General features: G+C 43.0%; 16 protein-coding genes and 2 long non-coding RNA genes across 26 annotated transcripts; 6 read left to right on the forward strand and 12 right to left on the reverse strand.

The window, feature by feature from the left end:
- Positions 1 to 1413: 1413 nt before the first annotated feature.
- Positions 1414 to 12609, reverse strand: ENPP5 (ectonucleotide pyrophosphatase/phosphodiesterase family member 5). Its single transcript, XM_079325850.1, has 4 exons — positions 12459 to 12609; positions 9547 to 10416; positions 6289 to 6465; positions 1414 to 4940 (listed from the first exon to the last, which is right to left on the reverse strand). Exons 2-4 carry the CDS (start codon positions 10409 to 10411, stop codon positions 4570 to 4572), a joined length of 1413 nt encoding a protein of 470 aa, XP_079181976.1. The 5' UTR covers positions 10412 to 10416; positions 12459 to 12609; the 3' UTR covers positions 1414 to 4569.
- Positions 12610 to 14469: 1860 nt separating this feature from the next.
- Positions 14470 to 99186, reverse strand: RCAN2 (regulator of calcineurin 2). Of its 2 annotated transcripts, XM_079298430.1 has the most exons (6): positions 99082 to 99186; positions 91254 to 91485; positions 58035 to 58128; positions 32475 to 32648; positions 29666 to 29837; positions 14470 to 20853 (listed from the first exon to the last, which is right to left on the reverse strand). In XM_079298430.1, the coding sequence occupies exons 2-6, from the start codon at positions 91481 to 91483 to the stop codon at positions 20693 to 20695; spliced, it is 831 nt and encodes a 276-aa protein (XP_079154556.1). In that variant the 5' UTR covers positions 91484 to 91485; positions 99082 to 99186; the 3' UTR covers positions 14470 to 20692. The 2 variants fall into 2 exon arrangements, with proteins under 2 accessions (XP_079154556.1, XP_079154555.1); XM_079298429.1 differs by lacking the exon at positions 58035 to 58128 and having other exon boundaries at positions 91259 to 91485.
- A 6035-nt stretch (positions 99187 to 105221) lies between these two features.
- On the forward strand, positions 105222 to 110742 carry LOC306798408. 3 transcript variants are annotated; one of them, XR_013773334.1, is made up of 3 exons: positions 105222 to 105289; positions 106016 to 106122; positions 109463 to 110742. It is a non-coding gene; the product is annotated as an uncharacterized lncRNA (long non-coding RNA). The 3 variants fall into 3 exon arrangements; XR_013773335.1 differs by lacking the exon at positions 105222 to 105289 and having other exon boundaries at positions 105884 to 106122; XR_013773336.1 differs by lacking the exons at positions 105222 to 105289; positions 106016 to 106122 and adding an exon at positions 106496 to 107287.
- On the reverse strand, positions 110252 to 132351 carry CYP39A1 (cytochrome P450 family 39 subfamily A member 1). Of its 2 annotated transcripts, XM_079298417.1 has the most exons (12): positions 132123 to 132351; positions 125672 to 125807; positions 124748 to 124922; positions 123124 to 123273; positions 122176 to 122269; positions 120656 to 120754; positions 118701 to 118791; positions 117550 to 117683; positions 116643 to 116738; positions 114725 to 114813; positions 111829 to 111916; positions 110252 to 111119 (listed from the first exon to the last, which is right to left on the reverse strand). In XM_079298417.1, the coding sequence occupies exons 1-12, from the start codon at positions 132297 to 132299 to the stop codon at positions 111048 to 111050; spliced, it is 1401 nt and encodes a 466-aa protein (XP_079154543.1). In that variant the 5' UTR covers positions 132300 to 132351; the 3' UTR covers positions 110252 to 111047. The 2 variants fall into 2 exon arrangements, with proteins under 2 accessions (XP_079154543.1, XP_079154544.1); XM_079298418.1 differs by lacking the exon at positions 114725 to 114813 and having other exon boundaries at positions 110426 to 111119.
- A 972-nt stretch (positions 132352 to 133323) lies between these two features.
- On the reverse strand, positions 133324 to 136176 carry LOC306798407. Its single transcript, XR_013773333.1, has 3 exons — positions 136043 to 136176; positions 134538 to 134698; positions 133324 to 133887 (listed from the first exon to the last, which is right to left on the reverse strand). It is a non-coding gene; the product is annotated as an uncharacterized lncRNA (long non-coding RNA).
- On the forward strand, positions 136146 to 143732 carry SLC25A27 (solute carrier family 25 member 27). The gene is made up of 9 exons (XM_079298427.1): positions 136146 to 136411; positions 137730 to 137900; positions 138682 to 138766; positions 139385 to 139507; positions 140187 to 140299; positions 140822 to 140906; positions 141504 to 141596; positions 142098 to 142200; positions 142609 to 143732. Exons 1-9 carry the CDS (start codon positions 136309 to 136311, stop codon positions 142678 to 142680), a joined length of 948 nt encoding a protein of 315 aa, XP_079154553.1. The 5' UTR covers positions 136146 to 136308; the 3' UTR covers positions 142681 to 143732.
- Positions 143733 to 146120: 2388 nt separating this feature from the next.
- On the forward strand, positions 146121 to 157333 carry TDRD6 (tudor domain containing 6). The gene is made up of 5 exons (XM_079298411.1): positions 146121 to 152727; positions 153146 to 153264; positions 153600 to 153689; positions 154097 to 154154; positions 155605 to 157333. The coding sequence occupies exons 1-5, from the start codon at positions 146142 to 146144 to the stop codon at positions 155664 to 155666; spliced, it is 6915 nt and encodes a 2304-aa protein (XP_079154537.1). The 5' UTR covers positions 146121 to 146141; the 3' UTR covers positions 155667 to 157333.
- A 308-nt stretch (positions 157334 to 157641) lies between these two features.
- Positions 157642 to 173346, reverse strand: PLA2G7 (phospholipase A2 group VII). 4 transcript variants are annotated; one of them, XR_013773331.1, is made up of 12 exons: positions 172850 to 173346; positions 166152 to 166279; positions 164034 to 164184; positions 163366 to 163459; positions 162662 to 162730; positions 162048 to 162195; positions 160515 to 160628; positions 160150 to 160241; positions 159563 to 159736; positions 158444 to 158592; positions 157984 to 158158; positions 157642 to 157917 (listed from the first exon to the last, which is right to left on the reverse strand). XR_013773331.1 is itself a non-coding variant. In XM_079298415.1 (11 exons), exons 1-11 carry the CDS (start codon positions 173094 to 173096, stop codon positions 158058 to 158060), a joined length of 1467 nt encoding a protein of 488 aa, XP_079154541.1. In that variant the 5' UTR covers positions 173097 to 173163; the 3' UTR covers positions 157642 to 158057. The 4 variants fall into 4 exon arrangements, 2 of the variants coding, with proteins under 2 accessions (XP_079154541.1, XP_079154542.1); XR_013773332.1 differs by lacking the exon at positions 172850 to 173346 and adding an exon at positions 166517 to 166658; XM_079298415.1 differs by having other exon boundaries at positions 157642 to 158158; positions 172850 to 173163.
- IMP3 (IMP U3 small nucleolar ribonucleoprotein 3) lies at positions 166801 to 167845 on the forward strand (the record flags this gene model as incomplete). The annotated part of the gene is made up of 1 exon (XM_079298428.1): positions 166801 to 167845. One exon carries the CDS (start codon positions 166801 to 166803, stop codon positions 167623 to 167625), a length of 825 nt encoding a protein of 274 aa, XP_079154554.1. The 3' UTR covers positions 167626 to 167845.
- Positions 173347 to 173592: 246 nt separating the features above from the next.
- On the forward strand, positions 173593 to 181059 carry ANKRD66 (ankyrin repeat domain 66). 2 transcript variants are annotated; one of them, XM_079298432.1, is made up of 4 exons: positions 173593 to 173963; positions 174692 to 174852; positions 176120 to 176348; positions 180644 to 181059. In XM_079298432.1, exons 2-4 carry the CDS (start codon positions 174714 to 174716, stop codon positions 180822 to 180824), a joined length of 549 nt encoding a protein of 182 aa, XP_079154558.1. In that variant the 5' UTR covers positions 173593 to 173963; positions 174692 to 174713; the 3' UTR covers positions 180825 to 181059. The 2 variants fall into 2 exon arrangements, with proteins under 2 accessions (XP_079154558.1, XP_079154557.1); XM_079298431.1 differs by lacking the exon at positions 173593 to 173963 and adding an exon at positions 174355 to 174512.
- Positions 181060 to 181914: 855 nt separating this feature from the next.
- LOC306798402 (taste receptor type 2 member 2-like) lies at positions 181915 to 184548 on the reverse strand. The gene is made up of 2 exons (XM_079298426.1): positions 183305 to 184548; positions 181915 to 182641 (listed from the first exon to the last, which is right to left on the reverse strand). Exon 1 carries the CDS (start codon positions 184299 to 184301, stop codon positions 183339 to 183341), a length of 963 nt encoding a protein of 320 aa, XP_079154552.1. The 5' UTR covers positions 184302 to 184548; the 3' UTR covers positions 181915 to 182641; positions 183305 to 183338.
- A 3114-nt stretch (positions 184549 to 187662) lies between these two features.
- LOC306798309 (taste receptor type 2 member 40-like) lies at positions 187663 to 188704 on the reverse strand (the record flags this gene model as incomplete). Its single annotated transcript, XM_079298286.1, has 1 exon — positions 187663 to 188704. One exon carries the CDS (start codon positions 188702 to 188704, stop codon positions 187670 to 187672), a length of 1035 nt encoding a protein of 344 aa, XP_079154412.1. The 3' UTR covers positions 187663 to 187669.
- Positions 188705 to 195543: 6839 nt separating this feature from the next.
- LOC306798439 (taste receptor type 2 member 40-like) lies at positions 195544 to 197107 on the reverse strand. Its single transcript, XM_079298462.1, has one exon. The coding sequence runs from the start codon at positions 196702 to 196704 to the stop codon at positions 195751 to 195753; it is 954 nt and encodes a 317-aa protein (XP_079154588.1). The 5' UTR covers positions 196705 to 197107; the 3' UTR covers positions 195544 to 195750.
- A 3587-nt stretch (positions 197108 to 200694) lies between these two features.
- On the reverse strand, positions 200695 to 201987 carry LOC306797902 (taste receptor type 2 member 9-like; the record flags this gene model as incomplete). Its single annotated transcript, XM_079297571.1, has 1 exon — positions 200695 to 201987. Exon 1 carries the CDS (start codon positions 201646 to 201648, stop codon positions 200695 to 200697), a length of 954 nt encoding a protein of 317 aa, XP_079153697.1. The 5' UTR covers positions 201649 to 201987.
- A 4567-nt stretch (positions 201988 to 206554) lies between these two features.
- Positions 206555 to 208070, reverse strand: LOC306797901 (taste receptor type 2 member 9-like). Its single transcript, XM_079297570.1, has one exon. The coding sequence runs from the start codon at positions 207713 to 207715 to the stop codon at positions 206762 to 206764; it is 954 nt and encodes a 317-aa protein (XP_079153696.1). The 5' UTR covers positions 207716 to 208070; the 3' UTR covers positions 206555 to 206761.
- A 3140-nt stretch (positions 208071 to 211210) lies between these two features.
- On the reverse strand, positions 211211 to 213102 carry LOC306797900 (taste receptor type 2 member 9-like). The gene has a single exon (XM_079297569.1). It carries the CDS (start codon positions 212355 to 212357, stop codon positions 211338 to 211340), a length of 1020 nt encoding a protein of 339 aa, XP_079153695.1. The 5' UTR covers positions 212358 to 213102; the 3' UTR covers positions 211211 to 211337.
- A 2117-nt stretch (positions 213103 to 215219) lies between these two features.
- Positions 215220 to 228927, forward strand: MEP1A (meprin A subunit alpha). The gene is made up of 13 exons (XM_079298436.1): positions 215220 to 216327; positions 216423 to 216470; positions 217077 to 217117; positions 217224 to 217302; positions 217618 to 217735; positions 218868 to 219043; positions 220674 to 220895; positions 221786 to 221935; positions 224434 to 224649; positions 225520 to 225978; positions 227291 to 227461; positions 227996 to 228203; positions 228560 to 228927. The coding sequence occupies exons 1-13, from the start codon at positions 216150 to 216152 to the stop codon at positions 228705 to 228707; spliced, it is 2214 nt and encodes a 737-aa protein (XP_079154562.1). The 5' UTR covers positions 215220 to 216149; the 3' UTR covers positions 228708 to 228927.
- A 569-nt stretch (positions 228928 to 229496) lies between these two features.
- ADGRF5 (adhesion G protein-coupled receptor F5) lies at positions 229497 to 270467 on the reverse strand. The gene is made up of 22 exons (XM_079298433.1): positions 270080 to 270467; positions 253560 to 253711; positions 252182 to 252309; positions 250042 to 250102; positions 249351 to 249515; positions 247697 to 247876; positions 247203 to 247330; positions 246732 to 246790; positions 245926 to 246068; positions 244932 to 245138; positions 243064 to 243297; positions 241547 to 241711; positions 241210 to 241419; positions 240733 to 240951; positions 239346 to 239498; positions 237945 to 238141; positions 237207 to 237386; positions 234426 to 235799; positions 233404 to 233445; positions 233246 to 233305; positions 231304 to 231388; positions 229497 to 230516 (listed from the first exon to the last, which is right to left on the reverse strand). Exons 3-22 carry the CDS (start codon positions 252281 to 252283, stop codon positions 230437 to 230439), a joined length of 4044 nt encoding a protein of 1347 aa, XP_079154559.1. The 5' UTR covers positions 252284 to 252309; positions 253560 to 253711; positions 270080 to 270467; the 3' UTR covers positions 229497 to 230436.
- Between the last annotated feature and the right edge of the window lie 14888 nt (positions 270468 to 285355).

A 285355-nucleotide genomic window follows, 5' to 3' on the forward strand; every position in this document is an offset into this window, starting at 1 on the left:
TTCCACTGCATCATTCTAGTGTGTGTGTAGTACTTCTCGTGAAAGCCAGTGGCTGATTTCCTTTTGGGCTGCCAGTTCAGAACAAGAACAGTAAAGCTGTGGCTTGTGCTTCCTCAAGGCTGAGATAAAGGGACAGTAGTTTGTGGCAGCATTTAATGACTTGCTAAATAGACACAACTCAGCAATGGTCACACAGGGCAGGTTAATTCAGGGGAAGTTCCTAACCCTTAACAGGCTTTGCAGTTTAGAGGGGAATAGGGAATATTTAGTGACACTTCCCAGCACTGAAGGCTGATGTTTTGTTACACTGGCTGCCTCCACACAGGAACTCCACACTGGGTACAGCAGCCCTAGAACATCCTCCCTCTGGGGTTCCATGCTTTTTGGGCATGGAACAGCTCCAGAATTGAGCTGCTTTCACCTGACTACAGCTCTGAAACACTGCTTTCATTAACTTGCTGCCTGTGGAAAGAAACCAACTTTGTGTGTCTCCAAGGACCAGACCACAGGGACAGATGCTTATGCTAACATGCATGGTAGCATCTTTTATTGCAAAAAAACAGAAATACAGGTTTGTCATTAGTATTCAGATTAGGATTTCATTATGGAAAGGCTGATACTGCTATCGAATTTATCATTTTCATGTGTTTGCAACAATTTTTTTAGTTTGCTACCTAATAAATGCTTATGTCACCTTTACTGTAGGGTAAACATGCCATGAAAAATTTGTATACCAGCACAAATATGGTAAACACAGCATCCATGGCATGATTTAAGCAGGAAAGAAGACTGGGAAGTAAGCCTGTTAAATTTCCATTTTACAAAACAGCAGAATCCAACCACTGCACATTTGTCCTTGACCAAATGCAGGTCAAGACTGTGTTGCTCACACTTCTGACAGTGGTCAGGGGGGTTGAAATGAGCTGATCTTTAAGGTCCCCTCCAACCCAAATTACTCTGATTGTATGAAAAGTCAGTTTGCACAACATTTCATCTTACAGCAGGCTTGGCAGTTCTGGGTTAATGGTTGGACTGGGTGATCTTAAAGGTCTTTTCCAACATAAGTGATTTAATGAATCTGATTTCTTGTAGCAGCAATTCTTGATCAAGAAAGTCTGGAAGGTTGGGGTTTTTTTCAGTAAAAGAAACTGGATTCCCACTATTGGTAACTGACAGCTGTTTTTTCCATATATAGCAGCAAGTTGGGAAACAAGAAGTCTGTTATATAAGAACTGTGACCTAAAATTCCAAAGTTCCATCACACTTCCAGTTATTTTTAACAAAGGCATACACGTTGCAGAGTCCAAGGAATATCTGGGATGCATACAAGTTGAAACCATTCTCCCTCAGTCATCTTCCCCCAGTTCAGGTTTGTTTTCCAGAAGTGTTTGAAATGAAGCCAGCACTCCATGCTTGACAGCATTATAGCAAAGATGTATTTTAACTTTAGCATTTTCAAACAAGAAGAAACAAAGAAAACATTTGACATTTGAATGCTCCACAGGTCAGTAATGAAACACATCATGCATCATTCTTGGTTTCCAAGTTTAAGTTACAAGCAGTACACAGTGTAATCAACTTCTCTTTCCAATAAACTTGTTTGTACATCATAAATTGTATCATATACACAGAAACCAAACCCCATGTCCCCTTCCCACCCAAAAAAGTGTCTGACAAACATCACATCAGAGACTAAGCTATTTTTTTCCAGTGGAATCATCTGTGCTTTCAATTTCATTAAGCTCACACCCAGCAACTTAACACAGTTGGGCAAATGTCCTAAGAAGGAACTACCCAAGAGGTACCTGCAAATTCATCTAAGAATAAAGGAAATGTTTGACCCTAATCTGAAATATCCAAATGCTACAAGATTCCCTTCTTTTTTTTATTTTTTTTTAAGTTTTATTTTGCCCTCCTCAAAGATGGGCCTCACAGTGCAATACAGAACAATGACATCAACAATTTTCACATTCATGTCCCCAGCCTATTCTGAGTATTATTGTTCCCAAACCCTGTGTTGGGGGAAATCTACTGCTCTATCTTTGCTGAATATTTGGGAAGGTAAATGTAAGTCCCAAATGACTGATCAACACTGACAAACTTTGCCCCCTCCTTAAAATGAAGCTTCACTTTGGCTGATGATAGAACTACACTTGCCAGAATTAAAGTGGGGTTTAATGAAAAGCTCTGAGATTACAACCCAGTAATTTTTACATCTGCCACGATCACTGCTATGAAATTACTGCAATATGAAGAATTTCTACTGAAGCAACTTGTTCCAAAGTGCAGAAGCTACAGGTGAAGGTTATGGCATTGTTAAGACAATTGTGACTGTTACTGCCTAATCAAAGCTTGCAGACCTTCCTTCAAACACACAATACATTTGTGCTACAATTCATTTTTAAGCTGCAAATAAGCAAGGAAAGGTGGACTCAGTGCATCAGTTTGCTGTGTGCCATCCACTTTTTGGAAGGTGAGTAGGGGAGGGATTAATACCAACTCAGAGGTTGGGGTTTTGTGCTCAGACTTCCCTGATCTCTGAAAACTGCTGTGAACACGTTACTGGTGTGGTGGTTCAGCTGGAGCCCCTGCAACACTCAGTTTTACCTGTGCCAGCAAATTCAACTTCAGGCACAGCTAATGGCCAACTGCACTAAGAATCAGCCTCACAGACCTTCTCCTTCAGTGTTTTCTAAAGGAAATGGCAATGCAGGAAAACAAGGCACAGGAACAGCACTGAGTCAGCTGGAGTTCACAGGATTTCATACACATCCCCCAAATCAAGGGCTCTCTTCCAAAAGACCTGCATTTTCCCTGCCTTCCTAAAGCTACTATCACAGCTGAACTTTCAGCAGAACCCTTAAGTTGGGCTATTTCTTTGCCTTCCTTCTGAAGCATTTGCTGCACCCAAATGTGCACTCTGGAAATGCCCACATCTGTCTGCAAGACAGCTTGATGCTAAGCAAGTGTCCCTGCAGTCACAGAGGAACACAATAGATCTTCATTAAGTCTGGAATTGAGCCCAGCAAAAGGGATTTTGTATCCCAGCCCTCCCAGTGCATTACTGACTGTCAGTCACACCCTTGGTTTGGCAGAGCCCATCCAAAGCACGGGTGTTCCCATCCTTGCCCTCTGCTGGGGGTTGTGGATACAGACATAAATTGCATTTAAAAATACCCAGGTCTTCTACTTCTGCACTAATTTTGGAAGTTTGTTTCTCCTTCAGGCATTGTACTCAGCAACAAAGTGCTCATCATCTCACGGGGAGAAGTCTGACAATAGACAACTTTTCTCACTTGAGAATGTTTTTCATACAAACTTTAGTCAGCAGATTCTCACTTACCATTTAAGTGAGCTCACAAAAACCCCCACAAGTAGACTAGCAAGAAGATTTATTGCCACACACAAAAGAATGAGAGTATATACCTTTGTTGATACAGAATTAATATTTTTCCCTGACAGAGGCTTTCCTCTGGAAAAATAAACTCCAGTCTTACACCTTTTCTTTTGCTATTAAAGTGTGCTTTTTAGATATAAGAGCATATATGGCTTAAGATTTATACAGCTGTCCTTTAAACTGTGTGTGTAATCCTGATCATTCCATTCCAAGGCCCACCCAGAAAGAGCAGATAAAGCACAAGACACAAGTCAGACTCAGAATCTTCAGTAGCAGACCAGGGACAAGCCTGACAACACTCTGAAACCAGCCTGAGCATGCTTGTTCCTCAACTTGTTCACCTCCTTTAGTACCACAGAAATAGAAATATACAGGTGTGGTGCTTGTGTGTGTCTTTATCCTGCTAGCTGCATGGAACTCCTAGAAAATTTAGTGCAGTGTATAGGAAATAGAAAAAAGTAAAGACCTACATTTACCTGAAATATGGTAAAAATCTGTATTTACTTGAATAAATTTTTACATTAAGCAGTTTAATGCTGATTGCTAAAGGCAATACAATTAAGATTTGTATTTTGGGGCTACAGTTGACACAGTAATTTGAAGAAATAGGTGTAACTCTAAACTTAGACAACTAGCATGACCTAGCTGAATAATAATGTTCTTTCTTGCAGGATTTAACCCACCAAGTTATCTGTAATGGTGATCCATGCAAAAGCTTCCTTGGGTAGGGAAGAAAAATACTAACAAAGAAGTTTAGTACCATTCAGTTACTTGTTAAAATCAAAAGACACTCAAAAAAACCCTCGAAGAATAAAACAAAAACGAGGGTGGGAAATGAAATCACCATTTAATAGTCTGTGAAGTGCACTGCAGTTGATGTTATTTCCCTAAAAACAGCCATAATAAGGTATTTGAGGCCTATTGCCACTACAGGGCTACATACACACAGAGCTTCTCAGGTTTACCTAGGATATCTTCAAGCCCTGGAGGATGAAGTGGCTGCAGGATGAAACAGGATCATGCTCTCTCTCCATCCCTGGTCTGTACATGCCCCAGAGTACCAATGGATCAGCATCCATCTCCTTTCACTCCATGTATTCCTGCTGATCCATTGTTTCTTTTCTTTGTATAGGCTTGTTTGAAGCCTCAAGCAGGAAATAATCCAGGTGTTATTAATCTTGCAGCAGTGGCTGGGCAGCTTCAGTGTGTTGGATTTGCATGGAATTTGCTTGGGCGAGGACAAAATGCTTAACAAAAACTGCAGTAAAAACCAAAACAAGCAAGCTGCCCAGGAAGACTCCTATAACAGTGGAGTAGGAATCTGCTCCACGGGCTGCAGGAACTCTCTCAACAAGTATATCCTTCACAGCATTTAAGGAGCCATTGTTGGGCAGTGGGTTGATGCCAAGCAGATGGCACAGTAAGGGGTACAAGTCCGTAGCATTCATGAATTGCTTGGTGGCATTCTTTCTGAAAGCAGGCCCAACTGCCAAAAAAATGGGATGCATTTCTGGTATAGTGTTGTCATATCCATGATTACCAACTGGAAATAAAAGACAGATAAAGGTCAACATCCCAATGTTGCAAAAGAAGCATTGAACATTTCCCTAGAATTAGTAGAATGCAGAAAAGGCACAGAGGGGCTTAGAAGAATTGTTTTGATTGACAGCACAAATGTCTCCTAGCAAATACCAAGTCTCAGAACTACAAAGAGAAAATACCTAAAAAACCCACAATGGAGAGCACAGTTTAACAGAGAGGGGAAAAAAGTGAGCTCATGTGGCAGTAACAGCATTGTCAATGGCACACTATGTACACCAAAACTTCCTTGATTTTCCTCAAGGAAAAGCTCCAAATTTGCAATTGGTCCAGATCTAGTAGAGAGAATTTAAAAAAAAACATGTAGAGTCAGACTGTCTGTGTGACTCCAGGGAGACACTTTGGCATTTTGTCCAATTTTGTGCACCATCAACTCCTCAACAAGGAAGAAGAACTCCCTAGTGGGTGTCCAGTGCCCATTCCTGACAGGGGCATTAACAAACTGGGAATGTGTCAAACACACAAAAAGTGCTTTCAGCAGTTACTGAAAATCTTGTTAAGTTTTGCTGGTAACACTCTTCAGGTTCATAACCAGCAGCAAAGTTGAAAAGGTTCTCAATTAGAAATGTAAGAACTGACCATATGACATCTGTATCTTAGGTTATCAAAAAGTTACAGTTCACTGTCTCTGTGCTATCTATAAAAAAATCTCAAAACTGCAGGTGAGGCACTTGAAAATGTTGGCAGTTTTATTCCTCCAAATCACCTAGAATGCCTTTTTGTTCCCCAAACAAATAAAATCACTGGTGTGCAGTAACATAATATCCAAAGACTCTTTGTAGCAATAGATTGAGGTTACTCTCCATGTAGCACCCACACAAGCTGAGGACTTTCAGAAAATGTTGTTTTATTTTCCAACCCAGCCCAACCCTTCTCAAGTAAGTAAGTAAAACATGGTGAAACAACCCTATTCGCCCTTTAATCAACACATTCAGTTAATTTAGATACAAGTTTCCTTTTTAATCTCTCAGGAAGTGCTTGTTGCTTTGCTACATCCTGAAAGATCTCAAGTATGGGGCCACTAAAACATGTGATTGATCTTATCTCAGTAAGTTTAATGTTAATAAAAAACAGTAAGTGCAGTTACTGCACTTACTAGCACCTAACTAACAGTAGGGTGCTTCCCATCCCATCAGGGGAAAAAAATTTACATTTCACACACTTTTGTTTTCCCTCCCAGCCTTAAAAAAAAAATAAAAAAATTACAGATGAACATTGGTTGTTGATACTAGGAGAGAAAGTACCACATAAGGTGCCTGCCTTGGAAGATACAATAAAGACAGAATACTTACTCAGAAAACCATCAGTCTTGTTACGAACAATTTCCCATCCTTTATCAGCCACTGCTAAGATGGGCTGAATTTTAATGTTGTGTTTGTAATGAAATCTATCTGGAATCTGCTCCTTTTTATATACAGTCATGTTGGGATGAGCATTGGCCAAAGCTTCATATACTTCTTCCAGTTTGCCTGCAAACAAACAAAGAGGGAAAAGACAAAAATTAAACCTACCAGTGTGTTTACTGAACTTGTCAGTAGTTAAAATACAGATGAAAGCAGAGGGCAAAATGCAATTTCCCAGAAGTGAATTGTAACTGTAAGAGACAACAGTGTGTGCACAGAAGTTCCCCTGAGAAATACAGAGCCTCAGTCATGGTAAGATGCCCTTTAGTACCAGACTTCACAGCCTGTTCCCAAGCAATAACTGCCTTGATAATTTTAGGGGAAAAAAACCCAAAAAACAAAAAAAACAACTAATTTCACAGTTAGCAGAAAGTAAGCTTCTCACAGGAATGAATTAGAAAGCATTCAGTTGTCTCCTGGAAAAGGAACCAAACCCTCCTAGCTCCATGCAAAGCCTGAAAGCAAGACACAGCTCCTAAACCTGTTTGTGAGGTAATGGCTGCTTTCAGGCCAAATTCTGTCTCCTATCTGGCTGTGACAACAAGTGACACTTTTTATCTATTTTAAAGGGTTTATTGCTTTCCTTTATTATTCACTGACAGCCAACAGCATGAGCTACTCCTCTGTATTCCCTGTATTCCCTGAGTGCCTGCTCCTTTCCCTTCCCTAGTCACAGTGAGTGCAAACCCTCAAGAACTCTACTCACACTGGATAAATAGGCATTTTCCACCCCCAATCCTTTATTTATTTCCAGTTTCTGAGCTTGCCTTTCCAGTAAAAGCCACTGAAGAGCCAAGCTGGCTGGAACAGAACATGCACAGAATGGAGGAACCACAACAGACAGCCAGGAACACAAAAGCAAGTTCAGGAATTGACATCTGAGCAAATGTCTTCATCCCCCACCTCCACTAACAGCCAGATTCCTACTGAGAGCCATGGAGCACACACAACAGATTCCTGTGACACACCAAATCCCTCAGCTCTGTGACTTAGGTAAGTGTTTGTGTGACATGTGCAGCTGAATGCACAGTGTGTCTGCAAGCCCCTTTCAGACTGCCACTTCCAGTATCCATGGAGTTTTGAATGGGTATCAGTGAAAAAAGTTTGTGAGAAAGTGGCCAGTGTTTCTAAAGAAACCATCTTTCTTTTCCCCCTCAGTTCCTAGAAACCAGAAGAGAAATTCTGAAGGAAAATATATTAGTATATACACTCTGAAGGAAACAGATTAATGTTTCTGATCTGAAACTGGAACAAAAAAAAAAAAAACAAAAAAAACCAAAACACTAAATTAAGAAAAAAACAAAGGTTAAGATGAGACAGCAAAAGAAAAAGTTATCAGAGATAGTTACAGCAACAAGAAGAGGGACTGTAATGCAGCATTTCTAGGACTATATTAGTAATACAGTTAATTTTGCTATGCCAGCTTTCTGTATGGAATGGCAGGGAAAAAAAGCCCCAAATATAGCAAACTTGATTTACCCTAATTATTTGAATTAATATATTTATACTAAATGCAAGCAAAAGGCCAGCATCACCAGCTGTGGTACAGGTACCTTCTTTGTGAACATCTAATTAGCTCCCCATACACACTTGATACAGCAGTATGGTTAAATACTGGCTTTGATCTATCTCTTGGGGAAGCAATGCACAGCCAAAGAGTTAAAAGAAATGCTGCATTTTTAAGCATTCAGACTTTTTCTCAATCTCATTAAGTTTTACCATTCCCTTAGTTTAAGAAAGACAAATTAAGTAACAGGTGAAGAATCAGTGTTATGTACTTAATATATTAGCTCATACTTGAACTGACAGTGAAACTCATTGTTTTATAATAAAAACACATCTAGTACCAGAGAAGAAAAGAATTTTAGCTGTGCTCAAAACTAATTCTTGTTTATTGTTAGTGTAATAAATACCTGAATCTCTGGGCAAAATCAAATCCAAGCTGTTTCTGCAATCCACTGAAATGGCTTTTTTACTGTTCTGTAATCTAATTGCAGCAGAGATACTGTTTCTTTTCAGCATTTAGCAGACAGGAGTTACACATCTTTAAATTCTCCTTTAATGCACTAGGGAGGTTTCAGAACTGAAGTTTACTTTTACAGCTTCTTTATTTGCTAAGGAGAACATCTTGGGCAACCTGTTTGCCTCCATGGGGATGAAGCTCCCAAATTTGGCTCTTTTATCACCACAGGGAGAAACAGCACCCAGCTACAGGGCCTGAATGTGCTCAGGCAGCAGACACCTCAGTTTGGGCATACTCACATTTTAGTCTGGAATATTCTCCAAATTAAAATGACAAGACACATTTGTTCATGCACTTACAGGTCACTTCATTCTACAAAATACTCTTCTTGGTTGGGCATTAAATACAGAGTGCTGTCTATCCATTAGTGATGCAAATGTTACAGAATTCTTAAAAAACACCTTTCCAGACAACTTCCAAATTAGCTCTTTTTTTGTGTGGGCAGGTTAACACTTTTGCACCAAGTAGTTTATAGTACTTGATCATCAAAATAAAGAGCAGATGTATTAGTGACACTAAACTTACACCTGACACCTCAGCAACTCTTCAGTGACTGCAAGCAGATTTCAGATTTCAATTCCAACATTGTTCTTGCCCATCTTTATCTCAATAAAAATGGTATGAATGTAACTGGCTGGCTGCTCAGCATGACAGGGGGAAAAAAACCTCAAGTGAACTACAATAGCTGGCAGCTAATCAAATAGCCAACACAGGCTTTCTTTTTATCAAAGATCCCCATCTGTTCTCAGTTTACTGTTTGAGTTGGAAATATAATTCTTCCACTATGGCTACAGCATCTTGATGAAAGGCAAGATATGTAACATTCAGGTGTTATCTATCTAGAGCACCATTCTGCCTTGATAATGCCATTAGATTATCTTACTTCTCACAAGGACTAAAGGATCCTTGGCAATATTAATCAACAGCAAACAGATTTGCTCCCTTTTCTTTTCTGAAAGTTAATCCAGGCTTTTGACAGAGCCTGCAAAAAGAACAAAGGGATCATGCAAGTACTCCTTGTTCAAGGCTGATGTCCTACTGCCATGAGTGCTGCTACCAACTCAGTCTATAAAGTTTGGATACTCAAGTACCTCCTCAGGGAACATTACTGCTGTAGCTCCTACCTTCTTTTGGCAAAATGGCCACAGTAGGGGAGTGGTCAATGACTTCATAGAGCTCTCTGCTCACATACTGATCAAGCTCAATGAGCCTTTCTGAGGATGACTGTGACATTCCATGATCACTCGTGACTATGACATTTATCACATCCCACAGCTTCGCTTTCTTCAGTTCAGAAATGAGATATCCCAGTTTTCTGTCAATGTCACTGATTATCGCTCCCATAAGTGGGTTTTCTGGGCCCAGCAAGTGGCCCATCTCATCAGGCTGCTCCCAGTACAGGAGACCAAAGTTTATGGGTTCTTCTGATGTAAACCAGTCAATGAGTTTTGCTACCCTATCTTCAAAGGGAACAGATTCATTGTAGGGCATGTAATGTGTAGGCAAGACTCCATGTATCTTCACATCTGTCCCAGGCCACATAGCAGCACCAGATTTGTGTCCTTCCCTCTGGTTTGTCAGCCATATTGGGCTGGCCTCTTCCCAGAACTTGGAGTTGTGGGTGTTCATTTTGTTCAGGGAGAAGGTCTCGTTCAGGACGGGGTCGTACATCTCGTTAGCGACGACGCCGTGGCTCTCTGCGTAGAGCCCGGTCACCAGCGTGTAGTGGTTGGGGTAGGTCTTGGTTATGAACACGTTTGTGACCTGCCTGACGTGCACCCCACTCCTCATGGCATAGTGGAAATTGGGAGTGGGCACTCTGTAGATGTAATCCCACCGAAACCCATCAAAGGACACCAGCAGCACCCTGGGCTGGGCTGGCTCCAGAGACAGTGCGCTTTGAAGGGAGAGTAAGAAAATTCCCAGGACTTTCCAATAACTGCTCATGGCTATTCTGGGAGGTACCTGTGTCCTCTTCTGAGGCATCATGGCATCTGTTGAGCAGAGACAGAAGTTGTCAAAGTCTTAACCTAGTTTTAAGATTGAGTGGCTAAAATATTCCTTATGTACTTATATACTCTAAGATATATTTTACAAAGGCGTGCAGTGAGAGGACAAGGGGGAATGGCTTCAAATTGACAGAAGGCAGGGTTAGATTACATACTAGGAAGAGATTATTTACAGTGAGGGAGTGAGGCCCTGGCACAGAGAAGCTGTGGCTGCCCCATCCATAGAAGTGTCCAAGGCCAGGTTGTACAGGGCTCTGAGCACCATAAAATGTGTCCCTGTCCCTGGCAGAGGGTTGCAATAACATGAGCTTTAAGGTCTCTTCCAACCCAAAGTCTTCTGTGACCCTAATTCTGATCATAAGACTTCAGGATTTTAACTGCTCCTAGCTATGACAGATATTCCTTATCTAACAGTCCTATCTGACAAAATATGACACATAATTTCACATTGTATTGGCTTATGCTCCCCTGACCCAGTTTCCTCCTGTTCTTCCCAAACAATTTCTTGTTTAAAACTCAGACATCTACTCAATGCAAGATCCCTGTAAGAACCCCCACACAGAACTTCTCTGTCTTTAACTGACCTAAAATTTCATGCTAATATTCCCCATATTTTGCTCAACATCATAATTTAACCACAAGACCAGATATTGCTCAATTCAATCCTGCAAGTGGGCTGTACCAACATTTCTCACAGTTCTCTTTAGGTTCCTATTTTTCAGCAATCCTCTGCGACTCAATCACCATTACAATTCAGCTGGAAAACAGTGAATTTGCAACCAATAAATCCATGTTAATACTCAGGGTACATAAATATCCTACTGGATATAAGAAGTTATAGTATAACAAACATCTGGGTACCACTTCAACAATGGAATGAGATCTGTGGCTGGTCCAGCCCTGGAAGTGTCCAAGGCCAGGTTGGTCAGGGCTTGGAACAGCCTGGGCTGGTGGAAGGTGTCCCTGCCCACGGCAGGGGCTTGGAAAGAGATGAGATTTAAGGTCCCTTCCAACCCAAAGCACTCTGTGATTCTAGGATTCTGTGATTTGGAAGCAGTCAAATGTTACTCCAAACTTCTGTCTCTCTTGGAATTAAAATCCAGGCCTTGAGTTGTGCTAAGAACAAACTGACATTCCAGAGATGCAATTCCTCTTTCAGCAAACACAGACCCAAAGGCTACAGATTATCTCAGATCCACCTGATGAGGGATTTTTCCAGCTGAACCTGAAGGACGAAGGGACAACACAGTGTTGTGTTCACAGAATCGCAGCTGCCAAGTTAGACACAGCCCATAAATTCCCCTGCTGGGGAGGGACAAGCATGGATTGAAGCCCTCTCACGTGAAGTCTCTACTTCTGAATTTTACACCACTAATGATCTCAGCATGATCTATAACTCTATTATTCCAATTCCTTAACTGCACACTCTCAATAAATAATAAATGCCGGGTGGTTTGTTTTTTTCCCCAAGGCCTTCTCATAATGCTGTTCCCCGGATACAGCCCAAGCACATCTACTGACCCGCGTCTGTGCAGAACTCGGCACCGCAAAACTCTGGGGACGCGAGAGGCTCTGTGGGGACGGACCCACCGGCTGCCGAGGGCAGGAGCGGCCGCACGGACACACGGACGGACAGGACAGAGCGACAAGCGCCGCGGGCCCCGCTGAGCCCGGGCCAAGGCCGAGCGCGGGCCGCCATTCCCCACAGGCAGCCCCGCGGGCACCCGAGCCCCGAGCCCCGAGCCCCAGCCCCGAGCCCCGGCCCCGAGCCCCGAGCCCCGAGCCCCGAGCCCCGGCCCCGAGCCCCGAGCCCCGGCCCCGGCCCCGAGCCCCGAGCCCCGAGCCCCGGCCCCGAGCCCCGAGCCCCGGCCCCGAGCCCCGAGCCCCGAGCCCCGAGCCCCGGCCCCGAGCCCCGAGCCCCGAGCCCCGAGCCCCGAGCCCCGGCCCCGAGCCCCGAGCCCCGAGCCCCGAGCCCCGGCCCCGAGCCCCGAGCCCCGGCCCCGAGCCCCGAGCCCCGGCCCCGTTACCTGAGCGGCCGCGGAGCCGCAGCTCCGGCCCGGCCCGGCCCGCAGCGGCCCCGGCGCCGTCACAGCGTGCGGGGCGGGCCCGGCGGCAGAGGACACGGAATTACGGCGGCTCCGGGGTGGGGAAAGAGCGCTGAGATCGCAGATCCCGCCTGTGACCGAGCTCCCCCGCCTCAGGGGAACCGGGCCCTCCGTGCCGTGTCCAGTCTTTCCTTAAACACCTCCGGGGACGGTGACTCCACCGCCTTCCTCGGGAGCTTAGTCCAGTGTCTAGTCATCATTTCTGTGAAGAAATTCTTAATGTCCAGCCGAAACCTCTCCTGGCTCAGCTTGAGGCCATTTCCTCTCTTCCTGTCCCTGTTCCCTGGAGCAGAGCCCGACCCCCCTGGCTGTCCCCTCCTGTCAGGAGTTGTGCAGAGCCACAAGATCCCCCTGAGCCTCCTTTTCTCCAGCTGAGCCCCTTCCCAGCTCCCTCAGCCATTCCTGGTGCTCCAGCCCATTCCCTGGACACGCTGCAGCCCCTCAATGTCGCTGCTGAGCTGAGGCCCAGAGCTGGGCACGGCCCCTGAGGTGCCTCCCCGGGGGACAGGGACAGTCGCGGCCCCGGCGCTGCTGGCACAGCCCCGGAGCCTTTGGCTCTCGCCTGGGCACACCCGGCTCAGCTTCAGCCGCTGTCACCGGCACAGGTCCCAGGGGAGGTGACCTCGGGTGGCGCTTGGAGCTCCCGGCACAGCCCTTGTCAGAGGCTGTGAGGGTGTTGTTGCATGTCATACATTAAATAGAAATAGAGCTCGGGCAGGACTGGCTCAGTTGTTACCTGACTGCAAAAACAAGGAGTAAAATTCATTCTATGGATATCTGGAAGTGCTTCTTCAGTTAGAAGCAATAATTTTTGGAATGGTTTCGATTCTGCTGTTTTTCTATCAGGCTTTTTTTCTCTTGTGTTCTGAGGCTCGAAATTTTCCATCTGCTTCCCAGCAGATGCTTTTCCCCACCTTTTCATGTCCAGACCCACAGCTATGCCCTGGAATGAAAATGAATTTTTCCTTCCCCATCTCACTAGAATCTAAACTGCTGAACTGGACAAAAATCCAAGCTAGGTTTCCTACCTTTCGTAGGTGAGGATCTGTGCTACGTGTGAGTCCAAAGTCCGTGTCCTGTCAATGTACACAAGCCCTACCCCAAGTGTACAAAACATTATCCTCTTACTGGTGCATGGGAACACAGAATCACAGAATTGTCAGGGTTGGAAGAAACCTTGAGGATCATCATGTCCAACCATATAAAATCACAGAATCGAACATGATGCCTATTAATCACTTTATAGTTGACACTGCCTATCTGGTGAATAAATATATTTATATTTATATTTATATTTTATATTTATTTATATACACATATATACACATATAAGTGATACCTTTCTCCCCTTCACCCTACCACCAGGGATTGTACTAAGGGACAGGGCTCTTCTAATTGTTTTCTTCATGTCTTTTCCCCCCTCCTTCATTACTGCTGTCCTGTTACAGGTGTGGGGCTGAGTTTGTCCAAGCCTGGAGAATCACATTTCTGCACTGCTTGCTAAAACCTGTGTGGATGTGGCTGTACTGCACCTGTAGGACAAAGTTCATCATCTGATTCCTGGCTGTGAACGCCACCACAAACTTTGGACAAAAGGAAAAAAGGAAAAAGTTATTATAAAACTGCACCTTATGTGTATTGAAATCTCTTGCTGGGTGTCTCAACAGCAATGTGCTGTCCCACACTGTTACTCGTTAGCTAGAAAAAAACTGTGTTCACATTCACTGTTGGTTCAGGTTTGATTTTGGGTTCTTACTCGGATCTGGAGGTGTTGGGAGCTTCTGCAGTGGCTGGGATCAGTCACTAGAGGGTACAGGTGCACCTGGATTTAAGGAACAACAGGAATAGCTGGAAATGATATTTGCCTTGGATGCCAGAAATGGCTCAGCTGCTTAACAGTGATACAAAATGAAAACAAAGCACAGACAAGGAGTTTGCTAATTCCACCAAAATGTTTAATACCATAATAGATTTTCATTGAAGTACAGAGCTAATGTGAATATTTGTACAAAATATGTGGTTAAAAATAGTATTGATTTATAATATATACAGATATGTCACATCCGTGTCAGAAATGCAGACACTCGAATGAAACCATGAGCAATGCTTTTAAATCTACAACAACATACACGAAATATTTCTGCAGCTACCCACAGTAGGACAACTTGCCAAACTGACACTGAAGGATCCACCAGTCCTTACAGATGGCATTTCTGTCAGAAGTCTGTACAAGAACTCTGCTCTAAAATGGATTCAAAACATTTACCTTCATTAACCCAACCATGAAGAGAACACATCTGTGTGACACCAATGTAGACACAACTTTCTTGCACTACATATATGATCAGTTACAATAATTTGTTAAAAGAAGGCTGATTTTCTGGTGAGAATAATAGAGAAGTTTAATCCTTCTTGCTGGATACTCTTCATGTTGTGAGTGAGGAAGCCCCTGATTCAAATGGGCCCTTAATACAGCTCTAGGGTACATGGATCTGAATCCTGAAGTCTGTTTTAAGGTTCTGAGTATCTTCATTTTTCATTAACTTCAAGGCTGTTCACACTTCACAGCTTACCTAGCCTTACTCCAGCAAGAATCTCCCTAACAAATGTCCCTATTTAAGTTCTGTAGCTGTAGCATTAGGACACAACCCTAAATTAAGATCACTCTTGCTGCAGCCCCAGAATCTGTGTAGTTACTGAACAAACTGACAGAAGGGGAGAGAGAATTCAGACTGTTTTTAAAAATCTTTCTGAGCATTTCTGAGCAGTAGGGGCTTCCAGGGCTCCTGCCCTTCCATCCAGAGTGCTGCTGCTGTTCTGCCTCTAACAGTGCTGGCTTCTCTCCCTTCCAAGCCAAAGCAAATGTACTCCACACTTCAAACAGTCCTGTGGGAAAGAGCTTTTACAACACTTCCTCCTTTGTCCTTTTACCCCTGGATGCTGCAGTCTACTTGTATTCAAAATAAGAGCACAGCTACTGTTATAAAAACATCTATTTTTAAGAGAAGCCCAGAATACTGAAAGCTGCTGTACTCCCCCAGAAGATGGGTTAAACCAGGAAAAGCAGTGTTTGGGTTTTTCCTAGTGTAACTCATTATTATTCAAGAGCACTGCATGATGCTGAGTATAACTGAGGGTCTGACTGTGACTTTAATCCATACCTAGTTTTGCTTTTTGATAAACCAAAACTAAAAGTGATTTCTTAGGCAAAAGGGAACCAAGGAAATGCAAAGGTCTTACATTCACACTGGTATGTGAGAGAAAATGGCAAAAAGTTTAGTGCTGAAGTGTTTGCCACTAAAAAAGGACCAAAAATAAATTCAGTAAATACTCTTTAGAGGATCTGAAAGTGTTGTGACTGTGATCAGTGTGATCCTCTGGGGCACACAGCTCTCTGCCATCCACAGCTGAAGCCCTGAAGCTCATTTCCCAGTGCTGTGTCCAGTGCCAAGCACGCTGGAAGAGCCACAAACAGCATTTCAGTTGGGTGGATGAAGAAACTCACTGTGGTGGGGAAAGCTCTTGTGGTGCTCAAAGTTAAGAATAAACTAGGCCTCCTGCCTTTCACCTCTAAAAGAGGTGAAAAGTACCCCAAGAGAAGTTCACTATGACTAGTTTTTCTAATTAAAACACAGAGGTTAAGGCCTGTCCTTTCCAAAGGAATTAAAGAGCTCAGAGTTTACTTTTCCAGTGAGACTTCTTAAGTAGATCGAATTTTCAGAATCATGAACAATCATCCTTTGAGAAAGGAAGTTTTTTTATGCCAGGCACACAGAAAAATAAATCATTTTTTCAAGTCCAGATTTGAGCAATTCAGGATCAGAATTTCACAGGACAGTTATCAGCAAACTCATCTCCCAGTTTCCAGTCCTTTGCAAGACCCAGCACAAACTGATGCAAGAGACAACGATTAGTTTCATTTTTGCAATAATGACTCTTAACAGAACTCTTTCCCCAGCCTGGCTGGCAGCTGGATGCCATGTTCCTTGTCCAAGCACTCATGGCCACAGCATCACCCATGATTATAAAAGCTCTGAGAGAGAATCCTATCAGGGGTCCTGGATGTGCTGAGCTTTTGCTCACCAGGGACTGCACTGCAGCTTTTTTTGTGTACACCCAGCCAAATCCACAGCAAACCAGAGCAGCTTCACATGACTGTGAAACTGCAGCAGCTTAAAATGGAACATGGCATATCCTGCCAACAAAAAGGCTGCTCTCCCCTTAATTGCTACTGAAACAGAGTTTGGCCTATGTCACACATTTAAGCATTTTCAGTTCTACCAGGGATATACACCACACTACTCAGTTTATTGATATAGTTTAACTCTTTAAATGTTGCTTTTCCAAGTGCAAGCAGAACACAAAAATACTGTTTGCCATATTTATTATTTTAAACTAAGCTCTGAATTATACAAGTGTAAAAGTGATTAATCAGCCAGCAGCTTTTTAATACTCCTATAAAATATGACTAAATAGAATATTTCAAAAGTTATGTACAATACAGTGGAAATGCTCATGGCATCTGTGACAGTGCTCAGACAAACCACTGGAATTGCATCCTGCCAGGAGTTCAGTGTATTCCTCAATACAAACAGCAATTTGTATTTTTGTAAAAGCTGAAAGCTTTTACAGTGTTGCTGAATAGGATGGAGGGGGGGAACCAAAATAAAACCAACCCACCCATCTCACCCAAATCAAATTAGGATCAAATTAGCACTACAAAATTTATGCATGGGGAGGATTTTTACAACCTTAAACACTTTACAATAACTATGGCTATGGTCTTGCTATGGTTGAGGAAGAGATGCTCTTGCCATATTTTCTTGGCTGAAAACCAAGTTTACTGGAGTGTGTTTGTGTGTGTTAGGAAGGGGGGAGTTTGCACACCTTGTCTTAATTACAAAAATCAAGGCCACAGAAATTACTTGTTGCTTTGTCCCAAAAGAGCTGATTCAAAATAGCCTTTCTCCGTGCACTAGAATTTTTTTCATGCTTTAAATCGTGGGGAGGAAGTCATTAAAATGTCAGTTTCATTTCTGAAGAGGTCAGAAAGGACAAGCAGGCAGCAGGCAACAGAAGCAGCAGCTGTACTCCCCTGATTTCCTTCTTTTAATTTCCCAAGAGGAGCAGAGCCATGTCCACCTATGAGAGCCCCCAGGGCATCACCTCCAGCTGCTCCCTCCAGCTCCTGCTTTGGGGAGGAAATGAAAAGGATGTGGGCTGTGCCACTGTGCCCCAGGAGCCACAGGGTAACACTGAGGCTCCATTCTTCCAGGGTTGCAGCAGGAGAGAAGCCCTGACACCCTGTGAGAAGTGCAAGTCAGAGTGGCTGACCTCAGAAAAGCTACAGAAAAGCAAATTCCCATTCAAGTGAGTAGGGGTTCTGCCTGTGATTTACTGAATAGGGCAATTCCCCTTCCAGACAGTCAGCATTTTTTGAAAGAACTATTACACTAGCTTCTCTCAAGAGTCACAAATGCTTATACTTTGATGATAGGGACGTTATCTCATAATACATGAAACACTCTTTTTTTTTTTTCAAATATGACCATTATTTTATCACATACTGGTGATCTATAAGCTTTGACCATAGAGGCTGCTTTGAATTTCCAGGTTTTGTAATTGTGTTTCTATTTCAGTGCTTCAAGCAATGAGCTGTGTCCTGCTGCCTCTTGGGTAGCACCACACAGCTTTACACAGTACAGAGTAGTCACTGCACAGGGCCTCGTTTTAAATCTGCTTGAAAATCCACTTTGAGGAAAGAACATTTAAGGTCCAGTGCTTTAATTTGCAGTGTAGTTTCACATCATTTGAGGCCAAAGTACTTATTCAGAACCATGCCTTTCCAAAGTTTGAGGACATGAATACAAGGACAAGATTTGGCCTCCTATGGTCTTGCCTGTAAAAAAATCCATTAGCAATTATATCTGATCGTTTACATGTTTAAATATTACTGTCCCTGTTTGTATTGGGCTAAAATAAGCCCCATGTACATCAGTGTGTTCTCACAAAAACCAGTGGTGTTACTCTTGGAATACAGTTTCAGGCCTAAGAAGCTGCTTTAAACAGGATACATTCCTAGGCCTGTGAGTGACAGTTTGTTTCCTTAAAATGATTTTAAATGTATCGCTGGAAAAAATAACTGAAGCGGCACCTTTACAGAGATATCATAAAGATACTAAAGCCCCATTTTCTGTTCAGTCTCTGCTGTATTTAATGAGCAGTATTCTATCAGTGTAAAATGCACACAAGGATGCCCATAATGCAGTAACAATTATCACATTATAGAAATGCACTGAGTGCTGAGTAAAGAACTACATCTCATCAGGAATACCAGGGGGCTGTGGTGGTCAGAAGATGAACTACTTGAGAATGGCAAGTCCTCATTCCCAGATGTCCTCACCATGCACTTTGGGAATGCCATCTCCTGTCCTCACTGACAGAGCAACACGCCTTTGTCCTGGAAGTGCTGCTGAGCCAAGAGCCCTGCAAGGGGGACTTGACTCTGCTGAAGCCTTGTAGCATCACTGCTAATTAAGGGTGTGATGGAACCCTCCCTCAGAAACCAGATCATTAGGTTTTACGACAAAAATCTTGATTGCAGAACCTAAGCTGACTTTTCAGATCCTAGAATAAGCTTCCAAGATGTATTTACTTATTTTAAGCTGTAAAGGATTTTAAACCATGGAAGCTTGCTGTGCCATTTTATAATCACTTTGGGGAGTACAGCTGCAGCTAATTAGCTTAAAAATCCCACCATACCTTACACATACGCTCAGTTTCTGCAGTATTAATTTCAGTGGAACTACTCATGTGCATAAATTAAGCGCATGCTTAAATATATGCAAAATCTGAGCTCAAATGTCTAGAAAATATGTTCTCAAAATGACAAGTATGCATTAAAAAAATAAATCATCATGGAAGGTCTGCCAGACAGGGAATCCGGGATCTGTCTGCTGTCAGCCATGATGCAAACACAGAACAGTTTTTTGTAACCCAGTATATATTGCAAGTGAAAGAAACATGCAGGATGGGGTGAAAAAAGGGGATTCAGTTGCATGCAGTCTAATTTCAAGTGTGTAATTATGGTCCTGTTTTCTTTGGCCTAAAAAAAAGAGAAAAAAAACCAAAACAATTTCAAATAACCTCTGCTCACCTCCACAAACCCAAACTGTATACAGCTCTAAAAGGGTTTTGAAGCACAGGACATGGGAAGGGAAAAGGGCTGAATATTAGAGATGTGCAAGTAATTACTAACAATTTCAGGGCTATTCATCACACCACTAGGAAAGCATTCAGCCTGTAATGTTACTGGAACATACAGCTATGACAGAGAGCAAGGAATCCCATCTTACATGAGCAGTCACTCAGCTCCTCTTCCTCAGACCCAGAGAGAATCACCACTCATCCCTTGATAGAAGACAAACTGACAATCCCTGCTGATATTCTGGCTGCCTTCTCCCCAGAGAGAAGGACTGACCAGATCCCCAAGCAGCTGCTGCCTCTCCCCTCATCCCAGAGAGCTCCATCTCACATCCCTGCCACCATTTCTCTACAGCTGTTCTCTACAGCTGTTGCTGGAAGAGGGTTGTTTTCTGTTGTTTCTGAAAATGTTGCGAAGATAGTATTCCTTACAGAAAATTCCAGGGGTTGCAAAGGCCACCAAGCTGCTAGTAGAGTAAAAATAACACATCTACCCCCCTTAAAAAAAAGGGAAAAGAGGAAAGACTAAGGTTTGTTGGGAAGTGAGGAGGGCAGAGGAGCAGGCTGCTTCATGAAGGGCAGTAGCAATCCTGGGAGTTTGAATATCAAGCCTGACATTGGCCTAATTCCCACCCGAACATCTCTCTGGTAGTGATGTTTCAGCATGCAAATTATAGCTGTGAAAAGATCCTCAGACTGAAACCCTCCCTTGTTTCTCAGCCTTGTTTTGTCCTTTCCAGCTAGATCTATTAGTTGGTGTGTGATATGGTTACAAGTACAAAGACTTTTTTCCTAGCCCTTTTTGTTACAGAGGCTTGATTACTGTGAAGGGGTTTCAATGACCTTAATGTCCCGGTGCTCAGAAGGCAAGGGCTGCCTTTCAACAGAACAAAGCAAACAAAAACCAAGAGCTGTGCTGGAGGAGAGAGAAGTGCTGCTTCTGCCGGAGAGGCTCAGTTAGATACAGGCGGCGGCACACCGGGGCGTCGAGTTTGAATGATTTTTGGCTTTGGAGAATTCTTTGGGTCCTCATCTTCTTCCATGTCGCTGTCACAAACGTGCACTACCACACTGGGAGTGGACTCTGTTCCTGCGTGCAGCTCGTATTTCTCTCCTGGGAACAGAGAAAAAAGCCAGGTCAAAAATGGCAATCTGAGCAGCAACACAGCCCCTGGCACTCCTGGAGTGCAGAATGCTCCACACCTGGGCAGGGAGCTGAGTGAGTGAGTGTGTGCTGCTCCTGAATACAGGTGAGCACCAGCACGGCAGGACTCTGCCAGCTGCCACAGCACCCAGGATCCTGCTCTGGGAGGCAGTTTGATACTGTAAGGATCATAAAATACACACACACTCGTGTCTGTCATGGGCTTTGGCACCAATATGGGTGAAAAATAGCATTGAAATAAACCCCCAAAGTAGGCAGAGGAAGGAGAAAGAACACAGAAGTTCACGGTTAAAAAGATGAATTGGAACCCAACCTATCCAACCTTTTGTCAGAAGTCATTTCACACCTGTTGGGTTGGGTTGATCTTTATTTTTGCTGTGGCTTTCCTTCAGTCCCATTTAAAGCCCGATTATTCCCCTCAGACAGATTTCACCACTTAATCTAATTTCTCCAGAAATACAAAAACCCCATGTCTCCGCTCCAGATGGATTTTGAGTTTCAAAGCTCTTTAACTGGGGCTTTAAGAAATTTTGTCTCTACAGATGAGATTACAGAGCAGTATATAAATGCTATAAATAAATAGATATATAGATCAGGCTGAATGCCCAAATAGTACATTATATTTTCTAACTATCTACATTCCTTATTTAAGTCTCAACACAGTAGTCCTCTGAGGAAGATTAACATGTTTTTTTTTCTCTTCCCCCAGAAAATACTCTGAATTGGAAGGGACCCACAAGGATCATCAAGTCCAACTCTTAAGTGAATAGTCCACATATGGGCTTGAGTGGTTACCTGCAAAAGTCCACAAGCAAACAAAGGATCAGATAAAGGACTTTCAGTCCTGAATTCAGCCTGCTGGCACTACATGTATTCTGGATTGTACACAGGATACAAGTAGGTACTGATTATTAAATTGCAAGGAACTAATTTAAGACTTTTAAGAAAAAAAACACTGCCTGCAAAATGTTCTGAGATGAGGAAGGTGAGGTCACAGCATTACCAGCTGGCCTCTGTTTGTGGTGCAGAGGCTCCTAAATGCTGCACCACTGGCAGAACCCAGCAGTGCCAGGTGTTGTACCAGAGGAGCAAATACAGGTCCCTGTCTCAAAGCACTTGTGGCTTGCTTGTGGCACTAATTTGGAGTTTCATTTGTTAGCCACTTTGTGGCAGAGTAATGCATGTGAAGAAGGTGTTGCAGGTTTGGCCCTGCATTAGCACATGCAGCTCTGGGACTGTGCTCACATGCTGTTTGTGCTCACAAATTCCTGGTCCAAATAAGCCTGGGTGGCTTAAGACTAGAGGACACACTGTATTTTTGCCTAAAAACAAGGACGCAACTAGTGAATAATAGCTATAAGCCAGGCATCTCGCTGTGAGAAATATTTTACTGCTGTGATACCATTAATGTTGACATTTAACTGCTCTATTTTTGGCAACTTTCCTCTGAATCCAAATCGAGCAAAGCATTACAGGTCTTGCTGATAGGCTAAAATACAAAAAGAGAAATAGCTTGGATGTGCTGCATTGGGGAATGATATGGCTTTTCTGTGCCCATTTTCTCTGCGGGCCTCAGCTAATTTCTCAGCTCTGGGCTGACGTCAATGCCGGCAGGCAGCACCGCGGGCAGCGCTGGTCACTGTCACCGCGGGCAGCGCTGGTCACTGTCACCGCGGGGAGCGCTGGTCACTGTCACCGCGGGCAGCGCTGGTCACTGTCACCGCGGGGAGCGCTGGTCACTGTCACCGCGGGCAGTGATGGTCACTGTCACCGCGGGCAGCGCTGGTCACTGCCACTGAGGGCTGCGCTGGTCACTGTCACCGCGGGCAGCGCTGGTCACTGTCACTGAGGGCTGCGCTGGTCACTGTCACCGCGGGTTTCGCTGGTCACTGTCACTGAGGGCTGCGCTGTCACTGTCACCGCGGGGAGCGCTGGTCACTGTCACCGCGGGCAGTGCTGGTCACTGTCACCGCGGGCAGTGATGGTCACTGTCACCGCGGCTGCGCTGGTCACTGTCACCGCGGGCAGTGCTGGTCACTGTCACCGCGGGCAGTGATGGTCACTGTCACCGCGGGCAGCGCTGTCACTGTCACACCGCGGATGCGCTGGTCATTGTCACCGCGGGTTTCGCTGGTCACTGTCACACCGCGGATGCGCTGGTCACTGTCACCGCGGGTTTCGCTGGTCACTGTCACCGCGGGCAGTGCTGGTCACTGTCACACCGCGGATGCGCTGGTCATTGTCACCGCGGATGCGCTGGTCACTGTCACCGCGGGCTGCGCTGGTCACTGTCACCGCGGGCAGCGCTGTCACTGTCACCGCGGGCAGCGCTGGTCACTGTCACTGAGGGCTGCGCTGGTCACTGTCACCGCGGGCAGCGTTGTCACTGTCACCGCGGGCAGCACTGGTCACTGTCACCGCGGGCAGCGCTGGTCACTGTCACCGCGGGAAGCGCTGGTCACTGTCACCGCGGGCAGTGATGGTCACTGTCACACCGCGGGCAGCGCTGGTCACTGTCACCGCGGGCAGCGCTGGTCACTGTCACCCCGGGCAGCGCTGGTCACTGTCACTGAGGGCTGCGCTGGTCACTGTCACTGCGGGCAGCGCTGGTCACTGTCACCGCGGGTTGCGCTGTCACTGTCACCGCGGGCAGCGCTGGTCACTGTCACCGCGGGCAGCGCTGGTCACTGTCACCGCGGGGAGCGCTGGTCACTGTCACCGCGGGCAGCGCTGGTCACTGTCACCGCGGGCAGCGCTGGTCACTGTCACCGCGGGTTTCGCTGGTTACTGTCACACCGCGGGTTGCGCTGTCACTGTCACCGCGGGCAGCGCTGGTCACTGTCACTGAGGGCTGCGCTGGTCACTGTCACCGCGGGTTTCGCTGGTCACTGTCACCGCGGGGAGCGCTGGTCACTGTCACCGCGGGCAGCGCTGGTCACTGTCACCGCGGGTTGCGCTGTCACTGTCACCGCGGGCAGTGCTGGTCACTGTCACCGCGGGCAGTGCTGGTCACTGTCACCGCGGGCAGCGCTGTCACTGTCACCGCGGGCAGCGCCGCACTCGCAGCGCCGCCCGTTCTCCCGCACCAGCGCCGCCCAGGAAACCGCAGTCACTGCCCTCCTCAAAGCTCATCATCCCAGTTCAAATGCCACATTCTTTTACTGCTCAAATCCCTCCCAGAAGGACTCTTTCCGCTCAAAAAGAACAGTGGAAGAAAGTACAGACCCAAGGAAAAATATTCAGGTGCCTCTGGCACAAGTAACTGCAGCAGCAATTAATGTCACTTTGCGAATCAAAATGTGATGTACTCATAAATTAGGTTTTTAAGGCATACAGTTATTTCTGAACATAAATGAGCTGCAGACTCTGTTCTGTACTCAAACAGCACAAAACCTTTGCATGAGATAAGAGCGAGTTTCTGAGTTAAGAACAGGACAATGATAACTCTGGGACTTTTGTACAGCTCTATCTTGTTCCAAACATAGTTGCTGTTTGTGGAAAACATTAAGGTGATAAGCACAAAATAAAAATCCAATAGATGCAGCCAGATCTGCTGTTTTTCTGTATTTTTTCTTTTCTCTAAACATCACTTCCAGCATAAAATAATGAGCTAAGTCTGCAGCAGTTCACCTACTGAAGTAATGGCTGAGTCACTGGAGTTTTGTTTACACGACCTATGTTGTCCCAAGCTATGAGTAGCAAGTTGAGTTAACACAGGTAAGACTCACCAATTTCTGTAATACCACCCAAGATTTGTGCATTTGTGCAGTGACCTCATTAATCTGTCACTGACATGGTTCTCTTTGTTCTCAAGCCCTACACTGATCCATGCACCTGCTTCTATTGCTTGCCTGGAGAATTCTTAGAGGCTAGCTAAGCCAAAGGATTCTTGGGGACAGGGGCCATTCTCCTTCAGCTGTCTTTGGCCTATCTCTAGCCTGTAATAATAAATTTAACCCTTCACATAAGCTAACAGTGACACATAAATTTACTCAGAAAATTATTATCACATTAATCAAACATACCCTGCCCTTCAGGGACATTCAGCCACATTCAGCTGTGGCATGTCCATTACAGAGATTTATACAAAAAACTTTCTTATAAGCCCCTTAAAACAGCAGTCGTGTTCCTCTCCAACAATTTATTTTGCATAAGAAAAACAGTAAGAATTTGAAGCTTCCTCCCTTAACAATGAGCACAACTGCTTTTATGTCACTGGGCCCTACCTTTTGTGACCACTTGACCCAGGAATAAACCCACAGTCTTGGGTGACGCAAGAAAGATGAGCACAGAAGCAACTGATGATATTTCAGAATTAAAAATAATGGTACAGGATTTTCTATCCCTTTGTGAGTCAGTACTGTGACCTTTTGTTGATGCTGCAGCTCCTAACAGGGCCCTTTTGTCCAGCAAAGACCATGTTCATATACATAAAGAATAATGAACAAATGCTAATGATAGCATGTAGCTACCTCATCCCTAATTCAGACTCATAAGCAAAGGTTAATGAGTTCAGAGCTGCCCATTCCATGTAAATGTGGCATTAGCATAATGAAAATACCTTCCACTTAACAGCATGCAAAATAACAGGAGGTCCTTTGTATGGGTGCATGTTTGTGAGAGAAGAGCTACAGCCCATCCCACAAAACACCTCCATAAAACACCTCCATAGAATGGATCTGCCACAGCAAAGCAGGAGCTGCTCCCATTACTGACTTTATAAAAGCTGGGCACCCTCTCCCAACAGAGGAAAAATTTTATCCATCCAGCAGCTCTGTACCCTGCCCCTGGTAAGAGAAGGGAAGGACAAAAGCAGCCACAGAACAGCAGAGAGAGGAAGGACAGAGATTCAATTATCACCATGTGTTTGCCCCTCCATCCCCTTTTAACCCTCCCTGGGAGTCATATGAAGTATTTAGGATTTCCTTTGAATCAGTGATGACAAACACAAGAGTTTGAGAACACTTGGGCACAGAAAATCTGCCTTGTGAGATGGTTTGAAATCCCTGTTTATGGCATTTCCTGGGCAGGGTCCTGCTCTCACCTGTTGTCCCCTTCCCTAGGGAAGCGTGAGCCAAACCCAGGGCAGAGCAGGGGCAGGTGCTCTGCATCCTCCTCAAGAAGCCCAGCTAGAGCATGGCAGGAACAGCTACTTCTGAATTGCTGAGAGACAAAAATGGAGCCCAGACCCAACAGCCAAGTGGCACAGGCAGCTGCCAGATCCCATCTGTGTCCCAAGAGCCACCATGTGTGACACTTCAGAATGGTGCTTTCATAACGTGAAAAAAGTATTGTACAAACCTGGAGCATAGCCTGAGGTGCAAAGCCTGCTGGAAAGCTGATAAGGGACTGTGTAACATGGACAGGAATGCAACTGGTGCAGACTTGTCTCTGCTGGAGATAATGATTTTCCAAGAGTATCAGAAGCTGTGGGGGCAAGTGGCCATTGACAGAGTGCAAAAACCAGTGAGTACATGGAGCAAGTGAAGTGCTCAGCACCCTGACCTGTGCTGGGTGTTACTGAACAGTGCAGATCCCATCTGTGCAGTGTGATCTGTGAATCAAACCCACAGGAGAAAAGCAATTTCTCTGGGCAACCACAGTGCAGGCAACAGGGGTTGAGGCTAGCAAGGGGAAGTCAGGGTGGCACCTGGGATCCTGGAGAAAGGAACTCTGGAGTGCAGAGTTAGAAATGAGGGGGTACAGGGCAATAGTTGTGGAGAAAGAGGCAGGGGAGGGAAGGACAGCAGATATAGGCAGATTGGGGAGTGGATAGGGAGAGGAAAAGGACTGCTTTCCAGAAAAGAAAGGGCATATTCTAGTGCCAAAAGGATAGTTTGCAAATCTACACTAATAAATGGCAGAGAGCTGCCTGTCCTTTGAGAGAAGCAGCTCTTCTGTAGATACAGCCTGGACCTGGAGACTCTCTCTCCCTCCACCTTGCAAATGTTTCTTATATAAAATATGTTTTCAAGGTGGGGTGGTTGGTTGGTTGGTTGGTTGCCTGTCTGGTCCAGGCTGTATCCTCACCTGGCCTAACCTGGAGCTAGCTTTTTCCTACAGGAATGCTTGCAACATACCAAGCTGTTCTCCAACCCAGGCATGATGTCTTCACATCTTCATCAGCAGAGCAAACTACTGGAAGCTGTCTTGACAGTGGATGTGTTTTCCATTGAACTGATTAACTACTGCACTCCTTTATTTGCAATATATTGAAAAGATTGTAGGCTGGTGGTCAGTACCAGGCACAGTCACAGTTCAGGCTCTGACTGATCTACAGCACTCTGTTCATGCCTCATTTAAAAGCCTAATTTCTGCATCTGCAGAAAGTGAGAATATCCATCAATCATCCAGGAACTTAATTAAATATGCCACGATCTTCCCTAAGGAGTAAATGCACCCTCACTGATCTCAATTCCATGTGAAGGGACCATAACCAGCTTCCTTTTGAGCACAGAAAGAAATCTGTTCCATTAGATCTCCAATATGCCAGCCTGTCACTGCTGCAGCTAAAACACCTGTCCCAAAACTGCTGGCACACGCCAAATCTGTTAACTCACTTCCAGCATATTCATTAGACTCTGGAGCAAATCTCCCACCATTTTATCCCAGGGACAGTTTTGGTCTCTAATTTTGTGGCTGTGATGATTATGGCACTGCACAGTGACAGGAGATGACCTGGACTCAGGGAATGGGAAAGGAGCATGGGTCAGTGTCCAAGTGGTACATCTTGCATTCCCAGTGAAGGAGGACAATAAAACTCATCTTATGCTTAGGGCATACAAAGACACTGTTAACTATTTAGAAGCACTACTGAGTTCTCCTGGTCCTCAGATGTTTACTTTACCAAATCACTGCATTTAATACAGCAAAGATTCCTCTCAAAGACATGGAAGTCAGATTCTAACATTCTCAGCTCTGTAAACAACTGTGCCAAAGGAGTATTTTTCGACAGCTGATAAGCCTGTAGTTACATATTTAAATTGTTTTTGAATGAAAAAAAATCTCTTCTCTGAGGCTACCAATGCTGTTTGATGTCCAGCAGTGTTTTACTGCTGCAATACTGAGAAATGAGTGTTAGTGGGATTTGTTTTTCAATGAAATTCTAAACATAGTAAATGCACAACTGAGAACAGCAACACTATTTTAAACCCGCCGCTGCAGTTAACTAAAATTGATCCCTCTAACAAGGGCTAAAAATAGAAAGAAGAGAGCACACAATGGCTTTTCATAGTGCTCCCTGCAGGCTCCTTAAATCCGGGTGAATTTGACCTTCACGCAAAGCTGTCCCAGAGTGTGGGACAATGAGTGATATTTCACATTCCACTGCTCCAGAACAGGAATTGATTTATTACCCAGCTAGCTCGGGAATTCGTTTACATGTTTCCATTTATAACACTGCTGCATCAAAGGGGAAAAAAAAAAAGGAGGGTTTTGGTTTTTCTTTTATTCAGCATTTTAGAAGCAAAGGATCACTCCTGGAAATAATAATATGCAATGCCATATTAAGTCTTCTTTTTCTGTGGGCTTTTCTGCCTTTTTCTGTGGGCTTTCCTGCTGAAGGGGAACAAATCATAGGAATCTCCTGATATGTATTTTCCTTTTGTGAAAGATCCAATGTGAAAAAGATAGGAGATAATCCTGCAAACCTTGTGAATCGTGAAACACCTTCCCACATCCCATGCACTCCAGCTCTGAGTTCCTTTGGTGCAGTTGCACAAAAGCCCCAATGATAAGATGTCTGCAATTGGAAGCTGTTCTGAGATCGAGCAAGCAGCATTCCCAGTACAGCTGGGGAGAAAACAATTCTCTCATCCCACAAGAATTTCAAAAATAAACTGCTAAATTTTCATGAGCTCACCCCCACAATTGTTATTAGATTGGATCTGAAATGGTTTATTTCGGTATGAAGATAATTTAATAGGCTATTTTTTCCCCGTGGCTTATGAATGTAAATTAGATTAATTCGTAAATGATACTGCTTAGACCTGAAACTGGAACCTTTCTCATTTTGAAATTTCTAAAACAGGATGCTGTAACAGCTTTGAAAGATAATTATTTGTAAAGATGACTTAATTAAATCATAAGTAACCCTCTCCTATGTAAAGTTTTGGGTTCATCAGACGAGCATTTTTCAAGGGGAAGCATTTCTTGAAAATCCCAGCTAGCTCCAACTCCTGGCATTAGCTGAAGATGGGAAAACAGAAGAAAGCCTGGATGCATTATCCATTGACATTTATCCTGTGCTAACAGAGACTACAACTTACTCCATTCCTCCTGCATAGTTTTCAGCAGGAAGTGAGCATTCCTAACAGAGCAATCCCACTGGGACTGGGGAACAGCAGCTCTCTCTCAACAAACAACATGAGAGATTCTCCACTCCAGTGGAGGTGCACTTTTTCCAAGTGAGAAATCTGCACCTTGGAATGCAGTACTGAGCAGATGTGCACACCAAAAACTCCTCACATCCATTGCCAAACATTTGCCCAGTCCCCACCTAAACCCTCAGCTGCCTCATCTAGGCACAAACCCCAGCACAATAAATGGTGTAAGCAAAGCTTTGATCAACTCTCACAACAATTCTGTGCCTGCACATGGCAAAATTCATTCTAAAGGAAAGAACCAGGTGACATCCATCAACTGAAATCCACATTTTAATGCAACTTCCAGCTCTATGCCAACTCCCTCTACAGTTATTATCTACACTGGTATTTTCTGTCTGCTTCTCCTGACAGTTTTCACCCCAGGACCATGAGCTTACCTGGCCCAAGCTTAGAAACTGCATAAAGGAGGTCGTAGTTGATGACAGGTGTTGCATCATCTATTGGTTGCCACCCTACAGGTGGAGAGGCTGGAGGCGAGATGAGAAACTGTTTTGCAGGCTGGGGTGGTGCCAAATGAAGCTTGTCTCCATCTGTCTCAGAGGTCTGAATCTTTAAAGCATAACAAAGACACTGTTTAGTACAGGATAGAATCACAGAATGGTTTGGATTGGAAGGGACCTTTAAAGGTCATCTCCTCCAACCCTCCTGCCATGCTCAGAGCCCCATCCAGCCTGGCCTTAAATATTGCCAGGGATAGGAGCAGCCACAACTCCTCTGGGCAACCTGTGCCAGTGTTTCACACTCCTACTGTAGAAGATTTGTCCCTTACATCCAGCCTAAAACAACCTCCTTTTAATTTAAAACTATTTTCTCCTTGCCTTGTTGCAACAGGCCCCGCTGAAAGGTCCATTCCCATCTTTCTTGTAAGCCCCTTTAAGTACTGAAAAGCCACAGTGAGGTTTCCCTGGAGCCTTCTCTTCTCCAGACTGAACACTCCCAGTTCCCAGCCTGTCTCCACAGCAGAGGGGCTCCAGCCCTCTGAGCACCTTTGTGGCTCCTCTGGCCTCACTCCAACAGGTCCATGCCTTTCCTGAGGCTGGGACCCCAGTGCTGGACTCAGGACCCCAGGTGGGATCTCACCAGATCAGAGTCATGTCTCCCCCATCACCCTGTGGGTGATGCAGTCCAGGATAGTTGGGGTGCCAGGGCACATTGCCAGCTTGTGTCCAGCTTTTCATCCCCACAGGATGGCTGAATGGAGTGACTGCTCAAATCATACCCTTCTCATCCCAAATGCCACCCAGGCAGGGTTTCAGCGTCAGTCTCAGAAGAGAAGGCCTGGAGATGAATTTCATCTCAGCCTTACAGATGGTGCCTCTGCAGTAAATGCACAGTGTGGGGCTGTGACATCAGCAAAGCTACAATGTCTGTGCCTCTTGTGTACATTCTCTCAGAATAAATGAAAAGCTTTGGTAGCCACAGCTGCTAGTTCAGAGATTTCTGAGGCTGTAAAGGTACTGCTGTGATCTGGTCCAAATGCCTAAATAAAAAGTGACATTATACAAGTAACTCCTGCACCAAGGATTTTAAGTAACTTCAGAAAGGTTTCTACAGATTTTATTTCTTCAGTTGAAGTGAAAAACGAATCTATGATGTTCCTCAGTCATTTGCAACTGAGTGTCTTTATTTTATTTCCACCTTAAATTACTTACATTAATTCCTGCTCTTTTCTAGTATGTTAAAGAAGCCTTGACATAAGTGAATTGTAGTGCAGCCATACTTGAGTAAGGTTACATCCAGATCAAGCACAGAAGCAATAAACTATTTCCATGACAGCAAACATGCCAGGGTCCTGGGATGGCATCCTGCTGTACCAGAATGGGGTTTGCAAAGAGCCAGTCTGAATCTCTCAGCTCCATGTTCCCCAGAACTTGTGGGTCTGGAAGTGGTTACTCAGCCTGGCTGAGGCCAGACTCCTCTAGACACTGCTTCTTCCACATCTTCATTCCCTGAACACAACTAATAAGCTCTTGTAAGATTGTGTGTACTGGAGAGCATAGTGCAGGTACCAGAATGGCTCTGCAGGAAATCAGCTTAGATAGGGAGACTAATCACTATTGTGCACATTTTTCTTTTTCTTGTTATCCCAAGTTTTCAATTAGCCTCTTGAATGTAGAGTTAGAATGAAGCCATTCTCAGATCTGCTTATAACTGCAGATTTTGAAACCTTTCAGAAAAAAATTCAGAGCCAGATTTAAGAGATCAGGGCATAGAAAATGGGCTTGAGGCAGATTCTTAACACCTAAATCCAGCTGTAAGATCCTCTGAGCTCATCTAACTCGTTAAGCACATTGTTTTTTCACAGCTGTAGCTTCCTATCTTCCTGCTCCTGCCTGGGCTCAAAACAGCTCCTATTCTGACCAGGATGAAGAGGCTCATAATTTAACATTATGGATTTGCTTGATACCTTCAAGTGAGCCAGCCCTTATCTTCAGACCTCTGAAGGGCCAACCTGGCAGCTCAAAGCACATCTACATTGCTTATACACACACTAGTGGGATCTCACAAGCCACATCAATTTATTAAACTGCATTCAGAAGAGGTGGTGGTTTGGTTCTCCACTTCCCTCAACTTTCTCTATTCTGGCTGAGGCCCAGGCTGCTGTGGGAGATCTACATTCTCTCTCCCTTGGCCAAAGAGAACTGAACCCATCTGACAGTCCCAATAGATGGATATAATCACCTACAGCCCCAGGCTGGGAGTGTTTTTCTTCCCCTACCTTCTTCCTTTGACTTGAACTCAATAAATTCCTTTTAGAGAATTCAGTATTTGTAATTTATGTATTCAGTAAGGAAAAGCCAAAAAGGCAGGAGGAAGCCTGACTGTGGCTCAGGGTTGCAGCGAAATAAGTTATCTACTTCCACTTTTTTTATTCACTTGGATTCTTTACATTAGCACTTTCTTATTGTTAGTTAAGAGAGTTACCCACAGACAACACCCAGTGCTGTAAATGACCTCTGAGATACATAATTCTGTGTGTTGAATGAGCAACTTTAGTCCTAAGTGGTCTTTAAATTTACTGCAGACCCTCAGGGCAGAGTCAACTCAGTCAACAAAGGAGGTTTAAGTAATCTTCTATCAGAGAGATTGGGCATGGGAGAACCCTTTATTACTTCTATTCAGTATTAGTGCACAGCTTTTATAGAAACATTATGCAGTAACACAGTAGATTCCAGATGTCATTACCTGTGCAAAATACAACTTTAACTTCTTCCCTCTGAACTGTGTTTCATGCAGCTCTATTCTGGCACGAGCAGCTGATTTGGGACTGCTAAAATTTATCCGCACACGCCTGAAGCTTTTGAACAGCTGGAATGTCACACAGTCATCATAGGCACGGAACAAACCTTCAAATTTCTCCTGCAAAGGAAAAAGAAATAATGCTGAAGATTAACTTTGGGCTCTGTCCCATCAGTCTGAGTCAAACAACAATCTGAAACTTGACAACTGTTTAAGCAGGAGGTTTCAACCTGTAGCCTTTGGGAACAAGTGTCCATAGGCAAATAAAGGCTGTGTGAAGAGAAATTAAGGAAAGCAGTAGTCTGGTAGTGCTGAACTCTGCAAAAGGTTTAAGGAAAGAAGTCTTCAAATTGAGAACCCAGAAGCTATTAAACTTCTCAAAAAAGTTGAGCAAATCTATGACAGTGACATAAAAATGAAGCTGAAAGGGCTGAAAACACCAGACAACAGTGGGCTCATCTGCACAGAGGCAAGCATTGTGCTGAATTACAGTGCAGTCAGCAGACAAAGGCTGCAGCTGAGGCATACATCCACAGCAAGGTCATTTTGTACTGCATGAAATGCTTCTCTGGATGTTTTATCATTTAAATTCTTAAGAGAATGCAGACTTGGTCTTTGAGAGGTCCTGAAACATCTGTAAACAAATTGGACAACTGGAAACAGTTTTATATCTCAAAGACAAACTTCAGGATTCAAAATGTTTAGCTGTAGAAACACAATCAGAAGCTCATGACAAAAACAGGGATATTTTAACATTGTAAAAGGAAGGTCTGAAGTTTACCACATCTGTGGACTTAGAGATGAACAGAAATTCAAGGCACTTTGGCAGCCTTGGGGGCTCAGACTCCATGATTTCTCTGCAAGCTGTGAGCACACAGAGGACTAAGTTCCACACCATCAAATAAATCCAAAGCCCTTAAATCAATTCTGACACTTGCACAGATCTTTTCATTCACGCAAGCATTGATTCATAAAATGCCAAGGCTGAAAGGGGGCAGTTATTATTTAGTCCAGCCTTCATGTTTACTTAGATTTCTGACTACCATCCAGTGAGTCACACATCAAATCTGAGCATTTTAACTACTGCAATCAAGACTTGAAGTTTTATAAGATGGAGAATTAGCCAGACCAAAGTCCCTGCTTTTAGGAGTACTTTATTCTGAAAAAAACACTGGTTAGATGATTTGATGATTTGCCACACCATTTCATATACACTGAGGGCTGTTATGTCAGGGGTTTGTATAAATACCTCATAACATATTAATAATAACCTTATACAATATATTACTGTGTAATAACCTAATGCATACTGACAACAATCTGATGTGGATGTCCCATTCCTAGAAATGTTTAAGGCAAGGTCAGATGGGGCTTTGAGCAACCTGCTCTACTGAAAGGTGTCCCAGCCCATGGAGTGGAATTGGAATGAGATGATCTTTAGAGCTCTTTTCAATTCAAACCATTTCAAGATTCTGTTTTCTTTGCTATCTCTGCAAGTCCTCACATTTTTATGTGTTTTAAAATACAGCTTCTTTGTTTCTCATCCAGGAAAACAATTTCTTTTCCCTTACAGTAGATAACTGGTAGAGAGGACAGGAGATAAAAAAGAAAATGCAATTTACGTAATCTCATCAATACTTCAGTTCTCACCTATTGAGCTTACAAGCAAAACAAAGAATTCAGAACTTCTCAGAAAAATGCATCCTGAAGCACAATGCAGCTGCATCAGGGAGCACTAACAGCACTGTGGGAGTAACTACAGTCAGAGTGAGACATTTTTTATGGAGTTAATAGGGAAACAGCCCAGCCCCATGGTCAGGGCTGTGACACCACAGCACATGTGCCTGATCTCCTTTCATTCACTGCCAACTCTGTGGTCTTCCTCGCCACAAGTGATATTCTGTCACTGGCACCCTTTCAAAGGAACCTCCCTATGGTCTATTAAGCTTTCATGATTCTCATTTCATTCTGCCTGACCTCACTCACCTCTTCCTCTCACCGCAGGAGATACTTTAGAGGAATGAAAAAAGGAAAAGAAAGAAAACAGGGAGGTGAAGAGCTCTGTGGTTTGGTAGAGGGTGACTAAAGGCATGCAGCAATCCCCAAAACAGTGTGAAGTGTACAGGTTTGTACAAGCAGGTCTAGTCTTACCACCCAAAGTCCAAATTGTTACATTTCACACCTCAGTTGCACTTTTTTATCTGCTTTGCTTATATTTTTGAAAAAAAATTACATTTTCCTGAGCAGAAGCCTACATTCAGTGGCATTTGTAAAAAGGTCAGCCAAAAGCAGCAGTCATCTCAGTCCTGTCCTGACTGGAATTTTGATGCTATAACCTTCATAATGGTCAGGGAAAAAGGGCTGAGAGAAGGGAGAGAAAGGACATGGGCACAGTTCTGTATAAAGTAGGACTCACATAGCATTCAGAAACATAGTCCAAATAAAAACTAAAGTGACTAATTAAAGCTTATGTCTTCATGTTGTCTTTATTACTTACTTCAGACCTCTTCAGTTCAGTACATTTTTAAAATGAAGTAAACAAATTTAAATGCATACTAGTGAGGAACTTGGCAGTGCTGAGTTAACAGTTAATCCTAAAGGTTTTCAGGCTAAACTATTCTATGATTCTGTAAGAGATATAAAAGTATTTATATATATATACACATAGGATGATCAATATATTATAACAGAAGTTTCATAAGGCAAAAATAAGCAGCAAGGTGAACACTTCCCAGTAGTAACTCTCAGTTTCTCTACGAGTCAACAATTAAATCATTCATTATGTTAAAAAAAAAGTTCCACCAAGAGTGGAAGGAACCATGCATGGACTTGTCTGGACACTGGGAAGTATCTATTCCCACAGACTATTTACTAATAAAGAAATGCTCCCTGTCTGGGTGCAGCAGCCAGGGCTGTGTGCTTGCCCTCCCTGTAACACAACCAGAGCCCAGATCTTGGTGAGGGACCATTAGGGAGGAGACAATTTCAAACGTGGGCCCAAGAACAGTGAGCACAGGGAATGTGCTGGGCACATTCCCAGACTACACTGAGACTCACTCTGATTAGGCAGTGAAAGGGATAGATGGAGAACTGTAAAAAAAAGCTGATTAAGTCCTGGATGCCATTACCCCACTGGGAGAACTTTAAAGCACTATGGACTTTATTCTGCTTGCTTTTCAATTTGATACTGGCACAGCTTTAGAGACCCAGCCTTGATTAACACTCCTGAAAATGCTGTGGGGAGGAGGGAAATCAAGCCCTCTATTTGATATTATCACAGGACACTCTATCCACAATGGGGACTCTTCCCCTGCACTGACTGAAACTGCAACTCCCATTTAAAAGATTCATACATCTGGATTTTTCTACATTTTCAGCTGATAATAATAATGACCTCAGCAGAGGTCATTAATCATCAAGTGAAGTTAATGGCCCTCAGCTGCATTTTGAGCCATCCCCACTCCTCCCAGCTTGATATAAATTCCCAGGAAACGCCTAATGCCTTAATTGCTATAGCCTGTGACTTCTAATATCTGCTGAATGCACTTATCTGGATAAAAGTCTTTCAGAGTTATTCCAATCTATAAGAAAATTTATCATATATATTTTAAAGACCTAAGCACATTCTTTCCCTTTCAAGTTTTCTGGATAAATTATGCAAGACTCATAATCCTCTCAATTTAGGACTTTTAAAGTGCTTTTAGGATTTGGTACTTTTAAAATGCTTTTAGAAAGTCTTTGAACTTTCAGAGCACTTTGAAAACTTGTGGAAAAAAAAGAAAACATACTAAGTTGAGCAGCAGTGTTGCTATTCTTAAAAAGTCAAAATGTAGAGTCATGAGTTATGCATTTATTTCTGGGATTTTGGAGTGCCTTCATCCATCCCAAGTATGTCTCAATGAGGCCCAATTAATGCTTTAAAAAATGTGAGTGACCTTCACCAAGATCTCACTTCTCCCTCTTGGGCCCTGTGCCCTCTCTTCATCTTGTTATTCCTTTGCCCAACACTGGGCACCTTTCCCCAGTTCTTTCCTGTCACCTTCTTTCAGCTCCCATCACTCAGTGCCTCTAGCAGTTTCCAAAGTTCTCTTTTTGTTTGTTTTCTAAATTAACGAAATTAGCACAAAGTAGGACCTTACTAATTAAAGCTGCTGATTACTCCAGCTTGATGGTTATCATTTAGGACAGCCAATGCTGAGAACAAACAGAGCAACATGCAAGGAAGAAATGAGAGCTGGAGTGACAGACAGGAGCTCAAAGCCTCTAAGGACAAGGGCAAACCTATGTCCTCCTGAAATAAAAACTATTTCTAGCACTAAATGGGAGCTCATCTGGGACCAAGATCCTGCAAGTCACACAGTAACAGTGATCAGTGAAATGCAGCCATAGGGAGGTAAACAAGGCTGGGTATATTTGGAAAAGTATTTCCAGTAAAGCAAGGAGAGTATTAACAGCATTGTATAGAGCACTATAGCAGCTCGTTAAAAATGCAGGGTTTGTTGCCTATATCCTAAGCAGATTAATGGGAATAGATCCAGCTAAAGGTTACAGGGAGGTGCTGGAATGAGTCTAGAGAAGGACAACAGAGCTGGGGGGGCTCAGCCTGGAGAAAAGAAGGCTCAGGGGGAACCTTCTGGTTCTGTACAACTCCCTGACAGGAGGGGACAGCCAGGTGAGCTTGGGCTCCTCTAGCAGGGAACAAGGGACAGGACAAGAGGACATGGCCTCAAACTGAGCCAGGAGAAGTTAAGGTTGGACATTAGGAACAATTTCTTCATTGAAAGGGTTGATAGGCATTGGAACAGACTGCCCAGGCAATTGGTAGATTGACCATCCTGAGAGTGGTACTTGGTACCATGTGGTACTTGGGGACATGGATTTAGTGGTCATCACAGCACTGCTGGGCTAATGGTTGAAGTCAATGATCTGAAAGGCCTTCTCCATCTTTCACCATTCCATAATTCTATGAATTAACAACTTACTAAACAAGAAATAAAAATGCTTGGTTTATTTAGCAAAACAAAGCAAAGCCTGAGAGAAGATGGGACAGTAATCAGCAATTTACCAGGACTGTTCAGAGCAAGGACAAATCACACTGTATGGAGTAAATCTAGAAGACCACAAAGGCATAAAACAAGTGAAACAGTTGCTATACACAGGTTTAGTCTAGAAGTTAAAGAAGGTTTCAAACATCAGAGTAATGATCCAGAAACAACGTTCCAATTACAGCAGCGGCAGCAAATTATTTTTTTAAGATTGAATTTGGTTAGTTCATGTGAGGGACTATGACAAAGTATCGACACAATGAGCATTGTAAAACATGACAGCCATAATTAGCAAGTGAATTGGGTTCTGACACAGCAAGTTCCTGTGATTTATTTCTAAACATTTCTTTCATGAATAGCTCCACTGGTATTGTGTTCATTCAGGACAAAAGCCAAGGCCTAATTCCAATCAATGGAAGCCTTTCCACAGACATCAGCAAGCTTTGGATTAGAGCCCTAGAACTCAGAACCCAAATTACATTTTATTATTCAGTGTGTTTACACTCATTATCACCCTTGCTACACATTTGATTTAGGAGATGGCTGTGATTTAGAACTTTAGCCTAATGTTTTTCCTAGAGTTTCACAAGCAAATAAAGAAAGCATTTTTCCTATTTTAATTTTTCCTGTTCATTCATGTAAAAGATACTCCAAGGAAATAACCACAATAGGGAAAGGGATATAATTCACAATTATGAAATTAGTTTTTCCTGAAATTAGCTCTCTACTGGATATAAATATCCATGTAAGACATAAACTCCTACCTCAGACTTGAATGTATTCTGTTTCCAGACAAGCTATGCTGGTTGCAACCCTTCAAAGCTCTCATGAGGCACAAAAAAAAGAATCTGGTAAAACTGTGAAACCTGTGAACTGAAGAGTCTTGTAGCAAAAACAATCCAAGAACAGATTAATTCCCTGTTTATAGCAAAGAGGATGTGAACACCAGTTCCTTCTAGAGGGATAAAGAAGTCACTAAGATGACACACATTTAACAAAAATACTAAAACAGAAGCCTAGAAAATATGAGCTGAAATGATTTCAGCATTGAGATATACCAATGCCACATGAAGGGTATTGAAATGACCGAGCCTGGATATTGTTTGGCTCTTCTCATCCATGGTTAAGGAAAATGGAGGAGCAACAAAAGACTGCAAGGATGATCAGAGAAGCTGTGAACCTGTCACAGGAGGTAAAGGCAGATGATAACCATCCCTGGAGTGTTCAAGGCCAGGCTGGACAGGGACCTGAACAACCTGTGCAGTGGAAGGTGTCCCTGCCCATGGCAGGGCTGGAATGAGATGGTCCCTGCCAGGTCAGACTGTTCTGGGATTCTGGGATCTTGCCTTGGGAAACAGAACCCAAACTATGAGGTGTTTCCTGCTGCATGTGTGTGTAAGAAAATCAATAAATAATGTGAAGGGAAGGAGATTAGCAGAATTAAAATCACCAACAGTGTTGATATTAAACAAAGACTGCCTGTTAAAAGATTGAGTCTTAAACTGTGGCAGTAATTTAGCACTAGACTTGTAACATATCAAAATGCCACTGGCCCAAAAATAGAAAAAGCCTAATTACTTTGATGAAAAGGGTAAGAAGGAAAGCTTCTGTGCATTTCTGTGGTTCTCAAAGACAAAAGGAGAGGAAAGACTAGAGGGGAAAACAAAAGATCCTGATTTGTCTACTGAAAACTTAAAAAAAACTGGGTTCATCTGAAGTGTTTTTAACAATTATTTAATGAGCCACACAAAACAAGCAAGCAGATTGCTACAACTCACATGCAAAAATCCCTTAAAAGCAAGAACTCCCACAAGTAGCCAGTGTAAGCAACAGCATCTTCAATGACCAAATTATCTGCTTCTAAAAAGATAAAACTCATTGGAAAATCCTGATAGTGCATATGAAAAACCACTACTGATTCTCAGTTAAAATTCCAGAAGTACTGTAAATAGAGAAAATATTTTAAGCCAGTAATGATAAATAGAGAATTCCAATGGGCTTGTCCTGCTGCCTTTACATAATGGCAGGAGAATAAAATAAAAATTTACCATTTAAAGATCTCCTTAAGGAAAAAGTCTCCAGGTTGTAGCTTTTTCTTTCACCATTCACTGTAGGTATCTGTAGCTTAGAGTGTGGGATCCTCCTATCCCCTCCTTACAAGGGGAGTATTATTTGAATAAAATATTCACACTGAATATTACTGTCTGAATGTTGGTTTGCAGAAAGTTTCTTTTGTTACCAAAGGGTATCCTTCATGCAGTCCCACAGCTGGCAACAGCAATGGAAAAATGTCTTTCCACCTGTCATTCACCAGGGTACATTTTAAAAGTACATTTCTACATGTGAGACATTGTGAAAGGGGGTAGAACGAGGAAACTATGGGTATTTTGTGAGGTAATCAGCAATTACCTCCTGGTTACTGTACTTTCTGCAAGTGTGCTCCTCACCTTGGAACTCAGTGCAAAGCCCTGCTCATCTCTTTTGAAAGTTAGATTACAGCATTGAAATAGGGCTGGAAGGAGCTTGGGTTTATTTGCATTAAACATGGCAGTAATTAGCATCTTCCAAAACTGAACAATTCTCTCAGTACTTGCACAAACCAACCCAGTTTGCTACCCCAGTCCATTCAGTCTGTTGTTCTATCTTGGCTTTCTCTTGTTTTCAAGAAGTGAAGGTCAGGTAAATTGTGAACCAGAGATGAAATAAAGCAGTAAGCTAAAAATTTTTTTAAAGCTGGGCTTCAAGATGGGTGGTGTTACAAAATGCATTAAATCTTTCTGTCTCCAGTAAAATGAAGATTGATTTGCCTGCATTACTGCAATCTTGGTAAAGGGAAGCCTAACAGCTTTAAGCTTCACCATGTAAAGAATGCACAGTTTGTATTCCAGAAGTGATGCTCAATGGCCTCGTTGCTCTGCAATTTGCAGAGAACCAACCCTAACCATCCCACTGGCCTCAAAACACAGCCCTGGTCCATGGCTCACACATCCTGCTCTCCTATCCTTACACACTGGGGCTGTTCAGAAGCATCTGCATAGAACTTTTAGATCCTGAAGGATGCATTGAGTGTTCTGCCCTCCACATCATGCCAAAATCATTCTGACAGCAGAAATATTTGATTACTGAAATGAAATATTACCATTATTAAGTAATGCTTACTGCTTACAGTGTGCTGTTCCCAGAGAGGGACTTCGAGAAAGTGTAACAGACATTACACAGTGTTGTAAAGACATTTGTAACTTGTCATCTCTCAAAGAGCCCTGATGGCAAAAGTGGGTCAGGAGCTGGCAGAAGTTTGCTGGTCCCACCTCATGCTGGGACTAAGGCAGGAAGAGGCATCCATGCCTCAGCAGCCCTCCTGCATTATGTGCCCACCACGGCATGACAGCACTGCAAACATCCCTGCGAACAGAACAACACAGATGTCCCTCTTGAAAAATCAGCTGAACCAAATAAATTTACCTTTGGTCTTCCAGCTCATCAGCACAACAAAAGGTACAGAGATAATATCTGCCCCAAAGCTTAATGGAAATGCACTCACATTTCGGAAGAAGGCTGACAAATGTCAGGGGCACAGAATTTTGCTGCGTTGCCTTTTCTGTTTTTAACCAGCTCACATCCCTGTTTACCTCAATGTGACGCACATTCCTCCTGCTTAGCTCCACTGATCTGGAAACCAAAGGCTCCTTCAAGATGAAATAAATTGTTCCTGTGGCAATGCCAAGGGGCTGATTTAATATAGTTTGGAGAGTTCTCAATTCAATTTCACACCCACCGATTGAGCTAAAAGAAAAATCCACACTTTACATTTCTTCTTTATAGGAGCACTGTTATTTTACTGTATCATCAGCCACAGCTTTTCTGAGCACACCATATTTGAAGTACTCCAGTTCCAGATGCTGTATGAGCTCCCTGAAATGCTGGAAGTGCTCTTTCAAACCAGCTGGCAAAGTACACATTCTATGACCAGATCCATTAGTTTCAACCCCAGTGATGGGGAGGGTTCAGTAGAGATGTCATTCTTTGTTCCCTGAAAAGATACATTTGATTCCAGTGCTGGCTACCATTATTGTACAACATCACATAATAGTTGTCTATTTTTTTTCCTCTTTTGTATTGTATTTGGCAGAAGGGAAAAAAAAAAGCAAGCAAAATCTGAACAGATTTGTGGAAGATTTAATGCATTTTTCCCCCAGATAGCAGTCTTACATTTGGCTTGAGAATGGTAAAAATAATGCTAAGAACAAACATGTAAAGAAAACATCCCGACCTTCCTGAAAAAACAGCCTGTTTTTGTTTGCTTTAAGAATTCAAACAATAACTGAGTAGATAATGTGTGTAGTGAACTCCAAGGGACTCATCTGCATTGGATTTAAGAATGTTCAATACCAGCTATCACTTTTGTCTTGTTCCTGCTGTTAATCCCAACAATTAATTGGTAGCAAAAGGAACAAATTACTGCGTATATATTTCTAAAGTTCTTATTATCTTAATTTAGCACACAAAATAAGGAAGAAAAACAACCTTAATTAGTCTTTACCAAAAGCTGCTAGATTTATGTTAATAAGGAATGTTCCAAGACCAGATCTCTGCAGCAAAACAGTTGGTGCTGAGGACTTTCTGATCAGGTGCCATGGACTGAATGCCCATTAGCAGCTGGAACATATTAGGCACACGACTAGAGTGCATCTTCTATATGGATTTCATCCGAAAGGCATCCAGTTCACAAACTGCTCTATGATGTCAACAAAAAGTACAGTTAATGAAGAGCAACAGGAAAGCTGCCTCATGAGAATACCCAGCTCAGACTCAAAATGCTAATGCAGACACAAGCCCATACCTCTCATAAAAATAGCTGGTACTCCAGGAGAAGCAAAATAAACCAACTCCACAACCAAATTGAAGTGATAGAGACAATAATCTATAAGGGCTCATGGTCAAACCTGTGCACAAAACCATGACTGAAATGATTTATTATGAGAAGCTGTGTGAAAATTATTCATAATCATAGAACTATAGAATGGTGTGGGTGGGAGGGGACCTTAAAGCTCACCTAGTTCCAAACCTCTGCCATGGACAGGGACACATTTCCACTACCCCAGGATGCTCCAAGCCCTGTCCCACTTGGCCTTGGACACTTCCAGGGACCCAGGGGCAGCCACAGCTTCTCTGGGCAACTTGTGCCAGGGCTTCACCATCCTCACATCAAAGAATTTTTTCCTATTAACTGTATAAACTTTGATATTGTAAGAAAAGCTTAAATATCCATCTTATTGTAACACTATTTTTCATCAGTCTTTGGCAACCACACTTTCATCTCTTGAAGCCTTCTGAGGCCACCCCACTGTTCTGTCTGTGTGGTGACACTGAGGCCAGGACAGACCCACAGTCACAGTGGGAAACCATGGGAGTAGAACCAGAGTTTCCATAACTCATTCTGAATCAGTTCACTTCTACACAATCCCCCACTGGAGTATAGAAACCTCAGCTCTTAAAAATCTGTTACTGAGGCTGTGGAAGTGTCAGGGACACCTCTGTTGATGTGATGCAGAATCAGGACATCAGTGTGCAAAATGCTGAAGACAAGAATGAACTACAATAGAGGCAACACCAAGAGCTGATAAACTGTGCCTTATTTATACTTTTGGAGATGCAATGTTGTAAAGCAACCATAAAATGCACACTATTTATTCCCTGACACTGTCAGCCCAGTTAAACTAGAAAAATAAACAAGAACAAGCCATGGGACAGTTTAAACAAATAAAATGCTTGCATTGCCCATTCCTGATTTACTGTTTTGCCTACAGTGATCAACATTTATAGCATTTCAGCTGTTCTCATCAGTCATGGGGAATGCTTTCTCCCTCTCCTCTCCTCTAACACTGCAAACTGCACGAAGAGGACTAAAAATATAGTTTCAACTTGTCTGGATTTGGAAAGGACACTGACAATTTTGAAAGTGACTATGAAGCAAAAAAAAAAAAAAAAAGAACAAGTAGGAGAGCAGAATAGAATCTAATATCAGCTCCATAAATGTTACTTAACTGATGAAAAAAGGTACAAGGGAAACTCCTGACCCACCAGTGCACATCCTCTCATCCTCATCCTCTCTCTCCTTCCTCTGCAGCCCACAGTCAGTGACCCCAGTCTCAACCAGCAGCACTGTGACCACTGTCTAACGCTCTGCTTGTGCTGTTTGACTGTTCCTTGCTCTTCCCAGTCTGTCCCAACCATCTGTCATTCCCTGTCTTACACTTCATTTGCAAATTACTCAAGCAGGTCTGTTGTCTGTACATCTGAGCAGCTCCTAGGAGATGCAGCCTCTGAGACTGGAGGCACATTGTACAATAAAGATAAACCAAGGATGGGAATACTTTGCCTCCAGTCAAGTGGCTGAGTGGAGTCTTTAGCAAACCTACATCAACTACAAATAAATGGTGTTTCAGAATTAAAGGCATAAGCAAAAGTATCAGAGATAAACATGTAAGGAAGTAGTAAAAAGAAAGCTAAAGAAAAAAGCATCACTGGGCTGGAAGTCAAGGAAATGTCCTGTTTATAAATGTGACAAATTGGGGGGTATTGAAAACATTGATATATATCATGTAGTCTTTGGCTGGACCAAAAATAATGAGTGCAGGAGGTGAGGGAGGGGATTCTGCCCCTCTACTGCAGCCAGCACTGGGGACCCCTCTGCACAAAGGACATGGACCTGATGGAGCAGGCTGAGAGGAGGTCACATGCTCAGAGGAATGGAGCACATCTCCTGTAGCTTGTCAGTGAAAATCCATGTTCATCATCAATTTTTTATGTATATTCTTTTTAACCTAATTTTTTCTATGTAGTCCTTCCTTCACTAATTGTTTGTAAGAGAACAATAGCACTTGATGCATTTATTTGAACAAATTTTTTTTCTTTAAAAAAAAATATTACATAGGAGATAGACTTTTCCCACAACAAGAATTGTGCTAAAATGTAAAGACATCAGTGTAAAGATATATACATATATCTATACATGTGTATATATGTGCATATATATGTACACACACATACATCTATATATGTGTATATATATAATTTCAGTTTTAAAAAAAAGGAATAACTACATGTAATAGTCTGCTCCTCCTAACTTCAAACAGTAGAACTTTCACAGATTAAAATGTTTATGTTCATACATTTCATTGAAAGAGTTATAAAGACTGTGAGTTTCTCATTCTCCAACATCCACTGATTTGGTGCTCTCAGAGGAGGCTCAAATGAGCTATTATCTGCTGGGTATAATTCCTCTTAATGTTGTTATCAGTCTGAAAAGTTTTACAGTGAATTTGATTTTGCAGATCATGACAGAAAATGGATGGAAATAACCTGCATAAACAGATATGATACACTCTTCCCTCCATGCTGCTTCTAGATTGTCACTAGAACCCTCAGTTCAGCACTGACCTACAAAAAACCTGAAGATGCTTTCTAGTTTGAATAAACTTCAGTGGAATAATAAAATAAAAAAAGCTTGAAATATTTTTACACCTGGAGAGGCTGTTTCCTTCCCCATCAGAGGTCCCAGTTTTTAGAGGACATGAGGATCTCAAGCTGCACAGATGCTGAAATACCAAAGGAACACCACACAATAGGTTTACCTGGCTATCAAAAAAGATTTCAACAGCATATTTTAATTTCCAGTATACACCACAATGCTCAATTAGCCCCTAGAACTTAATAGTGTTATAGTACCTCATGACATCAAGAATTTAGCACACATCAGAAAACTGGGCTTGTGCAGGCCAGGAAAGAGGATTGGTGTGGACTTAGTGAGCAGATTCCAGCACCCAAAAAGGCTGAGATGACACATATGGGTTCTGTACTGGGTACAGAAGGGCAGAAAAAGCAGCAGAGGTTTCCAACTGAGTCAACAGCCACTAGAACTATGCACTTCCAGACAGGACACAGGGAACTTCAGTCTTACAGTGATATAATTGTTTTATTAGGCAGATGGAAGGCACCCCAGGGTGAAAAAGCAAATATTCCTGACCAAACTGCTCTCATGTCATTTTTCAACCAACTGGAAAATTTCCAGTTGGCACGAATTCTGTTTAGAAACAAGAATTGGAAAGTAGACTAATCCTATCTTAGAGCTAAAACTAGCACTGCTCTTCATCAAAATCATTTTCATTTCCTGATGTGAAAAATATATCAGTAACAGCATGATATTAAAAAGATACTGGACTGGGATTATGAAACTGAAGCTGCTGTCCACAGATCCAGAGCAATTGGTGAGAAGGAACAAGCCTTGTGACTGGAAAGCAGACTAGTAATAAAATGTGATTTCCTTCTTTTTATGAACAAGTTTTATACAAATAAGTAGCACACAAAAATAATCAGTATCCCATAGTTTCTTGCCCTGTGGCAATGTTTCACACTGGCTCTGTGTCACATTTGTCTTGTAAATGCCCTTGTGCCAACCTGGAATGTTGGAGACAGACATGTAGAACCAGAGAATGTCCAGAGTTGGAAGGGATCCACAAAGATCATCCAAGTCCAACTCCTGGCCCTGCACAGGACACCCCAACAATCCCACTCTGTGTCTGAGAGCATTTTCCAAGCACTCCCTGAGCTCTGTCAGCCTTGGGGCTGTGCCCATTCCTTGGAAAGCCCACTCAGTGCCCAATCACTCTCTGGGCAACCCAACCTAAGCCTCCCATGGCACAGTGCAGACTCACAGAGTCTGGTTTTGAGGTCAAGGAGATTTTTTGGTGCAGATTCTAAATGACAGAAGAAGTGGGATGCCAAATCTGGTGGAAGCAGTCATTCAAAATAAAGGGAAGCCACCTGATTGACTGTGGAGGTTACATCTTCAGAGTTCAGAGAGTGCCCCAGACCACTCAACCTGATGCATCCAGCTGCACATCACTGTACTGCAGAAGCAGCATCAGTTGTAGCCCAAGAACAGAATTTACACTTTTGAATTGAAATTGAAAATTATGCATTTAATCAGTATGGGCCATTAGCATTTAATTAAGAAAGGCAAATTATGAACTAAAAGTGAATACATTCATGCTCAGCATAGTCCAGGCTTTCTCTAAGGGATACTCAAACCAAAAACATAGCAGAACTGGATTTGCTATGTATAAACTTCAAATTTAATGGAAAACATTAGGGGGGAATAAACCAATGAAGGTACCTTCATATAAGTAAGTGGTCTCAACCAAAAGAGGTCAGGTTTATATTGGGTATCAGGAAGAAGTTCTACCCTGTGAGGGTGGTGAGGCCCTGGCACAGGTTGGATGGGGCTTGGAGCAGCCTGGGATAGTGGAAGGTGTCCCTGCCCATGGCAGGGGGTGGCACTGGGTAATCTTTAAGGTCCCTTGCAACCCAAACCAGTCTGAGATTCTGTAATCTTATGATTCTAAAATAGAGCAGTTAAATGGGTACCAATCTGCTGCACTGCTGCATTATCATCCACACCTTATTTCACACACAAGTGTACACTCCTATTATTTCATCATTCTACCATACTTATACCAACTATTTATTCCCAAAGTAAATTCTCTTTATCCAAGACCTTTTCTTTATAGAATTGTTACTGTCCTTTCCTCTGCTTCTATTTCACTATACAATACATAAACTATAAAACTGTGTAATAGTTAAAGCTTAAGCAGGAATTTTACACTGAGACAATGACATGCAAAAGTATTCTATACTGTTTTCTAGGATGCATCTTGTTTTGTGACTGCTACTGTATGCCAAGCTCCTTCTCCTATCCCAAAAAATATCACCACTTTTGGAGCTAGGATTGCAGGCAGCTTGCTTACATCACTACAGTTCTTCTTCTGTCAGTCTAATAATTTGCTAGAAAAGCATGAAGCAGATAGCTAAACATCTTTCCTCTATATTCACTTATTTAAAAAAAAAAAATCAGGCAAAAAGGCATCAGCTCCCAATCCTCTAAAATTTTAAGTACGCCAATAATTTACTTCTGTCTAACATAAACAGCATACTCATTTCTGCTATGGCCCAGCATTTGGCTTTACTCCCAGCTGTCTTGATTAATAAGAATTTTTTTTTAGCTCAACAACTCTCAGATTCTGGTTCAAGGACTGGCAGGCGCCTGCAGAAAGCTGGCTGGTCACACGGCCCTGCAGCTCCTCTCATGGAATCAGCTGTTTCTAAAGATAAAGGTACCACTTTTCACACGTCAATGGTTTTCTTCCTAGGCTCTGTAAACAAGGTAGCAACATGAAATTTCCTTTCTGGACAAGAAAATGTGCATCTGATAAGACTAACCAGCCTCACCAGAGACAAACAGCAAATTTGGGCTGAAGCACTTCACCTGTAAGGAAAGACTGAGAGATTTGGGGCTGTTGTTCAGCCTGGAGAAGGCTTTAGGAGTTCTGGGCTTTATGGCAGCCTTGGGATATTTAAAGAGGAAATATAAGAAAGATGGAGAGATAGCAGGGCCTGTAGTGACAGACAAGGAGCAATGAGTTTTAACTAAAGAGAGCAAGTTAAGATTGGACCTAAGGTAGAAATTCTTTCCTGGCAGTGTCCAAGGCCAGGTTGGATGGGGCTTGGAGCAGCCTGGGATAGTGGAAGGTGTCCCTGCCCATGGCAGGGGATGGAACCAGATGACATTTGAAGGTCCCTTCTGATCCAAACCATTCAGTGAATGGTTTGTTTTGCTTATAGCAGTGTGATACTGCTGCTAATTATCCACTGTCATTCACTAGAACTCAAGAGATTTGCATCACACAATTGTTTAGTCATGTGAATGTCTTTATACAGCTGTGACTTTGATTTATTTCTTTCTGCACTAAATTTCATCCTGTTGTTTAACCAAAGGTTGTTTGGAATTTTGACCCTGCCCTACCAGGACAGTGTCATTCACACTTTTTTTGGTTTTTTTATTTCCCTTTTGACTACTGTCGTTATTCTCAACCTGCTTTTAGGGAGGAACATGTGAGCTCATCTACTTAAATGGCTTCACCATTTGAGAATGAACTGGTTCTGGTTTAGACATTCTGTAAACAACTATGCACCCACCTTATGGAAATTATATCTGGAGTGTAGATTGCTTATGGAAATGACTTGAACAGTGTGAAAGCTTTAGTCAAAATATCTACACTCCACATCTCCTTTATCCCACTTATGCCATTGCCCTGTCAAACAAGGAAGGCACATGGATTTGACATGACTTGGTCTGCACAGCCCAAGCCTAATTACTTCCAAACTTAATTGCAAAATTTGAGTCAGATAAAAATACCTGCAATTGTCCAGGTCTTTCTCCTCTCCCCCTTTTAAACACAAATGCTGTTTTTTTTAAATCTCCCATTCTCAGCAGTCTCTTTGTAACCAATGAATTCTTAAAGATGATTTCAAATAGTAAAAAATTATTTCAGCTGCATCCTAAAGCATATTTACGTAGATTTTAGCAGCTCTTGTACACTTAGATATCTGTCTTACCCCTGCATTTTTTAGCTTTTTAGTTTTTTTTTCTGCTCTGGCCTCTGCTAGGGTTGTTTTTTCCATTAATTTAGGTAATTTTCTGTATTATATAACATAAATTATATCAGTCACACCATAACCCTCCCCACACTATGTATCTTGCTATTAATGGATTTACACATTGTTTTCCTCTTAATTTTTATACACCACAAGACTTCCCTTGTTCTTATCTAAAACCTCTGATAATGGAAACTTATTTTGTGATTTTGCACACTTGATTTTCATATTTTATATAAACCCTTAAACTGCTCTAAAGCAAAAGGAGTATCTGATCAAGCCCTAACAGCCTCTCATTGTATGTCTCATCTATCCTTTGCATCAGGATAGATAATCTCCATTATGCATTCAAAAGTGCCTCCTTAGCTACTAATTCTCATGTTCTTCTTGGTCTCTCAGATAATCTTCTTAGGAGACACTATTTACTAACTCCATAAGGTCACTGAAAATTACTTTTCAGAAAAATTAGTTTCCTCTGACTTCAGACTTTATTTCAAAAGCTAACTTCAAAATAATTTTCATCAACAGTACTTGCCATTATTAATTTCTTCAATTGCTAAAATCAAAACTGAAAATCAAACAAAATTACCTACTCCCTTTGCTGAAAAAAACTGCACCCAGAACAGTCTCATAATTAGATATGTCTTACTGTATCACCTACTGTTTGGATATTTCCAACAGTTTAAAATGACTGTTATTTGTTTCTAGTATCATCTACCACACTGAACAAAAATAACAAGGGAAAACACAAAATTCTTTCTTGCATTCCAGGAGGATGAAGCAGAAAAAAAACGGAGGCAGGAACAAAACATATAAAAAGAGAATATATTTGATTTTTTTAATAAGGTTTCCAAAATATTTTCTGTCCCATGTGTGCATATGTAGCTTACTCTAGTCACGTTCAATCATTTAATTCCTTTTGAGACATTTAGCAACAACCAGTTTTGAGGAAGGAACTGAAAGGAGAGTGGCAGCAGCCCAGAGTACCCATTCACAAAAGGATTTTTTTACCTGGAGGTGGGATGGAAGCCTGTGGAAGATGCTTTCAGTAAAGCAAAAAGCTGTCAAGATTAATTTAACTAAGGTTTCAGTGATGCTTAACACCTGCTTGATGAAAGTGTTGTCACAGAATCCTCCTTGTTTTAGGCTATCAATGAGTTTTTCCAGCACAATGTACCATCTTCTGCCCTAAATCATTCCACTAGAGCACAAGAAATCAAACTCACCTGTTCTCACCTTGGCCTTTCATTATTACTCTTGTTTTCATGAGCCCTCCTTCCATCCCAGTTCCCCTGCTGCTGTCACCTCCCAGACATCAGTCCTGCCACCACCTGCCCCAGCCTCCACAGGAGTTTTCCCCACTTTTGTCTTTCCCAGCAGAGGCACTTCACCAGAGTGACTTTCCTCCTCCCAATTCCTCATTTCAGCTACATTTTGAATAACCAACTGATTTCCTCCTCCCTCAGCTCAGAACACCTCCACCTATGATCTTCCCCTTAGAGATACTTGCTTCTCTTTAAAAAATGTTCTTCACTGGGGAGAAAGGTTATTTATGCTGTTGGGTTGCTTTGGGTTTTTATTTTTCTGTCAGTCATAGGAAATAAAACAATAATCCTCCAAATAAAACAAAATATACACCACCACCCCCCAACCAACATTTGTTTCATGGTTAAAACAAATTTCCCAGTATAGGTGTAATTATTCAGCCAATTAAAAAATTTTATTTTTAGTGGTTTAGTTATTGGTTTTCTCTAAGAAATATGGACAAGTAGCCAAAACTGAATGAACCTTGTGACTGGGCACAAGGATAGTCAGCAAAGAATGATGAAACTTGAGGATGGTAATGTTTGAGTAAAATTTGTACAGCAAATAAAACAATCATCTCTTTCATATATGGGATTCCTTTTATTGAGAGGATTAGCAGGTTTTTTACCATTATTTGTTCATCTGCCTCACACCAGCACATCTGACCTGCATGAATAAAAGGACAAGTGAGATTTCAGCAAAGAGGCTTCTCTCTGGCTATGCAGCAAAATTCCTGCTGCATGATTCAGCTCTCTGGATGCCTCCACCTTTTAATGGCAAACATATCCCTCACTGCAACAGATGAAGCAGAGAAATTCTTTTGCAAGTGACAAATTGAGCTGCAGAAATTCCCCTTTACAGCTGCCTGGTGCTACTGCTCAGAGCTCAACAGGTTCATTGGATTTCTCAGCTCAGGGACTATTATTTCGACAGGTGGAACTAACTGGTGCTGCAAAACTGGAGGCTCTTCCATGCTCCTGATAAATATGAAGCCATCCTGTAAAATAAAGTCAGTCTTTCTGTCTGCCAGAATCTAATGTGGATTCTGAAAAGCAGCAAATTTGGGCTAATTAAAAACAAAATAACAAACACCCCAATAAAAACAAATCACAAAAACCCCCCACCAAAATTAGCTGCTAACACAGCAAAGCTCCTTGGTCTCTGGAAAATACCTAGAGCTCAATGACATTTGAGACTGAACATCTACAGGACATGATTAATAAAAACAAGAATTATTAATTACACCAGCTCTGCATGCCAAACCCAGTTTCCCAATCAGAGAATTTACTTACTTATTTCCTGGTTCCTTAGTTTTCCATCTGCAAATGAGAACATTTGGAACTTTTTATCTGTAACATCACTTTGAAATTGCCCAACAACTCCAAGGACAGCAGGGCTGTTTGCTCCATCACAACTGCTACAGCCAAAGGCTTCTCCTTGATTCAGCACCAACAGAAACTCCATGTGGGGACAGATAAAGGCATCACAAGAACAGTGATGTTGTGAGAAGGCTGTCTGTGCTTCCAGGAATGGACATGGACAGGCAGAAATCAGCCAGAATCCTAGATGGAAAACAGGCTGGAGCCAAACTCCATGGCTGCCTGTGCTTTTTAGAGGCATTGCCAATAAGGAAAAGAAAGGGGAGAAATCCCCCCTGGGGAAAATTTTAATTCTGCTGGCCTTTAGAAGGAGAAGGTGCTTATTGAAAAACATATTAATGGGGGAAATCTTCAGGAAAAGCTTATGCACACAATGCTGGCACCACTATAAATATGTGCATGGAAAAAAAACAGTCTTCCAGCAAGTGGCCACTGACTGGAAGCTTTGCTTGGCTGGTTTCTGGCCCTTGGCAGCCTGTGTGTTAGTCAAGTGTTTGACAAACTGTGGTACAATTTCCTCAGAGTCTCCTTGCCAAGGAAGAATTCTCTGCTCAAGACCACACTGTCACGGTTGTTTGCACTCTAGCATATGATTAGGCAGAATCTTCCAAAGCAAACAGGCTGTTTAGCACTTGAATGATCAAAACTGAGTAGATTATTTAAGGCCTCTGGTAGAATCACCCCTAGAAAATATTAAAGGAAGATCTCTGCAAACACAAAGTATGTACATTAGTCTATAAGCGAAAAAAAAAAAATATTATACATTGCTAAAAAATTAAAGATACGTAAAAGGTTGGTGCAGACCTCTGCCTCCAGAACCTGCAATGCTGCTCACTATCAAATCTTAGTCATGCTAAGCAGCAGAAAACAGCATCAGTAAAATTTGAGACAAAAAAGAACACACATACAGCACCTTCAGAGGAAAATGAGACTGGAGCACTACAGACCTGAAAATAATGTGTCCTTGATAATTTTTTTTATTTTGAGGAGAAAGAACTTGGGTACTTTATTGGTCTAGGTTCTTCTGAGATTTTTTTTTCTAAAACTTTAATAATTTAAGTAATTATTTAATGAAAAAACCAGTATCACAAATTACATATAGTATGTAATATTAGATATTACAAGTACATCAATCTATAGCTGCACTGATCAGTTCTTCAAATCTGCTTAAGAAAATCACCATCTCTTCAGTGCTCCTCACACAGGCTGGGCCATTTGTTAGCAGCATTACAAGCTCCCATCTTACCTTATTACCTGCCTTGGATTAATTCTGCACCTTCTACCAACACATTCTAGCTGTTATTTATTTTCATTTGACAAATTATTCATTGTCTCCAGTTTTCCTAATGAAAGGGAAATATCTTCATGTGACTTCCAACAGAAAGGAGAATCAGAATACAACACCCTCTGACTTGCTTTGCTTTTCCCTGTTAGCATTAAATGGTGAAGAAAAGCAGGTCTGCCATATTCAGAGGTGTGTGAACACCTGCAGCTGCCACTGACTTCTGGTGGAATAGCAGCACCCTTTTCTTCTGAGGCAAGGGAAAAGAAGTAAAAGTAAGTGAAGGCCAGTCTAAAGAGCTTATGGTAGGCAACGTATGTTAGGTAAGACCTCTAAAGGTCTTACCAATCTATCATTTCTTTGGGAACTTCTCTAAAGAGTCCAGCTGCCTTCACACAAGGGTGTAAGAAGGACAGACAAAGCCCAACCTGTGACTGGAACTGGGAGCACCTCAGTGTGCAGCAGCACTGGCTGCACCAGCCCCAGCTTTGCTGTCAGTCTCTCTGTGCTGCCCCTGAAGCCAAGAGCAGGGCCAGCATCCTGGAAACAGCACTACAGCACTGGGTAAGCTGTTCTCCATTATTTGCTCCAGATGAACACAGTCAGAAAGCAGAGACCCAAAGATGTGCACGTCTATTTCTCCAGCAGAACTCTGGGATAGGGCAGATTTCACAGACTGTATTTGCAATTAGAAAGAACTACCAACTACAGAAAATACCAAGAGAAGTTACAGAGCAGGCCTTTCTAGCCATCAGGGTATTTTTGGCAGTCATGCTGTTGTTGGTTTCCTCCTTATAGCCCGTCTGTGAAGTCTTATGACTGTGCAACAGACTCTTCCCACGGATCAAGCTCACATGGCTGGGGAGAAGGATGTAAAGACAGAAACTCAGAAACTCTCCCAGCAAGTCATGCTTCCTGCCACTGGACAGCTGGCACCATCCAAAGGGGCTGCAACACTTCTCCCCCTTTCTCCAGTTTTCTTCACTTGACTCCGAGCTTAAAGCACTTCAACTTTAAACCTCAGAACATCTTTGTGAATGAGCCACTTAGACAAGTGGAGAATTGAAGAGCAAAAACCACAAGCATCCAGTGTGCTTTTGCCCTTTAGACCTCAGAAGTTTAGACTGCTAAACCTCTCAAAGGCAACTGCAGGGCAGTGACTGAACCTCCAACCCACCCATCCCAAACAACTCCCATTAGCAGGGTGCTCACTGGAGCATCTGAATTGAGTAATGAGTTTACAGATTGACAGAGATACTGCTGCAATCCTGCTGCAATGAGGATTAATCCTCCAAAACAACAGTCCAAACAGTGGAACTATTTCTATTTCCCTTTGCTACCTGGCTCATGTACACACTGAGTTTTTACACTGTGTTAAGATAATGGTCCCATTCACATTACATTACTGTCTTCAGGATGTGATCCATCTGGATCATTAGTATTTCTTCTCTCTTACAGTAGTGCCAAATTGCCCCAATCCTACCTTGTTTCTGAATTGAATGGCCTGTGTGAACAAAAGTGAGGAGAGAATATGTAGAATTAATCATAGAAAAACACATTGCTTAGAGTAAGAAACACAAGTTTAAATTCTCTTCCACTGTTTCGGTGATGTCTGGAATTCCTCTATTAGAAATAAACAAGATATTCATTAACTAATTGCTTATGTAACAAAGATCATTACATGAAATTATCATCTAGAGGCACTGAAAGAATCTTAATTATCCAGGTGAACTTCAAAGCAGAACTGCATTTGTGATTTCTCTGGTTGCCTTCTCAACTCTTCTAGTTCCTGATCTACAGTCAGCAGCATGTTGATAAGCCTGACCCAATTTTTGGATTAGAAAAGACAACTCAAAGCAGCAGCTGATCAGAAGTGAAAGGCTTGTTCTGTGGGTTCATGGGTGCCAAACCCTTGGTGTCAGTGCCACTGCCAAGGTACCCATACAAGCCTCTGTTTATTGAAAGGATGAGCAGCTCCAAATGCAGCAAATAAAAGCTTTGCCTTCAGTACTGAATAATTGCTCCCCTGTTCCAGAGGCCAAATGGAAGCAGAGTGCTTCCAAGCCTGACTGCCAGATGCTAAAAGCATAATGCCTACAGAATAAAATCTCCTCCAGAGGTTGAAAAAAGCAATAAACTGGAGAGCTCCCTCAGCTCCAAGTCCTGTGCCCAAAGCCAGCTTTGTATAAGAATTCCCCAGCTCTGAGGGACCAATGCTGTTGGGAAGTGGCAACTTCCAGGAGTCCTCATGACCACCTGCTGTGGGAACTGCTGCTCCCAACACACCAAGCTCTGCTACTGCAGTCATGGCAGGGCCCCCACACACCCAGCCTGCAGCTGTGGCCAGCATGCTGCAAAGTGCAGAACAGCTCCATGTTGCCAGCATCCTTCTCCCAAACCTCACGGCAGAGCAATGGCTCAGTACAACCAGCATTCCTCTCCCAAGCCTCATGTCACTTCTAACTGAAATAAAAGTGAGATATGCTGTAAGAATATCCTAAACCAATAACACAACCCTTGCTGACATCAGAGAATTATTCTACAGGACTGAGAGCTCATCTCACCAAGCACCACACCTATTCTAAGAGCTTCAATATCTGTTCTACCACTGAGGGAACATTCCCTTCACGCAGGAAGAAAGTTCCCTGCAATAAAATCTTCTATCAGAGAAGGGACAATAGCCTGGACTTCAGCTGTCAATGCTACCTGTGCCTTCAGGCTGACCCACAGAAGGGCTGGACAGAGGGGTACTCACAGGGGAGGTGAAGACAGGAATTCTGTGTTTGGTTTTGCTCTTCCACTTCTGCACCCATCTTTTCTCAGCAACAGCCTCCTTCCTTTTTAACCCTAGATCTGTTCCCTATCCTATCAAAGTCAAAAACTTTTCTGTGCTGTGACCATACTGTCACCAAAAAAATCTCATTTGAAGTGAACCCTTTTGCATTAAAAAAAAAAAAAAAAAAAAAAGGAAAAATAAAATGGCATATTTTTTTTTCCCCCCTGCAATTCTCCTGGGAGTAAGCAAAGAGCAGTAGGTATCTCCAGCTTTAAATTATCAGCAGCAGTGAAACTTTCCCAAAGAGGATGCCCACACTGCAGGTTGCTGCATGGGGAGCCCAGGGATGACACAGAGCTGGCCACAGCCTCTACAGCAGAGTTTGGGGACAAGGCCAGGGAAAGGAGCCTGCAGTGAGCTGTGGGTCACGGAGCACACGCTGCTCACAGCCTCTAAGCCAGGAAACTTCAAAGCAGACTTTGCATTTCTAAGCTGCAGTGCAGTCTGCAGTGCAGTCCCCACTGTAAATAGACCCAAAATCTCTGCAATCAACATTTTAGTTCAAACATAAGGAGGGCAAAAGCAAAACAGGGAAGTTTTAACCAAAGCAAACAAGGTACAGAAAGTTCAAGTAACACAAAAGGCTTACAATTCCTGTAATGTCTCTGTATCCCTTTTATTCTCTTATCTCACATTCCTGGCCCACATTTTATAGATGCTGCAGCTTAAATCAGGCTAATCTAAGTCTTACCTAAGTCAATGGAATGCTTTCTGCTGATTTATGTTAGTCAGAATTTTGCTTTTCATTGATACTGACATATGAGTAGCATGAGAATACAAGAAGCTTACTGCAACTTTAATTTCTTGCATGGTCTTACATCAAACATGGACCAGACACTAAAGACTCAGGTACAAAGTCGTATCAGTGCAGGTGTAAACCCTATGTGATAAAGAAAATGCTTTAAAGTAAAAATAATAGAGAAAAAAAAAGAAAAAATTAATAAGCAGATAAACATTTTACCACTTCAAAATAATACAAGAAACACTGCAGCCTGCCTAGTGCAGGCAAGACTCATCATCTGAATCATTCTTCTGAATTACTCACTTTTTCACCTCTAAATTCACTATTAAACTGTTAGGAAAAAGCTTCTTAAATTAGGAAAAATCTCTTGGTGCCAACACAAAAGCATCTGTATAAATGATCTCATACAGTACCAAACTAACAGAAAATAAAAATCATCAGAGCCTCTTGCAAATCAAAATAGTTTAATTTCCAGTGGCTGCAATGTTTGACTCAGAATCAAACAGAACAGAGGTTCAAAATTTGACCTCCAATTTGTAAATCCTTTTTACCCTGTTTCAGTCTTTCAATAGTAAGAACCATCAGATTAGAAACTAATTTTGTCTGTACCTTTGTCCTTTATAAACTGCTGAATATCACTGTATTACATCTATGAGCCCTTTCAGATGATCTGTGAGAAGCATACTTAGAATTCCTCTTTCAAACTTAATTTGCAGTGATTTTCTTGCAGTAATATGTGAATAAATGAAAAAGATAATTGATTTCAACAGTAAGCAATTACACACAATGACTTTTCTACAGCAGTTGTCTAATTAAGAGACTATGAGCCCTGCATATCAAGCCTTAGACTTGGGCATTGTTTTTCAGGTATGCATATGATATGCAAGATGCATAACTTTTGTGTTCTGTTACACTGAAGATACACAAAGATACTTACTACAAACTTTTAACCCTTCATAAAAAATTTATGCTTGCATATTTGATTTGAATGTGAAGGAAAGAAACAGCTACTGTTCAACTGAATAAAGATATCTGAAGGTTATCAACATCAATAAATAACATTTATGGCAAGGCTGATTTTAAAAGTGACGCTGGACTAAAAATAACTTGACAAAATTAACAATGAAAGATTTTTTATGAATATGAAACATGCATATGCACAGATGTCAGTTATATAACACATTTCTTACATCATTAAAGAGTAAACACCAGGCTATTCTTTCAGCTTATCAAAACACAGTAAAGAGCAGGCACATTTCCTCTCCCATATTTCTCTCCCCTAATTAACAGATTTTTTTTAACTGCGTGTCTTTTACCACCGCAGCGGAATCTCATTTGCCCCCTTATTGTCAATTGCTACATACAAATGCCTATTGCTCCCAAAGGCTTTTCTAAGCAGCAACAAAAGGATTGCAGGCGCATACCTTAACCTCTTGGCTGGCAAAAACCTCCACATCAACCCCACAGGCAACCAGAGTGGAAACATCACAGTCCATGCTACGGGCTGGCATCCCCCGCCTTTGTACACAGAGTTAGGCAAGCTCAGAGTCACAAACGATGGAAGAAAACAACAAAAGAATAAAAAAAATAAAAAATAAAAATCTTCAGCACTGCAATTGAACAGTCCAAGATTCAGTTTCAGCGCTGGCAATGCCTGCAAGCCTCCAACACGAGCTCTGTGCACTTAAAGTGAGTTGCTGGTTGCCTGTCCCCCGTACACCCACCAACTGAGCAGGCACAGCATAGTAACAGCGCTATTCCATCTCTCATGGCAATGACATCACCACAAAGACTGACATCAGCTAAATCTATTTTTTTCAACCCTTTTATCTCTAGGCAGCACAGTGGATCAAATTGAACATGATTATGTGCTAAATCTGAACTCGGACTAAATCAATTCAAGCAGCGTTCACTGTCAACTGAGTCATAGCTGTTGTTTCAGCTGAGTGCTTATGGTGGCAAAAAAAAAAAAAAAAAAAAAAAGATCGCCTGACACTGAAAGCTCTGCTCTGAGTGTAAATTAACCCACCATTTAAAGCCACTAAGCCCAAGGTAAGATTTGTTACTTTATTATACTTTAAAGTCTACAGCAGAGTGCTAATAAAAACCATCTCAAATCAACAAAATCTCAGCGCTCTGCTTTTAATAGCTCCAAGTCCTCTTTTTCACTAAAGCACAACCTATAACCCCACACATGGGATTAGAGAACATCTTGTCCTGTCATCAGCAGTGATCAACACGCTGCAAATTTGATGCCAGTGCTTTGCATCCACGTTGCACTGTGACTCATCCCCAGGAAGATCAGAGGCATGTCTGTGTGTGATTTGGAAGTCAATATCCCTTCAAAGAACAGAACATTAAAAATTCCTTGAAATTAGGACTTCACACTAGGCAACCTTTACATGATCCATCCTAAGGGTTAACCCCTCACGAATACAATTGTGTTCAACAAAAGAAACAAACAGAAGAGAAGATCCTTTACACCTGCTGACTCGGTGATCTGTTTATTCTTTGCGAGTTCTGTATTTTTTTAAATGATAGAAATAAAAAATCTACATGTTTGGTATTTCTAAAGTGATCTTTATCCCAGATTGGCACCATAATTTTTGCTCTACTGTTTCATTCTTGTGATCCATAAATTACTATTAATTGTTGTAGGGCTAGAATTGGCATTTATGGATATGTCAAATTAATAAGGAGAATTAAATATTGAACTACTGGTATGAACCTAGGAGCAGCTCATGGCTCAGTGTGAGAGACTGCTCTGCTTACCTCCACTTTACACAGAGATAAATTCCTAATTATTCTAACATCAGGCGTTAGGAGGAAATTCCTCACTGTGACAGGGCAGTGACATTAGATGCTAAGACAGATAAGCCAACATCTCTTATGAGAGCATTCTTTTCCAAGTTCTATTAAATAATTTTCCCACTTTTCAACTTGCATTTATAGCAAACTAAGATCCACAGCCAGGATTAAAACATATACCAGCACTAAATCTTTTACAAACCCAAACTATACAGACCAACAGAAATGGATAGAGCAGCAGAAAAGCAGAAAATTAATCAATATTGTTTGTCATGACTATCAATTGCTTTGTGCACTGGTCACTTAATCACTGTCAAGATTTTTCATAAACCACAGGAAACCACTTTTTAGAAAGAACTGGAAGCTAACATTTTTGTGAGTGTTTATAGGACCTTTTATTTGTATATTTTAATATAATATGCATATGGTAACAGAGAAAAAAAAGCCATAAGGACCTGATTGAAGCTATAAGCACACAGCAATGGAAAAATCATGGCATCAGAATAGTGAGAAGCCAGTAAGTGCTATCAAAGAGCTGGAAGGAAACACAGAAAGCAAAGATGAGTCATGGGTCTGAGTCTTATGAAAGTTTTAACAGTGATGGACCAACAGGATGAAAACAAAACAAGCATTTGGAAAAGGAGAAGATCAAGAATCAGATGATGATGGTCTCTAAGGTCCATAAAGGCATCCAGAGCCAGGATGATGCTTGGCCTAAGGGTGGTTTCACAGCAGTGATGGGAAAAACATCTTACATTATAGAGCTACACTGGATAGCTCTGGAATTATTTTTTCCTTTTCTTTGAAAACGGTCACTCAATTTCAATAGCCTTAAACTTCTTATGAAAACTGGCACCTGATGTGCAAACTGACCTGTTCCACTTCATGATTATTCCTGCACTTCCACTGATCATCTCCTTTCAAAAGGCAATCACTGCAATTTTTCCACTCCATCCGAATAAGGAAACCTTACTGAGATCACAATTACTTTCATTTCCTACTTCTTCTTGTCTATTCCAAAGTATAATCTAGTTTTTCCTCTCAAAAACCACTCTGGCTCACTAGGGTATTTTAGTGAGCTCTTTACAAAGATAACCTAGTTGGTTTTGCCTCCTGAAAACAAAGATTACCTAACAGAAGAACTCTACAAAGCTTTTGAGTACTCCAACTAATATTTTTCAATATATGTCATATTCTATTTGTTACTGCTCACTTTTTATTTGAAATTCCTTTATTAATTTTTTTTTCAGGGCCCTCCACAATTCTTTATAGTCTCACCTAATGTTAATGAAAAATTTATTATTGAACACTTTCAAATTGGTTAATATTGACTTATTTCTCCAGTTCAGGAGACTTGCTTTTTATTCCAATATAAAGAAAAAGCATTTCAATTTCTTTCAAAAAATATTTTAACTATGTCTGTAGAGGGTCTTGCTAAATTCAATTCACCAAACTCCCAAGAAAAAATGAAGCCATGTTTCATGCATATTTAAAAATAAAATACTTAATAAATAGAAATTGATATAGATAGACCTGCAGTTCAGCATCACACTGACATTCATTCAGTAGGTTCTCCAGATCACAAACTAGTACTAGTATGTAACTCTACTGCCATCCCTTGCCAATTTTATATGGGGTTTAAGACCACGACCATAAATTCTGAGAACTGAAAGTGGAGAGTTTTGAATAGTTATTCAGAAGCTTCTTAATTTGTTTCAGTGTTTATCCATATTAACAGTTTTGCATGGAATTTAAGGGGCACTACTCACTATGTGTGAATATCTCAGGGCTGAATTTAGGAGCAGTTGAGGCTCATTTGTAAAATTAGGCTGAGCATGGAAATACCAAGTTTTCACAGTTACATGCACAGGCATCAGACAGGTTCTAGAACTCAGAGCAATATTCCAGGTTATTGTTCCTTCACAGGCACCACAGTAACATCATAGCATCACTAGACTGATGATTAACACTTGGTGATCAGGTCTTATATTTTTATCAGCATTTACATTTTCATTTCCTCAGCTTGAGGGAAAACAAAAGCCATGTTTTTCTAACCAGGAATCCTGCATTATGGATCTGTACAGTTCCTGGGACAACAAATCCTTTACTCCTGTGTGTGGAGTTGCTTTCCTTCTACAGTTCCAGCTGTGTCTCAGCTTAACACATATGAGCAACACCACACATTTATGATTTTCAAGCTCAACTCTCAAGTCATTAAAACAACTGCTGCAAAATCTTGACCCTCCTTTTGCAGGCAAACTACCACTGATTTAGCCTTAGGGAAACTTCACTGGCTCTGGACCTCACAGCAACATCATCCACGTGGTAACCAAAACCAGCAGCTAAATTCAGATCCTGATTTTTTGCTCTCTGGATGAAGCTTGTGCTTGTTATCACTGCACTAGACAGGTTATTTCTGCAGCAGCTCTGCTTGCAGGTGCAAACCTTATTAAGTCAATGTACAAATCCAGAAAAATAAAAAGGAGGCTTCCATCAATGACCCTTTGAGGGCTGAATAGAATGCTGGGAATGGATTCACATTATGGCTGATTGAAGTGCTTTTAATGATGTGCATCTCTATTGATCCCATTCAGCTTACTACACAAATAAACAGCATGTAAACCATGTTCCTACCTGTCAGTAGGAATGTACTTTTATAAATATAATCTCACTTTTTAATGGAATTATAAATGATAAGTACTTTAAAAATCACATAAAAAAATAGAAATACAAGAGACAGACCTGGAAAAAAAATCCAGAAAAAGAAGACAGCTCTTCCAATTTCTTTGTCAGCAGCAGAAGATAAGAAAGGCCAACCACAAACATTCTTCAGAAGCACAGTCAGCTCCTTCAAAGAGGTGTTTCACAAGGACATAAAGAAAATAGAACACTGAAGACTGGGCAGAGTTCAGCTCACCCATAGAAAATTTTCTTTTTGTTCATGACAGTGAGCATTGGCTTGTACTAAGGTCAATTAGCCCCCAAAAGAATGGAAGCACCTGACAAATCCAACCAGAGGAACACACCAGCAAACAGGATGGTTATCAAACTGCATGGAAATACATATTTTAAATAGAACATTTAACTATCCTTTGCAGTAAATAAGGAACACTGAACTATCCAACACTTACAAACTCACTGATTTTCCTACGATGAGTTTGACCCCCCAGCTAAAGTTTCTACAAATCCCAAACTGACACTAATTGTGGCAAAAAAAGGACTCAAATTCACCCCTCTTTGTAATAAATAATCATTCCTATGAAGACTTTTAAAGACACAGAACCTTGACCAGACAAGAAAAGCTTAATTAAACTTAGAATAATCCTAATCATTAAGTTCCTCATATATGCAGAGACTTTTGATCTCAGAAAATGCCTTGGCTGGCTTTACTTTTAGGAAAGGTAACTTTTTTGTATTTTAAATGATATTTTGCTTTTCTGTAAGCAGTAACTTTCTGTTAGTCATGCTTCTAGGTCTCAGAGGGTATCCCAGAAAATAAAACAAATCATTAGCATTATGAAGGATTTCTCCCTCTTTAATACAGATAATACCAACAACTCAAAGGCTGCACATGATGGGAGAACACTTCAGTGACTGCACAAACAACTGTGTCAGTCAGGCAGCATCACTCTGCTGTCTCATTTAGCTACACACAAGCTGCAACTGTGAGTCAGAGCTGCTCAATTATTTTACTGTGGCTGTACCATTCATAGTCCTTCGCTTCCAAGTAAATTCAGGGAGGTGTGAGGGGGTGGAAATCTGTGCGTGTGTCTTCTGTCAACTCAGAATGGTTACAAATCCTTTCCTGTGCCAGATCCACGCAGGAAAACAACTGTTATGGTCCCAAATTGCAAACCCCTCTCTCTGGTAAAATGAACTGCTGCAGTTCAGGAGTCAGGACATCCTTAATTCACTTGGTGAACCCATGACCACCTACAGAATACATAACACACACATGAATCCCTGGCAACAGAAGATTATAACCCTGCAGTGTAAACTGAAATTATTTGCAGCCTAGCTACACAGGATCATTGATAAATTGCATACATTTCAAATTAAGAGAACTAAACATAGATCCCCACATGCTGGTATACACATTGCCAGTATAAGCAACAGATTTGTGAATTAATTTCACAGCTCCAGCATGGATAGCTAATGCAATGGGAGATGCCTAAGGGTACCCAAGACACACATACAGGTTTGACAGACATGATCCAGGACCTCTGGAAGATTCCTCTCCTCTGAACCACCAGCCACAGGCCCCAAGAGGTTCTTTAAGATATTTAAATTAGCACTTAATCTTTGGTGAACTGCTCATCCCACTCCCTGTTCAATGCACTCCACAGACTATTAGAGTGGGATTTTGCTGATCAGTCACTCCCTGTATAGTTCAGGATGGGCTGAATTTCCCTCCAGCCTCTGACTGCTAATGAGATTTCCAGCAACTACAACAGAAACATAAGCATCTAGTACATATGTACAAACTGATGCTGCAATTTAAGTGCTAATCTTGAACTGAATCCTACACATAAAGTTACCACTGTGCCTCAATTTCTCCAACATCAAGATAAGAATGGTGACACCTGCTCTGTCAATGCACCCAATATTACTGAGCACGTGTAAAACTGAGTTCTATGCTGTCTGTAATTTTATAAAAGTGATAACGACCAAAGACTACAAAATAGGTGAAGTCCTTACATATGTTTATTCTTACAGGACTTGATACTGAATTAAAACCTGGTCCTGTAAGAATTCTGTACAAGACTTACAGGCACAGAGGATGCCAGGCCAGTGCTCTGACAGCTGCAGTAAACTGAAATCCCAAGCATCTCCCTTAATTCCCAGTGGGAAGATGGAGGTGCTCAGGGGCTGTCAGAGGAATAAGGCACTGAAGAAATGGATTCAATTCTTCATAAGAACCACCTTTGTGATGACCTTGGATGAAGAGCATGCAGGAACACACATTCAGAATGGCTCAGAGCTTTGTGTTTTATTCAGATGTTAAGTGTAAGCTGGGCAGGACAAGGACTCTCCATTACTATTTGTTATTTAATGGATGATGCCAGTTGGAATAGGTCTGTAATGCTCCTGCCTAAAACTGTGATTTGCAGTTATCCACGAGCTCTGTTAACAGCTTCAAAATGTATTTTTAAATCATTTCCATTTACCCTTACTCGTCTCAGACTAGCAAGGGTATTTAACATGCCTGTATGTTTTCCCTGTCATTTCAGATGCTTCATCACAGCAAAATGCCCTTGAAAGAAGAGCCTGGAATACCAATGCTCACTGCTCTGAGAGACCAACCTTATCTCTCAACTGCAGCTCTGCACAGGACATGCAGGTGAGAGATTTAATGGCTGTGCTGAGAGAAAACAGCCTTTACTGCCAAGCCAGCAAAAGCAGCCCAGTTCAAAGAGAACAAAAAAAGAAAAAAAAAGAGAGAGAGAGAAAAAAGCCCACTGTCAAACAGCATGCAGTCAGACAGCAAATAATGAAGCAATGAATAATAGATTTCTTAAATAATTGCTATTTTATCCTGATATTATAGGGTGGGATTTATTTTGCTGCAACACTTTAAAACAAATAGTATTTCTGTTAATCCCCAGATTAAACTGCAGACAAAAAAAAGGTGTTAATACTTAAAATTTGCCATATACAAATATCACTTCTTGCCTTCATTACAGATAATACTACTGTATATTTTGATAAATCCTTTGCTACTATTTTCTATTTATGTTTGAAAAACAGATGGAGATTAGATACAATGAGACCTAAAAGTCAGGTATAAAGATTCCAATGACTCTAAAGTGAAATAAGAATACTAAGGAAGTATTTTTTCCCCAAGAGCATGAATATGATGACCAGGGGAAAAAAAAAAATTAAAGCAAGAAAGAAATCTGAGGAATTCTAAGATATTAGTGCACTTGTAATCTATTTATTAAATGAATTTATCCTAGTTTCTCCTTACAAGACTGATTTCATGATTTCACAAACAGAAGAAAGAAACCACAATGGGCCATTTAAGAGCCTGTATTTTACCTGAAGACAGATCAGATTTAATTTCCCCCTTTTCCTCTCCCTAAAATCTACATTTATTTTCCTAACTAGAACTCAGAAAACAGTCTTCCATTGACCCAGCCCAGGAGAGGACCAGAATCAGTTCCATTCCTATGTTTTGAGCTCTCAGTTTATCCAGTCTCTCCATATTTCTTATGGAATGTGATACAGCTCTAATGAGACATCAAGAAAAATAAAATTATTAGAAAATTGAGGCAGAATTAGTTCCTGTAAAGCCATTTCATATGAGGTATTAGTGTGCTTTCAGAAAATAAGTATTTAAAACAATTCCAAAGCCTTTAGTTGTTCTTATGTTGGTCCACTCTCTAATAAAAGAGCTTGACATTGCATTGTCAATATTAAATTGACAGTAATTAAATAGCAGATACATTAAAGTACAAGTGAGTGACAGAAAATTGATCTGATTTCAAAGCAACTGATCTATATTTAAACAGTCAGCTTCCTTCTGAAACATGGAGCTTCAATCAACAAGCCCAAATGCATGATACTCCCCAAACCAAAGCATCTTCCAGTAGTAGAACACTTCCATACAAAAATGTCAACTCATTCTACTTTTGATAGGAAAGTAGAAAAGGAAAAAAGGCAGAAGAGGGAGAACCCAAATATTGGGTCCAACTAACCTACAGCAACTTCAGCTGCTACTTTAGAAGAGGGTTAATTTGTAGGTTGTTTTGGGTTTTTGTTTTTTCATTTTACTTTAAGTAATTCAGTTTTAATCAGAAGCCCCTGTCAAAACTGGAAAAACCAGAAATAACTGTTTCTATGAAGTTCTGTGAAGTTTCTTGTTTTCTGGGAAACAAGACTTTTGCATCCTCTACTTTTTCATTCTTTTGCAGCTTCTTACAATCTTCTGGTTGCTTCACATCTATGCAAACCCAGCTTATGAACTTGTTTAGCTTTGGAAATATGCTGGTTAATTTTTTGTAAATTTTATATTAAGTGGCTACATACATTTACAACCTAGAACTGATTCATAAATCACACCACACTTACTCCAGGTAACTAAGTCTGCCAGGAATACCCTAAGCTTGGTTTTGAGACCCAGCAGCATGCAACTCTCCACATCTGTGCTGGTATGGTTGGCCATGTTTAAGATCTTTTAGTTGCCTCCACTCTCAGCCACACTTTAACAATCAAAGATACTTTCTAAAGCCTAATGGACCTGTTTCATTTTTATTTTTCTCCCAAAAACTGTATTAAAACATTCCAGTTGCAAAGGTCAGAAACCATATAATCACTGGGTCTCAGAAACTCTAAAGTAAAACTTTTAAGAAGTTGTAGTTTGAGTCCCACAGCAACTCCCTTTGACTCGTGCATATCCAGACACAGAGATGCAGACCTGATAATCTGATGTGAGTTTTCTCTGTAGCCCATTCCATCTATCACTTTGTCCAAGATAAATTTAAATATCCAAATGAGGGGAGTCTTTAAGAAAACTAGTAGTTAAAATTATCTGTTAGTACACAATGACTTTACCAGTTACTCAATTCTGCATTCCTAATCACAACCACTTGTGTTCCAGTTAATTCCACTGAGTTTTGCTCACTGCCTTATCACAGTTGCCATCACCTCACCACCAAGCAATGCATATTTGGTTATGTTTGTATTTCTTCACAAGTAGGCTCATTAAATTATCTGAGAATATTTATTGGTGATTTAACTTTAATTTGCTAATTGTTTTTGTAATCTGTTAACAAAATTTCATGGTAATATTCTATTCTGGTTACATGAATCAATTCATGGAAGTTTTGGATACAACTCCAATTAAAAGCTTATCACGTAGCTATAGAGCACTTAATTTTTTCTTTAGTCACTTAAATTAGAACAGTGCAAATAAGCTATGAATGGAGAGTGCTGGCACTGAGGCACTCAAAAATTTCAGATATTAAGAGTGAATCCAATAACCTCATTTTTACTACAGTGCACAGTATCTCAATTAAGGGGGAAAAAGTGTCTGACTAAAATCTCCAGTCCTGCCCACCTAGTACCCTTTGATGTGAGGTGTTCCATACTAATGTTTACAATAAAATATGAATTTGTTTCAACACTTTTTTTCCTCATTGTTGAAAAGACAAAAATAATTTAGGTATTAATTTGAAATTTATTAAGAATTTTTATAGTCATTACCACGCATTTAAGTCATAAATTAAGATTTTACTGTCAGAACTTCATACTCATCCTTCAGCTTGAGATGGACAAGCAAAATCTTATTTTGCTTCACTTGAGATGCCACCAACTATGCTACAATTTCCTCAGGCCACAGAGATAAATTTAGGCTCAGATGTTATAACACATAGCAAGAGGCACCTTGGCTGTACCACCTGCTCTCTCAAAGGATCACTTGGAACTGCTTTGTTTCATTCCATGGCCCTGGTTTCATCAACTTAAATAAGAAAAAACTCATGCTCCAAGACACATGTAATGCAGGAAGGTCACAACTCTTTAAATTAGCACTTGAAAGAGTGCTAAAGAGAGTTCTAACATTGGATGATACTCAGTGATAGCAAAGATAAGCCCTGCAGCTGATACAGTAATTTAGACTAGGAATGAAACTCAGTGTATCTCAAGCATGTTTGTGTTTCTGTGACACATGGAGGCAACTGAAGACAGTCACAGACCAAGAAACATTCCTAGAAGATAAGTGAATTACAATCTGAGCAAAGAACTGTGCCTTATCTTTTGGACAGAGCAACTGAAAGAATTACTAGTTCCTGTTCTGTCAATGTCCTTGTAAATCTTAAAATGTCTGGTTGCCATTTATGAAGTATTTCAAAAACACCAACAATACAGTCAAATTTCTGAAGTGACCCAACCATATATATAGGCCATATACAGTGATCAGATTTTAAAAAGAACCAATTTCCCAATAAAACAATTCCTGCATCAAGTTGCAGATTGTCTCAGGGCAGCCTGCTATATATTAGACTGTACTAAGAGAAGCCCACTGAAGCCTTCAAGGCATCACATTCCCCGTGATGGAAGGAATATATAAAATTTACACATTAAAAGGCCCTTGCTAAGCACCAGAAGACTCCCATCAGTCTGCCAAGGCTATGAGCCAAGGGAGCACAGCCCCTGGGAGCCCACCCTGGTGCCAAAACAAACCCTGAAACCACATTCACTGATTCACACACACATATTCTGGCACCCCTAAAGACAGTCCCAACTTGCTGCCTTGTTTCTGTAAAGGTACAAAGAAAAGGTGGCTGATTGACAGACAGGTTTCTATATTAACAACCACTTACACATAGTGTTAGCTACAAAGCTGGAAAATAAATGTTCAAAAGCTGCTAAATGTCACAGGATCATAGGAGGGACCTTTAAAGGTCACCTAGTCCAATCCCCCTGCAATGAGCAATCTGTTGAATCTGACCTTGGCTATTTCCAGGGATAGGGCACTTTGAAAGTTCATAGATTACAAAAGCTTTTCTGGAAGACAGAGTAGCTACCAAGTACAAAATCATACCACATCGTCAAGGCACTGCTAGGATTTTTTAAACATCAATTAAAATCTAGAAAAGAATTATTTAAATTTTAATGGCCCACATCTTTCACTTTTCCTCTAATGCCTTTGAGCCATTCCCCAGTTACAACTGCTGTATTTCAATTTGCTAATTAAATTTTTCCATTTATCAAGATAAACACAAAATAATTATTTTTGTTGGATTATTTACTACTGTACAAATTTTTAAAGTAAAGCCTTTATGCAAGCTTAATGCTCTAAACCAATAGCAGTTCCTCTGCCCCTAAAATGTAGACAAAATTGCAGGTTAAGAACTATCTTAGCAGCACTTCTAGAGGAAAAGGTGATGAAAGGAGTATTTTTTCAAAGCAAACATTTAAAAGGCAGAAAAAGAACTCAGCAGTATGTTTTCTATTGTTTAGAAGTCATTATTCTCAAACAGTGATTGCATAAGTCACAGGACAGCTGCATGCTGCAACCAATCTTTTTTTTTTCTTTTTAATATACAGTAATTTTCTGTCCACAATTCTTTATATGTAGTAATGATGGAGAATTCAGTTGTACAGAATTTGCTTTGTCTGGAATTGAAGTATTACTTCCTTTGGTGAATGGGAAGCCAGAGTCACTGGTATTTACAACATGAATTTGTTAAGTAACAGAACACTGCAGAACTTACATAAATAAAAGTGACCTGAAGTCCATGCAGTTTTAAATTCAAAGGAAAGAACAAACAGATCCCAGACAGAGATTTCAGTCTTCAAAATGGCAGATAACAAAGAAGCAAACCCAAGCTTCTTTCTTTCTACTATCTCAGACTTCCATTTATCAATGTACAGAATCTGCTGCAATCTGGAAAGCCACTCAAAGTGGCTGAACTAGAAAAAGAGACTCCTGTGTTCTCTGTACATCCTGTTTTTGCAGAATAAAGTTTTCTAACCATTTAACCTTGTCTCTTAAATTACTTTTGAGATCTCTTTATTTGAGTGCTTTCTTGGTTTAGTGCATTGTTTACAAATTCTAATTAAAAACATCTGAAACTTTCACCTCAAATCAAAAAGCAAGGGGTTAGGAACACCTTAAATTTCATCAGTCTGGGGTTTTGTCATCAACTCATAACAAACATAATACATGGACAAACACAAATACAGCTTTCTTAAAAACAGGCAGAAATGTGATAGGAAAGTACAAGCCTGCACAAATTCAACAGATATTTGGAAGGTGTTTTGAAAGAGATCATTGCAATCCATATACCTGAATGCTAAAATAAAACAGCAAAAGTTTAAAGGTGGACTCCTTTTGAAGGGAATCTTATTTCAGATAAATGAATGGGGGGTCACATATAATAAATAATTTCAAGCAGAAAATTGCTAATGCAGAGAAGGCAGGATTAGTGCAGAACAAAGTGCAGAAGAGGAGAATGCTCCCTTCCTTGCCAGCAGGGGAAGTACCAATCTGTGGGCAGGCTGTGAATGTCTCCTATTGAATTGTATTATTAGCAGCAATTTTATCTGTCATATTCCTGACAACCCACACAACTCATGCAGCAGGCCAGCACTCACACATCCACCAATGGCTCAGAGTCTTCACAGCATGGAAGATCAAAACTGGGACCAAAAGCTGATCAGAACCAACAACCTGGGTAAGGTAACATAATTAGCATTTGGAAAAAACTGCATTTCCAGGTTTCAGCAGCAGAATACTTCCAGGTAAAGAAAGACAAGTGGTTATGTCACTTCACAACACCTCAGCACGATTTAAAGAGAGAAAAGATGATGGTGGCATAGGAAGTGAATAGTTCCTGTCATTGAAGAACAAGCTCCAAGATGTCTGTGAATGTTAACAGGATGAGATGATTGGCACTGCTGTGGGAAAGAAAAAGACAGCAGTGATTTGAAGGATTTTTAAGTGTGGGAGGGAATAAATGCAGAGCAAAGAAGGCGATAAATTGGAAACGGAAATGTAAAACATCAGCATGAATACGTAAGAGTGATCGCATTGGAGAGAGGAAAAAAGAATCCCAAGAATATTCCTATCTCACACCATTTTACATCTTCCAATACATCAGGATCACAGGCTCAGTGATTCACAGGGAAGATGCTTAACAGTGATGCTGAATAATGAAACAGTCAGGGAGAAAGTGTGGGAGTCGTGATACCCAAGTGCATGGTCAGCTCAGCTCAGAAGCTACGCTGGTCAATACATTCCTACAGCCACAGAACCAGGCAAAGAACAGCTCCTGAAGTTTGCTGAGCACAGATAAATTTAGATTGATTGTCTGGACCTGCCACCTGGTTGCAGGGCAGAGGTATTTGTGACACACTCAGCATTAAAGAACAAAAAAGGCATCAGAAAAGGAACAAGCGTTTGGTTAAGTCATTGAAGTTTTTACACTGCCAGCAAAGCACATGTAAGTGAACATTAAACCAGGCCAGCTGGATTTAAGCAGCCAGGTAAAAATTGGGAAGCTGAATCAACTCCAGCTTTTGTGCTGATGACTCAAGTCAGGAGGGGAAAAAAATAAAAAAAGAATGATCCAAGACAACTTAAGATTCCTACCAAAAGAGCCAATAAAGCACAAAGAGCAGTGGGGTTATGTCTATCAGTAAACTGGGAATGCAGCCTCAAATCCAGATCTAACACGAGCTTGTTGTAACCTAAACTAAGAACATACTAGAAGCTATTTTACTTTAACAAAATTTTATATTAATTTGGGTAAAACCATCAACAAGTGCCAGTCAAAAAAGTGTCCAAATTTGTGTAATAAAGTCTGTGATAAAATGATTCTAAGGAGTGCTAAATCAGTATGAGCAATTGTTGATTTTAAGTTAAATGGTCTGCAATGCAAGGGCAAACAGAAACCAGGAGCAGTCTGATAGCAGCACATCAACACTCCTGAATGTACCAAGAACATTCTGCCTTACACAGAGCTTTTATAGGAATGTGTTGCATGAAGTTGTGACTGTTTTGTGAGGGAAGGAAGATGAGTAAGAATTAGGGAATAGCTGCAGCTGAAGGGCAAGTCTGGAGATCATTGAGTCCAATGCCCTGCTCTGTGCAGGGTCAAACCAGAGCAGGCTGCTCAGGGTCATGCCCAGTCAGGATTCAAGTGTTGCCAAAGACTGTGTCCACAGTCTGTCTAGGCAAACTGTGCTAATATTTGACCATAAAAAGAAGGTTTTATTGGAAACTTTTTAATGTTTGAATTAATTTTTTTTTTCAGTTTGTGTCCAATGTATTTCTTTTCACTGAACACCACTGAGAAGAGTCCAAATTCAGCTTCTTCACTCTTCTACAGGAGATGCTTACACACAGCACAGGCCCTAGCAGCAACCCCAGGGGTGTATCACCAATGTCTGGCCTCCAGCTGGACTTTGTGCTGCTGATCTCAACCCTTTTATCTCAGCAGCTGAGCCACTTTTCATTTCTCCTCACTGTCTACTCATTTAGTACCTATTTCAGTAGTTTGTGCATGGGGATGGTACAGGGGACAATGCTAAGAGACCAAAAGTCAGGATGAAGAGTATCTGCAGCTCTGCCCTCATCCATTGAGGTCATCATTTCACCACAGACCATCATCAGGCTCATCAGCCATGACCTTCCATATATTTAATATTTCACATTATAATTTAAAGAATGAACCAAACCCTACATTTAACACTTTTCCCCTCTCCCATTAATTACCTTTATGCTCTCTCTGCTCTTTATTCTCTCTCTCCACATCTGAAATTCAGCTAAGCACACCTTAGCACAACACATTTGCAGATGGCTGTTCAGCAGCTTCACAACACAGATGTGTAAAGATCAGAATACAATCCATGGTAATGTGGTAGTCACTCGTTACCAAAAATGCATTTTTCATTTAAAATGTTTGAGGGAGTTTACATGACTTAGGCTCATGCTCTATATGGCCTTAGGAATAAGTTTTAAGTTTCCACAAGGAGGTAAGAACAATCTCAACCACCACACATTTTGCACACACAACAGTACTTTATAGTTGCAACTATATTTGCATTTAGTTCAGATTGTGCTTTTTAAGCAAACTTCTTGACAACCTCACCTATCACACTTTGTTTCACACCAGTGCTCAGGCTGAGTGTGCAAATTGGATTTCTTGGAACAAAATTGAAGTGGAAGAGCATTCCAGGCATGCTTAGTCCAGAGAACACAAACTAGGATGTAAAAGTAGTCTGAAATAGCACATCCACACACAAATACAACAGACCCACTCTGGCAAGATCTCAGTTCAGAGTCAGCTCCCTTTAAAACAGGTTATCAGAAAGGAAGAACTTCAGCACAGGGTATTTGGCCTCTATGTGGAAAAAAATTTAATTTAATCAATGCAAGAAAGATAAGGTTGGTGTCAGAATGCTGATCTAATTTCTACTTCTTCCCAGTCATGCTGGAAGGAACACTAAGTATGAGAATTTCTGATTTGTATTAATAAGAAGGAATATGTCCAAATAAAAAGTAGGATTTTAAGAGGCCTGCAACCACCCACACTCCATCTATGGCAGGTAATACACAAGGAAACTCTACATTTGCCAATCAGACAAGAAAAAGGCTGACACCAGACTCAGTGAATCAGTTTTCTTCAGCAGATGTCAGTCTTCACATGGAAGGATTAAATGCTTTACAAAACCCTAAGAGAAACACAGCACAAAGAAATGACTGACATTGCTGAATGACCTTCAAAAGTCAAAGAACAAAAAAACAGACACATACCTAAACCCACATTACTTTCCAGGATACTCCAATAACCTGCCATGTAAACATGTATTATAGGCCAGCAGAATAATCTACCTTGGAAGAGAACTCTGGAGGTCATCTGGTACAACCTCTGCTCAAGGCTGAGAGCTTCAAGGTCAAATCAGATTGCCCAGAGCCCTGTTCAGTCAACTTCCAAGAAAATCTTGCAAGGATTGAGGTTCCTCATCCTCCTTTAGCAGCTTGATTCAGTGCTTTACCCACTGTGAAAACTCTTCTTTCCTTGTGAGTTTTGAGGTGGGAAATTCTGACTGGGTTAATTTGCTGCCTTATCTTCTTTCTTGGTGCATGTGCAAGAAAAGTTTGGTTGGCTCTTCTCTACACTCACTTGGTGGCAGAGGACAATTAGGTCCCTCCAGTGCCTTATTCTTCTCCTTTAGGCTGAATAAGCCCAGCCCCATACACAGGCTCCCCTCATTATATGCTCCACTTCAGAGCCCCTCTCCAGCTTGTCTACATCTTTTTTTTGTGTGTGTACAGAAGCCCAAAACAGGACATGCCATCCCAGATGTTGTTTCACCAGTAAATAAAATAAATCACCTCCTTCAGCTGCTGGCTCTGCTCCTGCTGACATAGCACACGATGCAGTTACCTGTGACTGAACACTGGAATCTGAGCATGTTAGAACACAGAAGCCTCACAGTGAGAAAACAGAAATGAAACACAGCTGGAAGCAGATTTACCCCTCTCTGCTGCATCCTCAGAGATAGAAGGGTTACTCTGTGGGGGGCTTTCCATCCAGCAATAAAGTAGCTTCCTGCACTGCAGGAAACTCAACGAGTTCTCTGATTCCCTGGCGAGTCCCTTTCCAGTGTCTCTGCAGCTTGTGCTTCTGTCTTCCCAAAACTCTGTTGCACTGCAGGTTTCTTCCTCTTCACCTTTCTCCTCCCCTGCTATTTCCTGCTCTGGAAGTCTGCTTCTCCCAGGGCTCAGCTGTTCCCAAGGAAGAAACAATATCTCTTTGGCTGTTCATCAGTTTAGGTTTTAGGGTCCAGTAGCTCATAGAAGGCAAACTGAGCTGTGTAAATCACTCATTAAATCAAACATTAAAAAAAATATATATATAAACAAAACCAAACCACAGACACAAGAAATAATACACTAATACTAAGCATTCAAATATTATGCAAATATCACCTGTTTCTTAAGCACCTTAAAGAGCTTTGACTAAGCCTGACTTATCTAAATCCTGACCCAACAATCTCGTTTGGGAGTTGAGGAAATATGGACTGCATGAGCAGACTGTTAAAATGAGTTGAGAACTTGCTGAACTGACAGGCTGGAAAACTAATTATCAAGTGCTCAACATCCACTTGACAAAAAATAACAGGTGAATAGCACAAGGGTCAGTGTTAGGGCACAGACTGCTCAGTATCTTCCTAAGCCTCTGGGCAACAAAGCAAATTGCAAGTGGGCTGAAAGTGCAAATGACAGTAAAATAGCAAATAAAGGGCAAAGACTTCTGTAAAAAAAAAAGAAATTCACTTAAAGGGTAATACAGATGCCATCTGCCCAGAGAGGCTGTGCAGTTACATGGAGGTTGTAAAGAGCTGATGAAAGAGTCAGAGTTGACCTCAACTAGTGTTGGCAACAGTCCCAAACCTGGAGGCAGAGGCTGGACCAGAGAGACTCCAGAGGTCCCTTCCAATCCTTGTCTCTGTGATCCCATGAAGATACAATGCAGGAATTGAATTGCTCAGGACAGCAACAGCAATTTGGGGAACAAACCACACTCCTGGTGAGGACAAAGCATACTCAGCCTGACACATGGATGCACCAAATAAAACACTTCCCATTCTGCTCAGGCAAATGGACACATGTTAGCATTCTCAGACTCAAAAAGCAGAAAAGCAGTGTGTTGGTTTCAGACCTCATCATTACAGGTTTTTAATTATAATGTGCATGAGGAAAAGCAGGTAGGTCTGCTTACTTGTAGACTCAAAAAATCTGAAGCAGAGAGAGAAGTTAAATTCAAAGTTAAATAATACAATACACTTTGCATTGCCAAGAGCTTAGAGAAGTCTCTCTCTTTTGTATGACAAATCTGTCGACTCCTCCTTGACTGCCACTTAAATATCAGTATAAGCACATTTTAAATACCTCACTGCATTTACCCAAACTTTCAATTACAATATAACTCATCACAATGGCTTCAGAGCATACAAAGTCATCCTTTACCCAGTTGGCCTACAGGCTCTTCCACCATTGCCAAGAGAAATAATGTGTATACAGGGTTGAATTGCAGTTAGAGAAAACTGTTTTGCAAATAAAACAGTAACTCTTGCTAATAGTAACTCAGTGATGAGTTGTCTCTCTACCTAAAAAATTTCTTGGGCCCAGTCTGAGTTGCCTAAACTGCTCCAGTAACTTGTTTGTTTGAAATCTGGCAAGCAGACTTCCTACTGCTGTTCTTAAAATTACTTGGCTGTTCTACTAGTCCAAGAAAATCACAGTGAGCTTACATATCAGAATTATTTTTCTGAAGATTGCACACACACTACATGCATATGCACATAAAACACAGAAAAACAAACAGCAAAAAAATTCAACTGGTAGGAAGGCTTATTATCTGCTCTTACATACTCAAAATACAGAATAAAGTAATCACACTCAGTTCATGCAAACATATTATGCTAATTTTTTTCCACACACAGCAAAACCAGTTTTAGTTATTACCTTAGAACAGGAAGTTAATAATTAAATGTTCTGGCTTAGGATTCATTAAAAAGTCCAAGTTACATAAATGACATGAGATTACTTAAGGTATTAGAGGGACATGAGTCATATCTGCCTAAAAAAACTGTTCCTAACATCTCTAGTTGTTCATTATTCATTTTGGTTGTGTTTATTCCTCTAGGGTCTAGGACATTGCATTATCAGGCACTGCACTAACAAGCATCACAGCTCTAACACTTAAGATAATCCATAACCACATCAAAGAGATCAGTCCTTCTATTCACAAGACTTGAAAATTATACCTTTTTTTTCCTTATGTTTTATGCATTTAAAACTACTGATATATTCAAATATTTCAGGAAGCATTCTCTTCAGTCCATTCATTAACTATCTTTTCACATTAGACATTAGGCACCAATTAGCTCTGCTAAGTATTTCTGTGCATATCTGGAGGACATTCCACCTCCTCCAGAAAGATAAGAATACCAAAGACTTCTCTCCACCCCTTAGCAGTCAAGTGGAGAAGGCACAAGCTATATATTCTTAAATTAGAAGATTCAAAGTTAAAAGTAGAGCTTTTTATCAAGTTATTTTTACCAAAAACAGCCTCCTTAGCAAGGCTGTGCTATGAAAAGCACAAGTACTCAATCTTCTCATTTTGCTCAAAAAAACACTGTAAATGTATTTAAATAATTCACTACTACATATTTTAGCAGATCCCATTCATCTAAACCAGGATGAAACTTTATCCATCTTATGCATTACCTTGCTTTCAAATAATTCTATATACTTCAGTAGGGCTTTGCCAAATAAGACAATAAATATGCACAAACATGGATCAGATTTTAATCATCCTAATGCAACAGTACTTCTCCTCCTTTACTTTACCAAAATGAAAAAAAAAAAAAAAAAAAAAAAAAAATGAGGGGCTTAAGTGCCTTAAATCATTCCTGGGATACATTTGCTCTGTACAGGTGTCTGACAGAAGGCTGTATTCAAATGGTCTCTTCTCCCAGGTAAGAAGCAATAGGATGAGTGAAAATGGCCTCAGGTTGCTCCAGAAAAGGTTTGGATTGGATATCAGGAAACATTTCTTCAGTGAGAGGGTTGCCAGGCATTGGAAGAGGCTGCCCAGGGAATTGGTAGAATCACTCCCCCTGGAAGTGCTTAAAAGGAAGCTGGATGTGGCATTTGGGGATGTGGACTAGTGGTGCCTATGGCAATGCTGGGTTAATGCTTGGGCTCCATGATCACAGAGATCTTTTCCAACCTTAATGGCTCTGTGATTCCATTTATCCCAACAACATCCAGCTACAGTAGGTGGAATTGGAATGGAGTCCTGGTCAGGAGAGAAAGATAAATCTGTATACAAATTGGATCCCAAGTTCTAAACAGATCAATAATCATTTGGTTATGCTTCCTCTGCACAGCATGGAGAGCAAAGCTGCTCCATGACTGAGGATTAGCTGCAATCTCACATCACAGTGATGGAGCCCCTGCCAGAACAAGATTTGATTTACAGCAGCCCATGATGATGGCATTACATATGTCACATTTATTAGGACTGAATTCCTTCTCAGTAGATACCAACATTCACTTGAGTGACTCAAAGCAATAAATCTATTTTAGGTTTTAAAGAAAACTATGACAAGCAAGAGAAAAGAGAAGTTGCCTTTAAAACCAATTTAATAAGTGGGCTCTAAACTACTCTAGGGTCTAGTTACCTGTTCTCCTCCAGTTTGCCCCTTCTCTCAGCTTTGTTACTAAATCACAGGTATAATCACCTGTTTATACCACTTTACCTGGTGGTGCTGCTGGTATGGCCATAAAGGGCAACAGAACATTTGTTACCAGGTTTCCAAGCAAGCACAACACAGAAATTATTTCAGCCTGACTTTACCTAGATATATATACAGGATATCATAGATGGAATAAACACATGGAATGAAGAAAGACTTCAAAAATATTGAAGATAAAATTCTAGAAGCTGAGTGACAATACACTATGGAAATTAAGATTCACCATAAGCAAAACACTGATAGTGAAACTATTTTGCAGGGCTGAAATGAAACTGAAATACATTTAGGATGAACACTGTTGTTCTAACTCCACAAAAATAGCAAGGATTAAAAAGTGCATTTTGTATTTAATATTCCAGTGGTGGTGTATTTAAAACCACATTCTTTAACATATATTATTTTTTCCAACAGCAAGTGCTGTGGGTGCAGGGAGGAGTCAGCAGATGGCACCCACGAACCAGAGCACACACACCCTGATGGCCTTTAGCTCATACACAGTGGGCTGGGTTATTCACAAAAACCTGGAATTTCCTTCTGTACCACCCAAGATTTTCCCTTACACCATGTAAGTGGTTTAAGTGTGTATAAATCAAGTTTACCTTCACTACCAAAGTGATCTGCTGCACAATCATCAGGTGCAAGGAGACATCAGAAAGAAGGGTAACAGTGCTTTTCAATTTCATAATTTTCATCTCAAACTCCAAAATATCAGTGTTTTTACCCCAGTTTATCAGTTTCTGTGCAAGAAGGCCAGTTGCAAATACTCCCTTTCACCTTGTCAAACACTTGCCTAAGATACAACCTCAAAAAATAGAAGTGAAAAACAAAATCAGCATACAGGTGGCAACAGGTCAAAAACCAGAAGGCATTAGAAAGAACCTAAAATTCTCTTAAAAATCAGTATCACAATACTGATACAACTCATGGGGTTTTTTAGGTTTGGGGTTAACAGCAGTCCTTATGCTACAAGAATGTGGATAAAGGATACCTGAAGGTCCCTCAATAACAAAATAAGGCAGGGAGGGCATTCACTGCTAATGTAGAAGAAAAAGCAAGACATATAAGGAATATTTCAAGGAGATTGGACTACCCAAAAACTCTGTACTGCATATTTGCAGTACATAACCACCTAAAATTCTAAAAATGTCACTTTCTTCACATGACTTTCATCTTATAAAGAATTTTATGAAAATCCAGTGCCTGTTACTGTTCACATGCTAACTCCATTATCCTTTCTGCCCTTCAGTTATACCACTACAAAGTAGTTGGTTTTTACACAAAACTAATTCTCATATCAAGTGCAGATCTGTGCAACATTTTTTTTTTCTTCCTCCTCCTGTTAGAGAAAGAACAGGCTGGAAAAATACAGGGTTGTGCTGGGAATGAAAGACATGGAAAAATCTCATCTTCACTCAAGCTACTGATAAGGTGTACATCCATCTCTTTCTGTTTCAAGACTGACAAATATCAGATAAGGATTTAATTCTTAGACCTGAAGTAAACACATGGAATACAGACACATAGCTTGGACCAGCTATTTTAAGCAGTTGCTTTTGTTGCCACCACACAGCATCAATCACATCATACATTTTGGATTAGCAGAAAGACTGTGATGCAGCAGGCATCTGAATAGATAATCAGAACTGTGCTTCAGTATGTGACAGTTCCACCAAAAAAATTCTGAAAATCTAAATACATGCACAGGACAAACTGCATCTGCTATATGTAGGTCACAAACCAGCAAGGAGTCAGAAAAACTTCCATTTAGAACTTTAAGAGTGATGGATTAAGATAATAAATAATTTAATTGGGAAATACTTTTTAAAAGGTATAAGTTTTTTTTATTTAAATAATTTGAAACTGGAATATAAAAACAGGAAGACATTATATTCCTAAGAAACACTCCTATACCATTTGTGCTGTGTGTTTCTCCCTCTTAACTGTGAGGCAAAGAGGAGCAATCACAGGAGCAGCTGCATCACAGAGCACACAGCAGGTAGAATTGACACCAGGTAAAGAAACACCTGAAAGGAAGATTTGCAGTTAAAGATGAAAAGATAAAGGGATTTCCAGAAGGATACAGGAAGGAAGGACAACATAACAGCATTCTCTGATCTATTTCCACAGCTCCTGTTGGCAGCAGAAGACTTTGATGGAATTTGGAAGTGTCTGTGACCAAATCCCTCAAGTCAGACAGTTTGAAGCAGCCCTGCACATTTATTCAGGGGAACAGAATCATCAGTATGTAAGAACTGAATGGGTCCAGAAGTTGCTTATTTAAGCATCTAATATTTTATATCCCAAATTGGGTCTCTGCTTGTTAAGGAAACATTCCTGGGAGAATCCACACAGAAGCTTTGCAATGACAAAAAAGTGAAAGCAAGCAGTGCCAACTTGTTGATGTACATTAGGAGTGTTTGATACCATGTAGGAGGCAGCCTCTGGGCTGTGCAGTGCTCTCAGTCTGTACATGGCCCTGTCCCAGGAACTCAAAGAAAATCAAGTAAAAATAACTCCAGCCCCCACACTGGCAGAAGGCTGATTCAGATGGCCCTGTGGTTCAATGCAACACAACCTCAGCCATGTCAAATACCCACTCCCTTCTCTTCAAGACTGCTGGTATTTCAGCCTGAGTGAACTGACTTTGCTTTCAACCAGGGACACCATAAAATCCAGCTGTCTACAAAAAAAAAAAAAAAAAAAAAAAACCAACAAAAAAACCCCAAACAAACAAACAAACAAACAAAAAACCCACAGCCAAAAGCTTTCAAGAAGAAATAGAAAAAATAACCAGCATCCATAAGAGTCATGAAGAACATAGGGGACATCTCCCCCCCATTCAGGGCTGGAATTTCCTCAGCATCTTTTGAAGTACCCAGCTTGTCCCTCCCTTGTAAGGAAGTCACACACTAGAAACACAGGAATGAAACCATTAGATTTCTCACTAGCACTGGTTCCAGTAATATGAAATGGAAAATTTCAATATTCTGCATGCTGCAGTCTTACAATGCCTTTATGCTTTTTTAACTCACTACAATGCCAGGTAAAGCCAACACACACAGACTTGAGTCCACTCTGTTGCAGTGCAAGAGTTGCTTACTTTCATTACCCTCTTGCTAGAGATACTGAATTTTTTTTCCCATTTTACTATCTTCTTAACTTCCAGCTCATTAGTCCCTATCACATGGAAGGCTTCTCTTATCCCTCTGAGACAAACACATTACATTTACTATATCTGTAATGCCTCTGTTTCTGGATTAAGTTTCAAAGCCCAGTACAAAAGTTATGTAACTTAAGTAGGGTAGAGTGTCCAGAAAATGCAATCGAATTAGGAGAAAATAACCTAAAAGTAATCACATTAAACCAAGACAATTTTTAAAAGGATATTCATACACACTACACAGGAAACTGAGAACTCAAACAAAACCCTCACTGGTGGAATGGTGTCAGCAGATCTTGCTGTGCCAGGATTGGACCTAAGAACAAAACATGGAGAAATCTTTGCACTACTGCAGCAAATGCTAAAATTTCTGGAAAAGAATCAGTAATTCATCTAGTACAGCAGGTAACATATTTTCAAATGAACAGAAATAATTGATAATTCATATCACCTTGATTTAATTATGATCTCTCACCTTTGTGCTCAAATCTGTTGCAGATTCTGTCTTAATCAATGTCACAATCTTAAAGCTGCCATCTCTCCCTTCTCCACCCTGTATTTTCTCACACCACCTCCCCATACTCCTTATTTTCTAAGACAGTACTGCTCTCCAAGTAGTACTTTTACCCACTTCTATTAACCATTAATTTACTAATTGCATTTAACTCTCACACAGTGTTAACATACATTTTGTTTGAAATATTTGAGAAATTCCCTTAAATAAGTGGTAATTAGAATGTAAATTTACTGTTTTGAATGTGATTAAACTGTAAGGTTGCTTCTGTAAATGCAGTGTCTTAATGCACTGCTAATGAAGGCTGACCTTCATTTAGCAGCCTTTTCCTTGGGCCAGAAAACTGATATCAGAACTTGTGGTTGGATTAGGACCTCTGATGCTATTAAAATAAAGAACAGCTGCTGCCCTAACCACATTAGAATGGCTTTACTGCACTTTTTGATTACTATCAGCTAGAAAAACAGGATTTTAGTGGACTTCAGAGTGAGAGTTTGCTGGAGGGACAAGGGCAAAACTGTGTTTGATTATTAGCAGATATTTGCTGATAAGAACTACTTAGTGGAACAAACCAAAGACTTCTCTATAAATTACATAAAGGCAGCTTTTCCCTTTGGGAGCTGTAGCTCTTGTGTCAGCAGATACCAGAAGGGTTGACTTCTTCCTTTAAGATGCAATGTGTCAGCATCAGTTTCAATGAGACCCAAGGAAGTTCCTGCAGTTCATGGCTGTGGTTTATTCCAAGTGTGACCTGCTATCTTATCATCTTGGTTTTTATAGCTTTATGAAAACATGCCATGCTTTAGATTGCCAGACAAGAAAAAAAGGGAAAAAAACCCAAACAGGAGTAATAATGGTCAAGAATATCAAATATCACCAATTATAATAAATATTATAATTCCAGTTATATATCAATATATATATCCAGCTATATATCTATCTATATATATATATAACAATATATCCAGCTATCATCCTGGAGAAGAAAGGCTCAATATTCTGTGTACATGCAGTCAAACTCCAGTATTTTCAAGAAGGATAATCAGAAGGAAAACTCTACCAATACCAGAACTCTGTCAGCACAAGTCCCTGGCTGAACCCCTGTTCCAGCTAACCCTGGTGGAGCTCAGAGGAAGCCACACCAGCCTCAGTGCTCCCAGCCAGATCCAACTTCCTCAAAGATCAAAAGGCATTTGAGTCCAGGAATTTAGTTCAGCCTATTACAGGAGACAGACAACTGCCAAGTGGAATCTTAACCTAAATTTGTACAGTGTTTAGGGATATCTAAATCAGACCTACCCACAGTTTATCCTACAGTGGCCATTGTGCTGGAGAAAGGAGTAATTAAGAGGATGATTTTTAAGTGGCCTACACACAAGACCTTGCAATTCCCTGTGGCTCCCAGAGCCTTTACTCATGCCATCACATGGATTTACTAACACCTTTGTTAAAATGTCTCATTATTCAAAAGTCTGTATTTTAATAGAACTGCTAAGAAAATTACATTCCTGTAAAAAAATAAAAATTGAAATTCCCTGAATGGTCCTTTCCCAGGAAAAGATTTCCCACCCACCCTGGTTTGAGATAACACGTTCCCTCTAGACTGTGGAGTAGAACACAGCCACAGAAAGCCAACACTAGAAGAATTTTTCCATAGTTACTCTTAAGGAAAAAAGTATGCTTCCAAATTTAAAAAGCAGACAAGTAACTGCTGTCTTGTGTGTTCTGGAAAGAACATTAATCAGGTTATTTTTGTAATTTACAAACAACTAGTATAGTTAAATGCTTTGAAGCACTACTTCAGATTTCAGCTGCAAGGAATACAAGCCTACCTTTAACACAGTTGGTCCTTTGCCAGGCACGTTCTCCCATTGAAACAGGGGCATTTGTGCTACCAAGAACACTGTGCATGGATGGGAAAATAACCTCAAGTACTGTAACAATTATTAGACAGCATCCACATAACAGAAAATGGCCTTTCAGACCCAGAAATACTTGCTAATATTTGGTTGGTTGAATTTTTTTTGTTTAAAAAGAAAACAACACCAGCATCACCACAAAAACACCAAACCACATTTTCAGAGCACGACTGAACATTGATGCAATTGAGGAATATTCAGAGCTGAGTAATTCCTGCATGCCAACAGCATCATCTCCAGAACAACCCAAGAGAAGATGGAAGGAATGCCTAGAGTGACAACTCCTTACAGCTCCTTTGGAAATTCTGCAGATCACCTCAGAGGAAATTACCATCAGACCCTATACACATACATAAATGCAAGTTGCCTTGTTAAGAGCTACAAGAGCAGCCTTAAATCATCTCCTTATAAATATGCATTGACATTCTGAATATGCAAAACGCACCAATCAAAATTAACTCATTTTCTGCCTCTGAACCAGAATGAATACTCAACAGATCCCAAATGTCAATGAAGGTGAATTTCCCCACTGCCCCTCCTCCAGTAAAACCTCAGCTCCTTATTGTTACTGTGGCTTGAGACCTAAGGATTTCCATGCACTGAGATGCTTTGTGGATCTTACTGCCAATCATGTTTAGAGAATTCACATGCTACAGCACATCCAACTTCATGAAGTTACTGCTTTTCTTATGGGAGCTCCTCAACAGAACTCACACCTGACCTGTGAGCAAAGCACAGGAACAGCAGCTACAGGGAGGAGCTGTGACACCACATCCCATTCCATGTGCCAACACAGGGCTGGATAACAAGGTGCAGCAACTTCACCATGGGGTAAAAGGGAAGTTTATGAATGACAAATACAGAATCAAAGAATAGTTTGGGTTGGAAGGGATCTAAAAAGAGGATCTAGTTCTATTCCTGCCATGAGTAGGGACATCTTCCACTAGATCAGGCTGTTCCAAATTCCAACCAAACTGGCCTTGAACAGAGATGGGGCATTCACAGCTTCTCTGGGCAACCTGTGCCAGGACCTCACCACCCTCACAGTAAAGAATTTCTTCTTAATAACTCATGTCAACCTACCCTCCCTTTGGTTTTAGGTCATTTTAAGACCAAGTATCAACAGCTCTTTCCAGTTGTAGAGAGAACTTGTATCATGAGGCTGAAAAAATCAGGCTTACCACTCCAGCAGTCAGATGGAATATCAGATGCAGAACATGGAAGATCATAGGTGTTTTCAGACAAAACTCCATACTGCTCAGAGATGGCTCACAAGAAAAGTATTATTTGAAATTAGTTACAGACAAAAATGCAATGAAAAAATAACTTTAGATTGCAGATTTCTTAAAGCAAGAACAGCCTCCTAAAGCTTTATTTTAGTGCTTCCATGATCACACAAAAAAAGCAGTGCTTGGCTGTCTGCAAACCAGCACCCAAGGGAAAAGTGCAAAATAGGATTCCCAGGGGGCAGCTGTGAAGGACTCTGCTCCTGCAGCCTCTCTTTGCAAGCTCTCTGTATTTTTATTAGATGCATAGAGTATAGTAAAGAAATACTTCAATTTCCACCAAATGCCAGGGAGTAACACTGATCCCATTTATAAAGCAGAAAAAAAAGAAAAGTAGGTAGATTCCACAGCATGAGGCACAGTCTGCTTCAAGTGGCAGCTTCTGATAATGTTATCATTTCAACCACCACCAACCTTAAAAGGTAGAAAAACTGAAAGTAAAACAAAGCAACAGCAAGTGTACCAGGAAGGCAGAGTGAAGCCTGCATTCCTTTCCAGCCTTGGAGCCTGACTTCATCTTTGCTAGGGTGACCTTCCACTGGGTCTAGGCTTAAACACTAATATTAGACTAAAAAGAAGTGTGCCACCCTCTAAATATAATGATGACTCAACACCTAGAGGCTTCAGTGATGTAATATGAACAAAGAGATTCTGACTTCACAATCTAGATGCTTAAAACTCAAGTCAAAAGGAACAGATCTTCCTTTCCCTGCAGACACAAAGCCTGCCTAGAGCCTCCCAGAGCATCATCTTGAATTAGCCTGTAGGAAAAGGGAACCAAAGAAACATTTCACACATGGCAGCAGACACACTGGCTCCTCTTTGTTTAAAAGGAGTACTGAACAGACACATTTCAATTATCTGCTTCAGTCAAAGCATCAGCAGAAAGTTTCAGTTCCAGAATTAACATATAAAAGTTAAAAACAACACAGCAGACCAGTGAGCAGTCCAGTGTCTTTCAGTGAACCTTAAAAATAAAAATAGCAGCATGAAAATGGGCTTTGTTGAGAAATCTGAATGCAAGTACAAAGGGAAAAAAGCATTTACAAGTAAGGCTACAAAGTGCTCTTAAAGCATCACCCTTGGACAAATATTTCAGCAACCACCTGAGGGAGCCTTATATTTTTCAGGATCCAAGTTCAATAATACATCTTAAAAAGAAAAAATGAGTCAGAGGCTAACAGAGGCTTCTGCAGTAAGAGCATGCAATCATCCAATATACATAAATAAAGTTGTAGTGTGAAAGAATCCCTCATGAAAATAGTAATTGTTTTCATAGTAAAGTCCTTCTATTAAAATAGGATTATCTTTTCCATTGGCTTGTTAGTTTGACTTTTCTCCTTCCTGCCCCACCCCACCTCCATTAAGCTCACAGTTCAGAAAATGCATTTTTAATCACCTACATTCCCCAATCTTGCATTCCCATACTGCATCAGAAGAATGAGTCTACACTTCAACAGATGTTCACAGAATCATGGATTGGAGGAGGCTGGAAAGGACCTCTGGAGGTCATCTTTTCCAACCCACCCCTGGCTCAAGCAGGACTAGCTCCAGCTCAGTTAGCCAGAACCACATCCAGAGAGCTCTGGAGTATCTCCATGGAGAGAGAGAGACTGCACCACTGCCCTGGGCACCCTGGGGTATCACAGTACAAAATTGCTTCCTGATGGTCAGAGGGAACCTCCTGTGTTTCAGCTGATGCCTGTGGCCTCTGCTCCTGGCATGTGGCATCACTGAAAAGAGTCCTGACAGTCCTGTTTGCATCCCATCTTCAGGGGTTCACACACACTGCTCACATCCACCTGAGCCTTTTCCAGCCCAACAGGCACAGCTGCCATGGCCTTCCTTCAGAGCAGACAGGCTCCCATCCCTTCATCTCTGTGACCTCCCTCCAATATGTCTGTGTCTTCTTCATGATGAAAATTCCACAAATGGAAACATTTGATCAGTATTTTCTCATACAGAAATAATAATAATAATAGTATCTCCTATTGGTTTAGATTACATTGGCAAGAAAAAGCACACGGTGGACTTTGGCTATCACTGCCTAGGCAGCTTCACCATAACTAAAATGCTCTGAAACTGATGAATCATTCTTTATCTGAAGTAAAACCATCAAGTTTAATCGGTGCTCCTTCCAATTTAAGCCAAAAGAATGGTAAAAAAAGGAGCATGCAGCTTCTAAAACGCTTGAGGAAACACATCCCTCCCTCATGAAAACATATTCTAATAATGACAGCTTTGTGTAAGCATCTCCTGAGGCACTACAGCATCTAAAGAAACCATCCTAAGAGACAAAGATGCTTCACTTTGACAGTGTGTTTACCAGTCCCAGCCTGAAGGAAGCTCGAGTCACAGAACAGAAAGGTTGGTTTTACAAAACAGTGATACGTGCTCAACAAAAGCACAACAAGAGGGTTACTAGCCAGAGTTTAAGGGCTATGGGTAGCAATTAACTGCTGAAACACTCCAATGGCCACCCTCAGGAGTTATCAGAGTCATGGCCTTTGGCTCACCAACATAACTGCTTTACCAGGAAAGCTAAAGGGAGCAGCACCTCCCATTCAGTCACACTACCAGCCAAAAATAAGACTCAGTTTTGCCAGATCTTGCTCGCACATAAATAGTCCCATCAATGCAACAAAGTCCAGGGTTAGGGGGCAATTTTATTTTTAGCTTCTTTACAATAAGACATCCATGACCCAACCAATTCAGTGTTTAAACTCCAAAACACCAAATTAATTTTCCCCCACTGTTAACAGCTTTATGCCAAAACAAAAGATCAGAACACAGGACAGCGACGGGGCCACAACCAAATGTGATCCCAGCTTTGCAACAGATTATCCTGTTGGATAATCTTCTCCTCACCTTTGCTGGATTTTAGGAGCTAAAAAGCTCTGTATTTCAAGAACACTGTATAGAAGGTATAATTTCATTTTCCATAGGAAGGTGCAGACTGCCCATGGTGAGAGTGGAGATAAGCAAAGCCACCTCCCCTCATCTGTAGCAAGCTCTGTCCTTCTGAAGCTGCTAAAACATCCTGCACAAATCCTTAATTGCCCATATTACTGGCCCAGTTATCTGGGGCATTCTCCTGACTCAAGCACACATTTCTTTCCAAGAACACAGCCTGGAAGGCAGAAAATATTTTTTGTCCAGGTGCTCCAGCTCTTGCTCTGAAGCAAGATCAGCTGCAGGTGGCATTAATCTATATTCCCCTTTTCTTCAGTGTTTCAGGGCAGTCAGTTCCAAGCAGCTTCCTTGAAGCCTGATGGCAAACTAATCTTCAGATCCCAGAGCCCACAACTCTTCAGGCTCAGGATGGTGAGACCTCAGAGTGTCAGCCAGGAGAAAATCAAAGCCTGTGTCTTTCCCTGCAAAGGGCATGGCCTTCAGCTGCCACAATTCCTCACCTTCAGAAAATGAACATCTGAACTCAGGCTCCCTGCAGGTGCCATCATTGCTTTTGACAGGAGACAGAATCCCTTCTAAGAGGGATTGTAGACACACAGCACTGGTGAAAGGGTATTTCTTACACAGGACTCAGAACTAACCAAATCAGCTTATCCCCAGCCCAGGTGTACGTGCTGCCAGCAGCTGCTGCAAGTCCACATTCCAGCACAGTCTGGAATTTACCCTGTATCTGATCCAAAGGAGTTGATGCCTTCAAATTAAAAGCTGTCTTTAGTGAGTGTACTGCTTAGATATTGGTCTGTTAGAAGTCTGAACTTGACATTTCAGCCCCTTAGACACTTCAGATAATGTAATTTTAGAACTGACAAGGTAATTTCTTTATTTTAATGCTGTTCCATGCTAAAGTCAGAACTTTCCACACCAAATCAAACCAGCCATTTACAATGAGGGGTTTCTCTGGATTCCTTTACTACCTAACTTGTAACTTTCAATTATACCTTCACTTTCCTCTTAAAAGTGCAGGTCAAGAGTAAAAGTCAAACATATATTGCAAAAAGCTTTATTGTCTGTAGAATGAACACTAAAATTAAAGAATTTTTGATATAACCATTATTGCAGTACATACTTTTTAGAAGTTTAGTGTAACATTAAATATACTTTGGATTAATATATAATTGAAGATATGATTGTTAGCACCATTTATGAATAGTGATCATGTGAGATTTTAAAATTTAGCTCAGCAACTTGACAATATTTTATTTTTAATTCATGTGTGCTGCATGTTGTTGCAGCAACAGTTATTAATAGAAAGGATTATGGGTATTAATCAACTGGGAACACAAGTACATGTTCTAGAGGAATAATAAAAACCACAATCAACTCCCCAGGTTCTTGGATTTAATGAGAAATCTGAAGGTAATCCCATCTTGTTAAATAGAGACTTACAGGGGTAACCACTTACCTGCAAACAGAGCAGTTCAACCCACAGCATGGACAGGGTATTTACAGACCTGCACGTGGCACAACATCCACCTCCACAGCCCAGCTGCTATTCTTAAGACACATCCTTAAGTCCTGCAAGTCTTTGGGGATTGCTATCCCACATACTTACATAATCACCCATTCCATTTTCTAACTAAGCCATCAGCTAAATACCAGAACACAGCTCTCAAAAAGGAAAGCTCAGGAGCAAGTGGGGATAGAATCTCTGCAGGGTGAAGAGAGAGATTCTCTACTTCCAGGTGGGCTCCTCTTTTCTTCCTTTAAAACTGGACTTTCAGACTCCTTCAGCTTTAGTCAAGGTCACTACCAGATGGTGAGAAAAATCTGGAAAATGGCAGAATGTAAATGCAAGATGCTTATTAGCAAAAGGTCTATTCAATAAAATAGGGCATTGTTTTTCAAAACTGCAATTTAGAGTGTGGAATTTGTAATATATAAGTGCCCTTTTTAATGCTCATATCACAGCAGTAATCTTATTCAAATATATACAAGACATTATTATAGAAGACAAAAACGCCTAAAAAATTAAAACCCAAATAATTTCACTTGTGCAGCCCCATCAGACATCACTTTCAGTAACTTTAACAGGAATACTGTATCCTTGGAAGTCTTGTTTCATTGCTCTTTTATCTGGTAATCCCCCCACTAAAAGGTCTTTGTCCATTCTGGCCAGCTCTGGTCCCAGTGATTTTGTAGTTCTATCTGGATACCTCAGACAGTTTCAGACCCACTGTACCACTGCCAGCTTGTTTCTGAATTGAAAATTCTGAACAGGACACTCAAGTAGCTTCAGATGTGCCTATAACAATTAGCTCAGACTCATTTCATCAGACAATAAAGCCCCAAGCCATCAGTTTTATATTCCTGAAGTCTCAGTCAGAAAGAATACTAGATTAAGAAACAGGAACTGAATGCTTCCTGCAAGAGTAGATTTTTTTTGTTATTACTATTATCTCAAGGCCATGTTGTTCTCAACATTGCTTTAGATTAATTGCAGAGTTCAAAATATTTTCATGAAGTTTCTCACGTTTTTTTATCTAGAAAATCTGAAGTGCATGACAGTGAGAACACAGTATTACAGATAATTAAAACACACCAGACCTTATCTCTCTTCTCTACAAGTACATGAAAGGAGGTTGGAGTGAGGCAGGTGGTGGTCTCTTATCCAAATTAGCAATCAGTACAACCAAAGGAAAAGGTCTCAAGGCATGCCAGGGGAGATTTAGCTTGGATATTAGGAGAAAATTATCCACCAAAAGGGCTGTCAAGCATTGGAACAGGCTGCCCAGAGAAGGGGTTGAGTCACCAGCCCTGGGGGGGTTTAAAAGACGTGTACATGTGGCACTTGGGGACACAGTTTAGTGGTGGGCTTGCCAACCTAAGGATTCTCTAATTCTGTGAGAAAATACAGAAAGGCAGCCTCCCATCTCAGTGATCTGTGATCAGCAAGCAGAAGCAGCCATCACGTTTGACTTTGCCATTCCCACCATCCCTGCAGCCAAGGTTGCCATGAAGACACAAACCTCCATTTCAGTATTCTGTAAATCTCAACAAAAGAAAAACACTGTTGACCTCAGCTGACAAAAAGGCTTTCAAGCTCTTGAAATAAACGTCAAAGCAGAATGTTGTTGTCAGCTTAGCAAGAAGTCCTATTTGTGATTGAGTTTCTTTGCACGAGACAGATTAAACTGTTTCACTGACTGCAATAAACAGATACAAAGCACAGGCTTCTCTTACAGGGAAAACTTGGAAACAGACACTGTACCTTACTGTCCTCATCCTCAAACACAGACTGGTGAACATTACAGGCGAAGAGAGAATTTGGGAGATCGTTGAAATCAATTATTTCATGGAAATCTTCCTCAGGAAAACACGTCTTTAGGCTGTTGTCTCCGTTGATAGAGTAGAGCAGGAAGTGTCCTCCATCCTCTGGGATGCAGCCATAGTGGCCAAGGCCCCCCATTCCAAAGAAGTAAGAGTCTCCCCTCATCCCTGGCAGCACAGAGAAAATAACATCACACAGTTACACTACATATTAAAACATTCCACATCCACGACATAGCCCAGAGATTCTTAGGCCTGGGGGCTCCGTTTGTAGAAAGTAAATTTCACACTGTGTCAAGGCAACTACTGGCCTCTGACATGGGGCACTAAGACCAGTTTTACCTAGGTTCAAACAGGGACTTGGCTTTAACTTAATTTATTAGCACAGAAAAGTCCTTAATGTACCAGTACAAGCTTCTGAACACAAGCAGAAGAGACATTACTGAAGGACCCCTTGCCCTGTGAGAAAACACTGCTGTATTTGGGTTTAAGAGAACCATAATTGTTACTGGGAAAGCTGCTGGTGCTTCTGCAGCCAGCTCAGGAAGCATAATGCCCAGGCTAAGAAGAACTTGGAAAATCAATCTGAAATTTAAACCACACATCAAGGAAAAAACAAAACAAACAAAAGACCCTTATAGAAAGAAGCATGAGAACAGCATCATCAACAACCAGTACAACCAAGACACATGTCTGCTAAAAAGAATACAGCCAATTTTTTCTACACCTTAAGTACAGAACTTACACAGGTTTTCAAAGCCCATTAGCAATCCCTTTGCATCTTAATCATGCTAGGAAGCAAATAAAGTTAAGAGAGGAGCGGACTCAGGATGATTTTCAGCACTTTTAGGGAAGTCCTGCTGATTTTGGAGCCTTTTTCCCAAATGCATCAGTATAGAAAGGTAATTTTAAGGCACACAAAATAACGAGCACACATAATGAGCCCATACATTAAATGGCATCACGTTGTTATGAGAGAAAGCTTCATGCCAGCCAAGGGGAGTAAGTCAAGGTCCAATTAATGATCAGTGTGCTAATTAGTATAAAATTAAGTATTTAGCAGTCCTTAGTAGACATCAACCCATCACATCTACAGAGCCCCAGTAAGTTAACTAGAAGTTTACTGGATAATATCTATTCCCTTTTATTTGTTTCTTTCAATAACAATATGCAATCATTAGCTGCTTTTCCTCCTAACACAAGCATTTAGGGAGTTACATAAACTCAGCATGCTCATCTGTTCTGCTCTGCCCTTGCTGCCTTGCATACTTGCTATTCTCTATAAATAGCTGTAAATATTAGCTCAAACACACTATATAGGACTGCTGTCCAAAATTAAACCATATGGGTTTATTACACTTAATCTCAGTAAAGCTAAATTATGAAGCTAATTTGCCATGGCTGTGCCTTTCATATAACCTCTGCTCTGAAATGAGATTTGGCTGATGACAGAGCACATCATTCCATAACATAAGGTTATGGAAATATCAGTAATTGTTATTGCAGGAGTCTCAAGGCTACTGACAGAAGTTTTCAAGTGCACAAGCTGAAGCCAGGCTCAAAAGCATTGTGTTAACCTGAGGATGGGTATTCAGGCTATCAAATACACACTTTCCTTTCAGCAGCTCAGCCCAGTATCTCCAAGTCATTTCAGTTTAGAAATTAAATTCTAATTGGAAAGAAGAAGCATGAACAAATGGCAGAAGAGATGGCTACAAGCTCAGCAGTACAGGTTAGTGTAGGAGAGCTCACCATCACAACAACACTTGCTCTGCTATTTGAACCAACTTAAGCTTTGTATTACTGTACATTTCAAGGTACACACATCCAGGGAAATGCTGTGAAGAAATCCTCACAGCAGCCAGAAACTTCACATCAGAATGTTGCATTTTCTCTAGCAAAGAGCTTTAATAAACCACCTCCTCCAAAAACAATCATCTCTAAGCATGCTTGTCATCGTGTCTAGCCTGTGTCATTAGGTTTATGGAAATGAAACTCAAGCCCAGTGTGTTACAAAACACAATTTAAATTGTGCCAGGCTGTGGGAAGAATTTCATTCACAATTTGCAGCCAGGAAAACACTGACCATCTGAGAGTAACACTGGACACACTAAAGTTGTAGGAATTTGGATGATGAACGTTAAAGCTAACAAGTTTCATAGCTCCTTTCCCAAGGCATAACAAAGCTAAATGTGCAGAGAAGCAAAGAATCTCAATCTACTGACAGAAGTCAGAAAAGTCCACAGGCTTCCTCACTAAACAGTGTTTACTGTTCTCTACTGGGAGAGCCATATTATAATAAAGTAGTACATAGGAAAGCTTTTAAATTAGGAATTCAGCAAAACCACTATGACAAACAACAAAACAGAACAGGATTTCAAGTCACAACCCCGAAGCTCAGGTTTTTAACCAATAACAAAATGAACATACCCTGCAGCAGCCAGGATGAGAAATTAATAAATATTCACATCATGTGGCAGTAGTTTTGCTCTGCTAGAGCTCTTGGACAGGAAAAGCTTGATTCTTTTTTATCCAGCCAATTATTGTGACATTTTTGCCCAGCAGGACTTGGGTATTGGCCAAGTCTTTTTAAGAAAGTCACTGTCTTACAGGCCTTTTGAGCAGCTCTTTTCCCAGATTTACAGGTAGGTGTCTGGGAAGAAGATACACCCAGAGCTCAGATTAGTGCTCCCTCCACTAGCAAGTCAGCTTACACCTGATTTTTAAATCCTCTGCCCAATTTATGATGGGATGGTTAAAAACACCTGTAGGGAGTAACTGCTGATTCACAGGTTTTCCTTTGCCATGCACTGCACCAGTTAAAACAGAAACCTCACTAATAAAATACATACATGTTCCCCAAGAGAAATAAACTGCCTGTGAGCCTGAGCTCAACGATAATCAGAGGGGACAAACATACTTGAATCAACATCATTTGTTAGCAGACTTCAATCAGAAGTTATCCTCAGGCATAAGATGGAAATCTTAACATTTTTCCATATTATGAATAATGTTAGACATACAAAAATTTATGTGTATACATATATAAATCATAATTATATATGCTTTATTATGTCTGTCAAACCTTAAGGATCAGGTGTCTCCTTGTTGGTAGTGTTTTGTGGCTTCTTTGAAATTATGTAGCCACTTCAGGCAGTCTTCTGACACAAAAAATATTCTCTTTCCAATTATTCATCTAATTTAGGACAAAAGAATTTACATTTCAAATCCCTTAAAACAATTAACATTAAGTCATGTATCATCCATGAACTGGATTTCCATATAAAATAAGCCAAATTACAAATAATGTTTCATGGTACAATTATACAATCACATTCCCATTTATGTTAAATCTCCTTTCCACAGCTTCTGAAAAAAATAAGTTAACTTCATTCCCTTAGGATCCTTTTTATATTTAAAATAACAACAAAAACAACAAAAAAAAAACCACACACATACACAAAAAGAAACAGTAAGAACAACAAAGAAAACCCCTACATAATAGTAAACTGTACTTATCTTCCTTTTAAAATGCAAGGAGTTCAAATTGAGTTATGCATTTGCTTCTCCTCTCCCAAATCAGATTTTACAAATACTTGAGATATCAGAAGTTGTCATACAGAATTTCAAAAGAAGTAGCAATGCCATTTAAAAAATAACAATAATACATTAATATAGGCACTATCCAGCAACAATATTGATGCTAAATTATCCAATTTTAACTGGTATCATGACAGCAAACTGTCAGGATTGTTCCCTTGAAAAGCCTGAGACACTGAGGCAGATTCAAACCTGAGCCAAACAACTTCATTTAACCTCCAGCTAAAGCTGAGCACTTGCCACATCCATTTATTCCCTTTATTTAAGGCACCCCCAAATGTTATCTGTTTTATTTCTGAATTTGGTGTAAGGTTTGGACCCTCAACTCTCACACATCCCACAGAATGAGAACCTCAAGAGTGCTGCACTTTTAACCCTTGGAGAACCAGAGCAGGCAATTCCCTCCCAGACCCTACACATCCCATCACTCTGATGTAGGTTACTTGAAATTTCTCCTCCCATGGTCTGGGTGTGCAAAGGTTTCTAATTTGGGATAGCTCCAAACAGAAGGCAAGCATCCTTCCCAGTAGCACAGATCAGGTCATGCCAGTGCTCAGCACTGGAGATGCTGTGACCAAAATCTCTGTGGAGATTCCAAGTGGGAGCTCTGTGTTCATTCTGTTACCTCACTATTTTTAGACACAGTACACCTCTAATTAAAATTAACAGAGGCCAGCACGAAAATTATATTCACTGGAAAACAGCTGTAGCTCACTGATGTTTCTCTTTGAAAAATTATACTTATTTAGTGTAAAACTGAAAGGGCAAAGATGTTCATCTTCTCATGAAGTCAGATCCCTGCAGAGCCAAAAACTTCAGCAGGAATTGTACTGAATGAAGACAATTTGAGAATATGAAGTGTCTGAATGGACCAATGCCTTCTATATCACTGAGCATTTATAGATTTATCCACTGTTTTTATGGACACTAATAAGGCATTTCCTTGGTGAATATTTCCCTGTCTTTAGAGTTTTTAAAAAGAATCCCTGAGGGACATCAAGAAACAGGCACATATCTCTTGAAATCACTAGGAAACTTTACTTTTTTTTTTATTAAACACTGCTTGCCATGACAAACAACATGACTAAAAATAGAATAAAGCAAACAAAATGTTACAAATAGAAGCTTTAAATATAATCACTATAAACTAGAAGTATTATTGAGTCCTGAGTGCAAACCTGGAAACCATAACCTGCAGGAATTAAGAAAATTTGGAGAAAAAAAACAAAGCAAGAAAAAATGCAGTTGCTTTTCTAGAAGAGTCCAGGAGAAGTGTAGGGTTTCAATCTTGGCTCCTACTGAAAACAACTAACCCCAAAAAAGCAATTTTTACCATAATTCAAATGCAGGGGAGAGGCAGGACAGGGGAAATCAAACCCACTGAATAAGATTTTACTGAAAGAGTGATTTTTTTATTTAAAATATTCACTGACTTTACAGTAGCAGGGCCACCAATTTCAGTGGTGTCAGCCTAGGGCTGCATCTCCTGCTGAAGCCAATGGCCCCACACCAAAGGCTCTGTCAGAAAGCACAAATGTAACAGGCAAGGTCACAGAGTAACTTACTGGAATTTCATTCCACTCTGCACAATGAACACTGGAGATGAGCATTATTTTTAATGGTGCTAATTCTTCACTGTGGAAAGCTCCTATGGACTTAAATAGAGGCTTTTTACTTAATTAGAAAGAGCAGAACTGGACCTCACATAACAGGATTAATGAACCTTTGCAGCCTCAAAAGCAACAGGGACTACAGTGACCCCCTCCCACAGCCTTCATCCCCATCTCCCACCTGGGCAAATTCCCTTACAGGAATCAAAATTACCAGTACAGGGAAGTCCACTCACATTTGAGCTCCAGTTTGGTTAGCACCACACAAAAATAGTGCCAATCTCCACTTTTCCTCCCACAAAAGTGGCAGATATGAGGAAGAGGATTTTAATTTTTTTTTTTTTTTTCCTAAATGCTAACTGGTGCAAATCCCAAATGTTCTAATCCTTTCCATTGACATTCTAGCCGCATTAAATTTAGCTGAGACTTTGGAACTATTTTTGGAAGCTTTTAACATCCAAAGGGACTATTCAGTTTTATTCCTCTAAAGCAGGACTGGTCAGCTCAAGCAGTCCAAGACATGCACATCACAGTGAAGGTTCAGCTGTGCCTCCCACACCAGGGATGTACCCTGGGACCACAGAGGGACTCATCTGACATGGCCTTGCTGAGCATCTGCATCTCCAGCACTGGAGAAAACAATCCAGGTGAACTCAACCAAGCCAAAATTCCAGTCCCATTGGGAAAGCTGTGCTGATACAGGAAGCTGATACTTGGAGCAGCCAGTGCCAGGTGTGAAGATTCCCCTCTGCTCTTCTTGAAGTCAAGAAGCTCAGCTTTGATCAATTGGGCACTACAGTAACTATGGCAACATCAAGGTATTCAAAGAAAAAAAAAAAAAAAAACAAAACCCTCACCCAAACACAAAGAAACCAGAACAAGCCTCCTGATCACCTTCACTTGGCCTCTATGCTAATCTATTTAAAGCAAGCCCGTTTTATAAGGGGCACACAGCATTAGAGTGTCACTGGCCTTCAGCCAGAGCTGTCACCTCACACAGGGGTCAGTGGATCACTCGTTCAGCAGCCCTCCAGCTTCCAACCTGAAATTCAGAACTGTTCCCCAAATCTTACCCAAAACTACCTGCAACAGGAGCCATTCACAGGGCTTAACTCCTTGAAGACACTCAGGACACAATGATGACTTGGAATAAAATTTCAAAGTTTCCTCCCCTAAAAGGATTTCCTGCTAGCACAATCAAGAAATTTATTTAAAAAAAAATATTTCAAGACATCAATGCAATGACAAACATTTTTAACACAAACAATGACAAACCAAGCTACTGAATCCAAACACAAACTACAATACTTGGAAGGGGACAGACAAACTGTATCACACAGCTGTTAACTTCTCAGAAGTTTAAGGAGGATAGGACAGATCCTGCTGTTAAAGGTACCAAAGACTAGTTAACAGAGATAACAATCTACAGACAATCTTCTTCTGTCCTTGTTTACTGAGATGTGTTAGTGGTTTTCTGTAATGTTTTATATTCTGACAGTATTCAGACTTCCATCTGTTCAAGGATGATGGGCAACTATGTAATTTAATTTCACTGCAAGAATAATTGTGGTAGCTAATTTACACTAATCATGTATTTTTATAAAATAGGAATTTTTCTTTTCATCAGGGCAGCCACTCTAACTAACTAAAAGACAAACCATTTCCAAGGGCAAAACGTGAAAGCTGAAGACAGAAGCTGGTGTAAAGTACAACTCCCTGATTAAACTACAATTCTCATTTATATGATTTCTTTCAGCTTATAGACTTATCATACATTTGTTTTTTGGAACCTTCATTACACTCCAAGCTCAAGAATTAAAGGAACACAATATTTTAAAAAGGTACAAAAGAATCTAAGGGAAGTGAGGGGAAAAACCCCCAAACCAGCAAGTTTGGAGAGCTACCATTACATAAGCATCAATGATATTGGCTTGGGATCACAGAATGGTTTGGGTTGGAAGGGATATTGAAAATTATCTCGTTCCAACCCCGTGCCATTGCAGGAACACCTTCCACTATCCCAGGCCGGTCCAAGCCCGATGCAAACTGGCTTAGGACAATTCCATGGGTGCGGTATTCACATCTTCTCTGAGTAACCTGTGCCAGTGCCTCACCAGCCTCACGGCAAAGAACTTACTCCTAACATCTAACCCAAACCCACCTTCCTTCCCTTCAAAGCCGTTCCCCCTCGGCTCCGGCAGCCAAGTTCACAGCAGTGCGAGCAGAGCCGCTCCCTCCGGGCTCCCGGCCCGGAGCCGCCCGCCCCGCTCCGCATCGCTGCGACCCCGACCTGCTCCCACACGGCCGCGAAGCCCCTTCCCACGCCGCCATCGCTCCTCACGAGCTCCTCCGCATCCCACCGGGGGAGACACCGGCCCCGAGCCCTCCCGAGGGGCGGCCGCGGGCTCGCCGCGCATCCCCCGCGCCCCGAGAGCCGCGGGTGGAGGGACCCCGAGGGCAGCGCGGCGCCGGGGCAGTTGCATAACGCAGCTCTGCGGGACAGCGCCGCGGCCCCGGCGGGGAAGGAGCAGTGGGGAGGCGGCCGTGCCCTTACCTGCGGCTCGCTCGCCCTTCCCTGCCCGCCCGGAGTCCGCCGCGCTCCGCGCCCAACGCTCCCTCAGAGCACCCCGCACCGCGCCCGCCAAGGTGGAGGAGCGGGCGGGCCAATCAGCAACGCCCCCGCCTAAACAGGCAGGAGGAACCGCCAATGAAAATGCGAGCAGTGAGTTGGTCCCGCCCCCACCGCCCTGGCCACGCCCCCAGCTCCCACGGCGACGCGCCGGGAATCGGTGACGGGTCGGGCCCGTGAGGGGACGGGAACAGAGGAGAGGGCTCGGGGCATGTACAGGAACAGTGAGTGGGGCCAGCGGGCCGGGCAGGGCATGTGTGGGGACAGGGGATCAGCGGGGACAGGTGAGAGGTGAGTGGGGACAGGTGAGATGGACAGGGCTGTGAGGGGACACAGGTGAGCCAGGGCGGGAACTCGTGACATCGCAGCACACAGGGAGCGGGAGAAAGCAGGCAGTGTTTTGTGTTCCCGTGGCAAAGCTGCTCTCCCTCAAGGTGTGGGACAGGATACAGGGATACAGAGATACAGGTATACAGAGATGGGATGGGAGGATACAGGGATGAGATGGGATACAGGCACGGGATACAGGGATACAGGGATGAGATATCTTAGGGTAGGGGAGAGGTGGGGTAAGGTGGGATGGAGCAGGGATATACAGGATGGGTTGGAATGGGAGTGAAAAGGGGTCAAGTGAATAATGTAAGGTAGAGAGAGGTGGTGTGGGATGGAATGGGAAGGAGTGGAAAGGAATGAAATGGAATGGAAGTGAGGAGAGATGTGTTAGGAGGGGGGTTGGATGGGATAGAATAGCAGTGAGAAGGGTGATGGGATAAGGTAGGGGAGAGGTGGGGTGGGACCCAGACAGATCCAGGACAGACATCCTCAGTGCCAGGGCACCTTGCCGTGGTTTTAGTGACAGCCCCTCGGGCCCCCTGTGCTGATGTTGCAGGGGTTCTAATTATGCTGGAAGATGGAGCTCCCAAAACCATTTTCCCCTCTGACCACCAACACCCAAACTGCCCTTTGGAGTGAGCTCTATCGGGACAGAGCCAGCTCTTCAGGCTAACAGGTGAATCAGGGGTGTCTCCCCACTACAGACAATGCCAGAAGAAGCATTTGTAGGGCTCTAAAGGAACATCACGTTTACAATGGAAAAAGGCTGATGCTGGTCATGATTTTAAAAAGAAGAGAAAGCCCTCAGATGCCCCCAAGGCATGTTTTATTAAAGGAAGGGCTATTTTCTCTCTTTCAGCTGCACATCCGAGGCTGCTAAACGTCAGAGGCTAACACTGATTTTCTGTGGTCTCTTCACTTTGGAATGTAATACAAAGGGATTTAATCAATAGGGTGATACAAAAACGTAAATAGGTTTTTGTAAAGATGGCTTTGAAAATCTATAAAATGTAATGAAGAACTAGAAGACTGCCATGTAATTATTAAATACCCTGTAAAAATCTATGTAAGGAATAATTCTCCATTAGTTAAAAATATATAAAAAGATGTGTGCCATTTATAGCAGCACTTTCCAATAACAGCAGAAAATAAATGGTGTGAAGAATGAAATCAATAGTGTATCCCACCTCATCTCTGCAGACAGCAAAGAGCAATGCACTGGAGATTGCTGTACTTGCAACAGAAGAGTTTCTTCCTTAACTAAGGACTGAATTATAAGGACTGATACATATCTGGTTTAGACCCCTTTCAGGGTTTCTGCTTCAGTTCTACTTTTATTTTTAAATGTATAAAGGTAACTTATAATTATTGTTTTAATTGGTTTGTCCTTGTGGCTAAAATATTGATCTCTGACCATGATCTTGCTGCTCTAGGCACTATGCAGAATGGTAAGCGAGCTATGGAACCAAAGATGTCACTATATAAACTAATCAGATTTTAAATCTAATTATCTGCTTGTTGGTTTTTGTTTTGGGAATTAAACCTGGTAGGATATTTTCCTTTGTCTCCATTTATGTGTGTTCCCTTTGCATGATGTGTTATTTTAATATTCTGAGTAGGAAGAGCATCCACTGGGCTTTTTCTGTCCTGTGTTTTATGTTATACAATTTCCTTGTGTCTTCTTATCTCAATCCTCTTAACTGTATCTTGTGTCTCAATTTTTATTAATTTTCATATTGAGAAGAATATTTTCATTGTGATGAAGCTGCCCTAGCATATGTTTTCCTTGTGGTAAAATAGAAATCTCTTCAGTTTTGAAAGCAAGCTAACCCATGCTCAGGAAAAATCAGGAAAGCCAAGGTCAGCACTTTAGGTTTATATGCATCCAGGCAGTATTGCTAAGATGAAGGGGAAAAACCCCTAAATTCCTCTGATTGCAGTGAAATATCCTTCAAAATAGATAATTATAAGAATGGCAACAATTGCAGGATTTTAATATTCCCTGTTACAAGCATTAAAGATTTCATTTAGGAAAGGGCACAAAATAATATATTATTGAGACATGGGAAAATGGTGTTGCCAAAATAATAGGATAAGAGCAATTGAGAGAAGGTCCTTTGTGGAGTCCCATCCTTCACCCCACAGCTGTTCAGGCCATGCACCCTGTGCCTCTTCAAGACTGTGGCCATCTTCCCACAACCCAAGCAGTTGCAGAGTGTCAAAACCTGGAGGAAGCTGTAATTCTGGAAAGGATACCAAAGGAGGTGATAAAACAGCTGCTGCTTGCAGGATCCACAAGCAGTGCTGTGAGCTCATCCCACAGAACTGAGTGGGAGTTTGTTACTGATATCCCAGAGCACAGGCTTAGCCTGTCTCCTCCAAATCCTGAGCTGCTCATTATCTTCAGTCTGCACCTGCTTCCCATCTCCAGATTTAATCTGTGAGCAAAAGTGGCCTCTCAAGTGTGCTGAAGCACCCAGAGAGAATTTCAACACAACTGAAGCAACTGTAACCAAAAGATTTTGCCCCCTGACAATGTTACCTTGATTTCTCATCATCAAAATACAAACCCTGGCTAAGTCTTGCAGCCTTTGCAGACATTTTGGTGATAAATTCTCATTTTTTCCAGCAGAAACAAGTAAGGTGATGCCTGAAAATCTGTAGATGCTGAAGAAATCAGTGTTTCATCTTTTACATTTCTCTTCACTGGGATAATCCCAAATTCTTTGGCTAGATATGGATTATGATTTCTTGCAAATGGCTGAGTCTGGAGATTAGAATGGCTAAAGCAAGTAAAATTAATGTTGACTCTGTCAGTATTATAATCTCATTTGTTTCTGTTACTTTTTTAGAACATAAAAAACACAGTTGGATCCATCTAGCTTTGTCTTTTGTCTCCAGCAGCCAAGGCTGGATGCTTTGTAAATCAGTGTACAAATTGGCTCTATGTTCTTCTATTTACCTTGTAATTTTCCAGCAGCTAGGCACATAGAGATTTCTGGAGCTCATGGCTGAATCCAAGTTACTCCACTTAGAAGCTACCAGTGGTCCTGTTCTCTAGGAGTTTTTAACTCTTTTTGAACCCATTTGTGGTTTTGTTTTCTACAATGTGCTGTGACAGGATAGTTCTTCACTGTGTGAAAACAATTTCAAGTCTTATCCCTGTTTAAGTGTTCCTTTGTTATAGATGCAATAAATGTATTGTTTATACCTTCTCACCATCATTCTAGGACAAGCTAGATTGATTCAAGATGAAGAAAGATGGCAGGTTTAGATTAGAAATTCCCTGTGAAGCTGTAGAAGCCTTGGCACAGGTTTCCTAGAGAAACTATGGATAATCCATCCCTAGAAGTGTCCAAAGCCAGGCTGGAGCAACCTGGTCTTCCCATGGCAGGGCTTGGAACAAGAAGATCTTTAATGTTTCTTCCAACCCAAACTATTCTGTGATTACTTTCTAGCCTTCAACTGGATTCCCCTCCAGCTACCCCTTTTTCAATTTCATGTGGTTTTCTCTGTTTTCACTGGGAGACTTTATTACCATCCTCTCTAGCTTATCTAATTTTACAAGAAAACACTACTTTGAAACTTTAATTCTGCTAACATGACTTGAATTTTGCTGGGTCTGGCATAGAAAAGGGCTGTCTGGTCAAGGGACTTTGAATAACTGAGCATCTGGGCTGAAGAGTCTTTTCACTCTGGGAATCCCCTCATCATCTAAGGGGGAAGCTACTAATTCTTAACATTCAGTTCCCCTTTTTGACTATTTCCTGACCCCACACTGATATTTCCAGAGGGCTTTTCTCTTCAGTCTCCAGGTCTCCTGCAGTGCTGCAGACAGTGTCTGTGTGTGTGTGGTTGGGGTTATTTTTTTCCCCTGTGCATTGCTTTGCACTTATCACTGCTGAACTTCATCTGCCATTTAATCACTCAGTCACTCAGGGCAGTGAGACAACATTGCCTTGACACCTCTCCAGTGTCTGTGTGTGCTCAGCAACTGCAGAGCAGCTTAGCTGCAATGTATTGCAGAAAAAAAGCAAAAATGTGCAAAGCAAGCTGTCTCTTTTTGCTTTTTATCTACAGGGCATTTTATATTGTTCTGGGTACAGGAGTAAAAATTGCACAAAGGAAAAATTCCTGCAGGAAAGGACACTATCTTCCACCTGCTGTAAAATTTCAGTGCCTGTAGTGCCCCTGCACCCATAACTCCATGAGCAGGTTGATCATGGAGCAGAGCTGTTTCCTTTGGGGGCTTGGATACACAGGGAAGCACATGCTCCAGCTGAAATGTCTGTTCTCTCCAAAATCTGCTGTGTGGGGGTCAGACAATTGTGGAAAAGAACCTAGAGAGGGTTTCCAGCAACTAAAGGGCTACAAGAGAGCTGGAGAGGAACTTTTGTTAGGGGCATGGAGTGGTAGAACAAGGAAAAAGACCTTAATCTGAAGGAAGGCAGGATTAAATCAAGTATTGGGAAGAAATTCTTCCCTGTGAAGGTGGTGAAGCCCTGGCATGGGTTGCCCAGAGAAGCTGTGGGTGCCCCATCCCTAGAAGAGCTCAAGGTTGGGTTGGATGGGGCTTGGAGAAAGGTAATTAAGTGGAACATATTCCTGCCCATGGTAGGGGGTGGAATGGGATGATCCTTAAGGTCTCTGCCAACCCAAACCAGTGTGTGATTCCATAAAAACCTGTGGCACTGCTCTGGAATCCCTGAGCTCCCACCTTTGCTGTGGGACACCCTCTGCATTTGGCTGTTTCTCCCTAAATCCCCTCTGTGGCATATCCCTGTTGTTCTGAACATCTTCAGGAGCAGACAGAGGTCAGACAAGGAGCTCATGTCTTTTAAGGCAATGAGAACAGGAACAAAGAATCTTTCCATTTGACATCTACTTCAGAGACTGAGAGCTGTCTGAAAAAAATAAAGGGCTTTTTGATTTCACATTGCAAAAATTCCCTATCTAACATAAAGTCCCCCAAAACAGAACTTTACTATCTTACAGCTAACCCTCAGCTTTAAAGACAAAAATAATGGCACGTCCCCATTTCTGTTGAAGGAATATTTTTGAACAAGAGATGTTTTTTCAGCCTAGATGCATGATAGATCAAGGGGAAAAACAGGTTTCATTGACTTTTAAAGCAACCTCTATTTCAAGAAACAAAAACACAAACCTTTTGTTCTGTAACAAACAACATCTTTATGGTACAAGTACAACTTTCAGATCTGAAATATTGTGGCCAGATGCAAATTGTCACATTTGAATGAGGATGCTGAAATAGAAGGGTTTCATTTTCTTCCTTGTTTCTTTAAAATTTTGTGGTTTACTCCTTATGTCCTTTTCCAAGTGATCTCTCAGCAGTGTCCTGGACTGTTTATTTCATAATTGATTCATTAAGGTCAAGGCCTGTACAAGCTACTGTGCAAATTCAAAAGCAATCTTGGAGGTGTAGCCACAATTCAAGAGCGTGACTGATGATGCCAGCCCAAATTCCTCAAGAATAAACTGTGGTTTGCTGCCATGTGTTAACAAGTAGAAGCACTTGGTTTCTAGGATTTACCCAGTCAAACTACAGGAAGCTGAAAAATCTGGTTTGTCGAAATGATCACAGGGTTATAGAGGTGATGACAAAGATGTCAGAAAATTCAATCCAGGAAATGAGCACAGTTTAACCACAACATAAGTTCAGTCTCTGAACACACTGTCCTACCTTTCTGATGAACTGATTTCTATCTTTTTTAGATTTTAATTCTCCATGAATGAAATTTCATGTGTTTTGAGGAAGTGTTAAACATCATGATGGCTTTTAGTAAGTAATTCTTAACCACCTCTCCTGCTATTTCTTACATTCATGATGAGAATTATTAGAAGTGACTTGCCCATTGTGACCCAAATGGAAATAAAAAAATGCAATGAGCCATAGCTATGTGACCTCAAGCCAAATGCTTCAAACTCATGTACCTAAATATAGACACCTAAATAAATGGCCTGGTTTTCAGGAGCACTGTGTGACTCTCAGAGTTGTAGGTGCTCTGAAAAATCAAGATGCTTATTTAGGTATCTAAATACAGACTGAGCTTGAATATATTATTTAATTTGCTTCAGATTGCAAACAACTAAGAAAACAAAGCTACCTGAAAATCTATTTTTATATGTGCTAATTAGAAGGCCACAGAGTGTAATTTGCTGCAAGACACAATTTACCCCTCTAAACCAAATATTGTGGTAATTAATGTTTATTAATTGTTGAGAAGTAGAATTTAAATGCCCTAGTTCTGAAGCAGTGCTAGACAGGTTGATGGAGAAGTCCACTGTATGATATTTCTTTGCCTTTTATTAATCTTTATCCCTAATTATGGAGATTGACACAGGAAGGCTTTGCAAAATGTCATTTTAAGGAGCTTTGTTTATATTGAGAAATGATTTTTAAAAATTTTAATGTTTCAGTCTCCTTAAGTGTGATTCATGATCTTCAGGCTTCTTGTGTTTTTCTTGCTTCTCTGAAATTTTCATTCATTATTCTGACACTTTGAAGTGACTACTGAAGGCATAATTGGAGTATCACAGGAAGCAGAAGGCTGTGTTATTAGTCAGCAATCACACATACACATCCAGTTAATAGAAAATAAGCAGCTCAAGCAGGTAAGTAACAATTGAGATTGTATTTTTGAGCCTGAATTGTGCCTAGAAGTGAAAACTTAATTTTTCAACATTTCTACTAAGACATAGTTTGCTTGCACACTTTATCTTTGTGTTTGCTTGTATTTATATCATGGCTTTTATATATTTCAGCACTGATTTTCAGGAGATCCCATCAGTGACTGAGAGTGGATGATGCCAGTGCCCCTGTCCTGCCAGTCCTTGTGCAAGGGGAACACTGGGGATGGCAAAATGGAAACAGTCTTGGCAACACAGATATTTTTGGGCAGTCACAGCTTCCACAGCACTGAGTCACTGCACCAGAGCAACCTCTAAGGAGTGTCCTCCTTCCACATCAGCCAGAGGGAAGGCTCCAGAAGGGATAGCCAGTCCATTCAGGAGTTATCTCCTACAGAGGCACTGATCTGCCAGGCTTACCCTTGCAGTGTTGCACTCCAACTTTAAGCTTTTCAGGTATTTGGCAGCCTGGATGTCTTAAAAACCTGAAGGAAAATGTAAGCTGAGTTTACAGCTGAGCTGGGAAGGGGGAAAAATAGCCCTTATTGAAGTTTCTAGGGAGGATGGAAACAGTAAATGGAAGATGGATAGATTAAGCAGGGCCTCTAGTCTGATTGTGCCCTTCAACTGCTCCAGGGCCAGCTTGGGGAGCAGCCTGCTGTGCCATCAATGTCCTTTTCAGCCAGCCCAACAAGACATCCAGTGGCATGGCATCTTCCCAGGCTGTGACATCCAGTACATGGCACCTTCCAAGGCTGTAAGAGCTCAGAACCCAGCAGGCAGGACAGCCCCAGCTTCCACCTTTGACTCCTGTACAAAGATGCCAGTGCTGGAACATCTCTGTGTGGAGGGATCAAAGTTCCTTCCCTGTTGCAGATGTGATTGCAACAAATCACCTGGATTTGCCCTGCCTTGTGGATGTGGAGAGAACTCATTTCCTATAGACCCACAAGCCTGAAAGTACAAACTGTGCATGTGCACAAAACCTCTGAACCAGGCTACAAGGCCAGAGTCTGCTGGAAATATTTAGGACAAAGGACAGAATAAAACCATCTCCTGCTGATTCAGACCTCTTTATTATTTGAAGGAACAACTTGATCATTGTGATGAAACTGGCTTTTAACAAAGTGGTGCTTGATTTCACTTCATGGTAAGCAAAAAACAGTTGCCAAGTTTTCAGATAGTAAAACATTCCTTGGTTTATTTTCTCAGAAAAAGGAACTTCAAACCTCAGCTTTAATGCCTGAAAACGCCCTAGTAATTATCCTTTTTAATCTGCGTATTATTCCAGTTCCATAAACAAGCTTAAAATAGTAAATTATAATATTAAGGTTTGGGCAGAAGAGCATCAAAGGCAATATCTTCAGCTCTAATGAATTACTTACAGAGCAGAACTCTTGAGTATCTTGCACTGCTTATCCATTTTAACCTAGGAATCACATTCAAGGGGCCATGTCATGATACTGGAAATAATTGGATTTTCTTCTGGTGTCAAGCAACAGAAGGACACACTTAAAGTTCTTCTGAACATTGATGGTCTCCAGAATAAAGGTCAAATAAAAGTGCACTAGGAATGTTAGAGTATAGCTGTAGTTCCTACTCATAGGCAGCTGCTAGTCAGCATTCAAGATAATGCTCCTCCATATGGGTTGGTTTTATGAAAGGAAGTTGTCTTTTCACTCAAGAAATTTGTCCATAGTCTTTAAATGACAAGGTTTGCATTAAAGTCAAAGTATTTCTGAAGACTGTAGGATACAGCTGTTTCATCATCCTCTTAAAAACTGTGAATTAAGAGATTGAAAATATTTCTCCTGAGTGTTTTGACTATAACTCTACAAGTAGTGTAATTTACCAGTAGCACACATCAGGAAAACATGTAACTCATCCAAAGCCTTCCTGACAGCCATTGCTATCCATAACCAGGCAGGAGTGCTGATGGGTGGGAGCAACACTTACACCTTTTAAGCCATATAGACTTTGCAGCCATGGATAATTACCCCAGTGTGAGGAAACAGGGATGAAGTGATTCACCCAAAGAGCACAGTGAGTCAATAGGAGAGCTGGGAATAGAGTGCAGAATTCCCTGCATTATCCATTGGAGACCTCAGATAATATCATTTTATAAATGCTCTATCTTTGTAAAGACTTCAGTGCTATAATTATCCTCCCAGGACTCTCATGGAAACAAGATATTTATAACTCCATTAAGCCTTTCCTAGTAATTTTATGATCAAAGTGAAAAACCCAAATAATGCTGTGCCAATCAGTTGCATATCCATTGTCATCCAGAATGGCCACATGATGAAAGCCTCTCCTTGGCTGTTGCAATTAAGTGCTTGCTATCTTTTGAATGCCTTTCCTGTGTCCAATTCCCCTTCTACCACATGGCAGAGAGGGAGTATTTTTTGCAATGTGATGAGCCACACATTTAGAATGTACCAAATAACTGGGAAAGATGCTTGTTGCCAACAAAGCCTACTGGTTTGGGCTATAAATGCATCCTAAAATCCTTTCATGTGTGCCAGGTTCACATAAAATGAGCAAAGCCACCTCAGTATTTCCACTAACCTTTGTATGTCCTTTAAATTGTAATGCAGATGCCAAGACTAACTGTAAACAACAGGTTAGGGACTGAGGCTTTTGGACCCTGGTTCAGCAAAGCACTTAAGCCTGTGCTTAAATCAAAATCCATTCTTATTCCCCAGATCCATTTTAAGTGTTTGTTTAAGGCAAAACACATGCTTAAGTCGAGTTTTGCTTGGCACAGTGCCTAAGCCCAGCACAGAGCAAGGGCCTTAAAATTAATTTCTTTTTGAGGGGAAGGCATTATTTTTAGCCCACCTCTCAATGGCCACAGCACTATCTTTTAGTCCCCAGACAGCTATTTTGAGGAGGTGTACGTGCTATGCCTAAACTTCTGGGTTCTGTGACAATCAGTGGCACAGAAAAGACAAAGACCCACTTGAAATACTTGAGAGGGGCCTTTGGGGAGGCTCATTAGAGGGAAGACCTGAAAGAAGTTGTGATTATTCTGGGAGGTGGCTGCTGATACTGTGGGTGATCTTTTCACTGCGCTGACTGGAGAAGATTCACTTACACGAGGTCAACAATTCTAACTCAAAATGTTTTCAGGAGTTTTATATTTCCACAGGAAATTCATTATTTCAGGGAAAATGTTTATACTGTCTTCAAAAGTATAAAAAAATATTTGGCTGGAATGTGTTAGTTTCCTTATGTTTTTTCCCCTGAAATACTTTTTTGATATACAATTATTAAAGGAAAATTCATGTAACAGAATTTTATTTCTCATTCCTTGTAACACCAGATTTCCTGCCTCATTAAGACAACTCTTACCATTGTTTCACTTATTTCGACACTGGAATTTATCAGGTAGATCTGGCCTTTGCTACATGTGGAGGAGGAACAACTGTATTTTCTAAGATGTTTTTTGAGGGATGCTCCACTACTTTCCCTTCAACATCCAGACTTCATACAGAAGGTAAAAATAAAAAAGATAACTTGAAATACATTTTATTTCTCTGTGGGGTAAAAATCTTTGTCTTCTTAGAGTCTTGTGTTAACGGCATGGATAAAACCTTACTCTGACTCCTGCTACTGATATGTAGGACAGCTTTCTAACAGCAGGGAGAGTCAGGTAAGAGGACAGATTCCCCATGGAAATTTGGCACTGCTGTATTTAAAAGCAGATTGGACAAGCACTTGAAGAGGAATAATTTAGATACTCTTAATCCACTCCTGCGCAGGGCATCGCGATGACCTTTTAATGCCTATTTAACCCTGTCCCATGGGAAAGTCCTTCCCTGCCCTAGAAGCTTCTGGATTCTTTCCAGGCAGAAGACCCCTTTTAGCTCTACCACTTGACCACCACATTGCTTTACTAATCCACCTCCCTTGTTTTTTTCCACCTTGGAAAGTACATTGAGTGCCTGGAGCTGTCATCCACAACAGGGCAGTGATGGGACCCCAGAGTCAGCTTCTTCAAACAACTTTTACTAGGTATTCTTTACAGGATTAAATGTTCTTGTATTTGTGCAACTTGTCCTATAACTCATGTGGTAGGGAAAGCAAAAGTTTCTAGATATTAGACAACCAGTCTTATGAGCAGGAACAGCTTTCCTTGCAATCACTATTTATTGGAAGCCGAACATCATGGTCAAACTTTTATTGCAAATTCATGCAAGGACGGATTCTGAATCCTGTGGAGCAAAATAAAGCCCAGCAGAAATTTTAGGTGCTCCAATGGAACAAGATCCCAAACACTTGCAACTTTTCCATTACAAATTCATTTTATTTGCAAGAAGTTGGCACTGGTTGTAGGCAGAGCAAGCCAGACTTTCACCTGCCCACACAGGCAGTGACACACAAGTCACCACAGTTTATCACGATGTGGAGCTGATCCAGAGGTCTCAGCTCAGACTGTCCTGGATTTCGTGCACACCAGCATCAGGGAGCTGCTTCCTGTTACCAATGTGATTTCTTAGCATGAGGCACCATTTTGGCCTTGGTTTAGAGTGCTCTGCAGGAAGCAGTGACCTGGCCCAAGGGAGCTGCTTCTCCACTGGTTCTGGCACAGCTTCCACACAGGATTTCCAGATACTGCAGCTTTTTGTCCTGAATGTTTGGTTGGCAAGTTTAGTATATCAGATTTGCAAAGTCTGTGAATAAATGACCCACAAATTATGAATGCAGCAGGAGAGCTTGGATTGCACTGGGAGGTGGGCAGCTGGGGGGAGCACAGGCACAACTGCACTGGTTTGGCACAGCATTGAAAGCAGAAATCAGGAACTCTGCAGGCAGAGAACCTGTTTAAGGGTGTGGGCTTGGGAAGCAGCTCAGTGGTTCATCCATCCAGCGTGGGCTGGCAAAGAAAGGTCAGTGCTGCACAACTTTCATTCCCAGCATTTATACCGGACCCGTAATGGTGCCATGGGCTGCTGTGTCCCCACCAGATGTAAAGGGCTCTGAAGAAAGCACAAAACCAGAAAAAATATATCAGATAGTTCAGTTAATGGAATTACCATTGTGCTTTAACATTAAGATATAAACATTCTTGCATCTTCAGTCTTAGATAACCAAGACCAAATACCAAGAATTATTTCTTGGCTTTGCCAAAGTCACTGAGTAGCCCATGCTTAATTATTATTCCAGTTACCCTGTCAGGGTGACACATGAGCTCTTAAGAAACTCTCACAGTTTTGAATACTTACAAAATATTCAAATAATGAAGTGGAGACTGTGCCATTCTCCCTTAAGGGTAAACCTTTCTGTGTCACAGCTGCTCATTCAGTCTTACCCTAATTCCACCCCTGAATATGTAGTGGAAGAGCACTGTGAGTGTTACATGTGATTCCATATCTTGAAAGTATTCATGATCCCATTCCATATTTGCTGTTTTTGTGAGCAACAACTATCAAATCCCTAGTAATGTTTAAGCAACAATGAGACAAAACATTCTTGTAAGCACTTTGTTTTATAGGCAGTGCAGCCCCACTAACTGGAATTTCTGGAATTACTCTGAATTTTCTGAGTAACTACTGAGTAACAACAAAGATGGAGTTGTTACATGTTTTATAATACTCCTAATCACAGCTGAGCATGGTTGTTCAGCTGAGCCTGATGAATGAAGGATATAAAGTTGGGGAATGCTACACAAATGCATGGATCTCTTACCTCCTTTGGCACTGCATCCAACAGCACAAATTCATACTTGTACAGGAACAGCACAACAAACAGCTGGATTTCCATGATAGCAAACCACCTGCAAGAAAAGGGAGGAAAACACTGACCCTCCAGACTGACCATCATGTGTGTGTTATCGTCAGGTAAGAAACAGAGTGTCTGACACATTTCACACTTTGTGCTTTAGTTCTGTCTGAAAGTTTATTTTCCATAGGAGAACTGCTGTAGTTTGTTCAGGTTTGTTACTCAAAAAAGAACATGAATGTGGCAGCTGCCCCTTCTTTCTGGTGAAACACTGGACTGACAGTATCCCTCTGACACCTATTTTAAACCAGCTCCTTATCATTATGGATTTTTCCACTGTATAAACATTTATGTTCTCCTAACACTTGCTAACTTGAAATAACTTCCTAGGAGTGAGAAGGCAGTCAAACACAGAAAAGGCCATATGACTAATTGTGCTATATAAAGTTATATAATGCAGCTGGGAGCCTGGTGACATCAGAGAGCAGTGACAGTGGGAGTTATTATTTAATGCGTCAGCATTAGGATGCAGTAGGAGACCCAAGGGCATGATTTCTTTTTTTCTGTAACACTCTCTCAAAGGTGTTTCTTAGGCTGGAGAAGATTTTGGATAACTGCAGGTAAAATCCTCCAGGCTACTGTTTTTTAATGCTGATGTGTACAAGAGCTTTCTGCATTTACCACTGTGCACCTGTGCAAGGTCATGGGATTACTCACTTGCAGAGTTTAGACACATCTTAAACACCCAGTTAAAACAGTAATAACACTTTGCTCTTCTACAGAGAAATGCTGGGAAACCTGGATAAAACAGTTATGGAGGAATTTAAAAGGGAAGAGGCTGCATGACTGCCCATGGAGTTGGCCTGGCAGGTGTGAAGGGAAGCTAAAAAGCCTCACAGACTCAAGGAACTCCTGCAGAACTAGCAGGCTCTGCACATGGAGCTGCCCTGGGCTCTGGAGTGAGAAAATCCTTGTTTCTTTCAGCACAAAGAAGATCCTTGTTGTTCAGCTTCAGACCCAAATTATCCCTGTGATTTCCCACTGGAATTGCCTTGAGCTTTTGGTGGCATTGGCTCAGGAGAATGCAGTGCAGAGATATTTTGATGGCTGTTAGCCCAGCTCAGGGATGCAGCCCAAGCTCCAAACCTGCAGCACCATGCAAGGGTGGGTTCTTCCAGTGCCAGCTCTGTTTGCACAGCAGGGCCCTGGACCCCAGTGCACATCCATGCAAGACAAGCACAATCAAACAGGCAGTAACCACCTGCTTCAACCAAAGTAGTCAAACTGACATCAAATATTTCTTTTAGGTAAAAAATTTGGCACGGAAAAGGCTTTTTGGGAGCTCTTCCCCCATCAGACAGGTAAGTTATTTAGTAGCTTTCAGTTTGATTAAATTAGCTTTTAATTTTATACTGAACTTTTGCAATGGAGAAATTAAATGTTTCATATATTTGATTTATAAGCTCAGTACTCAAATAAATACAAATGCATCTTAAACTTGAAATATTGTTTCATTCAGTCATATGAAGGAAATCTGCAACCTGCAATCCTTGATACAGCCCTTGATTTAATGTTATTTTTTTTCAAGACCATCACATTATTCTTTTACAATTATTCCTGAAGAACCTGAAGGTGTGTGCTACCATGTGGACTGCTAAAGGGTCTGAAAGGACTTTGATGTCTCTCAGCAAGAAAAAGATTCTCCATCTGTTGTCTTTGTAGAAATGTTATACTTTTCTTTCTAAACAAAAACTTAATTTGAAAGATGTTATCAGAGTTCAGAGAACAGCCTGAACAAAGATATAGGTCAGGATACATAAACAATCAGCTTTCAGAAACATTGTAGCTTTCCCTGTACCTGCAGATGCCTCTTGTGAATTTTGCTGTGGCCCTTGCTGGGAATGAGGTTGTGCTCAGATTTAGCTCAGGAATGTGGTACAAGCCACTGAGGTACAGCAGTGAGTGAGCACTTCCCTCTGGCAAGCCTAAACAGTGAAAGCAGATTTATTCATTTTGCTCATGTCTTTAATGCCTTCACAAAGTTTATCTGGCACTAGCCTGCCATAGGGTGCAGATTGCAGAATGCAGATCTTCTTCAACACCTTCCAGATTCCTTGCTCCACATGGAATTCAAGATAAAAGGATTCTAAGGAGACTTTTGTCTCAGAGGAGCCCAGGTTTTGCAGGCAGAGGATTGAGCACAGAGATGTTTGAACACAGGAATGAGGAGCAGCTGGCTCCCTGGGATTTGTTCCAGGAAGAGGGACAGCAGAGAAAACAGCAAAAGGGAATGCAGGAAGTACCAAGGCTGGCATTGCTGGAGGAGTGAAGTGAGACAGGATCTGCAATTTAAGCCATTATACAATACTGTGTGCCCTAATGCAAAGACCAGTTTCAGAGAGGAGCCAGCTAAGATACCTGAAGATCAGCAGAGATGTCAGTGGCACCACAGAAGATGGAGAGTCTCAGACCTGAGAAATGTTCTGTAAGTTTGTTTAGAACTGCTTTAAGGCAACCTAAGTAACTATGTCTGTAAAATGGTGAGTTTGAAAGTGGAGCAACTCTCCCTTGATGAAAAGAAACCTCAGCAGGGGCAGAGCCAGGCTGAATGTCCTCCCTGGGTGGGGAGTATCCCTTCATACACTGGTCTCAGATTCTGCCTGTTCATTGTGACTTCACCTGTCTTTTCCAGGAATGAAACCACTTTCAGTTCAGTTTAAACAAGGTGCAGATGATGCCGAACATTAGGAGAGTGGCAAAGAGCAAAGCAAACACTTTATCTCCAAGAGTAAGACAAGCTCAGTTCAAGAGAGTTGTTCTCTGCAGGCTTTGGGAATAAATAAACCCCAGCTGTTTCACTGACCTTCCTGGACACTGATGCTTCCCTCCTCCAAATGCCACAAAGCTGTCCAAGAAAGCATTCTTCTCTAAATTTGCCTCTTTCCAACGATCCTGTGGGAAGAAACTTTTTTTTTTTTCCAAATCAGTCTTATATAAATAAAGCTTAACTTTATTTCTTGGACAGCTAATCCTCAATACAAAGTCGCACTAATACCATTTTTTTTTTTTGCATTCAACCTGTTAGTATTAGAGTCTGGATCCAAAAGTCCACATCAAATCAAGGAAAGAAATGAGGGTCCCATTTGAAACACATTTTGGTGCCTAAAAACGCTGGAGAAGTTTTCAAAATTACCCCTATACCCCCTATACCTCCCCACTTCCTAAATCCTGCATCTTGAGCTATTAAAATGCAATCTTTTCCTTTTATATGTATCTATAAATGCAAATGTTCAACCAGTACTGAGAAGCCTCAGCCACAAAATTGTGTCATGACACACAAATAGCTCACACACCTTGCACAAAAAAAAACATTTCTAAGACACGCTGCACAGACAAATGCAAGGTCTATGAGCTTTAACTGGTGTAAGCCAGTGTGTGAGAAGATGAATGATTCTCCACAAAAAACAGCTTGTCTGTAACCAAAGGGATTCCTGCTCCATCCTAAATTGAGAGGAAAGGGACAACACAAGGAACAAGGCAATATGGGCTGAAGATTTGGTGGGTGACACTGAGAGAAGCAAATCTCATGACTGCTGGGTGACAAACTGTACCAGCCTCCACAAACTCAGTGCTACTCTGCCAAGTAACACCTTGTCAAGCTTCTGGTGGTGAACTCCTCTGATGAAGCTGTCCCAGAGAAGACATAATCTTGTATTTATCTATCTTAGGTTTTTTTTTCAGCTAGGGCTGTTTTGAGCTTTCTGAGGAAGAAACTTGTCAGCATCAAAGTCCAAAATCCAAAAAAGAAAAAAAAAAAAAAATCGCAGTGGTGATGAAGCAATGTCATCCATTTGGAATGACATTGTCCAAGGAGTACTCATCTATTCCTCTTTAAAAAAAAATTAAGGAGAGTTTCTAGAAAACAAGCTAACTTGCTCTTCAGATATAAAGTTACTAAAAAAAATAAGCTGCTGCATCAGAGTTTCAGCTTCAGATTTCAAAGAAGCAGGAATTGTTAAAAGGGTTTCAAATTGGGAAGAGTTTGCTAGAAGGGAAGTTTTGTTTAAATTACTCCTTGATGTATTTCTATAAAAAAGACAAACTGTTCTATATTGGATGGTGCTAAAAAGAGCAGTTACAAGCCTGCCCACACAGCCACCTGCAGTGGAATAATAATCAAGAAACTAGATTAACTACTGAATTAGCAGAGATAATACCTACGAGAAATCATCCAACAGGGAGAGAAGAATACGGGGAATCACATAATTGGTTAGGTTGGAAAAGATGTTTAAGAACATTAACCCAGTACAGCCAATCCACCACTAAACCACACCCCCAGGTGTCACACCTACACATCTTTTAAATCCCTCCAGGGATGGTGACCCCCTCCATTTTCCTGGGCAGCCTCTTCCAGTACCTGACTTTGGTCAAGAGATCTTTCAGCAAAGAAATGTTTTCTTATATCCAATCTAAACCTTCCCTGGCACAATTTAAGACTGGTCCCTCTCATCCTGAAGACTGACCCCCCACCTGGCTGCAATCTCCTTTGAGGAAGTTGCAGAGAGTGATAAGGTCAGGATCAAAGTGATATTAAAGTAGTACCATATTACCTGGAACTGAATTTAAAAGTCTTTTTTATTCCTACAGGCTCCTCCTTTATGTACACATCTTCTCTGTATTCAAGGCCATTCTCCAGCCAGATTTAAGCACATTTGTCCATGTGCTTTTATTGTAAAATAAGTGAAGACAGGAAAATATCCACACTAAGAGTGACAACTTACAGGTTTGAATATTTCTGGGTCAGGAAAATATTTTGGATTCCGGTGCAACCAATATGGTGACAACATCAACATGTCACCTGCAGGGATGGTGAAATTCTGAAAAGAAGAAAAAAACTCTAAGAAAAGAGCTAAAAATCTCACAAAATAGTCCCTCCTTGGTACTTCTCTTCCATCAGCAGAAGATGCTAAGAAAAAAGGCAAGTGAAGGTGATAAAGCCATGGTGGCTATATTATATGTTTGAAGTTTTTTCTTGCTGTTGCCATTTTTTTCCATAAAACCTAACCAGAGGAGAAGGTAAAAAAAATTATTTGTGTTCTAATTTGGGTTCTTTTAGGTATCAAAAGATCAGAAGCATCATTTCTGTCTTTCCTGCTTCTTAATTGACCATGTGAGCTGTTTTGCTGTCTCTAAATATTTTGTTAAATATTCCTTCAATACAAAGAAATTCAAAGAAAGCCTTCTGTGACAGTAGATGTTAGTAATTTGATCAGTAATCTCAAATAGTCATGAGCACTGATTCTTTAAGAGTGTGGGTTTTTCCCAAACATTTCTTTGCCAGATTCCTGAATGGTGGTGAAGGGGACAAAAAGGAGTCTTATCAGTTACTAAAATGTGGTTCCTTCTACTATACTTGTTGTATCTGATTCCTCTTTTATGTGCCATCACTATCTAGTTCAATTCAATCTTAAATCAATTCAAAACTGAATGTTTGATTTTTGAGCGGGAGAATCCAAACCACTCATAAATTAATGATGATGAATAAATCTGTTAAAAAGAATATATATATATATGAAGCTGGGGAATATCTCTACCACTGTAATTTTACCCAGATCTATAGGGAGGACCCTTTCCAGACAAATCACATAGTATCCTTTGGGGGAAAAAAACCTCACAACCAAACCTCACCTTAATTCTAATTGGGTTTATGACTTTCTTGGTGATTGCACCTGGAGACCTCAACCGTATGGCTTCCAAAGTGCACCACTTGATGAAAGGGATCTTCTTCAGATCTTCCTCAGAGACTTCCAGTTTATCTTTACCTGTTATGGCATGAGAAAGAAGATTGCATGTAAAAATTACACTTCATACTTTTGATACAGGCTGGCATGTCTTGCTTTAGGACTGTGGGTGAAATACTTCAAGACTTCAAGGCATTGTTTATACTCATTGTTTGTCTTTGTATTTCAAAGTAAATAAATGGACCATAAATCAGTAAAATTTAAGAAAAGCCACACAATAACTCTAAAGTAGGTGCATATATGGAGTTAGACAAAAGGGGCCAAACAAAGCCATGTTGAGAGTAAGAAGTCTTCAGAGTTTTTCTGTGCTTTCATAGGACACTGCATGGAAATCTCAGGGGCTGTAAGCACCAAGACAAGAATGTCTCATGGCTGAGCTCTTGGGCTCTGTTAACATCAGCAAATGAAACAAGGCCAGGAGAAAGGCTTTGTGGATTTTCTTTATTGGTTAATTACTGACATATCTCTTGATACAGTTTTGACCCATGTCAATAAAAAGTCTTCTGTGAAAATTTAACTCTGGTCCCAGGGACTGCATATGGGAATGACTGCTCCTAATATGTGACTGCTTTTTGGGGGAACAGGCTACTCATGGGGGTGAAGCATACTGGAAAAATTTGCCTCTGATGACAGAAAAGAGAACAGTTCCTAGCCTGTTTTTTTCATTAATAGCTGTAACTCTGGTGAACAGCACACCATGAAAAGCACCTGAACTGAATGATCTCATCTGTCCCTATCACAGGTGCTTGGAAAAACACAAGACTGGGAAATACAAATCTAAGTTAAAATGATAGGAACGAAGAAACAAACAACTACTATTGTTTTCCTAGCTTCTTTCTGCTAACATCAGAGGTATTTTTGCTTAAAAATATGTCTTGAGCATATCCTGAGTAAAGACCTGAGAGCTGCACTCCATGCTATCAGTAGCACCTTTAGCAGACACTCACTGTTCCCACACACTGACCAAGTGTGCCCTGTGCTGGGCCAACACAGGATAAATCACTTCCAGCTTCAAAAGGACAAAATCAGATTTATTACCTCCTTTGCCAAAAACAGAAGCCAGGTCTTCCATGACTTTCTTGTAAATGGCAGGATTAGAGAGTATGAAAGCAAGGGTCCAAAATGCAACCTAAACAGAGATGGAAATCCTTGAATTTGGGGACATGGAACAGAATGACAGTATCTTTTCAGCAAATCAGAGAGGCAGGTGAAAACATTTGCACTTTTTTTGTATGTGCCTGTTGTAGTTCAGATGCATGGGGAGCTGTGCTTCCTGGGTAAATCCATATCTAAAGGCTCAGCTCCTGGGAGATTATGTTTAGTCATCTGCTGTGTACTTATCTTTAGTGAACATTATATAGCTTTGGCCTTAAGCTTTAAAACACAGAATCCTTTATTTTCAAATAACTAGGTGTTAAATGAACTACTAAATCATTGTGCATGATTAGTTTTAGCTGCAGGAATGAAAAAAAAAGAAATAAATTCATACTAGCATTTGCAGAAATGAGGTTAAATCATTTGCAGGGCATTGTCATAGTGAGTCACACTGAAATGGGCAGGAAAAGTTTTAATTAACAGCAAAACAAGAAGTAGTATATCCCCTTTAGAAATAATTTGCTAACTGATTATGCAATGAAGTTGAAAATCAAGAAATTTAGGAAAGGAGAAAATCCTCTTAAGCAGGATGAGAGCAGAAGGACTGGCAGCACTGCCAGGAGTCTCTCTCCTCTTGCTGAGCTAGCAGGAGGTGCAGCCTGCACACAGATCTGGTCATGGGCCATCTGTGCTGGTAAGAAACTCTGATTTTTATTTCCCAAACAGACTGACATGGATGCAGCCCTCCTTCTGCAAAGCAAATCTTGTAGTTTAGCTTTCCTATACTGCACTTGGACACTGTGGCTTCACTCCATGAGCTAAGAAGGGATAACTGAATTGTTTCAGATAAAAGGGTTTAAAGGGCTTGTAAAAAATGCCCTTGAAAGGTGAAAGGCCTTTTCTTTCGTCATTCCACTCCCCAGAACAGTGGTTGTGACTATTCTGAGAAACAGAAAAATATCTGTATGTCTATTTACAGCTGAATATTACAGAAGTAAGTGTTGTGGAAGGAATGTCAGTTATCCTGATAACAGACAGCAGGCTATGCCTCCCACTTATGCCAACACGTGAATCCACAGAAACCTCACTGAAATGGATGAATTTCCCTTAGGCTAAACTGCAGTAATATCCAATCTCCAAAAAACATAGATATATCCGTTAGGGGAACATATAAAAATAACTCACTATCATGTTTTTCTAAATCACATCTGTAATGGACATAACTGTGCTGGAAAGAGCTTAGTAGTCATGGTAAATAAAGGATGTTTTTGCTGCTATGGATTTTTCATCTGAGAAATTCCTATAAATGTCTTTGGTCAGCCTAAGCTATGTTAGATATATTTGGCTTGTTAGCATACTTATATCAGTATCATTAATCCAGCAAATCTTTTTCTAACAGACAAAATTTAACAGCTCTAGAATCAAAGTATTGCTTTTCTTCCACTGACATTTGTACAGCAGATCCCCCAAAAATGAGAGAGACAAAATCACTTGAGGGTTTACACACAAATGAAGTTACTCTATATTATGCTTTTGATATTCTTTACAATTGGTAACACCAGGGTATCTGAAATGTTTTTTTTATAATACAGCCACAGTGCTTCAAAACAGAGTTAAATGCTCTTCACAGCTTAAGACTGTGATCTTAATAGCTGTGAGGCTTATGTTGCTGAAATGTTATGACAAGGGACAACATAATTTAGGAAAAATACAAGAAGAGCTTTTCTTGTCATTGCTTCTGTGACATTGCAGCCTGGGTATATTTGTAGTGATGCATGTGGGCGTGATAATCCCTTCTTTGGAATCCATGGTGTGACCTCTGCTTCAAAGCCTTTCCTTCCCAAATCCAGGCTTTGAACAGGAGAGAGAGAAGGTGTTTCTGTAGCTGATGTACTTACAGGCACAGCATTTGCTTGGGCAGCCCAGAGCATCAGGAGACCATAATTGGGACCTAGATGTTTTCCCTGCAAGTTATCCAGAAGATGTTGTAGAAGAGTCTGTTAAAAATAAAAGAAAATAATCTGTATTTCCAGGAATATATTAAAATGTAGTTGGGGCAGAGCTTACTAGAACCTAAGGACTAATTTCTCAAAGAGAAGTAATTTTAATCATGGCTTTTTTGGAAAGCATGATGTAGAAATGACAGCTATTAAGAGAAAGTGAGACTCACATAGGCAGAGGGCAGCACATTAATCCCTCCTGAATACCTTCACTGCTCCCCATTTCCTTAAAGTTTTAGAGGACTGAGTTCCCTCACTTCCCATTGTTGCTTGTATTTGGAAGAAAGGAAAAAGGAAAGGTCTATTCTAATCCCTATTCTACACCTCTGATTTAAAGAACCCGAAAATGGGAATGTTCAGTTGAATGAACAAAAATGAAGAAAATGTTCTCTCTGTTCATTCCAAAAAGGTGCTTGTTATAAAGAGATGGTCTGATACATCAACAAACTCCTGAGTTTCAGGTACTTTCTTGGTGACCTGAGCAGTGAATTCCATGTGTTGATATTATTTGAAACTATAGCAACTGTGTAATGTTCTAGGATCAGCTTTTGCTTATAGTACTTCCTTAAATGCAGGGCAACCATGCACTTGAGGCAAAGCCTCCTGCCTACTTTTCAGAGGGGGAAAGGCTGACCTTGAATAAAAAGTGGCTTTTTTTTTTTTTCCAAATTCCCATCCAAGTTTGTGCTTCCTACTTCCTGCATCTTCTTACCTCCCACCAGCTCCACTCCAGCCTTCTCTTTCTTTCTGCAAATCTGGTTTGTTTTATTAAAGAAATTGCAGTATGTAAAGCTTTTGAAGTCTAAATAAAACGTGTTTTGTATAAATGATCTGTTCTACAACCATTTGGTAGATCAGAATTCCCAGGCCAGTCTGCTGTCACGTTTGTCAGCAGAATTCCTGCCAGGGATAAGGAGAATAACCAGGGGAACAACTTATCTCATCTTTGACACAATGAATATTTAGGGTACTTGGCTCCCAATCCAGTAATCTGCTATTTTCTACCAGTCTAGCTGTTGAAGGATCTGCTCACTCTACACCAGGGTTTATAAATAGCCCATGTCAGGTTTTGAAGTTTCACAGCACAGTGCCCTCAATGAAACAACTGAAGGGTCTTTCTCTCACCTCTTTCAGCTGCTCCCTGCAGCGTGGTACTGCAGGCTGGGGATGGGTCATAGCTCTGAACTCTTGCCTTAAAATTCCTCAGGGGAACATGTTAATTCTCAGAATTGCTTAAAAGAAACTAAATGGAGGAACAGGAGTTAAAGTTATGGGTCTGTCCTACTCCAGGTGGCAGAAATACTGGAACATTTGGGTATAGCTATGAAAGCTGACATATTTGAGTTATTTCTTCCAGTGTTGAAGTAATTCCTGCCCTCCATTGCAAGTCATCTTATTTCCTAGCCTCGGATGTTTACCTTGGATGCAGCCTCTGAAGGGTTGGTCCTCTCAGCATCCAACACTACTTTCTCAAATAATTTTAGAAGCCATTTTTTGGATTTAGACCAGTTCCTGTACAGAAAAACAACAAACAAGAAGCACTTAACTGAGGGAGCACAAACCAACATTTCCTTTTCCATGAGAAGCACTCCTTGGGTTGTTTTCCAAAAGCCCCTGGGCAGCAGTCAGCTGATGAAGAGCCAAGTGTCAGTGTGCCTGACAGAAGTGATGACTGGCATGAGGAACAGCACATCCAAGGCCTTCACCTTGGCCAGACCTCCTCTTGCAGCCAGGACCTGGGACTGCAACACTCCTACATCTTCATACCTTTTCACTGTTGATATGGACAGACTGTTTAGGCCAATTTTTTCAAGAATGATCCTCTTGTAGAAAATAAGGTAATTTTTTTAGAGCACCCTCAGTTCTTTCTGAAGGTATTTTGAGGTGCTGAAGGTGCAGTGATGGCCCTGAGAGCACTGACAGTGTCTGGAATCACCTCCTCAGGGCTTGGGTGTCTCTACACAAGTTGAATTCTGTGACACAGCAGCCATGTAACCTGGGATTGGTATTGGGAAAGCAGCTGAGGTGCGAAAAAGAACAGAGACACACCTCACTGCAGGTCCCCTGAGCTTGGGACTCACATTTAGGCTCAGGCCTTTGCCCTTTACCCCATTCTGCTGCTCCCTGACAGGTCCAAGCTGGGTTCTGCTCACCTAAGCCAGATTGCTTCTGCTTTATACCAGGAAAATTCACAAGACAAGGTCAGAACTTTTTTGAAGCATTTAGCTAAAAGCCTGCTTCACTTGAGGGAACACCATCAATAAAAACAGGGCATCATCCTCCAGGGAAAATGTCTCCCACAGTTGATACTGCAGCAAGATAAATGTCTGTAGGGATACACCACAATCATCATCTGTCCCCTTTACCTCAGGAAGCACTCGGGCATCTGAGAAGCGTATTCAAAGTCCTCATCGTACTTCTGAAAATGCTCTTCAAACTCCTTGATTTCACTTGGACTGGTTGGGCAGATGCCCTTCCCAAACAGGGTGTTCACCACTGCTGGATACATGACATGCCTGCAAGGATAAGATGCCCAAGATTTAGGGGCCACAGGGAAGCTGTTGCAGCAGTTTTAGATCAGGATGCAGCACGCTGGATTGCCAGCCCTGGAAGCTGGGGGACTCAAAGGTCACACCAGTATGGAAGGGCTGGCACAAAGCTCACACTTCACCCACACACTTATTTCAGATTTTAAACAGAGGCAGGAAATACACAGACCTGAGGCTGAACTTCACTAGTTAGGGTTTGGTCACTTTAATAGGAGCAGAAAGGCTCTGACCACTGAGGTCCCCTTCTCCCCATCAACCACCCCTCTCATTTCAGGTTGACCCACATGAACCTTCTGGGCATTGCACAAACACCTCTGGACCAAACATCCTGAAACGTCCTTCTTCTGGCTGCAGCTTTCCTGGGTAGATAATGCTTTTTTGGTTTCTTTTCATTTCACTCTTTTGTGCTTGCTCCTCTGTTATCCTGCAAATTCTGAGCTCCCTCCTCAGACCCTCTTCCTGTATTCCAAGAAACTCTTGTGTCCCAGATGCTGCTAAAGGAGTATTTCAGGGAATAGCATTCACTTTTATGATTTTCTGATAATTAGGAAGAGGGGGCCATCTGGTGGCTCTATGGATTTTATGGTGAGGCAGCTAAATAACAATTACTCAGAATGTTGCATTCCAATACTTTTATCCCCTACCAGATTTCAAAGCCCCTCTCCCCCACATTTTCCTCTAATTAATCCAAACTGCAGTAACTGCAGTGAGAGGTGCCAGGTGATTTAACTGCAGTAACAGCTGTATCTTACTGTATTATGCAGACAATCTGAGGTGTTAGAAACAAATCCAAACCAAAGGCAGCATCCATCCCCATCCCTGGGAGTCTTCAAGGCCAGGTTGGATGAGGCTCTGAGTAACCTGCTCTAGTGGAAGGTATTCCTGCCCATGACAGGGAATAGAATGAGAGGATCTTTAAGGTTCCTTCCAACCCAAACCATTCTGTGATTCCATGAATATTCAACTTGTAATACAGAGGGACAGACAAGATATATGTGTTGTCTCAGATAATCGGGAAAAAGAAGAAGTTAAAAGCTTTGTTGCTGTCACATGAAACAATTTTTTTTAAATGTGAAGTTCTGGCAGCCAAGTCAGTTGCAGAGGGTCTCAGTTAAGCTTGGCTCAAACACAAAAAGTTCTCAGCCTGCAGAAGGTTAAGCCTCTTGTCTGTTCCTAAGTTCTTTATAAATATGTGAAGCTTTTGGGTAACAGGATTAGTCGTAACATGCTGTGTTTTCTTTTTTCCTCCAAACAGGCAATTCAGATGTTTCTCCTAAGACAAACAACTTTACATGAAACCTGCCCATTCTCTGAAACCATGAAGCTGTGATGAGCATCCTGACAAAACTTGTGCAAGACTGAGCTCCAGCTGCTTTACACGAATATTCCTCTCCCACACAGGACACCCTGAGTTAAGAGATGTGCTGCAGAGCTCCCTTACCTTACCAGGTCATTGAGGTCGCCCGTGCCCTCCGTGCCCAGGTGAGCCATGTGCTCATGGAGCTCCTCACACAAAGTGCCTGAGAACATGTGCAGATTAGAGGGACTCATCTTCCCCTTCATCATGCTGTAGAGATTACCATGGTTCTGATAAAAAGCTTCTGCAGGAACAGAGACTAAATACAAAATGAAACAGAAACGTTTTAGAAAGTGGATTTTTCACTGAAAGGTAGAGTGAACATTTTTACACATAACTTTTGACTCTAATTTAAATACCTTCTTTTCCTAAAGTGAAATTCCCTGGAAGCTTTGTTGTAACTGTGTAAAGATTTTGGTAATGACCCTGCTTCTCCCAGTCTGTGTAACATCCTCCTGCCTCATTAAGCTTCAATGGCAGAACCAAGAGTCCAGAGATTTTCCCCCAGTGGGATGTGCAGATGCACCATAAAACTGATTGAAGTGAAAAATAATTTATCCCAAAAGAAAAACAGTTTGTGTCTCTATGCTGTAGTAGTACATCCTCATAAACACCTCATCCTTTTCTAGTACTGTTGTACTATTGGGTAGCAGCTAATTGTTGCTGCAAGCTGATTTTCCAGTGGAGTGATAGGATTACCTACAATTGCTCTTAACAAGGCACATGCTGGTGGGGTGTCCAGCCTCAGCAAAGGACCTGATCTCAAACTGGGGCTGCTAGATGGTAAAAGTAATTACAATCCCTGGATCAGAAACTTCTGATTCCTTGAGACTGAATCCAAATCCCTCAGTTGGTTTACAGTACTGGGTCACCAAATTGAATTTCACCATTTCATAGCACGGTCATGGATTAAAATAAGCATTTAAGGCATGATCAAAAAACCAACAAGCATTTGGTTGGGATTTAATGTTCCTTGTTTCCTTTATAAAAGAGACAGGACTCAGTTACCTGCATTCTTGACAGCTTGTTGTACTGCCTGTTCAAAATTTAAGTCTTCAGATTTAAAAAATGCTTCAGTTCCTTCTTCCTCAGTCACAAAAGTGAACCGCTTTCCCAGAGCAAATATTGTGAACACAGGCCCATGCTGGAACAGACAAAGATTTCCTGTCAGTACACTGTTAACACATTTTGCAGGAGCCTCAGCACAACTTCAGTGCTGCTGAAAGGTCAGGAGGGAGGGCCTGGTCATTCCTGCTCTCTGCACACCTTGGCTCAGAACTGCACAAAGATGAACATGAATCAGACCAAATCTGCAGACTTATGACCAGAAAGGAACGTGGTATGTGCCTGCCTGACCTTTTGCAAAGTACAAGAGATTCTTTCTTTTAAATTAACACTTAATATTTGAATTACATTGCAGTTTAAGCAATACAATTTTCATGAATTTAGAGAACCCAAGGGATGGATGGATTACCTACTTCATTCCTTGGCTGCCACAGCAAAATACCAGTACTGTAAAAATCCATAATCCTACTATTTCAGTCTACACTGATTTAGCAAAAACTCCACCCTCTTACATATTTTTGGTATTTCAGATTCCCTTCCCTTCCCTTCCCTTCATACCAAGTCCTTTATTGTAGAGACTAATATCAAAATAGCTAACAAGCTTTGAGCAGAACAGATTGACTGACATTCAAGGAAGGTTTTTGATGCCACAAATCATTCTTTCATCTTCTCTTAATCTAATATCCTAGAGCCCTCTTGAAATTTTCAGCAATAGACATTCAGTTCTGAGTTCCTACATTGTTAAAATGATCCCTGATATTTGTAAATAGTCTAAACTAGAAAACAAATGTGCAGTATCTCCTGTCTGTCACATGTAGACATAAAAAGATCATTCTACCTTGCTCACTGACTTTAACCATTTCTTTTGCTGTCAGTGTCTGTAGTGTAAATCCTCCTTCATCAAAAGCCCTTTGAAGGCAAGGAAAAGATTCCTCCTGGCATCAGCTGAATTTTGATTGTGTCCTTCAACTGCAATTTATTAAAGAAAGAATGACAGTTCAAACTCTCTGGCTGATAATAAATAAAATATTGTTTTAATAACGAGTGCTCAAGGCCAGTTGGATGAGGCTTTGAGAACCTGTCCACTACCCATGGCAGGAGGTGAAACAAGATGAACTTTAAGGTCCTTTCCAACACAGACCAATCTGTGATTCTGTGACTCTATATTAGCTAAATTTCTAAGACTGCTTTTTGATGTCCATGTTCTCATCATCATTCTGCATAAAAATCAGTGAATTTGTACTGTGCTTAAAAATTAGATTTAAAAAATTTTAAATTAATATTAAAATGTAGTTAAAATAATTTTAAAATAAAATTAAGTTTTAACTAATAGCAACCTGCAATAACAATTATTCAATTAAGGTCACACTCAATTAAAGATTGGAAGACTTTATTTTATGTGATTATATGTGATCAAGATGTCTGAGCTGCCATAATAGACAACAGAAATCAAGTCTGGGCAGTCAGGGGATCCTAAAAACCAATTCACCAGACCATCCCCTGCACGCCTGTTTTTGGAGAGAGCTGAACTGCCCTTGGACTCCACTGACAGCACTGACTGTGTCCAGTGACCATCTTGGTAACTACAAACACCCAACAAACAATCTGGGTTTGAATCTCATCCAACTTCCCGCAATCTATTTAGAATCATTAAAATTAGACCAATATTTAACAAAACAAAAATATGAAAGTTTCACAGATGACTTCTCCAAAATAAATCAGCCTCACAGAGCAACACTGTGATGGCAGATATTCAAACACAAAACTTCAGAAAGCAGAATTTTGTGTTCAAATAAATATGACACTTGATAAATGCAGTGAAAAATTAAACTATTTAAAATGTTTGAGAATCAAACAAAGGCGATCTGGCACCCCAACAATAAAGACTTTTCCAACATGCCAGATGCAGAAGTCTCCCAGTGTGCTGCTGAGCCTGATAGATACTCAGGGTGTAAGAAAACCAACTGGGGAAGGAATCTGAGCTAGGGATTGCATCAGTGTAAGACAAGTCCCACCCTGGAGCCTTTCACTGACACTGATGGATCAAGACCTTGTTTTGAAGGAGGTATTGAGCAGAATTGACTTAAACAAGTTCTAGATAAAACAGTGATAAATATTTCAATTCAGAACTCTTGAAGTATTAAAACAAGAAGTTGCAGGACTCCCTACTGTGAACTGTTAAATCATCCTCAGCAACAGGAGGATGAACAGGCAAACCTGGTGCCAGAAGGACCTAGGAAGCCCCAAAGAGTAATTTTAGTACTCAAAAAATTGCAGTAAGCATTAATAAAGATTAGGATTGGTAGTGGATAAATAGGAGTTACTGAAAAAGAGCCCAGTACAGCTTTTAGGGAGACATAAGGTTGTATGGAGTTAGAAGTTTTTCTAATTCATTCTTTGGAAGGAGAACTAAAAGTTTATTCACGGTCTGGAGTCATTTGAGAGTCTAAACAATAAGAAGACCTAGAAATGTCACCAAAGAAGACTTAGAATAATGATACTCTGAAATTACTCCAAAATTTATTATGCAAGTGCCAATAAATGGCTTTAAACTGAAAGCAAGTAGGTTTGCATTGGATATTAGGGAGAAATTCTCTACTGTGAGGGTGGAGAGGCCCTGGCACAGGTTGCCCAGAGAAGGTGTGGATGCTCCATCCCTGGAAGTGTTCAAGAGCAGCTGGATGGGGCTCTGAGCAACCTGGGATAGTGGAAGATGTCCCTGTCATGGCAGATGTGTTGGAATGAGATGATCTCTAAGGTTCCTTCCAAACCAAATAATTCTGTAGTTAATCTGGAGCTCTTATCTTGATAGGAAAGGAGAGGAAAAAGGACAACAAACACCTAAACTCATCCTGTGCCTGCATCTTCAATTTAATTTGTGTTTCTGCCCATTCCATCTCTGCAGGATATTCTGAGCTAGTCAAAGGGATGCACAACATGCATGAATATTTCAATAAAAGGAGATTAAGTGGATTTAGATCCCAGGAAAAGAGGAAAAGATAATCATTATTCTCAGTTTCTCATAATGTAAAAGCTAATGGGCTTGAGATTAGGAGTTAGATGGTTTAAAACCAGACAGAATACTTTATTCATATGGGTCATGATTAAATTATGGATTCACTGCTGTGCATTGCTGTGAAGCCAAAATTACACACAGGGCAATAAAAGAGATTAGGTCAAATCATCCGGATGTAAATTCCAGCCTAGAAAATCCCTAAACCAGGAGATGAGAAGAAAAAGCAGGAGGCTGCATACTCTCACCTGGGTGTGCCTCTTACACCCTGTTACTGAGCATCTCCTAATGGCTGCTGTCCCAGACACACACCTGAATAACCAGACTGATCACCTGTCAAAATGTGTAATTACAGTAATGTTACACTGCAATAAAATCAGCTCCTGGAAAGGAGCTGTGGGGCAGTTCTGCACTTGTGTTATGGAAAGGTACCAATGGAGTGCAGACTCTGCTGCCAGCACTGCACCCAGGTTACTGCTCTGGAACAGTTTTTAAGGAGACCTCACAACACAAAGGGATTTAGAAAGCAAAATAAAAATCCTCTTAGGATTTACTGCTTTCACTCATGAAAGCTAATTTTTTTTTTCCAAAGATTGGGAAACACTTCAGTGACACGGTGAGAGACAGATTCAAGCATAAGGAAAGTAACACTCCAGAGAAATAAAAAGAACATCCTTCAGAAGGATGTTCCCCACAATCCCAAAGGAAATCAGGGAAATAATCATATTCCCCAGGGGCACTGACAGGGAGCAGCCACTGCCAGCTGAGGCAGCTGCATTGCACCAAGAGCCCTGCTGGGAGCACTGGGTGGGTTTCCTCTCCCTTGGGTATCCACACACAGGGTCATTGCCATGTCCCCTCTCCAGCTCAGGGACTGCAGCACCTGGGACCAGTCACAGACCTTCAGTGACTCAGCTGAGGACACTGCCAATGGAAATGCTCCCCCAGAAGCCTTCCCAGCCAGCTCCCCTTGCAGTGTAACCCAGTGAGCCATCCCTCCCCAGCCACACAAAGGCTGAGAGTCCTGGGACACGGCAGCTCGTCCCAAATCAACACTCTCTGAGAGGGATTATGAATCCCACAGGTCCCTATGACAGTGCACAACAATCTCCTGGGTTTAACTGAACTTTTCCTGTTTGCCTAATTAGCAAACTGATGAGAAGAATTTGAAATTCCTTACTAACTCTTACCATGTTTGTGAGGCAAAGTGGGGATGGGTTCACATCCTTTGAACCCCTCACTAAGCAGCCCCCCCTGTATTTTATGTTGCATGGTAGTTCTGGTTATTCACCCTGCCCATTCCAGACTGCTGCAAAACTTCTCTCACCAGGCAACTTTAGGAGGAAGAGGTGGTATCTTTTATTAGAAAAGAGATTAAATATTTCATTAGAGCAAGGGAACTTTCTTTTCTTAGTCCCAGTGACGACACAAGGGGAAAAGGAGACAATTCTTCCAGCCCACGTGTTCTTCTGTGGGAGGAAAATAGAAGCAGCAAACTCCAAGCAAAGGGCAGGCTGGAAGCAGTGGAACTTTACTGTGTTACCCAGGACTTGAGAGAAAAAACAGTGAATGATACATACAAAAGGAATTAAGGAAGAAAGGAATTAAGAAAGAAGGAATTAAGAAAGAGATGACTGTCATTTTGACAGTCTGAAGGAATAAGCGAGGGGAGGAACTTTCTCATTACAAGAGAGTCCCCTGAAGATAAAGACCTTGCAAAGATGAAGAGGTTTCACACTGCCTAATGCCTGTTTCTGCAACACCTTTTACGAGGGCAGCTTGCTCATACTAAGGACACTTAACCCTGTTATGGAACATCAAGGAGTTTGGAATTATTGCAGATGTATTTTGCAAGCCCTGTAGTGCCTGTTAATGACCCCTTTGGCAGCAGCAAGTGTTTTGTTTGGCTGTACTCTGCAACAGTGCCTACTCCTTTAAAAGGGAGCAGGCAGGAAAAGACTTATTTTTCCTGGCCTCAGCACAGCATGCCAGCGTGGGAGGTGGGAGGGGAGAGAGATTTTCAATGCCTGAGGAGGGTTTAAGGAGAGGAAGAAGACAACAAACAAGTGGCAGGGAGACTGCCAGGTGCTGCAGGCAGGTGGCCAGCCTGGGAGAGATGGATGAAGACATTCCCCTTGGCCCAGGGGGCCACAGGGAGAGGCCACAATGAGCTGATGGGCTAAATGTCAAAGGAAAGGTCCTACCAGCAAACAAAGTAAAGGGAGAGATGTAAGAAAGCCTTCTCTTTCTTCCTTGCTTTGAGTTTTCACCTATTGAAAATGTTTCTTGTTCTAGTTTCTGTCCTAACAAAACCAGAAGTTTATAAAGTCTTTCAAGTGTTTCTGGTGTGTGCAGATGTGTCAGCAGAGGATGTCCAGGCAAATGAGCACCAGAATTAATTAACCCAGAGCCAAAGGGTATGCATTTGCACAGATGAAAGCTACAGGAAAGACACAGTAATATAAAATTAAATTGGCCTGTCAAGCACAGGGAAGCCGAGAAACTGCAGATCATACCTCTGAGCTTACCCCACAATGGACCCAATGTGCTTTAATACATAATGCTCTTCTCAAATATCAGATTTAATCTGCTTTAACATGAGTTTATAACAACAAAAAAAGAAATACAAATATGAAACCTAGCTGTTCAAAATGAGAAAGCAAATTTTAAACATTCATTATTTATTGATGGGGTGTTTTTTTCAAATTTCAGGAGTTACAGTGGTTTCATTTTTAGCTAGTTTTTGGAAGTAGTAGGCTATGTGATCCTTCAGCATGGAACACTCAAGGCTGATGACATTGTGGTAGCAGGTGATATAATCCCTGAATGAAAGTGGGAAGCTGGGGTTTATGTCAGTTATTAAATATTTAGAAATTAAGAATTTGCTCTCTTTCTATCTGACAGACACAGAAAAAGAAATTCAAGTCCAGGGGGTAAATCCTGACTCCCGTGTTTAGTCGAGATTTTTTAGGACAGAAAACTTTGTCTGCCAAGCACATCTGTATGTTGCTATAATGTTGAGGGACACCAGCTGGTGCTCAAAAATCTCACCTAACTTTAGGCATGCAAATAAGTCGTTTCCTGGTCCCAGCACTTGGCACAGGGCTTTCCACAGTATCTGAAACCAAGATTAACACACAGCCAGACTGCAAAAGCGAAACGGCAGAGGTCCAGGCAGGATGGTCACAGCACCAGAGATCGTGCCTGGATCGGACGCGCAGCTCACCAATGCTGGTGGGACTAAGCCGATTCTTCACCGTTTAAATGTTACAAAGGGTGTCAGGAAAAGGCAGAACTGAAGGCAGAAGTTTGCGGTTGCCTTTCCCCTCGCAGGCAGCCACCCTGAGCACGCACCCACGGCAGGCACAGCACACGCATTACCTTCTTTCTGGCTTGCTCTATAAACTCCAGGGGAGCTTTCCCGAACTGAAACGCAGCTCCAAACCAAGGGATCCAGCTCCTGATGCAAGGAGGGGAGCTCGCGTTTCTGCGCTGAAACAAAAGAGCCTTGACAACCAGCAGTCCCAGGAGCGCTGCCAAGAGCACGGCCAGATCCATTTTGCCTGCTCGCCGCCCGTCCCGGCCCGTCCCGTCCCGTCCCGTCCCGTCCCGTCCCAGCCCCGGCAGCTGCTCCGCCCGTCCCGTCCCGGTCCCGGCCCGTCCCGGTCCCGGCACGGGCGGCGCTGCCAGCGGCACACGGCACAGCCCTTGCCTGGGAAAGGCAGCACAGCGCTGCCCTGCTCTGGGACCGGCACCAACTCTGCTGCTTGCAAAACCCTGCTGCTGTGGCGAATCCTTGGACTTTGCGTTGGTTGCTGCATGGCCACTCGGCCAGGCAGGGACGCGGCCAGGGACACTGGCAAAGCACTGCAGAGCATTCTCCAATTTTAAAAATTGCTTTTTTTTTTTACCTTTTTTTTTTTCTTTTTTTTTTTTTCAGTATTGAAATTACAAAGCAGAGAGCCTGTGATTTGCAGACATTTAGCTTTCAGCAAGACAGAGATTGTAAGAAACTTCTGCAGGCATCACCTGAAGCAGAAGCCTTTAGAATGGTATCTCTCACCCATCTGAGATATCTCATTAAATGCTAGATGTGTGTCCAGTGCCTGAGGAGCAGAAAAACGCTTATGAGGTTGAACTGACAACTCAAAACCTGCTGGTCACCTCTATTATATCAGTGCCATGTCAGAAGACAAGGTTTCAGAGAGGTCAGATTAGTTTCTTTGCATGTAGAAAAGTAGCACATCAAAATTACTTACAGAATACATTAAGTATAAAAACCCCCTAGGAAGTGCTGTCAGAATGTACCCCTGCACACCCACAGCAGGTTTGAAGAGAACACAGAACCAGGGGGAGTAGCTGACAGATCAGATGAGTGTGCTGCCACTCAGGGGGACCTCAGCAGGCTGGAAAACAGGCAGACAGGGATTTATCTCAAAATTAGAGAAAAACTACTTGGGAGGGACCTCGAGGATCCCCTGGTCCAGCTTTTCCTGACCCAAAAAGAAAAAGAAGAAAAAAAAAAAGAAAAAAAAAAAAGGACTTCATGAAGTTCAGCAAAAGGAAATTCAAGTTGTGCCCCTGGGTAGGAACACCACCATGCACCAGTACAGGCTGAGGGTGAACCTGGGTGGACAGGAACTTTGCAGATCTGGAGTCCTGGTGGACACTGGGTTGAACATGAGTCAGAGATGGACCTTTGCACTCAAGAGCACCCTGGGCTGCATCAGGGACAGCTCAGCTGGGAGAAGAGAAGGCTCAGGGGGATCTTCAGGTGTGTATGAACACCTGAAGGAAGGGTAGAAAGAGGATGGAGCCAGGCTCTTTTCAAGGTGCCCAGTGAAAGGGCAAGAGGTAGTGGGCATAAACAAATACAGATAAAAATAGAGTTTAATTCCCTTCCTACACAGGAATAGGTGCACAAACATGAACCTTTGTACCTGTGCAGACAAGCAGTACAGCAAAAGTAGCATAGCAGAAATACACTTGGTAGGAGGGTGTTAATAGATGTGAAAAACAGGTGTATTTTTTAAACAGTAATTCTGAAATACCTTGGAATGTTACACGTTGGTTGTTGGTGCAGAAGAACAAGCTCATATATGTCAACTGTGACAAATAGGGTACTGATCTCCATTTTGCAAACTGCCTGGAACAAAAAGATAAATCACTGTCAACTGTAATTTTTATACATTTCTGTGTTTAGCAATCACAGCTCTTTGTATGTTTATTCTCTTGTTTTATTTTATCCATTAAATTACTTCTCTTCCAATAAAGGTAAAGTGCTAAGAGAACAAAAGGCCTTGTAATGCTGGAGAAAATGCATATTTTCATTATATGCAGGATATATTTTCATTAACTGAATAATGAGTTTAAAGTGATCTATGTATACAGGTAAGACATGCTGTCAAACCTCTGTGAAAACATTAATTAAAGGTTTTTGTGTTTGTTTTGGCCTTTTTTATTTGTTTGTTTTGTTTAGGTTGGACTTTTAAGAAATGATTTGGTGAAGGACATGAGATGCAAGGCACTGTTGTGAGGAGAACACAACCAGTATGATGGTGCAGCAGTCACTGCCAAGCTTTCCTCAGTGGTTAATGCCTAATGTTTTTTCCCAAGTGAACTAACACAGAAGCAGAGGTGAGGGCCCTGGGCAGCCTGGCAGCCTTTCTCCAGCAGCACACAGCTGTCCCAGGCCCCACTGCTGTGCTTCCACCCCATCTGGAGTCCACACTCCTACCCTGCATATGCAGCCTTTGGTCAAACGGGCTTGAGACAAACAAAAAAACTCCATCTCACTGAGAACTTAAATAAATGAATAGGAAGGATCTTCTCTGCTGGTGCTGTCTGTCTCAGGATTTGGGATGTTTGATGAATATCCATGAGTATTGGCCCTTCTCCACACATCACTGAGCTGTCCATGCAGGCATCCACCTCTAGTCAGGCTCATTTCAAAGATCCTTTGGGAAGAGAATATTCCTCCTCACAGCCATACCCCAGTCATCTGGTTTAAAAAATAACCTATTTCTTTAGGCTAAAAATGGCCACAGAGAGCTGCTCTTTCCATGGGATGCCACAATGCTATGAGATTTACTTTAAGGAGGGATCTAGTTGTTGTTTTCCACTCCCTAAAGCATGACTATAGAGAAAACAGAATGAGACTGTACCCAGAGGTGTAGAGCTAAAGGATGGTTGTGAAACCCTCATCCTGGGAGGTTTTCAGGGGACCAAACAAGACCTTGGACACCTGATGGAACTTGGAAGCTCTCCCTGCTGTGACAGAGGACAGTGGGATGACTGCAGGTGAACTCTGGAGGTCCTCTCTACCCCAAGTGTCGATGACACATAGGCTGGTAGTGTGGCATAAACTGACCCAAGCCCACAGAACAGCTGTGGAGGGAGGCACAAAGTGCCAGAACAGATTGCATGAACTGTCCAGAAACAGGCTCTGAACCATTCATACCTTCCATGCAGCCAGGCACATTTGCATTAAATTGCAATATGCCCTCCTCCCATTTTTAACCGTGGCTTTGTCAGGAGTTTTTTATCCCTGCGTAACTTCTAATTAATTTTAACCCCAAGAAGGATCCAACTTAATACAAATTACAGGTGACCAATGAGACAGATTCATCCAATTTCAACTGAATATTTCACCTGCAGTGCTTCCTTAATTTGTCTGTATTATTTTGATGGGGACCACACACCAATGCTTTAGGCAGTCTGTGATGTGGGGAGGTGTTTAGGGGTAAGTTTCTATGACCAAAAAAATCCTCAAATCAGCATGAGGATTACTGACTAATGGCTAATGATTAACTTAGGGATTCAGCTGAGACTTAATGATAAAGGAAAAGCTTCTCTTGAACAGTGTGTACTTTTTTTTTTTTTTTTAATATGATGATGAGAACCTAAATAGTTCTACAATGATTTAAGAAAATGAGGACAGGCACACAACAGTCAGCATTCAACCAGGAAAAGCTTTAAACTTTTCACTTAAAGGCTCTGAGAAGTGATCAGTTTCTGCCATCCCAGGCTTGCCGAGATCCTTGTTCTAACTGCAGTGCTGTGTCCTTAATCCGCAGCCCCAGCTCAGCAGTTGCTAATGCAGCTCTTACTAAACCAGATCTGGATCAATTCATCCCTCCTTGATGCAACTGCTTGACACGGGAACAGTTTGGGGCTCCCCAGGCAGTGCTGCCATTGACAGCACCCCACAAAGCCAACAGACCCCACGTGTAACCTCGAGCTCTCATTAACGATTGCTCTTTTAATGAAGATAGCGCACAAGCCCGTGCGTGTGTCTGTACCTGCAGCGCCGGTGTCCGGGCACAGCCTCGGTGACAAACTACATTTCCCAGGAGCCTGTTGCGCCGGAGTCTCCGGTGTCACTGCAGAAGGAGCTGCCAGCCCTGCAGAGCCGCCCGGGCTGCTGCAGTTCCTGGTGCTGGCGCTGCAGAAACATGACCTTCAGCTTGTCTCAACCAGCCCGAGCTGATCTGCGCTAGGGCCCGCTCTCGCTGCAGACACAGCCGGGCAGGGTGGCTGGTTAGCCTCGGTTCATGAGAGATGCTAGATGTCACCTGCAGAAGAAGAGAGGAGCTTACCTCTTCCAGAGAGATGGCCCCGAGCCAGCAAATTCGCTCTGTCAGCCTGTGCAGCGGCTGTGGCAGAACTAGGTACAACTCACCGTGGCTTTCCGAGAGGGAAGGGGGTCAAATTTACTTACGGGGGGCAGGGGGAACATCAGTCCCCGGATGCCTCATTCCTCAGTGTTCCGCTCCAGCAAATCTGCATTTCACTGTGCTAGTCGTGGCTTTTCCATAATCTTTCAGCCTTCCAGGTGTTTCATGCCACCCGTCCGTGGCCGGAGGGAGGGTTTTTCAGGATGAAATCTTTGCCTCGGGGACCGAAGGGCTGCAGTCATTAACTCAGTGCAGTTGTGACTAATTTAAGCTTTGTACTGGCTGGATTTCCAGAAAAAGACTAAAGAGGCAGGCAGATCTGTTGCCTAAGTTACTAGCAAGGCCTTATTCCTTCAGAAATTTCCTTTTCATAGTTAATGGAGGTTAATCGAAGAAAAATATACTCTTAAGTTTCTAGTCACAATGGAGATGCCTACAAAAATGGAGGTGGAAAACTGCTTGGTGAAACATGGAATAGAAGCCCACTGGCATCTGTGTGGCACTGCTTTGTGACCAAATAACTTATTTTGAATACTTTTCAACATATTCTTTATGATTTCTATAGGGTCTTAGAGTCAAGTCAGTTACATTACTCTAAGTATTTGTAACTTCTCGATCTTTGCTAATCTTTGAACATGAATACCAAACTTAATGCACAAATGGACTATAAACCTGCTGAGGCTTTGAGCAGTGACTGCCTTTCCCTGGCACCTGAGTCCTGCTTTGAAAGAATCCTGATGTGTTGCAGAGGAATCAAAACTAAGACAAGCCCTGCTCCCTGTATAAGGAAAGCAAGCATGCTTTAGGGTGGTTTGTAGGACAGATATTTAGGTAAGTTTGTAGGTGAGCCCAAATGTGTGTCTGTGTTATGATTTGTGGGGTTGTTCCTTACCATAACATGTGCTGCCACTGTGCCGGACAGAATTGGAGACACCCCGTGATCGACTGAGAGATGTGACTGGTCTGTATTCAGGGGGAGTATCTGACACAGAATTTTGAATCCCGAGTCCCTCAGAAAGTACACATATTGCATAACAAATCTGCAAAACTAAATATGGGAGAAAGACAGGGTGTGCGACAGGAATGTCACTTAGTTACTTGTGCCTGGAGCCACTTTTAACAGACCTGGAGGAGCATTCTCCTTTTCTCCAGTGATCTCCTGGACCCTGTTGGGCACAGCCTTTGCTCCCTGCCGCTGCCTGCCCAGCCCCTAGGGCGCTGGCCGGGTGTTGCGGTGCAGGTGTTCCCGGCACGGGAAGTCTCCCCGCAGCCGCGCTCCTATTCACCTGTGTTCCCGGCCCTTTGCCCTCAGTGACGTTTCCCCTGGATCTGACGAAAACCCGGCTGCAGATCCAAGGTGAGGCCGCGGCCGGGCGGGCGGTGCCGCACCGCGGGATGCTGCGCACGGCGGCGGGCATCGCGCAGGAGGAGGGCGTGCGGAAGCTCTGGCAAGGAGCCACGCCGGCCGTCTACCGCCACATAGGTGAATATCTGTTCGCGATGGGGCACCATGAGTCCTGCTTTCTGTGGCCAAGCCTTTTGGAGCGAGCTTGCCATATGTTCTTGTTCTTCAAACATATCTGTGAGGACTTTTCAGTCTAGCCTGCAATCCCACTTTAAATATACGAGTTTCCAGATCAATAGCGTCTCTTCCTTCCTTTTCCCAGTCCTTCATGGCCTTATTCTGGCTTCTGGAAAAACACAATGTAAGTTCTCAGTCATCTTTGCAGGAAGGTCTTGTTCAGGAAGTCCAGACACTCAGAGTTCTCAGAACAATAAATGTCTCATATGTGAGGGAAGTGGGGACAGAATAGGAAAAAAGATGAGGTTGCAAGCACAAGGGAAAAATACAAGTGCTTAAAAGAAATGCAATAGTGGTTTGGCCGCAAATAACAGCTTTCTGTGCTTTACTTGGAAATACGGTGACAGCAACAAACCTCAAAAGCACTTGTGGGGGTTTTGTGCTTGGCATCAGCCCAGAAGGCAATGCAGTCCCATCCCCTTAGGGTGCAGGCAAAGCTGCGTTGCCTCCTGGCAGACCTATGGCTCAGCCAGAGAGATTTCTTGATGCTAAAATGCCCTGGCTCTCCACTCACACCAGGCAAACCCCTCACTCTCCCAGTTCTGATCTCAAACATGAGAGCAGTGACCAGCTGACCCAGGTGAGCTCTGGAGTTTCACAAACCAAGGTCTTGATTTCTCTCTCACTGTGATCTCCAGAAATGGCAGACCCAAGAACTGACTCCTGCTTTTGTTTTCCACAGTATACACTGGTGTTCGGATGGTTACTTATGAACATCTCCGTGATTCTGTGCTTGGCAGGGTGGAGGATGAAAGCTTTCCTCTCTGGTAATGTTGCATATTCATGCATATTTATTGCTTGCTTGGGGATTGTCCTTACTGTAGCATTCCTACAGCCATATCTTAGGTCCAAAATGTATCTGATTTTAGAATGGGATTGATAAAATCTACTACAAAGTACTTGTCATGCCTAATGCTACAGGAAGGGGGACCTATGGGTAATACTGAAATTTCTGATTTTACTAAAATAAATAGACCCATAAAATTAACACAATTCATCTAGTGGCAGTGGGAGAGAAAGAAAAGTTTTATCTATCAGTAAGCACTTTGGAATTACAGGTGGGCATTCAGTTATAATATATGGAACTTCATCCTTTATTAGTGTGCTTTGCCATCCAAACCTTAAGCAAAGAGCATAATGTAACCTTGTTGGTTTTTTTCCCCAAGTAAACTTTAAACCTTTTTGAAAATTGACAGAAATATTACTGAGTACATTAACAACCTGTAGCCACCCACAATTATTACCTTCACTTTGGCTGTTAATATATGGAACAACCATTTACACTTATTTCACCTGGGTTGTGCTGCTGAACTCTTCAGCTCGAGCACTGTGACTTTTGAAGACTTTCAGAGTAGTCTGCAGCACAATCTTTCTCAATTTGGCAGGAAAGCTGTGGTTGGAGGCATGTCTGCAGGTGCCATTGGACAGTTTTTTGCCAGCCCAACTGATCTGGTGAAGGTGCAGATGCAGATGGAGGGAAAAAGGAAGTTGGAAGGAAAACCGTTACGGTTGGTTCCTCTCAGAGCTGGTGGCTGTTTCTTTGTCACTGATCATTCTTTGCCCAGGCTGTGGTTCTCTGTGTTTTCTGCCACCCTTTCTCCCCATCTACTCTGTGCCCTTTTGCAGGGAGAGCACACGATTGGCTCTGGGTGGGGAATCAAGACCTCCTCATTCCATTTATACTCATATTCTTTATTGTGATTTATTGGTCCCAGGGACCACAAATCCATCCTCCATGCTGCAGCATGTCCATGCCAGCACAGTAACGTGGGAGGGAAGGATGCTTTCTGAAGATAGAGGGAAATGGCTCATGAAGGATGCACAGGCACAGGGAAGGCTGGCACACAGCAGGGCTTGAGACTCTCCTGCAAATACCAGGACATGCTGCTCTTTGCATCCCAAACTGCTGCCATCATTTGGTGTCACGTATATTTATTATTGTAACCATGTGTGGGATCTAATGGTTGTCTGCTGTTAGGGACCGGATCAGTGCTTTGCAAGGCAACCAGTATCTCTGGTAAAATATTGTGGCAGGAAAGTCAAAGACAAAACCAAAAATGGATCTGGAGAGCCTGATCCTTGCAGGTATAAATTCCTAATCTTAGGTGAGGACCCGGTGCAGCAAAGTACTGGAACAAGCAAATATTTTACTGGACTGTCAACCCATAAGCTGCATCTTGATTTCAGGTTTCATGGCGTGCATCATGCATTTCTGAAGATCCTGTCTGAAGGAGGAGTAAGAGGACTTTGGGCTGGATGGGTACCAAATGTCCAGAGAGCTGCTCTGGTGAATATGGGAGGTAATGGAATAACTTGGCCTGCAGCACTTGAGGCTCCAGCAAAGCTTTTAAAAGTAACAGTTTTTACCTGAGTTTAGGGAAAAGTAAGCCAGGAGCTGAAGGTGTCCCACAATCAGCAAAGCAAGTACCTCACCAGCCACAACCCAGTGCCCAAGTGAGGTGAGCAGGGCAGAGCCAGCAAAGGCAGCCAGGCTTCACCAGGATCCAGATCCATAGGGAAGTGTGTGGTGATGAGGCAGGTCTGAGGCCAAGCCAGAAAGCTGAGCTGGAACAGGGCTGGTGAGGGTCACCCAGATACAGCTCAGCATCATCTGTAAGGTAAATCAGAACAGATGGGAGCAGAAAGTACTCACATGTCTAAAGACAGGACTCAGGTGCCACAGCCCTCATTAAAAACTGGGGGCAGAGTGCCAGCTGTGGCAAAGGCAGGAGCCACAATGGAAATGAACATCCTGTGTCATGAACAGCACAGACTCCTTTCACTCCTGAATGTGCTGTTTTTTCTCATTATCCTCTTTACAGATCTGGCCACTTATGACTCAGTGAAACACTTTTTGCTTCTGAACACGACACTTGGGGACAATAGTGTGACTCACAGTGTTAGCAGGTGCTGTATTCTCCAATTACCCCTTTTCCACTGTGGAGCATTTCCATCCTTGCTGCCTTCATCTGCCTCTCTGTGCCAGCAGAAGACCCCATTCTTTGATTTTGATACTGCTCATGAAATGCAACTTTAGAATTAATTTTTTCCTGAGAGAACATCACTTTATGCAAGACACAAGAGAAGGGATGCAACCATTGCTACAAAACTGCCCTCACTTAGAAGTGCCTTGTTGGTGCATTTAAACACCTTTGCTCTAGTCTGTGGGAGCACAGTGATACAACTTCTGCAGAACATCCTCTTTTACTCTCTTAAGTGATGAAAAAATCGACTTTGTGTAAACAATATCATGAATTGCCAATTGTGGGTCCTTCATCCCTGACTCAGAATTGCACACAGAGGTGAGGGCACCTGGCACTGGGAGGGCATGTGAGCAAGAGCACTACCAGCAAGCCTCCCAAACCGAGTTAATGTTGTGAGTTATTACTCATTATTTGATGATAACTATTTCATTATATCTTTATTATAAGAACTGGAATCATGATGCTGAAATTTTTATGATACACCTTGGTTTCTTCCTTAAGTATCTGTTGCTGTTGGCAGTGTCTGCTCTGGGCTGGTAGCAGCTGTGCTGGGAACTCCTGCTGACGTGGTCAAAACCCGGATAATGAACCAGCCAAGAGATAAGCAGGGAAGGTATAGACTAAACTCTAAACTAAAAATTAACATAGACTTTAATGTCTGTAACTGTGCATTTTGAAACTAATGTGCTTCTACAATAAATAACCTTTTAACAACTGTTAGCTACATTGCTCATTTAAGATAACCCAACAAAGTTAGTACCTAGAGTACCAAAAGTTCAATAACCTCACAACTTTGGAGACCAAGTTTTCAGCAGCACATTGAAACCATGGGTCTCACTGATTTCCCTGGGAGTAAAAAGCTAAGTTGATAATTTGCTCTTCATCTTTCTGGTAATGATTTCACTTATTTAGTAAATGTCTGGGCGTGTTGTTGTGATGGCCACCTAAGCATAACCAGTGGATTAGACTCCAAGGAGCTTATAAAAATTCTTTGGCTTGTAGAAAAAATCTTACAAATTATTAGTTACAAATTATTTCTATGAGAGGGGATGGGTTATTTTTAAATTGTGCATTTGTAATCCTAACACTGTTTGTTCTCCTTACACATTGCTAGAGGTCTGCTCTATAAATCTTCCATGGACTGCTTGATTCAAACTGTCCAGGGTGAAGGGTTCATGTCTCTGTACAAAGGCTTTATACCAACCTGGATGCGAATGGTATGTGCTTTTTAACTCTCCTTACAAGAACAATTAGCATTAACATGTGAGAGTGTGGATGCAGCACTAACCCTATTTAATATTACAGCATTTGTATGAAAGACATAGAATTGTAGAATGATTTGGGTTCTAGAGACTTTAAAGATTATCTCGTTCTAAACCCTCTGCCACGGGCAGGGACACCTTCCAGTTGCTCAGAGCCCTGTCCAACCTGGCCTTGAACTCTTCCAGGGATGGGGAGTTCACAGCCTCTCTGAGCAGACAGAGCCTTGGGACCACTCTGGGAACCAGATCAATAAGAGACTGCACTTAAAAATATGATTTTAAGAGGAGGCAGTTTAATCTAATGGGCTTATTTATTGGGTTACTTTTGTTTTAAGCCTCTAACTTCAGTGTTTGCTTTCACAGGCACCTTGGTCACTGGTATTCTGGCTCACATATGAACAAATCAGAAGGATGTGTGGAGCTACTTCTTTTTAAAATCTTCAATATTGACAGAAGAAAGAAGAGTCGAAAAGCTGAATTCTCATTCCACAAGGTAGTAGGAGCATATGTATAGCTTGTTGCTCCAACTCCAGTCCTTACTGTTTGGGAGCAGCCATGACTTAAGGATACTATTTGATTGTTAGACTGCTACATGAAATTTATATCATCCACAGGATAAAATTGTCACAATAATACTTCAGCTAGCAGCCAGCATCAGCTTTATGAACCAGCAAACAGGAATTAAAACAATTCTACCAAGCAAATAGAACATAATACTGTCTGTTTGTTTGATAATTGAGGTGGTTTCTGTCCTTAAAGATAAGAGCAGGTTGATCAATGCACTGATCAAGTTCTGTGGCTAAGCATCTATAAAATTATTTGGGAATTTTTGTTGTTAATTGCATTTGCACACAGATAAAGAACTACCTCTTGTTAGTTTGATGTGTCAGCAAACCAAGCCTGTAGTGCTAGGTATTGTAAAAGATAAAAGCATTTTACCTAATTCCAAGTCTGCTTTGCACAAGAAGTAGAAAGTTTGTGTTCCTCTTACTTCCCAGAGACTGTCTGACCTCTCCACTCAACTATTTGAGTAAGATCATTATTTGAAATGAAGTCCTGTTCCCAGAAAATCAAAAGCCTAGTTTGCTCTGCAACATTCAAAGGACTGGGGATACTCCATAGGACCAAGCTGAACTACTTGTCTGGTGACAATCTCGGTGCTGATGTGGCAGACTGGGTCATTTTCCATGGAAATGTGTACTCCACCTATTTTAAATCTCAATGGAAATACAATGTTATCTTCAATAATACAAAACATTTGAACAGGAGTGATTTATTTATTTGTAAACCTAAAGCCTTCCAGATTTCATAGAGACTGAGACTAGTGTCGTTTGTCTGTAGGTTCACCTTTGGCAATCAAGAGTCAAAAATGCAGTATTAAAAGCAGCCATGAGTAGATAAAACAAAGCTGGCTTTGATTTAGTAATACCTAGTAATTGAGTTAATGTAGAAAACTTGGCTCTTTGAATAAATTTCTTATTCCAGCATTTCTTCTAGTCTTTGCATAGAGTGTCTCCAATGTGCCATTTTCTCACTGAACACAGTCTGAGTGTCTTCTTGGCTGGCATTTGTACTTTCTGATGGTTTTGCAGTTCAGTTGTGGCTGTATGCATTTGGGGGTGTGGTTCCAGCTTGGAAAAAATTCATCCCACCATTATTAGGGAGTCACATAATCACAGAATGGGGCAGATTGGAAGGGACCACAGTGGCTCATCTAGTTCCACCTCCCTGCTCAAGCAGGGTCATCCCAGAGCACAGGGCACAGGATTGCACCCAGACAGTTCTGGAATATCTCCAGAGAGGGAGACTCCACAGCCTCTCTGGACAATCCATTCCAGGTCTCAGTCACTGCACAGTAAAGTTCCTCCTCATATTCAGGTGGAATCTCCTGTGCATCAGTCTGAAGGTTTTGTTCAGAAATCCTGGTCTTTTTCTAGCTGTCATCTTGAGAAACTAATCCAAGTTCTTTCCATCTTGTACTCCAGTGCCAGCAAAGCTGCTGCTTCAGTTACATCCCAAGCACTCCCTCCTGCCATCCCATTACCCCGATAACCCAGTGATGGATGCACAGCTTTACCTTTCTTGTGAGACGGAATAAGTTTGATCATACAGAATAACTTTGATCATACAGTCATAGAACAGTTTGGGTGGGAAGGAACCTCAAAGATCAGTTCCAACCCCCTGCCATGGGCAGGGACTCCTTCCACTCGACCAGGTTGCTCCAAGCTCAGTCCAACCTGGCCTTGGACACTGCCAGGGATTGGGAATTCACAGCTTTTCAGGGCAACCTGTTCCTGTGTCTTACCACACTCATAGTAGAGAATTTCTTCCCAATATCCAATCAAAACCTGCTTTCTTTCAGTTTGAAGCCATTCTCCCTTGTCCTATCACTCCAGGCCCTTATAAGAAGTCCCTCTCAGTCTTTTTTGTCAGCTCTCTTCAGTACCTGAAGGCCACAGTTAGGTCACCCTGAAGCTTCTCCTCTCCAGGCTGAACAATCCCAACTCTCAGCCTTCCCACAAAGGACAGTTGCTCAACCTCTCTGATCATCATAACCAGCATATTAATTATAAGCAGTGTATAAAACCACTTTTAGCCTGCATTTATCAAAGTTGTCATAAGCTACTTTAATAGGCACACAGCTTGGGAAAATCACTGGAACTTTAAGTTTTGTTAGAATAACCTTGATAGGCTTGAATTAACAAAGCCTGAAAAGAAGAGAGGTCTATTGTTAAAACTGGATAGAAGGAGTGCACAATTTATGAACCACAAGGTCATTTTGCAGAAAACAGCAGACAAAATAGACTAACAAAGACTCGGTATGTGTGCTAAAAAGTCCCAACCTGGGAAAAAAATAACAAAAGGGCTGAAAAATATAGACTAAATTGCATGAGAAGTGAAAAATCAATATGCAATAGACGACAGAATATTAATTAATGAAAGAATCCTGTGATTTAAAACCAGTGAATATTGCTTGCTAAAAATACATATATAAATAAATGCAAAAGTTTTGTATCTGCATCTGTGTAAAGGCCAGGATTTTGTCAGCTACACAACCCCCTCCTGGCCAAGAGTAAAGAAATGCCTAACTTGCTAACACTAAAAAGACAGCGTTAGACGGTCTTATTTATCCCAATGATTTCAGAGGATTTGGTAACAACAGCATCACTCAGCTTAGTGGCACGTGCAAATTTGCCCAGGGTGCACTCCAACCCTTCACTTAGACAATTAATGAAGACAGTGGCCCCATAATAAGTAACACTGGCCCCAATACGGACCCTTGAGGCACTGCTCAAAATAACTTTTTTTTAAAGTGCCTTGCAAAACTTTAACGCTTAATAAACCACTGTCTTTGGGTACGAATGATTAGCGATTCCTGACAGGTGTCTGGAGCGAGCTCCCCGCCCTCACGCCGCGCCCCACCCTCACGCGGCCGCTGGCCAATAGCCGCCAAGCTCCGCGCGCAGGTCCCGCCCCCGGCGCCGCTCTGCCCAATGGGGGCTAAGCGGGCTCGGCGCTCTCTCCCCCTCACCCCTTCTCCGCCGTCCCGCCGCGTGGAGCGCTCCACCGTGAGCGAGGGCAGCTCTGTCTGGCTCTGTGCCGAGTCCCGCGGCGCCCCGGCCATAATTCCGTAACCCTCCTCCTCGTGGCGCTTCCAGTCAGTCTTGGCGTAGCAGGAGAGGCTCTGTGTATCAGCTCGCTCTACCCCTCCTTTTCCCCCTTCACTTCGCGTCGCTGCCCACCCCACCGCTGGGATCATAATGGACTCGGCCGCTGGGGCAGCCGCTAACGGCTCCCCGCGGGTCACGTGGGCGGCGCGTGCTCTATATGAGGCCGAGGGGCGGCGGGTTCATTCACCTCGTGCAGGGGGAAGGGGGGTGCGAGGTGGCTTCGCCATGAGCTCCGGGCCGGGGTCCCTCGGCCGCGGCGATACGGTCACCCTGCGGGTCCGCGCCGTGGGGCTGTACCCCGAGGTGCCCATCCTGCGACTGTGGGGACTGCTGGGTGAACGTAAGGCTGACTATGCCCTCCTCTACCGCGAGATCCAAGCAGCGGCCGGGCCGCGCCTGGCGGCCCGCCCAGAGCCCGGCGGGCCGGGGGCCAACGTGTCCAGGCTGTGCCCAAGAGAGCTGGCGCTGGTGGAGCTGTTGGGCGTGTGGTACCGCTGCTGTGTGGTGAGCTGTAGTGCCCAGGGGTACCGTGTCTTCCTGCTGGACGAGGGGTACGTGGTGACCACATCCGCCTATTACCTGGCACGGGGCTGCTCCGAGCTGTTCCAGCTGCCCCCAGAGGTGGTGAGCTGTGTCGTGGCCGATGTCATGCCCTCCCACAGTCAGGAGGGGACAGCAAGCGGGGATTCACCGGTGTCCAAGTGGACCGTGGAGGCAGTGGAGTTCCTTAGCTTCCTGCAAGGCAAGGAGGTGTCTGGCGTGGTGCAGGAGGTGATAACGCCGCAGCTCATCGTGCTCGAGCTGCCCCAGCTCGTGGCTCAGATGTGGCAGCTGGGCCTGGCCAAACGTGTCTCTCCCAGCTGGTTCTGCGAGGTGCTCAGGCGCTGCCTGCCTTTTGGCCAGTTAAAGAAGCAGCTCTGTCAGCAGCCTCCAGAGTGTTACCTTGGAGCTTTTGAGGGTCCACAGCTTGTCCATATGTTGCTCTCGTACCAGCCTCTGTCACCTGCCTTGGATTACTACTACCCTCAGCTTCAGCTGGGTGTGACAGAGCCTGTCCTAGTGACCCACGTCTCTGACCCACACCACATTTACTGCCAGTTGCAGTGCCTGTCACAGGAGATCTGTTACCTTTCTGATACCATGTGTCATGCTTACGACCGGTGGGAGCAGGACTTATTACCCAAAGTGGGCTCGCCCTGTGCTGCCCGTGGGAGGGATGGCCAGTGGTACCGTGCTATCCTGCTGGAGCTCATTGCTGGGGAGCAGGACCAGAATGCAGCTCTCGTGCTCTTTGTGGACTGTGGCAAGAAGGAGACTGTGACCAGAGCTAACCTGCGCCATTTACCTGCTGAGTGTTTTCGCATGCCTGTGGTCACTTACGTGTGTGCTCTTCAGGGTGTTTCAGATGGGGGCTGTGGCTGGTCCTCGTGCCAGATCAATTTGCTGAAAACGTTGGTGCTTGGCAGAGGAGTGAATGCTCACATCAAAGCCTTTAACTCCTTTGAGCATCTCTATTATGTGACCCTCTATGGGGAAAACGGTGCCGATTTGAACCATCTTTTTGGGTCTCAGGCTTGCTGCCTCGTCAGCACTCAGGTGAGCCAAACTGAGGCTCATGAGCAGCTGGAAGTAGAGGAATCCTTAGCTGAAGAATTGGAGCTGCCACCAGAAGCACCTCCTGTTTTAACACACGGAGATTTGTCTGCAGCTGCTGTAACTGGTGTGTGTCTGAAGACCTGGACATTGTACAGCGCACGGGTCTCCCACCTCCAAGACCCATCTGAGTTCTGGCTGCAGCTCCGTGGGTATTACCAGCTCTTCAGGCAGCTGAGGCAGTGCATGTGGAATTTTTATTCCCATTCCACAAAGCTGGATGGTGCTGGGTGGGACCCACAGCCTGGATCCCTTTGTTGTGCCAGTGGGGATGAGGGTGTCTTTTATCGAGCAGTGGTCACCAGGGTTCTGGACACTGGTGTGGAAATACACCTGATGGACAGAGGCAGTACAGAAACTGTGGATCTGTGTGCTGTGAAGGAGCTGCTCCCTCGGTTCAGGGAGCTGCCTGCTTTAGCTCTGAAGTGTTGTTTGGCAGGTGTCTCCCCTCCAAGAGGGAGCTGGAGTGAAGCCTCTGTGTCTGCATTCAGGGAGATGGTACTGAACAAGGAACTAAAGGTTTGGTTTTTGAATGTGCAGGGTGACAAATACATGGTTGAACTTTTTGACCGGTCACAGTTAGGAGAGGGAAGAGTAAGTAAACTCATGGCCCAGGGGGGTTATGCTAAATACCAGAGGTATGAAATACCCAAGACTTCCCAGAAATCAGATAAGTATGTGACACAGGCCTCTTCCCTAGTGTGTGCTGCAGAGGAAAGCCATATAAATGCAGAGAAGAGGCTCAGAGAAGAATGTGATCTAAAGAGCAGTGATAGAACGCTTGATTCTCCTGTGGGTGTGATGGTCAGAGAAAGCCCTGTTGCAGCCATTCTTAATTCTAAAAGTAGTGAATCTCGTATTTCTCAGGACTGTGGGGGTAAGGAAAATCTGCACACCTCTTCCAGACAGAACTATGTGGAAATTAAGCCAGGTTCCTCTTGCGGTGGCCACTTAGAAGTGGGAAGTACAGTTAATGTTATTTTGTCATATGTTGAGAATCCTAGTTGTTTTTGGTGCCAGCTAAGTAGAAATTGCCATGACCTTGAGGTGCTAATGGATGAAATTCAGGAGCATTGCAAGAATTCATCTCAGCCACACATTTGGCCAAATCTTGTGTGTTTAGCCCAGTACTCAGAGGATAAAAAATGGTACAGGGCCTTAATAGTTAGTGAAGGAGTTTGTGCAGAAAAAGTAGAAGTCATATATGTTGACTATGGCAACAGAGAGCAGGTGTGTCTAACGAAGCTCCGTGCAATTAGTGAACACTTCCTTAGGTTAGAGGCTCAGGCATTCAGGTGCAGCCTTTACAACTTAATCCAACCCAATGGTCAGAATCCTTTTGCTTGGGATGAAGAAGCAATTCAGGCTTTTCGTCAGTTTGTTGTTGATTCATCATCTGACCTTGACCTGAAGTGTACAATCTTTGCCTTGGCTTCAGTAAATAGGGACCTGTTTAACATTGTAGATTTAATCACACCTTTTCAGAGTGCTTGCCAGTTTCTCACTGAGAGAGGTGTAGCCAGACCTTTATTTCCTCAAAAACACCTGGAATCTTTGGTGCAGCTTCACTCTTTCTATTATTCTAATCACGGTATCAAAATTGGGAGTGAGGAGGATGTTTATATTACACATGTTGAGAATCCATGGATATTTTACTGCCAACTTGAAAGGTGTGCAGATACCTTGGCACAGCTGGCTGATAACATCAATTGTCTGAGTGAGAGACTGGCCAGCACAGGAACCTTGGGGAAGTCTGGGACCTTGTGTCTGGCAAGGTATTCTGACAGTCAGTGGTATAGGGGAGTAATTATGGAAAGACAATCTAAGGCTAAAGTCTTCTTTGTGGACTTTGGGAACACAGAGTCAATAGAGACAGATGATCTGCTTATTTTACCCAATGATGCTTCTGATATTTTGCTTGTGCCAATGCAGGCCATAAAGTGTTCTGTGTCTGATGTATCATCTGTTTCCAAAGAAGCTGCAACATGGTTTAAGGAAGCTGTCCTAGAAAGGAGATTAAAAGCAATAGTGGTGGCAAAGGACTCTGATAATACATTGCAGGTTGAATTGTTTGATAGAAATACTCAAATTAATACAAAACTGAAGGAGATAAGCCTAAACAGTACAGGACTGTTTAGTCATGTACACAGTGAGACTTTGTGCTCTAGAAATACAGATGTGAATGAGAGGCATGAGGCTGCAGAGTCCCCTTTAAGTGTAGGTAGGCCTCTTGAAAGAAAAAAAATTCAACCTGAAGCCCAGCAAGAAAAAGGGAGCAAAAAACACTTCAAAGAAGTTGTAAACCTTTTCCAGCGCCCTGTGAAGGGAGATGTACTAGAACCTGATGAGATGCTTAGCAGTAAGAAGGATGCTGTTTTGTTGAATAAAGGAAGGGAGGAGTCTCTGCACTTTACCCAGATGGATACACTGTCAGATACTAAATCTGATGCTGAAGGCAGGTGTGTAATGCTTAAAAATGCATCTGATCTGCCACCACAGAAGATAGTGCCAGCTCTTAAAACCTTAGTGTATGTGTCTTATGTCAGTGACCCGCAGGATTTTTATGTTCAGCTAGGGAGTGATGAGGTTCAGCTCAACAACATTTTGGAAAGTTTAAACAATGGGAAATCAGTGAAGGATCCTTGCAGACAGCTTTTCCAAGCAGGAGATTTAATCAGTGCTGTTTATTCAGAAGACAGCCTGTGGTATCGAGCTGTAGTTAAAGAGAAGACTTCTGACAATTTGATAAGGGTACATTATATTGATTATGGCGATACTTCTGTGATTAGTGTTGATCAAGCACGCAGGCTCCCTAAGAACTTGTCCTCTATTCCAGCAATGAGCATTCACTGCTTCCTAGCTGGACTCAAATGCAAAAAAAAAGCAGACTGGACAGAGAAAGCAGTGTTTTACTTCACCAAGAGAACAAGTGAAATCCTGCTGTCATGTGAATTTGTAAAGAAAGTTGAGGATAAATGGGAAGTTATTCTCAGTGATCATCAAGGTATCATAACAGTGGATTTAGCTGACAAGGATCTTGCAGGTAGAGAAAGACTTTTCTCAAGAAAAAGAATTGATAGAAGAGGGAACCGTGACATGATCACAGGTTGTGAGCCTTTGCCTCTTCAGGTACAAAATGACATCTCCTGTGTAAGTGATTGTAAATCATTTATCTGGAAATTTCCAGAGGCAGGTCAGACTTTAAAAATTTATGTCACAGTGGTAAATAGTCCAGGCTACTTCTGGTGTCACCGTGCTGATACCAATGATGTGAGCTACATTGAGAAAAAAATAGAGGAAGCTGAAAAGCTTGGACTAAGCTCTCTGAATGATGGCAAGTCTTGTATTAAAAGTGGTGACACTTGCCTAGCAAAATACAGTCAAGATGGGTGGTTCTACAGAGCTCAGATCAGCAGTGTGAATGATGGGAATGTAGTTGTTAGACACGTGGACTATGGAAGTGAGGAGAGCATCAGCCTGGAGATGATCCGACAGATGCCAGGGGAACTGCTCAGAGTACCTGGGCAGGCATTTGCTTGCTGTCTGTCAGGTTTCAGTCCCTCAGATGGCTCATGGCTTAGTGAAGCAAATAAGAAGTTTTATGATATGACTGAAAACCTGGTATTAAAAGCTGAAGTAGTAGAAATTCAGGAAAATAAAGATTCTGAAGTCCCTCTGTGTGTTGTCAAGCTGGAAGCTTCTGGCAATAGTATTAATGAAGGGATGAAGAGTTTTTGGAAAGCTAATGAAGAAACTGGTGACAGTGCTTTCTCAAACCATTGCAACCCCCTAAAGGAAAACAGAAGTTCAAACAGCAGTTTGGGTCTTTGTCTCAACAAAGAAACTACTTCTGGATTAGCTCAGGAAGAAAATGAAAGTGCTTTATTTTGTTCTGATCCTTTTCTGGCTGTGACTTCTGACCGCTTAGAAATTACAGAAGCAAATGTGTCAGTGGGAACTGCCAGTGGGAAGGCTGATGATGGATATGAAATAGGAGAGCGTGGTAACAGCTTTGATAAAGGGATACCACTGTCTGAAGGTGACAGTGGTAACAGTATGCTACTAGAACCAATGAGAAGCTGCAGCCCTCATATTGGGAATGGAATGAAAGCTGCAGAACAAGATGTGTCTGAAATACAGTTTGGAGAGGAGGCTGAGCTGAAAGCAGAAGTGACAGGCAGTGCTCCACCAGCCAGCCTTCTCCTGGGAAAAGAACAAGAACTGCAGAGATTGCCAGTGCTCCAGGCACAGCCATCTGCAAGCAATGGAACTAAGACATTAGGAGAACTGGATCCATTAGAAATGCACTTACCACATGATGGTCTAAACGAGCTCCTGCAGGAATTTCTGGAAAAGCCCTCCTTTGATGAAGGAACAAAGGAAGCACTGGAAGCAAAGTCTCTTGAAATGCAGGCAGCACCAGGCAGTGAAGCAAGAGAGACAGTGTTGGAGCAGGAATTGCTGGAGCTGCCAGATGTGAGGGAGAAGAAAGGGCAGTTGACAGCTCTGAACTGTCTTCAAATTTTACCATTACTTAATGAGAAAGAAAACCTGGTGCCTTCAGTTAGTGACAGAGAGGAGTTAGTAGAGCTGATTCCATCTGATGCTCAGCCTTCTTTGGGAGAGAAGACCAAGAAACTGCAAGCAAATTTGTCTGGAGTTCACGAGGCAGAAGCTATACTAGATGATTGGATGGAAACACACCCTCCTTCCCTAAGGCTGTCATCATCTGGTGGTAGACTTGAGAAAGAACTGCACCAGAAGATATGTGACAAGGAGTCAGTGCTAGGAGCCAAATTTGAGCCCTTTCTGGAACTGGTGCTGCCTGATGTACAGCCCCCTCAGGAAGACAAGGAGAAGGACTTGTTAAGGATGGAACATGCTGTGCTACAGAGTTCTGCAAATTCTGGAAGTGAATTTTCATTTCTTTCTAAAGACTCTGTGAATGAAAGGCCTGTTTTCACTGTGCAGTCTTGTGACTGTAAAATCGAGAAACATAAGGGGTGGCAGAAGAGGAAAGATGACTGTGTGGAAGAATGGATGGAACAAGACTTGACTGACTCATTTAAAGAGAGTGGAAATATGTGTGTTCAGTCTTTAGGCTGTAAGCCTGGGGAAGACAAAAAGCAGAATGAGAACTTGGCTGACTGCAGTGCAGGTAAAGTATCTGAACTTAAATAATCAAAATGTGCACATTCAAACATGAGAATAGTTTTCTTGTAAAAAAAACCCTAACTTTTATTCCCTAATATGATAATGTATTAGTCTTAATGCTTTGATAGGTTAAGGACCAAATGTATCTCATGGGTAATGAGGCAGACTAAAACCAACTAGTCTTACTTGGGAAGATTAATGATTTTGAGTGGAAATCCATTTGTGAACATGAAGTGCATTTGCAAGACTGTTTGGGATGATTATGTTTAACTTTCAAATATCAAGTACTTTGGAGGGGGTGGGACAGCAGTGTTTGGGGCATCTGAGATTTTTTTTTTTTGAAGTTTGATGTTTGTGGGGTTTTGTGAGTTTGTTGTTGTTTTTTTCTTCCTCCTTCATTGGTAAATTACTGTTTCTTGCAGCACACCATGACTATCCTTGCAGTCTGAAGGGTTTTGCTGTTGGTTCCAAATGTGTGGTGTGGACCTCTCTCAAATGGTGTGATGCTCGCATTTTGGAGGTATCTGAGAAGGGTACCAAGGTAAGTGTGGTTTGAATACTCTTTCTGCATTCTTAAGATCTGATCCTTCTTGGGTCCTTCTCTAAACTAAACCAGAAGAATCAACTTCCTTCTGGTTCTGGTAGGTGTTTTGCAGCCTTTTTCTCAGTATGCTTGGGTTAGGAGCCTAGAAGAGCCTTGAGCAACCTCATCACTACATTCAGTTTTATTAGAAATGAGCTTGTTCTTTGGAAGGTCCAGACTTCTCAACACCTTCTCAAAGGCACAGAGTCCTTAACTGTACTTTCCTACTGCTGTGTCTTATTTGTTGAGTGCATTGTTGCTGTGCTAGATCCACTTTGGCTCTCTCTGTGCAGGTCTTGAACCTCTGCAGTGGCAATGAGGAGATTGTGCATCCTGAGAATGTCTGGAATGGAATTCCTGATGGAGCTCGCAGATCATCTGAGGTATGGCAGTGTGATAGTGGGCTGGGTAGGAAAGGCTGCTAGCTAACTGCTATATTATGAAAAATACTTACATTATGGAGTAATTAGGAAGGAATAATGAGGTTTTCACCAGTGTTTTTCATGAAGTACCTACCAGTGGTTCGTGTCTGGAATCCAAAGCTCAGGTTATGAGTTGTGCTGCTGGTGATGATAACAGCATGAATTTCCAGTTTGTTCTTCACATGCAGCCTTTTTATCAAAGTGAAAAGTGGGCAGAGGACTAATGTAGTGAGTTATAAGGGGGGGAACAGTGGTAAATAGGAGTCCAGTAGTGCTGGTGTAAGAAGTTAGCCTAATATTAAAGGAAGCACCTCAGTGGAAGTCTTTGCAATACTGCCAGCTTCTTAATAGGATCCCTTTTTGTGCAGGCATTAACCCCTGCAACAGGAAACTTGCAGTCCTTACCAGAGGAGTCCTTACTTCAAGGTAAGTCTATTTTAAGCACCCCACAGGGATTGTGTACTCTGTGTTTGACTGGTTTCTCATTTTCTAGGAAATGCTTTACTTTACAAAATACAGTTGGAATGCTAATATGAGCTTCTGTTGTTGGTATTGTGGTTGGAATTTTATTGATAGCATTAGCTTATGTAATGTCAGTTTAAGGGGGTAACTACATGCAATTAAAGCTGTGTCTGGATTACAAACAAATTTAGTATTTATTTATTCATCTAACGGATTGAGCCTCTTGGATGAGCTGGGGTGGTTCATGCAAGTTACAGATTTTGCCAGGGTTTTTAGCATTGCATCAGCATGCTGCTCTTGGTCATGTTTCTGAGGCAAGGTGAGCAACAGGCAGACTCTTATTAAGCATTTAGTTTAGCATTTGAGTGCCCCAGTCCCATAATTTATAAATCTAAATCCATAATAATACCGTTTTAGTTGTTATAAGGATAATTTGTGAATAGTACATCTGCATCTTTATTATTAGTTAAAATTTTTGAAGTGGTACTAGTAAACACCTCTACAGTGTAACAAATAAATAGTGCAGGTTCTTTTAGTTTATATGCTGTTTCTGTAATTATGGAATTGTAGAGCAGTTCTGGTTGAAAGGGGCCTTTCCTGGTGGTGAAATCAGGGCCAACTAGATGGTGTTGCTAAGGACCTTACTGCCAGTTCTGGAATCTGTCCAAGAAAGGATATTCCAAAATCTGTCTGGGCAATTTGTTTTTGTGATTGCCTGATGAAGACTACACTGAGTTCAAGTGGGGATAGCATTTGTGCTTCCAGGGATTCATTGGTAGTTGTATTTCAGTATAATTATTGATTTATGGGTAACAAATAAGGAAGCCTGGAACAGAGATAAGGTTGCCTTTTGAGCAAGAAAAAGGGGAGTTAAAGAATTTGATAAAACGTTAAAATGGTCAGTCTATGAACTCTCCCTCAATTGTATCACTCAAATGCAGAATTTCTCTTAATTTTGTGGGTTTTTTCTGTTCTTGAACACTTGCATGGAGTTAATGTATGGACTCTCAGCAGCAGCACAGGAAAGGTGAGTCAGGGTTATGCACCCACGTGTCACAGCTGGAACCTGCTGCACACACTGCACTGCCTGCAAAGGCCAAACTGCCTTTCCAGGAGGTAGGAGGTACTCAGGGTGCAAAAACTCCTGCAGTGGTTTATGCCAAGCACACTGAGGGGATGGAGTAACTTGAACTCATAACTGGAATCTGGGAATATTGCTGCTTCATCTTCTTGGGCACTTCTGCTGTTTCAGCTGTTTCATCTTGATATAATTAATAAGTGTACTCTTTTAAAATGGTTCAATATGTCAGAAGAATTTAGTCTGAAACCCTGTAGAGCCAACTTCTCATCTTAATGCCCTTATACACATTTATAGAAACATCTTGATGGTCTAATCTGTGTTTATTCCTTATAGAAAAGCAAACTGGCTGCAGTAGCAATTTAGCTGAAGATCCTCATGTCCTCCAGCAGTGCTGAAACCAAGTGACACACTGACCATGTGAAACTCAGCAAGTGCCTGTGTATGAAATGTCCCCATGAAAATGTGTTTGTGGGAACAAAAATACCAGCAGAGTATTGAGTGGCTTTTTTTTTTTCCTACCTGACCAAATACCTGTCACTACTGAACTTCCCTGTAAAGGAATAGTGTTAAATGCTGTTATTTTCAGCTTGTTTTCTTACAGCTGTTGTTGCTAGACTGTTATTGTTAGCTTGTTTCTTATAGCTGTACTTTACTAAATAAGATTTTGCCTCTTGACTGGCATTTTTTACTGACTGGGGAGGCACTGACTTGTATGGAGTTCTTGGTGGGTGGTTTTTCAACAAAAGTTTCTTGTGAGTTTCTGTATATGCTACTGTGTTGTACAGCACTGTTTTCTGATGTTTGCTTTTGGAAATGTTGCATTGTTAAGTGTTTGGTTTTTTTCTCAAAAAAAAAACCAAAAAAAGTTTGAGGGTTTTTTTGGGGATAGGGGTTTTTTTTTCTCCATAGGGGAACATAGTTGTTTTGGGTTGAAGTCTTGTATTTGGTGCTGTTCTAAAGCAATGGAAGAAGCTGGAATAAAGCTTTGGCTGGCATATATTGGTTTGTTAATGTGTTTTAATGGCTGATGTCTGTTCCTGCACAGAAACCCAGATGCTGTGTGAGGGCTGTGCTGCAGCCACAGGTTGTGTTTTGACCCTAACCAGCTCTCTAGAGCATTGTGAGCTATGGGGAATACTTTGAAACATTAATTGCACTTAATTAATTGAACTTGCTGCAATTATACTAATGAAAGATGAAGCTTTTCCTATAAATATGAAGAAGACCCAGTGGAATGGTTTTGCTGCCACATGTGTGCAGTGTGTTCAGGACATGACCTGCAGTTCTTTTAAGGAGATCTCACCTTTTACTCTCCTCCTCAGGTGTTGAAAAGGGAGTGCTATTTTATAGCACTGTGTGTTCTGTGCTTCTGTATAGCATAGCTGCTCCCTCCTCTTCAGAAACTGGATTTTTCATACTGAAACAAGGGCTTAGGAACCCAAGCTGGGCATTAATAAATCTCACAGAAGATCAAGTGTTAGTGCTGACTCAGTAAGACAAACATGTTTATTTGCCTAATAGAGACAATACATGGCACTAGGCTGGAGAAAATTACAAATTAAATTCTCAAAGACAGGTCTTAGGTGTTATTACAATCTCATTTTAAGATCACAGATTATGTAAAACAATTACACTGTTAAATTCATAATATGTTTGCTTTAGTGGTTTTGTTTGTAACCTGATTCTGAAATGAACAGAATTTAGAAGACACACTCCCATGGGGCAGCTTCAAGCAGTTCTGATCCAAAAAGAAAAGCCTTAAAGTCCATCCAGGTGGCTCTGAAAATCTTGGTCCAGGTACTACCACTACTGTCTGCATCTGTCAGTGAGAGCCAACTGTGTCACCTGGAGCCCATTGTGAGCACCTGGAGAAAGCTGGGGAAGTGTTTACTACCTGGAGAGGCTTCAGGAGCTGAAGCAGTGCTAACAAGGACCATGTAAAGGGAGCTCTAGAGGTGCCACATCTGTATTTCCCCCACAGTCTGACTGTGTGATAGTGGAAACAGACAAGGGAAGAGCTGCTGGAGCTTTGCCCAAGGGCAATTACAGCTGCTACAAGTGCTCCATTGAAAAGCTTTTGAGATATAAACAACATCCTCTAGGTATGGCACTAAACACTTCTTACATTTAAGAGGATTAAGCTCCTGTGAGGAGTCCTGCACCTGGCTTTTCTCTGCTGTCAGCTGAACTCTTTCCTGTAGCTTTTACTGTGACTTATTTTAATGAGACACAGTTTTGAAGACCATCCTCTACAGGCACCTCTAACACCCAACTGTTGTCAGAGCACAGCTGAAATACTTGGTATCTAAGCAGGAAAGTGGTGGTTTGGGGTTTTGTTTTATTTTTTTTTGGTTTTTTTTGTTGTTGTTGTTGTTTGTTTTCCCTTACCCTGCAGCAAAGGCTTCCTGGATGCAAACTGACATAAAGTTTGGTAAACCAACTTGTAGCTGAATTCTGTGAAGCTCAATCTGTCTCTACAAACTTGACTCAAGTCAAAATCAGAAAGAGCATTTAAATTACTACCAAGTGATTTCCTCCAAGCTGCCTACAAAGCAGAAGTTACCCTGTTGCAGTATTTCAGAGCATTCCACTAACTCATTTGAATAGAAACCTCTGTTTATATGATTATGTAACTTAATGCCTTGTCTTTTTTTCTTTTTTTTTTTTTTCGTTCCACACCCCAGAAGCTTTGTAGATATTTAAAACCACCACATGTCTGAGCAATGTCTGACCAATATTAGTGTCCTGATGTCCTTGGCATTTTCAGTACTTCTTTGAATTCCTTATTAAGGTTCAGCTGGAGATGTGTCAATATTGGTCCCAGGAATAACATTGGATCCTATGCCATCCACAAGAGAATCCCACCGATCAAAATCCTTCTTAAGACCTATAAGATGGGCGAGAGAAAGCCCAAGTGGCCAAGTAGGGAAGGAAAAATATTTTAGGGAGAAAAAAAATAATGCTTCAGATCTTTTGTACCAGAACAAAATGTCAGTGATTTTCCTCTGAGCTGCTAAGATTACAAAAGTAACTGAAAAACCTCCAGAAGAAGTCTGACTTATTTTTTCCACTGACACACTTGTTTTGATCTCATTTTAAACTAAATGGTTATATAAAAAGCTTCACAGGAATAAATTATTAGTCAGCTTCATACTTTGCTGTAAATACTTACTCAGATGTTTCTGTAGGAAGGCTAATGAAGCATGATTGCTGATATCAATAGCTTCATTTGGATCTATTTCTCCTTTTAATTTGAAAAATCTTGCAATGATCCCTCCACTCACAAAGGTGAAGTCAGGAAAGCTCTGATGTACTGACCCCCTGCAAAGAGAAAAATGATCAACAGGCTTGCAAGAATACATTGAATTGCCTGATTAAAAGATGCACAAACTTCAGTCATGTCTTGTGCTGTCTTTAGAAGATAAAACAGGTTAATCTCACAAACATGCAAGATGAGCAGGAAATTCTGCCCTAACCACAGAAGGGAGGAAGGTTTGTACATGCTCGCTCTAAATCACTGTAATAGCAACAACAAAAAAGAGTTGGCAAAGCATCAAAATCAAGCTGTGTCCCTGCTCAGTGGTGAAGGATAGAGCCATCCCTGCCCTGGCTGCAGAACTGCCCCCAGAAGGCTGTTTCAAGTGTTCAAATGCAGGTGATGCACAAGGCCCACCACAAAGCTTGTGCCCCAGAGCAGGAAAGCACACCTTGGAGTGTCTTAAACTTGGGGTTCCTGGCTGTTCTGAGAGGTCTCTGTCCCTGCTGTAGGGGATGTATGGCTAATATAAACATGCAGTGAAAACTTGGGCCATGAGGAGAGTCAGTCATATCATTTAGGCTGGAAAAGACTATTTAGATTATTAAATCCAACCATTAACCCAGCACTGCTATTCCACCTCTAAACCTCAGTGCCATATCTACATGTCTTTTGAACACCTCCAGGGATAGTGACTCCCCAACTTCCCTGAGCAGCCTGGTCCAATGCCTAATAACTGTTTAAAATATTTCCTAATATCCATTTTGAACTGCCCCTGGTATGACTTGAGGCCATTTTTTCTTCCCTGGAAGAAGAGCCTGGACCCCCCACCTGGTTCTACCCTCCTGTCAGGGAGTTGCAGAGTGAGGAGGTCCCTCTGAGCCTCCTTTTCTACAGGCTAAACATCCCCAGCTCCCACAGCTCCTCCTCAGCCTTGTGCTCTAGGGACTCTCTGTCTGCAGTTACCTGCAGTAACTGCACAGCTCAAACAAGAGCTTCAACCACAGATTGAAATCATGGCTCCTGAGCACTTACTTGATAGTGATCATTTTCTTGTTTATGTCATTGGAGATGAGCTTCTTAATCTTTAAGATGTTCTCAGCCCACTGGAACTTTTCAGAGTTGATGAAAAGCAGTGGTTGCTGGACGCTGTTTTCATAAATGTCATCACCTACAGGAAGCATCCATACATCCAGGGCAATGCCACACCTGCCAAAAACATCTGGATATTGGCATGGAAGCAGAAAGCTTGGAAGTTCTGAGCCTGCTCTGAGTTGCATGAGACATGGGAAAGAGAGTCTCGCTGATACTGAACAGGCAAATGAATCATTTTGTTTCAGAATTATCTCTACTCTGGGGGAAAGAATTAGTCCATTCTTGCCATATGTTGGTCTCCACTGCCAGGTGCAGCTGGACTGCAGGGTCACAGATGATAAAATAAGATGCAGCAGTTATGTTCCACCACATCCCCACACTGGGAAGAAGCATGGCTGGAGAAAGCAAGACATGCCAAACAACACTCTTCTTCAGGAGCTAATTAGTAGTTGGGGGATCTTAGGTAAAGTGCCTTGCTCCAGGCCTCTCAAGTGCCAAATGTCACTGGCCTTGTTTTGCATACTTACCTGAATCTTATTTCTTTGCTGAGACTTTCAATAACTGTAGCACCACCAAAAGAGTGTCCCATCACAGCTATTCTGCTAGTATCAACAGAATCCTGTCAAAAAAATCCAGGTGCTGTAAGAGACTTTCCCAAACTTACTTTTTTTAAGGGAGTAATTGTTTTTAGGCATTAGATCCTAGAGAGGTAGGAAGAGCATAATTTCAGCTCCATTACTCTCTATCCAGCTTTGGATGACCTGAGAATATTTTTACAGATCTACAGAGTGATCTTCAGAATACTTTACATGAACCAGTTTAGAAATGGAAGGGGGAAACCAAAAGCATTATTAGGTGTTTAACAAAATACAGGTGGGCACCTTCCACTCACCTTTAGGCTATTCCAGTCAAAGTCTGAATGCAGTACATTTGTTACTTCCTCTCCTGAATTGATTTTAAGAATGAGATTGAGAGCTTTGATACACTCCTGTGCTCTTTGCTGCACCTGGGGAGAAAGAGAGGTTGGGGCAGAGCAGTGGAAGAAATCATTGGACAACTGCCAGGCCTGACAGCACCTTGGACACAGAACTTACTCTGATAGTTCCCCCCCACCCAAGTGTTTGATACAGTTTGATACACCCACTATTCTGAAATCCTGAATGGAGCCATCTGATGAACAATAAAATCAGGTTTTGGCAGTGTAAAGAACTGAAGCTCTTGTGTAGAACTTTTGCACACAGAGGAATTTATCCCTGAATGCATCAAAGGCCTTAAACTCCTTTGTCCTGTCACTGCTTAAGAAAAGGGGTTGTTGGGATGTGCAAAAAGTCACACACCTCCAAGGAAGACAGACTCACTGATGCTTCTCAGGCTCACTTGGATAAGCAAATACCATTCTATCACTTGCCCCATCACACAAAAGCCTTGAAACTGTCTTTACATTGGATAAACCAAACTAAGAAACAATGAAGCTCATCCTATTTTTATATATACTCATCCTTGAAAACTGTAGCGAAGCTGTTGCAAAAAACAGTTTTTGTTGTTCCATATAAGAACAGTTTTTAACTGGTATGTCAGTAAAAGAAAAGCTTCAAGAACCAAGGAAAAGCAGTGATCTTGGGAACTACAGTGTGTAGGCAGCCAACAAGATGTCTGTGCATCACTGAATCACAAATACATTCCAATCTCCCGATTTCTCTATTTAGGAAATTTGCAGACAATGGCTTCTGGAGGTTATTTCCAGGTTCAGACATTACATATTGACACTGAAAGTAGGACATTCTACTCTTACAGGAAATGACTCTTGTAATATTGTCTGTATGGCCCAGGGAGATAAAGAGAAGCACCTCCCTGAATGAGTTTTCATTAGCTGGAAAAACCACTCCTGTATTTTATAGGTCAAGTGTATGCTTGGAAGAGCTTGTCAGTATGGTCACATTACATCCAGCTTGTATACTGCTTAAAATAAATTGGAAGTCTGAACTGTTTACATTGCTAAAAAAAGCCTTCAAGTATGGTTAAAAACTATAAAGCAAACAATCCCCTCAGAGCAGCCATGATTCATCATGCTATGGAACAGTAAAGAAAAGCTAATGTAAGCCTAAGGCCACACAAACATTTGAGCTCAACTGTGTCACTTCTAGGCTGGGCTAAAGACAGTGAAGAAGCAGAAAGTTGAGTGGAACCAGAAGAGAAACATGACTCAGCTCAAGTGCAACTTCAAGAAAAAACTTTGCTGAGGGAGCAGTTTGTGCTCTGAAGAAAGCTGTTGTTGGCTGTTCCACCTTCAGGGACACAGGACTCAATCCATTTTTCTATATCCCTGAGCCATGGCAGAAGACTGCTCCCCTGGCAAAGGGAGACTCTGCTGGGCTGAACACAGCAGTGCTGCACACTCCCCAGGGCACAGAGCCAGCCCAGGCACCTGCTTGTGGCGCAAGCAGCGCTCCTCCTCTCCGGTTTTCAGCTTCCTGTAGTAGATCCACTCCTTCTCCACGTTAGCCATGGACTCTTCCTGTGACTCAGAAACAGATCTTCTTTTACAATAATAGGTGGCTGAAGCAGATTCATCTCTGTAATACCAACAGGAGGTTATTTCTGGGTATGCATTCCATTTGGTTTGAGATGAAGTCAGCACAAGGTTTAGATTTCACTCCTCTGAAGAGATCCAGCTATCAACTAGTGCTGCTGCAATTGCAACCCAGTGTACACAGACTTTCTAAATAGTACAATAACCTCACCAAAACTCCCACCTCCTCTAAATTCTTCACCTACTTTATACTCTAACAATAAGAGAGACAAATGGCATATCTGAAGAATGACAAATTATATCTACCCCAAGACTTTTCATTCCAGGGCTTATCTAAACAGAACTCCCTCTGTTTGGAGAAGAGTTGAGCTATGGGCAGTGTGAGAAGGGCTGAAAAAGAGATGTTAGTTTTTCTTTAAAAAAAAGGTTCTTCTTTAGAATAAGTAACATCCTGTTCAGTATGTGAAAGTTGCTTTCCATCAAAACTCCAAAATGTGCAGCACACTCACCTGTGCTCCACAGCAGCCACTATAAAGCCTTGAGAAGCCATCTCTATGCAAATAGCAGAATAGATTGTCCTACAATAAAAAACACACTGTTGTGAGATGTCATTCTTTTAATTCCATTGCTCTTTAAATGCTGACCACACTAGCTGTGCATGAGACCCCACTCAATATTTCTTCTCTTTGAATTTGCTGCTTACCAGAGCAAGATTTTGTATGCCATGCACCAAAGCCTGTTCACAAAACCTTGGTACTGTTTTACTGTATATTCAGAAAGGAAAATGCCACTGATTTTTAATAAGTAGCACATACAGCACTTTGCATCTTCAAAGAGTTGTCCAAAAATCAAACAGCTAATATTCACAACACCCTTATGGGCTCGTAAGTATTCTTTACCTCCATCATACAAAGAGAAAACACAACTGAAGCTCTGAACAACCTGGTCTAGTGGAAGGTGTTCCAGCCCACAGCAGAGATGATTTTTAAAGGCCCCTTCCAATCCAGGCTGTTTTATTATTCTGTGACCAATCACACACCAACCCTGCTGTTGTTTCAGTGGAGACATAATGACACACAACAGCCTGTTCTTCAAATCTGTTTCAGCTCCACAAAGATCTCACCCCCCTACTGAAAATCTGTTCAGAACCACCCTTGGAGACTGCTGTCTCCATAGACAACAGAACCAGTTTGTCAACAAACTGCAGAATTACCGAAAAGCTCCAAGTCCATGGGAAAAAACAAGAAGTGGGTATTTTTCTCCTGGTTTGAAAGCAGCATTTGACTTTGCAGGACAAGTCACTGAACCTAAATAAAAATGGAAGTGTACATCATTATTACTGGAATGAGAAAAAGCGTTTGTTCCTGTGGGAGAGATCTCAAGAATGTAGAGACCACTGATATCAGATCATCACCACTGACATCACCTGAAGAAAAGGTTCCAAGACTCCTCTTTAAAACAGAAGGCAAATATGGATCTGACTCTGAAAATACTTTTCACCTGGCAGAAGATACTTGTCTTCTCCTGCTCCCATCCACAGCCTGGCACAAGGTCTATATATCTCTCAAACCTTCATACTCAGGCATCCACGTTTTGCTGACTTAGGATCTCTCTTTTATATCTTTGCACATTTCCTTGTGGGATTTAAATGACAACACACAGGTGCAGCTTACCTGGAACAAACTGCCCAGACACTCCTATCCACAGCAGTCAGTACTGCCTGAGAGCTGGGGTCACATTCAACAGTCTCACTACATGAGCTCATCCCACAAAAACACACTTCTTTCCTAAAAACTCTCTTTTAGCCCTGCAGCACTAACACCCTGCTCACGGAGCACAGAGGCAGTGACAGGCAAGGAATAAAACCAGAATGAGTCTTACCAACATAGTAATGGAAAAGCCTTTCTCCTACAGCTCGGTACATATTGAGGAAGTCAGAGAGTCCCTGATAATATTCTTTGTCTGGAATCCATCGGGCCTCTTCGATATCTGTGGCATCATATGCTGGATAATACAAGCGCAAAAAGCTTCCCTGGGATTAGGAAAAAAGATTTAAAAGGAATATTGGTATTTATTTATATATGGCAGAGAAAATGGAAGACATTTATAGAAAAGGTTTCAGTTGCAAGAATGCAAGAAAGCTCAAGAAAATGATGAGAATCTCATGAGAAAACTATTATCAAATGCAGGCTTTGATGCCAATCCTATGTCACAATCTTCCTGTGCATAGAATGAATCTGAAGTAGCATGAGATACACATCATCACAAAGTTAATTATTACAAACACTCACTACCTATTTGCTCGGTCCAGCATCTTGCTGGATCTTTTCTTCTGTCTTCTTCACTGGGAATGATTTGATGATGCATTTTGCTAAGTTTCATAGGGCTGACTTTTAAAGGGGTGACTGAAGATGACCTGAGAGCTGGAGCACCTCTCTGAGCATAGGCTGAGAGAGCTGGGGCTTTTCAGCCTGGAGAAGACAAGGCTCTCTAATGTGGCTGTAGTGTTCCTGCCTAAACTGAGCAGAGGCTGTCAGCAAAGCTCTTGGGCAGCTGCACAGCAAGGGAGAACAATACATCACTCTTCCTCCTCATCAAAATATTCACAAGTCTTTCTAAACACTACTTTGTTAGCCTGTGTTTCATCTGCCTCTGTTTCTTACCACCAGTTCCAATCTCTTACTGTCTGCACTCCAGGTATTCCAGGAAAGCACCCAAGCTTTCCATGCTCACAGGGACTTTCTATACCCCTTTGTCAGTCTTCTCCCTTCACAGACAGCAGCAATGTACCAATGCACACTGCAAAGCAGACCTCCCAACAGATGAACTCTGTGCAATTTGCATTCTTATTTCCTAGTCTGCAAGGGAATTTGCAACACGCTGTTCAAATTCACTGTCTTGCTCCAGCAAGTATTTTTGGTTTAGCAAGTTACAATCAGGGCCAAGAAACTCATGAGCTTTGAAATAAAGGCTGATTTCTTGAACATAACTTACCCATTTACCAAAAGTTTGTTTAATGAAGCTTGTTTCTATTCACTTATCAAGCTTAAATCAACCTTTGACACAGAGACCATTAAGGAAGAACTTTCCTATATATTGGTAGTGATATTAACTTGATCTCAGAATAGTCCCAGTGAAACCTCCCAAATGACTAACTGATTACCAGAAAGGGGAAGAGGTTTTCATTATTTATGCCTGAGAGAACTGGATTATTCATAATGCTTATGTAAAAAAACACATGGGCTGACTGCAAAGAGAAACTCATCATTCTTCTGTGCTGATACAGAGTAAGCTCAGTAAAGGAAAACATGAACCATTACAAACTGATCACAAGTTCCACTTCATCTGGCTACTCTGAGGAGTAAAACCACAGTATAAATGCAGGTGTATTCTCTCAAAAGCAAGAGGATTTAAAATGGAAACTCACAAGCAAGCTCATTACTTGTTTGGTTACTGTCTCTATTTTATTATTGTGACTTCTTACCATAGTAACCTCTTGCAAAATTGACATCCTGTTCATCTTCAGTGAGATAAAATCTCAAGAGGAAATCTCATCTTTGATGAACACTGCATAGGCTCATCTTCTAACCCTGCCAAATCCTGCTGGCATCTTTGTGATGAGAGCAGCCACAGTCACAGAGACTGTGTGTGGAGTCTCCACAGGAGCCCAGTGCAGGAGGGAGCAGTGGAGTGGGTGGGAAGAACCCCCTGGATCCCAGGGGGACACAGTTTCTCTGCAGTATCTTGTGCAGGATAGTCAAAAAGGCAAGCACATTGGGAAGAAGAATTGGCCATGGGAAAAGCTCACAGGTTACATCCATCTGGTAAATGCCCAGTACACATCCTGCATCAGGATGGAGAGGATAGAAAGCTCAGCTGTGAGTGCCAGCGTGGAGCACACAGGCAAAACTTTCTGCTTGATTTATCTGGAAAGCTGCAGCCAGTTGTTTCACTGACATTGTGGCTTAAATCCAAAGGAGAAAGAGTCAAGAGCTTTACCTCAACTGCATCTTCTGTCATCAGGTCAGTACATCCAACTGAGTGTGGCCCCTTTCCTTCAGGGATCTTGTAAAACTTCTCAGTGCTGCTGGTGCTCCACATTTCCATTGGTGCCTTCACCGACACACCTGGGGAAAAGCACAAAGCAAATCAAGAGACCACCATCACCTTTGTGACCAGATCACCCACACTGAAACAAACCCAGCATGCTGAAAATCCAGAATTGAGAAAATCAAGACTAAGCCAATACAAAAATCTACTCGTGAGAAACAAAGAAATCCCGAATTGTCAACCTGACCTGTTCTACTGGGGATTTTCCTTGTTGTATCCTGAATCCCAAGGATCAGACAGCACCGTGCACTCACAGAAAAGTGGGATGAAACCTTTGGCTGGCGAGGCCGCAGCGGCACTCGGGAGATGTGCGGTGCTACGAACCGCACGGAGGGAGGATTCTGCTGCTCCTCAAGGAAAACCGGGCTGTGCGTCAGGGAGAGGGGGATATCACGGAGAAACACAACGCCGGTGCCATTTTTCCAGGAGGAATGACGAATCCCTGGCGAGACAAGGTCGGGCTGCCCGTGCCGGAGCGGGTGTCGGGGCGGTGCGGCCGTGCCTGGGGTGACCCCTGGGCGCCGGGCTGGCCCCGGCGATGCGCACAGCGCGGGGGGAAGCAGCCGCATCCCGGGCTGGGCTCTACCTGCCGCCTTCTCCTCGGGAAAGGAAACACGGAGCCATCCCTCCCCGGCTCCCCGCCGCCCGGCCGGGCGCCCCCGGAGCGGAGGTACTCCCGGGGCGGAGCTCCCGGCGCGGTGTCCCGGCGGCTCCTCCCCGGAAAAGCGGCGGGGCCGGCGGCCGCTCCGCCCCGGAAAGGTCCGTGTGCGGCGGCGGCGCGGCGAGTCCCGGATCATCCGCCAAGATGGTGCGGAAATTGAAATACCACGAGCAGAAGCTGCTGCGGCGGCTGGACCTGGTGAACTGGGAGGCGTCGGGCGGGAACCTGGCGGAGGTGCGGGCGCTGCGGCGGTACCGGGTGGGCCGGCGGGAGGACTACGTGCAGTACAAGGCGCTGGCCCGCGCCGTGCGCGCCCTGGCCCGGCGGCTCCGCGACCTGGGCCCGGCCAGCGCCGCCTTCCGCGCCCGCTGCGCCGCCGCGCTGCTGGAGAAGCTGCACGGGCTGGGGCTGGTGAACAGCCGGCAGTCGCTGGCCGTCTGCGAGAGCCTCTCGGCCGCCGCCTTCTGCCGCCGGCGCCTGCCGTGCCTGCTGGTGAAGCTGCGCATGGCGCAGAACCTGCGCCACGCCGTCACCTTCGTGGAGCAGGGGCACGTCCGCGTGGGGCCCGAGGTGGTGACGGACCCCGCGCTGCTCGTGCCTCGCGCCGTCGAGGACTTCATCACCTGGGTGGACGCGTCCCGCCTGCGGCAGAAGGTGCTCGACTACAACCAGGAGCGCGACGACTTCGACCTGGCCGCCTAGAGCTGCCCTGCTGCCTGCTCACAGGACACACACACCCCGATAAAACCCCGGCGGTGCCACCGCGGGATGTTCGCACACCTGCAAAGGGAGCCAGAAGGCAACTGTGCACTTCCAGCTTCGTATCGACCTGCTCCTGGCTCCCTTTTGCAGCTAATGGTTCCATTCATCCATGCAGAGGAACATCCTTTACATATCCACTGCTTCAAAAATATGTCCAGTGGTCCAGCTCCATTTTATGCCCAGCAGCTCAGCTCCATCATCATCATCATCATCCCTGGCATTGCCAGCCTCACTGTCAGCCCAGCAGCTCAGCTCCATCATCATCATCATCATCATCTCTGGATTTCCCAGCCTCACTGTCAGCCCAGCAGCTCAGCTCCATCATCATCATCATCATCTCTGGATTTCCCAGCCTCACTGTCAGCCCAGCAGCTCAGCTCCATCATCATCATCATCATCTCTGGATTTCCCAGCCTCACTGTCAGCCCAGCAGCTCAGCTCCATCATCATCATCATCATCTCTGGATTTCCCAGCCTCACTGTCAGCCCAGCAGCTCAGCTCCATCATCATCCCCAGCATGCCCAGCTGCATCATCCTTAAAAGTGCATCTCCATCATCCTTACACCCCAAAAAGCAAAAGTGCTTGGAAAAGTCTCTGCCCAATCACCAGAGAGGATTTTGGTCAAGCTCTAAGTGCTTGGCAACTTAATAGCAGCTGCTGGAAGGGGTTTTAAGCCAAGCCGAGTGGCTGTTTTAAGACTGAGTTTAGCAGCTTTGCTGCTCTTTTTCCAAGAGTTTGTCCTGATTCCTCCTGCAGATGTTGAAAGCACAGGAATCAGAGTTACTTCTGGAAGGGTTTTCCCTTGATTTCAAGGAACAAGGAGGGAATGCAGAGATTTCTGGGGGTCAGCAGTAAACAAGAAGGCCAAATACCGTGTTTCTGGAACTGTCAAAGTTTTAGCCAAAAACAGGATTAAAAAAAAAATCCAAGAAACTTTATATTGTCATGTGAAGTTGTAAAGGGAAGTTTGATGCTTTGAGTTCAGTGCTGTGTGGGGTTCCACATGACCATTAGTTATCATTTACAGAACAGGATCTAACTGGGGAGGTGTTGGAGCAAATGCTGATCTAACCATAACTGCAGATTTGGGGGAACTTTTGCATTTAGCACATTAGCCAGGAGCTGCTGGCAACTTTGTTCCCTTTTGATAAAAAAAAGCAGAAAAGAAAATAAAACTGTTGCATTTTTTTTTAGTTGGTGAATAAATGTGTGGGCTGTTTTATGATATAGTTTCTCTGAGTTTATTCTGATTTTTAAGTGTTCTAATAAGCCCTGTTTCCCACCTTTCAGAACTTTTTTATTTCAAGTTTTTTATATAACTTATGTAAGTCTGGTTTTGTTTTAATAACTAGAAGGATACTGAGTTCTAACATGTCTATGCTAGGAATGCTTCTTTCCCTTACCCAGGGCTATGAAAGGATGTGGCAGTAGGTTTAGGAACAGAGCTGTGACTGTCCATACCAAATCTAAAGAGCTGGAGTGCAGCTACTGTCAAAGCTCTAGATTGGGATGCCTTAGTGTGGGTTTTTTAAACAGAAAAAGTGTTCAGGTGAGGTATATTTTGGAGGTATTACAAGACCACAGTCTGTCACCAAATATTATGTCAGGTATTTAAAAGGCAAACAGAATGTTGACATTTCTTCCCTATCTCATAAGCCAGCTGTATTAAGCAGAACAAATATTAAAGTGATAATAGATATTAAAAAAAGAACACTAAACAGATGGGTAAACCCTTTTCCTACAACTGCTGTGTGTACTTGAATTTATTTCAGGAACCATAACCTCAACAACATCTTAACCTTTTTCTTAGAGCATGCACTTTGTTTATGGTAAGAAATTGAAAAAAAATTTGCACACCTGAAGCCTGACTTTTAAACACCTTCCCAGCTTCCCTCTCCTCTAAAACAATTCCATTATTTCTTGGGAAATTTAGAAGGTGCCTTATTCAGGTGCCTCATTTTACTACTGAGATGCTAAACTCCTCATCTGCCCAGTGTGTGCAACCCTTAGAGAACTGCAGAAAAGGAACTATCAAACCTCCAGCCTGTCAGCCTCTGCAGTTTACAACATCAGCTCATTCCTTTTGTATTAAACTAACTTTTTATCATTCATCTGTGCACCTTCAGCATCTGTAGCAGAAGAGAAATGATCCTGTAAGCTGTTAAACAGTGGGAATTGATTTCCCTATAAATATATGGGATAATAGCATCCATCACCCCTGCTCTGCTCCTGTGGTACTGGAAATCAAATTCTTATGTTCTCTGAGAAATTGGGCTGTGTGTTTGTTTGTCTGTGTGGAATTTCTTAACTGGTTGTGCTGGTTGTACAGTAGCTGAGACCTGCTCCTCAGTTTTAGCAACTGGAATCCTCACACACCCCTGCCCAGAGCTTCAAGTATGATAAAATGAAAGTTCCAGCAGCACAGCCACATTCCTGTTGGTGATTACAAACAAGGAAATTATGGCTTCCTTGTGTTCCATTGTGGTTTTGCCTTCAGTTCCTGGGTTTGGGTTTGTTTTCCAGAGCTGACATGCTGTGGCCACTGCTGGGTGGCTCCCACAGCAGTTCCAGAGATGGGGATTGAAAGGGCACAGAAAGTAGCTCTGACAGCCTTTCCCAACACTTGGATAAACATGGAGGCTTTTGTTAAATTCCAAGGCTGATTCAACATCACTATAAATTGGCACAGTTTCCATGGGCCTGGATATGATCCAACATTGCCCTTTTTTGGGCAAGGTCCTTCAAACTCTCCCCTCCAGTGCTCCAGAGACTTGCAGCAGGAGAACTTATGCATGTGAGAGTAACAGGATGGGGTCCTGGATGTCACTGTGCTCCTTCCCTGCACCTTCTGAAGTGGGCTTGATGTTCCTCAGGTACCCCAACATCTCCAGGAGTCTTGTGGGAAGTTGCTGCTGCAGGACAGAGGATGGTGGTGCTGGTGATGGGGCAAATTCTCTCCATGCCTGACAAAACTTGGCCACTGCCACCTCCATATGTGCCTGTCCCAGGATCTGGGGGTATCAGCTTCTCCAGAAGGGGAGAACAGGGCTGCAGGGAGGTCTGGGAAGTGCAAAAGCCATTGGCAAACAGTGAGCAGTTTCCAGGCAGGAGCTCTTGCTTGGATAGTGGGCAGCCAGAAAGGAGGTTTTACCAGGGCCTATGTTTTTTAGGTTTGAGAGTGTTTTTTTTCTATTTTTTTCCCCTTTTATTTTTTCCTCCTTCCTTTTTTTTTCTCCTGACCTTGGCTTTCCCTTTATTTGAAGGCTACCAAAGCAGAGAAGCTGAGGCTGAGGAATGTGGGGGGAGCTAAAGCAAAGAGTCCTTCACACTGAGCTTTTGTGCTGCAGTGTGTAAAAGGCTGAGTCTGTCACTGAAATGCAAATGTCTGGCTTTTCACTGATCTGAGCTCCATTTTTTTTTCCCAGTAAACAAGCATGCTGCATATTTTAAAGGCTGCTTGCATCTGACATTTTAGTGTGGCTTAGTGCTGACCTCAATCAATCACTGCAGCACATCACCATGAGCCATGGGGCTGAGGGTACATCCCCCTTCTCAAGATGGGAAAGGGAGACTGAGAGAAGCAAAGGTGGAATTGGGCAATTCCCAGGTTTTTGGGTAATGGTCCTTTATCCTGGGCTAGGCCAGGGTTTCCTAGTGTTGCTGAAGGGCACTGCCCCATACTCATCTCTGCAGCACTCCCCAGTAAGAAACCCCATAGCAGATGGAAGTGTCATTGTCCCCTTTTTGAGCTCTGAATCATGTTTTAAATACATCCCCTGACAGATCTGACCCTGGAGATTAAAGAGCCATTTCTTATCACCAGGGCATGAGATCATTTAGTCCCTAACCCAGAAGCTAAAACATTTCAATATTCACTGTATCTAGAGGATCATTATTTTAAGAGTTATGTCAACATTTATCTGAGAGCCCCAGCTCTTGTCCCTGCTTTTAAATACACCATTTTAGGCAGTGAAACATCTTTTCTGACCCACTGCTTGCTGGTTTGGCCCTACAGCAGGACTTTGTACTGGGAAACGTGTCTGCTGGGAACCATCCCCTCACTTCTTTGAAAGCACAACAGTCTCTTCCTTCCTCCCTCACATCAGCTGATTTTGAAGAAAGAAAGTCTTTCACTCCCAGCAGGCAGAGAAAGGGGAGGACACCCATCAATGACAGCATGTCCCATTCCTCCTGGAGCTGCTGTTAGGGGATCCTGTGTGTCCCCAGCAGGGTGTCACCACAGTTTGATCCATGTGTCCCCAGCAGGGTGTCAGCACAGTTTGATCCATGTGTCCCCAGCAGTAAGTCACCAGTTTCTGGGCTGCTGTGAACACGTCGATGGGGTTGTTGAGTGCAAGCCCGATCCCTGCCCAGAGGAGCCAGCACCTGCAGCTCCAGAGGCTGGGATTGTTGTGTCACAGGGTAAAGTACAGACGGGCTGTCCCTGTCCTGGCGGCTCCGTGTGGCTGACACGGCAGTCCTCGACTTGTCCCTTGTACTGAGCTTGGGCTTAAAACACCAGGGGAGCCACGTCCTAAAACCACCTTCTGTGTCCAACAGCAGCTGTGCCGCAGGGTCCCCTGCAGGGTTTGCAGGGGATGAACGATGCCTGGCAGAGCACCCAAACCTCCTACTCTGTCCCTCTCAGCCTCCCAGAAGAATTTAGGTGGGCAAGGACCGCTGGAAGTCACCTAGCCCAAACACCTGCTGAAAGCAGGGCACACAGGGGCTGCCTCAGCCTGCATGTCAGTGCTGGGCACCTGAGGCAGAGTTTAATCACCCTTGCTGTGAGTTATATTTTCCCTTCCATCTCGTCGTTTCCCTGCTGCTTCCCATCCCCACAGCCGTGCCGGGAGCTGGTTCTATTTCCCTGAATGTTGCTCACACACGGCCAGGCGGAAGGGACATGTCCCCCTTACCGCTCTCAATTTATCCGGAGCGAGTCCCACCCTTCCGCAGGGACGCGCAGGGATAAGAGGTTAGGAAGGAAGGAAGGAAGGAAGCCGAGGAGCGCGATCCCTCGAGAGTTGGGGACAGGCAGTGGGAGCACTGAAGCTGCTGCGCAGAAATTACTCAGCTCCTTAAAATCCCCCTCGCGTCACCACTGCTGCTCCCCGCGCTGCCCCCAGACCCTGGTGCTGCCCTTTCCGGGCCTCGCGTACCTGTGGCGCGGTGTCCGGGCCGTGCCCCGCTCCCGCCGCGCTGTCCTGTCCCCCCGGGCCGCCCGCGGCCCTCAGCAGCCGGCCCAGCAGCGGCTGCTCCCGCCGGCGGCCGCCTCTGCTTGCACGGCGACTGCCCGGCTCTCCCCGAAGGGGAGGGACCAAACTTTGCCTTACTTTTCAGCTGAGACAATCTTTCTGAGGGAAATCTTCCTTGCGCCTGGAAAACAAGTTTCTGGCGCGGAGCCATGCCCAACAAAGCCTGCGGGTCCCCGCGGAGGCGAGGTGCCGGGCCGTGCCCCGGTATGGCAGGGACAGGCTCGTGTGCGGGCTCCTGGTGTGTGAATTCCGGATCTCCCGGCTGGGGCTGGGTCCAGCAGCAGGAACCCCACGGGGAAATTCCCCCGGATAGGTTGCAACACCCCGTGGAGGAGCTGCAATGCCTGTGGTGGGGCGAGCAGCGGGGAACGGCGCCTTGGCTCAAGGCTGTGCTGTAAAAATACAAGTGTTTTCCTCTGTCCTTACGAGAAGGGGATAACCACAGTCTAGGGAGGCAGAACTCACTGTTGGGTACAACATCTGGGGTGGCTGAAAGTGGATTTAGCACGGGTCCCTGCTTGTGGGGCAGATCTGTGCTCACCCCTCTTTGCACAGCCCTGGCGTTTGCCCCCTCAGTAATGCTGAATTCGGGGAATTCACCTGGAAAACAGTACGGGGAATAAAAGATTAATTTTGTGCGGGATCAACAGCTGTGAAATACCCTTGTGGGCTTTCAAGGCTAGCAAGGGGAGGCAGCAGAGCAGAAGAGGAGGTAGAATTTGGCTTGGCTTAAATTGCTCATGAAGTTGTCTTTGTGGACTGTGCCCTTGGGATCAGCAGCTTCCCTTCCCTCTGGGTGTATGTGTGGGGGAATGAGCTGAAGCTGGAAAATAATAAGAAAGTTGTATGAGAAGGTCTAAGATTTTTTTTTTCCTTGGACTTTTGTCCAGCCCTCATTTCAGTGATGGACTGGATGCATTAAAGTTTGGCATTTTTGGGATAGATTTGATGCTGTTGAAAGGTGTTGGACAACAAGTCAGAAGATCTCTTTTTAATCTAAAGGAACAGGTTCTTCAAGGTTAGTGAGAGACAATGAGGAGGAGGAGGAGGAAGCAGTACACAGGTGCTCAGAATAACAGGGATCCCATGATACATTTTTTTTTCCCACTAGGAGCTCCAAAATTCAATTTTTTTTTTTTTTATATATTCAGATTTTCCCAGATGTGCAGAAGTCAAACTCAGTAAAAGACAAGTATGGGTCTTTCTTTTGGGTCTTATCTACACAATCCAACCACCCAGATGTGAAACAGGCTATGAATCTTAGTTTAAGACCATTCCTCCTTGCCTTATCATCTATTTTTTATAAGCTTAATTATTATTATCCCTTTTTATAATTTTCACCAAAGAATGCTTGCATAGATATTTCTGTCATTGCAATAAAATGCTAGCAGTAAGAGACCTGCAGCACAGGCAAGGGAGGAGCCAGTTCCCATGGCTAGTGAGCACAACAAACCCATGGCAAATGTTCAATGGGGCTTTAGCTACAAGTCCTTTATATAAAGGGCTGCACTTTGCTGCAGATTTCTGTGTCTACAGACCAAAAGTCACCACCAGTCTGTGATCACTGGTTTGAAAATAATTTTTTTTTTTTTCCTCGTCATTCCTTTTTCCTTATTTTTGGACAAATCTTGGTTTCTCACAGTGCCTGTCTCATTTTTAATCCAAGTGCTGCTGACCTATTAAAGCTGCTGAGAGAAGCTGATACATCAGTGAACAGCCACTAAACGACCATCCCTCTGTTACCAGGCTCCTTCCTGAAGAGTGCAGCATGACAGAGCTCCATGAAGCCGTGGCTGTGGGTGACTATGACCTGGTGGAGAAGATTTTGAAGGCAGGGCAGTGTGACCCAAACCAGAAAGATGCTGACTGGTATGACAGGACCCCCCTGCACTGGGCTGCTGCCAAAGGTAAGGGCACCCCCAGCTCTGTTACCTCTGTGAAGGGACGTCATGAAAGGTGATGCTGATCACCTGTAATTGTATCTAGGCTGGCAAAATCTCAGCTTGTATCTAGTAATTTTGTCCCTTATGAGCAAAAAAAGGTTGAATTTCCATTTGAATGGGAACTTTACCTACAAAATAGTTTATGGGACTGCTGTTGAAATGATTTTTTAGATTTTTTTCCTTCCCTCACACAACAATTTGCAATTTGCATGATGTGCACATAGGGAATGGCTGCTTTTCCCCCTTATTTTTCTAAAAGATGACACCATGAGTTTCTCATGTACAGCTGTGGGAAAGAACAGGAAGTCAAACCCACTGTATTTACACCAGGTATTTATCAAACCAAAAAGAATAAAATAATATCTGTATTTTACTTTGTCCTCCCTTTATATTCCACCTGCTTGAATGAACAATGCAGGACCAGAGCTGTTTGCAGCTCCCATTTGGTCCTTCACCTTCAGAAGTGTCTGGTAAAATCACATATCCCTTTGCAGCCCAAAATAGAGATGATGCAACAATATATAATGTATAATTGTACACAGTGTAAAATGGGAAACTGGACCTCTACTCCTCTATGCTACAGTGTTTGTTGGGATCTCATTGCATCTGTCTTTGCTCAGAAATCAAGTGTGTGATTTCCTGTTTTACACTTAAGGCCATGTTTTTATTTTGTCCTGATGATTATTGGGCATTTAAACATCAGCAAAGGGAACTGAGCTACTTAATAAAAATTATGGTGAGGAGCTAATAGAGCTTAGATATGATTTGAAATAGACAAGCTCAGTCAAGGCAGTGTGAAGTGGTGTAGAAATAATTTTTTTGCTTCTTGAAGCAATTCCACTGGTTGGAAAAATGTGAAGATGAATGAAGAAGAAGTAGTTTCTCTACTGCTACCCAAAAAACCTTCATTTTAGTAAAGCTGCTCACAGGTTTTCCCATTCTCAATGTTTAAATTTTATTTCGCAATCGAACTAAAAACCAAAAAGAAGCAATGAAATAGCCAATTGGTCAATGACTAACTGTTCAGAAATTACAAAGCTTTTTGGTTTGGTTGTTGCTTTTGTCGTAAATTTCCTCTGGAAACAGTCTAGCTTGCGAGAAAATAACCAGCATTTCCTATTGAGTATCTCTATGATAAACCAAACAGGCGGGTGAAATCGGAGGGAGTTATGCCCAGCTCTGCACGGTGTCAATTCTGACGCGTGTTCTCTGTTGCTGGCTGCGCTGCCAGGGCGGCCGGACCTGCTGAGGCTGCTGGTGGCTCACGGCGCCCGGCCGTGCCTGCGCAGCGCCGCGGGCCGGACCGCCGCTCACTTCGCTGCCGAGGCGGGCGAGCTGCGGGTGCTCCGCGCCCTCCACTCCCTGCACGCCGCTATGGATGCCGCCGACCTCTTCGGAGACACTCCCCGGAGGCTGGCGGAGATCTACGGGCACCAGGAGTGCTCCAGATTCTTGGAAAAGTGAGTAGCGGTGGCAGGCGCCGCTGCTTAATTAACATCGCTGCTCCGCAGAGGACCAGAACAAACACGGTGTGTTACTTACCTTCCCGCCCAAAGCCTGCTGAAGCCCTGACTCACAAGCTGCAGTGGATGAGCAAACACGGGCCTGTCACGGGAAAGCCGTGAGAAGCCATTCTTTTATTCCCCCGCCTCCTGCGGTTTGCCTTGGCGTGTTTTCAAAATCGCTGCCGCTTCATGACGTCATTGTTTTTATAAGGATGTTGCAGAGCCGTTATTGGGAAACAGAAATGAAAGCAACAGCTGACAAGTGTTAACCCCTTAGACAGTGGTGAATAGCAAATACACAGGTCGAGTTGTTTAGGAGCAGCCCTCAGCAGTTGTGTATTTGTATGTATACAATTTGGCTTTTCTTACAATAAAGAAAAAAAGTGACCATATTTTTTACATAATCATTGCAAATTAGACCACTTAATAGGATGGTTACATATTACTTCCAAATTTTGGGAAAATCCTTGTTGTCTTAATTGCTTACTGTTACCACTGTGGCAGCACATGCCATAAGAAATATGTTTTTATTGGTTCCCTATTACCATTTCTGTTTTTCAGCCATTGGCTGAGCTCACGGCTGTTTTTATCCTTGCAAAGGTGTTTCCCTGGAGCAGGATGCTTTACTGCAGAGTTTTGAGCTGTGTCCCATCCCCTCTCTCTAAAGCAGTGGGACAGATCACCAGAGGACCAACCAGCTTACTCAGTGCAAGATAGAATCCCAACACTACTTCACTTAAATACACTGCCTGTGAAAGCTATACATGCACTGAGAGCTCCCACAAGTGTTTTCTCCCTGGATTTTCCTGTGACTTTACAGTCCCACCATCATCTTTCACTGGCATCTCTTTTACCACTTCTACATTCTCAAGACTGCTTTGGTACCATGTATATTTTTCAATAGACATTTATCCAACTCAGAGTCTCCAGCTTGCCAGTGCAGCATATAAACTGCCAAGTTCAAAATCAGGCATGGTGACAGGGAAACATCTGACGAGGGCAGTGCCTTACAAATGCCACTTTTCATTAATCCATATAAACCCTTCTGTAGGTACTGCTGTCCATTTGTTGTACTTCTGCAGCTTGTTGGTTCCTGCTGAAATGTCCCATGCCAACCTCTTATCTTCACACAGCATCAGAGTCCTTCCATAGGAAAAGACAACCAAACTCTGCAAAATCCCCCTCTACAGAGCCCAGTAAACTTTTTAGGGGAGCCACAAGCTCTGGTTTCCAAGCTCTGGCTATTATGGAAGCTGCTGATAGCTTTGCATTTTACCTGCCCACTCAACACAGAATCATAGCATGGCTGGAAGGGACCTTAAAGCTCATCTCATTCCAACCCCTTGCCACAGACAGGGACCCTTTCCACAAGGCTGGGCTGCTCAAAGCCCCATCCAATGTGATGGAGCTGAACGCTGCCAGAATGGGACATCTGAGAGTTAAAGTCTTTCTGGTTTTGGAGGTGACATGCTTAACCCCTCACTATTCACCACTTTCCTTCCACACAGATGTATCAGCCCTTCTTACCCTCAGACCTTCAGTTTAATGGCATTTAGGCTACCAGCAGCTGATAATGAAGCTTTGCAAATTAGATTTTTTGACTAAAGTAGTAAAAGCTCAGGTCTGCCAGACCACTGAGAATGGGGCACTGTCTTCCAGTGGGGATTCTCTTTATACTGTCCTCAGCTCTTAGCATACTTAATTTCTGTACCAGAACAGGTAAATACTGTCTAACCTAGAAAGTCTGCAGACTTCTGCCCCTGGATGAATAATTTATAGCAATTATTAGCCTGTTTATTGCTGTTCTTTTTGCACTAATCTCACCAGTAATTCCTGCCAAGTCTGTAACATTTGCTGTGCCCTTGGATGTGCTCCAGAACCATCTGGGAGTGAGCTGACAGCAGGGATAGGGGAATTGCCTGGATGATGCCAAAGGGCAATGCCCATGGCAGGCAGAGGGGCTTGGGAGAATGTTGGACAGGTTGATTGGCAGAATGATTGACATCCTGGTCTGAGGCACCTTAGTAACAGCCTGTGGTGACTCAGGTCAGCTGATGAAGGCCTTTCTGAGGTGAATGACTGATTTAAGGTGGAAAACTTGTCTTTCAGAACCACATGCTGGCCTGACTCACCCCACAGCTGCATGGCTCTGTGTGGCTGGGAGATCTGATGACTAGGAAAGATGCTTCAAACACTCAGTCTAGAACATTTTATAAGATACACAAAGGCTGTATGAGCCTCACAGCCATACCCCAGCCTGTGGGCTGCCAAGAGTTTATCACTGAGATTCAGGAATACTTTTTAAGCCTAGCCACTATAATTTATGACCACAATGGATGCTTTTACCCTCACACACTGGCCTCACCGCCTCACATCAGCAAAACTGGAATAAACTAAGAGGAATGGTTGTCACTTGTAGTGTCATTTCAATTACCATCTGCTCCTTCAGATGTGTAGAAGGTTCCAGAGGTGATGTCTAGGGTCAGACAGTGCCAAAGGGAACAAGGCAGTACTGTGTGTGCTCTCCACCAGACAGAGAATTAAGAGTGTGTTTGCACAAAATGCTGTGCAGCACAGAGCAGCTCTGCCCTCCACTCAGTGGTGTGTGTGGGATACAAATATGAGGAACATTTTGTTGCATAGCATCCCTGTCAGCTTTGGATATTTACCAGTCATGCAAAAAGAGAGAAAAGGCAATTTTTAAAATCATCTGAGGGTCTGTTCCAAATACAGGGCTGATGTGCATATCTACACAGGCCTATGAGCATCCAAATCCTTCCTGAATCCAAATTCAGCCCCCTCTAGCACCACCACGACCCTTGCACACTGTTTGTCAGTCCCCAGGTGTTGCCAGCTTCATGAACTCCCTGCCTTCCTGGGCTGGACCACTGAATTATGCTGAGGACTGCATCAACATGAAAATACTACATATATCAACATGGAAATATTATTGTCATGCAAATATTAGTAATATTCTGCTGCCAAGTATCAGTACCACTCACTGAGGTCTGCATGAACATGCAAAAGTTAGGAAACAGCTGCTTTCAAAACAGCTGCTTCTGAATGGCAAATGCATGTTTTGCATCAGATGTGGTTTGCTTGAGAAGGGCTTTAGTGTGGATGCTATGAAAGCTGTCATGGCACAGGGACCCCCAGCCCATGTCTGCTGCCAGCCTCTCTGCCAAGTGCCAGCTCTTGAAACTGTACCAAAGAGTCCTGCTATCTAAGACCAGGGCATATATATACTCATGTGCAAATAAATACATCTGTATGTTTATGTTCAAAAGTCTATAGAAAGGCATTTCTTGCCCTTGGTAGCAGATACTTAATAGAAGACAATAGGGTAGTTCACTTGAAGTGACTTACTACTCGTCCTATGGCCTGACCACTTCAGGACTGACCAGAAGTTAAAGCATCTTGTGAAGGGCATTTTCCAAATGCCTCTTAAACACCAGCAGCCACTGGGCATCAACCACCACTTTCAAACATAGGCTCTGTGGAGAGCCTACAAGAGAGCTGGAGAGGGATTTTGGGCAAGGGCTTGGACAAGGAGGAATAGCTTGGGTAGGTAGGATTAGCTATATTAGGAATAAATTCTTGACTGTGAAGGGGGTGAGGCCCTGACATAGATTGCCCAGACAAGCTGTGGCTGCACCATCCCTGGAAATGTTCAAAGCCAAGCTGGATGGGGCTTTGAGCAACCTGGTCTAGGGCAAGGTGTCCCTGTCCATGGCAGGGAGGTATGGAATATGAGATGATGTCTAGGGTCCCTTCCAAGCCAAACTATTCTGTGATTCTATGATACAGAAAACCCACTTGATGAGATCCATCAACACGGAACTGTTGGCTCTGCTCTGTGCTCTCAGCTGGAATAGCATTGCACTCACATGACAGAAATGCTCTATTACAGAAAAAAAGAAGGATTTTTCCTGGTATTGGATAATGTTTCTGACAGAGATTCCCAAATCCTAAGTGCCTACAAAATCAGAGCCCTGCAGGAGGAGGAAAGGGTTTGCCTTCTCTTGGGGAAGATCTTCACTTGGAATGTCCATGTGTGGATCCAGGCGGTGCTGGGGCCCCTGTGAGGGGAGCTTGGGGCTGCACCACACTGGACATGCTGCAGAGTTTTCCCAAGTGTTGATGGCAGCAGGGTTTTGGCCATACTAAGACACAGCCCCTGACTCTGTAGCTGGGCCTCTGTGAATGGAGATGTGTGTGTGTGTCATGCTCACTCTTGGTTTCTCTCCCAGAGCAGAGGTGGAAAGTAGGAACTACCACAGGAAAGCTGCACTGAGAAAAATCCCCTTAGACCAGAGAGATGAAGACTGGGAACTCAAGAAAGAAGATCTTCGGAAAAATCCACCATGTTTTTGGGAGAAGTGCACAGCCTCTATGCAAAATAAAAACAGGAAAAAAAAGGGGAAACAGTAGTGAGCCCTGCCTGTTTGGTGCCTCTGGGTGCTTGCAAAGGCACTGGCACACCTCAGGTGGATCTGCAGTGTGATATTTGGGTGAATGGAAGAAGCAGAGGGCTACAAGAGTGCATCCTTAGAGATACACTGAAAACGATTTCCTGAAGAGCAAGGTGTTCTTCAGCCTCTCTCTGAGTTTCTATTTATCTGATCTCAAATTTAAAATAAAAACAATTGAAGAATGTTTAAATATACCAATATTCTAAATCAATGAAATGCTAAGATTTACTGTGATGGCAGCAATTACCCATATTCAGGGTAATTACCCATGTCAGAGAAAAATATAGTCTTGATCCTACCTGATTCACAAAAGCAACTTGCACTGTGGTTCTGCTTGCTCTTCTGATGTCTGTGGGCCTTTGCTACTTTGCTTCTGTCACTGAGTCAACAAGGAGGCTCTACATGGACTGGCAGCCTCTGGTGATGCCAGTCTCTTTTATTAGAAGTGGGATTTAGTTGCTTTTTCTGTGTGAAGATGAGATGTTAATGTTGAGCTTTCAATGGACACATGGGTCCAAGAGCCTGAATCTTCCATTCCTGGCTCACTGAAAGGGAAAATGTGCTCCCTCCTGGCTCCTTTCAGACATCTGTGACTGCCAAGGGTATTGAAGAGCTGCTCTTTTTTTAGCAATACCCCATACATTTTTATGTCTCTGCAAGTAGGAATGTTGTACAACTGGCCCTGAGCTCTGCTTCGGCTCATCAACACTTTCAATGGCAAAACCATTTTTAACATTTTCACTTCCTAGTCATAATATTTGGAATATAACCCAGAGCAGTTTCCATACTGTGCCAGCTCTGGGCAGCCATTCCCATTGATTTCTCACATCTCTCCTGTGTCAGCTTCTCCAAGCTGGGCACACCCTGCATTGTCCCCATGGGCTGGGCAGTGGGGCTGTGCTGATGGACACCCTGTCCCCTGCAGTGCCAGCTGAGTGGGGCTGGAGCACAGGGCAGTGTCCCTGGGCTGGGTGTGACATTGTCAGGGACTCCACAGCAATGGAAGGAGGGATGTGCAGTGTGGTTTGCTGGGGCTCTGGTGGTTTGTGTGGTAACACATGCAAGGTGCTGGGTTGTGCCTGCTGAGTCTTGTGGCATGGCAGGTTGTAAGGGATGATGTTGCACTGGATGTAGGGAATAAGATGGACCTTCCAGGGCTGTCCTGTGAAAGTGCTTGGGACTGTCAGGCTCAAGGATGAAGTTGCTGAGCAGCAGCATGGGAAGAAGGGATCTGTGGTTGTTCCTGTCCTTTGAAGGCCTTTTCCTGGGGAGCTGTGTGTAGAAGAGATGCTTAATATCTGCCTCTGGACCTGAGCTGGAGACAGAAGTGACCAGTTCAGGTTCTGCTGTGTTCATACTGGAACTATTTCATGTTTCACCTGCTGTGGTGGGTTGATTTTAGGGAGCAGCCAGACACCCACCCAGCTGTTCCTTCACTGTCACCAATAAACAAGGGGTGGAAAACAGGATGGAAAAGTTAATAGATCTAGATAAAGACAGTGAAATCACTCACCAGTTAAGTCACAGACAAAAGAGACTTGAGCTGCAGAAAATTAACTTGATTTATTTACCAACTGAAACTACAGCAGGAGGATGAGAAACAAACAAAAAACTGGAACCTGCTGCATCCACCATCCTTTTATTCCAGGCTCAACTTCACTCCTTCACCCCCAGGTCCTCCACCTCCACCCCCACAGCAGCACAGGGACATGGACAATGGAGATGCAGTCAGTTCATAGTGAGTTGTCTCCTCCACTCCCTTCTCATGCTGTTCCCCTGATCCAGAACAAAACGTGGGTGTTTTATGAGCCAGAGTGCAGTGGGCCAAGCCAATGTCACCACCAGGAGAAAGCAGGCCAGCAGAGCAGTCCCACAGAGCAGGGAATGCTGTCCTTGCAGGCAGTGGGGCACAGAGGACACGCAGGGCTGGCGTGGCAAGGGGGCTCTGCACCCCCTGAGCTCCCCAGGGCTGCTCCTGCCTGGCTGGTTGTGCATCAGTGCCCAGCTCTGGTGAGTGCCAGGGGTCAGCATGTTCACCCAGAGCTATTGGGCGCTGCCAGACACTGATACAGCCCATAATAGATCACAGAGAACAGGAACACAGCAGAAAGAAAGGCAAACTGAAATAGAGATAAACCTGCAGTTCATTTCAGTTGTTTCAATTAGAAATTGCCAGAGCATTTGTGGAAGGTTTGCAGTATTGTTATGGCCCTTTTACGTGCAGCTTCTCTATCAGCTCAAAATAAATTTGTTACAGACAATAATTAAACTCAAAGAATTACCTAAATGAAATTATAATTGAAAATATAAGTCACATTAATTTAATTCATAGTATTTGAATGATAAATTCTAATCCTAGAGATGAGAACATTCGTACCTACAGTGCTTGGATAGTTGCAGTAGAGATTAAACGACTTTTTTTCTATAATGAAATCTTACCATTCTACATGGGCTCCAGATTTTATTACAGCTTCTAACTCATGCAAACCTTGTGTTTCACAATTCTTTCTAAGGAAAGAATCTTTAGCAGTGTCTTTTCCAGTTTAGGATTGCTGAAAATCAGAATAAGGGAGTGAAAACCCGGAAAAGCGTACTGAAACACTAAAATGAGAAATGTCATGTGACTCCTCTTCTGTGTGGCATAAATCATTTCTAAGACCAAACATACAAAGTTGATGCTGTACATCACTAGGAAGGAGAAAATAGATTTCATGGCTCTGATGTGGGCATCCATGCTGAGGTCCTTCAAGGAGTTTGTCTGCATCTTGCATTTGTGTCTCCAGAGAGAAAAGAGAAGGAAAACAGCAGAAAAGATGACTGCCATGAATGAAGCAGCATATCCAAAGCCAGCAAGAAAAAAAGAAGGGAAAAAATGTTCATCCATTCTGATGCTTGCTTTCCCAAAATTTCCTTGTCTGCTGGAATTGTGGCTGATGCAGTGTGGTTTATCAGCGATGTCATAGGCAATGATTCCCATAGCCAAAGCGAAAATCCCAGACCCCAACAGGAGCCATGGCACCATTCTGTCAATTTTTACTTTCAGGTAGATGAAGAAGCTGTTCCTGAAATTAGCAATTTTTATACAATAAAAAACACAAAGAGAGGCTGAAACCCACAAGTTGGAATAATTAAAAAAGGTTTGAAAAAACACAGTTAATTGAAGTATGGTATGAACATAAAGGTAATTGGGATAAACTCTTGACAGAAATGAATATGCCCATGAGATGAACAAATACCAAAACCTGGAGCATCCCAGCAGCAGCAAGATCTTCTCATTAGAGTTCAGGGTTTTCTTTCTGACCCAGCCAATGCAGAGCACACAAACGATGAAAGCATTTATCCACATGCCAGCAAATGCCTCCAGGCTGATGATGGCCACAATTATGGCCCCAGATGAAGTGACATTGGATTGGTGTGGAGAGTGACAAGCTTCCATGCTGGAGCTGGGGAGCAGAGCTGTGCTGGCCAAGGGGGCTGTGGCAGCAGTGCCTGAGGCAGGTCAGTGGCTGCTGCTGGTGGAGTGTCAGGGATGGCAAGAGGAGCTTTATAGAGCTGCTGCTGCTGCTGCTGCTGCTGCTGCTGCTGCTGCTGCTGCTGCTGCTGCTGCTGCTGCTGCTGCTGCTGCTGCTGGGGGGGATTTTGGTGCTGCTGCTGCTGGAGCAGGGCAGGTGCAGGGATGTAAATGTGCTGGGTATCCCCTTACCCGGGGCCAGTGTGACTCCTGAGTATTTGCATGTTGCTTCAGGGGGGCTGTGTTGGGTGACACAAACAGTGGAGATGTTTTTCTGCAGTGGAGAGTGTTGTTCTTATGAGACTGAGCCCTGTTTGATCAGTGTCAGGCTTCAGGACCTGGGTTCTTCTATAATTTTGCCATCTATAACGATTATGCAGAGCCCTGGCTGTTCTCTGCAGAGAACAGATGGGGCACTCAGTGTCCTTTTAAATTTCAGACTATGGGAGCTGCAAAGTTCAACCAGGATGCAAGAAAATCGGGTTATTTTGATCCTTCAAAGTCATTGAAATCAGTATTAGATTTACCAGTGTCATTGCCTTAAGAGTAAGTGACAGGCCACATATTGAGGCAGGTGAGAGGACACACGGAAAGTAAAGCTGGAATGATTTACAGAGATAAGGTGAAGCATCTGCAGGAAAATGGGTAAAAGTTGGGAGTAGTCCCTGTGCCAAGGTTTCAATCTCATCTGCTGGGAAAGTGGAGGCTTTTTAGGATGGCACCATGCTGACTTTTTCACACACTGCAGTGTCCTAAATCTTAAAAATTATTTTAGATCCTCAATCTGTGACAGCACTGGGCAGCCATTCCCATTGATTTCTCACATCTCTCCTGTGTCAGCTTCTCCAAGCTGGGCACACCCTGCATTGTCCCCATGGGCTGGGCAGTGGGGCTGTGCTGATGGACACCCTGTCCCTGCAGTGCCAGCTGAGTGGGGCTGGAGCACAGGGCAGTGTCCCTGGGCTGGGTGTGACATTGTCAGGGACTCCACAGCAATGGAAGGAGGGATGTGCAGTGTGGTTTGCTGGGGCTCTGGTGGTTTGTGTGGTAACACATGCAAGGTGCTGGGTTGTGCCTGCTGAGTCTTGTGGCATGGCAGGTTGCAAGGGATGATGTTGCACTGGATGTAGGGAATAAGATGGATCTTCCAGGGCTGTCCTGTGAAAGTGCTTGGGACTGTCAGGCTCAAGGATGAAGTTGCTGAGCAGCAGCACGGGAAGAAGGGATCTGTGGTTGTTCCTGTCCTTTGAAGGCCTTTCCCTGGGGAGCTGTGTGTAGAAGAGATGCTTACGATCTGCCTCTGGATTTGAGCTGGAGACAGAAATGACCAGTTCAGGTTCTGCTGTGTTCATACTGGAACTATTTCATGTTTCACCTGCTGTGGTTGTTTGACGTAAGGGAGCAGCCAGACACCCACCCAGATGTTCCTTGTGTCTCTTGCACAGGCAGGGCAGGGGTGAAGGATAGGAAGGTAAAACTCAGGGACTGAGACAAAGGCATGGGGATCACTCACACATTACTCTCACAGATGAAACTAAGTTGGCATGGGGAAAAGGAATCTAGTTTATTGCCTATTGAAAGTGCAGTAGAATGATGAGATAGGAAGAAAAAACTAGAACCTGGTGCTTCCACCATCCTTTCATTCCATGCTCAACTTCACTCCTTCACCCCCAGCTCCTCCAACTCTACTCCCAAGGAAGAAGAGGGGGAAGTAGAATAGGGGCTGCACTCAGCTCTTAACAAGTTGCCTCCTCCATTCCTTCCTCCTCTCACTGTTCCCCTGATGCAGAGCAAATCCTGTTTCCTGGGTGTTTTACTGAGCCAGAGTGCAGTGGGCCAAGCCAATGTCACCACCAGGTGGAAGCAGGCCAGCAGAGCAGTCCCACAGAGCAGGGAATGCTGTCCTTGCAGGCAGTGGGGCACAGAGGACACGCAGGGCTGGCGTGGCAAGGGGGCTCTGCACCCCCTGAGCTCCCCAGGGCTGCTCCTGCCTGGCTGGTTGTGCATCAGTGCCCAGCTCTGGTGAGTGCCAGGGGTCAGCATGTTCACCCAGAGCTATTGGCCACTGCCAGACACTGATGCAGCCCATAAAAAGTACACAGAACAGGGCCAGCCACAGCAGAAAGAAATGTAAATCAAAATAGAGGTCAACTTTTTGTTCATTCAATCTATTCAATCAGTGAAAATCAAAACATTTGAGGCTGTTTTGCAGTGTGATTTTACTTCTTATTTTGCAGCCAGTTTGTGTATCATGGTTGCATGCTTTTCTGTCACATTAAGAGAATAGACTTTGACAGAAAATAAACCCCTTGCTGTTTCTCAGAGATCAAAGTGCCTGGGTACACCTCATCTGGATTTTGGATTATTACAAACTATGGAAGTCTTATCATGTTCAATAAGATCCTTCTCAGAATCACAGAATCAGAGACAATGTATTTTATTGTAGAAATACAAATTTGGATTTACTATTCAAAAACACGCTCACTTGACTAGTTCTAAATACCTGTAAACAGAAAAAACCCCAACAATAACATAAAAGTTTATGGGTAAGTAATTAAGCTCAACTTCACCATCAGTGACCATTAGCCTATAAACAGAATTTCACCTAGGTGCAATCTGACACAGTCAAGGAGATAATCTTTACAAAGACATGTTCCCTGCTTTGGGGAGGGGAGAGAAGCAATCCTGATGTCCAGTCTGCACAGTGGGGTCATATTCTCATCCTCTGCCAGGGAGGATTTCATCTCCCATATCTAGACTTTTGGGAGCAGTGCAGCTGAGGCTGCAGTGCAAATACCCTGTTGCTGCCATGGTAAATGGTGGTGGGCAGCCAGCTGATCTGGAAATGAGGGATCCCAAGGGTTCTGATTGCAAAGGCTGTGAGCCTTGGGCAGGGGCTGAACCCTTAATTGGCATCACTCCCTCTTCCCATGAGCACAGGCAGAGTTCAAGGGCCTCTGCCTGATAATCCATCACCCCACCAGCAGACTCTCATGCCCACATTATTCCCATCACCACACAAAGGTTAGGCATCCTTCCTAAAATCAGATCTAAATGACTTTGTTACTAATAAAAATGTTTCTCCAACATTTAGCTAAATCTAAATACAATAATAATGTATTTAACTCACAATCATTTAGTTCAATTGATATCAATGACATTTTCTTAACTTAGTTATTGAAGAGTGAACATCAGTATCATCTACACTACCTGGAGAGCTGCATTAGAAATTAAATTGTTTTCTACATTGAAAGATCAACAAATTGCATGGGTTCCAGCTTTTCTCACAGATCCTACTTCATGAAAAACTCACACTTCACACAGGAGAGGATCTTTAGCAGTGCCTTTTCCAGTTTGGGATTGCTGAAAATCAGAATAAGGGAATGAACACCTGGAAATGCATACAGATAGAGGGATAGAAGAAGTATCATGGTTGTTTCATTCATCATGCTATAATACATAGTCAAGACCAAACATATAAAGTTGATGCTGTACATCACTAAGAAGGAGAGAATAGATTTCATTGCTCTGATGTGGGCATCCATGCTGAGGTCCTTCATGGAGTTTGTCTGCATCTTGTTTTTGTGTCTCCAGAGAGAAAAGAGAAGAAAAACAGCAGCAAAGATGACTGCCATGAATGAAACAGCACATCCAAAGCCAATGAGAAAAAAAGGAGTGAAAATATTTTTATCAATTCGGATACTTGATTTCCAAAATTTTCCGAGGCAGGTGAAATTGAGCTTGGTATTGTGCATAGTTTCATTGAGGTTGATACTCTGCATTGTTTCATTGAGGTTCTTACTCTGCATACTTTCATTGAGGTTCTTTCCCTGCATAGATTCATTAAGGTCATAGGTAATGATGCCAACAGCCAAGGCTAAAATCCCGGATCCCAACAAGAGCCATGGAACTATCATGTCAATTTTTACTTTCAGGTAGTTGAAGAAGCTGTTCCTGAAACTGGCAATTTTTATGCAGTAAAATACACAAAGAGAGGCTGAAACCCACAAATTGGAACAATTAAAAAATGATTGGAAAGATGCAATTAGTTGTCTCATGATGTGAGCGTAAAGGTACTCAGGATAAAGTAAATAAAGGAAGTTGTATACCCATGAGAAATACAAAAAGGAAATCCTGGAGAAGCTGAGAATCAGCAAGATCTTCTCATTAGAGTTCAGGGTTTTCTTTCTGACCCAGCCAATGCAGAGCACACAAATGATGAAAGCATTTATCCACATGCCAGCAAATGCCTCCAGGCTGATGATGGCCACAATTATGGTCCCAGATGAAGTGACATTGGATTGGTGTGGAGAGTGACAAGCTTCCATGCTGGAGCTGGGCAGCAGAGCTGTGCTGGCCAAGGGGGCTGTGGCAGCAGTGCCTGAGGCAGGTCAGTGGCTGCTGCTGGTGGAGTGTCAGGGATGGCAAGAGGAGCTTTATAGAGCTGCTGCTGCTGCTGCTGCTGCTGCTGCTGCTGCTGCTGGGGGGGATTTTGGTGCTGCTGCTGCTGGGAGCAGGGCAGGTGCAGGGATGTAAATGTGCTGGGTATCCCCTTACCTGGGGCCAGTGTGACTCCTGACTATTTGCATGTTGCTTCAGGGGGGCTGTGTTGGGTGACACAAACAGTGGAGATGTTTTTCTGCAGTGGAAATAGTTGTTCTTGTGAGACTGAGCCCTGTTTGATCAGTGTCAGGCTTCAGCACCTGGGTTCTTCTGTCCTTTGGCCATCTATAAAAATTATGCAGAGCCCTGGCTGTGCTGAGCAGAGAATGATCAGGACACTCACTGTCCTCTTTAATTTCAGACTATGGGAGATGCATAGTTCAGTAAAGATGTAAGAAAATTAGTTTATTTTGATCCTGCATCTGAAGGAAAAAGGGTAAATATTGGCAGAAGTCCCTGTGCCAAGGTTCCAATCTCATGTGCTGAAGAAGTGAAGGCTCTTAAGTATGGCACCATGCTGAGTTTCTCATACACTGTGGTGCCCTAAAGCATCCAAAAGAATTTAGTTCCTGCAAGCTGTGAGGTTTTTATCAGGCAAGTTGATTTGTAGAGCACGGACTGCCCATGCAATTTGGACTATTACAGGATCTGTTCCATTTGTCCTTGCTCATCAGGAGCACTGTAACCAAGCAGATCTCATCTGATGCTGTGTGGAACCATGAAGAATGAAAGCCCAACAAAGAGTTCTGTGGCTACAGGAAATGAACCACCAGCATTTTCTCTCATCACAATGATGTGAGCTGTGTTTTCTGTGGGATATAAGCAGCAGCAGTACAAGTATATTCATATAACATCCTCCTAATTGCATTTTTTTTTTGCAATCCTAAAGACTTGGAATGAGGCCCAGAGCAGTTTCCATACTGAGCCAGCACTGGGCAGCCATTCCCATTGACTTCTGACATCTCTCCTGTGTCAGCTTCTCCAAGCTGGGCACACCCTGCATTGTCCCCATGGGCTGGGCAGTGGGGCTGTGCTGATGGACACCCTGTCCCCTGCAGTGCCAGCTGAGTGGGGCTGGAGCACAGGGCAGTGTCCCTGGGCTGGGTGTGACATTGTCAGGGACTCCACAGCAATGGAAGGAGGGATGTGCAGTGTGGTTTGCTGGGGCTCTGGTGGTTTGTGTGATAACACATGCAAGGTGCTGGGTTGTGCCTGTTGAGTCTTGTGGCATGGCAGGTTGCAAGGGATGATGTTGCACTGGATGTAGGGAATAAGATGGATCTTGCAGGGCTTTCCTGTGAAAGTACTTGGGACTGTCAGGTTCAAGGATGAAGTTGCTGAGCAGCAGCACGGGAAGAAGGGATCTGTGGTTGTTGCTGTCCTCTGAAGACCTTTCCCTTGGGAGTTGTGTGCAGAAGAGATGCTTAAGATCTGCCTCTGGATTTGAGCTGGAGACAGAAATGACCAGTTCAGGTTCTGCAGTGTTCATGCTGGAAGCATTTCATGTTTCACCTGCTGTAGGTGGGTTGATTTTAGGGAGCAGCCAGACACCCACCCAGCTGTTCCTTGTGCCTCCTGCACAGGCAGGGCAGGGGTGAAGGACAGGATGGAAAAACTCAGGGACTGAGACAAAGGCAGGGAGATCACTCACACTTTACTCTCGTAAACAAAACTGAGTTAGCATGGGGAAAAGGAATCTACTTTATTGCCTGCTGAAATTTCACTAGGATGATGAAAAATAAATTAAAAACTAGAACCTGGTGCCTCTAGAATTCTTTCATTCCATGCTCAACTTCACTCCTTCACCCCCAGCTCCTCCAACTCCATTCCCAAGGAAGCAGAGGGGGAAGTAGATGTCCTGGTTTGAAGGACAGGTGTCTGTCAGTAAAGGCAGAAGTTTTCCTTTTAAATAGACACTTTAATTCCCCTCCCCCCATGTATTATAATTGTTTGAATCAAGGACTCTGAGGCAGAAACAAGGGGGTAGGAATATCAGCTCTTTTACTATTATATCTAACCGTGGAAGCAGAAAACAACAGCAGTTGTTAAAATTGCTAAGAGAACAGAATAGATAACTCGGTGTCAGTCCCTTTAGATGCAAGCACGTTGTCTCTGTGCTTAGTCCCAGCCCGGAGCTGCTGAGGGCAGGCGGGAGCGCAGGCGGGAGGGGCAGCAGCGGCCATGCCGGTCCCGGGCGGGAACGGGCTGGAGCGGCGGCTCCTCACTCATCGTGTGTGTCTGGGTGATCAGCTGTGATTGCAGAGGCAGGAGGCTGGAACGGGGCAGATGCAGGGCAGGTGATCACAGAGGGTCTGGCTCTCCTGTGTTCCACAGCAGGGGCTGCAGACGAGGTGTCCTTCTCCCCGCTCGCTGGGAACACGAGTCCCCTCCGTAAGCCTGAGAGGTTCCTCCAGGAGCCGCTGCCACTGACCCCTTTTGTCTGGAGTCATCAGAGATCCTGGGTGTAACACGGCCAGCTCCATTGGCATGATAATGGCAAAAAATCTTTCAATTGACACAGTAATAGAAAAACACTCAACCCCCAACATTATCCACCCCGAATTTTTTCCATTCTAACATGCTACAGCAAATTAAAATTTTTAAATCATATACATACATGCAGTTACAGGCACAGTATCATAGATAGTTCACCCTAGAACAAGGTCTCCTTGAGGTATGCATTTGGTCTCTCCGTCCCTTTGCATCACCCACCACGTGCAGCCTGGTCCTTGAGCAAAAACCACCCCATGAACAGGATTGTCTTTGCTGGAGGCAGAGTTCACCCAGACAGTTTTTCCTAACATGCCTCTCAGGTGTACCACTGGAACCTTATCTCCATCTGGTGTTCACAAAGGCTCTGACTGGGCAGGGCCTGTTTGGTTAGTGGAACCTTGGGTATTCACTAACCATGTGGCCTTTGGTAGATTGATCTCCCAGTTCTTGAAAGTCCTCCCACCAAGTGCCTTTAAGGTGGTTTTAAGCAGACCATTGCACCGTTCGACTTTCCTGGCCGCTGGTGCATGGTAGGGAATATGGTACACCCACTCGATGCCATGTTCTTTAGCCCAGGTGTTTATAAGGCTATTTTTGAAATTAGTCTCGTTGTCTGACTCAGTTCTCTCAGGGGTACCATGCCTCCAGAGGACTTGCTTTTCCAGGCCCAGGATGGTGTTCCGAGCAGTGGCGTGGGGCACAGCGTAGGTCTCCAACCATCCAGTGGTGGCTTCCACCATGGTCAGCACGTAGTGCTTGCCTTGGTGGGTCTGAGGCAGTGTGATATAGTCAATCTGCCAGGCCTCTCCGTATTTATATTTGGACCATTGCTCCCCATACCAGAGGGGCTTCACCCGCTTGGCTTGCTTGATGGCAGCGCACGTGTCACAGTCATGAATAACCTGAGAGATGCTGTCCATGGTTAGATCTGTCTCGTGCCCACTTATAGGTGGTATCTCTGCCCTGATGGCCTGGGGCATCGTGGGCCCATCGAGCCAGGAACACTTCTCCCTGGTGTTCCCAATCTAAGTCTATCTTTGAGACCTCTATCTGTGCAGCCTGATCTACCTGCTTGTTGTGCCTGTGTTCTTCATTAGCCCGACTCTTGGGAACATGGGCATCCACATGATGGACTTTCACGGGGAGCTTCTCTACCCGAGTGGCAATGTCTTTCCACTCATCAGCAGCCCAGATTGGTTTTCCTCTACGTTGCCAGTCAGCCTTTTTCCACCTTTCCAGCCAACCCCACAGAGCATTGGCTACCATCCACGAATCAGTGTAAAGGTAGAGCTTTGGCCATTTCTCTCCCTCAGCAATGTCCAAGGCTAGCTGAACAGCTTTGAGTTCAGCAAGTTGACTCGATCCACCTTCTCCTTCGGTAGCTTGTGCAACCTGTCGTGTGGGGCTCCATACGGCAGCTTTCCACTTCCGGTTCATCCCCACAATGCGGGAGGAACCGTCGGTGAAAAGGGCGTAGCGTGTTTCATCTGCTGGCAGCTGGTTGTACGGTGGAGCTTCTTCAGCCCGGGTCACTTGCTTCTGCTCCTCTTCATCAGTGAGACCAAAATCTTCACCTTCTGGCCAGTTCGTGATTATCTCCAAAATCCCAGGGCGATTCGGGTTGCCAATATGGGCGCGCTGCGTGATGAGGGCAATCCACTTGCTCCATGTGGCGTCGGTGGCATGGTGGGTAGAGGGAACCTTTCCTTTGAACATCCACCCCAGCACTGGCAGTCGGGGTGCCAGGAGAAGCTGTGCTTCTGTGCCAATCACCTTTGAGGCAGTTTGAACTCCCTCATAGGCAGCCAAGATTCCCTTCTCTGTGGGAGTGTAATTGGCTTCAGAGCCTTTGTAACTTCTGCTCCAGAATCCCAGGGGTCGGCCTCGGGTCTCACCAGGCACCTTCTGCCAAAGGCTCCAGGACAGACCATGGTTCCCAGCTGCAGAGTAGAGCACATTCTTTACCTCTGGTCCTGTTCTGGCTGGGCCAAGGGCCACTGCATGAGCGATCTCCTGTTTGATCTGGGCAAAGGCTTGCTGCTGTTCGGGGCTCCAGTGGAAATCGTTCTTCTTGCGAGTGACCTGGTAGAGACGGCTCACAATCTGGCTGTACTCAGGGATGTGCATTCTCCAAAAGCCTATGGCACCTAGGAAAGCTTGTGTTTCCTTCTTGCTTGTTGGTGGAGACATTGCAGTGATCTTATTGATGACCTCAGTGGGGATCTGGCGCCGTCCATCCTGCCACTTCACTCCCAGGAACTGGATCTCTCGGGCAAGTCCTTTGACTTTGCTCTTTTTAATGTCAAAACCGGCTCCCAGCAAAATCTGGATGATCTTCTCTCCTTTCTCAAATACCTCCATTGCTGTGTTCCCCCACACAATGGTGTCATCGATGTACTGCAAATGTTCTGGAGCCTCACCCTTCTCCAGTGCAGCCTGGATCAGTCCGTGGCAGATGGTGGGGCTGTGTTTCCACCCCTGGGGCAGTCGGTTCCAGGTGTACTGCATGCCCCTCCAGCAAACTGAGGACTGCACTCTGCTGCCAGTGGAATGGAGAAGAATGCATTGGCAATGTCAATGGTGGCATACCACCTTGCTGCCTTGGACTCCAGCTCGTACTGGAGTTCCAGCATGTCCGGCACGGCAGCGCTCAGCGGTGGAGTCACTTCATTCAATGCCCGATAGTCCACAGTCAGTCTCCATTCTCCATCAGATTTCTGCACAGGCCAGATAGGACTGTTGAAGGGTGAGTGGCTCTTGCTCACCACCCCTTGGCTCTCGAGATCACGGATCATTTTGTGGATGGGGATCACAGCATCTCGATTTGTACGGTACTGCCGGCGGTGCACTGTCATGGTGGCAATTGGCACCTGTTGCTCAGTCACTTCCAGGAGTCCTACTGCAGAAGGGTTTTCTGACAGTCCAGGCAAGGTGTTCAACTGCTTAATGCTCTCTGTCGCTACAGCAGCTATTCCAAAAGCCCACCTGAACCCCTTTGGGTCTTTGTAGTGGCCATTCCTGAGGAAGTCTATGCCTAGAATGCACGGTGCCCCTGGGCCAGTTACAATTGGATGTTTCTGCCACCCCTTCCCTGTCAGGCTAATCTCAGCTTCCAGCAAAGTGAATTCCTGTGATCCCCCCAACACCCCAACAATGGAAACAGCATGTTCACCCAGAGCTATTGGCCACTGCCAGACACTGATACAGCCCATAACAGATCACACAGCACAGGGCCACAGCAGAAGGAAAGGTAAACCAAAGTAGAGATCAACCTGTTGCTTCATTCAGTCAATTCAGTCAGTAAAAATCAAAACATTTGAGGCTGCTTTGCAGAGTGATTTTACTTCTTTTTCTTTGCAGCCAGTTTGGGTACTATTGTTGTGTAATTTTCTGTTACATTAAGGGGATAGAAATTTGGCACAAAATAAACTCCTTCCTGATCCTCAGAGATCACAGTGCCTGGGAGCAGCTCATCTGGATTTTGGATTATCAAAACTGTGGAAGTCTTGTCATGTTCAATAAGATCCTTCACAGAATCACAGAATCAGAGACAATGTATTTTATTGTAGAAATATAGAATTGGATTTGCCATTGGTAAATATACTCTCTGTATTAGTTCTAAATATATGTAAACAAACAAACAAACAAACAAAAAAACAACAAAAAACCCCAACAACAACAACAATGAAAAACCTTTGGGAAATTAATTAAGCTCAAATTTACAATCGGTTTAGCCTATAAACAGAATTTCACCAGGATACAATCTGACACAGTCAAGGAGAAAATCTTTACAAAGACATGTTCCCTGCTTTGGGGAGGGAAGAGAAGCAATCCTGATGGCCAGTCTGCACAGTGGGGTCATATCCTCTGCCAGAGAGGATTTCATCTCCCAAATCTAGACTTTTGGGAGCAGTGCAGCTGAGGCTGCAGTGCAAATACCCTGTTGCTGCCATGGTAAATGGTGGTGGGCAGCCAGCTGATCTGGAAATGAGGGATCCCAAGGGTTCTGATTGCAAAGGCTGTGAGCCTTGGGCAGGGGCTGAACCCTTAATTGGCATCACTCCCTCTTCCCATGAGCACAGGCAGAGCTCAAGGGCCTGTGCCTGATAATCCATCACCCCACCATCAGACTCTCATGCCCACATTAATCCCATCAGCACAGAGGGTTTTGGCATCCCACTTAAAATGAGGGCCAAGTGTCTTTGTTAATAACAAAAATTTATCTCAAGATTTAGCTAAATCTACATACAATAATAATATATTTAACTCACAATCATTTAACTCAATAGATATCAATGACATTTTCTCAGCTTAGTTGTTGAAGAGTCAACATCAGTATCATCTACACTGCCTGGAGAGCTGCAATAGAAATTAAATTACTTGTTTTCTACATTGAAAGACCAACAAATTGCATGGGTTCCAGCTTTTCTCACAGATCCTACTTCATGAAAAACTCACACTTCACACAGGAGAGGATCTTTAGCAGTGCCTTTTCCAGTTTGGGATTGCTGAAAATCAGAATAAGGGAATGAACACCAGGAAATGCATACAGATAGACGTATATAAGATCTATAATGATACTTTCATTCATCATGACATAAATTATTTTCAAGACTGAACATATAAAGTTGATGCTGTACATCACTAAGAAGGAGAGAATGGATTTCATTGCTCTGATGTGGGCATCCATGCTGAGGTCCTTCATGGAGTTTGTCTGCATCTTGCATTTGTGTCTCCAGAGAGAAAAGAGAAGGAGAACAGCAGAGAAGATGACGGCCAAGAATGAAGAAATATATCCAGAACCAACAAGAAAAAAAGAAATTATAAAATGTTTTTCCATTCTTTTACTTGCATCCCAAGGATTTCCAAGGCAGGTTACAGTGATGTTGTTACTCTGCATAGTTTCTGTGAGGTCATACGTAACGATGCCCATAGCAAAGGCTGAAACCCCAGATCCCAACAAGAGCCATGGCACCATCCTGTCAATTTTTACTTTCAGGTAGTTGAAGAAGCTGTTCCTGAAATTGGCAATTTTTATGCAATAGAATACACAAAGACAGGCTGAAACACACAAGTTGGAATAATTAAATAAGGTTTCAAACAATGTAAGCAGTTGATGTATGTTGAGAACCTCCAGGTAATTGGGATAAAGTAAATAAAGGAAATTGTATACCCATGCAAAGCATAAATAGGAAATCCTGGAGCATCCCAGCAGCAGCAAGATCTTCTCATTAGAGTTCAGGGTTTTCTTTCTGACCCAGCCAATGCAGAGCACACAAACGATGAAAGCATTTATCCACATGCCAGCAAATGCCTCCAGGCTGATGATGGCCACAGTTGTGGCCCCAGATGAAGTGACATTGGATTGGTGTGGAGAGTGACAAGCTTCCATGCTGGAGCTGGGGAGCAGAGCTGTGCTGGCCAAGGGGGCAGTGGCAGCAGTGCCTGAGGCAGGTCAGTGGCTGCTGCTGGTGGAGTGTCAGGGATGGCAAGAGGAGCTTTATAGAGCTGCTGCTGCTGCTGCTGCTGGGGGGGATTTTGGTGCTGCTGCTGCTGGGAGCAGGGCAGGTGCAGGGATGTAAATGTGCTGGGTATCCCCTTACCCGGGGCCAGTGTCACTCCTGAGTATTTGCATGTTGCTTCAGGGGGGCTGTGTTGGGTGACACAAACAGTGGAGATGTTTTTCTGCAGTGGAGAGTGTTGTTCTTGTGAGACTGAGCCCTGTTTGATCAGTGTCAGGCTTCAGCACCTGAGTGCTTGTGTCCCTTGGTCTTCTAAAATGACCAAGTTAGTTTCACATACACTAATTATAACTATTATTTCTTTTGCTGGCTTTTGGTATTGATGGTGGGCAGAGGATTGCCTTGAGAGAATTTTTATTTCCTGATATTCCTCTTGTCTGCTTTTTGCTTTGATGTGAGTTTTCTCCTTCCTGGTTTTGCTGCCAGAACAGATAACACTGTGTAGATTTCAAAAGATTTTTTCTTTTTGGAATTTTTTCCCCTCTTTTATTTCTTTTTCTCTCCCTCTGATTCTGAGAAAATTGGAAGTGAATCCTCTTAGAACAATTGTGAAAATTTACTAAATGTGCTGGTTCTTTACTTGTACAGAGACATTAAATGAATATTTGTTGTGGTTTCAGAATGGTCCTCCCCAGCTGTGTGCCCCAGTTTCGACTCTCCACAGCTCACTGCTGCTCTCTTTCAATCCCCTTTTAGGCACCTTCCTTCTCCTCTTGGGAGAGGAGAATTTGAGGAACAAAAGGCAAAGGTAAGAACGAAGGTAAGAAATGGCTTAGAGTGGGAACAATTTACTGGAAACAGCAATGAGATAAGAAAATGAACAGGAACAGCAATGCTACTGATGTCAGAGGGTAGAAGAGAAGAAATTATTCCCATGGTAATAATTCCCCAATAATAAACAATATCAGAAGGAACCCCTTCTCCCCAGAAGACAAACCCTTTCCCTTGTCCCTGGTCAATGAGGTGATATTGAATAACCCTTGATAATAATCCTGCTCTCTCCTGGCTGCTGGAGAGATTAGCCCTGTCCTGCTCAGAACCAGGACAAAATGTTACAATAGCAGGAACACACCGTGGCTAAGGCTTGGAATCAGCTCTGTGTAGGGAATCTGGTACCTTAAAACAAATAAAGGTGTATACAAATCAGAATTTCCAATGCTGGGTTTTCAGATCAAGAAGATATGAATCAGGTGCTTGAAAAACAGGAATCTGCTTTTTGTTCAAATCCATCCCCTTTGGCACCACTCAAGAAGGGGAAGGACTCTTCAGGAAGTTATATCTACCAAGTGATGTGGATTTTTTTGTGGATGCCCTTGTGCATCTCAAAATGCATCAGACCTCTGATTTCATGCACATGGAGGGTCACACAGCTGTACTGGGATCTGAGAGACATCACACACACATTGCATTGCTTTATCTGAGCTTGGTTTAGGCTGAACACTTTCCCTCTTCAGAATCCTCATTTTCCTTCTTGATTACAGGAAATCCCGAATAATGAGCATTGCTTAGCTAACCTGTTAGCCTAACCTGTTAGTTGCCCAGTTTCTCTGAGCAAATCCATTCCATCCATACCTGAACTACAATGCTCAGAAGGCCACAATTGTTTCAGGATACAATCCTGGAAAAGAAATCCTGGAAAAGAAAGGTGTTATGCTTGTAGTAGAAATATTAATTCAACTCCAAATCCTTCTTAGCTAGAGAATGTGGATTGCTGTGTTATAAAGTGTATTAATTATTTGTTTGCTTGTTTCTAGGCAGTTGCTGTTTCAGGAGAGCTGAGCTGTTTGGTGAGGTGGCCTGGTAGGATGAAAATGAGATATTTATGTGGTTGAGAGGCTGCACTGGTCTATATGGTTACATCTCTCCATTCAGAAGCAGGAAGGAAGCTTTTTGAAGGTGAGATGAGAATAGCACAGCTGGCACTGGACACGAGGGACAGCGACCCTCTGAGCCTTAGCTGGTGAAATCAATGAGCAGTTCAGGTTCTGCTCTGTTCATGCTGCTGTGAAGGAAACTTTCCTGTCTCAGCACCCAGGGGCCCTTTGACAGTCACAGCCCACCACCAGAGACTGTCCCTGCTGGGATCAAAGCCCCTCCAGCGTGGGCAGCTGCCCCACTGCACTCCCTACACACAGTCAGAGCCAGACCAGGTTTGCTCCCCAGCCTGGCACCCGATTGCCACGGGACAGTCTCAGGCCTCTGCATCTTTACAGCACTTGCATCATGGCACAGTAACACAGAAGCAGCTCCAGCTGGGTGTCTCTGAGCAGGTCACCCAAACAATTGGATCTCTGGCATTTTGTGTCCTTCCAGTCCATGCCCGTGGTGACTGGAATGTCATAAGTGTCCAGTCACCTGGCTGGTGCCACAGGTCCCTGAGGCCTTTGCTGTGCAAGGCTTGGCACCATGCTTGGGGCTCCCAGCACTCGCCCACAGGCTGCAGCTCACATGGCAGCTGCTCCCTGAGCTGTGTGCACTGAATGTATTCCTTCACACTGGAACTCTTTCACATTTGCAGGCCCTGTCATGGTGCCTTGGCCTTGGGCAGCTCTCAGAGCCCCACTCAGTCACTGCTTCACCCTCACACTGCAACAGGGCTGGGTGGCAAATGAGATGGAGCTGCTCATGAGCCAAGATAAAGGCAGGGAAACCACTCACCAATTATTCTCACAGACAAAGGATACTGGACACAGGGAAAATCGGTTTAATTTATTGCCCATTGAAAACAGAGAAGGATAAGGTAGAAGATGCACAAAACTAGAATATTTTATCCTCGTGCCCAAGCAAACTCAGGCTCAATGTAACTCATTCTGAGATTCACTACTGCCTCCTCTCCTCAGCAGCACAGGAGGACAGGGAATGGAGGTTGTAGTGAGTTCATAAAAAGTTGTCTCCTGCACTTTTGCCCTGCTCCAGCGTGGCTCCCTCCCATGGCCTGCAGTCCTTCAGGACTTGTCTTTTCCCAGAGGAGCCGCAACAGGGGCTGATGAGATGAGCAGTGTCCTGTGTTGGGTCCCTTGGAGTGTCTGCAAGTCACTTTTCCCAGCATGGAACAGCCTTGACCTTGCCCTGCTGAGACCCCACAGGCCCTCAGCTGCAGCTCCTGGCCCAGGCACCCCATGTATCAGCTCATCAGTCACTGTGAGATGAAACTCTGGCATTATTGCATGCTGTACCTTGCACAAAATCCACGTTCCCGGGGATTGAACTGAGCAGAGTGCAGTGGGCCAAGCCAATGTCACCACCAGGAGAAAGCAGGCCAGCAGAGCAGTCCCACAGAGCAGGGAATGCTGTCCTTGCAGGCAGTGGGGCACAGAGGACATGCAGGGCTGGCGTGGCAAGGGGGCTCTGCACCCCCTGAGCTCCCCAGGGCTGCTCCTGCCTGGCTGGTTGTGCATCAGTGCCCAGCTCTGGTGAGTGCCAGGGGTCAGCATGTTCACCCAGAGCTATTGGGCACTGCCAGACACTGATACAGCCCATAATAGATCACAGAGCACAGGAACACAGCAGAAAGAAAGGTAAACCTAAGTAGAAATCAACATCTTATTTCATTCATTCAATTCAATCAGTGAAAATCAAAACCATTGAGGCTGTTTTCAGTATGATTATTGTCCTTTGGCATCCAGCCACTGTACATGGTCTTAATGACTGTGCTATTGGCAAAAAGTTAACTCTAAGAGCAGTTTTAATAAAATGCAAATAATAATTTATTAACCTCATAATCATATTAGTAGAAAGAATTTGAAATATATATAGCTGAACTTGTCTACCATACCTATTACCTAGAGGTTTGCAATGAAAATAAATGGAACTTGTTTCTCTAAAATAATTTGCATGAGCTCCAGCTTTTGTTACACTTTCTACCTCATGCAAATCTTGTACTGCACCCAGGAAGGAATCCTAAGCAGTGTCTTTTCCAGTTTGGGATTGCTGAAAATGAGAATAAGGGAATGAACACCAGGATAAGCATAAAGATATATGGACATAAGCACAATCATATTATTTTCATTCATCATGATATAGGTTATTGTCAAGACCAAACATACAAAGTTGACGCTGTACATTATGAAGAAGGAGAGAACAGATTTCATGGCTCTGATATGAGCTTCCATACTGGGGCTGCTCATGGAGTTTGCCTGCATGTTGTGTTTGTGTCTCCAGAGAGAAAAGAGAAGGAAAACAGTAGAAAAGATGACTGCCATGAATGAAGTTGCATATAAAACACCAGTGACAAAAAAAAGTGGGTAAAAATGTTCCTCTATTTTGATAGTTGCTTTCCAAAGTCTTCCTTGGCAGGTGAAATTGACGTTTTTACAGATGGCTTTATCCGTAGCATTGTGGATGAGAATTCCAATAATCAGGGAGAAAATCCCAGACCCCAACAACAGCCATGGCACCATCCTGTCAATTTTTACTTTCAGATAGATGAAGAACCTGTTCCTGAAATTGGCAATTTTTATACAATAAAAACCACAAAGACAGGCAGAAACACACAAGCTGGAACAATTAAAAAAGCTATAAGCACCTCCAAGTATTTGAAATATGGAATAAACCAGAAGGCAATTGGGGTAAATGTTTGAGAGAAAGCCATATATCCATGAGGAACACAAAGAGCAAAACCTGGAGCATCCCAGCAGCAGCAAGATCTTCTCATTAGAGTTCAGGGTTTTCTTTCTGACCCAGCCAATGCAGAGCACACAAACGATGAAAGCATTTATCCACATGCCAGCAAATGCCTCCAGGCTGATGATGGCCACAATTATGGCCCCAGATGAAGTGACATTGGATTGGTGTGGAGAGTGACAAGCTTCCATGGTGGAGCTGGGCAGCAGAGCTGTGCTGGCCAAGGGGGCTGTGGCAGCAGTGCCTGAGGCAGGTCAGTGGCTGCTGCTGGTGGAGTGTCAGGGATGGCAAGAGGAGCTTTATAGAGCTGCTGCTGCTGCTGCTGCTGCTGCTGCTGCTGCTGCTGGGGGGGATTTTGGTGCTGCTGCTGGGAGCAGGGCAGGTGCAGGGATGTAAATGTGTTGGGTATCCCCTTACCTGGGGCCAGTGTCACTCCTGAGTATTTGCATGTTGCTTCAGGGGGGCTGTGTTGGGTGACACAAACAGTGGAGATGTTTTTCTGCAGTGGAGAGTGTTGTTCTTGTGAGACTGAGCCCTGTTTGATCAGTGTCAGGCTTCAGCATCTGGGTTCTTCTGTCCTTTGGCCATCTATAACAATTATGCAGAGCCCTGGCTGTGCTGAGCAGAGAATGGTCAGGGCACTCACTGTCCTCTTTAATTTCAGACTATGGGAAATACAAAGTTCAGTAAAAATGCAAGAAAATTAGTTTATTTTGATCCTGCACAGGCACTGAAATTCATGTTCTTTACCAATGGCATTGCCTGAAGCGTAGGTGAAGAGCCACATATTGGGGCATGTGAGAGGAGACAGGGAAAGTAAAGCTGGAATTTCTTAAAAGGATAAGGTGAAGCATCTGAAGGAAAGAGTGTAAATATTGGCAGAAGTCCCTGTGCCAAGTTTCCAATCTCGTGCTGAAGAAGTGAAGGCTCAAAGGATGGTACCATGCTGAGTTCCTCATACACTGTGGTGCCCTAAAGCATCCAAAAGAATTTATTTCCTGCAAGCTGTGAGATTTTTATCAGGCAAGTTGATTAAAGCTCTGTAGAGCACGGACTGCTCATGCACTTTGGTTCAGTACAGGACCTGTTCCATTTGGCCTTGCTCATCAGGAGCACTGTAACCAAGCAGATATCATCTGATGCTGTGGTGGAACCACGAAGAATGAAAGCCCAGCAAAGAGTTCTATGGCTACAGAAAATGAACCACCAGCATTTTCTCTCATCACAATGATGTGAGCTGTGTTTTCTGTGGGATATAAGCAGCAGCAGTATATGTATATTCATATAACATCCTCCTAATTACATTTTTGGCAATGTTAAGGATTAAGAATGGGATCCAGTGCATTTTCCATACTGTGCCAGCACTGGGCAGCCATTCCCATTGACATCTGACATCTCTCCTGTGTCAGCTTCTCCAAGCTGGGCACACCCTGCATTGTCCCCATGGGCTGGGCAGTGGGGCTGTGCTGATGGACACCCTGTCCCCTGCAGTGCCAGCTGAGTGGGGCTGGAGCACAGGGCAGTGTCCCTGGGCTGGGTGTGACATTGTCAGGGACTCCACAGCAGTGGAAGGAGGGATGTGCAGTGTGGTTTGCTGGGGCTCTGGTGGTTTGTGTGGTAACACATGCAAGGTGCTGGGTTGTGCCTGCTGAGTCTTGTGGCATGGCAGGTTGTAAGGGATGATGTTGCACTGGATGTAGGGAATAAGATGGATCTTGCAGGGCTGTCCTGTGAAAGTGCTTGAGACTGTCAGGTTCAAGGGTGAAGTTGCTGTGCTGCAGCAGGGGAAGAAGGAAAACTGTGGTTGTTCCTGTCCATTGAAGGCCTTTCCCTGGGGAGCTGTGTGTAGAAGAGATGCTTAAGATCTGCCTCTGGATTTGAGCTGGAGACAGAAATGACCAGTTCAGGTTCTGCTGTGTTCATGCAGGAACTATTTCATGTTTCACCTGCTGTGGTTGTTTGACGTAAGGGAGCAGCCAGACATCCACCCAGCTGTTCCTTGTGTCTCTTGCACAGGCAGGGCAGGGGTGAAGGACAGGATGGAAAAACTCAGGGACAGAGACAGAGGCCGGGAAATCACTCACACATTACTCTCTCAGACAAAACTGAGTTAAAATGGGGAAAAGGAACCTAATTTATGGCCAATTGAAAGTGCAGTAGGATAATAAGAACCTGTCCTGGATTGAAGGATAGGTGTCTGCCTGTAAAGGCAGAAATTTTCCTTTGAAATAGAGACTTTAATTTCACTCCCCCCAAGCATTATATTTGTTTGAATCAAGGACTCTGAGACAGAAACAAGGGGGTTGGAATAACAGACTGTTTATTGTTATATCTAATTGTGCAGGCAGAAAAAAATAGCAGTTGTTAAAATTACTAACAGAACAGAATAGATAACTCGGTGTCAGTCCCTTCTTTAGCTGCAGGCACACTCTCTGTGCTCAGTCCTGGTGCTGCAGCTGGAACAAAGCCCGGAGCTGCCGAGGGCAGGCAGGAGCGCAGGCGGGAGGGGCGGCAGCGGCCACACCCGTCTCGGGTGGGAACGGGCTGGAGCGGCGGCTCCTCGCTCACTGTGTGAGTCCAGGGATCAGCTGTGTCTGCAGAGGCAGGAGGCTGGAACGGGGAAGATGCAGGGCAGGTGATCACAGAGGGTCTGGCTCTCCTGTGTTCCACAGCAGGGGCTGCAGATGGGGCGTCCTGCTCTGAACTCCCCGGAAACACGAGTCCCCTCCGGGAGCACGAGAAGCCCCTCTGGGAGCCGCTGCCACTGACCCTTTTTGTCTGGAGTCATCAGAGATCCTGGGTATAACCCAGCCAGCTCCATTGGCATGATAATGGGAAAAATTCTTTCAATTGACACAGTAATAGAAAAGCACTCAACCCCCAACATAAACAAACAAATGACTAGAACCTGGTGCCTCCACCATTCTTTCATCCCAGGCTCACTTCACTCCTTCACCCCCAGCTCCTCCAACTCTACTCCCAAGGAAGAAGAGGGGGAAGTAGAATAGGGGCTGCACTCAGCTCTTAACAAGTTGCCTCCTCCTTTCCTTCCTCCTCTCACTGTTCCCCTGATGCAGAGCAAATCCTGTTTCCTGGGTGTTTTACTGAGCCAGAGTGCAGTGGGCCAAGCCAATGTCACCACCAGGTGAAAGCAGGCCAGCAGAGCAGTCCCACAGAGCAGGGAATGCTGTCCTTGCAGGCAGTGGGGCACAGAGGACACGCAGGGCTGGCGTGGCAAGGGGGCTCTGCACCCCCTGAGCTCCCCAGGGCTGCTCCTGCCTGGCTGGTTGTGCATCAGTGCCCAGATCTGGTGAGTGCCAGGGGTCAGCATGTTCCCCCAGAGCTATTGGGCACTGCCAGACACTGATACAACCCATAATAGACCACAGAGCACAGGAACACAGCAAAAAGGAAGGTAAACCAAAATAGAGATCAACCCATTTTTTTATTTTGTCAATTCAATCAGTGATAATGAAAACATTTGTGACAGGTTTGCCGTTTTATTATTCCTTTTCTATGCAGCCATTTTGTGCCACAGTGCTGCAAATTTTTGTGTTACATTAATAAGCTAGAAATTTTTCAGGAAAAAAGACCCTTATTGGTCCTCAGAGATCAAAGAATCTGGATGCAGCTCATCTGGATTTTGAATTATTTCAATTTATGTGGCCTTGCTGTTCGGGGTTGAGTGTTTTTCTGTTACTGTGTCAATTGTAAGAATTTTTCCCATTATCATGCCAATGGAGCTGGCCGGGTTACACCCAGGGTCCCTGATGGGTCCAGACAAAGGGGGTGGGTGGGGACGGCCCCCGGAGGGGCCTCTGAGCCTTCCAGGAGGGCACTCGCGTTTCCGGCGAGCCGGGAGGAGGACGCCTGGGATCGTTCAGCCACGCGGCCGAGCACAGCAGAGCCAGACCCTCTGCGATCACCTGCCCTGCATCTGCCCCGTTCCAGCCTCCTGCCTCTGCGGACACAGCTGATCACCCGGACACACATGGTGAGCGAGGAGCCGCCGCCCTCGGTGAGGGTGAGCCCGTTCCCGCCTGAGACCGGCGTGGCCGCTGCTGCCTCTCCCCCCTCCCTCCTGCCTTCGTTCCTGCCTGCCCTCTGGCAAATCCGGGCTCGGGACTAAGCACAGAGACAGCGTGCTTGCATCTAAAGGGACTGACACCGAGTTATCTGTTTCGTTCTGTTAGCAATTTTAACTGTTATTGTTTTCTGTTTGTATAGTTAGATATATTAGTAAAAGAGCTGTTATTCCCACACCCCTTATCTCTGCCTCAGAGTCCTTGATTCAAACAATCGTAATACTTGGGGGAGGGGAGTGGAACCAAAGTCTCTATTCCAAAAAGGGAAACTTCTGCCCCTACTGGCAGACACCTGTCCTTTCAAACCAGGACACTTGCCATGTTCAAGAAGATCTTTCACAGAATCACAGACAATGTATTTTATTCTAGAAATAAAATTTGGATTCGCCATTCATGCACACAATCTCTGGATTCATTCTAAATATTTGTAAATAAACCAAAACCAAACAACAACAACAACACAAACCCCTATGGGTAATTTATTAAGCTCAACTTCACCATCAATGTAGCCTATAAACAGAATTTCACCCAGGTGCAATCTGACACAGTCAAGGAGAAAATCTTTACAAAGACATGTTCCCTGCTTTGGGGAGGGAAGAGAAGCAATCCTGATGTCCAGTCTGCACAGTGGGGTCATATTCTCATCCTCTGCCAGGGAGGATTTCATATCCCAAATCTAGACTTTTGGGAGCAGTGCAGCTGAGGCTGCAGTGCAAATACCCTGTTGCTGCCATGGTAAATGGTGGTGGGCAGCCAGCTGATCTGGAAATGAGGGATCCCAAGGGTTCTGATTGCAAAGGCTGTGAGCCTTGGGCAGGGGCTGAACCCTTAATTGGCATCACTCCCTCTTCCCATGAGCACAGGCAGAGCACAAGGGCCTCTGCCTGATAATCCATCACCCCACCATCAGACTCTCATGCCCACATTAATCCCATCAGCACAGAGGGTTTTGGCATCCCGCTTAAAATGAGGGCCAAGTGTCTTTGTTAATAACAAAAATTTATCTCAAGATTTAGCTAAATCTACATACAATAATAATATATTTAACTCACAATCATTTAACTCAATAGATATCAATGACATTTTCTTAACTCAGTTGTTGAAGAGTGAACATCAGTATCATCTACACTACCTGGAGAGCTCCATTAGAAATTAAGTTACTTGTTTTCTACATTGAAAGACCAACAAATTGCATGGGTTCCAGCATTTCTCACAGTTCCTACTTCATGAAAAGCTCACACTTCACACAGGAGAGGATCTTTAGCAGTGCCTTTTTCAGTTTGGGATTGCTGAAAATCAGAATAAGGGAATGAACACCAGGAAAAGCATAAATATACATGGATAGAAGATGTGTCACGATATTTTCATTCATCAGGCTATAATACATTGTCAAGACCGAACATACAAAGTTGATGTTGTACATCACCAAGAAGGAGAGAATAGATTTCATTGCTCTGATGTGGGCATCCATGCTGAGGTCCTTCATGGAGTTTGTCTGCATCTTGCATTTGTGTCTCCAGAGAGAAAAGAGAAGGAGGACAGCAGAGAAGGTGACTACCATGAATGAAGCAGCATATGCAAAGCAATGGAGAAAAAAAGAAGTGAAGAAATGTTTATCCATTTTTTTACTTGCTTCCCAAAAATTTCCAAGGCAGGTGACAGTGATGTTGTTACTCTGCATAGTTTCTGTGAGGTCATAGGTAATGATGCCCATAGCAAAGGCTGAAACCCCAGATCCCAACAAGAGCCATGGCATAATCCTGTCAATTTTTACTTTCAGGTAGTTGAAGATGCTGTTCCTGAAATTGGCAATTTTTATGCAATAAAATACACAAAGACAGGCTGAAACCCACAAGTTGGAGTAATTAACGAATGCTTGAAAAGACGCTATTATTTGAAGTATGGTGTGAACATGAAGATAATTGGGATAAATTATATAAAGAAAGCTGTATACCCATGAGAAACACAGAAAGCAAATCCTGGAGCATCCCAGCAGCAGCAAGATCTTCTCATTAGAGTTCAGGGTTTTCTTTCTGACCCAGCCAATGCAGAGCACACAAATGATGAAAGCATTTATCCACATGCCAGCAAATGCCTCCAGGCTGATGATGGCCACAGTTGTGGCCCCAGATGAAGTGACATTGGATTGGTGTGGAGAGTGACAAGCTTCCATGCTGGAGCTGGGGAGCAGAGCTGTGCTGGCCAAGGGGGCTGTGGCAGCAGTGCCTGAGGCAGGTCAGTGGCTGCTGCTGGTGGAGTATCAGGGATGGCAAGAGGAGCTTTATAGAGCTGCTGCTGCTGCTGCTGCTGCTGCTGCTGCTGCTGGGGGGGATTTTGGTGCTGCTGCTGCTGGGAGCAGGGCAGGTGCAGGGATGTAAATGTGTTGGGTATCCCCTTACCCGGGGCCAGTGTGACTCCTGAGTATTTGCATGTTGCTTCAGGGGGGCTGTGTTGGGTGACACAAACAGTGGAGATGTTTTTCTGCAGTGGAGAGTGTTGTTCTTGTGAGACTGAGCCCTGTTTGATCAGTGTCAGGCTTCAGCACCTGGGTTCTTCTGTCCTTTGGCCATCTATAAAAATTATGCAGAGCCCTGGCTGTTCTTTGCAGAGAATGGTCAGGGCACTCACTGTCCTCTTTAATTTCAGACTATGGGAGATGCATAATTCAGTAAAGATGCAAGAAAATGGGGTTATTTTGATCCTGCACAGGCACTGAAATTCATGTTCTTTACCAATGGCATTGCCTGAAGAGTAGGTGAAGAGCCACATATTGGGGCATGTGAGAGGAGACAGGGCAAGTAAAGCTGGAATTTCTTGCAAGAATAAGGTGAAGCATCTGAAGGAAAAAGGGTAAATATTGGCAGAAGTCCCTGTGCCAAGTTTCCAATCTCATGTGCTGAAGAAGTGAAGGCTCTTAAGTATGGCACCATGCTGAGTTTCTCATACACTGTGGTGCCCTAAAGCATCCAAAAGAATTTATTTCCTGCAAGCTGTGAGGTTTTTATCAGGCAAGTTGATTTAAGCTCTGTAGAGCACGGACTGCCCATGCACTTTGGATCAGTACAGGACCTGTTCCATTTGGCCTTGCTCATCAGGAGCACTGTAACCAAGCAGATCTCATCTGATGCTGTGGTGGAACCACGAAGAATGAAAGCCCCACAAAGAGTTCTATGGCTACAGGAAATGAACCACCAGCTTTTTCTCTCTTCACAATGATGATAGCTGTGTTTTCTGTGGGATATAAGCAGCAGCAGTACATGTATATTCATATAACATGCTCTTAATTGCTTTTTTTTTTTTTTTTTTTAAATCCTAAAGACTTGATATGAAGCCCAGAGCAGTTTCCATACTGTGCCAGCTCTGGGCAGCCATTCCCATTGACTTCTGACATCTCTCCTGTGTCAGCTTCTCCAAGCTGGGCACACCCTGCATTGTCCCCATGGGCTGGGCAGTGGGGCTGTGCTGATGGACACCCTGTCCCCTGCAGTGCCAGCTGAGTGGGGCTGGAGCACAGGGCAGTGTCCCTGGGCTGGGTGTGACATTGTCAGGGACTCCACAGCAATGGAAGGAGGGATGTGCAGTGTGGTTTGCTGGGGCTCTGGTGGTTTGTGTGGTAACACATGCAAGGTGCTGGGTTGTGCCTGCTGAGCCTTGTGGCATGGCAGGTTGCAAGGGATGATGTTGCACTGGATGTAGGGAATAAGATGGATCTTGCAGGGCTGTCCTGTGAAAGTGCTTGAGACTGTCAGGCTCAAGGATGAAGTTGCTGAGCAGCAGCAGGGGAAGAAGAAAACTGTGGTTGTTCCTGTCCTTTGAAGGCCTTTTCCTGGGGAGCTGTGTGTAGAAGAGATGCTTAAGATCTGCCTCTGGATTTGAGCTGGAGACAGAAGTGACCAGTTCAGGTTCTGCTGTGTTCATGCTGGAACTATTTCATGTTTCACCTGCTGTGGTTGTTTGACGTAAGGGAGCAGCCAGACACCCACCCAGCTGTTCCTTGTGTCTCTTGCACAGGCAGGGCAGGGGTGAAGGATAGGAAGGAAAAACTCAGGGACTGAGACAAAGGCATGGGGATCACTCACACATTACTCTCACAGATGAAACTAAGTTGGCATGGGGAAAAGGAATCTAGTTTATTGCCTATTGAAAGTGCAGTAGAATGATGAGATAGGAAGAAAAAACTAGAACCTGGTGCTTCCACCATACTTTCATTCCATGCTCAACTTCACTCCTTCACCCCCAGCTTCTCCAACTCCACCTCCAAAGCAGCAGACGGAGAAGTAGAATAGGGGCTGCAGTCAGCTCTTAAAATTTGCCTCCTCCATTCCTTCCTCCTCTCACTGTTCCCCTGATGCAGAGCAAATCCTGTTTCCTGGGTGTTTTACTGAGCCAGAGTGCAGTGGGCCAAGCCAATGTCACCACCAGGAGAAAGCAGGCCAGCAGAGCAGTCCCACAGAGCAGGGAATGCTGTCCTTGCAGGCAGTGGGGCACAGAGGACATGCAGGGCTGGCGTGGCAAGGGGGCTCTGCACCCCCTGAGCTCCCCAGGGCTGCTCCTGCCTGGCTGGTTGTGCATCAGTGCCCAGATCTGGTGAGTGCCAGGGGTCAGCATGTTCACCCAGAGCTATTGGCCACTGCCAGACACTGATGCAGCCCATAAAAAGTACACAGAACAGGGCCCGCCACAGCAGAAAGAAATGTAAATCAAAATAGAGGTCAACTTTTTGTTCATTCAATCTATTCAATCAGTGAAAATCAAAACATTTGAGGCTGTTTTGCAGTGTGATTTTACTTCTTTTTTTGCAGCCAGTTTGTGTATCATGGTTGCATACTTTTCTGTTACATTAAGAGAATAGATATTTGACAGGAAATAAACCCCTTGCTGTTTCTCAGAGATCAAAGTGCCTGGGTACACCTCATCTGGATTTTGGATTATCACAAACTATGGAAGTCTTGTCATGTTCAATAAGATCCTTCACAGAATCACAGAATCAGAGACAATATATTTTATTGTAGAAATACAAATATGGATTTACTATTCATAAACATGCTCACTTGACTAGTTCTAAATTCCTGTAAACAGAAAAAACCCCAACAATAACATAAAAGTTTATGGGTAAGTAATTAAGCTCAACTTCACCATCAGTGACCATTAGCCTATAAACAGAATTTCACCTAGGTGCAATCTGACACAGTCAAGGAGAAAATCTTTACAAAGACATGTTCCCTGCTTTGGGGAGGGGAGACAAGCAATCCTGATGTCCAGTCTGCACAGTGGGGTCATATTCTCATCCTCTGCCAGGGAGGATTTCATATCCCAAATCTAGACTTTTGGGAGCAGTGCAGCTGAGGCTGCAGTGCAAATACCCTGTTGCTGCCATGGTAAATGGTGGTGGGCAGCCAGCTGATCTGGAAATGAGGGATCTCAAGGGTTCTGATTGCAAAGGCTGTGAGCCTTGGGCAGGGGCTGAACCCTTAATTGGCATCACTCCCTCTTCCCATGAGCACAGGCAGAGCTCAAGGGCCTGTGCCTGATAATCCATCACCCCACCAGCAGACTCTCATGCCCACATTAATCCCATCAGCACAGAGGGTTTTGGCATCCCACTTAAAATGAGGGCCAAGTGTCTTTGTTAATAACAAAAATTTATCTCAAGATTTAGCTAAATCTACATACAATAATAATGTATTTAACTCACAATCATTTAACTCAATAGATATCAATGACATTTTCTTAACTTAGTTGTTGAAGAGTGAACATCAGTATCATCTACACTACCTGGAGAGCTCCATTAGAAATTAAGTTACTTGTTTTCTACATTGAAAGACCAACAAATTGCATGGGTTCCAGCTTTTCTCACAGTTCCTACTTCCTGAAAACTCACACTTCACACTGTAGAGAATCTGTAGCAGAGCCTTTTCCAGTTTGGGATTGCTGAAAATCAGAATAAGGGAATGAATACCTGGAAATGCATACAGATAGACGTAAATTAGAAGTGTCATGATATTTTCTTTCGTTGTGATATAAAATATTGTCAAGACCAAACATACAAAGTTGATGCTGTACATCACTAAGAAGGAGAGAATGGATTTCATTGCTCTGATGTGGGCATCCATGCTGAGGTCCTTCATGGAGTTTGTCTGCATCTTGCATTTGTGTCTCCATAGAGAAAAGAGAAGGAGAACAGCAGAGAAGGTGACTACCATGAATGAAGCAGCATATGCAAAACCAGCGAGGAAAAAAGAAACGAAAAAATGTTTATCTGTTCTGGTATTTGTTTCCCAAAAATTTTCAAGGCAGGTTACAGTGATGTTGTTACTCTGCATAGTTTCATTACGGTCGTAGGTAACAATGGCCAAAGCCAAGGCTAAAATCCCAGACCCCAACAAGAGCCATGGCACTATCCTGTCAATTTTTACTTTCAGGTAGATGAAGAAGCTGTTTCTGAAATTGGCAATTTTTATGCAATAAAAAACACAAAGACAGGCTGAAACACACAAGTTGGAATAATTAGAAAAGGTTGCAAAAGGTGCAAGAATTTCACGTATGGTACGAATGTGAATGTAGTTCAGATAAGTTATTGAAACAAACAGGTATATCCATGCAAAGGAAAAGTAGGAAATCCTGGAGCATCCCAGCAGCAGCAAGATCTTCTCATTAGAGTTCAGGGTTTTCTTTCTGACCCAGCCAATGCAGAGCACACAAACGATGAAAGCATTTATCCACATGCCAGCAAATGCCTCCAGGCTGATGATGGCCACAGTTGTGGCCCCAGATGAAGTGACATTGGATTGGTGTGGAGAGTGACAAGCTTCCATGCTGGAGCTGGGGAGCAGAGCTGTGCTGGCCAAGGGGGCTGTGGCAGCAGTGCCTGAGGCAGGTCAGTGGCTGCTGCTGGTGGAGTGTCAGGGATGGCAAGAGGAGCTTTATAGAGCTGCTGCTGCTGCTGCTGCTGGGGGGGATTTTGGTGCTGCTGCTGCTGGGAGCAGGGCAGGTGCAGGGATGTAAATGTGCTGGGTATCCCCTTACCCGGGGCCAGTGTGACTCCTGACTATTTGCATGTTGCTTCAGGGGGGCTGTGTTGGGTGACACAAACAGTGGAGATGTTTTTCTACAGTGGAGAGTGTTGTTCTTGTGAGACTGAGCCCTGTTTGATCAGTGTCAAGCTTCAGGGTCTGGGTGCTTGTGTCCCTTGGTCAGTGATGATGATCACTCGGAGTGGGGTTTGCGCTCATCAAAGCACAGCCAGGGCAGCGAGATGAGTAATTTGTTTAACGAATCCTCATGTGATAAACATTCAGATTGATCTTCTCTACGCCTTTTTCTTGTGTCTTCCTTGCAGTCCCAGCTCAGTATAGGCTGAGAGGATAAGCAGATATTTTCAAAGTAAAACGTTTCAGAGCATTATCCTTGTTTATATCTGATTTTAGATATTATTTTTAGATTTGAAGAATACAGTGTCTTACGTTGCAATACACAATGTGACCAAAAGTATGTATTCTATCACCATCTGTTGAAACCATGTTAGGCAGTGATCCTTATCTCTGTGGCACATATTATCTGCTAATGGGCCATGTTTAAAACCAGGTGAGGCAATCATCTTTATCTTTTCCACAACCCACCCTCCCTCCAGGAAGATATTGGTTGTTAATTGCCCTTGAGTCCCACTGTGTGACTGATAAAATTACATCATCCCACTGGGAGTTTCTCTAGTTAGAGGGAGGAGCCAAGCTTTTCCTTCCTAGGTAATATCTGAGATTTGGAACACCAAAGCAGCCTTTTTGCACAGTATTCCAGAGGAAAACTGGACATTTCCACATCATCCCTGGACCTTCAGAAAAAAATTGCACCTTCTCCAGGAGCACTGTTACTGCTGAACCACATCTGCCACCGCAGGAGGATGCAGCCACCATTGAATGGGATTGATACCTGCACCCTGACTCACTGATGGGGTGTCAGGTTATATTCTGAATTTGTCAGTGTTTTGGGATTGTTCTTTGTAATACTGTATTTCTATTTTAATTTTCCTAGTAAATAACTGTTATTCCTATTTCCCGTATCTTCACCTGAGAGCTGCTTAATTTCAAAATTGTAATAGTTTGGAGGAAGTGTGTTTACATTCTCCATTTCAAAGAGAGATTCCTGCCTTTCTTAGCAGATACCTGTCTTTCAAACCAAAATATACAGGAGGAAAAATATTTAGTAAATTACTTTTAAAATCATTTGTATCTATTCTGTATCTCTTTTTACTGGCCCTGAGCTCAAAGTTGACAACATTTCAGATTACATTATAACATGTTATAAAATTTTCCACTGGTACCTGAACAATGCCCTGGATGTCCAAAAGCCTGCTTATTTGTCACAGCTCTATCAGTTTATCTATTGAAATATTGTCTCTCTATGACCTTTGCCAAAATTACTCCAGTCGGAGAATTTTGCTAACAGCTTCTTGCTCTTTCATCCAGACAAATTTGTTTTATATATGCTCCTATTTTTAATTTACACTTATTCATTCTTTCTCTCTAGAATTGTAGATATTTATTAACTTTTAAAACCAGAGTAACAGCTGTTGTTGTCCTCTGCTATTTATTTCAGATCTGAAGGCTGAATTATTAACCTGGATGCATTTGACAAGTTCAGTCTTGTGTTATTTCAAGCTCTGCAAAGGGAAAGAAACTTAATCAAAAATTGGGAATCTGAATGGGTAATTTTGTATTAAAAATGTGGTCAGTGCCACTTTGAAAATCTCTGGAGTTTTTCCAGCTCAGGAGACATTTGTTTCTATTGTTGCTTTTACAAAGGACGTAAATTTCAGCAGCATTTCTGTCTCTGAGTTTATGTATGTTATACTGGAGTTAAAACCAGTGTAAGCAGGTTAGCAAAAGATATTATCTGCATCTAGTGACACCTGGTAGTGGCTGTGTCTAAGAAACCAGAGTAGATCTGCCCTTGGGTGTGGAAATACTGATGCACAGGAATTTTGGGCACTTCATGCAATGTGGGGTAAGAAACCTGTTATGGGTTGATGTCCTAAACTTAAACAACACCAAAAGACACCTGCTGTACAACCCAGAGTGGAAGAGCAACAGCTTTTCCCATCATCAAGTTTTTTACAGAACTGCAGCCAATGGAATAATGTGCATGCACTGCCCTCCAGGGAGGACAAAATGAAACTGGTGCTGGAGCCCCTCTGCTATGGAGACAGTCTGAGAGCTGGGGCTGTTCAGCCTTGAGAAGAGAAGGCTCCAGGGAGATCTTAGAGCCTAGTCCAGCCCCTAAAAGGAGTCTAGGAGACCTCCTAGATATGTCTATGAAAAACAAATACAGACCCTCAGAATGCCTTTAGACATCCTCTTCAGGATCTTGAGTTATTTAAAAGTTAAGGGTACTAAAAACCAAGTGTTTTTCAGAGAGCTCTGCTTTTGCTTCAATTTTTTGCTTCCTTTCTCTCATCCACTGCCAAACATCTGGAGATATGGCCTTGGTGCTGTGTTTTGGCTCTCTTTGCTCACCTGTGAAAACAGCCCTGACACGATGTATCTTGAGGCATGCTAATTTAACTAAAAGTGTGTCCTGCTAAGCTGAAGTGTCACAAACAATCATTCCTAAAAGAAAGTGTTAAAGAACATTCACTTATGTTAGGTGAAAGATTAGTGCTCTGGGGCCCTTCTTCTGACTGACTCCTTTCTGGGACAGGCACATTTACTGCTCAAAACCTACTTGCTCAAGCTCTCTGCCTTGTGCTGTGGCTCATGGCAGAAGCCCTTTCCTATCTATTTGCCGAACATAGAGGTGAACATCCTCACTTCCATGATTTATAATTTCAGATGTGAAATGAAGGAGCAGGATTCCATGCTAAGCCAAAGGCACTCAGGCACTCCAGGGCACATGGAATCTGTGGGAATACTGATGGACAGCAAACTAGAGATTTATAGAGCCTTTCCTGACACATGCCCCTGAGAAAGAAAATAGCAAGATGCAGAACAAGAGTTAGTGATCTCTGAAACCCACCTGGAAGGCCAAGGATTACTGCTAAAAGTGACCACTTCTGGAGGCAGAGAGTGGGAGGTTGTGCATGGAGCATCAGTCTGGGATGGGATCAGCTGAGGAAAAACACTGTCAGGCCATTCATAATCATATCTTTCTTACTTCTAATCTTTACAATGTGATGTTAATTATTAATTGAAAGCAGCGCTGGGCCATTAGGCACTACAGTGCTATAAACCTGGAATAATTCTACTTAAGCATATGGCTTTTCTCGTGTGCAGTCAAGATCAAAATGCTGACAGATAACAAACATAGGGGAAGGAGTCAGCAGCTTTGGGCCAGATGGAGAAGCTGTTATGTGAAATCTGGGTGGGTCTCTAACCAGCTGCACTGAAGATGTAAAGTTACCACATTCCTCTCTCCTGCAATGTTCCTCCAAGTGAACTTAGACAACTGATAAGAGCAATGCCATCAGGTGCCATCCAGGAGCAAATCTAACTCTTATAATAATGTTTCAAAGGTGGAGAGTCTGATGCTGGTTGGCTGATGCTCCTTGGAAATCTCAGCAACATGCCCTATATATTGACAGAGATGAGGGGGATCAGCTTGTTTCCACTGCAAAAATGGGCTCCAGCATCTTCCCACTCTGCCTGACACTTCTGCTATGTTCTGTCTACGGTTCTCCAGTCTCTGTAAGTAAAACCTCATTTCTACAGGCTCCTCTCAGTCCAGAGACATCTCATATCTTAAACTGGTTGTATTCCATTCTCTTCCAGGTGGGACACCTCTCCAGTGAAGCTGGTAAGTGCTGTGTGAGCTGGTTTGAGTTTTGAAGCATTTCCTTCTACTTGCTGTGAGTCACCACATCTGAACACTTTGTTTTGACTGTCTTGCAGATGCCGGAGCTGGTGAGATATTCAAAGACATTCCCCAAATCAACTCAGGTGAGTTATTCTCATGACACCTAAAGAGCTGTGAATATAATGCCAAATTTTCAATATTGTAAAGGAGACTGATGGTCAGGTAGTTCATGGTAACAAGAGAATTAAAATCTCTCTGTGAAACCTGAATATTTCCAGGACTGTAACTCCATGTAAACAAGGGATGCAAATGTCTTTTGTTTCTGAAGTTTGGACAGACCCATGGTGCTAAGGCAGAAAAAAACACTGTATGATTCAGAAGGACTCTGCAGTCCCAACTGCATTTGCTGTCCATCTCAATATGATTTTTATGAAGTTTTGCAAACATGGAAAGCAGCTTAGATGTTTATTGATCACTGTCCCATTGTCAATGCCTGAGAGCAAGCAGAGCTCATCAAAGGTGACCATGGATAACAGTGCCACCACAAAGGCCAAGTAAATATTGGATAGAAACTAGAAACTGTTGTCACTTTTATTATCACCTATATCTCAGTGTATAAAGGCTGTTCCTTATTTCTTTTCTGTAAATGCCCAAGGACAATAACTTTGTATAAGCAGGTTCAATGTGGTTTATGGAAGGAAGTACATTTGAAATTCATTTACACTATCTTTGATTAAATTGCATTTCAGCTGCTGGACTGGACCTCTTTGAGGGTGATATCTTGCTCCCTGTAAGTAATTAAAAGCTTTCTGTTGTTTGTCCAAATTCTATTTTTGCTACAAATCATCTCATTTTCCTACAGTAGATGCATCACCAGCTGTTAATTCTCTTTTCAGAAAAATCAGCGAAATGCCTTAAGAAATGAGACCTACAGATGGAAGTTCCCCATTCCCTATATTCTGGGTGATGACCTAGGTAATATAAACACTTTACTCAGATTTTAACTCCATTCCTTATTTGCACTGCAGTCACTGTGATAAAAGGATTTGCCTTTTTCAGAACTGTTTCAAATTTTAAATGTTGTCTTCACTAATATCTACTTATTGTACTCTATATCAAAATTACTTTTCTTTCTTCTACAGCTAACATACCAAACCACAATTTAAGCAAATTCAATAATTTCTCTTGTCAATAATTTTTCCTTTGGTTCCACGTGTGTATCTGTACATATCTTACCTCTCCAAGGTGACCAAAATTCAATATATTAAAGATTCTGTCCTTGTTTTCCAGACCTGAATGCCAAAGGAGTCATTCTCCAGGCATTTGAAATGTTCCGCCTGAAGTCCTGCATTGATTTCAAGCCATATGAAGGAGAAAGAACCTACATTTTCTTTAGCAAACAAAATGGGTGAGGGTAATACCAGCTTCTGTTTAGTTTTTGCTGTGTAGAATCAGCTGGGAACTCATTCCATTTGACTTCAGCACTCTAAAGTTTAGTCAACAGAGGAAAAAGGCCACCAGAAAAACAGCTCATCTTACATTCTTAGACAAAGAGCTTGCAAGCAGCTGCTCCCTCTGCTGACTTATTTAGAGGATGAGCTCTGAAGGTGAATCCCAGCATCTGAGTTTTCATTGACTACTTCCACTTTTCCATCTAGGCTTGTTTTCCCTTTGGATGAAGACCCCCATGTATATCCTTCTAACTTGCCAAGAATGTAGATGTGAATAGCTAGAATTTAAGTCTGGAAATTTTTGGAAGACAGACCAAAAAAAAAAAAAAAAGGCAGTGTAAAGACAATCTATTGTAATATTTCTGCTGTTTTGACATGACTCTTCTTTAATGAATGGTCTCTCAAAATCTGAAAGATTTTCAAGTACTGAAGGGATTTATTTTCTACAGCTAAGGATGTTTTGAAAGAAAATGTAGAAAAGCACAGAAATCTTCTCACTATATCGGCTGTGAATATTTCCTGTTTTCCCAGAAGTTCATGTTTCTTCCTTCAGCTTTTTCTTGAGTGTCCTATGACATTTTCTTACAAGTTTACAAGCCCCATGATTTTTGACAAGTCAGTGTTGAAGATCTTAAAGCTGGAAATGTACTTTACACCTCTGGCCAATGCAAAGCATGATTGCTGTTAAAAAGGACGAAATGTTGCTGTTCTAAATACTCCTGGGTCTTTTCTCTAGCCCAAGTCATTGCAGAAATCCTCATCCTTTTTTGATGAATTTACTGTTTCCATGTATGTTGTATGTTTTATGTTTCTTGGCCAAATGGCAGCAGATGCAGGATGAAACTTCTATGGCTTTCAAAAATGCAGGGTGATCTCTGACACAGAGGATGAGTAATGAAGTGATAGTTTCTGAGGGTTAGTCTGCTTTCAGTATTTTTAGAGTATCAAGGCATGTGGTCAGAATCTAAATAATGATTTATGTGACTCCTTTCTTATTAAAATCTTACTCTAAATCCAATGAGCAGATTCAAAAGTTAAACATAGAGAAGAAAACTGCTGAATAGAGAGTAATCTCTCCCTCTTTCTCAGGTGTTGGTCCATGGTGGGGGACCTGCAGACTGGACAGAACCTCTCCATTGGGTCAGGGTGTGACTACAGAGCAATTGTGGAACACGAGATCCTGCATGCTTTAGGATTTTACCATGAGCAGTCGAGGATGGACCGGGATGACTATGTGAATATCTGGTGGGATGAAATTGAAGAAGGTGGGTTTTAACATTCAAGTTAGGTTTTGTAAAGGGTAGATTTATCAATATCCCCTTTACATTTCTAGATTTAAAGACCTTCCTAAATATAGAATTTTAGAAATGGTGGGTCACACCTGAGACCACTGTAAATTAAGAAACTTTGATGCAACTTCTCTAGTCAAAGCTGGACATTGTTGAAGGTCAGAAGAGAGAGGCCCTGGTTGGAAATCAGGACTTTTATTTCCCCTTGGCTCTTGGACTACTCTGCTCTCTTATTTTAAACAAATTACTTCCCCTCTCTGGATCTGTTTCCTTTTGCAAATTGTAAACTTATGCAAATTGTAAACTTATTTAGGTGATGAATTTTGAAGTAGCTCTTCTGTAGGCAAAATCCTTTCAAAGGTTTTTATATTCAGAGATTTTGGCATTCCTGAAACTGAAAATATTCACTTTGCACATGAAAAATCCCTTAAAATTGTTGGATGGGATGGGGGATATGAGATAGGGCTCTGTCCTGCTCTCTCCTACCCAGGTGTGTCTCTGCAGGTTCTTGCCTTCAGGTTTAGTATCACCACACTCAGGAGCTTTATGAGTTTCAGCAAACTCTTCACAGTCCTCCTGATACCTAGGCAGTTTTACCTGTTGTCTGATAAAAGATCTGATTCTGTATTACATAACAATGATTTATTTGAAAAGGAGTGACTAGAAGAGGTTTTGTTGGCTTTTTTTTTTTTTTAATAAAAAGTACAGTTCAAGTCTCTGTAAGAAAAGAATTCCAAGACCTTATATAATCTAAGCCTTGAACTGAAGACATTTGTGATTTGCAGAAGGGAAGGGAAGTTGTTAATCAGAGAAAATGTAATTACCCACTAGCACACTCATGTGCTGTTTTGTCTTTGTAAAAGAATGCCAGATATTCTCAAAACATTATTTGCAGTCATAAATGCTGACAAGCTCTTTGTACGTCTTTACCAAAGCATGTGAAATGGATCCCTCTCTTTGCCCTACCAGACACCCTCATAATGAAAAACTTTCACTAAGGACAACTTACTTCACCCAGAAACCATGAGAAACGTGTTTCCAAAAGCCATTCCAATAGAAATATCATATCAATATTGTAAATCTAGGGCAGATATATCTTTCTTTTTTCCCCAGAGATTGCTAGGGCATTATTTATTTCAAAGAAGAACTGAACTTGAAGACACTTCAGGGTTGTCATATTTGTCTCCTTTATGAGTTTTGGGGCCTCTCCTTCTCCATTTATGATCTAATACCTGGGAAATGTTTGCATCAATATTCACAGATTCTGGAATGGAATACATTAATCCTTAAACTTAATCCTTCAAGATAATTCCTTTTAATTGTAATCTAACCTCCTGTGTATCTCATTCTTTACAGCTCACAGATATTAATTTTTTAATTTACTGAAGTCACCTGTGAGAGCACAGAACTGCAATCCAAAGGCACTGCTTTGTTGTCCAAATGGCAAATACAGATCTTGCTAAGTTTTAATATTTTGTTGTGAAGTAATTTCTTTTGGGTATATAATTTGTGCCTTAGAAAACTGTATCTGAGGGGACATGCTAATGCCATTTCCTTTCCATTTTCCTTTCCCTAAAGAGGAAGCACTTTTCTGTTCTTTTACCAGGCAAAGAGCACAATTTTGCAAAGTATGATGACATCTACATCACTGACCTGAACACCCCCTATGACTACGAATCATTGATGCACTATGCACCATTTTCATTTAACAAAAATGCAAGTGTCCCCACCATCACAGCAAAGATACCAGCCTTTGATGACATAATTGGACAACGTCTAGACCTCAGTGCCATTGACCTGGAAAGACTCAATCGCATGTACAACTGCAGTAAGTCAGAATTTAACCATGGCAAACAGTTTCTTTGGTTATATTTGAGCAGGGTTGCTCACCTCCCTTATGTCTCTAAACTCACAAAAACTCTTCTCAAAAGTGCCTGAAGAGGTATGGGACAGGACCTGTGGTGTGCAGATTAACACAATCAGTTTATTCCCTTCTCATTCCTTTTTGGCTCTTCTCACTGTCATTATTTTAGTAAAAAATAGCCATGGAAAGTCAAACCATTCACACTTCTTCTTCCCAGGAGTTCAGACCCGTGGTTGTGTTTTCTGCCTGTGGTGTGTGGGCACCCTTGTTGTGCTTTTCTGAGGTGAATACAACTGCACTTTGTCCTCTTTGGACTGAATCAGATTATTTTTGGACCTGAGATTGTCTTGGGCTAGAGTCCCACACTGTCTAGATTTTTGCTGAGCTGGTTGAAGATGTTATCACTGATCATGGTTGTTACTGAGAAGTTATTGTCCCCTTGGTGCTGCCAGCAGAAGCATGATCCTGCAGGCAGATTCAGCTGAACCAGCCCAAGGTAACTGGGTGGACTTTGCTTGGAGTGGAAGGACAGAGCTGCATGAGAGAGCTGCCATAAGAGCAATAACCTCAGCCAAGGCAAAGAGGCACAAAGACAGTCACCACCTGTCACTGCCACATGGGGCATATTAACCTTCTGCAAAGAGGTCAAAGATTGTTGTCTTTGTCCAGGGAATCCCTTCAGGAATCTATGTTTCCTCTTTTGAGTCATTTGGCTCACACCTGCTAATGTAAGAGTTGTCTTCTCTACAGGATGGTTATACTACTGTAAACAACACCCTCCCCCCAAATTAGAGCAAAAATTTTAATTAGCTACTAGCTCACTCTGAGGTGACCATGTGTGTATTTTTTTCCAGCTTCAACTCACACCTTTTTGGACCAGTGTTCTTTTGAGCTTGAAAACATCTGTGGTATGATTCAGGGCACCAACCACAACCAAGACTGGATCCACCAACAGGGCAGTGTGACAGGGCAGGAGGACCACACATTTTCTGGGCGCTGTAGAGGTAAAAGAAATGAGCAAAACCCTTTCTGGGCTGTGTTTTCTCCAGGACTGACTGATGGGCTCAGAGAGGTTGCTAAAGACTCTAGACATTCTCACTGAACTTTTTTAATTTAGTGGAATGTTGTCCACACCAGCAAGATTAAAGGAGACAAAAAACAATCTTAACTAGAGGTCTTTTAAATATAACCTGGTAAACGATTTACTGCAACTTCCAAAGTCTGTGTAAGGGTTATATCATCTCATGATAAGAATCTAAAAGCTTTGTAGCCACTCATAAATATTGTGTTTGCAATGCAAATGGGATGTTAAGCTTGGGGAATTCTAGTTCTGGAAGTAGAATAAAGTTGAAAGATTTCATGATAGGAGTTCAGGGATACTTTTTATTTTGATGTGGTAAATTCACCATTTTTCAAAGGAAGACATTCTCAAAAATAGAGCAGTGAGCCCCAGTCACAGCCACAGCGTGCTAGTTTACAGCTAAGAATAAAAATTAAATCCCAACAGGCAATTCTGAAATGCGAGAGTCTAATTTGTCATTGTTTAGACAGGGTAAACTACTACACAATTCCAAGATAAAAGTGACTTCTGTGGTAAATTTTGCCTCAGTAGAAGGGGAAAGACTCCTGACTTAAAGCACATTCACTTGTGCTTTGTTACTCTTCTGCTTGCTGCACTCAGGAGTAGTTTATTTCCATCCACTGGAAAGAACAGATGTCCAACGTTTTATAATGCTTGTAGTTATTGATCAAGCCCAAGAACATAACTCAAGAAAACCACCTGAAAATCTAGAAATACATGCTTCTAACTCTCAACTGATTCTTAATTCTTTCTTCTTTCTTACCACTGTAACTGGCAAAGATAATTTAATTGAGTTTTTTAGTTCATCACATAAAATCCAATCTGCCTGAACTGGGCACTTAATGTGCACTTGGGTTTTAGGATCCAGTGACTTAGTACAAAATAAGTGTCAATATGTTTTGAAGAGTTAATGGAGAGGGTGGGTGCCTCTGAGGATGTCTAGAGTGCAGAAATGAATTGCAGGAATAGGGACTGTCCTTTTGGCACTTCCAAAGGGTCATTGACTCCATCAGAAATTTCTGACATTTTTTGAGAACTGATTCTGCAATCATTTCAAGTGGGGGCAAATTCTAAGTTTCTATCATAGATGGATCCTATTTTCCCCTGACAGTTTTGATATTCTGGGGTTTTTACTTATTGCCAGCTAAACTGAAGGAGGGAAAGTACAGCTTAATATTAGGGAGCCTACTGAAGTCTGCAAAGACCATCTTCTAATTGCCATAGGTACTTAATGTTGCCTTTATTTCTTATTAAAAAGAGGTAGACTCGAGATCATTTGGGGGTTTGTTACTACAAGAATTGCAACAACAGGCTCACAGCCCTGCTTCTCACTTGGAGCAAGAGTGATCATACTTGGATTTAATACACTTAATACTAAAATAAGTTTAACTGATGGTCAAGTGTCCTACATTGCATACAGCAACCTCTGGCAAGCTTTCTGTGGATATGAGCTTGAAATATTGCTATCATGTGGAGGGGAATGAAGGTAATTCCCTTGACTGATTAGAGAGAACTTTCACTAACCCTGCAGGAAGCTGCACTGCCTTTATGCAGCTGCAGGTATAACTTGGAACAAGATGATCTTTAAGGTTCTTTCCAACCCAAACCATCCTGATTCTAAGATGTTATCTTGGGCAAGAGTCCATGGAACTTTCATACAACAGCTAAAAAAAATTAACTTATTAATTTAATCATTGACTAAATTGAGTAGCTAAAAAGCAACACAGTACAAATAAGTCATGACAACTTTGTGTGATACCAACATATGATAGGTGCTCATATGGTGAATCTTTCTAAATATGAGGATAAAAATAGATACTTCATAAAGTAAAGAACACTTCAAAAATATTAATGAGAAATAGAGGAGAGGGATTTCTTAAGTAATTTTCTTATGGACAGACATTGAGTTTTGGAATGTTTGGGCAAGCTGTAAAAACAGACCTGCATGTTCAAGGCCAGTGTTTTGTGCCCAACCCACGTTTATTATCTTTATTGCTGATAAGAAATTATCTTACTCTTTACAAGGTAATATAGCACATGACCTCTAAGAACTCACTTTTAGATTATCTTCAGTATAAATCAAGTAACAAAGATGTGTCTACTAATTGCCTGTGGTCAACACTGAATTCTCTGCCTCATGTATCTCCGACATTCCTGAGGAATCCAAATTCCAATTAGACCAACTAATGCAAAACTGACATGAGGTAACAGCAGGGAGGGAGTTCCACATACATGCTGAACTGCTACTCCTGTTCTTATCCCAGTTTGTCCTGGATGGTTGTCACATCATTTCCTTTATTGTTCATGTTAAGTACTACTCTTCTGTTTGCTAGAAGAGTGCAGAGGAAATGATGAATTCACACCATGCAGCTTTACAGGAAATGTGTAAACAGGCAGTGACAGGTTACCCTTTCTTCCCAGATGCTGGCTACTTCATGTATTTCAACACCAACTCTGGGCAGGCAGGTGAAGTGGCAATCCTAGAGTCCCGAATCCTTTATCCAAGGAGAACTCAGCAGTGCCTCCAGTTCTTCTATAGGACCACTGGAAGTCCTTCTGACAAGCTGATCATCTGGCTTAAAGAGGATGATGGCACTGGGAACATTCGAAAAATGAGGAAAATTCAAACCTTTCAAGGTAATTCTGGAAATAAGGTGAATATTTGGGTAGAGAGAAGCTGCCTTACTGTGCCCATGAATGCAGAAGACTAGCTCAGAAACCAAAAGATTTTTCCAAAGTTACCAGAATATCTTGCAATACAGCTATAAGATTTTTGGTATTACATAAGCACTTTTAGCAGAGAAACTGTGGGTTGTAATAATGTAATTTTGGTGTTTCACAGCAGAAATCACTGTATTTCTAATATTATGTTTCACTCAGTAATTCAGAGGGACCCCAAGCCATTCTGGAGATGAATTGACAGTGTCTCCACTGTATGATCTAAGAGAGGGTTGTTCAGGTGTAAAATTCCTGTGCTCCTCTGCAGTCAATAAGAACTCCAGACTGGTTTCTAGAGAGTTAGAAATAAAAGCTTATGCAGTTTTGGAAATGTGAATTGGATTCCCAGTTTGGGTGATTTGCTAAATAGGACAAACTCAGCCACAGCAGCTCCATGTGATTTGTGTTGTCAAAACACAAGACCTGTCATGACCTGCCTACATCAGGCTGCAGCATTTTGCATTAAAGGATAAATCCATGAAAAATTGTCAGGAACCCATTTGGGTCATTGATTCCCATCCTCTTGTTTAATCTTAGCCCTTAGGCTGTGCCCTTTATACTGGAGGTTGTCATTCCCTAACATGTGAAAAATTCGTTGTACAACACGTCCAAAGCATTTAGATGGCAAAACAATGTGTATATATTATAGTCACAATACCAATTTAAGATCTCTGGCTTTCAGGAATCTATGAGGGGTCCAGTTGTATAAAGGTGCAGCTGGTTAAGGTAAGTTTCTTTCTAAATCTCTAATCACACTGATGGCAATGCTTTTCTTCCCTTTTACCAAAGCTGACAGTGACTCCAACTGGAAAATTGCCCACGTAACCCTCAATGCTCAGAAGAAATTTCGTTACCTCTTCCAAGGGCTGAAGGGCAGCCCCAGCTCTTCACTGGGTGGCATTGCCATTGATGATGTGACTCTGACAGAGATGCCCTGTCCCACAGCCGTGTGGGTCATTCGCAACTTCAGCAAAATCCTTGAGAACTCGTCCATCAGCCTTATTGAGAGCCCCCGGTTCTACAGCCCTGAGGGTTATGGATTTGGCATCACCGTGCTGCCCAACTACCAAAACAGTGGCTATGCTCGTGTTGCCTTCCACCTGTGCAGTGGAGAGAACGATGCAGTCCTGGAGTGGCCGGCTCTGAACCGCCAGGCCACTCTCACAGTGCTGGACCAGGACCCCGACGTCCTGAATAGGATGTCCTCGAGCAGAAGCTTCACCACAAGCAAGGACCATGTTGACACAGGTGAGCAGTGCCTGCTTGGAGGAATGCTGACAATGACAGCCAAGGAATCTGAGCAAGAGGGCTGAGTGTAGGACTCAGAGCTGAGAAACTTTGGCCATATTTCTCAATTTGGGACACATATAAGGTTGATGTTACTATGAACAACCCCTGGGGTATCTGAGCTTGACTCTAAATACAGATTTTTCCCAAGAGCTGGCAATTCCCATTCTACCTGTGGTTTGTCCATTGTGATAAGTGATATCACAACAGGTTGATGGAATGCCAGCAGGGTGCAGCATTCTGACACTAAACAACAATTTAAGTTAAAACTGTGTTTTGGAGGCTCAGTCAAATTCAACATACTCAGTGAACCTCAGCCTACATGGTCTGAATGCACAACATTCGCCCTTTCTCATGGGTGTGTTAATTCAAAATTGTTCAGCCTGGAGAAGGCTGAATAATCAGGGGGATGCAATTGTTGCCTCCCAGTACCTGAAGGGAGCCTGCAAGAATAATGGAGAGAGACTATTCACAAAAGGACAGAGTGCCAGGACAAAGGGAATTGTCTTCAAACTGAAAGAGAGCAGGTTTAGATTGGATGTTAGGAAGAAATTCTTTACTCTGAGGATGGTGGAGCACTGGAACAGGCTGCCCAGAAAAGCTGTGGCTGCCCCATCCCTGGAAGGATTCAAGGCCAGGCTGGATGGGGCTTGGAGCAACCTGGGATAGTGAAAGGTGTCCCTGCCCATGGCAGGGGATTGGAACAAGAAGATCTTTTAGGTCCATTCCAATCCAAACTTTTCTGTGATTCTATGATAGAAATAAGAATAATAGGACAAAACTGAGTTTGGTACAGAATAAAATACTACACATGAATCTTCATCCCTTTCTACTTTTCCTACTGGAAATTAAGTACATACTTTTACAGTAGGAGCTTTTAAATCCTAAACATTAATATGTTTAACAAAATCATAGTAATGACCAAAATCAACTAAATTCTAAACCACAGGTACTTACAAATTGGTGGGGAGTGTCCTTACTCAGGAGGGAACTCTTAGCTGGTACCAATGAGGAAGCAATTTGTGTTTGTGTAGTTCTCAGTGAAAGAGGAGTTGTGGAATTTCAATGGCCTCAGACCAAAAATCCTCATGCACACCTAACCTGATAATCACCTTTAGTGATCTGGCACCTTTAGTTTGTCAGGGATTTCTTTGGGAATTTCAGGCCTGAACCTGATTTTACAGCACAAATCCCCTTTAACACATTAATGCAGGAAAAGGTCATGCCATACTTTGGCCTGCACAATTTTGTGATTCTCATTTTCTCTTTGCAGATAGTGGAAATATAATATGGGATAAACCATCAATTGCTGGAAGATTTGATGAGTCATGCAATTGCAACAGAAGTATAAACTGGGGGTGGAATAACTTCATATCCCACAGACAGATGAGACGGAGGAGCTTCCTGAAAAATGACGACCTGATTATTTTTGCAGAATTTAATGGTAAGGATCCCTTCCCTGATTCTCCTTACAAAGGCGATTCTTTCTATTTTCATGCATTCAAATAACTCTTGACACGTCTCCAAGATCTCTCTGATGGGAATCAACTTTGTAAAGCATTTCTGTGTCCTAGTCAGGTGGGTGAGGTTGACTAAAGAGGTTGTGAGCTGAGGGATCTAAATGGCAGTGAGTTTTGAAATCTGAGCTTCTTAGACACCTTTAGGCACTCTGATCAGTAGCTATGTCCATTTCTAAGCACCAAACATACTAAGGGTCATCCCCACTGTGTTTATTTCCAAATAGAACAGCCTGAGAGAACATCACAGATTTATCTAACTAGTTTCTGTAATTTCAGTATTATTTTCTATCTTGTGCTTTAAATACACAGAACTTGTTGTGGTACAGCAAGAGCTCTGTAAAGGGAACATGGACAAGGAATACCCTTTGATCCAGAAAGCTCCCTGTGAGCCCCTGAAGTGAGGCACATTATATATAGCAATATTCACTGATTCTGATGTCCTTCTCCTTTTTTAAAAGACATAATTCACCTCAATAACACTGAAGTTCCTGTTGGACCTGTGCAGTCTGCCCTCACAGAAGGCCTTGTTCTGGAAAGGCAGAAGAGAGCAGCCCAGGACATGGAGCCTGTTCAAGAGCAGCTGCTTTATCTGCCAGACCCTTGTGACCCAAACCCCTGTCAGAATGATGGAGTCTGTGTGAATGTGAATGGAAAAGCAAGCTGCAGGTACCACAGACCTCCTCCCTCCTTGCCCTGCCTTTCTTCTTCAAGTGATGCAGCTAAAAATTGTTCACAGCTACAGACCTTAGAGTCACCAGATCTTCAAGGAATAGTAGAAATAAAATACTTTACCACAGTTACTAGCTCCTACCAGCAGCCAGGAGGGCAGGTTCCTTTACATAAAGCAAAGAAACCCCATTCTGTTGTGCTTCCAGGGTGTGTAAATAACCTTCTAAGGTGGGAATGTGGTTACATGAACCCCTCCCATGGGAACTGCTCATCTGGGATAGTGAATGTGAGGACCTTGGGGTGAGGGCATGGCAAGACTCCTGATCCACCAGATCTGTGCTTTGTTTTCCCAGGTGCTCATCAGGACAAGCCTTCTTCTTCACAGGTGAGAGGTGTCAGTCAAGGCAGATCCATGGGGACATCCTGGGAATGTCAATTGGTGGAATTGCTGGAACCATTGTCTTAACTATCGTCCTCATTTCCATGATGACTAGAAAATAAAAAACTGCAGGGGGAACAATTTTCAACCTGGTTCAGAAGAAACCCATTTTCAGTGAAAAACGATGAATATAAATTGGAGAAAACCAGTCATCATATGGATGAAAAACTCTGCCAACAGCTTGGCAGCAATCTACTTTTTTCTGAGGGATGTGGCAGTTAAAGTGTATCATGTAGAGCTGTTTGATGAAAATTCATAAACTGCCTTTCTTATGTGTTTTTTGAAAGTTTTTTTTTCTTCATCCCATAGCAAGCAGCAGTGCTGAGAGCCTATGCATTTACCCTCAGCCATGGTTCAAACCTGGTTCACATAACTGGTTGAACCTCCCAAAACACTTAAAGATCACACCAAAACACGTGTATTAAGATTCTGGAAATGCTCCTATGAAGAATTCTAAAGGGTACAGATACTTATGTAACGCAGTACATCATCACTCACTTACCCTGGGGCTGTGCTGGTTTACTTACACTAATTAGCTATTAGACAGAATTCATAAACTCTTGCCCATACCACCTTGCTCATACCAAACCATCATAAGTGTTTCTAACTGTAGAGAACAGTTTTCCATCCAGATTCACCCCAAAGTTCCAGGAATAGGGTCACCATTGGCAAACATAGGCCTGATTCCCTGACAATCAAGTGGAGCTGTACCACCTGGCTGCAGTATGTGATAATGACCTCAAATATAAATCTTCATGATTCTACCATATTGCACATTAAATTTTGTAACATTTGTGTGTATTATAAATACTTTTCAGGTTCTTATCAAGACAGGGGTCCTGCCTTTAAAAGTGTACAGGCTTGAAATAAATGGTTCCACAAATGTAGTATCTGAGCAATAATTTATATAAAACCATTCATCCTGCTTGGCACATGGTGATTTATATTCACTGCAGAGCTTATTCTCTGAGTCCTTCAAGTGTGTTTCTCCTCTGAGAGAAGACCCAAACATACAGACTTTACCCAAGGCACTCCTTGTATTCTTAACACTACTATGCATTAAATAAATGCAGTCCCCTCTGTGGCAGAGGGCAGCAACCATCTCTGTCTTACCACATTACATATCAAGGGAAAGAAAAATATTTTTAAGGGCATAAAGCTTCCTTTTCTTCAAAAAAGTGCCACATGGAGCTTTCAGTCTTTCCATCTGAGAGAAGACCATGCAGGAATCATCACAGTCTTCATTTTATGTGAGTCAAAAGTGAAGATCTGAAATGGGCCTTCTCAGCTGGGAATTTCTGGTTTCAGAAAGTCTTAAATTGAAGGTGGAAACGACTATGGTCTTTCCAGACTCTAATACAAGGGCAGGAGAGATGCTGTGAGGTACTTGTGCATCTGCATAGGCCTTTGGGATCATTCCCAGAGTTGATAGTTGGTTGAAAATACCAAATCCACTGGACAACACCTGTGTGGCATGAACTGCATTCATGTCTCAGTACTGCATAGTGCTAAGCACCCACTTAAAGGCTGAGAATTTTTCATTCCCAATGTTCTTTCTTGCACATGAAGGCCTTCAAATCCTTCTTATGTCTTTTGGGATTGGCAGACTGTAAAATTCCACCTCTCTTAGTTTTCCTGCCTTACACATTAACATGAAATGATTATTCCAGAACAATTCACCAAGGTTTAGTCAAAATGAAGCAGTCCACCTCCTGGTGAGTCCCAGGTGCTTTCTGTGTGTGCCTTGGAAGAGGTTCTTTCATAGTTAAATGATTCAGCATTGGCAGTGCTTCAGTTAAGCAAGGAATATGCCTTGGAAGTATTTTCAGTGGAAGAGGTGGATGGCTCTGAAGAAGATACTCTGTATTTGCCTGTAAAACAAAGCACAGGGGTTAGTTAGACAGGGACAGAGAGGCTGGGATGGTGTCACTGCAAAGTAAGGATGGTGACATCTGCTTGCCCTGCAGCCCTGGCACTCCCTGGATTGCAGCAAGAACAGCAACCACACAACTCAACGTGTTTGGTGACACAGCCAGGATGTGTCAGCTTCAATTGCCAGCCATGCCACAGGGCAATGATTTTCTCACACAAATACAGGCACTCAGTGCTTCTCCTGTGGCTTGGGGACACATCCAGAACACAACACACCCACAGGCTCCTGACATGGATCACAGCTCCCTCCCTCTTACACCCACGAGGCTCTAAACTAAGACCCAAGTTCACTGTTTTCTCTGAACAATGTGTGGATACAGATTGGACACTTAGAAATTAAATGTTATTTCCAGAAATGCTCTTTGTAAGATAAAATCGTAACTGAAATGGTGATGTCCACAAAATGACAGCCAGAGCACCTTTGAAGAAATGCAATTCCAAGGTGGAATAACTGTGCTGTGATCTCAATAAGTTCAAAACTAAGCTCACTTAGTGGTGTTTAGAATTGGTGAAACACCCAATAGCTGCTTTAGAGATAGAAAATTTTGCTGCTAGCATTATGCTACAATTGACTTGTTGCAGTTCCTTTGCATTAGAAGATTAAAAGCCATCTATGGATGTGTGGAGAGACAAATAGATGGATATCAGGACAGACAGACCCTGAGAGCAAGAATGAAGGCCAAACCTTGTTTGTGCTTCAGTAAGGGGGAATCTGTTGTCACATACCTGTTTTCCCACATAAGTTGTTAAAAGTTCTTGAAAATGGGTAGCTCATAGCAAGCATTGGTGTCACCAGGATCAGGGAGGATGACTGAAAGAGAGAAAATTGCTTTTTGTCAAAAGAACTTTCTTTGTAGTCCCATTTTAGGGAGGAAAAAAAATAGGCTCCAATAAACTTTGTTTCAGTAGTATGAGCAAACAACCCAAAGAAGGCAAAGTTAGATGTTTGTGATGTATCAAGTTCACACATTTGCATGTTTATGGTGGTGATGATGGAGATCAACTTTAAAAGAAACTATAGGGCACAAACTGCTTGTCTCTAACTCTTGGCCAGGGGGGATGGCTTAGGCTCCAGAGTCTGTCCTAACAGGCAGTATGGGATCCTGTTCTCTTATCTGTGCCAATATGGTCATTAAGGTAGCCACAAAAAATAAGATTTATGTGAATGGGGATTGCTCTTGACAGCCAACAGCCTGAGATAATCTGAGGCAAATTTAACTTGACACGCTAGAGGGCATTGGAACACAACTCTCTGCAGTCCAGATGCCAAGGAAGGAAGGACCTTTCTGATGCTAAAATTAAGTTTATATTTTGGTTCTGGAATGGTTTGAGAATTTAATGGGATTCCTCCAAATATGTATTTCAAAAGGTATGAAAACCACATCTTTTTCTGTTCAGTCCTTCTTCATTAATTAGTTGTACTTTGGTGGGGGAAATTAGGCAGTGTTGTGTATTGTCAACTATATCATAAAGTGGTGGAGATAGAAGGTAAATGAATCACATATAAAAAGCTTAATCAAAGATTTTGGTATTTCTTTATTTGCTCATTCTCAGACCTCAACAGGCTGGAGAAATGGAATGACAGGAATCTTAGGAAGTTCAGCAAAGGGAAGGTCAAAGTCCTCCTGTCCCTGGGGAGGAACAAACCCAATGCTAGGACATACTCGGGGCTGTCTGACTAGGACAGAGTAAAGACAGAGCCAGACTTTTCTCCTTGGTGTCCAGTGGAAGGACAAGAGGCTTTGAGAACAAATAGAAATACAGGAAATCCCACTTCAGATGAAACTTTTTCACTGTGAGGGCAGTCAAACACAGGAAAAGGCTGCACTTAGAGATTGTGGTGTGTCCTTCCTTGGAGCTGCTCAAACCCAAGTGGACACAGCTCTGAGCTAGAGCTGACCATGCTCTGATGGGAGTGTGGTGCAAGAAGGTCTCTGAGGGTACTTTCCAACTTCAGCAATTCCTGTGGAAACTAGAGTGATTTGATCCAATGCTGCTCTTCTGAACTGACAGTTCAACCTTAATGGACTCCTAAATTCCTTTGAGCCTGTGCTCTCATCTTCTTAATTATCCTTGCTTTTAAGTTGGCTTCCTAGTTCTTTAGCAATACCTGTACAGCCTCTTCTGAATAAATCCTGTTCAGATACCAATATAAAATCAAGCTTTATTGTCATATAAGGGTGATACCAGCACCATTGGTAGCTTGGGAAGAGGAAGAGGTGGGTGTTGGAATTAGATGATCTTGAAGGTTGCCTTCAACCCAAACCATTCTAAGTTTATTTCCCATCCTGGCTTTTTTTGGTAAAGTGTTATAAATGCAGAAGTGTAAGTTGAAACAATAATTCCCCAAGAAGTTCCCTTGCATTTCTCTCAGGTGGTGAATAAATAGTGGTGCCAAAAAATTTTATGTTTTTTAACCAAAAGTTTCAGTTACATTTTCTAGTTTCTTTCTTGTGGAATTTAAAGCAAATGTCCACTAACTGTCTTTTCACTTTTTTTTCCAATTGTAGTGAAAATAATGAACTTTGGAAAAGGGGATATAATCATATTTATGTTGTTAGTGTTCTTTCTGACTTGTTCTGATAAATAATCCAGAATTTAAAGTGCACTGGACAATGTTAGACTACTCAGCAGTAACTGAAATACATTCTTAGGTGAAGGTTCTAACCTTTGATTGCTGTGAACTCCATTTGGATGATGAATTCCTCTTCAACAGGGCTTCTTGTATCTATTTGTTGAAAAAAAAAGTCAATCAGTAAATACAGAAATCCTGTTCAGATTCCAACAGTATTTTGACATAATGTAACAAATAGTTGGAATCCTTACCTTCTTATCCCAGAGAGTCCCAGACACCAAAATGAATAATCCCTAGGAGACAGATAATTACATGCATTTTGATGACACCATTCTTTAATTGCAATATCTCAGAAGTATCTCCAACATTGTCCATGGTACTATTTAAACTTTGAACTCTTTGATAGAGGGCATTTTTCTAAAAGCATATCATATAGTAGACTGCTCATTTGGCAGTTCCCCAGGCCTGGTCTATTTAAATTCTTGTGTTGATCTGGTCTACAAACTGACACAGATAGTTTGGTAGCACTAAATGTATTTGGAAGAAGGAATGTTTGTGTACGGAAGACATGTCCTGCCTAAGCTCTCCAGGCAAACTAGTGAGTTCAAAGAAAAAGGCCAGTGAGTTTGGTGTGAAGAACACAGTTTTGATCCTATTCTTAACAATGGCAAATCTTGAGAATTCCCTTTAAGAAAGAGTACACATAACTATTTTGTCCTTAAGAAATCTCCTTGTATTGGGATCCTACTGGCCACCTAAATATGTCACAAAAGTCACACTGAAAACTCTCAATCGTGTTTTTTTGTCAGTTCTTCTCTTTATCATTAGAACTTCTCAGCTGATCTTTATTACTTTCTTGTGGTTTATACTGGAACCCACAAAACCAAAAACCAAATAAAATAACCCCCAAAAAATAACATGATGCCTTCAGTTGCACTATAAATGGAAACAGGGATGCTCATGTTTTCCCACCTGAACATAACAGGGCTGTTTTCCTGGTCTTCAGCAGTGAGGTTGATCCCAAAACTACTGGCAAAGTAGAGAATTATCTTTAGATCAGCTTTATCTATACAGCCCCTCTGCTAAGGAAGCTGAGAATATGAAATACTGCTGAATTCCTGGAACTGCTTTCCCAAAGAACCCTTCTGGAATAAGGATGTGTAAGGCAAATTTAAGCTTTTCCCTGCTGTTCTTGTGCCCTGCCAAGCACAGCACTGCAATAATGTCTCTATGCTAAATCATGATAGAGGAAACAGAACTATGTGCAACTCACCTGAAAAGCATTGAGCGCACTAAAGAGGATGTGGAAAGCTCGATGACTGTGTTGGATGGCGGTGGCAAGGCCAAAACCCCAGGTGAGGCCTAACAGTGGGGTCAGGATGGCCACACTTTTGCCAATCTGAAACAGATATTTCCTCTCCTGCCCACTTGACCTATCCCCAATAGTTGGCCTCAGTATTTTTATTATAACAACTGCAGCGATGAACAAGTTGGTGGCCACGATGAGCAAGGCAGGTACGATGAAGGCCAGGAGAGCTTTGCTTTCATCCCAGTTGAGCCAGCATCTATCCTTTCTCGTGTAACTCTTCTTTGGCACTGTGACAGCGATGGTGGTGACTGCAATGACAAAGGGGCACACGTATCCCAGGCAGAACGCCACCACCTTCTGAGCAGTCTTACTCGTGTTGTGTAAGATGAACACCAGTCTGTAGAAAAGGATGAGGCCCAGGGTCAGCATCCAGAACAAGACACACAGGTAAAAAAAATGGATGAAGAAAGTGGCCATGATGCAGATGTCTCTGCTCATCTGCTGCTTTTGATCATTGATGGAGGCAGTGACAATGAACCAAACGTCAGCAATCAGCAGGGATGTTGCAATGTTGAGGATGCAGACGTGGCGCATGTAGGAGGTTGTGTTGTTGGTCACGTACTTCCAGACCAAGGATTCAATTATGATGCAGACCACCAAGCTCACAATTGAAACGGCCAGGCCAATGTAAGAAATATAATCTTCAACAGTTGGCTCAGGGGAGGGTCCATCAGGTGACATCAGGATGGAGAATGATGTCAAGTGATTGCAGGAGCAAATGACATAATGTTCTGACTCTGTGGGTGTGCAGCCACTATCATCCCAGTTCCCCCCGTGACTGTTGAATGTGAAGTTCCAAAAAACACACCTGGGCGTCTTGAGGGACAAATTTTGCTTTGCAAATGTCATATTAACTTCAAAATTCTGGCTTCTGTTGCTGCTCAAAGTTGTTGTTATCAATAAACCGTTCAACTTTTCGGATGGATGCTGAGGCAAAATATGTCCAAGTTTTGAGTACATCACACTGATAATGGTTGAATTTTGGGTTAGAGTCTGGATTTCAGTTCCACTAATGAGCACGCTGACTGTGAGGTTTTTTGTACTGAGGAAGCCCTTGTTGTAATCTGTGTTGTTATTTTCCTTGACAACTGTCCCTTGGAGCTGAACGGTGTTTGCAGACACAGAAGGAATGGTGTTATTAACTGGTTGGAGGTTCTGGGAAAAATTTTCTACTGACTGCAGTAGCAAAGAACTTTGTTTTGTCTCTTCTTTATTCAGGTCTTCCCAAGCTCCAGTTGTGGAATCATCAACAATTAAGTCCACTGTGGATAGGAAATTCTGGAACAACAGCAGAATAAAGTAGTTACTGAAATCACACAAAAGTAACTGTTGTTTCTGATGGTAATTTATGTGCACTCCTAGATGGGCCTTTTGAAAAAGCCCAGCATTTTCTTATTTTGCTCAATAATGAAGTCTTCAGTTGTTAACCCTCTGGATACTCTGTTTGCAAATTAAATTTTCCAAAAGCAGAGCTGTGTGACTATTTTTTAATATATTATTTGGTATTTTTACATCTCCTTTCTCAGTGTTCGTGCTGTCTTTGATTTCTGATGTTGGTGTCTTGTGGGGCTCTCTATCTACAAACCATCAAGACTTTTTGCACTTTTCTTTCAAAAGAGCAATGATCTTCCTCTGGAACTCACAATCAAGGTTTTCAATTATTTCTAAGGTTTCTTTTGTTAATTATTTGTTGTTACATCCAACTTATTTTCCTTGCCTGATCATGGGTCCTGGCATTTACTCTCCCTATTTCTATTTCAACCTTTTTCTTCTATTCCTACTTCTACTCATGGAATCATAGAACCACAGAATGGTTTTGACATTTAAATCTCATCCAGTCCAACGTCCCTTCCAGGGGGCAGGGACATCCAGCTTGATCTTGGACACTTCCAGGGTTTGGGGCATCCACAACTTTTCTGGTAAATCTATTGCAGTGCCTTACTGTCCTCACAGCAAACAATTTATTCCTAATACATAATCTAATCCTGCTCTCTTTCAGTTTAAACCATTGTTCCCTATCCTGTCACTGATAAAAACTCTTCTTACAAATCCCCTTTAAGTATTGAAAGGCTGCAATAAGTTCTTCCCTGAGCCTTCTCAAGGCTGAACAACCCCAACTCTCTCAGCCTGTCCTCACAGCAGACCTGCTCCAGCCCTCTGAGCATTTCTGTGACCCTCCTGAGGACCCACTCCAGCATGTCCACATCCTTCTTGCCCCAGGGACCCCAGAGGTGGATGGATTGCTCAAGGTGGGATCTCAGCAGGGTAGAACAGAGGGACAGAACCAGCTCCCTTGACCTGCTGGTCACAATCCTTGTTAAGCAGCCCAGGACATGTTTGTCTGAGCTACAAGAGCATGTTGCTAGCCCGTGTCTAATTTTTTTATCCATCATCACTTGTTCTTTCCTGTCTTAAAATAATGGAGATATCCATCTGCTCCTAGAATATTTCTAGTTGTTAAGCTCACAGATGTTTCTCTTTCATGCATAAACTCCTTGTCATCATCACCTTGAATTTTCATAAACTACTCTGTATCTTTGCTGTCACTTCATCTCATTCCCTTAACACTTTCTTGATCTTGATCCTAAGCAAGTGTGAAGCTTCTTCAGGGAGAATATCACCCTCTGTGACAAAAGGGGTCAAAGGGCTTGGTGGGTGTAGATAAGACTTAAAATAAAACCTTACCTGCATAGTGAGCTTGTCTGCCTCTGCTGGGATAGTGGAGACCATATCCAGGATGGTAACAATTGCACCTATGTTTGCTGAAGAATTATTTATTGTGCTTAACTCCTGTCTTGTCCGGTTCTGAAGCTTTTCAAGGTAGCAGGGTAGTTCTGTTTTTGCCTCGGGACTGTTGACCAAGGACTGGAACAGAAGATAACAGCAGATCACATGTGATATCCTCTAACCTCACAGAGAGAAAGGTGACTCTGGATGGTTTGTGGGAGGGAAGAGCACTGTGGGATGACACCAAGGCTGAAAACCAAGACCTGGCACCTTCTGTCAAGTGCAGTGGCCAAGGTTGTGGGCACTGTAAGAAGGGGATGAGGGTGGGCAGTGGCCCAGAGTTGTTCCTGTTGCTCCCACACTGGTGCTGTGCTCTGTAACACATTCTTGTGCCTGAGCTCAGCTCAGGGAATGCTCAAGGCAACAACTGCTCCTTATGGATAGCATGGCCAAGGTCACCTTGCCTGGCAGACAGAGCATTCATGTGTATGGACATTATCCCTGCAGTGCCTCAGGCCCTCAGCTCTTTTGCTGCCTGGTGTAAATAGAGCCAAACGTTCTTCATATCTTCCAAAGAAACTCTTAAATGCTTCATATATTTTAGTTGGCGATAAGCAAAAATCACACGACCAGCATTTTTTCTTTTTCTCCCCACCCACCTCCTCACCCCAACCTCCACAGACCCACAGGGATTACCTCAGCACTCCCCAGCAGGTCATTTATGGGGCCAGTCAGGCAGGAATTCCTTGCAACTGTCCATTCCCTGTTGGTGCACCTGTAAGTCACATTGCCTCGAGTAAAACCTTTCATATTTTTCACATCAGAGCATGGCTTTACTAACATGTCTCCTTCTCTTCCAATGCCCAAACTGTCTGAGCAGGAAATTTTCTTCTCTGTACAGAGAGGAGAAGAGAGAGAAAATAAGAAGCAGAGAGATGAATGAATTACCCCCACAAAACTTGTGATCTGCTCAAAGGTCATTAAATTAGGATTTCAGCTTGCTGTCTTCATTAATTATGATCTTTCAGGATGTATATGTCTCACATTCCTAATTTTTCTGAATCAGGAAATTTAAAAGGAAAACTAATAAAGCTCTTATTTTTGAGTACTGAATCAAATCAACAAACCAAAAGATTTATCTGTTAAATGACAGAGTTAGAGCTGGAGTGGGATTATATTGACCATTAAGCAAACAATAATTCATATGAAGTTTATTCTGTTAAGATACTTAGTACTGCTGCTGTACTAACAGGAAATTCATTAAGACCTTGGTAGTGAGGGCCTCAACACCTTTTTTGATGAACAGTGAGTGTTGCTAATTGTCTTTGATTGGCTTAGTCATATCAGTAAGTATCTGATGATTAAAGTGATTAAAGTAATTAAAGTGTCTGCATATTTATTGCCTAAGAGAGTGAAATCTGGCAGATACAGTGATTCAGCTGTAGGTATCACTGCTGTGGAAAAAAGAAAATGTCTACATCAGGAGGATGTCCAACATTTCTTCCTGTCCAATTTAGAATAAAAGAGCTGAAATACCCAAACTCTTGTCAGAACTAAACGTCAAAGCTGGATTTAGCAATGCTGAAGTCTAATTACCAAAGGTTCCCTGCAGAGCTGCCTGGAAGCTGCCCTGGTCTCTGCAGCACCTCACAGAGGTTGCCCTTCTTGTGTTCAAAGTGGAAATGCTCTCCCACAGGCTGCCCTCCTGAGCCAGATGAGGCACCACAGTCTTTGATCCTTGTTAAATCGTTGGTGCAAGCTGGGAGCTGCATGACCACATTTCAACACAGGAGGTGAAGCTTGGTGGTGCAGCCTGCAATAGTGACTAAACTGTCCCTGCTTTGGAACATACTGGCACCACTCTAAAGTACATCAAAGACAATGCACCTTGTCTATTTATGTTTTTTTTTTTAATGACATCCAAACCAATATTTTCCTCTGGGTATAAAAAGTTCCCATCAGAAAAGGAGACAAAGGTTCTTGGATAACAAAAAGCTGCTCCTGTTAGATGTCACTGGTCATGAAGTTGAGGCACTGATTTAACAAAAATATTGGGATGTCCTATATACAGCTATAAACTGTAAATTTTTTCCTTACCTGGTATCAACTGCAGTGTTATATGTTCACTGTCAACTTCCTCTCCGATGCAGTTGATAAACTTGCAATATGCCACGAACTTTTCCTCTTTGTTACATTCTTTGTGCGTGTGATTGTACATGTAGCAAGTCAAATTGCCTTTTTCTTTTTTCACTGTATGGATGCATGAAGACAGGTTAACACAGATTTGGGGTCAGTCAATTAAAACCAGCAGAAAGCAAAATTTGCAGAAAGCAGGTTGGCAAAATTTTCTTTTCTGTGGGTACTAGAAAAAAACAACTTTCCTTTGTGAAAAAGCTCCATCTCTATATGCTGATCTCTGTCTTATCCCTCTGTAATAAGTCTGGCAGCTGCTGCATGATCAATACCTTTTCATTGACTGGTGTGTGAGCAAATCCTCCCCAAACTCTCTTACCTGTCCAGTAACCAAAATTTGCTTTGAAAATAATTTTTGAGAATACTCTTCCTGCCTTTACCACAGGTGTTTCATTTAGGCTGTTTTTCTGTTCTTATATGGTTCTTTTAAACTCAGGATCTGTACCACACTCCCACTGCTTTTCAGAAAGCCTGAGGGTGAGTCTCCAGCTGCAGACTCTTCCAACAACAACATCCTTGCTTTTTTATTAGCTACTGAAGGCCTCCTCAGCCTCCACCTGCTTTACTCCTCAGGCTGTTGTTTTTGCACTCCTGCATGTTTCCTGAGTTATTTTTGGTAGATCGTAGTTGCCTTTTTTTTTTTTTTCCAAATTACCTGTTTTGTAACTCACTTAAAAAATTCTAATATATAAAAAAAAACTCACTTGAAAACTTCCAGTATATAAAAACATGTCAGGGAAGTGGCAGAATTGCCCTAAATTTGAAGACATAGAAGCATATGCTTTTGTACTGGTTAAGACGTGTCCCCTGTATCCTTGAAGAAAATGGAGTAGTTTTTTGAGTTGCATTCTTAATGGGTTACTCAACATTTTCCATGAATTAGTAGATTTTCTTAAGTAGCATTTTCCCAGTACTCATTTTTAAAAGTGGCAGAATGGAAGATACAAGCAAATAAAAAGAGTTCAACGATTTCCAATCTGAAGAAGGGTCAGGATGCTCACTTCTCCCTGCCTGGCAAGCCAAACCTAACATTGAGTTTACCTATTACGTATTTATCACTACAGCAATGACTTCAGTTCAGTATTAATCCCATCCATGTTCCCTAGGCATGCTCACCATCCAAAAAAAAAGTCCATTTCCTTTTTTTTTGCACCCTCAGAAGTGCTCCTGGGCTGTAATCAAAGCAATAAGTATGACTTGTTTACACAGACCTAACTGAAAACAAAAAACCCAGAGATTGGTTTGTGACACAGAGTGAAACTAATTATTCTGCAAGTTTATTGTGTCTTACCAACTTGAAATTCATTTTGCTGAACCCAAAATGTAACGCTGTAGTTGCTCACAGTCTTTACAGGTATGCAGCACTGGAGGGCTTGTGGCACTTGGCACCGTATTGATGTTGCAATGGGGTCAATCAGGATGTTCTTCCTCAGGGGCAAGGAAACCACCTCGATGGTCACATTGGCAGAACTGACCAGGTTTTGCTGGGAGAATGTGCAGATGTAGGTGCCTAAAAGAAGTGATACAAAACCATGTCTCACTTGACAGAATGCTCCTCAGATTTGCATGGTCACGAATGCTGAGCGAGTACAGAGCTATTGGCAGCACCAAGCCTTGCTGCCCTCCAGCATTTATAATTTTAACTGTGGGGGCTTTTTATTTACTGTGGCCAGAATGCACAGTGGTTTGCAGGGCTGGGGATGCTGTAAATGATCTGGTGCAGAGATTGCATTGCCTTTGCATTGACAATGAGACCATATTCACTCACCTCTCCAGACCTCCGAGGCAGACTTCACTGTGAGCACAGACTTGGCTGGGTAATTCTTGATGCACTTATTACAGTCTACTGTTTTTGTGTCATTTCCAGACTGGATTTTCCAACTGATGCTGTCATAATTGCTCACATCACTTTTACATGTTACATTGAACCCGTGTCCTTCGGAAACTTTTGTGTTCGTTGAAGCTACTGTTATATGGGCTGAGAAAACACAGGACAAAAGTCACATTAATGAGAGGTATTTTTAATTGTTGTCTTGCAAATTCTGTGCCACAGAGGCCATCTCTTAAGGTACTAAAGAGCTGCTGTTCTGTCACAAGTGTCTCACCTTTCCGCAGGTACGTGACTCCGATGCTCCGAGCGCGCCTGGCTCCGTGTCCCGTCTCCAGCACACACGTGTATGTGGTCACTGCTCCTGACTTCTCAGGTGGGCACAGCGACTCATTGATGCTGAGCTGGTATTCAGTGCAGTTTCCATTCAATTTGGATTCTCCTGGAGAAAAATAAGCATTTTTTGAAGGGCTATGGATGCCCAAAAATACCTCTGGAAAGCATGAGCAATTACTCCAGCTGTGGAAACCCTTGTGGGTTTGTAGGTAATTGACATCATGGAACTTTTAACTCATTATTGCTGAAGCTCATTCACATCTTTTACTCTGGCAACTCTCACAGAGTGGCAGCACTTAGCTCTGTGCTGAGATTCCTCCTACCAAAACCAGTCAGAGCTCAACAACACTGCTTGGAAATCTCAGGTTCCACCAAAATGAAGAGTATTCTGGCTAAGCCTAACCTCATTATCAGTGATATTTAGGGTGAGCAAAGGTAAGCAAAACAGGAGTAAACACTGCAGGTTTTAATGTTGTCTAATTTTGAAATAGAAGTGTGGAGCCACTTGACAGTCATTCAACTTAAAATCTGAAGAGTGCTGGTTTAGCTGTGAGCACTAAAACTGTCCCACACTGCAGCTGACAGCACAACTGACAAGAGAACAGAGCAGAGCTCCTGGGGGAAAGCCTGGCCATAGGGAATTGGGGTAAAACAGCCCAAAAACAGAGGGTCCCCTCTCCCTTCAAGCACTACTGCACTCTGTCCTCTGTAGAAGTGACTGTGTGCATGAGCTTTGAAGATTTTATCTCATTTTGCTGTCCTGCTTTCTGCTAGTTTCATTTACGGCCAACAGTTAACAATCAACAGTTACATCATTCCCATAAAATGTTAAGAGGGCAATAGACTGTTTAGGGTGAGGGTTCATAGACATTTATGAGCATTCTGCTACTGTGTAGCACATTTACTTGGTGCCTTATTAACTCTTGATATTGGAAAGCCTTATGGATGCCTCTGACTCAATTGGAATGTGATGTGTCACAGCTACAGGTGGAGGGACAAACAGTGCTCATATTTATCTGTACTGCAGCTGTTTCACAGTGCAGCACCTGTGTCAAATCTCAGTATGTGGTACATGAAAGACCTTTGTACCCTAAAGTGATTCCAGAGACAGCAGAACAGACTGATACATTCATCCTTGCTCTCAGAATCAGAACATGCAGAAATAAGCTTTTTGGAAGAAGCTGGTGTGCTGCTGGTCCAGGCAGCTGTTTCCATCCAGGGTGGCACAGTTTAAGGCACGAGTGTATGGGGATGCCTGAAACCCCACTGGCACCTGCACAACACATAGAGAGTCTATCCTTCCCCTGCCACTCACACCTTTGGAATATATCCTGTATACCTAGGAGCATCCTAGGACTTTGGGGCAGCCACTTAGGAGGAGACCTTTGAGTGTCCTCACAGTGCATTTGAGCAATGAACAAATCTAGCAGGTGAACGACAACCTTTTGTTAATCTTACCTGTAATGTTGATTGTTCCATTGACTTTCCAGGAAACCTTAAGAGATGTCAAGTGTCTGTCAATGCAACAGGACAGCAGCAGCCCCTTTGCTTGCACTTCAGGACTGTTACAAGTGACATCGATGTCCTCAAAGTTGGGAGTGACTTGCAGTGGAAAGACAGAAACTGTTTCTGTGGCATTGTGAATCTCTGTGTGATATGGACTTCTCATTATGAACACACAGCTGTAGGAACCTGTAAAGCATAAACAACAGTTTTTGCTGAGTTTGCCTCTATTTTGGGATTAGGAGCTACTTCCACATCTGCTTTTCACGTGTTCCTGCTCTGCAGTGGCTCTGCTACTTGCTGATCCATATGTACCCTCAGGTCACCTGCAGACTGCTTTCTGCAGACCCCTGGTGCCAAATGAATCCAGATTAGGATTCACTGTTGATGGGTACTCAAGATCAGTGTTCTCAAACTGAAATACTTCAAATTTGGATGAGTAGGTGCTTTTGGGATCTGTATATTGACCTTCTGGGAGCAGTATGTCATGGTAAAAAGGCTCCTACACAGAATGGGTGACAGAGAGGTGTCCAGGGTGGACTCCACCAGAACTGGCCTCAGGGTGGAGGGTCTGAAGCTGCTCAGAAGGCATCGTCCAAGAGAGCATTTATCACAAAATCACAGAATATGCTGAGTTGGAAGAGACCTATCAGGATCATTGACCCTAACTCTTGGCCCTGCACAGGACACTCCAAGAGTCACACCATGTGCCTGGGAGCATTGCTCAAACACTTCTTGAACTCTCAGGCTTTCCTTTTTCACCTCTTTTTTTTTTTTTTTTTTTTTTTTTTTTTTTTTTTTTTTTTTTTTTTTAACGTGGTTTGCCTTTCAGGCCCTTCACCATCCTTGTGGCCTCCTTTGGACTCTCTCCAATAGCTTGATGCCTTTTTGGTATTTTGGTGCCCAAAACTGCCCCCAGGACTTGAAGTGAGGTCTCCTGAACCCAGACAGAGCAGGACAATCTGTCCCTTGCCCAGCTGGGATGCTGTGCCTGCTGCACCCCAGGACAGGCTGCAGGGCACTGCTGACACTTCAACTTGCATCAACCAGGACCCATGCAGCCCTTCTCTTTATCATCCTCCCTCTCAGGCATGAATCCCCTCAAGCAGCCAGGCTTGGCTGTGAGATTGGCAATTGGAACTCCAAATTTCCCACCTATTTTAAGTGTGTGGGTTTCTTTTCCCTTCCCTGCTGGGATAGACAAGTGAGCAAACCACTTACACAGAAGTGGAGACACCAAGGCTCAGAGCATCCTCAGTCCAAAGAGTTTTGGGTCCACTATTCCTACCCTTTTTGAAGCTGAATGTAGAATTCATGGTTCAAAGACAAGAACTGAGTGGGAGCTTGAGCCCAAGCTCTGATAATACATCATATTTCCCCTGATAGTTCCTCCTAGAAAAATGCCACCAGCTTACCTGTTTCTGATTTTCAAAAATCCCTAATCATGTAAAACTGTAACTCTGAGCTCTGATTAGGTCATGTGTGTGTGGGGGGACAAGGGCATTAAGGACAAATTCAACCACAGCCTCCAGTTACCACCCAAAAGAGTGGAAGGTACACAGCCATGCAGTCACCACCATCTCCCCTGGTCTGACAATGAAGCCTGGCACTTAGAACACCCACTCACATACAATCACTTCAGTCAGTTCACATCTTACTGGCAATGCCAGTCAGTGTGTAGATCACTAACAAAAACAACAGGAAAATTATGAGGGGCAGTGTAATTTTCACATTTCCTCTAGTCACTGCATTCATCTTTGTTTTTTATAGAGCTAGCCACAGTAAAGATTTACATTTGCTGTTTTAACAATGGAAAATCATACCAGCATCCTTCAATGTAATGTTGGTAATCTTAAGAATTGATCTTCTGGTTGCTAAAACTGTCTCTACTGAATACTGGGAGCCAGTTGAGATGGTCTGGTCAAAGTGATACCAGGTCACATTGGTGAATGTTGAATTTATCTCACAGGTCAGTCGTACTGCGTCTCCTTCAAAAATGTTCGAGGGTCTCACGGTGAAATTTGTCTGATCTGGGAAGACAGAGAACAACATTCTGCATTACTGTCCCTTCAGCTCACATTCTTCATGGTGTCTTTCATCTTATAGGTTCCCAAGGTGTTTACAGCAGATGCAGGGCACCACCTCTGGCACAGACCATGGGATTTTCCCCTCAACATATCCTTTTGGTATCTTTCTCAGCTAAAAATTCCAGAAGGCTTTATGCAAGAAGTTAGAAATATTATTATCACCACCAGTACTTTCTAATTAGATAAGCTGGGAGGATAAGAAACCAGGTTGAAGTAATCCTCTGAGACAGACAGCCCAGCACTCAGTGCACTGAGAGTAACACATCTCCAGGCACTTGATCAGCAGCTGAATTGTGACACACTGTCCAGCAGCAGCATGGAAAATGTGCCAAGGAAGCCAAGGGGAATGTGTTGTCATGCAAACTGTAAGAGTTTTATGTTTTCTTTAAAGAACAGTAAGTGCTGCAGCCTGATATTTTTAGAGCTGTCTCATTCTGAAGGTGAATTAAAGGTGCTCAGTCTCTCTCCCCTGGACAGACCACGTCAGGGATGGTTTAGAATCATTTAGGCTGGAAAAGACCCCTGAAATTATTGAGTCCAACCAATAGCTGATCAGTGGAGTAGCTGGAAGTCTTTGGTTTTTCATGGGAGATACTGCATGCATGGTCCTCTCATGAAGGTCCTAAGTTTTGGTGACACAGGATCATCAACAGTATAGGGCAGCTACATGATTCAGGCTAAAAATACTAAAGTAAAAGTTGAAGGAAAGTACTGAGAGCTTTCAACTTACTAGTGATTACTCTTGTGAAGGTAAATTGGTTTAGCTGGTACGATGAATCCAGAAAATGATGTACAGCTCTGTTGGAATCTCCAAGCTGAGTGAAGCTTGCTGCTCCTGTTGTTACTTTATAGTTCACATAAACACTTCCAGGGCTAACAGAAACAAGAATGAGAGGGGCACCAGAATTAAATATCCTTGTATATTAGTATTGGTTTTCTATGTTGTGGTGACCCACCTTGCATGGATGGGAAGACCTCAAGGACTCCCCATGAGACTCCTCTTGGGACTCAAGACTTGCTCTGTTTTATAAGAAAGTTGTGCTAAAGCTCATCCCTAAGAAGGAACTCCTTTATGTGACACCTTCCTTGTCTGATGTTTATTTCTAGTAAACTTTTTTCAGAAACCTAAAATGTAGCTGCATTTAAATGTGTGTGGACAGCAGCAATGTCTCTTTTATTCAAGCTATATCCCAAGTCAATGTACTATTCATCTTCCTCATGGCCTAGGAAATGATGTCAGGTTTATTTGCATCCTTTTCCCCTTTGGGTGGAACTCAGTCTTTTCCATAAAAGGCTTTGGTCCAGATGGAGAATGATTATATTTCTTGGACTTTTGCAGAGTGATGAATTCTACCACAATCCCATTCCCATGTTCATGGTTGGGCTTTTCTTTGCAGTGATCATCCTGTTACTCAGTGTGTGCATGCTGGGAGGGGGTTCTAGGCAGAGTGAATGTAACCTTTGCTAACCTGTGTCTCCTTGAGATTGGACAGAAAGATTTGTGTCTTCCAGGAAAAAATTAAATTATTTACTTACCTGAAACCTGTTACTGCTGCTGATACAAAGCCTGGTAAACATCTGTAGCTGGCATTAAACTGTAAACAAAGACAGGTGACATGGTGTAAGCCCTCTGTGTATTACTGCAGTGTGCACAAAATAGGAAACTCCATTCCTGACATGAGTAAGGACATGCAGCATATCTAGAATACATTTCTCTTCATGGTTTCATTCTATGTGTACCCACATGGATTTAAGCTAGGACCAATAATATGATTTTTTTTTCATGCTTTTTGTACAAAAGATCCCTAAATACTTCCCAGTGCATTAAAATGAATGGGAATATTTTCCTTGCCATCAGTGGAGCCAGCTTTGGCCCACTGTGCAGCTGCCACTGCTGCACACTCCCAGCTCCCCACAGAGACACTGACAGGCCACCCAGCACTGGGGTAAACACCATATTTCTTAGGAGGCTCTTGACCTTCAGAGATGAAAAACTGAAGTCATTACCGCCTTCTCAAGGTCTGCTTTGTATTTTTGGTACAACACAGAGGAAGGATCCTTGAGATCGTCCTGGAAGTCTGAGTCAAGTCTCACTGACATGTTCATCATAATGGGCTCTCCCACACCACATGACTCTGTAAGGAAAGACATAAAAATAAACACAAAATAATCAAAAGCAATGCTTATGAGGTGAACATCTGTTGGAAATCTGAGGAAACTTTCTTTGCTCAGCAAAGTCCAGAACTCCCAAAGAGGCATGGGAGTGACTCCAGGAGTTAGGGCTCCAAATTCAACTAAATATCTACAAGTGTTGGGTCAGGGTGGGTCCAGATCACAAGGAGAAGAGCTTTAGACCATCTCTGCAGGTTTTCCACATTCACAGGCTGTGTGGCAGCCAGCTCAGTCCTGATGTGCATTTTTACCATGCCTTTTATCATTATTCTGACCTCTAAGCAGTGCATGAGCTGCACAGCCATGAAGTTCTGCCCTGTGCCTCTTACCTTCAGTCTGGGGCTCACAGTAGGGGCCATAGAAAGGCATTTTCTGCCTGTAGCCACAGGGCAGGGCTGGTTCCAGGCTCGCAGGAGGGCAGGGCATCACATCACTGCACACTGTGCTTGGCCAGGCATGTCCATTTTCACAGAAACAGCAGCTGCTGTTGTCCCCACTGGGCAGGCAGACTGCAGTCAGACAGACAGAAATACCATGAGAATGGTAAATGGGGCATGGCTATTGCAAGATAAATATTTACCTTTCTGTGTCTTCCTGACAGGGGGCTCAAAATGTTGCCCTTCATGTGAGTTCACTTGAATGATGCCAAAGTGATGATCTGACACCTTGCAAATTTTACTGTACTAATTGTAAATGACTAACCAGAAATGGGAACCAGACTGGCACAGGAAAAAGTCCAGTCAATTACTCATAAGTAACTGAATGGAGATGTGAAGTCTGATCCTAAAAATTTACCTGGCATCCATAATAATTTTCAGACTGGATATTTTTATGATACCTGAGCTTAAAGCAAGTGTATAGGTTTTTAAATATTGTAAGAGCAAGATCATTCAGAGTCCCAGTGGCTAATGAGGGGCTGTGTTGTTCTGTCCCCTGGAACATGCTGTCTAGGAGAAGGTAACATTGTCACTAAGTGCTTTTAAGCACTAAAAAAAAAAAAAAAAAAAAAAAAAAAAAAAGAGAAACCAACCAAAAAACCCCACGAACAAACAAAAACAAAAAACCAAACCAAAACTAAAAAAACAAACCCAAAACAAAACCAAACAATAAAAAATCTCCCCCACAAAAACTGAAAACTGCCCCACAACCTTCCCCTCAAAAAAAAAAAACCAAAAAAAACAAACCTACCAAAAAAACCAAACAAATAAAAAAACCCCCAGAAAGCATCACTGTAACTTTTTCTACTCTTAATGTGTGATTGGCAAAGTAAGTTATTAACAAATAGATTTTCACACATTACACGGCCTTTATAGGCCTTTATATGAAGGCCTTTATAAGATGCATTTGCATGGTTTTTTTTTTTGGGAACTGTTGAACACTTCCTTTTGCTGTTTTATGGCTCAGTGATAAGAAGTTATCAAATCTCCTCTGCTGTTGTAAATGCTTGGTGAGTTTGTATATGCTGTGCTGTATTAATCAGATGTGATGTTGCACAACCACAACTCATGTAATAAAACCTGATATCTTGCCTGTAGGAACAAGTTAAGTGAGCTCTGTCTCACTCAGCCTGTGTGTGCCAGGGTCAGAGTACAGCCTCTCAGAGCCATCTATATTCCAGATACAGCAGGAGGGAAGTAAACAGTCTGATAACTGCTGTCACAGCTTCCTGAAACTTGAAAGTAACTCAGACTGCTTGCTAGCCAAACTGCAGCAAAATCCTTTGGCTCAGGCTTCCTCTGGCTTTGTCCCTTCCTTAGGGAAAGAGCTATTCCTAATGCCAGCATTATATAAAGAGGAGTGGTGAGAGACAGATAACAAATATGCTGTTGAGTGCTACAGCTTCAGCCTTGCTGGGTCTTTCAGCAGGATCAGAGATGGTTCAGTTTTGCTGATTCTGAAGCAGGATGGGTGGTAAAAGTGAGAGACATCAAATACTGACAAAACCCACATTGTCCAGAATAAACAAATCAATAACCAACCCACCTGTTGTAATGCTGATGTTTGAAACTGTTGTTTGTGCATTTGAAATATTAATTGGAAGATAGATGTTTTTGAAATAGTCTTTAATTGGCTGCAGGTAAGATGAATCCTGTAGGCTTATTTCAATGTCAACAGTGTACTCCGGGAGGGGGAGGTCAATGATAAACACTGAAAGAGAAAGAGAATGAGACTGCAAAGCTGTGTTTGAGGGCAGATCACAAACTGATGGCCTCTAGTTTAGCATTTTTTGCTGTTCAATGGTAGCTTAGTGTGGCATTCTGCTTAGGGACTCTTCTTGTTTCCCACTCAGCAGATATTCTGCTTCTGCTCTGTCTGACAAAAGCCAGATTTCTTTGGTGTTAGAGCATAGGAAACTGATAAAAATGACATATTATACTCATAGAATAGCTGTCTCATCCCTTCTCTCTTTAGAATCAGTAAATTGATGGGTTGCCAACCACAGACTGAGCCACATAGGATTATCTTGTCTTTATCTCATCCGTGAGTTTTCTCACTTTATCTTTCTGATTTTGCACTGAGTGAGAGGCACTGTGGTGCTTGGCTGGGGTTAAACCACATCCACACCTCGTCCTTGATGTTGCCAGTTCAGTACATCAAGAGATGCTGTCCCTATCAGTGATTTCACCCTTTGTCTAATAGAAACTGCTCTGTTACCATACATTTGTGTACGTACTGTTTCTCTTCTGCCTTTGCATCTCTGGGTAGAAGCTTTCATGCCCTAGTGTGCTGTCAATCTGTGGAGGAAAAGAAAAAAAAAATGTAAAGCTCTGTGACAATAACAAAGTGAAACTTTAGCTGCTGTTGTTGGCAAAAGAAATTAGTGAAGAAAATACTGACATAGATAATTTTTTTCCACTAACCTTGGCCTCTCCTCTCTGACCTCCCAGCCCATCTTCCTCTTTAAACAGAAAATTTCTATCTTCCAAGCAGGGAAGGGTTAAGCACCAGTTGAGGGATGTACTGAGTTTGCAGATGCCTCTTTGCACATCTGTGCAAGCCAAGTGTCCCAGCTCAGGAGGATTTTTGTGTCTGAGCCTCAAGGTCCCTTCAGGGCTCACACAGTGCACTTAGTCCTGGGCCAGCCTTGTGGAGACCCAGACACTCAGCCTTTGACTCCAGAAACTGGACTCTGATCACCTTTTGCTTTCTCTTTGCTCAGAGCTCCCACCTGAGCAGCAGCAGACAGGGGGTTGAAAAGCCTTGGCTGCAGCTCAGTTGCCAGGTCAGCTATTTTGGGACCACAGCTGACCAGGGCAGGGGTGGCACCATTTCACTGTGGCTGGGTTTACACAGGCTGCAGCCAAGTGAGATTCAGACCATCTTATCTTTTTTAATTGTGCCCTAAAAATACATTGGCACCACTGTTAGCAAGAAAGGCTAAAAACAGGCAAAGACACAGGCAGGAAATTTGCAGCTTTGCCAGTTTCTTGGTTCCTACTGCAACCTTTATTTACAGAAAGGGTGAATAGCTTGGCAACTCTTGAGTCGTCTCTTTACATAAAGGAACCATCTGGTGTGTGATTAGAGCTGGGTTTGTATCACAGCTGTGCTGGGGTGAGGATCCCAAGGCTTGCTGGCACTTTTTGCACTGCTGGAATGGTTCATTTCTGTTAGAAGCTGGCTGCAGGAGTTACTGAAAGTGCACTTTGACCCAAGTCTTCCTCCAGGTTTGGACTCAGCGGTTTCATTTCTCAGTTATTCTCTCAAACAGCCTCAGGGTATTGCTAGGCTCCTGAATACTTCACATATTTCACACCATTAAGTAATGACTCACCAGCAGGCTGTCCCATGATCAGTGGTGTTAAAAAAAAGAGGTGTTGCTTTTTTCATGAAAACTCCTAAGTGCTGAGGTGAAGACAGCTTGAAAAAAACAGACCAAACGAGATATTTGGCCACTGTCAGACATCTGCTGAAGAGCAGATTAGGCTGCTGCAACCAGATTTATCTTGGTTTGCCAAATCAGGGAGTAGTGGTAGAAAGAGCTTAAGGCGATCCCACCTTCCTCTTCACATTTCCTTTCCTTTTTTTCAACTTTCTCAAAAAAGGAGGTTCTCCATTCACTCACAATGGAGAAGATAAAATAAGTATTTTCTGGTCTAATAATAATTGTGATGACCAAGAGTTAGAGATTTGTAGACTAATTTTCTTTACCAGATTATATTTATTTCAATTTGGTTAGACTTTTGGTTTCTCTGTTACTCTTTTGTATTTCTTGTTAGGGAGAATTTGTGCAGAAACTGTCTGTTAACAAATGCATGTACAGGATGAAGCACAAAATGTCTTTCCATAACTCACACTGTTGGAACAGAAAGGATCTGTGAGGATTATTGGAAAAGTGGGAAACTGAAGTAAAATCTCAGTTCATGGGAAACATCTAAACACAAATCACTCAGGAGTGGAGTTTTGGTCATGTGCACCTGTCCTGCTGTTGAGACATTCCTGTCTCAATCTACCTGTAAACACATCACTTCTAGATATATTTGGTTCCTCTCTTGTAGGATGGGTGAATTCCATCCAGGAGCAGTGCCCATATAACTGTAATGTAAATTATCTCCAAGGACAGCAATTGAAATCCCTTTCAGACCAACACAGTGAGAAACAAGCTCTGCTTGTGCCTTCTGTAGAGGCTTTAAGACTGGAAGCATGAAAAGCACAATTCCTGGATTTCTCCATCTCTTTCACACACTCTGGATTCAGATTCCCCCTGGTCTTATTCTGACTCCTTCCAAGGTTTTGTGGGTGTAAAGGAGAATATCAGGATGCTACAAGCAGAGACCCAATGAAAACCAGTGGGGCTGGGGAAGGATACTCACTACATAGGAGAGTGGATAGAAGTTGGAGCCCTGTGGTGTCTGGCAGCAGGCTGAGATCATCAGGAAGAGGCAGTGGAGACCTGTAGTGCTTGGGGATGGCATTTTACCTGGTGATTTTGCTGTGCAGCCTGAAAAGATAAAGGAGCAAAAGGACCAGGGAATTTTAATCTGACTCACACAGTAGGAAATAACCCACTCCACAAAAACACTGTGTTCTGCCTCCTTCAGCAACTCTGCCTGTTCAGTCCATGAAACAGAATGAGGTTTGTAATTATTCCTGTGTGCTGCCACCAGACTGTTTCCCCTATCTTTCCTTTTCCTCATGTCAGTCATACCTACTCAAAATAGGAGAAAGAAATTGCTTGGAGAAAGCAATCCTGAGCAGATTTTTAACAGGGACAAAGGATGTGCTGAAATCTGCCAAGAGAAAAGTTGACTTTGGGTCTCCAAATATCCCTCTTGGTGGTACTTGTGAAATGCACAGCCAGGAGGTGAGGGGGCAGTTCTGAGTGTTGCTGCAAGTGACTGCTTGCAGCAGGGAGAGCTCTGCCACCAGCTGTGTCCCACTGCAGCATCACCATGGGCTCAGCTACAGATATCTCTGTGTTTGTTGCCCCTTGGGTAGCAAAGGACACAATGAACAGCATATCCTGGAAATAATCTGTGTTATCTTGAGGTTTTAGCACACTTCTCCATTAAATGCATTGAAGTTAACAAATAAGTAAATAGAATCTAAGGATCATGACACACAAGAATATAATGTGGTGCCTGAAATCACACCCACACCCCAATAACATTTTCTACCTCATTAATACCTGAGCTAATTTAGTCACACAGCAGATTGGATGATGAAACATAAAGGGAGAGGTAAAGCATTCATGGACCCTTATAAGAAGTGCTGAGACATTTATGCACCCAAAGGGAAGAAAATAAAGAAAAGGAGGTGAAGAATAGATAAAAGATATATATTTTGCTATGAATATTCACTTACTGGTTATTCCTAACAAAGCTGCAGAATTAACAACTAGTAGAGAGCTACAGAAAAAGGCAGAACCCAAGAGGATTGTGAAAATAATTCTAAGCATTGAGGAAAGACTCTAAGCATAGTACTGAACAGTGCCTGAGTGGATGACATCAGCCTGATTAAAATCATGAACTCTTGTAAAATGAAATCTTTTTGCATTTAAAAGGCTGTTCATCTAAACTCAAGTTTTGCAAGGCAGTGAGTCACTAGCAGAAACAGGGATCAGGGGCTGCATTTTGCAAGCATCATTTATCAGAGCTGGTGCTCCCAGGCAGGCTGGGGCTTTGCTGGCACTTTCCTGCTCAGAGGAGTCCATGACAGAAACAACAATATGAACATGATCTGTGCTCTCACCTTGTGAATTGGAAGAGGATGGCAAGGAGTTTATAGTCAAGCATGTGCTTGATGTCACCAAGGTGGGAGCCCAGCAGAGATTTGTGACTTTTCTCACCAATTGTGGTTCTTAAAGGGATCCATCTGGAGTGGGACTTCACATGGATACTGACCTGGTTAAAGGATAGGAATAAATAAAAATAGATTTAAATAATAATAACAAATGTAGGAATAAATTATTTTCTTTTCCAATACAGAGATGTCATTGCCAGAGCTCTGCAGGAATAAGGTGCAAGCTTGTACCTTATTCTCTGTTCTCAAGTGATGTAGAAAAGGCAGCAATCAGTGTGGAACACCATGGAAAATTTTAAATGGTTGAGACTAACAAAAGCAAAGTCTGCCTGTGAAGATCTGCATTGGGGTCACAGGAGTCTGAGTGACTTGATTGTGAAATTCAGAACTGATAAGTGTAAGGTAGAAAGAAATGATCCTGTCATTATCTATTCTGACAATTACCACTCAGAAATGGGGTCTGAAGAAAATGTCAACTGAGTTCTGAGATGCAACTAAAGAAGGAAAATTAATTTTAAGATATTTTAGGGTAGCAATGGAGGGAAAAAAATCTAAACAAAAAAACCCCCAAACCCTCCAAACTAACATAAACAAAACAAAAACAATTTATAAGTAAATCAAAACAAAATAAAATAAGCAAAGAAAGCAAGCAAGAAAGAAAACTTTTACTAGACATCTGAGCTAACACACATACTCTTATACAGGAAAACCAGAAAGAAGGACATCACAGTGATTCAGAGTATCTTCCCTCCCCACTCCAAAACTAATTAAAATAACAGAGTGTTACTGGCTTTTTTTTTTAATCCAGTCAATGAATGGCTAATGGAATTGGGGGGAAAGATGTAGGGAATTTTTTTATCAGTTTCCTGTGCCTGTCTGTCACTATATCCAGAATTCTACAAAAGAGAATACTATTTTCCTATTTTGAAGATATCATCCAGTTGTAGCAAACTCAAGGCTTCCATGGATCTGGCTGATCCCAAGATCACTATTGATTGAAGTGGATCATGTGGGAAACATTATAAGCTGTGACACAAGTTTCTGAGATAGTGACATGACTTAATAATTGAAGCACTAACTAAGCAAAGTTTTCTGGCAGCTTTGTATATTCAGCATATTCACAACATATGGTAAAAAAACTTAATCTGCACAAAGAGTTTGTGTTACATTGGCAACAGGTTGGTAAACAGATAATAGAAGGGCAAAAAGGTCATTAAACAAAATTTATGATGAAGGTAAACGACATTGGGCACAGTTTTGCATTTATTTTTTGCCCTGCTCCCCAGCTTGCCTTGATATTCAAATGTTGTGGGTCAGCCTCTATTTTCAAACACATCTTTTGTGTTACTTTATGTAGCTGACAGCAAACACCCTGTTAATTGTGCAGGTGAGACACCATATAGAGGGCAACTCATGTAAATGAGAGCTGGGCTGCTACTCAGGCTTTGGTAGCCATTTAAAGCTCCAAAACATCCCAAGCCAGTATCCTGAAAGCCAGAAAACCAACAAACAAATTGCAAATGGGAAAAGTATTAAATGTTAGCAAACAATGTGGCTGTTCCCCTCATTCATTTAATTTCTCAGTGAAAAAAGAACTGCTGTAAGCTTTTTAGCAAGGAAATTCTCAAGTATCTGTTTGTCTTCAGTGGGCAAACATGGGCAGACACATTCCTCATTTCTGATACAAACTGTCTCCTGGGAAACAGTAAGTATCTTCAATTTATAAAGACCCAAAGAGCTAAAGAAGTCCAGATTTGTTATGAAATGCTTGTTCTCTACATCATCCAGGCTGGAGAATATTGTTTAAAGTTAATTCTAAAATGCAGAGGATTCCTAGAGGTAAATAATAAAGTCTCATTTTAACCCAGGACGTAGGAGAACTACATGACCTTCTTTTAATTTTTCTCTAAACTTCCCTTTTTCATGAATTCTCTAAAATAATAAGCCCTTCACTTGCCAATACACCCAGCACAATAGTCACCATCACACATGTTTTAGAAAACAAAGACAACACCCAGAGATTTAATATGATTTACCTTCTCAGGTGGTTCAAAGAGAAGATCTTCTAATTATATTTATCCTAAACACCATCTGCCTTCTACCATAGCCCAGGCTGCTCTCTCAAAGAGAAATTACACCACAGGAACTTTTATAATGAGTTGAACAAGTTATTACTGCCCAGAAGAGAAGTTGCCTCTAGAGCCTGCACTCAAATTTCAAGTGTGAGGCTGAGCAGATATGCCACTGCAGAAAACCCACAAGGCATTTTAAGAGGAGATATTTCCTGATACCATTCATCAGATTATACTCATTATTTCCTCCTGCACTGATCTGAGTCCCTCAGTATCTTATCTGCAGATTAGTGGACTAACTTGTTCCTCTGCTGTTACTCACCTTCTTTGTACTAACAAAAGAGGGTGTTGAGGACTGAAAGCAGCAAAATCATGTTTTATAGCTATGGCATAATGTCTGTGGGCTTTAATAAAGGAGGAAACCCCTTGATTTTTCCTACCTGAGGTGGCAGCATGCTCACTGGAAGGCTCTGTGGAGACACATTTATGCCCTTGGAGAAGCTGCACAGGGATGCAGACCTGTGGCTCTGATGGCTACAGGGGTTCCCAAAAATCAGGGGAATGTGTTATGTGTGTTTCTGCCTGGACAAAATCTGGAGCCAAGAACACACTGGGCAAATAGGGGACATCTGTCCAAGTAACAGTGGAGCCCTTGTCCCTACAGTGTTTGATAACAGTTGGTTTATCAATGGAATTTGTTTCCATAACAGTGTGAGGCAGTGACTGACTGAGCTCTGTGGAAATCCCTGGGATTAAGCTCGTGTTGTGGGGGAATTATTTTTTAAACAGTGATTAATTCAAGAGACAAGTCTGTTCACTTTCCTGCAAGCCTGGTCACCTGCTGCTCCCTGCAATGTAGTGAGTCAGACCTCAGCCTTTTGCAGCAGTTTTAAGGTGATTAAATTGGTGTGGCTGATGCCCTTGTTGCCCTTACAGCATGTCTTTGTATTCACTGATGTGGTGGTATTGATCTGATTTATTGCCCACCTCACCTGGTTCAGGAATCTGAACAAGCAGAAGACCAAGGCTACATCTACAGCACTTAATGCCACCACCTCTCCCTCTGCACATTGGTTTTATTGATGGCCTCGTGCTGGTGCCTTCCACAATATTACTCAGTTTAATTCCCTGTCCCTGAAGAAAAGCAAAGCAGCAATAAGGTGTCCAACTCACTTTCATCAGTCTGATCAGCTTAGAGAGGGTCCCAGGGCCAGAGCAAGGAGAGGAGCAGCTGAGTGACCCCAAGCAGGGCAGGGAGATGGAACAAGGGATGGATGCCCCAGGAGAGGGCAGGAAGGTAAGGACAAGGAAAACCTCTTCCTTTCTGCCCTGGCAAGCTGTTCAACACGAATTCATGGTCTATCCCTACAGAAAATGCTGATCATTTTCTCCCCAAGTTGCTCCCTTGGCTGACTGCTTGAAGGTTAGAATGAGCAGCAATGCCAGTGCAGAGGCTGAGATGAAGAGAAGGCAGAATTGTGGTGGTCACACTTTCCACATTGCCAGGCCTTGACTGGAAAACTGGTGTGTGTTAAGCACTCTTTCCCCAAACCCCCTCTTTCCTTTTTCCCCCCTTTGTTTGTTTGTTTTTGTTTGTTTGTTTTTGTTTGTTTGTTTTTGTTTTTGCTTGTTAGTTTTTTGCTGTGTTTTTCGAGAATTTTAAGGAAGAGCATCCTGGAGTGTGAGAATAGGAAAGAATGTCAGCTTTCTTAAAAGAGGGTTTCTGCTCAAGGCTTATCATCAAACTGCAGCCTAAACGAATGAGAAATCTTGGTTTACTTTGCAGGAGAATGTGAAAATTATACAATGTCAGAGCATTAGGTATGTAATCAACTTGGTATGTGAGCACAGGGGATGTCCTGATCGTCCTGATGTTTTTTCCTGTACTCATTCATCATGTACTGTCAAGTCACCAGAAATTGTGAACTTCCTGGATTCTAAAGACTTAAAGTTTCAATTCCAGAACATTTTTTATTTAAACATTTGAGTCTGCAATTAACCTCCACAGGTTCAGGAAAGCAAGCAAGAGGTGTATTGGAGGACACCTGCTCTGAACCAGAAGTGCTCATCCAATCCAAGGCAGAGCTACAGGGATCCTGTAATTCACTGAAATGTGCTGTTGCAAAAGCAAGTGAACACATTTAATCTGTCATGAAAGAGAGATCAGGGTAAGGTTCCCACATAGCTGCACCTTGGGAGACACTGTTCAAAGAGAAAGCAAATGTGGAAACAACTTAGAAATGAAGCTGTTGTAGCTCTCTCGATTCTCCCATCCTCATTCCAGTCCTGTTCATTCACACTTCAGTCTCATCTCTAGAAAATGAATCTCAGCAATTTGTGTAATCAAACCCCACTGTCAATTGCATCCAAATACAGAAAAAGATGCCAGAACCTCTCAGAAACTGGGCACAGCACTGCAGACTCTGACACCATCTCCTATTCTTGAGTCTGAATTTTGTGTGTTCAGATCCCAAAGTTGTTTGTTTTTTTTTAACATGTGAGGACAGAGTGAATCCCAAGCATATTGGAGCTAATAGGTAGAATACTTTGAGATAACACTTTTTGGGGTGAATCTGACAATTCCTGGGGCTTCAGTTATTATGTTTATCACATAACTTTAGGTAGTTTTCCCCACCTCAGTGTTGCAGAAATTATTCTGGAGGTAGTCCTAAGAAACTGCTACCAAAATTCACTCACTGTAACAATGTTGAAATATAATTATTAATATTTTTAGCAAATATTTTTAACTGAAGACCTGGGAGGTAACAGAAGTGCACTGTGTGATGCTATTGATGTTTTGGCTGGAGCCCTTTGTCAGATATTGCTGTATTGGAGAGCATCCAAAGGAGAGCCGTGGGAATGCTAAGACAAGAGCACTGAATAACCTCAGTGACAAGAGCACTGAATAACCTCAGTGACAAGAGCAATAACCTCGTGAACAGGCTGAAGGTTGTGCAGATTAGATAGGACAAGAGTCAGGTATGGACACAAAAACAGTTTGTTCCTTGAAAAAGGACTGACATGGATGTTCACAGCTGCATTTGGCTGAAGGATCTTGTGAAGTCACAATCTGAAGCAGAAGTAAATATGCTGGTGATTATGGAAAATATGTATTTGTAACACTTAGAAGCACAAAATCAGGCTAGCCAGGGTGGCTGCAAAGTTTCCCTCAGTGGAGGTTTTTAAGAACAGGCTATACAATTGCTGACATGGAGGAGAGCCTTTGATTCTGCTCCCATGTGGGAATGTGGCAGTAGGGTGATGGGTAGATTGTTTGCTGATCTCTCCCAATTACCTGTGTACCTCTACACTTCTTCAGCTTGTGCAATGAATAAATTCAAAGGGATTCAGAGGAGATGTGCAAGAGCACAGATCTGCTTTCTCAGAGCTGTGTTTGGACTCACCAGGCCAATAATTGTTCCCATGTGCTAGACATTGGTGAGACATCAAAAATCTTGTGTTCTGTTTGGGCCCCCATGACAGAAAGGCCATTGAGGAGCTGGAGCACATCCAGAGAAGAACAGAGATGGAGAAGGGTCTGGAGCACAAGTCTGGTGAGGAGCAGCTGAGGGGGGCTGGAGAAGGGGCTCAGCTGGAGAAAAGGAGGCTCAGGGGAAACTTTCTCACCCTCTACAACTCCCTGACAGGAGGGGACAGGCAGGTGGGGGTCAGGCTCTGCTCCCAAGTAACAAACAACAGGACAAGAGGAAATGGCTTCAAATTGCTCCAGAGGAGGTTTAGATCCGACATTTAGAAAAATTTCTTTAAGGAAGGGGTGGTCAAGCACTGGAACAGCTGCCCAGGGCAGTGCTGGAGCCATCATCCCTGGAAGGATTTAAAAGATGTACATGTGGACTGGAGGGACACAGTTAAGTGGTGGATTGGCAGTGTTGGGTTAATGGTTGGACTCAATGATCTTAGTGTCCTTTTGCAATCTGTGATTCTATCTTAGAAAAGTTTAGGAATTCCTTTCTGGACCTTTGCATCACAATATTCTCACTGGTTTAAGCACAGAGAGATAAACCGTATCTACACCCTTACCAAGGGTTTCCCCAAAACAATATTTCCAGAGGAGGGCCATGGTTCACACCTTTTTCTACATCAGCTCAAATTTTCCATCTTTGTTTGTGCAGTATTTATCTTTCCTTTTGACCTGTGATTATGACTTTAGATTCCTCTATTCCTCCATCAGCCTTCCTGTGAATTGTTGATGACCTTTGTACATACCCAAATAATCTACGTGGAAAATGAAAATAATTTAGACCCAGCTATCTGAGGATCAAGCTCAAATCATACCATGACCATGCAGGACTTCCTGCAAGGAGAGAAAACCTCTCTAGGACTCATGTTTGCAGGGCACAGTAGCTGAAATAGCAACCATTTACTGGATGACTGAGAGCACAGAAAACACTGCCCAGCTGCATGTCCAAATTATCACATTCTCCAGGCATTCCTAATACTCTGAGAGCAGCCAAAAGTTTCTGTGGGCGTTTTTAACACATTCTGGACAGTGCCAGCCAGCCCTGCAATGTTTTCCTAGCCCTCCCAGCACAGTTCACAGTTGGATTCACTGCTTGTCACTGGAGAACAGCAATCTGCCAGACCAGTGAGGGTATTCTTGCATGAATAAGCATCAGCTGCCACAGTTACTGGCTAAGCATTATCTCAGGGAAGGAGGAAGGTAAGAAGCAGTCAGGCACGTTTGGAGAGGCATGAACACCACCCTGGTTGCTGACCAGCTGCACAGCTCATCCCTCTGGGAAGGCACCACAGGAAGGCTGGACCTCTGGGCAGCCTCTGGGCTGGGTGACAAGGCACCTGCACTTACAGCCACATCTCTGGGCTAGCACAGGAAGGGCATTTTGGCAGGGAGATGAACCCACAGGACGCTTGGGGATGCTCCTGTGCACAGCCAGGAGCTGGGCTCAGTGTGGGTCCCTTCCAGCTCAGCTGTACTGTGGTTCTGTGACAGCTCATGGCTCTGTGGCCTTGGCAGTGGAGCGTGGCACAGACAGCTGGGCTCTACCAGAGCCACAAACAACATGCTCTTGGCATTCTGCACAATCCCTTGCAGCAGGTCTGCTTCTATAGACATTCTCTCAGACATGGGGCTCCTTTCTTGGATTCCTTAGCTCAGGTAACCTCTGTTCACCCACAGGCACCTGGCTTATTCCACCTTATCCTTCTGTCTGACTCACAAACTCTGTCTCTTACAGGCAGACACATTTGTAAGCCTTTCTTATCCTTCCAGTCAAGTCTTCTTTCTAGAATCTTTCTGACAACATTTCTCACTAGATGTTAAGACTTAAAAAAAGGAAGATTTCCAATTCTGGATGTATCTTAAGCACAATGTCCAGCTGCTAAGCTCCCCAGTCCAGGAGAGACACACTAGAATGAGCCCAGTAAAGGGCCATCAAGATGACTAAGGAGTTGGAGCATCATCATACCAGGAGAGGCTGAGAGAGCTGCTTAGCTTGGAAAAGGCACAGGGGGATCTTGTCAACATCTAAAAATAACTGATGAGGGGACCTAAAGATAACACCCACCCTGGAGTGGCTTCTTTGGTAAGGGGTTATAAATGCAGAAGTGAAACAAGCAGTTCTGTTTTAGAAGACACAGAGTTATCCATCCTCATGCAGCCATCCCATGTAGAAGTGTTTTATCCCTGTAGGCTGTGACATTTCTACATGCTGTGTCTGGGAAATTGGCCCCTCTTGGGCCAAAATGGAGATGAATACACCTTTGGCATCAGCAGGAAGAAAATAAACAACCTTGCAGGCACAACACATCTTCAACCCTCTGTTATTGTGAGGTGGGTATTATTCCACAGCCTCAGTTCCTGGCCCTCTGCTCTGGCTGTGAGATGTCCTGTGTCACTGAGACCAAGAGTTCCCTGTGTGGTCAGACAACCATATTCTGCTTTAAAGTCTCATTGTAAAGTCTTAATTTCTGTGCTTTTTACTCCATTGTTCACACTGAGATACCATTCTCCATCCTTTCTAAAGGGCTCTGGCTGCTTAATGTCATGAACACATTTGCCCTTGGTTGGATTCAAGGATTCTCTAGCCCAGTTGGTTCTTATCCAACAAAGGTTATAGCAGAGGCCCTTGGGAAGAGTTTCACAAAAATGAAGTAAGTTTGCAGCAGCTCATCTTCAGAATGTTCTTTCCAATCCTGGCTATCAGAGCTCCAGGGATTTCTGGAGGCAAAGGCAGGTCATGGGTGTTTAACAGCCCTAATGGGCTATTAAGCTGACACAAATGAAGTAAATGATAGGAATATGAGAGTGTGCATAATACATAATTGGCAGGAGCAAGGAGGTCTGAATTTCTTTGATTGCTTTGAACCTACCACTCATTATGGTCAAGTTTGATCCTTAATTGTCAAACCAGACAGCACAAATCTTTCCATGGCCTCGTACCCTGTACTTCACTTTTACATTCCCTGTCAGCTGTCAAGGATGAAGATTCCTATGTCATTTTAGCACAGCATTCCTGCCTCTTTGTTACTTGTTCTACATCTTTCCACTTTGGCTGTATTTTTTCGTAACATAGTTAAGCTCAGTTACCCCCATATCAGCATTTTCCTGTGGCTTAAACAACTCTGCCTCCCTCTAGGTATTTTGGATGAAAAATCTCTGGTGCTGTGAGATCTGTGGAGGTATGCCTGGAGAGAGGAACCAGAAACTGCTACAGGTTAGAAAGGTGTGAAGGGGGAGATTTGTGGACAGGACAATTTGGCTCCATGTCTGCCCAGTAACCTATAGCAGCTGAACCTTGGTTACCATTTGCAAACAACTATGGAACATTTTCCCAGTCTTGAACTCTGGGGCTAAAGCCTTGTTTTCAGAGCCTGTCCAGTTTGTTATTCCTCTGCTGCAACAGAAGAGCTTTCCTTTCTCTGCATAAAGCATGACCTTTGGGTAGTGCGTAATAAGTTGGATGATCAGACAATGTTTGTTTCAGACAGAAAACACACAATGACTTTAAGAAACACACACCCAGGCACAACAATATTTCATGGGAGGGTTGGCTGAAAGGGAAAGGGGGGACAGGGGAAGTTGCACTGACCTTAGATAACACATCTGAATGAGAACAAAAATAAAATAAACAGAAATTAATCAAGGACACAAAACTGAGCTGCTTGGTGATAAGGATTCAAACAGCCAGTAAACAACTATGGCATGCTTGCTCTGTGTTATTCCAGCTCTGTGCCCAGCATGGAGCAGGGGGCTGAGTTTGATGGGATGCTCAAGGATATCTCAGACATGAGCAGAGGTTTTGTTTCCTGGGGGAATAGAGAGGTAATTCTTATTTTTGTTGGTTTTGTGCAAATAGATATCATGGCATCCATAATTAAAGGGTTGAGTGTTCCCCATGCCACATGGCACATTAATATGCCAGACTGAAAACAGTGATAGCTGCAATCAGACTGAAATGGCATTTAAATCAGCACTTCACTGGAAAAGGAAAGCCCTGCCCAATTCTTGTCTTCTTCCTGGCAGTTTTTTCTCACTCAGGTTTTTCTCTACTCCAGCTAAGGCCTCCTCCTTGACTTTCATGTCAGAGTTTTGTAGAGAAGGAACAAATTAAAAAAAAAGTGCCAGTCAATTAAATCCACCCTCCTATTTCAGCCCTTTGTATGCAGCTGGGTACCACATGTTCAGAAAGGCTGTGGAAAAGCACACATAGCTCACCTCTGATCACTGGGATGGAAGAAGGGACGTACCCATGAGCCTTCTCCTCTCCCTGTGCTTTTTGGAGCATCTGCAGTGGGGTATGTGCCTAATTCACAGTGAGAATTAACACTACAAGATATTTGAAGCTCAGCACTTTGGGAGTATTGGGGAAGGAAGAACTTGCCAGGTACTCCCATATCAGTGTAGTGAAGAGTAAAACAATATCCACTGCAGTGGAATTTCCATGGGCTGCAGTGAGTTTTGGATTGGGTCCCTGAGTCAGGCCAGACGTGGGTTACTTCTATAGACTAAAGCACTAGAAAGTCTGATGACTGCATGCTTCCTGCTCATTTCATTTTATTAACCTCTTGATTTTTTTCCTGTTATTACTGCAGCTGGCTGTGTAGGAAGCTCTTGTAAGTTGTGTAGGTGTTAGCCTTTTGGAGTTTGTACAATCCTGCTCTGGACAGAGGGGGTTTCCTGTCTGAGGGCCTGGCTTGTCACACCTAGCAACAAAAAGATGGAAGTACAAAATAGCATCCACTTTTTGCACACAGAACCATATAAATGAAGGGAAATCCCTCAAACCAGTGAAGGCAGGTCTCTGTTGTCTATATATCTTAATTGCCTTCTCTAGTAATAAAGCCTGAGAGAAAAAAAAAATAAAAAATAGTTGTTCTATTTTGTTCCACTGATTTCACTTCCAGCCTTACTATTTTTGTACTGATTTATCTTCCAGAGCACAGAACTCAGAAAGTGTGCTACTATTGAACTTCTTGGAAGGCTGCACCTGTCTATAATGTTTTCAAAATTATCAGAACTCTTATACCTTCATCATTGGCATCAGGTGTGAGATCAAGACACAGTACCATCAACACAGATGGAACTGGTTTGTTTTGCTAGTGTTCAGAAGACTTTAAGGAATAGTAGACTATAGACAAGCTTTTCCTCAGACTGAGACCAGGGATGATCCAGACTTGTGAACCCCTGGTAGGTTTGCCCAGGGGTATCAACACCAAGGAATGGCATTTCTCCAACCACAGGCTGCCTTTGGAGAGCTTAAACAAACACCTGCACTGAGCTGTAGGGCCTGGTAGATGAACTGCTGAGGTCTCCTCCTGCCCTGTTTTAGGAGGCTTAGCCCACATTTACCATGTTCCCTGTCTCAGCCAGTGCTAATGCCAGGACTCACAGGGATCCTGCAAAGAACACAGTGGGGCAGGGGCTGTTCCAGCCAGCAGCACAGCCTGGGCTCCTTGCCTGGGGACAAAGGAGAGTTCAGGCACATGGAGGGGAGCTGTGCCCTGCCTGATGGCCTCGGGGTTAACAAACCTGCCCTGGTGCTGTGACACTGCTTCTCCTAATTCTAGCATGGCCTAAAATAAAATGCACATTTCAAGAACAGGAAGGTTCTCCCACTCCCTTCCAGCTCTCCCATCCCCAGATCAATGGGATAAAGCTGGTGCTGATCTTTGGTTGTATCTCCCACAAGAAGTGTGATGGAATGTGTGTTTCTCTCTGCTGACTCTACAATTTAGGCCTTACTTCAGTAGAAACCTTCTCTGCTTCAACACCCTCAAAAGCAGCTGAACTTCCATTAGGGAGAAGAGAAGAGAAGAGAAGAGAAGAGAAGAGAAGAGAAGAGAAGAGAAGAGAAGAGAAGAGAAGAGAAGAGAAGAGAAGAGAAGAGAAGAGAAGAGAAGAGAAGAGAAGAGAAGAGAAGAGAAGAGAAGAGAAGAGAAGAGAAGAGAAAGAAGGAGAGAGAGAAAGAGAGAAGAGAAAGAAGAAGAGAAGAGAAGAGAAGAGAAGATGGAAGAAGATAGAGATAGAGAGAAGAGAAGAGAAGAGAAGAGGAAGAGAAGAGAAGAGAAGAGGAAGAGGAAGAGGAAAGAGAGGAAGAGAAGAGGAAGAGAAGAGGAAGAGGAAGAGGAAGAGAAGAGGAAGAGAAGAGGAAGAGAAGAGGAAGAGAAGAGGAAGAGAAGAGGAAGAGAAGAGGAAGAGAAGAGGAAGAGAAGAGGAAGAGAAGAGGAAGAGAAGAGGAAGAGAAGAGGAAGAGAAGAGGAAGAGAAGAGGAAGAGAAAGAAAGGAAGAGAGAGGAAGAGAAGAGGAAGAGAAGAGGAAGAGAGAAGAGGAAGAGAAGAGAAGAGAAGAGGAAGAGGAAGAGGAGAGAAGGAAGAGAAGATTCCCTAGAGCTCCTTCCAGTGCCTAAAGGGCCAACAAGAGGGCTGGAGTGACAGGACAAGTGGGTGGGAAGGCTTTAAACTAACAGAGGATGGGTTTAGATTAATTATTAGAAAGAAATTCTTCCCTGTGAGGGTGTGAGGCCCTGGCACAGGTTTCCCAGAAAAGCTGTGGCTGCCCCATCCCTGGCAGTGTCCAAGGCCAGGTTGGATGGGGCTTGGAGCAACCTGGGACAGTGGAAGGCGTCCCTGCCCATGGAAAGGGTTGGAATGAGATGAGCATTCTATGACTCTATGATTTTACATGCTGTGTGTCCTAACTGCATAAGAGGACAGTGTTATGAGCAGCAGTTGAACCTTTTAAGCCCACAGACTTGGACCAGGATGGATACAAGAGGAAGGAAGGAAGGAAGTGCCATCAGTCCTGTTTTATTGCCAAGAGACACTTGAGGCATGCACAGACTCATCCGGAATCTCAGGCCCAGGATCAGCCAACACAAATTTTAGGGACAATGTGCAGGGATTTAGAGAATTTCTTTCCCAAGGAGGCACAGTAAAACAATTCCAGGAGCAAGGGGCATTCAGTGAATAGCCTGTCATGAGGCACGTAGGGACACCTCTGGAATGAAGATGGCTTTCACACACTCAGCCTCATGGCCCTGCAGGGCCAAGCCTGTGCTCACAGGACTGAGCCAAAGCAGGAACTCTAGTAGAGCTTTTCCTCTGTGCAGGAACAATTGGGGGAAGCTCTGTCGTTCTGAGGAATTTCCGAGGACAGTAAATTACATACTCGATCACAGCTCTATTATGTTTTGAGGGAAGGCATTTGGAAATTAATATTTCATATTAAGATTTAAATAGGGCATGCATACAGCTCTGCTGTTCACAAGCACCCCCAAACCTGGCTGCCACAGCATTCTCTGTCCTGTTGAGGTGAGTTTAAGGCAACAGCCAACCTTGCAAGCAGATCCTGACTATCTGTGTGCTTCAGTTCTCTGCTGACAAAAAAGGAAGGTATTTGCTGTTTCTGCTTCACAGGGTGCATAGAGAGACTCTGGGGCAGGAAAAAACCCATCAGTGATTGCACTAATGATCTGATAAAGCAAGGCTTGTGGAAGTACCTAGAAGGTGAATGAGATTTGGTTCTCTTTTCATCCAGAATGAAGGAATTCAATGCCAGGAGTAGGATATTAGATGAACTTTGAGGTCTTCCTGAAACAAGTATTACATTGTGTAAATCAACCAATGGAGATGACACAAGGGAATTTAAAGGTTTGGGTTTTTTTTTTTTTCCCTGGGCTGGGAAAAAACTTCTGTTTATTCAAAAATGTTCCATTGGAAGGTGTCTGAAGGCTGTGCTAGATCCCATGTTGTTATGGGCTGACCCTGGTCTGAAGCTGAACACCCACACAGACATTCACCTACTGCCCATCTGTCAGGGATGGAGGAGAGAATAGGAGAGAAAAAGTGCAAAAAACTAGTGGATTGAGATAAATAAAGGTTAATAAGGAAACAAAGAGGAAAGAAAAAGAAGAAAAGTGATGTGAATGCAATCCTTCACTACCTCCCACAAGCAGATGTATATCCAGAATAACGTCCAAGCAATGGTGGGTTTGGAAGACAACCCTGACTTCCACCACTATTTTTTTTGTTGCTGAACATGATATTATATGAATATTTGAAACATCCTTTTTGTGAATTCAAGTCAGCTTTCCTTGTTATAATCCCTCCCATCCCTCATCCCACTCACTACAGTCAGTGGGAAGAAAGGGAAAGCTTTGATGCTCTGCAAGCACTGCTCAGCAATAGCCAAAACATTGGTATTGACACTGATTCAGCCCCAAACCCAAAAGAAAGTACCTTATGAGGAAAGTTAATTCAATCTCAGCACACCCATCTTGTTTGGATTGCTCAAATGGGAATTAGGATAGAGAGGAGGATCTAGAGGGCAGAATTCATTGCAGGCTTCCACAGCAATAAACTGAAGTTCATAGAAAAGATATAAACTGTGTGTAGACATGGTGGATTAAGGCCACAACATACATGTCATGTCATGGGATGGCTGTGAGAGGGAAATTTCTTCCAGGCCACCACCAATAGCAGATAAACCCTTGGAATAGGCTGCAAATGTAGTCAAAAACTCCTAAACAAAGTCCACTGGTGCAGCATTATAACATGCAAATACAGCAGTGTAATTACTAGACAACCTGCTACAGTGCATTATCTGCTCTGCAGGAGCTCACATTTTCTAAAAAAACCCCAACCAAACAAATTATTATTTGTCCATCAGAGAGAAACAAGCCATTGCAAATCTTTTGCTAAGTCTTTTCCCATTTTCCCATTTTACCTGCACACCCACCTTGTGCATTCCATCTGATCCACATTCTGAATACAACCAGCTCAGGGCCACTATCACAGCCCCACAGCTCCTGCCCTCACCCAGAGCTGGCTCAGCACTCTCAGGATGGTGCCCAGCACAGATAAGGGGAATGAGCTGCTGCTCCTTCCCAGCAGGGCAGGTGCAGGATCAGATTAACCCGTGGGTGGTAACTGCCCCCATGCAGGATCATTTGAGAAATGAACTCTGTATAAACATGCAGTGGGGGCAGATCTGCTCATGAATGTCAGTTGAACCACTTTTGAAGATCATGGTCCTAAGAAACTGTTCCATGGAAAACTGGAAATGGTTTTATGCAAAGAGCTTGATTTTACTTTAGATTAATCCCATTTGATCTTAAAAAGCCATGATTCTTATAAAAGATTAATCCCAGCTTAATCCCAGCAGCAAATCATTTCAGTTTCAAGCACCATACAACCCCAAAATAATGATGTGCTCATGGAGGATGCACTTCACTTCCATGCTTGTCTGCTGTGTTCTCACAAACAGAATCACAGCTCTCTCTGAGCAGGTAGATTTCTTGGTCAAGATGAATGGGTTAAAAAAAGGAACTCTAGTAAAGGCTGCACTGGTCTTTTGTGTTATAACAATGAGAGGAAACTCTGCCTAGTTTGAGGAATTTCCCACGTCTCCAATTCAGAGGTTGGAGAACTGCTTTATTAAGCCTGCCTAAGAGGTGTTAAAAAAATAAAAATAACCAAGAAGATCAGGACAAAGATATCTTCCCAGTGCCTACGCATGTTCTCTTTGTTTGTTTTTTAAACCTGGATCACCGGAGGCAAACTCAGACAAATTTAGGGAAGTTAAATCGTGACAGATGCCAAATAGTCACAGCTGAGCTGACCCATCACTGATTTAAGTGTCACTGCTACCCAGGTGCTAAAGATTTGCCCTAAATTTATTTAAATATCACTTCATTCTGTAATATTGCCAGACATTACTGGACAGGTTAAGTTACAGAAATAGATGAGGAATTTTCTGGGTGAGATGAAAATCTCTGGGTTGTGAAGTATCATTTTCATCATGCGACAGCAAGTGATGGAAGCAGGAGAAATGGAGCCTGAAATTCATAACATCCTTGCCTTGTTATTCCCTCACTTGTCACAAGCTCATTGCCTCCTAAAACTCTCACTGAAAGTGTGAGTTACAGCACCCAAACAATAACACCTTTCTCCCCAAATCCAAAAGCTCCTTGTGCACGGAGGTGAGCATCGCTTTCCCATGACAGGGAGAGAGAAACAAGTTTGTACAAAGTCACACCACAGAAATGCTTTTCTTCTGAATCATGACCATTTAAGCAAAGTGGATACTGCTGCACCAGAGATATTTGGAAATGGAGCAGAACTTTTGGGGATATAGACATCAATGGAAATGACAGCATCAGAAATCCTCCCTATATCCCCTCTGACACTGAACACTGGCAGCAGTACTCCAGCACAACACCATAAAATTTGCTTTCATTTTAGCAGCTGAAAACACAGATAGAAAAGAATGGAAACAAGATAAATGTGATGCTCACAGTATACAGCATGGGTGGCCCAAGTCCCTCTCCTCTGTCAAAAAGTTTCACCTAATATGAAACTGAAAGGAGATTGCTCTTAAAAGAAACAAACCCACCACTCTATACAGCTAACAACACAGTGCCTGCATCTGCATTGCAAATTCCAGCCACAGTAAGTACAAACCAAAGTGGAAAAAAAATTCTAAATGCTATTGCAGTTGACTTTTTTGCTCTGAAACTGCAGCACAACTTAGGAGGTAATAAATGCAATGAGAATTAACACAGTATTTCCGTGTACGTCCCTCTTTACCCCTGCAGCCCCAAGTTTAAACTAAAGCAATCATAACCTTTATTGGCATTCACTAACTAAATGAACAGGCAGTAGCACTTTGTCAGGAGCTTGAACAGCTTAATTCATACCCTGAACAACCAAAAGCATCTTACAGAAAACTGCCAGCTAATCACCACAAGATGAAACCTGTGCCGATGCAGTTCCCCTGGCAGAAACCTGCAGCAGGTTTGCTGGTGATGCAAAGCTTGCACCACACTGTCAGAATCCAGACCCAAAAAGTCCTTCAAGCCACCCCTGCCTGCCCCAAAGTGTTACAGCAATGCCACATTTCACACACAGCATCCCTACCTGTAGAGCAACAAGTGCTGGTCCTGTCTGAGTCTTTCCAACTTGTCCTCTTGTGCTGGGATGGAAACTTCCCATCCAAGTGCCACCTCCTCTGCTCTTTGTTTTCCCAGATCTCGAGGCACACCTGCTTCTCCCTGTATGCTGTTGCTTCTTGGGCTTGAGGTTTGTATTTTGTTTTGCTTTTCTTTTGCAGAACAAATGAAGCAGCCCGTGACAATTCTCAGTGAGGGAGAGAAAGAACCTTTTGGCTTGTGGTGATTTAATCAAGCAAACCCCGTGACCTCCCTTTCCTGCGATCAGTGGGAACTGATCCCTTCTCCACCAGTGCAGGGTGGAGTTGCAGCTAAAAAGCACAAGCTTGAAAGCTGGAAGGGCAGGACAGGTCTTCCTCCCCCGTTGTTGTGTCAGAGAACATGGTGATTCCTGCTGCTCCAAACACAAGGTGACCTCTGGCCAGGAAGGAACCTGGAAATATTTTCTAAGTGATTTCCTGCTGTTGGGGGGAAAGTGGATGTAAGGGACACTTGGGTGGGGGTGCAAACAGAGCTTCTGGGGAGTGTGATTTTAAGATGACCAGAACACTTTCTTGGTCATCAGGGGCATGGAAGGAAAAGAAATTACTTTTTTTTGGTCTTTTTTTTAACCCAGGTAAACTGTTCTGAGAGCTTCAGTTTTCACTATGCAGAATAATCAGGACCCTACAGCTGCTCCTCAGACTTTCAGCTATGATGCCTTTCATTCCAAGAGGTGCTGAGATACTCTGCAAAGAAATAATGGAGAGCTATTCCACATGGAGCTTGTGTTCAGCAGCACCCCAGCAATGCAGCTGTGCCACAAGGGCTCCTTGTCAAGGTGCAGAAGAAATCTGAGCAGGCTCATGCATCAAGAACAACTTTCCCTGGAATAGCCCATAAATTCTGCTGTGCAGGTCCTTCTGCCTCCAGCTGGGGCTCTTAGGGTGGGTTTTTCAAGCATTAGCCAAATGACTGAAGCCCTGGAAGGTGGGGAAGGTGCCCCACAGCTCAGTCCTGGTTATGCTGATTAATGAAGGACATTGTAATGGCTTCCTTAGACTCACAGAATCACAAAAGAGTTTTGGTTGGACCTCTAAGATCATGGAGTCCAACCATTAATGCTGCATTTAGCCTAGTGCTAAACCATGTTCCTAAGCACCACATCCACATCTTTTAAGTCCCTCCACCACTTTCCTGGATAACATTCTCTTTGCTGTTGTCTGCTGGCTTTGCACCATCTCTGATGTTCTTGCAAGGTAACTGCAGTCCCATGGCACAACACCAGCCCATCAGCCCATGGCACTCTCATCTCTGATGAGAGGTATCAGCTTCTTCCTCCTGACTGCACAAGTAGCTGGGAACAGCTTGTCCCTCTGTGTTTCGGGGTCTGACTGGGGTGTGTCTGGACCATGTTTCTGAGGATGTCTTAAGATGGAAATTTGCATCTGGGACTCCACATTCTACATATAATAACACCCTTAGTTCTGCACACAGCAAGAATTTATTTTAGCAATCTGATGTCTCCACTCAGCATCACTTTTAAGTTACTCTACCTGATCCAGCTTATACTGCAAAAGCAAAAATGGATATTTGGACACTTCATTGCTGAATACACCTCACCCACATGTTCCCTGACATAGACTTTTTCTAGCAACAGAGAAGGAGATAAAGAGACAGAGAGGGAGCCTGGGCAACACACCCCATCTTTATGTGCTTTTGATTAATGAGTGTGATCCATATTTCCTTCTATTTAACAGCAGCCCCTGTATCTGGGGCCTTGCACTACCTATATCCAATATAAATCATTATTGCCATGGGTCACTGGAAAGAAGATACAGCAGGTAATTTGCTTTATCACAAATTTGTCCTGTCATCAAGGAATGGCTAGCAACGCTCCAATGTGCACGTGGACACTGAAGGGATATTTCAATTGTCCTCGTGATCCTGGCAGATGGCAAAGAATTTACCTGTGCTCATAGCAGGGGGAGAAAATCCTGACTCATTTTGCTGTAAAGTTCTGAGAAGGAAGGAAGTAATGAAATGTCTCTTTATACATCTGACTTGAAGAATATATTTAGACTGACTCTAGTGCTGAAGGCTGCATGGTCTCACACCAAAAGGAACAACATGCCCTACACTGTGTCCCTGCAGCCAGTGGTCAGCTGAGACTATTTGGGTTATAAAAAACACCTATGAAGATGACTTGTTTTTTCCTGAAGCACCAGGAATTCATTGAGGTGACAGAACAACCAATTTGTACTTCAGATGTACACTGACATCACTCAGATTTATGGGTTTCTTTTAGGTTGAAGTGATTTGGGTTTATAATGAGGATTTTTTTAGGCTAGTTACTTGCATGAATTTCATTGTAGCAGGATGATCACTATAATAATGTGTAATGTATCCATCTATTTTTGAATGGCCAAAAAGATAAATGGATATGTTCTAGGGAGGAAAAAATCACAGACAAAGAAAATGTGGGAAACTGAAGCTGAGAAATTTAATTTAAAAGCAAAGGTCTGTGTTTTTCATAATCACAGCAATCAATCATACATATAAATCTCCATGTGATTCACTAATATTTGACATCTTTGTGTAACAGCTGGCTGCTTTCCCTCATTTTTCTTCATTGTTTGGCTAAGAAAGAGATAGAGCTACCTGACATCCTTAATAAAGGACTTACTCTTTCAGCCTTTAGTCTTACTGAGCTCTTTCATTGTTAAATTAGGGCTTTGGCTGCCTCAGTGGACTGTGGTTTTAACAGCATGTTTTGTCTGAGGTTATGTAAAGCTTCATCTGCTAAAAGCAGTTATTGACAATAGGCAACCAAGAGCCCTGGTAGCTGCTAGGAAATCCCAGTGCAGAGAGACAGGCCAAAGCAGGGACTTGTGGAGAATGATGGAGAACTCGTTGAGCTCCTGTGGAAGCCAGTGAAGGAAGTGGAAAACGCCTGTTGCTGGTGCCTTTGTGCTCGTGTGATTGTTGGATTTCCCTAGCAGAACACATGTGGTAATTCCTCCAGGGAGTTCTGAGTCCCTTCCCACAAAGCACAACCCACCCATCCCTTTCTGAAACTTCAAGCAGCTTCCTCTGGGTTAGCTGGGCCCTGTTTAAAATGGATGGGTGCAGGCAATGGCCTATTTTCCCATCATTTCATCTGACAATGGACAATGAAGGAAATGTTTTTATAATGGTGCGCTACCAAGCAGAAAGGATCATTGCCCTAGAGGCTTGGGTGTGGAGAGCTCTGCAAAGCTGCATCCTACACAACATGGGGCTTCAGGACTCCATACAATGCAGTGTGCTGTGGAATTCCCACTTATTATTGCAATTATCTACTCATAAAAGTAATTAATGGAATTAATAGTAACACCACAGAGAAACTCAGCTGTCAGGAGGGGACATTTGTGTTGGAGGCATGCAGACCCCAAGCTCCAAGAGAATGGGACAAGTAGTAGCTGAAGATACCCAGATGGGACAGGATGTGTTCACAAGGAGTGGTCCTGGTCCTGACATGTCAAAGGGACAATGCTCAGGCTAGACATGATGTGTGCAAGAGCAGACATCAGCAGGAGGAGATGGAAGAATGTTGTCATCATCCAGGAGGAGCCACCAGTGAGATGGACAGAACTCATGGAGATAGGGGGAAGAGGGTATCTCCTGCTGCTGGGATCAAGCAGAACCTGCAGGACTTAGGCAGGGCAGGCTTAACTCTTGAAGTGTTAAACTTCAGTGGTGCACAGACTTTGGCATGGGAGCACCTCAGAAACATGAAGAACTTATCTGGGATTGCTTCAAGCCCAAGACATTTTTTTTGAAGTCTGATTGATGTGGTACATAGCCCAACATGGTGGGGAAGTTCATGTGTTGGACTGTAATTCAAAAAAAAGGTTCTCTTCTCCTGGGGCAAAGAGTGGTGGGGTGTAGGGACAGAGTTCCAGGGACTCTTCTCATCTTGTCCTCATGACAGGCACAGAAGTGGGGAGATAGATTATGTGTGTCCTGCCTTTCCTTATGTTCTCATGTCCTTTCACTCAGTACTCAATTTACCCAGTATTTATTTATTTGCAGGAGAGGAAGCCTTGCATAGGTAACTGTTGGGAAAATAAACTTGTCTAGGAAGACATGCCTTTAAAATCCTTGCTCTGACAGCAAATGTCATCTATAAGATTTGGGTACAAAACCTTGGGCAGGTCCCCAAAGTGTTTTCCAAGCCTAGAAGGTGAAGAAGAAGGGATTGGCTATCTGAGAGACTCCAAAATGAAAGAACACAGGCTATGCAACCACATCTGAGTCCCATCACACTGACTGAGGTACATGTCAGGGTAGTGTATGTATATTCAGACTTGCATATCCTTTCCAGTGAGATGAGAGCTTTTGACCCAGTCAGGACATCTGTGTGGATCATGCTGGTTAAGAGTATTCTGGTCATAAAGCTGCTTTCCAGCCCCAAATGTCCACCACACCAAATGTCCATGGAGGTCAGATCCCTCCATGGGAGCTTTGGAGTCACTAGAGGTGATCGAGTGCAAGGAACGGTAAATTCAGAAAGGATTTATGAATTCCAGCTTGCAGAGAGTCCATATGTATAAATAAATAACTAGTCCATTGATTCATTAAGGTAATTTTTCTTTTGCATAGAAAATATCTAGGCAAAGAATAAACTTCTGGCTATAGAGAAACCTTTGCATTTGATACAATTCTATATGAAAGGCACTTCTTTTGTGTGAATCTGATATTTTTTTCTCCTTTGCAGACATGAATGAGACCATCATATGTTCCTTCTGGCCCATAGGTCCAGCACCCAGACCTACTTTTTCATTCACATGTATTGGGAGAAGAAAACTGATTTTTAGCTTTGTGTATTGTGACATTTCTTAATTTCTTCTGTAATACTTTTTAGGCTGATCTCATAGTTTCTCTGAAAGACAGAGGGTGGTGAACGAGTGTTTTAAAGTCTGTTAAAGAATCACCACCAAAGGTATTGGCAAAAGCAGATTTAATAAAAAAGTGACAGTGCAACAAATTTTGTTGGCAAGGTTCACTGCCATATTTAACTGGATGGTTAAAGCACACAGAGAAAAAAAATTGGAACCTAAAATAAATCAGTCTAAACCCGAAATTCATGCCAAAATTATCTACATGGAGGCTGATGGGAGTGTGTGTGGGGGTAAAAAGAGTAAGTATAGAAAGGAGTAAGGAAGAGCTTCCCATGGAGTCGCAAGGCTCAGAGTAGATCCCCTTTCTAAATAAAGCCCTGGACTTGACCAACAGTTTAGGTCTAAAAGGTTTAACAGCACTGAAATTTAGCAGCACCTAGTCTACAGCTTAATTTAAACAATTTAACAAAACATTAATATAGAATTTCCTGCAGACACACCAGTAACTCACTTATAGGCCTAACACACAAATCTGAAGAGAGCAACATTCACAATGTGTTTGCATATTCACACTCACAAATACACAGACCTAAAGGAGGGTGTACAAGGTACATACCTGTGAAAATTTCCTGAATTCAGGGAAATACTGATGCCAGATGCCTTTGCACCCTCTCAGCAGGTGAAGGGTTGAGTCTCAAGGAGTGGGATCTCAGCTCAGGATCTGTCACTGCCATTCAGTGGTGCCCAGGTACATCCAGCCTGGGAGCTGTGTGGCTCAGAGGCCCCACTGAAAGAGAGGTGCTGGTTTCAGCCCACTGCAGTCTGGAGAGCTCAAAGAATCTCACTTTGGACCACTGATCACAGAGTCACAACAGAGCTGCTTTTGATCACAGTAATTTTCCATCTTGGCCGAAATTCAGGACGGTAACTTTCTTTGAAAGTTCAAAACCAAAAATGTTCCATCTGGGTGGTTATTCAGGTAAGAAAAATAAGTTCCCAGGGGGTTCCTTAGCCAGCACAGGCTCCTGGGAGCAGACAGTGTTTCAGATAAGCTCAGAGGAGCTCAGCCCAGGGGCTCTTCATCTAGGCTGAGTTTTAATGAGCATTTCTGAGACCATGGTGAACTCCAAGACACAGTGGGGGATGGATCTCCACACAGACATTTTGCCATTTCTTGTAATCTCTAAGTTAATAAATACCTACTGTTTCTTCTCAGGGTGGGGCTAAAGAACAAGCACCTAAAGGACAAATATGCTTCATTTGGCTGCTTAGCAGCTGGAAAAGCTCTCCAGGTAGTCAGACACAAAATGATTGCCAACTACATGGTGAAGACAGCTGTCAGGCCAGCAGTCAGACTGAGCCAGGCAGGAGTCATGGGAGCTGAGTGATGGTGCTAGGAAGGGATGGAAAGTACAGAAATTAATTGGAGGCACCATTGGGAAGTAAGGGATAGGTCTGTTGGAAATGCAGGAGAGAATTGGGATCAGAGCTTTAGGGAGGACACAGATGAACTAGAGCAGAGTCCTGGGAAGGTGAGGGGGCTTGACTTGCTGAGTATTAGTGGAAATTTGCTGAGAGTCCAAGATCTTGCAATAGAAGGTGTTGGATAGAAAGCTGGGGAAAAACTTCTATGGTTCATAAAACAACTTTTTCTTTTTACAGTTCTGTGCTAAGCAGGTGGGAGATTGCTGAAGAGTCCCAAATGCTCCTGCACCCTAAGGACTCTGGAGGGAGATGCCCAGGCCAGTAGCCAGAATATGAGGCACAGCAATGAGCCTGGAGCCAGAGCAGCAGGTCAAGGCACCCTGGCTCCACTGAAGGAGCATTTAAGCAGATTTTATCTGCATACTGGAGGTGAAGAGGCAGTTCACCTGAATTCCCATCTTCTAACAGATTTCCTTGTTTGCTTATAGCTCAATGAAATGAGGAAACTCTGCCTGTAAAGAGCAATAAGGAAGGGTAAAGTTTATTTTCTTCGTAGAGTGGAAGGAATCTGGTACAATTAATTTAGCTGCTTATCAAGAAAATGCTGACAGGAGCCACTCCCACTCCCCCCAAGAGGGGACCACCTGCTGGAATTTTTGCACTGGCATGTTTGTGTTGGATAAATTTCCACCAAGAGTCTTTGCTTTGCACCCAGTCCATGATGTTCATGAGTCTGCTGATTTCTACTCAAGATAGATGATCCATAAGAAACTGAATTCTACTGCAGATCAGAACCAAGCTTTCCATGGGCATGGAATCTCCAGCACATCTTCTGGTTGACTTGCAGCAGCATGTTCCCAAGGAAGTTTCAACTGACAAATTCCCAGACAAATCAGTGAAAATGCATCTTCTGAGAGATTGGAACTTGGATTACAGCAGCCTGTGCAGATGCTTAACCCACAGGGGAAGGAGAGACCCAGTGCCAGGGAGCAGAAGAAGCTGGCTGCTCCTCATGTGCCCCCAGTGATGGGCACAGCCTTGTGATCCCTGGACAAGGAAAACAGAGCAGCTGTGACCAGGTTAGGCTCAGTCCCACCAAAGGAGCCCATAGCAAAGCTGCAGACCCAAGGTGAAGCCAGGAGGTCACTGCTGCAAGTCCCTGTTGGGATTATCAGGGTATAAGGCTGGGCACATGCAGGTGTACAATGAGGATTGGCCAAGGACTGAGGGAAAACATAAATGTGGCACCAGTCCAAAGCAGGGTTCCCAGTGAGGTGTCTCCCAGCTATTCCTCACACCTTGGCTGTCTTCCCAGCAGTGTCATCCCTGCCTACACAGCTGCACCCTTGCAGAGCTGACCTTGGGCACAGGGAAGCCTCAGAGGAGCAAAGAGCTTCCAAAATCAATGTTGTCAGAGCCACAACAACAGCTGTCCTTAAACATCTGAATCTACAGGAACTGACTACTGGAGGCATTTCAGTGCACAGGGATACAGTTACATGGCAAAGCTCAAATTACCTAAACCAAACATCTGAAGAGGCAGCACCTGATTTCTGAGCATCTGCTCCTACTAGAACACTTTGCCCCCAGTTCTGGGTCCTGTCTCACCATTACACACGAGGCACTGGTTGCCTTGGGGCTCAGATCCAGCTGGAGGACAAAGTGGAAGAACAAAGTGCTGCAGACCAGGTATTTGAGTACCAAATCACTTACTAGGCCTTGCTAAGTACAGGATCCTTCTCTCAACAGCACCACTTGGAAGCTTTTCCCCTGGTGGGGACCAGGATTGCAGTACTGGCTTTAGTTTGCCATGCTTTCTGTGATGGAAGAGAAAGAAAAAAAGGAAAGTGACCAATAGGGAAAGACAGATCAGAGCAGTGAAAAAAAAATCAGTTTATTAGCAAGGAAAATACTCAGTGTGAGAGAACAAAGGAGGAAATGCTAAAGGAGTCAAATGCCACATCCAATCCTGATTTGCAACTCAGTTCCCCAGATCTGAGACCAAAGTTTGGCTTTTATTTGGCCCTTCTGTCATTTGCCAGCACCAAAATCACCTCTGTGGTATGGAGTCACACCAGTCTGATCCCTTAGGCTAAGCTTGGCATCTCTGCCATGCAGAGCTGATGCAGGGGCTGCTGAAACAGAACCTGAAGGGGTTTGGGCCAGATAAGGAGGGTGGTACAGACTCATTCACATCCCTTGGATCTGCTGGGACTGCACTGTGTTGGGATTCCTGAGGTGAAACAGGTATGGGGGTGAGGTGCTGTGTCCAACAGCAGCTTTGGCTGGAATGTGCTTGTGCTTTTAAAAAGAAATAATTCCCTGGCCCAAACTAAGTGCCTGTAGGGATGTCAGTACCTAATTGTCACTTCAGGTGCCAAGTTCAGGTGCCACTCTTGATCACTGTGAAAGTCCTTACCAGCCATTGCCCAAGCCTATAGACACCTCTGCCTGCTCAGTATTTATTTGGATAAATTCATGTTCAGCTTTACAGGTTTTTTGAGAGTCCCTTCCTGAGGAACTCCACCAGATCCAGATGTCATCCATGCAGGGAAGCATTTATGTGGATTACAGACTGATCCTGGCTGAGCCAAATATCTTGGGCTGCACCTCCCAGACTGGTTTTCCCCCAGTAGCCTCTCAGGACTCACTTCTAGAAATGATTGGGAATCCTGTGGGATTGTGGCTCAGTACAGAACAGATCTGGACAGAAAACTCTCACTGCACATCCAAAACCCCTCCATGAGAAAAAGAGGAACACAGGACAGGGCAATACCAAACAATCAGGCAAACACATCCCAAAAATGCTGTTTATAGATTCAAAAGGTCTCTGTGTTTATTAACCAACACACCTGGTCCTTTTCTTTGTGCAACACAAAGGTGGTTCTTTCTGAATGGTTAGCACACAAATGGATTAAAAATATCAACAGTGGACTGTGTATATGAAAATAAACCCCAATCTTAGCTTACAGTGGGCATTCAGTAACTCAGCTGACATTGGGCATGGGTTTGACCTTCTAATTGGTCCCAGTTGAAAAGAAAGGACAGAAATATTTAGCTTGAATTTTCTCTCACTCCACTTTAGTGCCAACATAACTTCAGTGGCACAGAAGAAATCCTTCATTGGCAAGGGTGGATGGAGATGACTATTACTGTGGACTGGCAGCTGGAGCTCCTCCTCTGGGACTCTTCTTCCTCAGTCCCACATCCCTGAATATGCTCTCTCTCAGCCCAGTTTTTTGGAGTACCCAATCTGGCCAAAGGACTGGGGAATGGAGATTGAAGATAGTTGAGACTAGAGGTGGCTGAAAGCTGGATTTTGTCTACAGCTGAAATTCATTGCAAACTGTAAACCATATATCCTGCTCTGGGACCTTAAATGAGAATCTCTAATAGGGTCTCTAAGAGAAGGAAATATAAGGAAATTATTTTGAAATTTTAAAAATCCCTTTAATTATCTGATAAATGATACTGGGACTGAAGCAGAGCCTTATCCAGGGGTGTGGATGATTTATCTCATCTTTTCCAGCTGCTTTCTAGCATGTGTAATGCTGTCAGTGTTCCATCCTTAGATTTGTGGAGTCAGGCCCATTTCCACCACACTCCATTTGTGACAAACTAACATTTCTCAGCTGGAAAACGTCCATGAGTCATGAAGAAGACTCACAAGCTCCCAGCACTGGCTCTTCTCCTCGTTCCCATCCCCACACTGATCCAGAGCAAAGCTTCTCCCTTTGTCTGGGCCGGTCACACGTTTCCTGCATTCATTGTTTGCCCGCTCTCCTTCCTGTTACGAAAGGGAAGCTGGCAAGATAAATTCACTGGGACTGTCTGCACTTGAAAGCACTGTCCCTGTCCTAACCCCAGGGAGGAATGCAGAGGATCCCTTCTGTCCCCTGACACCCCCAGGAAGGGTCTCAGGGGTGAGGCTGTGCTGGTGCAGCAGGTGAAGGGGATGTGGGTTAGGGGGACGTGGTTGGGTGGATGTGCCACATTCCCTGCTCTCTCTCCTTTTCCCAGATCCTTCCCACAGCATCCAGCTCAGCACACAGGCTGAGAGCTGCTGCTGGGCTTTAGTCCTGCCAAGGAGCACACAGCACTACCAGCCAGTGATTACTTATCTGGGCAGCACCAGTCTGTGCACACATGGCCACAATGTCCACTCCCATGGACAAAAATCAAGGTCAGGTGGGAAAGGCACCAGTTTCCCCTGACATTGATGGGAAGAGCAGCTTTTGCTTCCTCCTTCTGCTCTGAAGCTTTTTTTTTTTTTTTTTTTAAATAAGTTAGTCAGCTGCTCCAGGTGGAGCTCAGCCCAGCTTTCACTTCAGTTCTGCTTAGGAATCCACATCAATGCAGCTCAAAACATGGCAAATCTGACCAGCCTGAGCTGCATGCCCCTTTGGTTGCAGGTTGTCCAGTTTCAGCTACAAAGGATGCTTGTAGGATATATCTGAGAGGCTTCAGATGGCTAAGTCTGTTTGTCCTGTCTTGATAAACAGGTGATACTCTCTGATAAGCAGACAGGATAGCAGCAGGAAGGAAAACCTGAGGTATGGGTGTCCAGCAGCATTGCTGGCTGAGCAAGAAAATAAATCTTGCCTTCTTTTTTTTGTGCTAGAGAGAGTCAGGGAAGTCTTTCATCCAGCCTGCTTGTTTTAAAGGGAAATGTTTCCAAGAATGGAATATTTACTTAATACTGAAGTGCAGTCTTTGCCAAGCATTGAAAATGATAGGTTTATCTGTAGCTGTCTAGAAAGAGCCTGTCTGACTACTTTTGTGTTAGAACTGCTGCAGAAATCCTGAGATTTTTGTACCAGGCTCAAAATTTTCCAGACAACTCCAGCCATCATTTCTAATTGGGAGAACTAAGACACTGCGAGCAGTAATTACAACAATATTCAAAGTCCTTTGGAGACACAGCTCTTCCAAACAGCACAATCATTGCTCAGTCCTTCCTGGATCCCTGTCCCAGGTTTAAGCTGAGCTTTTAGCTGGTATAAAACCCATCAGGACTGCATGGCATGCTCCAGTGAAGCTGCCCTAGCAGGTTATCACTGCTGTAAGTGAGCCTGGCTGCTCTTGCTCCCTTTGTTCTCCCCTTCTCTGGCACCCAGAGGATGCCCTGCTGGAGCAGTGGATTCAGTCCATGGAGCTGGCAGACAACCTTGGGGGTGGTTTCTGAGCTGGATTTTGTAGCCACTGTGTCAGGATGAAGCAAAGTGGCAGATGGAGGAGCTGGTTGAGATGCCACTGGTCAGGGACAAGAAAGGGACATGGTTAAGAGTGTGAGATGATCAGTTCCATTCAACCCCCATGTGTCACACAGAGGAGAGGAAGTAAAGTCCAGTGAACTCACCCACATAAATTTTCCTGTTCTGAGTGGTTTCACCAGAAAATTTGTATCCGCCCATTTAAATATTATATTTAGAGAGGAATTTTACCCAGTGCTACCAAGAAATCCTTGTTTTATTCAGACAAGCAAGATGTTTGCATAGATATTTCTCATGGGATCTCAGGCACAGCTCCAGTGACATCCTTTAGATGTGAAGGGCAAATCCTTTTAAATCAGTTCATTCCTCCCTTTGGGAGCTGTGCAATTCCATTTTGCTCCCTGAGCAAATGAGAAATCACTCCATGCTGTCAACCCAGGGGACTGCTTTGTACTGCAAATGAGTTTTCCATCAAGAAGGACCTTCTAATTCCCTGTGCATATGGGAGATTTTGAGGGAATTAAAGAACATCTTTTTGTGCCAGTCTCTGAGCTCCCTGCTCCATGTGCCCTGCTCTATCTGCAGGGAGCAAGCAGCAGCTCTGGATGTGCCTTTAGGTCTCACCCTGCTCCTGGGAAGATGCATGCAGCTTTTCTATCCCCAGTGTGAGCAGAAACTGGAGTTTTCCCAGTGCTGCAAGTGCACGAGCACCTTTGGGACCCTGGGGACAGACAAGGTGCCCGTGGGAGTCTGATGAGCTGCTCTGTGTTTATGCAGCAGCACAGCTGTGCTCTTGTTTCCTGGGAGCAAAGTTCCCATCCATTTTATGGGCACAGCAGCTCTTGGAATGCAAGAGGTAAAATTCCATATGCACCCACAGGGAGGGTGAGTTGCCCAGGCTTAGGGCAGCCAGTGGTTAATGGGATTGAATAGGTACCCAGCAGAAGTGGGCTCACATGGGGTGGATCACCAGGAAACCACCCATCTTGAGTCATCCCAGTCAGAAACCTGGCAGAAGGAAACCAAACTGGGCACTGGTGCCCTGGCAAAGGATGAATCAGTTGATTTTACAAACAGTGGTTTTTCAAAGGAAGAAAAGGAAAATGTTAACAGGAAGATAATGAGTTACACAGGATACCGAATCACTTCTGCAAAGCTTGATCTTAACTGGTGACTGTCCTTATCTCAGTGTCCCCAGGGAGGCAGCTGCAGGATCAAAAGCTCTGGAAGTGGGAAGGTGGGTTTGGAGTGCCATGAGCTGAGAGGGTGTCTGAGCAGTGCAGGGCTGGAGGGGACGAGCTGCTGGGAAGGGAAGGACAGACCCAGCACAGCCAAAATCTGCAGGGACAGACCCAGCACAGCCAAAATCTGCAGGGGCAGAACCAGCACAGACAAAAACTGCAGGGGCAGACCCAGTACAGCTAAAATCTGCAGTCTCCTCCCACAGAGGGGCGTGGGGAGGGAGCCCCCCAAGCAGCACACATCAGCCCTCCATCAGCAGCTCTGCCTCTCCTGCCTGCCCTGGATCTGCAGCTGGCAGTCAGGGATGGGCTTGGTCCAGTGTGCTTGTTCCAGCCTGCTTAAAGCAATTCTTGGTATTTATGGCTGATGCAGAGCCAAAAATATGTCCAACACCCAGTCAGCTGGCTTTACAAAAATCAAATCAGCCCTTAATTGAATTCCCCTCTGTTGAGGCAAGATGGAGCTCTCGAGCACTGGGATTTCCTTGGATTGTTCCCTCCGGTGAAGCTTTTGTGATGTTTCACTCGTGTGCTTGGCACCTCCTAAGGACCTCACACAGAGCTGAAACAAATCGTCTTCATGAGCTGGGGGTGCTCTGGGCTGGCAAGGGAGGAGCAGCACCGAGCCACGAGTGTATTCAGGTGCCAGCACCTGTGACAAAGGCAGAGCCTGGTCTCCACTGCCAACAGCTGCAGGTGAGGGTGTGGAGATGTGAGACTCGGTGGATTAGATGCTCTTCCCACAGTCCCACCGTGCTTGCACTCCTTGCAATATCATCTAAATTGCCCTGTGAATAAACTGCAGGACAAGGAGCCCCCTGAGCCACGGGAAGCTTCTGCTGCTCTGGGAGCTCTGTGTTCCCTGTGGGCATGTTCCTGCTCCAGTGCCTGGTGGGACTGGCCAGGGTAACACCAGGTAACACCAGGGTAACACCCTGACCCTCATTTCCCCCCTGCCCAAGTGGCTGGTGCAGGTTTGGTGCAGGTGCAGTCAAGTCCTCAGGCAGGCTGAGGTGATGAGGCAGGTCCAAGGTCAAGATGCAAAGTCAGTTTGCAGGGCAGGGGCAGAGGCAGGGTCAGGATCAGGGTCAAGGTAATCAGACTTAGGAACAGCCCAGTGGTCACCAGACAAATCCATGGAATCATTAAGGCTGGAAAAGACTGCTAAGGTCACTAATCCAGCCATTAACCCAGCACTGCCACCACTGACCACCACTAAACTGTGTCCCTAAGCACCACATCCTCATGCCTTTGAACATTTCCAGGGATGCTGGTTCCACCACTTCCCTGTGCAGCCTGTTCCAATGCTTGACCACCTTTTCCCTGAAGAAATTTTTTCCTGATATCCAATCTAAATCTCCCTTGACCTAACCTGGGGCTGTTTCCTCTTGTGCTGTTGGACATTCTCATGTGTGAGACAGGTCCAGATATTGGGATCAGCTCTTGGCTGTGTCATCCCCAGTCTGACCCAAAGCCCAGGAAGCCAAACCACTAAAGTGGGCAGGCTGGGGGTGCTGCCAGTACATTATTTCCATGTAGCATCCTGCCATCCTCATGGCCAGACAGTGGGTACCCCTTTCAGTCATCCTCCTCCCAAGCTGGAGGTGATTTTAGGCAAGATCTTTTCACATTTTTTCAGAGTACGTGGTCATTCACCTCATACTCCTCCCCCTAAGGCACTCCAAAACCCACAGGAACCTTGTGCCCTTTCTCTCTTCTCTGAGAGGTGACAAGAAGAAGCTGAACCCCCATGTCATCACCTTTCTGCAGTGACAAAGGACCATTTCTGGCATTTCAGCTGCCTTGGCTGCTGCCCATCCCGGGGCCAGCCTGCCACCTCGTGTTCAAAGCTGGGGATTTTCAGAGCAGTTTTGCACAGGGTGTTGAAAATGCCTCAGACATTATTTAATTGATTTGCATTTAGGACTCCTAAAGCCCAGAAGAGATGAAGAAAACCTTGAGGAGCTTCACTCTGTGGGGGAGCCAGGATGCAACAGCAACCACCCCAGTGTCCCCAGTGCTGGCTTTGGTGGCACAGCTTATTTCAGTTTGGCTCTTGCCTGGTGTTTCACTACCCAAGCACTCCTGGACCCCCAGCAGCTGTTTTACACTGTCCCTGATACAGTGCAGGATTTGGGTCCATTCTTGTGGCATTCTCTGTAACTGGATGTGATCTATTTTGCCTTGAGCCTGGCCCATGATTTGCAGCACTCATACAAAAAAGCCCATGGAAGCTCTGTTGCTCTGTTTTACTGAAGCTCTCAAGGGTTATTGAGATGCTCATGGGCATTGAGACAGAGATATGAGCTCCAGGTTCCACTTGTGGTGGCTGGGGGCCAGGACAGATGCTCAGGGTGCCTTGCACAGCCCTAAATACCTGTGTGAGCCAAGGACTCCATGTCCTCACACACCTCAGGGGTTTCATCTCTAACTGGAGCCTGCTTGCCTCCCACTTGGCTCCTTTTATTTCCATCACTCTTAACAAGCATTCAGTGCTCATTAG

This window comes from Erithacus rubecula (assembly GCF_903797595.1).
Source record: "Erithacus rubecula genome assembly, chromosome: 2".
Classification (NCBI taxonomy): Eukaryota; Metazoa; Chordata; class Aves; order Passeriformes; family Muscicapidae; genus Erithacus; species Erithacus rubecula.

Coding starts and splice junctions, on each gene's coding strand:
- LOC306798439 (XM_079298462.1), bottom strand. CDS start 196,704: ATGGAAGCTTGTCACTCTCCACACCAATCCAATGTCACTTCATCTGGG.
- LOC306797900 (XM_079297569.1), bottom strand. CDS start 212,357: ATGGAAGCTTGTCACTCTCCACACCAATCCAATGTCACTTCATCTGGG.
- LOC306798402 (XM_079298426.1), bottom strand. CDS start 184,301: ATGGAAGCTTGTCACTCTCCACACCAATCCAATGTCACTTCATCTGGG.
- SLC25A27 (XM_079298427.1), top strand. CDS start 136,309: ATGTCACCTGCAGAAGAAGAGAGGAGCTTACCTCTTCCAGAGAGATGG. Junction 136,412..137,729: donor AGCGGCTGTGGCAGAACTAG/GTACAACTCACC, acceptor CTTTGCCCTCAG/TGACGTTTCCCCTGGATCTG. Junction 140,907..141,503: donor GTGACTCACAGTGTTAGCAG/GTGCTGTATTCT, acceptor TGCTGTTGGCAG/TGTCTGCTCTGGGCTGGTAG.
- ANKRD66 (XM_079298432.1), top strand. CDS start 174,714: ATGACAGAGCTCCATGAAGCCGTGGCTGTGGGTGACTATGACCTGGTG. Junction 174,853..176,119: donor GCACTGGGCTGCTGCCAAAG/GTAAGGGCACCC, acceptor CTGCGCTGCCAG/GGCGGCCGGACCTGCTGAGG. Junction 176,349..180,643: donor TGCTCCAGATTCTTGGAAAA/GTGAGTAGCGGT, acceptor TTTCTCTCCCAG/AGCAGAGGTGGAAAGTAGGA.
- PLA2G7 (XM_079298415.1), bottom strand. CDS start 173,096: ATGGCTCCGCGCCAGAAACTTGTTTTCCAGGCGCAAGGAAGATTTCCC. Junction 164,185..166,151: donor TGACAGAAGATGCAGTTGAG/GTAAAGCTCTTG, acceptor TCCTAATCCCAG/GGAAGCTTTTTGCGCTTGTA. Junction 160,629..162,047: donor GCTGCTTGCGCCACAAGCAG/GTGCCTGGGCTG, acceptor CTTTCTCCCCAG/GTGCAGCAAAGAGCACAGGA.
- ENPP5 (XM_079325850.1), bottom strand. CDS start 10,411: ATGATGCCTCAGAAGAGGACACAGGTACCTCCCAGAATAGCCATGAGC. Junction 6,466..9,546: donor GGCCATTTTGCCAAAAGAAG/GTAGGAGCTACA, acceptor GTTTGTTTGCAG/GCAAACTGGAAGAAGTATAT. Junction 4,941..6,288: donor CAAGACTGATGGTTTTCTGA/GTAAGTATTCTG, acceptor TTTTATTTCCAG/TTGGTAATCATGGATATGAC.
- CYP39A1 (XM_079298417.1), bottom strand. CDS start 132,299: ATGGATCTGGCCGTGCTCTTGGCAGCGCTCCTGGGACTGCTGGTTGTC. Junction 122,270..123,123: donor ATGCCCGAGTGCTTCCTGAG/GTAAAGGGGACA, acceptor TTTTCTGTACAG/GAACTGGTCTAAATCCAAAA. Junction 111,120..111,828: donor TGGATGCAGTGCCAAAGGAG/GTAAGAGATCCA, acceptor TGCTTTCTTCAG/AGCCCTTTACATCTGGTGGG.
- MEP1A (XM_079298436.1), top strand. CDS start 216,150: ATGGGCTCCAGCATCTTCCCACTCTGCCTGACACTTCTGCTATGTTCT. Junction 217,736..218,867: donor TTCTTTAGCAAACAAAATGG/GTGAGGGTAATA, acceptor CCTCTTTCTCAG/GTGTTGGTCCATGGTGGGGG. Junction 227,462..227,995: donor TATTTTTGCAGAATTTAATG/GTAAGGATCCCT, acceptor CTTTTTTAAAAG/ACATAATTCACCTCAATAAC.
- RCAN2 (XM_079298430.1), bottom strand. CDS start 91,483: ATGAGGGGAGACTCTTACTTCTTTGGAATGGGGGGCCTTGGCCACTAT. Junction 58,129..91,253: donor GATGAGGACAGTAAGGTACA/GTGTCTGTTTCC, acceptor CTGTGTACAAAG/GCGGGGGATGCCAGCCCGTA. Junction 32,649..58,034: donor TTGCCAGCCAAGAGGTTAAG/GTATGCGCCTGC, acceptor TTTCCTTTGCAG/GAGAAATTTGAAGGTTTGTT.
- ADGRF5 (XM_079298433.1), bottom strand. CDS start 252,283: ATGCCATCCCCAAGCACTACAGGTCTCCACTGCCTCTTCCTGATGATC. Junction 241,420..241,546: donor AGTCACGTACCTGCGGAAAG/GTGAGACACTTG, acceptor GTGTTTTCTCAG/CCCATATAACAGTAGCTTCA. Junction 240,952..241,209: donor TGCCTCGGAGGTCTGGAGAG/GTGAGTGAATAT, acceptor CACTTCTTTTAG/GCACCTACATCTGCACATTC.
- LOC306797901 (XM_079297570.1), bottom strand. CDS start 207,715: ATGGAAGCTTGTCACTCTCCACACCAATCCAATGTCACTTCATCTGGG.
- TDRD6 (XM_079298411.1), top strand. CDS start 146,142: ATGAGCTCCGGGCCGGGGTCCCTCGGCCGCGGCGATACGGTCACCCTG. Junction 152,728..153,145: donor CTTGGCTGACTGCAGTGCAG/GTAAAGTATCTG, acceptor TGTTTCTTGCAG/CACACCATGACTATCCTTGC. Junction 154,155..155,604: donor AGAGGAGTCCTTACTTCAAG/GTAAGTCTATTT, acceptor TATTCCTTATAG/AAAAGCAAACTGGCTGCAGT.